A 288358-nucleotide genomic window follows, 5' to 3' on the forward strand; every position below is an offset into this window, starting at 1 on the left:
CCAGGTCTCCCTGACATTTTGGTCACCTCCTTAAATTTGTTTCGTAATACTTAGGCCCTTTTTAGAGCTAATGTAATCCCTGATGGCCTATCTGATCTTTAGGTCCTGGCCATCTCTGATTTGACCCATGAGCCTGGACAACATTTAATGGCTCATAACTTTAAGAATAATAGTTAAAGAATTCAACTTATCTATTGAGATGATCATATGGTATTTTTATTCTTCAATTTGTTAATATGCTGTGTCACATTGATTGATTTGCATATATTGAAGAATCCTTGCATCCCTGGGATAAATCCCACTTGACCATGGTGTATGATCCTTTTCATGTGTTGTTGGATTCAATTTACTAGTATTTTGTTGAGGATTTTTGCATCTATGTTCATCAGTGATATTGGCCTGTAATTTTCTTTTTTGTGTGTGATATCTTTGTCTGGTTTTGGTATCAGGGTGATGGTGGCCTCATAGAATGAGTTTGGAAGTGTTCCTCCCTCTGCAATTTTTTGGAAGAGTTTGAGAAGGATAGGAGTTAGCTCTTCTCTAAACGTTTGATAGAATTTGCCTGTGAAGGCATCTGGTCCTGCACTTTTGTTTGTTGGAAGACTTTTAATCACAGTTTCAATTTCATTACTTGTGATTGGTCTGTTCATAATTTCAATTTCTTCCTGGTTTAGTCTTGGAAGGTTGTACTTTTCCAAGAATTTGTCCATTTTTTCCAGGTTGTCCCTTTTATTGGCATATAGTTGCTTGTAGTAGTCTCTTATGATCCTTCGTATTTCTGCAGTGTCAGTTGTAACTTCTCCTTTTTCATTTCTAATTTTATTGATCTGAATCCTCTCCCTATTTTTCTTGATGAGTCTGGCTAAAGGTTTATCAATTTTGTTTATCTTCTCAAAGAACCAGCTTTTAGTTTCCTTGATCTTTGCTATAGTTTTTTCAACACCCATTTATGATAAAAACTCTCCAGAAAGTGAGCATAGAGGGAACCTGTGTTCATCATAGTAAAGGCCATATATGACAAACCCACAGCCAACATCACTCTCAATGGTGAAAAACTGAAAGCATTTCCTCTAAGATCAGGAACAAGACAAAGGTGTCCACTCTTGCCACTATTATTCAACATAATTTTGGAAGTCCTAACCATGGCAGTCAGAGAAGAAAAAGCAATAAAAGGAATACAAATTGGAAAAGAAGTAAAACTGTCACTGTTTGCAGATGACATGATACTATACAAAGAAAATCCTAAAGATGCCACCAGAAAACTACGAGAGCTAATCAATGAATTTAGTAAGGTTGCAGGATACAAACTTAATACACAGAAATCTCTCACATTCCTATACACTAACAATGAAAGATCAGAAAGAGAAATTAAGAAAACAATCCCATTTATCACTGCAACAACAAAAAAAACATACCTAAGGATAAACCTACCTAAGGAGGCAAAAGACCTGTATGCAGAAAACTATAAGACACTCTTGAAAGAAATCAAAGATGACACAAACAGATGGAGAGATATACCATATTCTTGGATTAAAAGAATCAATATTGTGAAAATAACTATACTACCCAAAGCAATCTACAGATTCAGTTCAATCTCTACCAAATTACCAATGGCATTTTTCACAGAATTAGAGCAAAATTTTTACAATTTGTAGGGAAACACAAAAGACCCTGGATAGCCAAAGCAATCTTGAGAAAGAAAAATGGAGCTGGAGAAATCAGGCTCCCTGACTTCAGACTATATTACAAAGCTACAGTAATGAAGACAGTATGGTACTGGCACAAAAACAGAAATAAAGATCAATGGAACAGGATAGAAAGCCCAGAGATAAACTCATGCACCCATGGTCACCTAATCTATGACAAAGGAAGCCAGAATATACAATGGAGAAAAGACAGCCTCTTCAATAAGTGGTGCTGAGAAAACTGGACAACTACATGTAAAAGAATGAAATTAGAACACTCCCTAACACCATACACAAAAAAACCCTCAAAATGGATTAAAGACCTAAATGTAAGGCCAGACACTATAAAAGTCTTAGAGGAAAACCTAGGTAGAACACTCTTTGACATAAATTTCAACAAGATCTTTTTGACCCACCTCCTAGAGTAATGAAAATAAAAATAAAAATAAACAAATGGGACCTAATTCAACTTAAAATCTTTTGCACAGCAAAGGAAACCATAAACCATACGAAAAGACAACCCTCAGAATGGGAGAAAATATTTGCAAATGAAGCAACTGACAGGGGATTAATTTCCAAAATATACAAAGAGCTCATGCAGCTCAGTATCAAAAGAAAAAAACCCAACCCAATCCAAAAATTGGCAGAAGACCTAAATAGACATTTCTCCAAAGAAGACATACAGATGGCCAACAAACCCATGAAAAGATGTTCAACATCACTAATTATTAGAAAAATGCAAATCAAAACTACAATGAGGTATCACCTCACACCAGTCAGAATGGCCATCATCAAAAAATCTACAAACAGTAAATGCTGGAGAGGGTGTGGAGAAAAGGGAACCCTCTTGCACCGTTGGTGGGAATGTAAATTGATACAGCCACTATGGAGAACAGTATGGAGGTTCCTTAAAAAACTAAAAAGAGAATTACCATATGACACAGCAATCCCACTCCTGGGCATATACCCAGAGAAAACCATAATTCAAAAAGACACATGCACCCCAATGTTCATTGCAGCACTATTTACAATAGCCAGGTCATAGAAGCAACCTAAATGCCCATCAACAGAGGAATGGATAAAGAAGTTGTGGTACATATATACAATGGAATATTACTCAGCCATAAAAAGGAATGAAATTGGGTCATTTGCAGAGATGTGAATGGACCTAGAGACTGTCACACAGATTGAAGTAAGTCAGAAAGAGGAAAACAAATATCGTATATTAGCACATATATGTGGAATATAAAAAATGGTATAAATGATTTGCAAAGCAGAAATAGAGACCCAGATGTAGAGAAAAAACATATGGATACCATGGGGGAAGGGGGGAGTGATGAATTGGGAGATTGGGATTGACATATATACACTATTGATACTATGTATAAAATAGATATCTAATGAGAACCTACTGTATAGCACAGAGAACTCTACTCAATGCTCTGTGGTGACCTAAGTGGGAAGGAAATCCAAAAAAGAGGGGATATATGTATATGTATAGCTGATTCACTTTTCTGTACAGCAGAAACTAACACAACATAGTAAAGCAACTATACTCCAATAGAAATTAATAAAAACAAAACAAAACAAAACAAAAAAGAATTCAACTTATTTGTTTTTTTTCTTTTTTTTTAAATGAATTTTTATTGTGAAGGGGATAACTCTCATTTGGATATAAAAATTCTGATGGGTTTTTCACATAATCCCTCCTATTACTTTACTAGTACTGTGAAACACTGTTTTATATCAGCTTTATTAAACCCTAATCTTGACCAGCTACAAGAGTAGTGATACCAGACATCATGTCCCCACATTTTGCTTGTGTCTTCATTCATATTTATGCTGTGAATGATCTTGCACTACAGATGAAGTTGGGCATAGAAGTTAAACTTGAAGAATCTATAGAGCTTGAGAAACTGAAGAAACAGATAATGGGTTAAAGTTTAGAAACAGTGGAATGCCCTAAATATTGTTTGCCTCTATTCTTAACCTTTCAATCCCACTCTGAACCCCAGTTCATTTGCCTGGGTTCTTGATACTTGTCTATCTCTTGGCAGTCCTCTACTCTTAAGGTACTGAAATCCGTCTCTAGGTCCTTTCTCTGGAGTTCTACTTCCAGATATAATGCTCTGGAGCACAATTATAACCTTTCACAATTAGTGAAATTGCTGTGAGAGTCATGCAGCCTTCCCCACATCCTAGCCTAACCCCCTTGTATAGAAAAGCTAATGTGGATGGGTTTCTAGTGTTGAGGCAGGTACTGTTGGCAAGCTTCCTTTAGGGCAAGACTGAAGCCCGTGTTGTTTCTTCTTGCCCCTGACTTGCCCATTCCAGATTTCTTCTCCCTCTTTCCTGAGCAGCCACTGAGGTACCAGCAAGCCATCTGGCCAAAACAGTGAGGGTTAAGGTATAAATTGAAGCTGGATCTCTTCTAATCTAGTATGACAGTTTGTACTGATCAGGTTAATGAGGATAATTTCTCTTTGGCTTGTACAGAGACATGAAAATGTAATCTGATCTGCTATTAATTACTCTGTCCAATCATTAACATAATGTTTCACTGAATAGAGAAAGACTATTCACACTGCAGAAGCAGTGTATCAACCAAAGCACCGTAATAAAAAAAAAATGTTGCCTTTTGTGTTCAGTGGGGAAGCTGTACTACCACCGTGAGCAGGACATGCACTTTGACATACTTCTCACCAGTAGGGATGAGCTGTCCTGAGCCATACACCCTCCTCCAGCTACCTCAGGGGAATTATACACATTTGTGTGATGATTGGCAGGGAATAGGGAGGTACACTGTGGTTCTTGGGAACAGAGTGAAACTAATTGGGCCACAAAAAGATTAAATAACTGTATCTTGAGTGAGAGCAACATAATGCTTTATCAAATAAATGAAATAACTTTAAATGGCTCTTTTGTATTCTTTTATTAACAAGTATTTATTGAACAATTATTTCTTGTTAAGCTCTGTGGGTACTAGGGATGTAGTGTTCAAACAAAACAGACACAGATCCTGCCTTTGTGAAGTTTACAATCCAGGTAGAGGATATATATCTGTATCTATATTATATATCATGCAGAATATTCAAATGCAGTTGTGAGAAATCTATAATGAAAAAGTGAAAAAGCTAGGGTGCTCTAAGAGCATATGATAAAGAGACTGGGTGGAACCCAAAGAATGAGCCAGGTGAAAAGTGGAGTAAGGAAGGGGAGAAAGAACAGCATGTGGGAAAGTTATGAGGAGGCAAACAGGTTTGAAGAACTTAAAGACATCCAGGAAGGAAAGGAGTTCAGAGAGCAAACAAGCAACAAAAGATGAGACTGGAGATTGAGACAAGTGGTATATCGGTTTTTGGCCATGAACAGGCTCTAGGTGGGCTACAGGTGTCCTTGGATGCTGACAGGTAATGTTGATTACTTCCATGGGGCATTTGGACTTTATTAAGGGCAATGGGAAGTAGTTGAAGGTTTCTAAGCTCAGTTGACCTATAACTAGTAAATTAAAAAAAAAAAATTCCCAATGGCCAATGCACTAAACAAAACCCTCAACCTATATCAAAAACCTGGGTTCAAGAAGAAAAGAAAAACATGTATGGATAGAGCAGATGAAGCATTTCCAGTCTGTGCATCTGCACAGAAGGCTAGGCAGAACCCCTGAGAGGCTGAAAAGTAATTACACTTCTGCACTGGATTCATGTCTTAACCACAAGGAGTGTGTTCTGCAGGCTCTATTTCCTAATTGAGGGTAATTACAAGAAGTTAAAGCTAGATTAGAGACAATTAGACCCTATACAAGAGGGAACTCTGTGGGTGATCAGGAAGGGAGTAGGAAGAACCAGCTGGGAAAGTGTTTCCCAAACTGCTTGGCATTCTTTGACTCATATTGTAGGAGGAGGTTTTTTGGGGGGAGGGAGTCTATCTGTGCTCCTGGTGGTGCCCACCTAGAGGGTAGGCAGGTGAAATGAGGTAAAACACACACACACACACACACACACACACACACACACACACACACACACACACACACATCACTGGCAGTCAGTCAAGATTACCTTTTCCTCAAGCCAAAGCTGCTTCATAGGCCAGAAGCCAATAAATGGAAACAAAGAGGAAAGGAAGGTGAGACTCCCATTACAGTTCGATTGGAGACGTCTTGTTTGAGCAACTACTTTTTGTCCCACTCTGGATCTAGATACTGCGGAAGAGACATGGTGAGCATATGATCTTCCCTTTAAGGAGTTTCCAACTCTACTTGAGAAGTTTGGTGTGGCTAGAGCACAAAGGGGGAGAAGGAGATAGGGGAGGGGTGAGGTCAAGAGGTGGCCACAAGTCAGGCTGAGGATCTCTGATTCCATCCCAGAGGCACTGGAGAACCACGGAGAGTGATAAACAGGGAAATAATAGGGTCAGTTTTGGGTTTTAGGAAGATACATCTGCCACTGTGGGGAGGGTGGATGAGGGGACATGGCAAGGAGCAAGGTTGTGGCGCTCAGTGAGAGCTGCCTGTGGAGGGGGATGGGGGTGTCTATGACCACGAGGAGGAAACTTAGGAGGAGAGGCCAGTGTAGGCAGAAAAAAAGTGACTTATTTTACTCTCTTCATCCACCAAACCTCCATTTCTTTGGTAAGTCATTGATTCATTCAATCAACAAATAATTATTTTGCATCTGTGCAGAGCACCATGCTAGGGGACATTAAGAGTAATAAGGATGATGTTATTCCAGTCTTCAAGGGTCTTGATTAACTACCTTTTCAAGTGAGTAGAACAGTCAATAGCTTCTCTAGGATTTTAGAGATTGTTCTGATCAGTGGAGAGGCAGATGATCTAAGAAACAACAGAGGGTGAGGTGAATGTGCATGAACCCTGAGGAGAGGCACAGTGAAGGACACCTAAGTTTGTATGGGAAGGGTATGGTGACTACACGTGTATGTAGGTGTGTGTGTGTGTGTGTACACATGGGCACATTGGGCACGTGCACATAATGAAACCAAAAACCTTAACACCAACAGGTATTTCTATAACACACATACAGAAAGAGAGAGACAGAGACAGACAAAGACAGAGAGATAGACTTTTGTGTCAAACAAATTTGGGTCTTTTGAATTTTCCCCTAAAAGGTCTGGTAGAATAGCCTGAGGGAGTCACTTGTCTGGCAAACTTAATTTTACCATGCAAGGATTAACCTGGTATTCCCAAGGGCTTTAGGCTATAGGACCTCAGGGATGGTCCCTGCTCTGTTGGCTATTTCTCTGGAAGGAGGGAGCATTAGTGGTCTGAGTCCCCAAGTACAAAGCCTAGTGCTTGGCGTCCTTCACAGAAGCCCAGGCTGCTCTGAGAAAAAAGACTCCCTGTGGATGGTGAGGGCCATTAGGTCCTTTTAGCATATACCCACTGACTCATAAGCCTCCTCACTGCCTTTTTAACATCCTTGTTTCTCAAGCTATACACGATGGGGTTGACCATGGGAGTGACCACAGTATAGAACAGGGAGAAGATCTTGTTCAGGGCAACAGCCTGGGTTGCTGTGGGAATGGCATACACTGTTCGCAGTGTTCCATAGTACAGAGCGACCACTATGAGGTGGGAAGAGCAGGTGGAGAAGGCCCATTGCTTTCCTGCAGCTGATGGAATCCTGAGGACAGCAGCAACAATTTGGCTATAGGAGGCTACAGTGAGTAGGAAGGGCACCACAGTGACAAAGGAGGCCAGTAGGAAAGTGGTTTCCTCCACTGCCTCAGTATCAGAACAGACCAGCTCCAGCACAGGGGCCAGGTCACAGAAGAAATGGTCAAACTTATAGGTTGGACAGAAGGGCAGCTGGAAAGTCATGGTAACAGTGACCACAGGGGTTAGGAACTCACCCAGCCAAGACCCACCTGCAAGCGGGATACATGTGTGGACGTTCATGAGGGATGGGTACTGGAGGGGGCTGCAGATAGCAAAGTAGCGGTCATAAGACATGGCTGCCAGAAGAAAGCGCTCAACTACTGCTATGGAACCGAAGAAGTAAAACTGGACCACACAACCTACAAAAGAAATCACCTGGGGACCTGAGAGATGGGTCTGCAGCATCTTAGGGGCAATGGAGGTAGTGTACCAGATCTCAAAGAAGGAGACATTGGACAGAAAGAAGTACATGGGGGTTTGGATGCTGCAATCAAGGGAAATGACTGTAAGGATAAGAATGTTCCCCAGCAAGGTCACTACATAGATTCCCAGAAATATCCCCAAAAGAAAAAACTGTAACCCATGGAGACTCCCAAATCCCAGGAAGAGAAATTCATTGAGAATGGTCAGATTACCCATATCTGTGACATTCACCATTAGACCTGAGGAAAGGAGAGAAATATAGCCAGTTGGAAAAAGAGCCATGCTACTGGAGGGGGGCAACAGTACCAGATATGCCATATATTATAAAACTCAAAGACCCTGTCTTTTCTCCTCTGGAATAAATTTTCTGTTTTGTTCTACTAGGTGTATTTACCTAATAGTTATAGTGAAATCAGAAGCTATGCCTTGGAGAGTTAACAGAGAGGGTGTCTCCTTTGCTGTTTTCCACTCTCTTTCTTGACATAACCTGTGATGAATCTACCTTTGGGAGTCTCACAGTGGGAGGCAAACACCTCTTAATGGGGACATGGCGTGGAAGCTTCTCTGAACTTCTGAAACTCAGCTTTTAAGACTCAATGGAAATGTGAGTCCAAAATTATAAAATAGCATTAGAATTCACACCACCCTATTTCTCCCCGAACCCCTAAGTCAGGGTGGGTTTCACCAGGAACGTAATTGGAGGGAGGAGGGGAATTCAGAACTATTGATCTTAAAGTGCCTGTAACAAATATAAGAGTTTCTGCCAGGCTCTGGGGACATGGAGCTGATTGCTTCCATGGCATCAAATTCCTATGGAAATTGGGGGGGAAATGTATGTAAAGTTATTCACTTGAAATGTTAGAGAAAAATTATGTTCCATCCTTCATAAATGAAAATGACATTCCTGACTCACAAGCAGCAGGATGTGCATTTAGAGTTATTTTTTTTCCAGCAGCAGGGATGGGTTAGCAGTGAGTCATGGATGCAGTTCCCCCCATCCCCAGAAGCACACCCCCCACACCCCCAGCTCAAAGACCCAGATTTGTGAAATGGTTGTCTGGTCTTAGCGCCTGAGCTGTGTGATAGGATTAACAATCAATCTGTGCTGTGGCCTAAATTAGGGGTAAGTGTGAGGCCACAGTTAGCGGCTTGGTTCAGTTGGTGTTCTAGGCTGAAGGCTCAATCTGTGGCCAGGAAATAAAAGCCATCTTTGCTGCTTTGCTTGGGGTAATGACAATGTGTCCCTAAAAGATTACAGTTAAGTCATATTTTTGTAAATGAAGTCCTATTTTAAATCCACTTGGGGAACTGGCTATTCAAAGGACTCTTGTTAAGAATGCTTCTGTGACATGAAAGAATTTCTCCATAATTTATCCTTTGTACCAATATGGATTGTTAATACATTGGGCTTGTGTAAAGGAAGGTCCACCTATAATGGAGGTATCCAGGACATTTAGGGAGCCTAAGGTGGTACTGAATGTAATTACAGTGTGTAAGGAAAATCAGTTAGTAACTAGAGTTGTCCCTGGGGGTGATAGCTGCTTCCTAATTGTGAGATTAAGCTGCAGCGTCCTATTACTTACCATTTTACCTTGTCTTCAGAGACTGGCAGCCAGCATTCAGAACTGAAATTAACATCATTAGATTTTTATCATTCAATCCCAAGTCTCATTAATTAACAATGAATAAACTTGATTCTTCCTTTTTGGTTTACAGGTGTGCTCCTTGGTGCCTCCAAATTCAAAGGCACACCAGCTTCCCTAAATCCTTGCCCATCCTCTCTTTTCTTGCAGTGAAGACAGAGTAATGATATCGCAAAAGAGAGGTTTCAGCTCAGAATTCTATTCATTCTTTCATTCAGTCATCTATTCACTCACCATGTATTTTTGGACACCTACTATGTGTCATATATTGGGCTAGGTAGGCATTGGAGATAAAATTATGAACAGGAAAGTCATGGTCTCAATGTTTCCAGAGCTTACATCCTACTAGTGGAAGTGGTCTAAAAAATAACTGTAAAACTAGTATTGTGATCAATTCTTTGTGAGTATTAATATAAAATACAGGGTCTTAATATAAAAAACAGTATGGGGAGAGGTGACCTTGTTTTGGCAAAATGGTCAGGGAAGATCTCTCTGAACAAGAAGTCATATTTAAGCTGAGATCTGATGAATATGGAGGAGCCAGCTATGAGAACAGTCAGAGGGGAGGTATTACAGGTAGAGAGGCAACATGTGCAAAGGCCCTGAGTGAGATAAGCACTTGAATACTGGAAGAATAAAACATACAAGCAAACAGCAAAAAACAACTGTGGCTGGAGGGCAACAGGTAAGGCAGGTGAGGGAAAGAGTGATAGGAGGTGAATTTGTAGAATGCATATCTGATTTACAATTTGAAAAGATCCCTCAAGCTTCTATGTGGAGAATGGACGGTAAAGGGCTAAAAGGGAAGGTGAGAAAACTGGTGAGGAAGCTAATATATTAATACAGGTAAGAAATGGTAGGATCAAGTTGGGATGGATAAGGTGGATTAATTTTAAGGCTTTTTACATAGTAGAATTGATATATATTTTTTTACTTTTCTGTATGCATATTATACTTTAATAAAAAGCTTAATGAAATGACATAGATTGCAGATGAATTGCATTAGAAGAGGGCATGAAGAACAGGAAGGAATTAAGGATGAATCCCAGGCTTTTGGCTTAAGCAACTGCATAGATGATCACCTCTTTTCCTGAGATGGGAGGACCAAGTAGTTGATTTAGTTTGAGGGGAATTTTCTTTTGTTTTCCTTCCTTCCATCCTTCCTTCCTTCCTCCCTTTCTTCCTTCCCTCCTTCCTTCGTTTTTGTTAGATCTAGTGGGTTATGATCCATTGCTAGGATGACAGTTTCAATCCTCATATGGGTCAGTAATCTGGTAACAGACCGAGCCCCAGCCCTGAGAGACAGGGCTCTCACTGTGGCCACAAAACAAGCTTAAGTAAAAGTCTGACAAACTCTTGTCCTTGGTCTCAAAAGGGACCAGGGAAGAGAGTGAAAGTGTCAGTATAACCTTTACTCACTCCGTAGAAATTGCTCAAAGCACAGGGTTAGCAACTGCAAATCGGGAGCATCTTGTGCATACGAAGCACAGGAAAGCACAATTCCATGGAGGGCTGTTAGACTCTCTTCAGTGTTGGTCTCCAAGAAACCTTCATTAATGGCAACCCAACTACCCAGAGCTTTCAATTATCTGAGATTAAAAAAAAAATTCTTTTGTCTCATTTTGCCTTTGCGTGAAAGAGCCAGGTAATGAAACAAGCTTAGTCAAGAAAACAATTTTCAGATGTCCCAGGGTTGGAATACATTCAGTTCTACTCTTTCTCTCTTCATTTCATTTGTAGCTCTGGCCAATCAGAATTAACGCTCAGAATAATGGCTGGAGGCTCTGAAAGATCCTCAATCAGTAAAGAGTGATTCAAGTATATCATTATACTTGATTTACTAAGTTGCGACAGTGGACTCAGATATCTTAGTGGAATATTGTTTTTAGCAAATACAGTGGAAAACAGCTTTGTTCTTACCCTTCAGTTACCCAGAAAATCTAATTAAACAAATACCCTTTCCCCCTTTCCCTTGATGTTCCCTTAATCAGGACTTGTCTTGGCATTAATTCTTCTATGTCCTTATAATTACCAAAAGGTATTCATTAACATGAAAAATTGGTGCCCAGTGTAAAATAAAATCCCCCAAATTTACCTCCCCCCACCATCTCCAAGATGCTAATAGTTGCAAAAGTACAATAATAAAATTGAAAGTGTAGCAACATAACTAGGGAGTGAGAGACTAGGGAATGAGCTCAAACTCATTACCTCTTCTAGAGTCAATCCAGGAAAACCTCTTGGAAAAGGGGGTGGTGAGGAGGAATCCAAAGAATGGCTGAAGATTAACTGCTGGAAGGGAGAAATATACAGCTTGATAAAGAGAGCAATGATCTGGCTATACCTATCATGTACCATCTGATCCAGCAATCCCACTGCTGAGTATATATCTAAAAGAAATGAAACCAATATCTCAAAGAGATATCTGCATCCCCATGTTAATTGCAGCAATGTTCATTACAGCCAAGATATAGAAACAACCTAAATGTCCATTGATGGATAAACAAATAAATAAAATGCGGTATATACATACAATGGAATATTATTCAGCCTTAAAAAGAAGGAAATTCCTGTCATTTGCAACAACATAGATGAACCTAGAGGGCATTATGCTAAGTGAAATAAGTCAGACAGAGAAAGATAGATGCTGTATGATCTCACTTACATGTGGAATCTAAAAAAGATGAGCTGATAGACCAGAGACTAGAGCCGTGGTTACCAGGGGCTGGGTGTGTGGGGTGGGGAAAATGGGAAGATGTTGGTTAAAGGGTACAAACTTTCAGTTATAAGATGAATAATGTACAGCATGGTGACTATAGTTAATAATACTGCATTGTATACTTGAATTCTCTAAGAGCGTAGATTTTAGGTGCTCTCACCACAAAAAAAAGAAGGTAACTACATGAGGTGATGGATGTGTTAACTAACTTGATTGTGGTAATCATTTCATAATGTATACAAATATTAAATCATCATGTCATACATTCTAAAACAGTTAGAAACCCAGTGCTCTCCCTTGCTTCAGACCCCCAACTCTATCCATTTTTTAAAAAGTAAGCAACAAACACATGACATGCAAATGTGCCCTTAGCTCTTTATTCTCCCCAAAGTTATATTATACTGGTATCAGGGGCAGTTGTTTAATGATATCAGGGATAATTGGTAGGTACAGAAGATCATCTTGGTAGCCCAGTCCTCACTCTTTAGGTCATCCTTTTGTCTAAATACATATAAACCTGTTCCTGAAAGTGGTATCTGAGAGATACTAGGCTGGTGAGCAGGAAAACTACCCAGAGACAGTCTTTGAAAAAGCAGAGCAGAGAAGAAATCCTTAACTAGTACTATACTAGCTCTTCTACCAATAGATGAAGTTGGGGGGATTTTTGGTCAACTCTCTCTATAAGTAGTGCCTTTCTTGAATAATTCAAGTTTGTGCCATGCAGCAGGAAAATTTTATTATAAGTTTATTTTCCTTTGAGCACAACTTGTGGAACATTATAGACAGATCACTTTTTAAAGGAATTGTACATAAATGCAAGAAACCCCTTGGTGTCCAGGGGAATGATTTTGTTATTTGTGTTTTTGCACCTTGAGACCTAGACATAGGCATTATTGAAACCAGGAGACAGGCATTGCTGAGATGTCTGAAACAAACATTACTGAGACCCAGAAACAGACTGGGAGATAGGCATTATTGAGACCTGGTGACAGATATTTCTAATTCAACTATATTCTTTGGTGCCAAATACTTTCCCCCTGTTCTGTTCCATTTGTCAACATGACAGACAATGAAATGGGCCAGGAAATATCTTGGGCCAAATGATATGTGATGTGTCATTGTGTGACATACCTAGCCTAAATGTGAAGAATGGCAACAATTATCCTAGTAAGTTGTGCAAAGAATAACAGGCTCATACTTTTGGTCCCAAACTGCCAAGATATTTCATATAAAAATTTGAGGGAGTCTAAATAATCTGTATAAACACCTAAGTTTCCCTTTACCTCAACATAGACTCTCATTATGGTTGTTACTTTATAGCAAAAATCCGAAATTGGTGGAATTCAGAAAACATTTTGTCAATAAACCATTCTAGAAAAAAGAAATTGGTCTCCACAATGCCAAATACCCAGTTTGAATGAGGAGTTTACTTTTTAACCTGTTATATTTTTTTAATTGACTTCTCATGTTCATCTTGTCTTCTGAGTCAAGAAATAGCATTTGCTAGACTTTCCATGCCTGCTCCATTTCCTTATATCCAGGAGAACTGAAACATCTAGATCCATCATTCTAATACTTATCTGCTCATATGCTCATGGTGTTACACATTTGAATAGTGGTAACATTTCTTTCCTTGCATCTTTCACTCATAGTCCTGGTGTTTGACTCTAACAACGGAGAAAACCTCAGTACCCCTCCTACTCATTGCTTTCTAATCCCCATTTTGTAGCATTCAAGAGCACTGTCACCACTCATATTTTCTTTTTCTTTTTGAAGCTTTCTGCTCCTAGACTCCTCTTCTTCACTGATCATGACAGATTTACAGTGGTTAGGAAGCTGCAATAGTCACAGTGACGAGGTATCTTTGGTCTGTACCAAAGGCTTTATCATGTCACAGGGAAGTAGTATATTGTAGTAGTTAAGAGCATGGTCTTTTGTGTCAGATAGACCTGAGTCTGTGTTCTGGCTCCACCACATACTCTCTGTGTGACTCTGGGCAAGTAACTTAACCTCTTGGTGCTTCAATTTTCTCAGCTGCAAAATAGAGAATAGTTATAATAATAAAACTACCTTATAGTGTTTTCATTAGAGTTGAATGAGAAAATCTATATGACGTATTGGTGAGGTGCTCAATCGCATTTTCATTTGACAATGTGTACCTGTGTGTACGATTACTCTTCAGATGTTTTATGTGTTGTCTCCCTCACAAAGTTGTAAGTGCCTCAAAAGTAGGTGCGATCTTGTAGTTTTTCTACTGTTCTCCTCTGATCTCCTTCACATATCTAACGTAAGAAATGAGTCCCCAGTAGGATCTTAATAAATATTTATTGGTATAACATTTTTCCCATCCCAGACAAAATCTGCAAGCTTTAATATGGTCAACTCTTGACAGAAGTCCAGAGAGATTTTTCTTACCTCTCACTGTCCTTTTCCTCTACAGAGGGGCTCACCCATGACCCCACGATCTGGTTGCTTCACTCACCTTGACAGAGAATCAGAATCCTCCATCAAGAGCATTCTCAGTCTAGCTGCTTCTCTAACAACCCAACTTAATATCCTGCCTTAACTTCCTTCCATTAGGGAGTCAGGTCCTGCCTGTTTGCTCAATACGTTGTTCTCATGAAAATCAATTTCCCTTAAGCCTGTTTCCCAAGGGTAATGTTTTCTCCTTCCACTGGAAAAGTTAAAATTGTAGAGTATACCAAGAGTATCCAGAATATCTTGTGCCAACAAATTTCTTACCAAATCCTGAACTTTGAAGTTTGTGGGTTCAAAGGAGCCAATTACTACTCTGAAGCCAGACTTCCCTGTTGTGATGAACAGGGCCAACCCTCAGCAACACTGGGATATTGGGAAAGGTTGATCTGAAGCTACATTTCCTCTTTCTTTCTCTAGCACATTCCATCCCAGTTTCATATTGTCTCTGAACCCTTTTCCTTTCTCTCCACCTCTAGTTGAGTACTTCTAAGAGTTCCTTTCAAAATATTTTCTCTTTAATTTGTAGTAAAATGCACATCTATTTTTTAAATTAATTTTTATTGGAGTATAGTTGCTTTACAATGTTGTGTTAGTTTCTGCTGTACAGCAAAGTGAATCAGCCATACCTATACCTATATCCCCTCTTTTATGGATTTCCTTCCCATTTAGGTCACCACAGAACACTGAGTAGAGTTCCCTGTGCTATACAGTAGGTTCTCATTAGTTATCTATTTTATACATAGTAGTGTCAATCCCATTCTCCCAATTCATCCCACCCCCCTTCCCCCCGGTATCCATACGTCAGTTCTCTACTTCTGTGTCTCTATTTCTGCTTTGCAAATAAGTTCATCTCTATCGTTTTTCCAGATTCCACATATAAGCGATATTATACAGTATTTGTTTTCCTCTTTCTGGCTTACATGGGAGCAACCTAAATGTCCATCAACAGAAGAATGGATAAAGAAGATGAGGTACATATATACAATGGAATAATACTCAGCCATAAAAAGTAACGAAATTGTGCAATTTGCAGACACGTGGATAGACCTAGAGACCGTCACACAGAGTGAAGCACATCTATTTTTGAGGCGCTTATTTAATATAAAACTGAATATAGATCTGTGATGGAAATCTTTGCACATAGTAGGCACAAATTATTTGCTGAGTTAATAAAATAAAGATCCCAAAATACAACTATTTCCTCTTGAGTATTTTCGGTAATGAATCAACAGCTAACAAAAAGTGGTTTCAAACTTCCACCCCTTCGTTTGGTTCAATACTACTAGGAGACCCCCTTCAAAATATCAGTCCTTCTTTTCAGGCTTTGATTTGTGGTTAAATTTCTTGAATTCATTATGAATTTGGAATGGAGGAGGAGGAGGAGGAGGAGGAGGAGGAGAAGGAATCCTCTGAATAATGATGTACAGAGCCTCACTACTGCACTAGCTACGAAGGAAAAATTTATTGAGAAAATTAATATTGTAAACAAGGTTGCAGGGGTCGTGCTAACCACCTCAGGAGAATCAAGCACACGTAGTATAAATCAATATTGCTGATTACAAATAATTTGTGTCTATTCATTAAAGCAAATACCTCAGACATTTGACAACATTTAAAGCTGTTAATTCAAGTTATTGAATATATTCAAGAGGAAAATAGTTGCATTTTAGATTTCCATTCTATTATTCAGTCAGAAAACATTTACTGAATGCCTGCTACACGCATAGTCCCACTATGGGTATATCTTGAATTATATAGTAAGTGTGCTCCTTTAAAAAGTATATATCTTTTAACTTTTCGAAAACTACTCCAATTTCAAATTCATTCAGGGGGCTTTCTAAGAAAAGAAGTCCTGTGGCAAATTTTGGAAGAGTGGGTAATATTTTGTAATATGACTACTTGTCTGATTGCTATATCTCTGTTTTATAAGTATAGAATTTTAAGTAGTAGATTTTCTTAAATAGAGTTATTCCTGTAATTTAAAGTGGCCTTTATTCCCAATTATTATCATCTGTTAACATGCGACCCTAGACTTCTCTGGGTTTCAGATAGCAGCAGGGAAACATCTACCACTACATCCCTAAAAACCCTTTGGTAAGACAAATTCAAGAAGTCATCCTCTTCTCCTCCCCCTCCCCATCCCCCTCCCCCTCCTCCTCCTTCTTCTTCTCCTCCTCCTCCTCCTCCTCCTCCTCCTCCTTCTTCCTCTTCCTCTTCTCCTCCATCTTTTTTTCTAGAACAGTGTTACCTCTTTCTCTAAAGAAGCCCATTAGGAGCAAAAGATGGCCTCATTTTTTCTAGAATGCAACCTCGGGAAATTCACTAGATGCATTTTTAAGGCCTTTGTTTCTTAAGGTAAAAATGAGGGGATTCATTTTGGGGGGTGATCACATTATAGAGAAGATAGATTTGTCAGGTTCTCAAAGATGAAGTCTACGCAGAGGACTCACTTGCAGAGTAGACAAGGAAGTTGGAGAAAGCATTCTGACTTCCATTGGTAGTGGAGGATCACAGAAAGGTGGTGGCAGTGAGGAAATGTGATACCAGAGCCTATAGAAAAGGACCCATATCCACTGTGCAAGTGCCAAAAAAAAGGGATTTACTGTGGAGTACAGGTATTGATTTATGCAGGGGTAGCAGTGTAGTAAAGTGGAGAGAGTATGTGCTTTGAAGACAGAAATAACCCATCAAATCCCAACTTGGCCTTTTGCTAGTTGGGTGACCTTGGACAAATTGTTTAAGTTCAGTGCACTTCAGCTACCTCATCTGTAAAATGGGGATGACAACCTCATTAAGTTGTTGTGTGTTTTAAATGCAAATGCCTTTTATGAAAAACATCTCCTAAAATAAGTGTTCAACAAATATTAGTTCCTTCTGTCCTCTCCCCTTTTGTTTCTTTGGTGAAAGAAAAAGAGAGAGAGCAAAAAAAAAGATGAACAGCTTCATTTACTGCAAAGAAAAGCAGCCGGAATGCCAGAGTGATGCTGATGCTGTGATTGGGAGTCAGGAGCTGGGAGAATCAATATTTCTCACCAAGTGGCATGTAAAATTTAAAGTTCATAAAAGCTTTATTTACAAGACTGTACATCTCTTGGGGGCAAAGGCCTGACCATATCTTATTTCTCTCTGTAATTACATGGCTTCGTGAATGGTTGAAAATTCAGAGGACACCAATCAAGCTTACAGGTGGTTCAACATGGACACAATTTTGTACTTAAAAGGACTTACATCGAAGATGCCAGGAAAAGAAAGTTTGAAAATTGGATGACTAGTTCTCAAAGTTTAGTTATAGACTAAAAGCAAAGTTTCCGCTAGTCAATCTTCAAGAGCTGAAGAATGTTATTGATATAGAGTGGTGATTGGTATCTGGGCAGGCTAGTAAGTGCCATTACATAAAGGAGTCTAATTTCCTGCTCTGTATTTTTATCACAGGTTCCAGATGGAGAATTAGATCATAAGTTTAATGAACCCCTCTTGTAAGAATTTGTAGTAGATAAGAGGATGGTTTTCATCAAAGCTTAAGTGGTAAGGACAAAGGGACAAGATCTGAGGCTGTCATAGGAACCTCTTTCCCCTCAAGGGCCATCAGCAGGATTAAATAATGGCCATGGTGCACACTAGCAAGACTAAAGACAGGAGAAGAACAAGATGGGAAAGAAAATAACTGGGAGTAGGAGATAGGAGAAGAAAGGAGGAAAAGAAAGACGGTGCTAATGCCACCACTAACAACTTTAATCACTCCATAGTCATGGTTTACCGGTCTCTGAGCCCTCTCCACTTAATCATGTGATTTCCAGTCACAGGCAGGTAAGAGATATTTATTAAGTCCCTGTTCTGTGCCACCTACTGTGGTAGGTGCAGTGGGCGATACAGACATGATTAGAACACAGTTAGGGTAGAAAAGAGCTTTCAGTCTGGCACAGAAGGCTGACGACTTTTTTCCAAGGTGGGATGAAAAATGCCAAGAGAGAGATTCAAGCAAAGTGCTCGAGTTAGAGGAAGCGGAGAAGACTTCCTAAAAGATGTAGCATTTGAGGTGTTCCTTAAAGGGTGCAAAGGACTTCAGTATGTGAGATTAGGGAGGGCATACAATGCAGAAGAAATGGATTGAGCCAAGAGACCGAGGAGGAGGGTCTCATATGGATAAAATGATAGCAAACTCTTGCCCCCACTTTTTGCTGTTTCCTATGCACCAGGCACTGTGCTAAGCAGTCTAGATGCATTACCTCATTTAATCCTTATAATAAACTTATGAGGCAGGATTCCACTATTATCCCTATTCTATAGATGAGGAAACTGAGACCAGAGAGGCTATATAAATTGTCCAATGTTACACAAATATGAAGTGGCAGAGCCACATTTCGAACCTGAGCCTATCTGAGTCCAGAGCCCATGCATGCAACTAACCAATAGACTATTTGCAAATCAGGTCATGGAAAGGCATGACAGCATAGTGTGGCTTGAGCGCAGAGCATATGGAAAGGAGGAATGACAGCTGCAGCCAAACTGTGGAGCATCTTATTGGCAGCGTAAGATGTGGGGTCTGGATCCTGTAAACAATGGGAAACCATGGGAAATTTTAAAGTAGTGGAGTGACAGTGAAAGTGGTGCTTTAAGAAGATTAATCTGTCAGCAGTGCAGAGGATGGATGGGAAAGGAGAGAAACTGGAGGCAGTTAAGAGGCTATTGCAATACAATAGTCCGGGTGTAAGGTAGTGTATTAAGCACTTGAACTAAGAAAGCCGAAGAGGGCAATGGACAGAGGAGAGACATTGTGAAGGGAAAAGAAAAAGCAGTTCATGACTAACTGGATGTGGGTGTTGAGGAAGAGGGAGGGGTAGAAAATAAATAAGGGACCCTGAGGTTTAGAGGCTTTCTAACTAGAAGAATGGTGATGCCAGTCACAGAGTTGTTGGACAGCTACCCTGGAGAGAAGTTTGGACCTGAGACTGAAACAGGGAGAAATTTCTAAAAAGTGATCTTTGTAACTACGGAAATGAATGAGATGAACTTGGTGAGAGACAATAGCCAAAGGTAAAAGCTTAGGAGAATGCCGCCATTGAATTGATGTGGCAAGGAGGGACAGTTCTAATGGAGGTAGATGAGGGATGTCACTGGGGAGGGGAGAGAAACAGGGAATTGTGAGAAAGGGATCTTGAGAAGGTTAAGTGATTGACATTGTCAATATGGTAGAGGAGTCAGAGAAAAAGAAAGATAGGAAAATACTATTAATTTGAGTGATTAGAAGATCTTTAGTGATTGACAAGCAACAGTTCCATAATAGAGCCAGATTTCAAGGGGATGAAGAAGAGAGAGAGTAGGGGTCACACACTGGACACAGTGGGTGTAGAAAATGCCCAGCAGAGTTTTTGTGGTGAAATTAAAGGAGCAAAATAGATACTTAAGTGGTGCTAGGACTATTGAAAGGGCTTCTTAGGGTACGCATGATTCTAGCATATTTGTTAGCTGAAGGAAAATGTTTATTAACTAACAATTGCTAGTGCAGATGTAAAGATTTGGTGTCAAGGGTTAATAGTGACTAGAACAAGATCCTGATGAATGTAAGAAAGGGTAGGTCCAAGAGCTAGGTAGAATGTTTGCTTTGGCAAATATGGGGGTGATATCTACTTCTTTGAAAAATGGAAAAAAAAAAGAGAAAAGAGGCCAACTAAAGTTACAGAAGTCTATGGAGATGGAGAGATGGCATTAAACTAGAAGCACTCTGAATTTTCAAGGAAATTTGTGCACCATGCACTGACTGGTCTTGGTGATACCAATAGATTATCTAGAGAAGGGAAGGAGAGTAGGCATGGGACTTGGAGCTTCAGGAGTGTGTCCCAAGCAATTGGCACAGTGCCTGACACACAGAGTGCTCAATAATATTTTTTGAATAAATAAGTGGACAAGATTTAGAACAACCACTACGAAACACGAGCTATGATGTCACAGAAAACGGATAAAAATATTGCAGAATGACACCCACCAGAAAGGCTAAGATGAGAAAGATAAATGATACCAGAGTTAGTGAGGCCATGCAGCAGCTGGATTGTTTACACAGTGCTTGAGGGAGTGTAAATTGGTACAACCACTTTGAAAAACGTTGTCAAGCATTATCTACTAAAGCTAAACATATGCATGCTCCATGAGCAATTCCACTTCTAGGTATATAGCCAAGATAACAATACTAAATACTAATATGCATTAGTTCACCAAAACACATGAACAAGAATGCTCATAGCAAGACACAGAAAATTAATACACTAATATATATTAGATGAGATGCCTGAGGTTGCTTAGGTCGTAAGTAGTAGAACTGGGATATGAACGCAGGGCTTTCTTAATATAAAGCCTAGGCACTTGCCTCTAAACCACATTGCTACTGGATATCATTTATTATGTGCAGCACTTTACATGTATTGTCCTCACAATCTTGCAATATGTGTAATATTACCTACATTTTACAGATTAATAAATCGAGGGTCAGAATTTACTTGCACAAATTCACACAACTAGCAAATGATTGACATATTTTTCTCACCCAAGAGCTAAAGTGTGAACTCAGGTTTCCCTGGTTCCAAAATTCATGATCTTTCTCTTCCATCAAGGGGTGGAGGATTTTCTCAAGTTTTGAGAAGTTTTAAGAAGGAAGTACACATACACACACAAATACCAAAAAAAAAAAGGAAGTACAGTGGACTGTAGGAAGGGTTCAGTGAAAGAATCCTTGCTAGCCTGGTCTGCATTGCCCAAAAGGCAAAGATTAAAGCCACAGCCAAGAAATGTCCTTCCCCATCTTTCTATCTGCGACCTACTCACTTTATTGTAAGAGCCTGCGAGCTAACGATGGCTCTAGGTGTACTGGTGAAGTGGACAACTATTGTTTTAGCAGTAACCACTCACCTCTTTTTTTTAATCCTCTCACCTATTGTAGACAACACTCTAACTCATATTTAACACACATACACACACATACACATGTACACACACACACATACACATGTACACACACACGCATGCACGCACAGATCTCTAAAACTATTTCCTTAACAATCTAACTTTTCATTGCAGAGGACTTGTTAAATACTCAAAAGAAGTGTTCACATCGAAGGTGACTTAGTGGCTTTACCCATTCAGTTCAGGGATACAGATTAAGAACTATCCCCACTCACCTGGCTCCAGTTCTAATTCCCTTCTTATAGGGGGTGTTCAGAGGTTTGTGAAAAGTGTCTCTGACTCTTCTTCACCATGTTAAGAGTATTAGAACACCCCTAATATAACCTCAATCCCCTCTAATATCTTTTCCCCAAAGAGGTCCCTTCCCGACCTCAAGTCATTGCTTTAAGTGGAAGCAATTCTGGGGGGAGAGATTCTAACCAAGGTAGACTGAGCCACAGAGGGCAAGACAAGTTTTGAGGACACCAAGTTGAATGCAGAGGCTCTGACCTTTGCCAGGTTTTCCCTTACTCTCAAACCAGAACCTTGCAGCACAAGCCCTATTGCTCTGTCTGTCCTTTTCTCACCCTCCCTCTCCCGAGTCAGGTGTCTCAGACTCAGAAGATGTGAATTAGTTGCCATGGTTACCTATGAGTGTGCCTGATAGCCTCTTCTCTCAGCCAGTTCTAGGCCCTGGACATCTGTTCTCAGTTCACCTCTTCTAATGTTCCCAAATCTAAGCCCAGGACCATATGCCAAGTTACACAGTATCTGTGTGTAGGTGGTGCAGAGGCCCGCACCTGCATCCAAGGCAAAAGAAACAAGAAAGAGGAAATGGAGTAACAGGAAAGCAGAGTGCTTAAAAGGAGTTCTCTGGGACAAGGAGGCCAGGGCCACTAACTTAATTAAGCGTTTACTATCTGCCAGCCACAGTGATGTCCTGTCCCTTATTTCATTTAATTCCTTCAAACAACGTTATGAAGTAAGTATAATTATTCTGATACGCTGTAGGGATGAGAGAAATGGAAACTCAGAGAGGCAAAGTGACTTGCCTAACATTGCAGAACTGTGATTTCAACTTAGTCTTTACCTGAGTTTTTAAAACACACCTCATTGGATTACACTGATTTATGGAAGGAAAGTGAGAGCTGCAGAGAAATCTTTTCTCAGTCCCCATGCCTATGAATCCCTCACAGCCTTTCCCCACAAATTGGCCCCCTCCTTCAAATGTAGCCCCTCCTCAGACATCACCTTCTCCTTCATAGACTCCTTTCTCCCTCTTCGATAACCTCTTTCCACCATTCTGAGGCTCTCCACAATTTCTCTTTGGCTAAGTCCTCACTTTTCCCATATTCTCAGGTAGATCCCTGACTTTTCCATCCTATGGGGTATCTCTCATGGGATGGGAAGGAGAGTGGGATGGGATAATTTTCCTGACATAAGCAGAACAGAGTACTCCTGTATTACTTTCCTATTGCTATAATAAATTACCACAAAATTTAGTGGCTTAAAACAATACAGATTTATTCTCTTACAGTTCTGGAAGACAGAAGTCTGAAATCAGTTTCACTGAGCTAAAATCAAGGTGTCAGTAGAGCTGTGCTCCTTCCAGAGGCTCTAGAGGAGAATGTTTCCTTGCTTTCCCCAACTTCAAGATGCATTCCTTGTATTCCTTGGCTCATGGCCACTCCTTCCATCTTCAAAGACAGCAGTGTTATCATCTTCAAATCTCTCTTTGTTTCTGTCATAGTGTCTTCTCCTCTGTAGCCAAATTTCCCTCTGCCTCCCTCTTATAAGGACCCTTGTGATTACATTTATGGTCCATCCAAATTATCCAAGGTAACCTCATCTCAAGATTGTTAACTTAATCATATCTGAAAAAATCTCTTTTGTTATATAACATAACATTAGGAGTTTCCAGGGATTAGGACTTGGATATTTTTGGAGGCCATTACTCAACTGACCACAGCATACAAGACACTCAACTGTAGCCTTATAGCAGCAACTAGTTGTTCTTCATCTCTGGAGTAGATGAACCAGGACCTCAAGAGTTACAGTAGAAGGCATAAGCATGGATGAAGTTAGAAGAGTTATGTAAACTTGAATTTTGTTGAAATGAAGTCAAGTATGGAGCAGGTGATTCTGCTTTCTGAGGAGATGTCTCTTTACTTGCATACTACCCTTACAGAGAGAGGTATAAAGGAAGATAGGACTTAGAGGTGAAGACTTCTCCCCTTCTCTTTTCCAAAATGGTTGCCTTACTGTTCTTCTGTCTTTCCTGGGTGGTTTCTCTGGCAGAGGAAAGTTGAGGAAAGGCTGAGACTTTGGCTCCAGAGACAAACGGAGGTGGCTAGAACCCCTCTCTGGGTGAACTCGTCTCTCCCTCTTCATCTCCATATTAAATCTCCTCTTCCCTATCCTTGTTGCCAATCAGGCACCTCCTGTTTTTTGGGAAGTGAAGCTACAATAAAGTGAAGCTCAGGGTAATAAATAGAGAATGGAGAAAAGGAGACACTTTCCTTAGGAGAATCCCCCATGTCAGCCCACTTCAGGACAGAGAAAAGCCTTCTCCATCAAGCAGTCTGAGGGACGTGAGGAATTGGGGATGGCTGCCAAGCAGAGTGACCAAGAGTTACAGGGTCATTCCTTGATAACAATTATCTTCTTTTCCTTGGCACGGAATACTGCTACCTATCTAGGAATTAGGGACCCCCATAAACATCTTACCACAAGGTTCTCTGCCTGATGCTTATCACAAGGAATAGCTTTAATCACATCTGGTAGGTCTGAGCTAAAGCCCAGTGAAGAGAGAGGAGAATAGGAATTTTGGGAGCTCAGATTCTTAAAATCATGGAAATACTGGTTGGGATGGAAGCATGGGGGTGTGCCTGGCCCCAGACTAAATTGTCATGGTCTTGGAGTGTCAGCAACAGCATCATAAACTCAGTGAGGTTTTGATTTATGAGCACCAGATGCACAGTTGTGCACTGATGTTTTTTGTAGAGTTAGCAGCTGGCTTCCCATATTTTGTTCTTGTTCCAAGACATATCTATTATATTGCTCAATGCTTCTCCTTATATAAAACCTCATGACAAATTCTTCTCCAAAGTTGGGGCCAGGAAAAAGTTTGTTTCTCCTAGTGAACTTGTCTGCTTTCTTCTGCCAGACAATGAAATCAATGAAACCCATCATACAGAAGTACCCCCACTTCCACACTCTAGCCAGAGGGTTCACAAAAATTCTCCATCTGAATGAGTTTTGAGTCTACTGAGAGGAGGAGTGTCAGAGGTAAGGGAGAAGCCACAGGCAGCTCACAGAGCTCACTCAAGACTGAGGATGCAGGGCAAGCTGCAACTTCTGAAGAGAATGACTGACCAGCTGTATACCAAAGACCTAATAGGGAATCCAGAGAATTTCCAGGCAACAATGATGACACCATCAAATTCTAAGATGAACCATGTTAGGACCTTCTGCTATACTTTCTTCCTAAACTTTTTAATTGACTATGAGACAAATGGGTCACATCTTGCAGAAATCCATGGATGGTACTATTATAATCCAGTATTAACATTATGTTTTGATTTTCACCTTGGTTGCCAGGAAACTTGGTTCTAAATTATGCTTGATTGTTTTTGTATACTAAAAATAAGGGGGGGGGGTCACTATATTTTGTTTTTTCCCATCTCCTTCCCTTTGCACTTATTTTATTCTTTGTTAACAGATTTTAGTCTAATTGTAGCAAGAATTTACCAATTGTAAGCCACTTCAATTATTTTTGAAAGTAAAAAGGGAATAAATAAGCATACAGATATATGATATTTTATTTGTGGGCTTGTCAAATTCTTCATATGCCCTTGCTTGGATTTAATGTGGTAGGGCTATTGACCTTGACTCAAGCTATGCTCACCTTTGTTCTACAGATTTGTTGCCATTGACCATGAGGGGGCCTGGGCCAGTGGGTGTCCTGCTAGTAGCCTGTAGAGTCATTGCTGCAAAGGAAAGAAAGTATCTCATTTTGTTAGATGCTTTTATTACCCATGGCATCACAATAACACTTTCCTCAAGTTTCTTGCCTTGGGAACACCTAATGGCAAGACACTTTTGATACTTCAGTAACTAAAGCTCTTTTAATGGGGTCCATGATGGACCTGCCTTGTTTTGTTCTATAGTGAAAAATGTTATAAAGAAGTTGCAGTATATATTTTGTTTGTAACGATGCCTTAAGCTATTAAGGCCATTTGTTATTTTCTGAAAGCAAGAGAGATAATGCTCACTAATAAAATTCACCGCACTGCGGGTAGCTCTAAGTTTCTTCCCTACGAAGTGTTCCATTGCTCTTGTGGGTTTGCTTCTCTTCTCTATCTTTCTTGTGTCCTTGTAAGATGGGGAGGGGGCACAGCTCTTTTAGTGCTGGGGCATTGGACTCTTTCTGAATCACAAGTCACGAGTAAGAGCCAGCTTAATGCAAGCTGCACCCCCTTTTTATAGTTCCCTCTCCTGGTGCTGGCTTCCTTGTTTGCTTCTCCCTGTCTCCAGAGTCCAGCCTCCTTGGGCCACTGATTCTGGTGTTTCCCTGAAGACCCTGTCCTTTACTCTATTCCTACTCCCCATCCAATATTCAGACATTGAAGTTTCCCTTAACCCAATCTCTCCCCGAATTGAAAATGCAAATGCGTCTGCTTTATTGTCTGTATGTATTAAGCTTCTACAAGAGACTTTGTGCTAAGCACAATGCTCTGTATGGGGCAGGACAGGAAGGTGGGGGTGGGGAAGCAGAATGGCCTTTGAACTGTCATGGGTCATCAGCTGGAGTGCTTTACGCTATTCAGGCCTGTGATAGGGGTGAGAAGAGCAGAGGGGGTAGGTGGGGGACAGAAGGAGGGAGAAATACTGTGGGTTCCATCATGAAGCCAGAGGGAATTGAGCTGGAGAATTGAAAGCCATCTCAGGGGGAGGAAGCTGCGATTTCAATCTCACCCCAAGTCTCTGGGTAAAAAACTGTTCACAATTCTACTGTCATAAGGGCATCAGCTCCCAGTAATAAGAGAACAGCGCAGAAGAGGATGGCAAGAGAGAAAGGTTGTGGGTTTCTCATCTTCCTTTCCGATCAAATCCAAGAATCCAGAAAATGTAGTTTTCTTCAGACACAGTGCTGTGTGATGTTACACACAGGGACCTGAGGCCAGTTCCACATGAATGGGACTCTCTGACAACTGTGTGTACTAATAGTTCACCTGTAATCCTAATTGAAGGTGTTTACTTCTCTAGCTTCTATTTTAAAAAGCCACTGGAGGTTTGACAATATAAAAGTTTCAACTTTGAAATTTGATGGATTAAACCTAATGTAGAGGGGCTGAAATTTTATAGTCGCTATCTGACTGGATTCAAGTGTGTGAAACAGAGAGGGTTTCACAGGGGCAGGCAGTGAGGGTGTGAAACAGAGAGGGTTTCACAGGGGCAGGCAAGGGTGGTGGCAGTGTGCAACACATGGATCAACAACTGGCTTCTTTTAACAAAACATAAAAGCTATTTCCAGCTGAAATTCTCAGAAACACTATAGGAAATTAGTATAACTGATTAATGTGATCTCATCTAATAGAAATGAGAGTTGAAGTTTTATCCCTCTAGAACAGGTGATTAGAGGCAAATGAGGGGCAGGTTCCCATGGCAACCATGTGGCTATCTGAGACCCGAAGGAGGCCTCTGAAGGGGAAGCTTTGAGAAGGAATATGCATTTTTAAAGGGAAGAGATAGTAGACCTTTGTCTTTTAGGAACATGCTGAAGTGCTTAGGGAATTAAGGTGATGTGGAAGTACCTCTAGAGTTGTTCCGTGCGTGCTGGGGAAAGATCTTGAATACTGTTCCAGTTTCTTGATGTGTGAGGATCATTCCTCCATTTGCTTACTCCTCGCACTCCAACCCCCTTGGGGGGGGGCCATAACTGAAAGGAAGCAGGGTATCTATGGACATTACTGCAAACCTGCTTGGGGTCATGGTGGGTGTGGGTGTCAGGTGAATCCACCATGCCCAGACCCTCCCTTTCTCCACATAGATCTGCCCTCTCCTCCTTGAACTCATAACCAACAATTCTAGCCCAGCATGGGATTGGGAGAATCTTTGGGGTGGCAGTCCTTGTGTTGAGGGAGGTGTGGCAGGATATCACACCTGCTTTTGTGAAGGGGTATGGCTGACAGCTTCCTGTTGATTCCCTTTTAGTAGATTAAAGTCCTGTTTCGTAGAAGCTACCATGGATAAGGGTACAAATCAGAGTCAAGTGGCACTGCTCTTCTTATTCTAAGGACTTTAAACTACAGCTTCTGCCATATCAACCTCTTTCTGCTGCCTTCCTCTTCCCTCCTCTCATAAATAAAGTGTACAAGATCTTCTATTTGCATCCTGCTCTTCTGGCTCCAAATCTGGTTCTTTTTCTACTCCTAGGAGAGCATGGGGGATCGAGGACCATGTGTTCCCAGGAGAAGATGTTATTGTAGTCTCCTGAAGGCAGCTGGAGTGTGTGTGTAGGGTAGATCTTTAAAGATTTATTCTGTTCGACTGTTACAACTCCAGGAGCTTTGCAACAGTTCTTGACCTTGAGGTCTCTAATCTGTTTTCACTCACGGTGATGGAAAGTAATTCTTTCTCAGTCTCCCACAGGAGAATATCCTGTTCCCACCATAGGCCTTGGATGACCTGAGTCAGGAGTTCTCTCCACTCTGCTTTCTTGATTTCCATTCAGTCATTCATTCTTTCACGTGCACATTCATTCCTTCACTCATTCATTCATTTGTTCAACTCTGTTGTGTATATCTCAGGTACCAGACACTAAGTAAGGAGTTGAGGATCCATTGATGATGAAGCCATAGTCTCTGCTTTTCTGTAGCTTATGGTTTTCTGGAGTATTCAGAGACCAGTAGATAATGGCAATGTGATAGGGGAAGAATACTGATACCACTATGGATTGATTTACAGCATGGAAACTTTGACCTGAGTGGGGGGATGAGGCCAGTTGTGAAGGTTTATCTTTGTAGGAATCAACATTTCCTGGCTCCCAGGTATCCACCTCCCCCTTCTTTCCCCAGGTTCTTATGTGTAGCAAATACTCAAAGTCACTACTTTATTTTCTAAATAGAATTTTTTTTTGGTTGGGGGAGATAGTTCATCATATGAACCATCAATCAGTGTCTTTAAAGAAAAATATAATGCCTAAATGCTCTTTCCCATTGAAATTCTGGGAACTATAGTAGGAAATTAGCCCACAACTGACTAATGCGATCCCCTCTAACAGAAATAGTCCCGTACTAATATATCTGATCAATCTAGAAAGCTTAGATTGCCTGGATACATAAAGAAGTAAGTGGGATGCATTTTTTTATTAACCTGCTTTGTAAATAAATGTCCCTGCATTAGAACATAATCTTTAAGTGCTGTCCTCCATACAACACTCTTCCTGTGTCTTTCTCCCTAGGGGTAGATGCCCATGCGCACAGCAATTACCTTTTCTTCTCTCTAATCTACCTCATTGAAAGCTTGCTTTCTCTTGTTGTTTCTCTTGGAACAGACCTGATATAGAAATTCACACTGTGGGGTAAATGGATGAAAACAACTTAATGCTGTACCTTTCATAAGGTATTTGCATTTTACTGAAGACCAATCACTCAGTTTGGAGACATAAGTCCTTCTTTTAAATTTTTATGCCCACAATCAATTTATTTTTTAGAAACTCATGCACAAGTCCCCAAATTCCAGATCTTTCAGACTTAGAATTCTCATGGGAAAATTTCAGGCACCAGTAAATTTGACCCAGGGGAAATATTTGGGGGTAGAAGTGGATCTTTCTTTCTCCTATCAAGTCCTAACCCTGTATTGCTGCTTGGGGTGACATCTGTAATTTCTCCTCACTTCTGGAAGTACTTTTGGCTCAGCCCATCTCTATTTCTTTGCAGTCAGCCATCGAATACTTCTAGTGCATGCAGAGTGGAGCTGAGAACTGAAGGGTAGACTTCCATCATCTCTGAGGTAAGAATGGGGAAGATATTATTACAGTGCTATTGGACAGTTGACCTGATTCTGGTTGGTTGTTTGGTTGAGAATCAGCCTTTCCTCACACATGAGTTCTGTGGATAGGTAAGCCCATATCTCAGCTCACATGTGCATGTGACCACACATGCTCTTGAACATATTTGAAGACAAAAGTGTTGTGGGGGGATTGCTGAAAGACAGGTAATGACAATAAATGCTTTAGACAATGTGCTAAGGGAGTTATATATCCTCAGAACCTCCATATGAGGTAGGTATTATTATTGCCATTTTAAAGACGAAGCTGAAATTCAGATGTGTTAAATAAATTTCTTCAGATCACACAGTAAGTGTAAGAGGTAGCATTTGAACTTCAGTCTTGATCCAGAGCCTGTACTTTTAAAACCACTATATAATACTGCTTTTCCATGGGAGTGAGTAGATGGGTAAGTTTGAGTATTCCAAACTGGAAGGAGATACAAGTTTGAACAATGTCCTGGGGGTAATAATGGACAAGATGTGCCCCATGGGCACAAAGTATCCCAGTCCAGTGTGACTTAGAGGCAAGAATTCTTGCAGGGTAGTAGGGAAAAGAATTCCTGCAACAGTTGTCTAGGGCTATGTTGTGGAGGGTCCAGAATGTTGATCCAAAGAATGTATCCTTTATCCTTTATCTAGTACTTCAATTATTGAAGACCAAGTTTCAGGAGCTAAAGAAGTTTTCAGAAAGTATAAATGAAAATATTTTCAGAATTGTACAGAGGACTTTAGAGATAAACACTAAAGCCAGAACAGAAACATATTTAATAAAAGTAATCATTCAACACCACGAAGCATTAGACAAAGTCTATTGTGAATTGTTTTCCCTTTGCACATCACAGAGAAAACATCCAGTGTTGTGATTACCAAGGTAATTTGTCTTCAGATTAATAGGTGATAAGAAAAAATAATGATGTTTTGTTGTGTTCCATTCTACAGGGGCCCAAAGGTTCTGTTTGGCCTATGTAGCATTTACAAAGAAGGTACTAGTCTAATAATCCTAAAATGACAATCCTGGTAACTTCACAAAATGACTTCTATTGTTGGATGGAACAAGCAAGATTCTACGTAATAATGGAGATGACTACCTGTGTGATGCTCCCTGGCCTGGAAGACCAGGGGCCTGGATTCCAATTCCAGTTCTACCACTAACTAATTGTGTGACCTGAAGACAGTCACCCAGTTTCTCTCAAGCTCAGTTTTCTCACTTATAAAATATAGGAGTTGCAGTAAAGTTCCTGACTGCCTCCTTTGCCACTTTTTTGTATGTGTATTTATTTTTTAAATGTTTTTTTAAATTTCACTAGTAATATGCGGATCTTTTCTCATTGTAAAAATGTTAAACAATACCAAAGTCTCCCTTCAACCTTCTACTTCATATCTCTTCCAAGATAGAAATTATATTTGTAGTGTAATCTTCCAGATGATTATTATGTATCTATAGACATATAGATATATGTACATAGTTTTGTGGACGTTATTTTTAAAATAAATACTATCAAACTGTGTTGTTCTGCAACTGGATTTTTTTTTTTATTCAACAGCATGTCTTGGGGATATTTTCATGTCAGTACATATAAACCTACCTCATTTTTTATAACTGATACATAGTATGCAGATACCATCATTTGTTTAGCTATTTTCCCACTAATGAATATATAGGTTGTTTACAAATGATCACAGTTACAATTCTGCAATGGACAATCTTAGACATCTCCTTGTACAGATGTGCAAGTGTTTCCTTAGGGTATATTCTCTGACATGGAATTGCTGGGTCTGAATATTTCAGTTTTATTAAATACTGTCAAATTGCTCTGTAAACTAAGTTACACACATGCTAGCAGTTTCATTGCAACTTTATCAACACTATTTCATTCGCCAGTCTTATGGGTGAAAATGGCATATCCGGTTACTTGTAAGTTTGAACAGTTTTTCTATGCTTATTGTGGATTTGAATTTCCTTTTTTTTTTTTTTTTTGGTAAGTTGCTCATTCATATTCCTTTCCCATTTATTCTAATGGATTGGTTACACTTTTGGTGGTATTGATATGGAGGATAACTTTATATTCATGTAAATGTGTATGTTTATAACTTTAAAATCATAACTAGATTGTAATTACGTAATTGTAGATTATGCAGATCTCATTTCTTAACTTTGCTTATGGTGAATATCATTATTCAGAAGTTAAAAATTCTTGACCCTGTCAAATTTATCCATTTTTTTTTCTTTATTATTTCTGGATTTTAAGTCTTGCTTAAAAAGTCTTTTTAAATTATTTCTACTATATTTTCTTCTAATATATTAATAGCGTTGCCTTTTTATATAGCTTTTTAATTCATCTGGAATTTATTTGTGTTTATATTGTGAGGTAGAAATTTCTGTCTTTGTCTCTATCTCTAATGTCATTTTCTTTTTGTGCATCTGTGTCTACATATATTTTTTCCCAATCACCAAGTGTCCTAACAACATTTATCGAAGAGTTCCTCCTCTCCCCAGTGATTTGCTTCCTTATTAATCATATACTGAATTTCCATTTATTTACATGGATCTGGTTTAGAACCCTGTGTTATACTTCACTGATTTCTTTGATTATTCCTGTATCAATACTACTCTATCTGAATAACTAGTTTTCATTAACATATTTTGATATCTGATATAATAAATCCTCTTTTTTTTGGTTTTCTTTTCCAAAATTGTCTTGGTTATTTTTGTGTAGTTTCCTTTCTGGGTGAGTTTTAGAATCAGCTTCAAATTCTATAAACATTCCTACATGGAATTTTATTGTAATTGCATTTAATTTATAGAACAATCTGAATAGAAATGACATTTCTATAATAGTGATTCATCCCACCCAGGAAAATTATAATTCTCTTCATTTATTCAGTTCTTCTTTTAAGACCTTTAGTATAGTGTTAGAATTTTCTATATATAGGTTTTAGATATGTCTTATTAGATTTATTCAGGTTTGAATATTTTAATAGACTTCTTCCTAAGTACTCTGTTTTTTTCCTATTGCAAATGAGATTTGTTTTCCTATTACATTTTCTAATTGGTTGATTCGTTGACTTTATTCACTTAACAAATATTACTTGAGTGCCTACAATGTGCTAAAAGGCACTAGGGATTAAAAAGGAACAAAACACTTTTTTTTTAGTTTTACTAAGCTTTCATTGATTTATTTGGCTTTTTTAAGGTAAACAGTTATATTTTTTTTCTCTTCCTTCCTCATATTTGTATTTCTTACTTACTTTTCTTGCTTTGTTGCATTGACTTGGACTTCCAGTACAATGTTGAATAAAAGCAATGATAGTTTGCATTCTTTTTTGTTCCTTATTTTTACGAGATTTCTTCAATTTCATCATTAAATGTGATTTTTGTTGTATGTTTATGGTAGATACTTTTCACAAATTAAGGATACTTCATTCTCTTCCAACTTTACCTAGAATTTTTGTTAGGAAAATGTTTGTTAAATAGGTCTATGTAAAATGCTAAGGTATATTGCCAAAAATTCAGCTGAACCTAAAGTTTCACGGGATCATTCCAATGAATGAATTTCTAATAATTCAGTTATTATATTGACAATGATAGAGACTATTTTAAAGAAGATTTTTTTCCTTTGTTTTTTAAGCAATGACTCTACTTATTCATTAGTATATGCACTTAGGTATTAATTTAATCAAAGATCTAAAAAAATTTTAAAGAGTGTAAACATGGTTCAATCATATATAAGAGCTCTGAGGAACCACAGAAGAAATACCAATAAAATTTTAGTGGAGAGATAAAATAAATTATAAAGTAGACTTTAAACTCTAAGACAATAAAAGCAGAACCTTGGAGAAAGAGAAATGAAAACAGTGAAAATCCTTGAGACTAATTAACCCGAAGGACCACATTCAAATAGTCAATGAGGTGTAATCAACATGTATAAGCATGGAGAAAAGTATGGCAGTTCCTTAAAAAACTAAAAATAGAACTACCATATGACCCAGCAATCCCACTACTGGGCATATACCCTGAGAAAACCATAATTCAAAAAGAGTCATGTACCTCAATGTTCATTGCAGCTCTATTTACAATAGCCAGGACATGGAAGCAACCTAAGTGTCCATCGACAGATGAATGGGTAAAGAAGATGTGGCACATATATACAATAGAATATTACTCAGCCATAAAAAGAAACGAAATTGAGTTATTTGTAGTGAGGTGGGCGGACCTAGAGTCTGTCATACAGAGTGAAGTAAGTCAGAAAGAGAAAAACAAATACCATATGCTAACACATATATATGGAATCTAAAAAAAAACAAAACGGTTCTGAAGAACCTAGGGGCAGGGCAGGAATAAAGACGCAGATGTAGAGAATGGACTTGAGGACACAGAGAGGGGGAAGGGTAAGCTGGGACAAAGTGAGAAAGTGGCATGGACCTATATACACTACCAAATGTAAAACCGATAGCTAGTGGGAAGCAGCCGCATAGCACAGGGAGATCAGCTCAGTGCTTTGTGACCACCTAGAGGGGTGGGATAGGGAGGGTGGGAGGGAGGGAGACGCAAGAGGGAAGAGATATGGGGATATATGTATATGTATAGCTGATTCACTTTGCTATAAAGCAGAAAATAACACACCATTGTAAAACAATTATACTCCAATAAAGATGTTTTTAAAATTAATTAATTAATTAATTTAAAAAACATGGATAAGCATAACTTGGAAATATGTATTACAACTGTAAGCTCAATGCAGTGAATAGAAACAATGTTTTATTAACACTAAAAGAAGATCTGCTGGAATGGTGTGTGTCATGTTAGGAATGGCTGGATTCATGAAATAATTTGGGGCATCTATGGAGGTGATCATATAATTTTTATGTTTCAATCTGTCATTTGCATTAATAAATAACCTAATATTAAGCCGTATTTGTTTCATAGGAAAAGCCTTATTTATCATGACTCATGCTGTATTTTTCTTTTAGTACACTGCTGGATTTGAAGTGTTAATACTCTAGCATTCTGCATCTATGCTCATAAGCAAGGTTGGCCCCACAGTTTTCTTTTTTCTGCTATATTTGTCCAATTTTTGGCATCAAAGTTATGCTAGACTTACAAAATGAATGAAAAATATTCCCTTTTTTCTCTATGTTCCAGAATATTTTATAGTGCATGAGAGTGATTTGTTCCTTAAGGATTTGATATAACTTGTCTATTTAAAACTTCGGGGCCCTATGCCTTTTTTTAAGGGTAGATCTAAGATTCTCTTTCAGATTATTGGTCCATTCAGGTTTTCTATATCTTCTTTTTTTTTTTTTATAAATTTATTTATTTTTGGCTGCATTGGGTCTTCGTTGCTGCACGCGGGCTTTCTCTAGTTGCGGGGAGTGGGGGCTACTCTTCGTTGTGGTGTGCAGGCTTCTCATTGCAGTGGCTTCTCGTTGCGGAGCACAGGCTCTAGGCACGCGGGCTTCAGTAGTTGTGGCCTGTAGGCTCAGTAGTTGTGGCTCGCGGGGTCTAGAGCACAGGCTCAGTAGTTGTGGCGCACGGGCTTAGTTGCTCCGTGGCATGTGGGATCTTCCTGGACCATGGCTCGAACCCGTGTCCCCTGCATTGGCAGGCGGATTCTTAACCACTGTGCCACCAGGGAAGTCCCTCTATATCTTCTTGAGTCAATTTTAGCAATACATCTTTTCCTGGAAAATAATTCATTAAGTATTGATTTTCAAGATTTTAGTGTCATAAAATTACATTTAATAAAACATTAAATATCCTCCATATATGTACTTATTTTGGCTATTGTTTCAAACATTGCTTATTTATACCTTCTATCTGTTTTCCTTCCTCAGATTTTTCCAAAAGTTTATCTATTTTAGTAGCCTTCTCAAATAAACTGTTTTAGGTTTTATGGATCAATATTACCTACTATTGTTTGTTTCGGTCTTATCAAAATTTCTTTGAATTATGTTTTATATTTATATTTACTTTTACTTTCCCTGGTTAAACTTGCTGTTTTTTAACTAACATCTTGAATTTTCTAATCAATTTATTTAGACTTTGATATTTCCTTTGAGAGCCATTTTGGCCATGATCCATAGGCTTTGCTATATGGTGTTTCATTCTTGTTCATTTCTAAATAGTTTGCAATTTTAATTTTGATATTTTTCTTTAACCTGGAGTCATAGAGAAGGATTTTTAAACTTATGTAGAAATTCTTTAAAAATTCTTTTCATTAACCATTATTACTAATTTCCAATTGTATTGATATGCTCAGAGTATGTAGCCTTAATGTTCTCTGTTTTTCCTAATTTGTTGAGTTTTTTGTAACTTTATATATAGTCAAATTGTGTGCAAGACCTATATGTGTTTAAGGAATGTCAATTCTCTACTTGTTGGATATGTTCATGTACATATCTATTGTATCAAACTCATTAATTGTGTTCTCCAAATTCTCATTTTTATTCATGTTTCCACTTGATTTGTTGCTGGGTTTCTGAGAGAGAGGTATGTAAAAGTTTCCCATTAATATTGTAGATTGCCAATTTCTTCTTGTTTTCCTATCCATATTTATTTCATTTGTTTCACAGTTATGTTTTTGTGAATAAACTAAAAATTAGTATATCCTCCTGGTGGATTATACCAATATGAAACTTTCCTCTTGTCCTTTTTAATTTTTTGTCTATGCTTTAGTTTTCTTGATATTACTATTGTTACACCTACTTTATTTTTGTTAGCATTTTCTGCATGTGTGTCAATTTATTTTCAAGTCTCATGTGTCATTTTATTTAAAATGTATCTCTTTTAAACAGGTTATGGTTAGATTTTATTTATTTGTCCAACCTGAGATTATCTGTCTTTCAATGAGAAGATTTAACTCATTCAGATTTAATGTGATTATTGATATCTGAGATTATCTTTTCCATCTTGTTTTACCTTTTCTAATTATAATAATTTCTTGTCTTTTCTTTTCCAGCAGCTTATTGGAAATAGCATTCTATTCTATTCTGTGGGGTTTTTTTTGTTGTTGTTCTCTAGTAGTTTTTTGGAAGTTTTATATTTTATTTCATATTCTAGTTGTTACCCTTAATTTCTTTAAAAATATTTAAGCATTTATTTTCCTTACATTTCTAGAATTTATAATTATGTACTCATCCTGAAAAAGACAACCATAGTAATAATTTACCTTCCTTTTCTCTTTTCTCCTAAATCCCATAATTGTCTATATAGAGATCATCTGGGATTCAGTTCCATATTGTTAATATTTTTTTCAATCAATAATTATTTACGTTTTATTATAATTTTTACTGGCTTCTTTTATCACCATTGTTTCTTTTACTGCACATCATCCCCTTGGGTTCATGTTTCATTTTGCTAGAGTACATTCTCCAATAATTCATTCAAAGGTAAACTGCAGTTAGTAAAATATCTGAGTCTGTGCATACTCAGTGAAAAATGCCTTCATTTTGCACAGCCCCCAACTCTCCAACTTAAATGTTGGTTTTTCTGAGTATAATATCTTTCCTTCTAAATTAGTTTTATCATCAGTTTGAAGCTAATCCATTACTATTTTCTAACATTGAGTATTGCTGATGAGCGATCTCATGCTAGCTTGATTCTCATTCCTGTGCAGGTGGCCTATTTATTGCTTTGGAGACTTTCACACATTTTGTTTTCTTTGTCCTTGGAGTTCTGAAATTTCACCATGATGTGTCTTAGGTATGGACACTTTTTTTTCCCACTTTTTATATAGTGTTTATTTAGATTTACCACCATATTCACAGCTTTCTTTGCCCTTAATTCCTTCTTACATCTATATCTTTAGCTAGAATCATTTTCCTTTCTTGCATTCATTCTTCAGCACTTTCCATTCATACTTTAATGCAGTTTTTTTAGTGGAATTTTTTCATTTTTGGTTTATCCAAAAAGTGTTTACATTTAAAAAAATAAATCTGCTATGAACATTTGTGTACAAATCTTTTAGTGGACATATGTTTTCATTTCTTTTAGGTAGATTCTTAGGAGAAGGATTGCTGGGTTGTATGATAAACACATGTTTGAATTTTTAAGAAACTGACACACTTTTCGAAAGTGGCTGTACCATTTTACATTTCCACCAGTTTTGTATGAGGTTTATTAAGCTAGCTTTCCCAGCAATTGGTGTGTGCTATTTATTTGAAGATTTTTGTCTTTCCTCAACTCTGAGAAATTTTATACTGTTATTGTTTGCTAGATCATTTTTTTCTTCAATTTTCTTTGTTATTCTTTAACTCCTATTTACTCTGTTTCTTTTTTTTGAGGGGGGGCATTAGTCCTGATTCTTGAGTTTGGTGACTCTGTTTTGGGGTGCCTTTTCCCCCCAAATGTTTGTGGATTTTTGCTTCGTGCTCACCTTGGGTTTTGAGAAACCCTGTTTGCCTCTAGATGACGTTTCTTTTTCTCACAGCCTGCACACTTGTCAAGAGATTGAGAAGGGACAGGGCATACTGCTGAAAGGAATGTGTAAGTCATTCGCATTTGGGGCATGGAGGCCTCCTGTTTCTCCTGGGTTTCTCCAACCACTTGGGTCCCAGCCTTGCTTCTCCAACCCAAGCATCCATAATAATTGTTCTAGCCTGGGACAAACACCTATTCTACCCACTACCTGACACAATTGGGCAGAGGAGAATTAAGGGATCGAACCACTAAGCTGCTCAAAATGGGATATTATAACAAATAATGGTTTTCCCATGGCTTCCATATACTACCTGTATCTCTTACCTCTGGGCTTGGAGATCATCTGAAGTGATACCCACCTTATTCAGCCACCCTCTATTACATACGTTTTAGGCAGTATGTTTCTCCATTAATCTTATTCTCTCCGCCTTAAGCCTGAAAAAGATTCCTCAAAATTTCTTATGCAAATTATACTTCTTATTTTAAATTTCTGTTGTAGAGATATTAATTTCAAATATATATTTCCTACTACTTATGGGGATTTGGAGAGGAAACCAGACATGTGAGCCCAGTCCTTCTTCAGTCAATTTCTACAGGAATAGGCTAGTTACAGGAGTACTTTCCTTTTTCCCAACTATAATCCCACCTCCAATACAGAAACAACTTTCTAAGAAGTGCCTCATGCAAATTTTTAAACTGTGAGCAAAGTTGAATAATCCATAAGATAATGGTTTGTGAGGGATGTTCTGGGCCCAAAGGGAGTGATTCTAATAGACTACAAAAAATGACCTACAATCACTTTTAAAATTTGCTGAATCTAGATACAGTGCAGAATGTACCAAATTCTTAGATACTTTGCAAGCTGATTGTCGTCATAGAACATTGATTTAAGGGGCCTGTATTTAGAGCTTCTATTTAAAAAGAATAAAGTAAAACGTCGTTTTAAAATTCAAACTTGTAAACATCCAAGTCTTAAAAATTCTGTTCTTTACACAGATCAGAGATTTTCAATTCAAGATCAGGTATGAATCCGATGTGTTAAGTGTGTTAAGGCAAGAGCTTTTAATGGAGTCACGTCATATTGGAAATGGTATTTGGTCAGGCGGTTTGATGGAGGTGGGGAAAAAGTGTTTTGCAGTGTCAGAGTGGCTTCATTAAAGACAAAAGGAGAAGTGATTTGCAGCTGAAAATTTCAGATTCACTACAAAATAGACATATACGCTTGATGGGTTCTCATCTAATAAAACTGAGAGTGGGTGCTTGGTTTCCTAAAGGCAAAACAACTTAATAAAATTAATCTATAGTGCTCTGAATGCTTAGGTACTGCAAGGCTTCAATGATGCATTTTTCATTAAGTGACTGGGGTAAATATAATTGTCTATGCTAGAAAGTCTGAGTTCTTATTCTAATTTATTTAAATTAGAATAAAAGAACTTATTTAATGACTCATCGGTGTTGAGGAGATGGAAGAGGGGGCATCATTTTATTGTGGTTCCCATGACTGGATGAAGACGGGTGGTTTGAGTTACATTTGAGCTTGAGGTAACAGGACTCTTCCAGGACTCATTTATTCTTCCCAGATACCTTAGCCCCAATTTTAAGGGCTAGGCAAACCCCCCACTCCATCCATCTAAGTTTTCCAATGTATGTAGAACTCTACTTTTGTGTAAGGGCCAGACTGAGCCAGGAAAAATGGAGCTAGTCTAGAGCCTGGTCTTTGTATTACTGTCATGGTGTGCAGAGTAATCCTAGCAACAGAAAGAACAGACCAGGGGCAGGACCAGCCTAGCCAGTCCAGTGTTACGTGTGTGTGTGGGTGGGTGGGGGTTAAGGAGCAAGCACCTTGGGTTGGATTGGGTTGATGTGCAGAGGACCCAGGGACAGAGGCTTCTTTTCCCAAAATCTATGCCTCATCTACCTGTCCCTTATACCAGAGATTCCAATGTTAGTCATTCAGTCTTTTTAAGAAGTCTCCTTTTAACCTGCAAATATTCCTGAGAGGTATAAATTATTCATATCTCACCAGTCCTCTCAAACTCTGGAATCGGACAGACCCATATCCAAATTGCACTTGTCTTAGATATAGTCTTAACTTATCTTAGTCTTAGTTTGCACATCTGTCAAATGGGGATGATCATCTCTACCTCAAAGGTTAATATATTAAATGAGAAAAGCAAATGTGGAAGTACCTAGGAAAATGCCTGACATGCAAGAGATGTCCTCATTTCATTCATATCAGTCAGCTTATGAGGGAGGTGCCGAGATAGAATGTCTTCAAAGTATCTAGAGGAGTGGGGCTCAGCCAGGGAAAGCAAGATACAGAGAGGCCAACACAGACTCAGAGTTATGTCCAGAGAAGGGATTTCTGGACCTGGGGCCTGGAGATAACAAGCAGCAGCAGCAGCAGCGCAAGTCTGCTGTTAAGCAGCATCAGAGTTCAGAGGACGGCTTCCGGGCTCAGCGTTGTTCTCAGCCAGTGCAGGATGAGTCTGCTTATTAGTTGTATGATATTGGGCACGTTATTAATCTCATTGAGCCTCAGTTTCCTCCTCTATAAAATTGAGAGTATAATAGTGCACTCCTAAGAATTACTGTTAGGCTTAAATGAGATATGATGCATACAGTGGTTGGCACAAAGTAAGTGCTCAGTAAATATAATTTGTCATTAATATCATCAGCATCTCCAGTATTGTGATTATTACTTTTTAATATCTATGTGCATATGTTTATTTTACAGGATATTTTAAAATATTTATATTTTTCTCCATAAATGATATTTAAATTCAATTTAATTACTGGAGTATTCTGGTTAATCACTGTGAATATTACCTAATATTATTTCTTCTTATTATTATTATACTCCAGGGTTAATAAATTACTTGAAAGTTCCGGAGCACTCAGTCCTGGGACTAGATTTCAGGTGAATTTGGGGAAAACTGAGGATTCTTTCTGGTGTTATCTTACCTCTTATTTTAGAGTCTTTTTAGGTCTGGTGGTACTCTCACCCCAAAGGTCCAGTGCCCTGTTTGCCTTTTCATTCTTTGCTCTTTCATATACTGTGTTTCAGAGTTTCTTGTAAGGATGACTCCAACACTAATTCATGCTAAGATATGAATGGGTATTAACTCAAATGCTGCACCTTCCATTGAATTTATACTTTTAATAAGGGCTTAATTTCAGAGTTGATTAGTTATTTCATTCCTTTCAAACTCCAGGGATGGATTAGCTGTAAACAAGTAGCCCATATACAGACATTTATGGTCAATTTTTCATACAAACTAGGAAATGAAAAACAGCTTGTGATGGAAGAAGCTTAGACCAACGTGACCAAGGCTTGTGAGGAATGACCTGGGCCCAAAGAGAGAGATTCTAATAAATCAGGAAAATGACTTTCTTAACCCCCATTGCTCATTGACGTCAACCCCAAAAGCACAGGCCCAGGTGCTGAGCAGGCTTGCAAGTCACACCAATTTAAGATCCTTAAAGTTTGGGTTACTTTTCAGCCTGGTAAAATGGGGAAGAGGGAGTTTGACAATACGTATTTTAAAACCCCAAATTAGAAGAATAAAAAGGTTCACCTTGACCTTTTATTTTTGCCATTTCCTTCCCTGCAGTATTTTTAATCAGGTGGATGCTAAGTTTGGGGTCAACAGAGGATGAGAAGGGACTTTGGGTACCTGAATCAATTATTACAGTCTTTAAAAGAAATTATAATATCCATATGCTCTTTCAAGATAAAATTCTCAGAAACACTCCAAAGAAATTAGCCCTTAAGTGACTGATGTAATCTTCTCTAATCTAAATAGTCCCTTACAAATATGTCCAAAGAGTCTAGAGAGTTTAGATTGCTGAGGTTCAGGTGAGTGGGATGATGTATTTTGTGGTTAAGCAGCTTGGTACATTAAAGTGCCATTGTTAGCACATAAGTTTTAACTGCTCTCCTCCATGCACCCCTCTTGCTCCCCCATCCCTTGGTGATCTCTCTCTTGCTCTCTGATGGCCTTTACTTCTTCTTCTTCTTTTTTTTTTTAACATCTTTATTGGAGTATAATTGCTTTACACTGGTGTGTTAGTTTCTGCTTTATAACAAAGTGAATCAGCTATACATATACATATATCCCCATATCTCTTCCCGCTTGCATCTCTCTCCCTCCCACCCCTCTAAGTGGTCACTAAGCACCGAGCTGATCTTCCTGTGCTGTGTGGCTGCTTCCCACTAGCTATCGGTTTTACGTTTGGTAGTGTATATATGTCCACGCCACTCTCTCACTTTGTCACAGCTTACCCTTCCCCCTCCCCGTGTGCTCAAGTCCATTCTCTAGTAGGTCTATGTCTTTATTCCTGTGCTGCCCCTAGGTTCTTCATGATCTTTTTTTTTTTTTTTAGATTCCATATATATGTGTTAGCATACGGTATTTGTTTTTCTCTTTCTGACTCACTTCACTCTGTATGACAGACTCTAGGTCCATCCACCTCACTACAAATAACTCAATTTCGTTTCTTTTTATGGCTGAGTAATATTCCATTGTATATATGTGCCACATCTTCTTTATCCATTCAGCTGTCGATGGACACTTAGGTTGCTTCCATGTCCTGGCTATTGTAAATAGAGCTGCAATGAACATTGTGGTACATGACTCTTTTTGAATTATGGTTTTCTCAGGGTATATGCCCAGTAGTGGGATTGCTGGGTCATATGGTAGTTCTATTTTTAGTTTTTTAAGGAACCTCCATACTGTTGTCCATAGTGGCCGTATCAATTTACATTCCCACCAACAGTGCAAGAGGGTTCCCTTTTCCCCACACCTTCTCCAGCATTTATTGTTTGTAGACTTTTTGATGATGGTGATGGCCTTTACTTTTTTCTGGACTTCCTCTCAAAACTTTTCATAGACTTTTTTTTTTTTTTGCATTGAATCAGGCAAGAAAAAAAATCACACTGTGTTGTGAACGAATAAAGAAACACAGCTCAACAAGATATTTGCATTGTAATAAAAGACATAAACTCCTAAAGATAAAATTTCAAGCACTAGTAATTATGAAGTAAGGGGCTTCTTGGACAGATGGAGCTTTATTATGTTTCCTTTTACTATGCGTCTGCAATATTTAATTAGGCTCTAGTCACGTCTACCTGGCCTTTTTAATCATCTAGCTTGGATAAGAGGTTATAGGTACCAGACAGTAGCTGATGAGAAGGGCTCCCACTGGGTTCGAGGTAGAGTTAGCAAAATGTGGCACATATAGGCTACTAATTGTCTTCAAGCAGGCTTTGTTCACCAACACAGGAAATTGAAATAGTATCCAGTATTCATTCAACGTGTATTCAGCAAATGCTATCATGTGCCAGGCACAGTGTTAGATGTTGGGTTACAACAATTAATAAGGTAGAGTTCTTTTCTTGGAAGAGCTCAGATTCTAGTGGGAGAGGCAAGTGAGCATTAACAAATACATAGTGATTGGGCGAACTGGCTAGCCATTTGAATAAAATATCTGGATCCCTACCTGACCCCTTACCCCAAAATAAATTCCAGATCGCTCAACAAGTTAAATATTTAAAAAAGGAAAAACTATAAGGTACTAGACAAAAACATGGGTGATGGTTTTTATAATCTAGCGATGAAGGAGACCTTTCTAACTAAGCATATTACAAAAGCCAGATAATATTAAGGAAAAGATTGACACATTTAACTTCATAATATCATTTTTATGGCAATAAATAAGCAAGCCAAAAGGCAAATGACCAACAAAGAAAAATACGTTACACATATAACAGAGGATTTTAAAAATCCTTCTTAAAATAAAAAAATAATTTAAAAAATATATATGAAAAGCTTTTACATTGCACGAAGGGCAAAGATCTCATAGAAAAAATGGATAAAAATTTTTAACAGAAAAATAAATATAAATATTCAATGAATATAAAAATTCTACTCAAACCTGCTGATGCTTATTTAAAGACAAATCAAAACAATGAGATATAATTTCCCTACCACACTTAAAACATGATAAAGTTTTATAAAACCTAATGTTTTTGAGAATGTAGGCATTCATAAACTCTCATTCACAATCAGTTGGCCTATAACTTATGGGTACACTTTTGGAGGGCAATTTGATGTATTTATCAAGATTGTAAAAGGCCGTATTCTTTAACCCAGTAATTCTACTTCTAAGAATTTATCCTAAAGGTATATGAATATAAACATGCAAATATACATTTGTAAGAAGATGTTCATTGGAGCATTGCTTCTTATAGCAAACCAAACCAAACTAAAGCAAGAGCAAGGGCAACAAATGGAAATAACAACAGAAAAAAGAGATAGTCTCTTCAATAGGTAAAGAAATCATGATATATCCATCCTTTGAATATCATGTAACAGATTAGAATAAATATATATTCTGATATGGGAAGCTCTCTAAGATATATAGAGTGAGAAAAGCCAGGAAGAGAACGGTATGATCCTGTCTGTGTGAAAACAAAGCATATACAGATATTCTTATATACGCAGCAAATATGTTTTGAAAAGCACATAAGAAACTGTTAACAGAGATTACCTCTGGAGTTTAAGACTGTGGTGGGAAGGATATGAAAATATTCTACTTTTTATTTTATAATCTTCTGTACTGTTTATGTATTTTAACCATGTGCATTTATTACTACTATTATTCTTATTAGATAAGTACTATTTTATATGTAACTGAAATACAATAATACATGCCAACAATAATTATAACATATATACTGTACGTATAATTATAAAGATAGATGAAAAGCCAGATAAAATCGCAAGCTGCTCTAATAGCACAAACGCTGTGACCTAAGCCAGATCATAGAGCTGTGTGCATAGTGGTGGTGGGTGAGTGGAGGATGAGGGTTACTGGGGGGAGGTGGCATCTGGACTGAATTTTGATTGACAGTGAAGAACTAGGTGAAAGAGAGAGAGTAGGGGTTATTTTAGGTAGATGGAACATTAACATATTAGGAGTTGTTGGTTCAAGCTGGAGTGTGGTGGGAAGTGTTAGGATGGAGAGTGCCAGCAGTTGAAGCTGGAGATGGAGTTTGAGACTAGATATTATGAAGGACTTTGCCTATCCAGCTAACTACATTACTAAAGTCTCAGAGACTAGTTTTCATGGAAATGATGAACTAAAAGGTTCACACTGTGGTGTAAATGAATCAAAACAGGTATTTGCATTTTAATAAGGGACAGAATGTTCCAAAGGTCTAATTTCAAGCATTAGCAATTAGGGAGGAGGAATCTCCCTCATGTCCCTCAATTCACACAATTATGAGAAGATGACACACCTGGTTATCTGGGTATCAGATTGTTCTACTGAGTGAGGAGTCGGCCACCCTCCTGGAGGTGGGGGAAGATTCTATTTTTCAGAAGCCCCCTTGTCTGGGACTGGTAAAAAGAGGTTAGGGGAGAGAGGGTGGCTTCCACGGTAACGAGTCAGTTGTATTCAGAACCCTGCAGACATTTGTTGCTGAGAGGAAGTGGAAAGCAAACAGGTGTCCGAACCAGCTAGGTCAGCTGGTTTCCCGCCATTGACACTACATGGCACAGGGGAAAGTGCATAGGTTTTGGAGTCAGGCAGACCAAGATTTTCATACCGGCTTTGCCACTTGCTAGCCCTGTGACTGTGGGCAAGTTACGTAATCTTTCTGAGGTGCAAGTCCCATGAAGTAGTGTGTAAAATAATACACACAAAGCACTGAGCACTGATGTGTAGGGAGTACTTGATAATTGTTAAGCTTTTATAGTAATGATTATTCTCTCTTCTTCATGAGCCCACTAAGGATTACCATGATCTTTGTCATATTAAGTATAATTATCGTTATCAGTTCTTACCCATGAATCTTCCCAGCAGCTTTGTCTTGTTCTCCCAAAAGTCCACCAAATATTACTATTATTGTTATTTTTGCTATTATCATTCCTTCTTCCCTATGAACTTACCGTGGGCTATGATTCTTCCTGCTATCATTATTATTATGGCTGTCACTGATGCTATTTGCTCTTCTCCACGAGTCTCCCCAGGATTACACTCCTTCCCCTGTCTCCAGCTCACGACTTCTCCAGGCCCCACCACTGGAGGGAGCAGCAGATCTGACACACTGACTCTGTGCTCCTTTCCAGAGCTACCTAGCCTGCTTTTAGCAGGTGTAGACGAGGGGCCAAGAAGGCAAAAGTGAAAGGATTTTCTCTGTCTCCCACCCTGCCCCTCCCTCCCTGCTTGCCAGGGTCTCAGGGTCTCCTACAGTTTTATTCTGTATCCTCTGCTCCTTTCCTCCTTGATGGAGTGATTGAAATAAGTAAGCTCTACCGGTGGGTGGAAATAAGTCAGCTTGTTTTCCCAGAAAGCAAAAGAGGACCTAGGAGTAAAGAGAAGGTGAAAGAACTCCTCAGATGTAGATGGAATCTATCAGCACAGCCCCAGAAATTCACAGATCCAGGAGGTATGAGCACAGGCTAATGAGAGCAACTTCTTTTTACTGAGCTCTTCTTACACTGTGACAAACACATTACGCCTTTACTACGCTCGTATGAAGTGGGTACTCTTATTATTCTCTTCCTGCAGATGAGGGAACTGAGGCCAGGAGAAATTAAGGGACTTGAGGTCACAGAGCTAGTAAGGGGCATCACTGGTATGTGATCCCAGGCTCGTCTGACTCCTGGGCCAGGCCTTCATCTCTACCCTAGACTGCAGTTTAAAGAAAAAGAAAAAAAAACCCAAAAACTTGAAGTTGAGCAAACCTGGGGCAGAGACAGCTCAAGGTTATTTCTATTCATATTTCAGTGATTACCTTAGGTTGTGATTTTTATAATTTTCTCTTGTATTTTCCTTTTAAATTGTTGTGACTTTGTAGCCTTCATCTTTTGTTTGCAATTAGTATCTTTCAAACCTTACTAGTTGTTTTCTCTATAGTTTCCAAGAGAAAAGTCCATAGGAAAAAATAATTAAAGCTACTATTTATTGACCATTTACCTACTGCATGCTAGGCACTTGACATACATCATAGCTGGTCGTCATAACCACCCTCAGAATTGGGTACTATTATTATTCACTTCCATTTGACATAAGGAGAGACTGAAGCTCATAGAGCTTTAGTGGGTGTGCAAGGGCATGTGTCTGTTAAGTGGTGAAATGGGGTATTCAAACCCTGGGCTCACTCGCTCCAAAGCTCGTGTTCTTCAGTACACCATAAAATGATAAAATGTGTTCCATGCCACCTCAGAAGGGTTTGTGGCTTGTTTTTGGCCAGACAAGGAGAAATAAAAGTATCGTCGTGTGTTAACCTTGGGAGGAAGATTGGGGGCAGTCTAACAGCAAGCACAGAATAATGCCTAGGGCCCATGGAAGAAAGAAGGTGAGTGGCCAGCTGTCGGCAGACTAAGTATCCCCAGGAGTTTATATTAACAAATTCCTCAGCCTGGAGTTGTCTCCTTCAAAAGGGTGACCCTTGACCCACTGATACGGCACTGAACAGCATCTGGAACCATGATGTGCAACAAGGAAGGATTTTTTTCTCTTTTAGACTACCAGGCTGATAGAAGGTTTAGAATGAAACCTTGGAAGAAGTGTGTGGGGTTTGAAGGTGATGAGGAGTAGGGACAAGCTCAATTCTGAAGGAAGGGAAGGGAAATGAAGTCTCTTCTCTGTCTTTTGGAGGTTCTTCAGGAGGACATGAGTCACTGGAAAATCGTCTGACAGGGCCCTTGCTAAAAAGCACTCAGGAATCACAAGTTTTCCCTACCAGGTCTCCCTTTTTAAGATTCTCTAATGTATGCCTAGTGGGTAAAGAGAAGGGATTTGCTAAATATTGACTCTTCTAATGTTGTAAAATGGTCAGTAGTGTAATAATGGTGATCCTATTAGCAAACCTCAAAGTGGCCTTTTTCTACATTGTCCCAAAGGATTGTCAGGTCTGGCGCCAGCAGGAATTGCTGCCGAGGGAGGATTCTTGCCTAGAACTTTTTTGAGACCTGCCACCACCATCCAGTCTGCTCTTTGTTCCCCTTTGAGCCTGGCCTCATTTTGCTGTTCTCCCTCTGGTATGCCCCTAGCTGGAGTGCCAGCTAAGCCGTTGCCCTTCACACACCCCACCGCAGACCGGTATGCCTTCTCCTCAACTAAGAAATGCCCAGCGACGTAAAATTCCAATGCTTGCTCTCTGCTACGTTTTTGTTCTTTCATACTGTTGATCCTTAACCTTTGTTGGAGGATCTTCATGGAAGAGTTTACCTTTGAATGATTTGTCTTTGAGTCTTATGTTGACTATTCTGTGTGTCAGATTCTTTTAGTTGCTTGGGCTAGCCCGCCTCCACTGTCATTGACCCACTATCAATAAAGACAGGGTTTGCTTAAGAATAAGGCATATTCTGTTTTATGTGTGCACTCACTCTGATCAAAAGAGAGAGGTTTACTATAAGTGGAGTTCTCTATGGAGGTCCGAGCCAAACCGCAACCTGGCTCTTTCTGTAGTACTTTCTAAATTGCTATACAAGCGGTAGTATTGTATAAAATAACCCACTGGGGGGAAGTGAGTTTTTATTGCTACAAAACTATTTCTAACCTAACTTTCCTCCCACACATGCCACCCTTCTGGCCCCTCAATTATGGTAGTAGGCGGCAGTACAAAAGCAAAAGTAACCCTAAAATCACCCCCATTGAAATATAGTCTCTTAAGGCTTACAACACTTCCGATACACTTGGTTAACAATATTTTACTTAAAAAATGTTTTTATGCATGGGCCTATAATAGGCAGATGGGAACCTACACTGCAACAGTTGCATGAGGCAGGGGATAAATTCTGAGTCCTCCTGAAAACCATTAGCCAAAAGAGTAAAGATAATTAGTTTTAGAAGAAGGTTCTCAACCTTGGCTGTGCACTGGGATAACCTGAGGAGTTTTAGGAACACCCATTCCTGGGTCCCAACCCCAGAGATTTTGATTTATTTAATGTGGAGAGCAGTCTGATGATAGGGATTTTAAAAAAATTCTCTTCAGATGATACTAGTGTGTAGCCAAGATCTAGAATGATTATTCTAGATCCTTGCTATACAAAGTATAGTCTGTGTGCACACAACATGGACCTGGAGTTTGCCCCAGATCTACTGAGTCAGAATCTGCATCTTAACAGGATCTGTTGGTAATTCATATGCACATTAAAGTTTGAGAAGCACTACTCCACAAGGAGTGTGAGCTCTTGTAAAGCATCGCCTGGAAGGAACACTTTTGCATCATCAACCGATCTGTCCATTGGCATTCTGGGTTTTCTAAAATATGGCATATAAACCTTATAACCTCAACTGCAGATGATGTGTCTACAACGGTCTAATAAAGATGAATTCTCCCACTTCAGAAAAAAATGAGGAAAAGTGTAGACAGCTTTGGATCTAGCATTGTGTCTTCCTGGTCTGTCTTATAAACTTGGATACCTTTGCTGGTAGTCTTCCAAGACTTGTGGGTAAGGAGTGAGATGCCAAAAGACTAAATAAAACAATGATATTTTTTTCCCCACAAAGCGAGGAGATACTACACATGCTAGCCTGGTGAGTTTGACTTCGATCCCCCGCAAGCTTCTAGAATGGATTATTAGGAAGATGATTTCTGAGCTCTTGGAAAGGGACTCACTAATCACTAGGAATGAGCATGGGTTCATTAAGAGCAAGGCATGCCAGACTAAACTCATTTCCTTTTGGATGGGCTTACAAGAGGAGGCTGCAAAAATCATTTACCTGGGTTTCGGCAAGGATCTTGACAAACCCTTCTGTGATGTACTTTCAGGCAGGATGAAGAAATGGGGTAAGCTGATAGTATGGATGGTTGAATGCTTAACTTGTTAAATGACCACATACAAAATGTATACATTTAATCAATTATTGTAAACCCAGGAAGACAAGTGCTTTCCAACACTTGGATAAAGGTGAGACATTGACTAAATTTGGGATTAAGATGAAGCTTGTAAGGATATCTGTGTACATTGTACAACAGAAAATAAAAATCTTCATTGTTGTCACCGTCAGGCCTTATATTGACACAATACTTTTCTATATTATAGAGCACTTTCAAGTATATTATTTCATTTGATCCTCAGCACAAACCTGCAAAATTAGGAGAGTGATTATTTCCATTTTACAGATATGAAAACTGAGGTTGAACGATTCAGTAATTTTCCAAGGGGACAAATAGTTGTGAAGCTGAACATAAAAAATAAACTCTTACTGTAATGTAGTTGTGACAAATATGAAGCTGTATATTTCAGCTCTAAAATTAACTACATAAATTCAGAGTGAAGGCAAGGCTTAGAAGTACTTCTATAAACGGCATAGGGGTTTCTGTTAGCTTAAACTTAGTATGAGCCCATAGTGTTTTGTGAGTGCTAAATATGCTATTGAGATCTGAAGGGTATATTAATGGAAATATGCAGTCCACCACATTGGAAGTTGATAGTTTCTTTCTATCTAAGGTTGGCCAGAGCATTTCTAAGGTGTTGTTTTATTCAAGTTTCTGTATTTGAAGAAAATGGGGATGTTTCACTTGTAAAAGCAAAGACTTAAGGAAGGATTTTACATTACACATTTTCTGTGGGTCAATGTGTATGAAAATTGGAAGAAGGCAGTCCTCAGAAAATTAAAAGAATTTCCTCAGCATTACAGCTACCTGATAATTGAAGGGACAACCATTCGTTATAGGTGCTAAGTCTCCTCTGGGCCCCCAAACCCCCTGCACCCCTCCTCTAGAAGGGTTCAAGTAGAGGTTTGGTCAGCCTCTTGTTTGGTATGTTGTAGAAAGTGTGTGCATTGTATCATTTTGAATGGCCCTTCAAATTCTATGATTTTTGAAGTCTAGGATTCATTCTTTCACTGTGTCCAGATGTATATGATCAAGTCCAACTTTGGGGCATCAATTGATGAATTCCCAAAATTGACTGCTGGGGTTAAGATGGAACAACTGCTTGAGTAATGATCCTGCAAAACAAGGGAGCTTTGGCTAGTTTTGAAGTTTCTTATGATGTGCCACCCTTTATGGGATTTGTCCCAAGCTCAAAATTAATTCTAACCCCTGTACATTCTGCCAGCCTATGATGTCATATAGGCCATCCTTGGGTCTTTAGCATGTGGTACCAAAGACGGCCTTCTGAAATAAGAAGGGATTTCCTCACAAAAGTCATCCTTTATAGGTTAATAACTCATGTGAATGGCTTGAATTTCTCTGCACATCCTTACCACACCCAGTTTAAAACATGACTCTAGCCAGGATCCTGTAGAGTTAACTTAACATATGATGGTCTGGCCTAGGGCCTATTGTTGGCGATGGGGAGTGGGTTGAGGGAACATCTTTCTTCTCCAGGCCTCTTTTGACCTGTCACCACCAACCATGTGGTTTCCTTTTCAGGTATTTCCCCAACATGGTGACTATTTCATCACATTGCCTGCCTCCTTAGGGAGGGAAGTTGAAAATGTTGGTCTATAGCAGAACAGAGTAGCATGGAGCTCTGGGAGTGAAGGGGAGAGTTCAAGACTAAGTCTGGGGACCTGAACAAGTCTTCATTCTTAATAAGCCTAGAGGCCAGATTCCACTGGTAAGGAAAGGAAATGGAAAAGAAGGGGGAAGCTGAAGTAGGTTTCAACAGGAGGGCCACAGGTTTAGCACCGGGCAGTGGACAGCGAGTTAGTCTTAGGCACCTCCTTCCCTTGAGAGTGCAAGTTCAGGATCTCAGAATAGCCTGAGACAGCATAGCTTAGTGGTTATAAACACAAACTCTGGAGCCAGACTGCCTGGGTCCAAATCCTGTCTCTGACACTTGCTGGCTGTGTCACCTAGGCAGTTTGCTTAATTTCTGTGGCTCTGTTTCTTTCTTTGTAAGAAATGCAAATAATGATAGTACCTACCTCATATATGTACTGTAAAGATTAAGATGCTTAATAAATGTAAAGCTTTTTAACACAGCCTAACAAATACTAAGTGAATATGAGTGTCTGTTCAACAAAATAAAGAAAAAAGTAGGGTGCGAAGGTAGACAATTTAGTAAATATTTATTGTATACCTACTATGTTCCAGATACTGTGCTAACCAAAGTTTAGTATGGGAAAATCTGGCTTTGGAGTCAGGCAAAATTGGATTCTAATTACAGCTCTGACCTTGGCTATGAGCTGGATGGCCTTGGGCATGTTCCCTAACTTCTCTGAGCCTCCGTTTCCTCATGTGTAAAGTGAGGATGATAATAGCACGGGGCCACTCAGGATTGTTGTTAGGAGTAAATGAGTTAGTACCTATATGTGTGGTATATATGAGTGGGCTCACTAAGTGGTTATACATGACTTCTGTAAGCTGGGGCCTATATGATGAAACCTAACGGGGATAAATGTCAAATCTTAAATCTGAGTTCAAAACCCAATTGCAAAATAACACATCACTTGTACAAGTGAAGGACAAGAAAGGATTGAATTGGCAAGATCTTGTGTGAGAAAGAGCTGTGGGTTTTGGTTGACCACAGTTTCCTATGAGCCAACAGTGTGATCTGGCTGCCCAAGGACTAATGTAATTTTAGATGGCATTAAAAGAAATGGTGAGTTGAAATCTCAGAAAATGATCATTTCACTGTCCTCTGTACTCTGTGCTGGTCAGATCACTTTAGACATGTAGGACTTCATTTTGCTTACATTTCTGGATGGACAATGACAAACTCACTGACAAACTGCCCAGAAGTGGTGACCTGGATTGGGAGGCAATGGAAAACCCTTTCTTGAGGATGAGATTAAAATAACCCAAGGAAGGAAGCACTAAGGCAATATTTGAAACAGTTTTTTCTTCTAATGAGAATGTTTATAGAACACACCCCACATGCAATCTGTCAGCAAATCCTGTTGGCCCTTTCCTCAGATTATATCAATAATCCAACCATTTCTCATCACCTGTCTGCTACTGTGCTGACCTAACCTACCATCTCTTGCCTCGCTATTGTAGTAGCCTCCTTGTAGATATCTCTGCTTCCGCCCTGGCCCCTCAGTCTATTCTCTACACAGAAGACAGGCTGGTCCTATTTAAATGTAAGTCTAATCATGTCACTCCAGTGGCTTCCTAGTTCATTCAGAGTGTAAGTCAAAGTCCTTACGAAGATCTGCAAAGGTCTTGCTTGCCCTGGCTCCCATTACCTCTCTGACCGTATCTCCTACTTTCCCCCTTGCTTACACTGCTCCAGCCACTGTAGGCTAGTCACAGTTTCTCGAACCAGCCAGGCATTCTCTTGTCTCAGGGCTCTTGTACTTCCTGTTCTCTCTGACCAGAACCCACTTTGCCTAGATGTCTGCATGGCTTACTCCTTCATATCCTTTAATCGTAAGTCAAATATTACATTCTCAGTGAGGTATTCTTAGTCACCCTTTTTAAATTGCAACAATCGCCCCCAAAACACACACTTCTGTATCTCCTTTCTCTGCTTTATTTTTCATCACATCTTTCATCATTGTTTAATAGTCTATATAATTATTCTATATAATTAACGGGTATATAAACTATATAAAAAAGCTGCTCTGGTTGAATCTGGCAGGAGTCGGGTAGGCATGAACTCTGCCCTCTCCAAAACCTGGATAATTGAGAGTTAACTACATAGAGATACATTTGCAAACGAGTGTTGGCCAAACCCTGGAAGCAACACTGAGTGAGATATTCTGGACTCAAGGAAGACAACTCATATCTTCCAAATGTTGTAAGACTATTATGTGTAAGAAGTAGATTTCATCTAGGTTGCAACTTGGGTCAGAACTAGAGCCAGTGAGTATGAAGGGAATATACACAGGCAGATATGAGATCAATCAAGCAATCTGAAATTCTCAGGTTGTCTCATGGAGTGGTGAGCTCCCCATTGCTGGAGGTGTACAGAAAGAGGCTGTGTACTACCTGTCAGCTTTGCTATAAAGGAGATTCTGTACTGGGTTGGGGACTGGACCACACCACCTTGACAATCTTTGTAGCTCTAAGATGCTGAGGACAAAGATGTGGCCCATGGATAGAGGGTAATTTACATTTGTTTTTTAGAACTGAGGAGAGGATTTTTGGCCTTTGTTTCTGGAGTCCCAGAGACAAATTCTCCTCTCAAAGGTCCATTCCACCCTAATTGAAATTCCATTTCCCAGAAATTACTTGATGCTGCGCTGATTAGAGGCCAGCCAGGGGTAAAGGGACTGATTCCCATGGCAACCAGGTTAAAAAAACATACCATGTGGAGCATTGTCAGCAACAAGCTACGTTTGCATTATAAATAGATATTTAATTCATTGAAATAGCTCTGACAGTGAGTAGGAAAGTTAAATCCCAAAGCCACTCTTTAAGTATTTCACAGTTAATTGACAACTAATTTTTTCTCTTCTAAATCATGTAGAACTTGGTTCTCTAAGTGTAAGAATGGTATATGTGAATGCTTTTAGAAAACCAACTAACAGTCCAGTGTCACAATATTTCTCACTGTCTCTCATTGAAAGATTTATCAGAATTTTCTCTTATTGCATGGGTATCTCTGTTTGACTCTTTTTGATACTGGAGACCCCAGGTTCAATGTCTGGATTTCACAAGTCTTTTTCTATCATTTTTGCTTCATCTTCATCCTGCTTTTCTAACGCAGAGGTTTCTTTAAATTTCAGTCCTTGGCCCTCTGCTCTTTTCTTCCCATCTCTCTTTCCCTGAATAGCTAAAGCAGTCAAGTGATCACTCGCTAACTTGCACAGCCCTACCACTAGGCTTGACAATACACGTTGGAATAGCCAGTGATTGGAAAACAAAATCAGACGTGATCAAAGGACTTCTATCCTAAAACCAACGACCAAAAACAGGCCTCCCTCCAGTGTTCAAAATGTACAGCTCGATTGAGGGTTGGGGATGGAGAGTTTGAAGGCAGCTAGTGGTGTTTGGCAGAAAGCAACAATTAGGTTTTCCTAAATTCAAATGTAAAAGCATTTTTGAAATGAATTTTTAGAAACACTATAAGAAATTAGTATATGCGACTAATAGAATCTCATCAAATGGAAATCAGAGTGAGACTTTGTACTTCTACATTCCAAAGAGCTTAATACAAATTAGTCTATAGTACTCAAGAGTGTTTCATTCTGTAAGGATTAAGGGAAATGTGATGCATTTTTTTTTTCATTAAGTTGCTGGGTAAATAAGCTTCCTGATATAAGAATATGGGAGTTGTTTTCTAAATTTTATCGTAACCAAGGATAAATAACTCACTGTGTGCAGCACCTTGTACATTGCTCTATTGAACAGTGATAGCTTAGAATTAAACAGTGTTGGGAGGTAAGGAACTTTAGGGTCAGCTGTGAAAGGGTTGTGACCTCCTCTAGGACCCACAGGTCAATTCTTCTGAGGTCTTGAACAGGTTTAAGGAATTAGGTAAGCCCCCTTCCCCAATACAACCCTCCTAATGTGTACTGGATTCTCACCATGCGGCAAGTTGCACGTCGATCCAAGGAAAGAGATCAGGGGCTCAGAATGCGAGCCAGCCTCCGTTTGGAATCCTGGGAAGGAACGCTGGGACAGGACACTGGGAGGTCCCCTGCTCTAAACCAATCACCTCACCTGCTTACTCACTCTTTGAGATCCCACCACCAGAGAAAACAGGGCTTTCTTTAGGGAGGGGCAAAATATTCAGCTTTTATCAACCTTTCACACTTAAGAGTGAATTAATGTACACCTGTGGTTGTTACGTAAGGGCCACAAAGCACACTTTGCCAATTTCAAAGTTCTGTAGTGGACTAATCCTAACGTTGGAAAGCAGGTGTACTACAGACCTAGAAGTAACACAGTAGAAAGTACGTAACTTCAGTGTTTGCCCCCCTCAGGCTCAACTTGGAGAGAATATTGCCATTCATTCATTCTTCCTTTCATTCAAAAATGAAATGGAAGGATGATGGGACATTCTGTTCAGTTACCATGTCCCAAACCAAAATGGACATTTTGGAGCCTTCCCTCCTCCCCGACCCCATCCTTGAGCTCCTTTCTCTGTACTAGCAGCTCTGTGCTCTTATTCTGCCGTGGAGATCAGCTCCAATACACCATTTTTGCTAAGTGTTAAGTGGACAACAAACCAATGGAAAACCACTGCCGTAGTTTTTGCAGTTAAATAGTGAATACTCTCTTTATTCAGAAGAATACATTTTTAATAGAATTTCATGCACCAGTAAATCAGTACAGGAGTTACGAGGGCAGGGAATCTCTCTTCAGGAAACATCTCACCCTGGTAGGGCTCTCAACTCCTAAAACCCCCTTGACCTATCTCAGGTGATTAGTGGCCAAGGAACAGTAGATGGGGTGGACTCCCAGGGAAACCAGTCAGATTTGCAGGTCTCTGAGGATAAAAAAGAGGAGAGGAAAGCTCTTGCCAAGGAGGAGATTATTATATTGGGACCGGCAGTTCCACTGAGGTTCCCTGAGAGATTGATGAGGGAGAGTTGGTATTGGTGCCCAGGTCTCCTTCTTGGTTACACTCTTCCAAGGCTATGGTCTGGTCTCTTCCATCTGTCTCTGAGCCTCTGTGTCGAGAAAAAGACATAACTAAGGGAGGATCCAGAGCCATCAACCTGAAAACAGGTTGCATTGTGGGACTCAGATGCTAGAGGAGCATATGGACCATTGTTTTTTAACAGAAGCCCCTGGGTTCACAGAAGGAGGCTGACATAAGGCAATTACCTGGTTCGGAGTCGAGGCCACTTCTTCCACTCTATGGCTAGCACCACCCCCAAAGCTACAACCACCACCACGATCAGGGTACTTCGGACAATGTTCCCCACAGTGCACTCCTGAGCGGCAGGCCCTGTGGTGATAAAAGAGCAGAAACCAAGGCCATAGAGATCAGTGCGTGTATGTTCCCCTGGATCGCTTGTGGCCCCCTCATCTGGCCTCCTCCGGGGTTCACTCGGGAACCATGTGTTGAGACTGCAGATGGGGTGGTCAGAGGCAGTGCTTATGCTGAGGCAGAAGCAGCCCCCCTTTTGGGGGGTGGAAGAGGCCTTGAAAGTATCCTTCTCACTATCTTTGAGTGAATCTGAGGTTCCACCTCCTTACCATCCCTAGGAGAAAGAAAAATGACCACACTTGAGGTCTCTGACTCCAAACCCCTCCCCCTCCATGTTTGGCCTGTCTCCATGGAGACTATCTCTGGGATCCCAGGTATGTCATGCCAGAACCATGGAGGGATTATCATCTTACCTGCTGCCCCCACCAGCTCCAGGGGATCACTAGGCTCTGACCAGATATCAGGGTAGGCCTGCAGACGGTAGCTGCAGCTATAGTTTCCAATGCCCTTTCCTTCTACGTTGTTGATGACAAAGTCTCCATCCTCTGAAAACTGCTGAGGTGCTTCTTCTCCATCATGTTCCAGGACAAACTCCACACCTGGCAGGGGTCCTCTGCACTGAAGGGTGATATCCTTTCCTAGCTTGAACACAGTGCTGGGCCAGGCTGACAGGGAGGGTTTAGGGGGCTTATCTGCAACCAACCAGGACACAGAGTTAGAAATGGCCTTGAACCCAGCCCTTTACCCCCTTAGGGCTAACTACTAAGAAACTACAAAATCTAGACTCTTACTGAAATCTCCAAGACCTTACCAGTCACCCAGATCTCCAGGGAGTCACTGTGATTAGAAGCTGCAAAGGGAGCAGAATCCAAATAATAAACACAGCTATACATCCCAGAATCTTCACTGCTCACTGCTGGCATCCAGAAGTCAGCCCTGTACCCTCTTGGCCTCTGTTGCCTTAAGGGCTCTTGAGTACCCTTCTTCAACAGGACAAATGTTGAGTCTGGCAGTTCCCCTTGACATTGAAGAGTCATGTTTTCTCCAGGGGCCACCATGGGACCAGGCTGGGCTAATAGGCTGGGTTTGGGGAGCAAACCTAGAAGAAATTAACTCCTGGTCATAGAGAGGTGGCCACTTTCCAGGGCATCACTGGAGTCTCAATAAAGAGGAGAGACTACTGCTTGCCTCTCCTTGAGCTCTTGGAAAACCGTTTATCGTTTCCCATGAACCATCTGACAGCTTACTCACTCTTTTCTATACTCCCCTGCCCACTCCAGAGCATCTTCCCCTTACCTGTGACTATGAGTTCCAGGGTGTTGCTAGGCTGTATCTTGATAGGGCTGGTCCAGTCAGGATGGTAGCAGCAGCTGTAACGACCTATGTTAGCACCAGATATATTGGTGATGGGGAATGCCCCATCATTACTGATGGATCCCCAGAGCTGCACTGAAGTGGCTTCTATTTCTTTGTGCAGAATGTACCCTACTCCATGGACTGGCCCTTGGCACCAGAGAGTAACATTCTGCCCCATGGGAACCACAGAACTGGGCTCAGCAAACAACCATGGCTTGGGGAATGTGTCTAGGAAGAGACCAAAGATGGAAAGCGGTTAGTATGCAAACTTATCACTCGCTGAATTAACCCTTTATTTTTCTCCTTCCAGACGCAACCGTTCCCCTCCATGGCCTAGCCTAGCCTTCCAAGAGGGATCACCCTCTCTAACCCCTATTCCAGTTGTCTCTGCCCCAGTCCCATGTCTTGTCTGTCCTTACCAGTCACCCAGATCATAAGAGGCTTGCTGAGATATGATCCCCTGTTTGACATAGTGGTCTCATAGTAGATACAGCTGTAGTTCCCAGAGTCGTCTGCTCCAACAGTGTGGAGGAGGAAGTCAGCCACGTTCCCTGAGGCACTCTGAAACTGTAAGGGAACCTGGGTTCCCTCCTGCAAGAGGGCAAACCTCATGCCCTGGAAAGCCCCTTGGCAGCGCAGGGTCACATTCTTCCCAGGAAGCACCACAGGACCCGGCTGTGCCAGGAGAGTGGGTTTGGGGTAGAATTCTGAAATTAAAGAGATCACAACATGAGAGAATCCTACCCCCGACATTCTGAACATTGTTTTTTTAGTGTTGTTAGAAGAAACAATATATGCTTATTGTAGAAAATTAGAAAATACAGAAAAAAACCTATGAAGAAAATACAGTTCTACCGCTCAAAGATAACCGTTCTTTATACATTTTTATGTATTTATTTCCCAGTTATTTTTTTGTACATGGCCATGTCATTGTAGCTATAACTATTTGCATGATTGGGCCTACTATATGCACAATTGTGTAGTTTAATATTTTTCACTTTATATTGTAAATATTTTCCTATGACGTTAAACAGCCTTTGAAAACTATCATTTGTAATGGCTGCATAATATGCAGTTGGCATTTCAAGGTCTTCGCCCTTTCTCTGAGGGCCATCCAGCCCACCAACCTCTGACGGCCCAGCTAAAGAAAAAGTGGACATTGGGCCTAAAGCTCAAGGCCAAGCCACAGAAAGATTTCAGAAATAGGGCAACATGTGAAACACCCCCATCTGCCTCATTTCTTTCCCCAGAAGTGAATTATTTTCCTCCCTCTTCTCCTCTTTCTCATCTTCCTGTATTAGCCATCATATAAGCAGCTGCCTTACATGGACGTTTACCATGTGCCAGGCACTGTCTTAAGCACATTCTTGGTGACTTTTAGCAGGAGCGCTTCTTCCTCTCCCACTGACAGCCCTCCCGCCCACTGTCCCAGAGTCAGCACCACCTCCTCCTGCATTTCCCCACTCCTGACCTGTCACCACGAGCTCCACAGGGTCACTGGGCTCAGACCAGATAGCAAAGTCATAATAGCGGCAGCTGTAATTCCCTCCATCACCAATGCCCACCGAAATGATCAGAAAGTGGGCTGCACTGGCTCCCGGACTCGCCCAAGACCTGTCACTGGACGCTATTTCACTTCCATCTTTGTAAAGAATAAAGCTCATTTGCTGGTGGGGGGTGGAGCAATTGAAAGTCACTCGGGCACCAGGAGTGACCACAGGACTGGCCCATGTCTTGAATAAGGGCTTGGGGTACATTTCTAGAAGGCAAAAAACCAAACACAATACAAAACCAAATTAAGAGAAAAGAAAGATAGCTAATATAGCAAATATTGGTTCCAGAAAGCTGCTTTGTTTCCTATAGCATTTCATTCAGAAGAAGGTGCATTTAAACGTCAAGGCAAAACCACTTTGCAGATGAACTTTTCACAGGGACCCCTCACCCCACCCCTCACCTCCTCCAGCCGAATCCTCGCTGTCAGCAGAACAAGCAATGGAAGCTATAGCTAAAAGAGTGAATTGTCACCGGGGCTCTGCTGATTCCCTGAGCCTCAGTTTGCCCATTTGGACAAGAAGGGGAAATGGTACCTGATCCACCTCCTTTGAATATTTGCTCTATAGCTAAATGAGATAATTGATATGAAAATAATTAGAAAAATTAAATCACCCTCTACAAACCCCAGCTATTAATAACGATTATGGCTATTAATATCGTGCAGCCAGAGGCCCTGGCACTCCCAGCGCCACGCCTGCCTGACTCTAAGATTGGACACAGGCTCCTAGGACCAGCAGCAAAGTTTGCTGTGAGGAGAGGAGTGTCTGACCCAGAGCTTGGCTTCCCCACTCCTCCCTCACACACCCCTTTCAGCTCTACCTTTTATGACAAGCTCCAGGGGCTCACTGGGCTCAGACCACTTGAAGGGGTGCTTTTCAGTGTGAGTGCGGCAGCTATAATTGCCTTCATCTTTATCCTCCATTCTTTGGATTGTAAAGAAGGCTTCTCTCCCAAGGGCACCAAGTTGCTGGACAGGTTCCTGCACCCCCTCCTTATACAGAGCAAACCCCATGCCTGCCAGCCATCCTTTGCACCGGATTTGAAGTTCCTGGCCCCGAACTGGGGGGGAAGCAGAAATGACAGGTTTGGGGAGGATGTCTGGAAAACAAAACAGGGAGGACAAGGAGTCCGAAGTTTGGAGGTGCCCAGATGGGACACTCGGAGTCACTTTGTCAGCAAAACAGAAATCCATCCTGGACTGGCCTTTGCCTCTTCCTGTCAGTCTTCTCATAACTCTGTTCCCCACCCCTCCCCCCATTTCAGGGCCCCTCCTCTCCTACGGGCAACAGAAGCCCCTCGGGCTCTGGGTCTCTGAGCATTCACCATCCCTAGGAACAGTGCTGGAGTCCCAGGGGCACTGGGGATCCCTCCGTGAGGACCCTCTGCCTTTTCTTACCTGCCCCCACCAGCTCAAGTGCCTCACTGGGCTCTGACACAGCCATCTCCTCCCACGAATGGCAGTGGTAACTCCCGGTGTGGCTCTGGGTCAGGGCTCCAAGGGGGAAGGCAGCCCGGACCTGCTCTGAGGCTGGGCGAGTTGCAATCCACCCGGTCCCGTCCTTCAGCAATACAAATTCCTTAGTTGAGCCAGAAGGGCTTCTGCACCAGAGGGTTAAGTTCTTCCACGGGGCCAGAGGGAAGTTGGTCTCTGCCCACAGCTCAGGCTTTGGGGTTGGCATGATTATTTCTAGAAACAGCAGAGTTAGTGAGGCCATCCTCCCTCGCCCTCACCCTCCCCTTTTCCTTGCCCTTGAACACCCTCCCCAGATCACATTGCCCACCTCCCCTTTCAACCTCAATCCAAACTCTTTCCTTCTCTCCGCAGGTGCTGGGGAAAGGGGAAGCTTGATGTCTCAGCTGAGGCTCAGAAAAATGCAGAAGCTTGGGGGAAATTTTGCAGGCAGAAAAGCAGAGTTGGAGGCTGAGTTTTGCCAGCAGCTTTAGCAAGTGCCCCTTCCTGGCTGCCCTTCCCTCGCAACCAGTCACTCCCTGGCCACTGACACTGACACTCTGTAGTTATTTCGGATCTCCAGGGAGGAATGTCCTAGTCTGGAGCAGGAAAAACTCACCAGTCTCTTCTGTCAATACCCCATTGCACAGTCCTGCAAAAGAAATTGCTGCCAGGGCTTTGTCCCCTCCCCCACGGGACTTCACCCCGGCCTTCTGCCCAGGCCCCTTCCCCACCCCCTTGTACTCACCACAGCAGAGAAGAGCTGTGAGTATGAAGAGCATGGTGACCCCTTGAGCTGTTCCCAGCAACCAGGCTTCTCTAGCAAGACCAGAAAAGAGATGAGAGGAGTTGCTGGGATTAAGGGGAGGGCGGAGAGAAGGGGGCGGCAATTTATGTCATTGGCTTACTCACCACCCAATAGGGATTGGATATGGCCAGGATAATGGGATATAATCTTTTCTGACATGGATGACTTTTCTTTTTGAGGGCCTCACCACCTACAAACCTCTTGCTCTTTCATGACCCACGTGCCCCCCGCCCCCTCCCCCATCCCCAGACGATATCAAATGTCAGGTCCCCAAGGCCCCTGATTAGGCTGTTGCTGGAATTGAGATGTCAGATGTGAAAATGCCTTTGTAACTCCAGCTCTCAGAACCCCCGGAGCTCAGTGCGATCGGCAGCTCTGGGTGGTGGGTGTGGGGGTGGAGGGAGAAATCTTGGGTGTTTCTCAGTCATCAAGTTTAAGTTTGGAAGCAGTTTTTATTATGGCAGTATTGGTCCTCCGACCGACCTGCCTCACCTGCCTTTGTTATGGAAGGGTTGCCTAGGCAGCAACAGTGAATTACCAGAGGATTGTCAGTGCTGAGCTAAGCTTGTCAGAGAGTGGGATCTCTCTACCCCCACCCAGATTATGACTAGAAATGTGCAGCATTTTTAGGTTATGGGTCCTGTAGAATTAGATTATATTAAGCCAAAATTCATTTGACAATTTTTACTTAGAGAACACTGACCCTCCTTCCTGGTCAGGAAAACATGCTTTTCAAGCTGCATTCTCTGAAATCTGGTTTCTGAATTCATTCTTTGATGCAGTGGTCCTGGGCTGAGGTGGGGCACTTGAAGCTACATTTTTTCTAACCCCTGGCTTGAAGGTTACCCCAGTGTATGTGGAACTCAGGATAGGTTCTGTGGAGAACTAGGACTTGACCCCCATTGAAACTTTTTGAAAGCTCAAAGGGTAGTGGTTTTGCAGAAAGTTTAGGTGGCTCCCTTCTCATTACCCAAGCACTCTGTCCCTCAGATCCCGGTGGGAAACACAGACACACACAGTCGTAGTCATCACCCATTGTATATTGAATACTCCCAGGCGCACGAAGCCCTGTGATCATGGTGGGGGAGGGGTACAGCCAGGATCACAAGGTGGGGGAAAGTAAGCAAGGCATTTGGGAAGAGAGGCCCCACCAAGCTAGGAGCTGTCATTTCTCTTCTCATTTTCAGGCAGAATAGCCTGAGCACAAGGCCATAAGGATCAGGGAGAGAAGGAGATGACCCAGGGGACACAAAAGGATAAAAGTAAATGGCAGGAGAACCTGTTTGGCTTGACATTTTATGGGTCAGAGGAAGCAGTCTGATTCCCTGGCCCAATCCATTCCCTCATCAGATGCCCACCCAGGCTAAGGCTACATTCTCAGGACGCTCTGCACAGTGGTTGGGGGCCAGAGTGGCAGAGAGACTGGCTTCCATAGCAGCTAGGATGGACTACAAGGCTTGCTAGCCCTTGAGAGCTAAGGGTAAGGGTGAAAAGTTGGGATGGGAGTTGGATAACATCCTGGGAGACAGGACAGCATGGCTTCTTACAAAAAAAGTTCAGTTGAAGTTAATGTGGAAGACATCGATCATCTCTGAGAGGCAGGGTGGCTTGGGAGGGAGATTTGGGCACCCTCCTGGGGGAATCAGTGAATGAGGTTCTGATTACTTCTCCAGCCTCTGAGAAATATGCATTTCTCCACCCTCTGGCTTGGGTGCTGACCCCTCTGTGAGGTGAAAGAGAAACTGCTGGAATGAGAAAGTCTTATATCTTAAGCCCAGAAGGTAGAGGATACAAAGGGTGCCCCCCTGTGGCTTGTCTCAACGGGAGTGTGACCCATTCCTGAATCTCTGGGGAGCCTGAACTCAGCTAGATTGAGGAATAGGGGGTTGGGACAAGACAGTTACCTGATTCTGAGTCTCCGACACTTCCACCTTATCCACAGCACTACCAACAGCAAGGCAACAAGCTGCATGATTAGGGACAACCTGATAGCCTCATTCAGAACGTAATTCCAGGTGAGAAAGCCTGTGGCCAGAGAAGACCAAAAGCAGGGACCTTGATGGGGACAGGGACAGTTGAATACATTCATGGGGGGAGGGGGATCTGGTTACTGCAGGTGAAGGGAAGTTGAGACAGAAGTGGCCTTATTTTCATGAAGAATAGGACCCTTGAAAGTATCCTGCTCACTGCCTTTGAGTGACTGTGAGACCACTCTAGAGGAAGGATGCCCAAACCCAAGGGCCCTGACTTGCAAGCCCCTAACTACCCTTTCCACATCCTTCTGGGCGTTGCTCTGGGATCCCAGGGGTATCATGGCCAAAGCTGCGGAGGGGGCATCCCTATGAAGAGTGTTCCTCTCACCTGCTGGCCCCATCAGTTTCAGAGGCTCACTGCGATGTGACCAGATGTTAAGATGTGCCTCTATGCGATAGCTGCAACTGTAGGTCCCCGTGCCTTTCCCTTCAACATTACTGATGATGAAGTCTCCATCCACTGAGAATTTTGGGGATGTTGCTCTTTCTTCCCATTCCAGACAAAATTCAAGTACTGGTTGAGGTACTCGGCACTGAAGGGTGATGACCTTTCCTAGCTTGAACACGGTGCTGGGCCAGGCTGACAGGGAAGGTTTGGGGGGCTTATCTGCAACCAATCCAGAGACCAGAGTTAGAACAAGTGACTTTGAACTCAGTGCCTCCTCCCTCAACAAATGTTTCTCAGGTTCTTATTTGGTCTTCTCTTTTTTTTCACTTCCACTAGATCACTGGCTTCAAAATTTGATTGTGCATCAGAACTCCTTGGCCCATTCCTTGATTCTCTAAAGACTCCTAGGTTCCTACCTTCAATCAGAAAGACCCATACCTGTAAGTTTCCCCTGGTCTTAAGGAAAATAACTTTTCTAGGGGTCACAATGGGGCTTGTCCATGCTGAGAGACAGGGCTTGAGTATCAACCCTGGGAGAGAAGGTACCTAAAGTTTTAGGAGAAAATTCTACACCACCCTCCTAGTGTGTTTTTCTTTGGCTCATAAATCCAAAAGGGTACAGGGCCACTAGCTCCTTCTTATAACACTGTAATGATGATAAAAACAAACAATAGTTGTTAGCACTTGCCTACAACCTCAAGCTCCACGGTGTTGTGTGATGACATCCTGATGGAGGTCTTCCAGGAGAGGAGATAGTGGCAGCTATAGATGCCAGCATCACTATAGGTCACATTGTTGAGGAAGAATGACTCATCATCACCGATGCTGGTGGTATCCAAGAGCCGAAGTGTTTTGTCTTCTCCTTTCTTATAGAGTGCAAGCTCCACTCCATCCACTGGCCCTCGACACCACAGGCTCACATTCTGACCCATTTGGACCACAGGGCTGGGCTGAGCAAGTAGCCAGGTCTTGGGGAAAGTGTCTAGGACAAGACCCAAAATATAAAAGGCTAACTATCTGACTTACCCCTCCCACTACTTAGGGTTCTTTTTCTCTTCCTCCAGTACACCCTTGGCAAATCCCATCCTAAGCCCACTTATACAAATTCTGCTCCTTCCCCCACCATTAGCCCTGGCTGCATGATTAGGTTCTCCGGCAGGCCCTGAGCAAGTTGTACACCCTTAGCCCCTACAATAGGTCCCATTGAATCCCCCTCTCTTACCGGTTACCCAGATTTGCAGGATATCGCTAAGGAGTGAACCCCTGTATGACCCATCATAGTAAAAACAGAGGTAATGTCCAGCATCGTGGATTTTCAAAGCCCGGAAGAAGAAATATGCCTCATTTTTTAATGGCCTCTTGCGGTAAAAGGACTTCTCCAAGTCTTCAAGCCTTATTAAAGCAAAGGTCATTCCATAGATTGGCCCTTGGCACCTGAGATTCAGGCTTTCTCCCGGTGCCATGATGGGCCCAGGATAGGCTGTCAGAGTTGGTTTGGGATAGAGTCCTAGAAAGGGAAGAGACCCTGAGTTAGATGTAGGATGATTCTTCCTTATTATATTCTGGTTTAATTTTCCTAGTTTCCTTAGATAGAAAGTGATAGCTGAAGTTTACCCTCTGCTCCCTCTTCCTTCCTTGAATCTCTGCCTCTTCTAGGAGGTAATCAAGGGTAAGTTCACTTATGCCCCTTCCCTCTCACCAGACTCTATCAGCTCCACTGAGCTCTAACTATGTGTAGGGTGTGTCTCAGTGGAATATCTACATTTGTAATTCCCTGTATCTTTAGGTCCCTGAAATGCCAAATGTAGTTCTTCAAACCACCCAAGAAACCAAACTTCTGAAAATGACTTTTATTCCATCTTCATAAAGCATGAATGCTACTGCAGTATTAAGGATGGCTTTTGAACACATTAAGTTCACAGAGGACACTTCCCACAGGGGATTGAAAGAAGCCAATAAGGAGGGATTGGCCAGTAAGTCTGCAACCCAAAGAAACCTCTGTTAATGGGGTCACATCCTCATTTCCATGTATTGTTCCTCCAAAGAGATTAAACTACAGAATAGAGGGCAAACCTCACTCCCAAACCACTCCTTCTTACCCATCCCAATCCCAGGTAGGCCCACCCACCCATTATTGGAAGGATCAGCTCTATCATATGCTCATTAAGCATTTAGGATGTGTCAGGCATCGTGTAGGTCTAGGAATATACAAGTAAAGACGATAGACACAGTCCCTGCTAGCCAAAAGCTCATGGCCTAGTGGGGGACACCAGCAAACAGGTAACTGCAGAAGTGTGTGTTAGTGGCATCTACACTGGAAAGACATTCGTACAACAAACATCCATAACACGCAGTTCAAACAGACAGGCTTTTGTTCTTTGATCCTCAATAAAAAGCTATACTAATAAAATTAATATCTACCATTTATTGAGAACTTATATGCCAGGCACTGTACATATATTATATTTAGGCAAATCCTCACAACAACCCTGTGAGGTAGGCATTATTATTATACCAATTTTGCAAATGAGAAAACTGAGTCACAGAGAGGCATCATACAGTAGATTGGATAGATACTGTTATTCCATTTTAGAGTGGGGGAAACCGAAGCACAGAGGTGAAGTAACTTGCTCAATATCACACAGGGAGGCAGTGTCAGAGGTGGAACCAGAAACTAGGATTACTGCTTCTAAGTCCAGGTACTTTCTGTGGCACCACAGCTTTCCCCAAGCCTATTTAACTTGATGAGGGAACGAAAGCAAGTGTGGCCAATTCTGTCTAGAAGCATCCAGGCCATGGGGTGGGGGAGTTGGGGGTGGGGTGTGCGTCTAGTGTTTGGGCATTGTGGGGAGGCTTCTACTGTGTTTAAAGCTTGGTACTGCCTTCCTGGATCTGTATATACAAGACTAAATTAATTTATAAAGTCATTTCTAAAATATGAACTATCACTTTCTTTGTCATTTTTTGGTTTATTTTTATCACCAGCACGAGCAACTCATTCTATTTTCCACACTTAAAAATAAAAATCAGAAATAGAATAAAAATACTTTAAATGAACAAAATCAGTTTACAAGACTGCAGTGGCAGTGCCTGGCACATATTAAGTGCTCAATAAATATTAGCCTAATGAATGCATGCATGCATGATTTTCGACAAATAGAGAACAACAAAGCTGTGATGAGCTGAAGCTGCTGGACATTTGGCTGGGCTCACTCACTAGCCAAGTGATTGGCTCCCAAACATTTGCCTCATAGCATGTGTGATTCTAATTTGCATCTCAGTAAAATGTCAAATGACTCTAGCTCACGGGCCTTGCAGAGAACTGGGCAAGGAAAGTAATGTCAGAAACCCTGGCTCATCCAACCATGATCCCGGGGACAACGATCATCAGGCCCCAGCAGCCATAGCCACACCCACCTGCCACAGTCAGCTTCAGGGGGTTGCTGGGCTCTGACCACAGGGTAGGGAGCATCTGGATATGAGTGCGGCAGATGTAAACCCCTTCACTCTCAGGTGTCATGTTGGCAATGGAGAATATGGCCACTGTCCCCATTGGGACTTGGTAATCCACGGGTTCTGCATATCCTTCTTTGAACAGCATGAATACCAGATCCTGCAGCCAGCCATGGCAGAGTATGTTAACATTACATCCAGGAAGAGGGGAGGTCTCAGCCTGGATCCAGAAGGTGGGCTTGGGCAGCTGGCCTGGAAGGAGAGAACGAACTGGTATTCAGGTAGAGCAAGGGTAGCGCTGCTCAGGAAGCAGCAGAGAGCTCTACTTAAATGAGTCTTCCCTGTATGACCCGTATTTGTCACCCCTTCTTTCCCCATCTAGGGTATCCCCTATGTTGAGAGCTCGCCCTCGAGATCTGTTCCAGAGTCTGTGTCCTCACTCTGCATCTATAGAGACTAGGCACTTATTTACTAACTGTGGAATGCATGCACTATACATGCATGCATTTGAGGCAAACGAATGAATTAAACCCTGCTCTGGGAAGGCAAGTTTGAGTCCCAGGAGCTGGAGTTTATTCTTGATTATCTATCTCTGTCTTCTTACCTGGTGCCTCCAACTCTAAAACTTTACTGGGCTCTGACCAGCCTGTCTCCTTCCAGTAGCAGCACCTGTAAAGACCTGTATTGGACTGAGTAAGGGCACCAATGGGGAATGAAACTTGGAAGGTCTTGTGGGAAGGGCGGATCCAGGTCATCGGTGTCTTATCTTTCAGCAACAGGAACTTGCTTGAAATCCGAGAGGGGCTTTTGCACCAAAGTGTGATGTTCTCCCAAGGGGCCTGGGGGTAGTTGGTCTCTATCCACAGCTCTGGTTGAGATTGTATCATTGCTGTCATTCCCAAAGATAACAAAGATGTCAGCAGTCCAACCCTCTCCCTCCCATAACATGCCCCTCCAATGTCCCTTAAAATTAGCCCCAACCCAGATTCCTCCTTTTGTCTTTCCCTTGGGGACAGGAGTGCATGCTTTTATGGGGGGGTGGGATAGGGACCCCAAGATATTTGTTTAAGGAATTTAAGTGAGTTGGGGAATGAAGTGCAAGTCTTGCTTCCTTTCCATCTGAGACAAAGTTCTTTACTATTTTGTGGGAAACCAAGTCATGAGGTAAGAGGTCCTGATTGCCAGCCAGCTCAATCTGGAAATTGCCTTTGGGATCTCAAGGCAGTTATGTCCAGGGCCATGGAAGCAGGTCAATGTCTTGTGGCCTTCAGGAAGGAAGGTACTTGAGGTAGCAGGATTCACTTACCTATTGGTATCATACCCAGACCCAACCCTGAAAAGAGAGATTATGGTAAAGGAGAGCCCCTCATTGTTCCCACCCACCCTCAAACCTCAATATTCTCCATTCCCTCCCCATAGGGGTAACTATGACAGGTTCACTTGCCCTGCCACCACTTCCTTGTACTCACGAATGCAGAAGAGTAAGAGAGTGAATGTCCGCAGCATGGTGGCCCCTTCCCCTGGCCTGTCCAGGGTCATGGAGCCTCTGGAGTCTTGAAGGGCTTTGCCCCTCACCAGGTGGTGAGATCTAAAAGCAGAAGTGTTTTTACTCAGGTGACTGATCCTGCTTCGGAAAGTTTAGCTTGGATCAGTAAATTGCACCTGACATCCCTCCCTTCCTTCCACTCCCTCACTGGCATGCAGGGTTACTGGCTACTTCTTCTCTTTGTCCCTTTTCCTCACTTCCCCCTTCTCCCACCCAAGGTCTTTGCTGGTATCTACCATGTCAGATTTATTGAAATGTCTGTTTGTCCATGGGATCTCAGGGGCCCAGAGGCCTAATCCAGGCCAGCAGAAGCCCCATGGTATGAAGGAGATGGGAGGCGTAGAGAGTCACCTTTTCAGATCCTTTACTCATACATATATATTTTTGTCTGAGTCCTTCAACAACCTAGCAAAGGAAGTGTTTCTACCATCACCATTTTGCTGGCTAGGAAACTGAGGCTTAGACAGCATATATAATTTGCCCAAAGTCAAAAGATATTAAATATCAGAGCCAAAATTCAAATCCATGTTTAACTCTAATGCTTATGCTCTAAAACCAGTATTTAAACTTTCAGAGGCAGCCCTTGCCCCCTTTCTCACCCTACCTCACCCGTACCATCTCATCCCATCCAGGCCTCCCCTTATGCAGAATGTCAGAATGCTTCAAATCTAATATTACTTTCATTCTTATTTCTTACCCCCCAAAATCTCAAAGCCTCCATCTTGAGTAGGTGTTGGGGAATCAAATTACTTGAGCTAATTGATATAAGATGCAAATGATTTATTGGCTGCCCATAATTTATAAACATTCTTGTTCATTGCCCCTAAGGAAAAAAAAAAGAATTGTTTGAATTTCAGGGAATATGGCAAAGATATTTGAGTTCAGCGAGGCCTTCTCATTTTCTTGAAAATCACTCTTGACCACAGGCCCTACATGTCCATAAGTAGACCCCTTACACTTTTCTGCCTCTCCTACCCCACCCCCTGGACCCAGAGTATCCTTTTGCCAAAGAAAGGCATATGCCCATCACACAAACTCAGGCTAACTCTCTTCTACCAACTCTCTACTCAGAGCCTGAGGTTCTGGCCTACCCCAGCTGTTTAATTCTATTTCAACACAGTGGGATAAAGGCAGCTCCCAGAACAGAAAGCGGTGATTTTGCTTCCCCAAACTGATCCTGATATTGACGTCCCTAATTTGCTCCAGTGATAACACTAGGAGGGATGAAGGAGCAGGAAAAAAGAGGAAGATTCAAACATCTGGGCTGTAGGAAACAGGCGGACCGTCAGAGATCCAGGGAAGCACAGTTTCCCTTTGCCTTTCTTACTTTGCATTGAAGGATGCTCAAATTACCCTCTCTGAACTTATCTATAAAGTTGGGGAATAATATATACCTAGCCTCGTTGTTGTGTTGAATCTGAGATAATACATGTACAGTGCCAGGCACGTAGTGAACATTTCATTAAAACTTGGCTATTTTTCTTCCCCAAGGGGGTATTAATCTGGTATAGGACCCTAAAGATGCTCTTTCCATCTCACCTCCTACAGACTCTTGCCCCCACTCCTCTCAGGGTCAGGCCCAGGCCCAGGCCCAGGCTTGGGTGCCACCCTGTTGCTTTGTTCCCCTGAGGCTTTGGGCCAGAATTTATTGGGGGAACTCAGGTTTTACTGCCAAGGGAAAGGTTCAACCTGGGATTCTGCCCGGGAATGCCATCTGAGATTCCAGCCTTGCCACTTGGACCCCTAAACCAGGGTTTTGCTTCCTGGGAGCTTGAGGGGAATAAGGGAAGCTGGGTTTCTCAGTATGGCTGACCCCTCCGCAACCTACTAAGGAAACTCTACCATTTATATCCAGCCAAAATGATGAATCTTCTGTCCAGGGAACATTGGAAGGAGCTGCAGGCTTCAGGTTAATTGGCCACGCCCATTTTTGGCCTTTCACACCCCCCCACACACCCCCAACTTCGGCAGTGTAGCCTTTTCACCCTTCCCTTCTACTCCACCCCAAGCACTTTACACACCCTTAGGCAGCGCCGCAGTGCTTTTGAGGGTGACAAACCTGAAATGTCTAATGGCTCGCCCCCTGCATAGCTTTGAGGGTTCCAGGAATCAAAGGGGTTGGGCTCAGCGGGGTGCCGGGTGCATGCTCCGCTAAAGGTTTGGAGGGAAGACTGAGAAGGAAAAGGAAAGATATCTACAGTGCCCAGAGATTCTCAGCGAGGCACGGCTGGGATCGGGGAGGGAAGGAAAAAGGGAGGGATGAAGGGGGTGGGGGGAAAGACTTGGGAGCATTTCGATTTACGGCAATTAATTACATCAGGGAGATTATTTCGGGGTTTTGTTTAGGATCTGATGGGCAGTATTTAATCTTCAGCCACTGGACTATGCGCTCATTTGCAGGTACTTACGGTAGTTGAAGGCCCGCTCCGCTGTTGGAGATTCTCCAGTGAGCTCCTCCAGATGCAGCAAACTGCCCGGCAAGAGAAGAGCAGTCTAAGGACAGCCTCTCAGACTCAGGGCCCCGCCTCCCTCTCTCCCCCGCCTGCTCTGCCGCTCCAGCCTCCCTTCCTCCCTTTGCCAGGCTCTGGGAGCCCACCTACACTAACTCCCTGACACCTGCAGTCCTCTGACCACCGGGATTTCCACGCCCCTCCCAGTTCCCGCCCCTCTCACGATTCCCTGCAGAGGTTTGCTGGAGCCGAATTCAGGCCCCTGCCCCCTCGCCTGTCGCTCAGAGTTTCATTGGGTCATTGTATTCTGGAGGGGAGAGGGCCAGCTCTCAAGCCTGCCAAAGCTGTAGATCCCTCCTCTTCAGCTCCCCAATGCCTTTAAAGGGATCTCAGATCTTCCTCTGCCCATTTAATACCCCATTTAAGCATAAACACCACCCCACTAGGGCTTATATGCCTACTATGTGCCTGTGAGCCCTGGGCATCTATTATTTCAAATCTTCATAGCAACACTGCAACATGTGTTACTTCCCTCAATTTTACAGATGAGGAAACTGAAGCTCAGAGAGGGTTAAGTAACTTGGACAGCCTTCAAAGTCCAGCTTGGACTAAAAGCCCAGGCTTTAGAGACATACAAATTTGGATTTCAGTCTGGTTCCACTATTCAATAGCTGAGTGACCTCAAGAAAGTGAGTTACACTCTCTGAGTCTCAGTTTCCCCATCTGTAAAATAAAACAACAGAAGCTATTGCACAGGGCTTCGATGGGATACTGTAAGTAAAACTTACAGCGTAGTAGGCTTGGTACATGATAGGTGCTCAGTAAATGGTAGCTGCTGCTGTTGCTACCACTACCACCACTACTACTATTATTAATCTGTACAGCTTTCCACAAATGCCCTAGAGAAACATGATTTCAATGATGTAGATAAACTTTCATAAATTCAGTTAACCATGAATGACTTTTTCAAATGATTATGTATGGATAAGATACTAACCAAAGCTCCTGACATATACTATATGATGGGATTAAAGTATAGCATCCAGTGGCCCCCCAGATCAATTGATTGTTGTAAGAAATAGCCACATTTTTCTTTATGTACAATTTTTACATTCATAGAAGATTAAAAATTATCTAAAGAAAAAATACTGTGATTTGAGAACAAACTACATAAAAATAAAGTAAAACTGCGCTTTTAATAGGAAAATTGAATATCATATCTTCATGCATCAGGGATATCAGCTGTGGCTTCCTGGCATCCTCTGTTCCTACACACCATTATAAAGTACAGATTATCACATAAGAATAGAATAACCATATGAATATAAATAGGTATCTTAGGGGGAAGTTATTTAACCTCTCCAGGCCTTAGTTTTCCTATTTGTAAAATGGGGATAATAATTGTACTTAATATCACACAGAGTTTTAGGTAGGATTGAATGAAAATCCCCCTGTAAACTACTACATAGTGCCTGGGACACAGCAACCAACCATCCACTAATTCAATACACATTTGTTGAGTATTTTCTTTGTGCCAGACATTGTTACAGATGCTGACAATCCAGGGAGAATGGCAGTTTCTACTCTTAAGGAGTTTGTAGACTGAGGATAAACAGTGATAGAGAACAAGTAGGAGAAAGCCAAAGAAGGGGGTGCCATGGGGATCAGAGGATTGCAATAGGAAAGACCAGCAAGTAAGGCATGGAGAACTGTAAACAGTTTACTGTTACTGTGTGCTGAAACCAGGGCAATGGAAGTAAAGAAGGAGGAGAGAGCAAGGGTTCCCGAAATATTTAAGAGGTAAAATTGGCCAAACACAAATGGTTGTTTGGAACACTAAAGTGATAATTATTATATGCCAGGGTGGAAATATCCATGCCTATTTTCAAAACATTTGTATAGAAATCACTATGATGGCATCAGGCACTAAGTGCTTTATAAATATTAACTCATTTTATCCCAATCACAACACTAGGGGATAGTATCAGTCCCATTTTACAGATGAAGGAGCTGAAACTCAGAGCCATTAAAAAATTGCCTAAGGCCAACACAGCCAGCAAGTGGAAGAGCTAAGATTCACATCCAGGCGATCTGTATATACAGTTCCATGGTCCCATGTTGTTTTTTTTTTAATTACTTAAACCACTTTATTGATTATAATATACCTATAAAAAAGGGTCTTATTTAGAAAATAATTCAAAAATTTTTTATGCAAAGTAACTGAAAAATTCTCAGTTCCTTCATTCTTTTTTTTTATTGAGGTATAATTGATACACAACATTAGTTTCAGGTATACAACATAATGATTCAATATTTGTATATATTGCAAAATGAAGTCCCATGTTCTTAACCACTACAATGCTCCCTCTGCATTGGCAGTTTGTAATGATAAAAGTTAAAAAAACCTTTTAATTTAAAATAAAGTTACCATATGATCCTCCAATCCTACTCCTGGGCATATATCCGGAGAAAACTATAATTCGAAAAGATGCGTGCACCCCAGTGTTCATTGCAGCACTATTTACAGTAACCAAGACATGGAAGCAACCTAAACATCCATCAACAGATGAATGGATAAAGAAGATATGGTATATATAGACAATGGAATATTACTCAGCCATAAAAAATAAGAAATTATGCCATTTGCAGCAACATGGATGGACCTAGAGATTATCATACTAAGTGAAATAAGTCAGACAGAGAAAGAGAAATATCATGTGATATCACTTACATATGGAATCTTAAAAAAAAGATACAAATGTACTTATCTGCAGAACAGAAATAGACCCACAGTGGTAGAAAACAAACTTATGGTTACCAAAGGGGAAAGGGGTCGGGCAGGGGTAAATTAGGAGGCTGGGATTGCCATCTACACACTACTATGTATAAAACAGATAACCAACAAGGACCTACTGTATAGCACAGGGAACTCTACTCAATATTTTGTAATAACCTATAAGGGAAAAGAATCTGATATATATATATATATGTATATTATATATATATATATATATATATATATACATAAAACACTGAATCACTGTGCTGTACACCTGAAACTAACACAACATTGTAAACCAACCATACTTCAATAAAAAATTTTTAATTTAAAAAACAGATGTGAATGTACTTAGTAAAACAGAGAATCACCAATCAAATGCATTGTTAATAATGTAGAAAAGAAGGCAATGATAGCATCCTCCTACTCTCTCAAGTCCTTAGGCCGAAGCTTGTGCTCTCAGACCAGCAGCCAGAATCTAGAGCCCAGATTCCCCATTAATGCCATGGAAGCCTGAAAAAGGTCCTGGGACTGCCTGGGTGAGAATACCACTCACTCTTTTTTTTGCTCTGGGTCACTGTAGAATCTTGAAAGGACTTATTATTCAGACTTCATAGAAGCCCCTTATTCAAACTATGGCTGGCAATTGAGATATTAGAAGCTCCATCTCTAGGCTACCTCTGTGGGTCTTGGACCTTGTAGCCTGCCTGCAGAAGGAGAAATATTCTCTGGCCAAGCTCCGTAGAGGAAATTTTGGGGCCCAGTATTTATAAAGCTGGTGATAGAGGCCAACAGAGACTGGGGCTATGACTTAGCTGAGGTGGAGTTCTTGACATTGGCTCTGCTGGCCTTCTCCCCACCACATACACACACTTCAAGACAAAGGTTGGCGGTGGAAGCAGGGCAAGCCTTTCTCCTCTCCATAACCTCATTTGGAGTCCTTCTTCTTGGTGAGGTCTCTCTCCAGACACTGCAATTGTTGCAAAGTACTGGATGATCCTTTTGGTGTTCACAGTCTTTCCTGCCCTGGATTCTCCGCTCTTCGGAGCAATCGAAACAGAGAGACAAAGAGAAACAAGCCCCGTGAGTGTAAACGGGCCCCCTAAGATGTCACCTGAGCCACGGCAGACACACACCTCCCAACAAATGTGAGACCACTCGGAGAGGCAGGGGCCCCGGGGGAGACCGGCACCACTGAGCAGGCTGGATGGGGAGCTCCAGCTTCCTGAGGCCTCACAGGTCTTCCTGCCCATCTCCTCTCAGCCCCCCACCCCCACATCTTTGTATCACAGACTTCGTTCTCGGTACTTTCTCATTAACAAAACAGAGCAAGTGGCATCTTCCCCTTCTGCACTGGGGACAAAGGGCCACAGATATGAAAACACACTATACCTTGGATACTTACGTGATCAGAATAGACTGGTTTTCGTGATCTGCCAAAGGGAAAAATAAAATAGAGTTGATGGCAATACAAAAAGAGCTTCCTCAACCTAAATGTCCATCGAAAGAGGAATAAATAAAGGGGTGTGTGTGTGTGTGTATTTATATAAATACACACACACACACACACGCACACACACACACAATGGAATTCTACTCAGCCATAAAAAAGAATGAAATAGTGTCATTTGCAGCAATATGGATGGACCTAGAGATTATCATACTAAGTGAAGTAAGTCAGAGAGAGAAAGACAAATGCCATATGATATCACTTATGTGTGGTTATGTGATACAAATGAACTTATTTACAAAACAGAAACAGATTCACATAGGTAGAAAGCAAACCTATGGTTACAAAAGGGGAAAAGGGGGGGGTGGGGGAGGGATAAATTAGGAGTTTGGGATTAGCAGATACAAACTACTGTTTATAAAATAAATAACAAGGCCCTAGTGTATAGCACGGGGAACTATATTCAATATCCTATAATAAACCATAGTGGAAAAGAATCTGTAAAAGAATATATATATATATATATATATATATATATATATATATATATATATATATATATAAAACTGAATCACTTTACTGTACACCAGAAACTAACACAACATTGTAAATCAACTATACTTCAATAAAAATATTTTTTAATAAAAATAAAAAAAAAGAAGGCTGGGTTTCTCTCCTGGTTTATTACTCTAGAGTTGGCTGATATTAAACAACTCCTCTTTCAGGAATGTTTTGAGAATGATCAGTCTTATTCTTAATGGCTGGCCCTCCTCTGATTCTCCGTGCCCTTAAACTGGTGAGATGTACAGGAGGTGGGGTGGTATGGGAGCTCTCACTGTTACTGTCCTGGGAGGTGGTGATACCAGAAATATTCCTGAGCCATACCCCTTTGCACTTTGACACCTTGAGCCCTGGGGACTGGAAAAGGGTTCCGCCTGCAAAAGCTTCAAAATCACCTGTTATGAATTATGAGACAACTGTTAAACACAAGGTTTTATTGAGTACATACTATGCACATTGAAGTAGGGAGTGTGGGTGAGTGTAGAGGCGGGGCTAATGTGATTTGTAAGGTCTAAAGACTCTCAGCCTAGAGAGAAGAAAAGAGCAACTGTCTTACAAAAGCTGTATTTGGGACCAGAGGAGTGCTAGAAAAGCTTCCAGAAGGTGGAGCTTAAAGGAAGTGAGACACCAAGGACCATGCACATGCACAGGTTCGTCTGGGGAGCCTTTCTCTGTAATTAAGTCCAGTCTAGGATGATGAGATTTTTTTAAGCTAAATTTGTGTTATAGTAGTCCAACCAGGAGATGCACAGGGCAAAGGTGGTCTCCTCCCAGTGATGTGTTGGAGGCAGCTATGGCTGGCTCAGGAGAGCTGAATGTATGCATCTTATGTTAACCCAGCATTTAGTAACATCATGTTGGTAGCTTAAAATTGGCCAGGACCAGAGAATTTACACCACTGAACAAGCAAATGCTACAAATCAGTTTTTTTTTTTTTCCTCAGAAAGCCGTTAAACATTCACTAACAAACCACTTTCTTTCTTTTATTTTTTAACATCTTTATTGGAGTATAATTGCTTTACAATGGTGTGTTAGTTTCTGCTTTATAACAAAGTGAATCAGCTATACATATACACGTATCCCCATAGCTCCTCCCTCTTGCTTCTCCCTCCCACCCTCTCCTATCCCACTGCCAACAAAGACATGAATGGATGCTCAACATCACTAATCATTAGAGAAACGCAAATCAAAACTACAATGAGGTATCACCTCACACCAGTCAGAATGGCCATCATCAAAAAATCTACAAACAATAAATGCTGGAGAGGGTGTGGAGAAAATGGGACCCTCTTGCACTGTTGGTGGGAATGTAAATTGATACAGCCACTATGGAGAACAGTATGGAGGTTCCTTAAAAAACTAAAAATAGAACTACCATACGACCCAGCAATCCCACTACTGGGCATATACCCTGAGAAAACCATAATTCAAAAAGAGTCATGTACCACAATGTTCTTTGCAGCTCTATTTACAATAGCCAGGACATGGAAGCAACCTAAGTGTCCGTTGACAGATGAATGGATAAAGAAGATGTGGCACATATATACAATGGAATATTACTCAGCCATGAAAAGAAACGAAATTGAGTTGTTTGTAGTGAGGTGGATGGACCTAGAATCTGTCATACAGAGTGAAGTAAGTCAGAACGAGAATAATAAATACCGTATGCTAACACAAACCACTTTCTTCCAGTTTTATGCTTTAGGACAGTGATTCTCAGTGGTAAACAGGAACTACCAAGAATCCTGATAATTTTCGTACAATCTCAAGAGAATGATGAGCATTATAGCGCATTCCTCCTCCCCCGACTTCACTGCTGTGGTAAGCCACCTAAGGGCTCTGTTAGATCTCTAGAGTATTTGGTGCACACGAGAGGTGCTAATATGTTTTAGCACTCCTCCCAACTCCCCAGTAAGTCTCAGCCATGATCCTATTTCATGGTGGAGTGGGTATGTGGAGTAGACAAGGAAGGAACTAAGGTGGCGCTAGACAAGTAGTGCTCTGGGACAGTGAGGAGGCCCAACCAGACAGATTAGGTTCCAACAGTAAGACCTGGGGTGGGGGTGTTGAGGTTTGGAGGTGGGAAGTACCTTCTTTTAGAGATGGAAAGGGAAGCTGGGGCCCATCCACAGAGTTTGGGTTTCAACTTATCCAGGATTTCAATTATTAAAGGCACAGTTTGGGGCATTAAGTCACTTCCAGAAGCTATAACTGAGGGTATTTTCAGGACTGTGAAGGAAGATTCCAAGAATAAATCAAATGCAAGTGATGAACCAGAACTGAAGCTTATTTAATCAAAACATTCATTGTGAGCCATAAGCCATGGAGACCTGCATGATCAGGCTTCTGGATGCCTGTCATAAAGCAAACCAAAAGTGTGATTGCCTAGGTGAATTTAACTTAAGGTTAATGGGTGGATAGAGAAAATGATGTTTTGTGGTGTTCCAATCTAGCAGGGCCACAAGGTTCTGTTTGGCCTACATACCATTTACCAGGAAAGTAAACTATTGCCCCACTGTCCCCAAATAATAATTCTCCTAGCATCATAAGATGCCTTTTATTTACATAAGAAACAACAAGAAGAAAAGATATGTGTGTGCTTGTATGTTGTGTGCATCTGAGTACATGGGGGTAAGAGTTCAGGGATAGACTTATAAAATGAAGGAAGCCTCTGAGGGTGGGTTGCAAAGTGTTTCATTGTCCCCTTTTCCTATGTTGGATGAAGTTGATGGCCCCAGAAGGAAAGAGGTGGGCTCAGCCCCACTGCCTTTGGTGGGCAGGCAGAGTGGCTTTGACGAGCAGTTTAGGTCTGACTCAGGTAGGATGCTTTAAAGTGCCAGTGCCAGGAAAGCTTTTTTTTCTGCTTCAGAGTCTGACTTGCCTCCAGTGTGTCTAAATTGTAGAAATTTTCAGGGGGCTGGGGTTTGAGGAAGAGAAGGGAGGTAATGTCATTCGGGAGCTTTTAATCAGTTGTCCAAAGGAAAGTAAAGAAGTCAACAATTGGGTTCTTTTAGCTCCATTTATTGTATGATTAACCAATTATATAATTAAAGTTAAATGGAGACATCTAAACTGCAGGAGCAATACAAATTAGCAATTTAAAAACACATCACTGCAACATCACCCACTGTTTACAATCTGTTTCTAAAAATATCAGTTTATAGGCAATCATTTCAATGTACATGCATCTCTTCCAGTTCTACTTGTTTTGTGCTCTAAGATATGGTCAAATTTTCTAAAAGATCCAAGTACCCTTGACAGAGGGTGGGGGAAAACTTTCCTTCTCTGAACAAGTCTGTTAATTTCCTATAGTTTATTGCTTTCACATTCACAATAAAATTATTTTTTATTATTTTATCTATCATATTCCAATGTCTCCCTATCCCACCCACTACTAATTATTATCTTGCTGTATTCATATCCTCTTTTCCATTTATCCCTCCCTCATCCCTTCCCATTTTTTTAAAACTTTTTCTTCTCCCCTTCTCATGTAGAATAGATAGATGATAGATATATAGATAGGTATAGATATAGATATAGATGTAGATATACACACACTTAATGGTAAATCGGTCAACATTACATTTGTACTTCATTTTCACTAATTACCCTGGCAAAAATGAAATTAATCATAAAACTAAGATCTACATTCTATTAAGAAACAGTTTTGTAAATCAATTTAGTCACTTATCTTAAGGAGCACGCTCTCCCTGGGCTGCAGCTGTTTGCAGAAAAGCCAGTAGTTTTGGAGTTTTGCTGACAAATCCCTTGAAGTCATCTTGATTGTCAAAGATTCTTCTCTCATCTTCAAATAGGCAAGATAGCTTGGCAGGATGGTTCACTTGAGGCTTCAGACCCAGGAACTTCAGGTGGTAGTAGATCTTGCTCCAACTTTGTCTCTCTTGCACTGTAAGCAAGGCATAGTCAGGGGTCAGCCCTATCTTTACTTTGTTGAAAATCAGTCCTCCTTTTTTTCTGAGCAGCTTGCAAGATTATTTCTTTTTCTTTCAAATTCAGGAACTGTACAATTATGTGCCTTGGGCTTTTACTTTAAGAGGTATATTTAAGTGGGGACCTGTAAATTCTCTCTGTAAGTTGAGATCTTTGTTTAGCTCTGGAAAATGTTTTTCAGTAATTTCCTTAATAATAGTTTCAAGGTTATTCTCATTTTCTATACCTTCAGGGATGCCAGATACACAAATATTATACCTCCTTGATGTGTTTTCAAGATCCATCACCTTTTCTTGTACTGTGAAGAACTGTTTGCTTAAAATTTTTATCTTTTGAGACTGAAGCTCAATTTGGTCCTCATTTGTACTGATTCTCTCTTCCATGATATTTATTCGATAATTTTCCTCTCTCAGGGTTTCTTTCAGTCCTGTGACCTCATTCATCAGTGTCCCGTAGTCTTTGATGAGCTTTTCCTGTGTGCTCTTTAAAACATCCACATAGTCCTGTATCACCTTCAGGGTGGGAAACATCAGCTCCCTCATGTTGGCCCTTTCTCTGGGTTCTGCCTGCTGCTTCTCCAGGCCAGCTATACCTCTTGAACTCTCTGAGGTCCCTGGCTCCTCTGAAGCATCACAGTACTTCTTGCTTGCTCCTGAGCTTGCCTTCATCATTTTCCTCATTCTCTTTTAAGCTTGGGTAGCTTTTGGTCTCTTTTTTTCCTGCTCTTGTAGCTGAAGTTTCCGTTGGCTGCTCTCTCTGTCCTCTCCCCCAGAAGCTCAAGAGCTGGGGTCTTTTAATCGAAATTCAACACCTATTTTAAGCTGAAATCCTCAGAAACACTATAGGAAATTAAGGTACAATTAACCGATGTGCTCTCCTCTAATAGCATTTGGAGTAAGAGCTTCATAGCCCTACAGGTAAGATAAAGAAATACATACATGCATACAAAAAAATAAGCACACACATATAAATACATAAGTACACTAAATACCTGGATACATAAACATACAAACACAAAAAACGTAATATAAATAAAGGCACAAATACATAAACATAGAAATAAGTATGTCATTAAAATGAGCTTCATGTGTTCAGAATATTTAGCTTCTTCCTGGCTGAGGGTACACAAAATATGTTTCTGATTAAACAACTAGGTGCATTAGAATTATAAACTAGAGAGTGAGAGAAGTTCATCTAAACGTTTCAGCGTTTGTGGAAAGAGATTTTGACTTTGTGTCAGGGGGCTTGAATTTCAGTCCTGGCAGAGCCACTTATTAGCTATGTAATTGTGTGACATTTGGCAAGCTACTGAAAGTTATTTGGGTCTCCATCTCCTCATCAGTCAAATGAGTATTCAATAACTGTGAGTTAACTCTGAATGTAGAACTCTTTGTTATCCTCAGCCTAATCATGTTTTAAAAAAATATCTCTTTACAGTGGTATCTGGGATTTAGCTTGGTGATGATGGTGGGGGTAGAGACAGGGCAGTGATGGAGAAGGGGAAACTTGAATAGGACTCAAATGGATACCCTCTCAGGTCCCATAGCATCATCTTTATTTTTGAACAATTAAAAATAAGTATTCAGCTTGATTATACCCAAAGTATTGTAGAAAGTGATGAGAGACATGAGAAAATAGATAAACTCTGCCTTCAAGATTATGATCTAATGGGAGATATATCCACATTCACAGCTAAGAATAATATAATGCAAAGCATGGTAAGTTTTGAAAGACAGAACATCAAACAAAACATTATGGGAGTGTAGAGGAGAAAACAGTTAATTCTGATTGGCAGCACTTAGGAAGTTCTCAATCCAAGTTCTCCAGACTGAAACATCCCCATAATTAGGTATGGTGAGAGCACCTATGAGGCTTCCTACTCCAAAACATTTGCCTCACACACCTGATGTGTCCCTCACATTCCACCATATGATTTACTTTTTTGGGAATACAGGGCAAAGAAGTGCAAAGTATGGCAGCACGAGGTGTGTCTGGAAATGAGGCTAGGGACACGGACAGGAGCCAGATCATTAAGGGCCATGTGTGTCTCATATCACTTTTTAGTAAAATTTCTTCCTTGTGCCAAATTGAAAGGCCAGGTCATGATCTAGGTCCAAGGGGAGAGCTTCTAACCAAGTAGAAAATTACCTTCTCTACTCCTAATGCTCCCTGATGTTAGTTCTGCTATCCTGGGCACAGAACCTCAGGGATAAGGCTCAGAGGCCACTTTTTGAGATGACAGTCCACCTGTCCCTCTAATTCAGGCTCCTAGTAGTTCAGGTTTCTGTTTCAAAAGAAAACAAAAACTAGAGACAGGGTAGTTTACAATTAGAGTTATGCATATTAAATACCCATATATGAAAATGTTGGCATTTTTCAGAGGTCTGGTAATTTAAAATTCAGTGTCTATCTCAGACTCCAATGTGTACAAGTAGATAACTTTGAATGGGTTTGGGGGAGGACAGTTTAGAGGGAGATATGTTGTGTAGGAGAAAAAAAAATCAAAATTAAGTGCAGTAAGTTCAAATGAAAAGGTGATTTCATCTGATTTTCATCTCCAGTCTCAGAAATACTGAAAATTGCTATAGGAAATTAGTAAAACACTTGATGGGATTCACCTAATAAAAATCAGAACAGCTGTTTGGTATTTCTACATTCAAAACAACTTAAAAAATAGTCTTTAGAGCTCACAGTGTTTAGGTACTGTGAGATCTATTCCTTTGTGCATTTAATCAAAAATATTTATTGCACACCTACTTTGCTTTCTAGTTCTGAGGATACATGAGTGAACAAAACAGAAAAAGGCTCCACATATTAATCAATGACTATATTTTACTAAGTATCTGGGTAAATACACTTTCTAATGCTTTAATATAACAAGCTACTTTCATAACTTTACAGTTACTAAAGATACAGAACTGACTTTTGCTACAAACTATGGCAACTGAATTTTTGGATGGCAGTAGTGTCTAGGATTGCTTGGGGTTTGGATAACTCCGAAGAGATTTTTGTATGGCCCTATCTAATCTCCTTTCCCTGTACCCCTTTATTCAGAATCAAGTGAACAAAAGGAAGAGGAAGGGTAGGAGTGTAGGAGAAAGATTATGGAAAGTCTTCTACGTGTTTAAAAAGGAGTAGAGGAAAAGGTTTGACCAGCTGGAATTAAAAATATTTTTGATTAACTATGTGACCCTTACCTACAGAAGACATTTTCTTAGTATTTTTAACAAGATCTCCAGAAACATAGGATGGCATAATCCATTGGGGAAATCGCAGTGCCAGGGAAATCTACAGTACAATTGTTGTAGGGCACTATGATGTTAAAAATATGTATTAACTAATGGAAATAGTGCTGGACACTAATTAAAGTATCCAAATGACTTGTCATTATTAATAACTCTGTACTTCAACAAGGAGCACTTGCTGTGGAAGTTCTGTGACTATCCTGGGCACAGCATGACAATATTTTAAAAATATGTACACCATGAAAGAATCCCACTTGAAATAGCTGTAAGATGGAGCCAAAAAGTTACCAAGTGGAACTTAGCACAAACTCAAAATGAAGTGGAAATCTCTTCTTGTGACCTCAAGAAGTAGTTTAAATTTTATACTTTTTGAAAATATATGAGATAGACCTAATAACATGCACCTTCTTGAATTTCAAATGGTTAACCCCATTGCTTATTTATTTAACCAGCCTTTTTCGAATGCCCACTATAAACAAGGAACACTCAAATATTTAGTGGAATAAGAAGAGTGAAAGATGGAAGGAAGGACAAAAGAATGCAAAACACTTTGCATATACTCTGGCAGCTAAAAATTAATAAAACACATTCACTGCCCTTCTAGTAACTAAAAGTCTAGAAACAGAGAAAAATGTGTAAACAAATAAAAATAATAGTATAATGTGCTAAAATTTGATAAGGAAAGTGCAGAAAAATAAACGGTCATGGAAATTTTAGTAAAAGGCAATATTTTTAATATTCTTCCCAGCTGAGGGGATCAGTGAAAGCCTTGTGGATAAGGTCACATTTGAACTGAACTCTGAAGTACGGTTGGATTAATCTGGTAGCTGTAAATACTGGACGGTTAGTTCTTCAAGAGTAGAGAGGATGACTTACTCATCTGTGTACCTCTTGTGCATAACACAGAAATAATGCTAATAATAGCTATTGTTTATCATGTGCTACTTTAGTGGGGCACCATGTTAAGCATTTTCTATACATTGTCACATTTACCTTGACAACACTCCTGTGGCAGCAATAGGGACAGTAGCAGCAACAACAGCAACATTTGTTTAATGCTGACTGTGAGCCAGGTACTGCTTTAAGAGCAGTACAGTAGTCACCTTTTATCCATGGGGGATACCTTCCAAGACCCCCAGTGATGCCTAAAACCATGGAGAGTACCAAATCCTATATATATACAATACTGTGTTTTTTCCTATAATACGTACCTGTGATAAAATTTAATTTATAAATTAGACATAGTAAGAAATTAATGATAACTAATAATAAAATAGAATAATTACAACAGTATACTGTAATAAAATGTGTGAATGTGCTCTTTCTCTCTCTCAAAAATACCTTATTGTACTTTAGTTGCCCTTCTTCTTGTGATAACGTGAGATGATAAAATGCCTATGTGATGAGATGGAGTGAGATGATTGATGGAGGCATTATGTTGTAGCCTTAGGCTACTACTGACCTTCTGACGGTATCTCAGAAGGAGGATCATCTGCTTGGGGAGATCATGGATCGTCCAGCCATGGCAATGGCAATGATTGGCTGTCAGGAGCAGATGATGGTTGGTGATCCCAGGCGGGATGGGGCTGGACAGCATGAGATTCATCACACTACTTCAGAATGGCATGTAATTTAAAACTTATGAATTGTTTATTTCTGGAGTTATCCATTTAATATTTTCGCACCACAGTTGACCTTGGGTAACTGAAACCAGGGAAAGCAAAACCATGGATAAGAGGGGCTATTATATACCACTATTAGTATCCCTTTGTAACACATGAGAAAACTGAGGTGCAGAGAGGTTAAGCAACTTGCCTAAGATCACACAAGTTAGTCAGAGGGAGTGCTACAATTTGAAACTAGTTCATCTGATTCTAAAGCCCATGTTATCATAGTTCAGCACCTGTTACCTAGAAAGCAGTTAGAAATTTTGAATAAATAAGTGAATGAAAACTGAAAGAGGAAAGAAGAGAGATATTGTGAAGATAAGAACCAATGGGAGGACCTTCAAGATGGCGGAGGAGTAAGACGTGATCACCTTCCTCCCCACAAATACATCAAAAATACATCTACATGTGGAACAACTCCTACAGAACACCTACTGAACGCTGGTAGAAGACCTCAGACTTCCCAAAAGGCAAGAAAATCCCCACTTACTTAGGTAGGGCAAAAGAAAAAACAAAGACAAAAGAATAGGGATGGGACCTGCACTTCTAGGAGGGAGCTGTGAAGGAGGAAAAGCTTCCAAACACTAGGAAGCCCCTTCACTGGTGGAGACAGGGGGTGGGCCGGGGGGAAGCTTTGGAGCCACAGAGGAGAGCACAGCAACAGCGGTGCAGAGGGCAAAGCGGAGAGATTCCCACTCAGAGGATCAGTGCCGACCAGCACTCACCAGCCTGAGATGCTTCTATGCTCACCTGCGGGGGCGGGTGGGGGCTGGGAGCTGAAGCTCAGGCTTCAGAGGTCAGATCCCAGGGAGAGGACTGGGGTTGGCTGCGTGAACACAGCCTGAAGGGGGCTAGTGCACCACAGCTAGCTGGGAAGGAGTCCGGGAAAAAGTCTGGACCTGCCTAAGAGGCAAGAGACCATTGTTTTGGGGTGCGTGAAGAGAGGGGATTCCTTCCCCGTGTGCCCACAGAAGGCAGAGCACTGACTAAGCGAGCTCCACAGATGGGCGGGAGCCACTGGTATCAGCTCAGACCCAGAGACGGGCATGAGACGCTAATGCTGCTGCTGCTGCCACCAAGAATCCTGTGAGCAAGCACAGGTAACTATCCACACACACATCCCTGGGAGCCTGTGCAGCCTGCCACTGCCAGGGTCCCGTGATCCATGGACAACTTCCCTGGGAGAACACACACCACACCTCAGGCTCTTGCAACATCATGCCAGCCTCTGCTGCTGCAGGCTCGACTTGCATTCCAATTATGACTACCCTCCCTCCCCCCAGCCTAAGTGAGCAAGAACACCCTAATCAGCTGCTGCTTTAACCCTGTCCTGTCTGGGTGGGTAACAGACGCCTGAGGGCGACCTACATGCAGAGGTGGGGCTAAAACCAAAGCTGAACCCCAGGAGCTGTGCGAACAAAGAAGAGAAAGGGAAATTTCTCCGTGCAGCCTCAGGAGCAGCGGATTAAATCCCCATAATCAACTTGATGTACCCTGCATCTGTGGAACACCTGAATAGACAACGAATTGTCCCAAAATTGAGGCGGTGGACTTTGGGAGCAACTGCAGACTTGGGGTTTGCTGTCTGTGACTGATTTGTTTCTGACTTTTATGTTTATCTTAGTTTAGTTTGTAACGCTTGTTATCACTGGTGGATTTGTTTATTAGTTTGGTTGCTATCTTCTTCTTTTTACTTTATTTTATTATTTTTATTTTATTATTTTAATAATTTAAAAAATTTTTACGTTACTTTTTAATTTTTATTTTTAATTAAAAATTATTTTTTCTTTATTTTTTTCTCCCTTTTATTCTGAGCCATGTGGCTGACAGTGTCTTGGTGCTCTGACCTCGTGTCACATCTGAGCCTCTGAGGTGGGAAGGCTGAGTTCAGGACATTGGAGCACCAGAGACCTCCCAGCCCTATGTAATATCAATTGGCAAAAGCTCTCCAGAGATCTCTGTCTCAACGCTAAGGCCCAGCCCCACCCAATGGCCAGCAAGCTCGAGTACTGGAAGCCCCATGACAAACAACTAGCAAAACAGGAACACAACCCCACCCATTAGCAGAGAAGCTGCCTAAAATCATACTAAGCTCACAGACACAGAAAAACACACCACTGGACATGGCCCTGGCCACGAGAAAGGTAAGATCCATTCCCAACCATGAAAACACAGGCACCAGTCCCCTCCAACAGGAAGCCTACACAACCCACTGAACCAACCTCACCCACTGGGGGCAGACACCAAAAACAATGGGAACTACGAACCTGCAGCCTACAAAAAGGAGACCCCAAACACAGTAAATTAAACAAAATGAGAAGACAGAGAAATATGCAGCAGATGAAGGAGCAAGGTAAAAACCCACCAGACCAAACAAATCAAGAGGAAAAAGGCAGTCTACCTGAAAAACAATTCAGAGTAATGAAAACAAAGATGATCCAAAATCTTGGAAATAGAATGGAGAAAATAAAAGAAACATTAACAAGGACCAAAAGAACTAAAGAGTAAACAAACAATGATGAACAACACAATAAATGAAATTAAAAATTCTCCGGAAGGAATCAATAGCAGAATAACTGAGGCAGAAAAACAGATAAGTGACCTGGAAGATAATATAGTGGAAATAACTATCACAGAGCAGAATAAAGAAAAAAAATGAAAAGAATTGAGGACAGCCTCAGAGACCTCTGGGACAACATTAAAAGCACCAACATTTGACTTATAGGGGGTCCCAGAAGAAGAAGAGAAAAAGAAAGGGACTGAGAAATTATTTGAAGAGATTATAGTTGAAAACTTCCCTAATATGGGAAAGGAAATAGTTAATCAAGTCCAGGAAGCACAGAGAGTCCCATACAGGATAAATCCAAGGAGAAACACGCCAAGACACATATTAATCAAACTGTCAAAAATTAAATACAAAGAAAAAATATTAAAAGCAGCAAGGGAAAAACAACAAATAACATACAAGGGGATCCCCATAAGGATAACAGATGATCTTGCAGCTGAAACTCTGCAAGCCAGAAGAGAGTGGCAGGACATATTTAAAGAGAAGAAAGGGAAAAATCTACAACCAAGATTACTCTACCTAGCAAGGATCTCATTCAGATTCGACGGAGAAATTAAAACCTTTACAGAAAAGCAAAAGCTAAGAGAATTCAGCACCACCAAACCAGCTTTACAGCAAATGCTAAAGGAACTTCTCTAGGCAAGAAACACAAGAGAAGGAAAAGACCTACAATAACAAACCCAAAACAATTAAGAAAATGGTAATAGGAAAATACATATCGATATTTACCTTAAATGTAAATGGATTAAATGCTCCATCTAAAAGATATAGATGGGCTGAATGGATACAAAAACAAGACCTGTATATATGCTGTCTACAAGAGACCCACTTCACACCAAGGGACACATACAGACTGAAAGTGAGGGGATGGAAAAAGATATTCAATGCAAATGGAAATCAAAAGAAAGCTGGAGTAGCAATTCTCATATCAGAAAAAATAGACTTTAAAATAAAGACTATTACAAGAGACAAAGAAGGACACTACATAATGATCAAGGGATGAATCCAAGAAGAAGATATAACAATTTAAATATTTATGCACCCAACATAGGAGCACCTCAATACATAAGGCAAAGGCTAACAGCCATAAAAGGGGAAATCGATAGTGACACAATCATAGTAGGGGACTTTAACATCCCAATTTCACCAATGGACAGATCATCCAAAATGAAAATAAATAAGGAAACACAATCTTTAAATGACACATCAGACCAGATGGACTTAATTGATATTTATAGGACATTCCACCCAAAAACAACAGAATTCACTTCTTTCTCAAGTGCTCATGGAACATTCTCCAGGATAGATTATATCTTGGGTCACAAATCAAGCCTTGATAAATTTAAGAAAATTGAAATCATATCAAGTATCTTTTCTGACGACTATGCTATGAGAGTAGATATCAATTACAGAAAAAAAAACTGTAGAACATACAAACACATGGAAGCTAACACACCAATGTAAAGCATTTATACTCCAAAAAAGATGTTAAAAAAACCCAAAACACAATGACCCAAAACCTATGGGATGCAGAAAAAGCAGTTCTAAGATGGAAGTTTAGAGCAATACGATCTTACCTCAAGAAACAAGAAAAATCTCAAATAAACAACCTAACCTTACACCTAAAGTAATTAGAGAAACAAGAAAAAAAAAAAACCCAAAGTTGGCAGAAAGAACAAAATCATAAAGATCAGATCAGAAATAAATGAAAAAGAAATGAAGGAAACAATAGCTAAGATCAATAAAATCAAAAGCTGGTTCTTTGAGAAGATAAACAAAATTGATAAACCATTAGCCAGACTCAGCAAGAAAAAAGGGAGAAGACTCAAATGAACAGAATTAGAAACGAAAAAGGAGAAGTAACAACTGACACTGCAGAAATACAAAGGATCATAAGAGATTACTACAAGCAACTATATGCCAATAAAATGGACAACCTGGAAGAAATGGACAAATTCTAGGAAAAGCACAACCTTATGAGACTGAACCAGGAAGAAATAGAAAATGTAAACAGACCAATCACAAGCACTGAAATTGAAACTGTGATTAAAAATCTTCCAACCAACAAAAGCCCAGGACCAGTTGGCTTCACAGGCGAATTCTATCAAACATTTAGAGAAGAGCTAACACCTATCCTTCTTAAACTCTTCCAAACTATAGCAGAGGGAGGAACACTCCCAAACTCATTCTACGAGGCCATCATCACCCTGATACCAAAACCAGACAAAGATGTCACAAAGAAAGAAAACTACACGCCATATCACTGATGAACATAGATGCAAAAATCTTCAACAAAATACTAGGAAACAGAATCCAACAGCACATTAAAAGGATCATACACCATGATCAAGTGGGGTTTATCCCAGGAATGCAAGGATTCTTCAATATATGCAAATCAATCAATGTGATACACCATATTAACAAATTGAAGGAGAAAAACTATATGATCATCTCAATAGATGGAGAAAAATCTTTCGACAAAATTCAACACCGATTTAAGATAAAAACCCTCCAGAAAGTAGGCATAGAGGGAAGCTACCTCAACATAATAAAGGCCATATATGACAAACCCAGAGCCAACATCGTTCTCAATGGTGAAAAACTGAAATCATTTCCTCTAAGATCAGGAACAAGACAAGGTTGACCATTCTCACCACTATTATTCAACATAGTTTTGGAAGTTTTAGCCACAGCAATCAAGAAGTAAAAGAAATAAAAGGAATCCAAATCGGAAAAGAAGAAGTAACACTGTCAATGTTTGCAGATGACATGATACTATATAGAGAGAATCTTAAAAATGCTACCAGAAAACTACTAGAGCTAATCAATGAAGTTAGTGAAGCAGCAGGATATAAAATTAATGCTCAGAAATCTCTTGCATTCCTATACACTAATGATGAAAAATCTGAAAGAGAAATTAAGGAAACACTCCCATTTACCACTGCAACAAAAAGAATAAAATACCTAGTAATAAACCTACCAAAGGAGACAAAAGACCTGTATGCAGAAAACTATAAGGCACTGATGAAAGAAATTAAAGATGATACAAAAAGATGGAGCGATATACCATGTTCTTGGATTGCAGGAATCAACATTGTGGAAATGACTGTACTACCCAAAGCAGTCTACAGATTCAGTGCAATCCCTATCAAACTACCAATAGCATTTTTCACAGAACTAGAACAAAAAATTTCACAAATTGTATGGAAACACAAAAGACTCCAAATAGCCAAAGCAATCCTGAGAAAGAAAAACGGAGCTACAGGAATCAGGCTCCTGACTTCAGACTATACTACAAAGCTACAGTAATCAAGACAGTATGGTACTGGCACAGAAACAGAAATATAGATGAATGGAACAGGATAGAAAACCCAGAGATAAACCAAGCACATATGGTCACCTTATATTTGATAAAAGAGGCAAGAACATACAATGGAGAAAAGACAGCGTCTTCAATAAGTGGTGCTAGGAAAACTGGCCGGCTACATTTAAAAGAATGAAATTAGAACACTCCCTAACACCATACACAAAAATAAACTCAAAATGGAGTAGAGACCTAAATGTAAGACCGGACACTATAAAACTCTTAGCGGAAAACATAGGCAGAACACTCTATGACATAAATCACAGCAAGATCCTTTTTTACCCACCTCCTAGAGAAATGGAAATAAAAACAAAAATAAACAAATGGGACCTAATGAAACTTAAAAGCTTTTGCACAGCAAAGGAAACCATAAAGAAGGCGAAAAGACAACCCTCAGAATGGGAGAAAATATTTGCAAACGAAGCACCTGACAAATGACCAACCTCCAAAATATACAAGCAGCTCCTGCAGCTCAATATCAAAAAAAAAAAACAAACCACCCAATCCAAAAATGGGCAGAAGACCTAAATAGACATTTCTCCAAAGAAGACATGCACATTGCCAACAAACACATGACAGGATGCTCAACATCACTAATCATTAGAGAAATGCAAATCAAAACTACAATGAGGTATCACCTCACAGCAGTCGGAATGGCCATCATTAAAAAATCTAAAAACAATAAATGCTGGAGAGTGTGTGGAGAAAAGAGAACCCGATTGCACTGTTGGTGGGAATGTAAATTGACACAGCCACTATGGACAACAGTATGGAGGTTCCTTAAAAAACTAAAAGTAGAACTACCATATGACCCAGCAATCCCAGTACTGGGCATATACCCTGAGAAAATCATAAATCAAAAAGAGCCATGTACCAAAATGTTCATTGCAGCACTAATTACAATAGCCAGGACATGGAAACAACCTAAGTGTCCACTGACAGATGAATGGATAAAGAAGTTGTGGCACATATATACAATGGAATATTACTCAGCCATAAAAAGAAACGAAATTGAGTTATTTGTAGGGAGGTCGATGGACCTAGCGTCTGTCATACAGAGTAAAGTATGTCAGAAAGAGAAAAACAAATACTGTATGCTAACACATATATATGGAATCTAAAAAAAAAAGAAAAAATGTTTCTGAAGAACCTAGTGGCAGGATAGGAATAAAGATGCAGACATAGAGGATGGACTTGAGGACACGGGGAGGGGGAAGGGTGTGCTGGGATGAAGTGTGAGAGTGGCATTGATATATATACACTACCAAATGTAAAATGGATGGCTAGTGGGAAGCTGCTGCATAGCACAGGGAGATCAGTTCAGTGCTTTGTGACCACCCAGAAGGGTGGGATAGGGAGGGTGGGAAGGAGAGGCAAGAGGGAGGGGATATGGGGATATAGGTATACATATAGCTGATTCACTTTGTTATATAGCGTAAACTAACACAACATTGTAAAGCAATTATACTCCAATAAAGATGTTAAAAAAAAAGAAAAAGAACCAATGACTCTGCAAACTGGGAGAGAAAGTGTGAGAGACATAAATTTGCCTTGGAATTTTCAGCCTAAACTGAGAAATGTCAATAATTTTTCACTGCAAAAGATGAGCTATTGTGTGCTGGATTTGAAAAAATTATTTTTATAAAGCATTTGAGAAATGTTATGTTTTTTTACATATATTACGAGTGATAGCCCATAAAAGTTACATAGAAGACACCTCAAAGAATAGACAAAATATTCATGCTGGTCATTTCTTTATGTGGTGGAGAATTATTGGTGATGTTCTTTTTCCTTCATCCCTGTATTTTCTGCTGTGACAACAAATAATTCGTGATTACAGCTGGAACTTTTAAAAAGTTGAGTAACATTTTAGGGTAGATTTAAAAAATAATCAGAATTCCCTGTTGTTAAGAAACACACACATACATATATGAGTGATGTGGATATTATATTTTCAACCTACTCTTAAATTGTTCAGGAAAAATTGGAGGGAGGGAGGGAGGGAGGGGGCCAGAGAGAGAGAGAGGAAACAAATATACTAAAATGTCAAAATTTAGAGAATCTGAGAAAACTTCGGAATTGGAATTTTTTATACTAATCTTGCAACATTTCTCTAAATCTAAATTTATGTTAAAATTAGGAAAAAAAGCACTAGTCCAAATAGGTAAAGCAAAAAAGCCAGAGGAAATATATATTTATATATGTATATATACATGTATATATGAACTATAAACAATGCACATCTACTATATATTAGATATATATAGTGTGCATCATTTATAGTTCATATAGTTAGTTTACAATTCATAAATATGCAATATTACAATTTTAAATATGATAAAGAAAAATAATCATCAGAAGCATCAAATTTCCACTTTTCCTACAACACTTATTTCTGTCAATTTTCCTTGTTTTGGCACTGCCAACCTATTCTTCCTAAAGTTGCCAACTGTACCAGAAGAAACCCATTCATAGTTTGCACAATTGGCCATGTTACCTACAGTATCATTTCAAGGGCTATCTTCTGCTCAACTTCTTCAAAATCATCTTGAGATAGTCAAGTCTTAATGCTTATTTTGACCATTTTTCTGAATGAATTAGCTGTTTAGTTGCATTTATTTGGATATTTGGTTAAATGGAAAATTGGTAGGGAGCTTTTGGATAGTGAGGTGGAGTGAAATGTTGGACTAATGGGGGCAGTTAATCCAAATGGTGAGCCTTTTATGCAAATACAGTTCACCATGGAAACCAAAGAAAACAACAACAACAAAAAGAATAAGATAGTTATTTAAGGTTTGTGAAATTGCTTTTACTGCTGCTCTCCAATTTCCCTTAGGACAGATCTGATGACTGTTATTATTTTTATTATAATTTTGTATCTACGTATTGCACTATTGTTCCTTTCCTCCAAAGTGCTCATAGGTCCATTTTGTTCATTTACATTCACAACAGTGCTGCTAAACAGAGCCTTGGTATATGGGGTCAAGTCTTATTTTCTTAGCTAGCTTAGTATACAGCACCTAATTGCAGAAAAAACAATCTGTTCAGAGGCAATGGTGTCTTTGGACTGAATGTTGATATGCCATATATAATATAGGTATTTTAACTGATAATGGACATAACTTATGATACTTTTGAAAGATGTTCTTGAATAGTATTGTTAGCAGATATACAGGACTAGACATAAACTAAGCAGAACTGGAAATGTACAAATTAGGCATCCCAGATTGAGAAAGTTTTCACTGAATTTGTGTTCCCTCAGAGTTTAGGGAGAAAAATAAAAGGTAACAACACCTGAATTTCCTTTAAAATAAGAAGACCATTCTGTGATTTTATAAATACATCACCTTATAACTTAATGTCATCTGCTGGAAATCATTCAAATGGAAAACATCAACAGAGAGGCTTTTCTAAGGCTCATGTTTATCACAAGGTAATAAGGTTAGATTGAGTTCTTTTAATGTAATTTAAATTTTGGCTGTAAATAATTTGTATCTCTTCCAAGGTTAAAAACACAGAAAGTACACATAAACACGAAGTAAGATCTAAAAATTTCCTGAAATACATTAACAATCTCATTTATATAACAAGTACCTTGTTTGTGACCGTCTCAACATTAAGCTAGATAAGTAGATGCAAAAATGAAGGGAGTTTGATTTGTGACGCTGTCCATTGCCCAGCAACGAGGGACTGTGGTTATTTTTGCAGTATTGCACCATTTTAGGAGGCTGGGGACAGACTAGGCATATGCCACTTTTTTCCCACCTTAGGCTGAAACAGACAGCAAAATGAAAAATTCAAATCTGTTATTTGTCAACAGGTTAAATTTGAGAACATTTACATTTTAAAGATGAATTTTGAAAATCTAAATGCCCTTGAATGTCTAATTATCTGTGCCTTCATTCTGAAAATTAATTTCCAGAATGAAAACAAAACAAAATAGGACATCTACTTGACTGCAGAATTGATGAGAGTTATTTTCAAAATAACTCTGAAATAAGCTTAATAATACATGCGTCAAAAATAATTTTTAAATGTTCACAAACATGAATGTGAAATCCTGCATTTGGGTCCAAAAACAACGAGATGTACAAGCAAAGGATGAGATGTGGCTAAGTAGCAACACACATGAAAAAGATTTAGGGGTTTTCAGGGAATGTAAGCTCAATATTATTCAGTTGTGTGTTGTGGCTGCACCGAAAACTAAATCCATCTTCATCTGCATTAATAGAAAGATAGAGTCAGAAACAAGGGAGTGATAGCATAGCCCAGCTCTGTGCTTGGCAGACCTGTACTTGAAATGTTCAATGAAAATAGCAGGATTGGGGGGAACATTTGGGTAGCAGCCACAAACTAAAATGCATCTAAAAGGGAGAGAGGAAGATGCTGAAGAGTCTGGAAACCATGCAGGAAAGGGACTGCTGAGAGGCCTTGGCTACCTTAGCCTAGAAATGAGAATTCTTGAGGAGGAACAGAAGGTAGAAACTGCTTTTGAATCTTCCTTCTACGTTGTGTCCTCCTCCCACTCCTTTCCCCTCTCTTTTGTCCCTTCTCTCTTCCTCCCACTTTCTTTCACCTATCCTTCCTCCCTAAAGCTATTTCCCAAGGTGGTGATGTTCTGATTTGGTTCAATGACACGTGTATTATTTACCTGCATACCCTAGAGACCACACTTCCCTGCAGCCCCTTTTCACTTCCCCCTTACTCTCGTGCTTCCCCACTCATAGCTAACAGGACTGGACCACAGTAAACCCCCCTTCCACATTTCATTTTTAGAAAGGGCTTCATGACCCTGGGAAAGGAAAAAGAATATGAGTTAACTAGCACAGACTCTTAAGCCAAAGTCTTGTGAAAAAAGGCCTAGGTACAAAAGGAGCAATTCTAATAAAACTATAAAATGAACTTCTTTATTCTCCCTAATGCTCATTGGAATTACACATGAGAATCTGAGCACAGATCCTCATGTGTGGGCTGAAAGTGCACCTGTAACACTAATCTAGGATGCTTAAATATCAGGTTCTTATTTAACAAGAAGAAGAAAAGGGGGAGTTTGTTAATACAAAAGTTTGAACATAGAACATCACCGCCTGAATGATTAAACCTATTTTAGAGGGCTGAAATACTAATGACTCCAATTTGTCAAAACATAGGAGTTTTAATGGGGGCCAGGAAGGGTTGGCGTTGGTATGCGGCATAGGAATCAACACGTGCGTACTTTAAAGCAAAACATAAAAGCTCTATCCAGCTGAAATTCTCAGAATCACTACAGGAAATTAGGTGTAATTGACTGATGTGATCTCATGTAACAGGAATTGGACTGAGTGCTTAGTATCCTCACAGTTAAAACAAGTAAATAAAATGAGTTGGCAGCGCACAAAATGCTTATGGTATGTAACAGCTCATGTAAATTGGCTACATCCTTGATTTAAACATTTTGTAAATATAAATTACTATGCTAGAATATGACAGGGAAGGAAAGAGGAAATGGAAGGGACACAAAAAGAAGATAATAAGGAAAGGGAAAGATAGATGGAAAAGATAAGGAGAGGAGGAAAAGGAGAAAAGAGAAAAGAGGTAGAGAAAGAGGGAAAATAAATTTAAATAGGAAAATGCAGAAAACAGGAGGGAGAGAGAGAAGATGCAAATATTTGAGTGGCTACAATATATCTGTATGCACAAAAATCTTCAGAAGAGAAGTGAGAAATCACTGCTTTTTTTCAACTTGTAGTCACCAATAACAATATCCTTATAATAGTACTGATGAATTAGACTGGGTGGAGGGGGAGAGAAGTGTAAGCCCTGATGGGTTCTTGGTCCAACAATCTCTTCCAGGACCCATTCAGCTCTTGCCAGGAACCTTTAGTCTGAGTTGAGGGGCTCAGCAAGCATATCACCACTGCTAGTTGAATGTTCACAGCAACTTTATTCATAGTAGTGCCAAACTATAAACATTCCAAATGCACATCAACTGGTGAATGGATAAATAAATTGTGCTACACCTGAACTACAGAATACTACTCAGCAAGAAAGGGGAACAGACTACTGATAGATGTAACAAACATAGATGAATCTTAAAGATATTATGCTAAGTGAAAGAAGCCAGACCTAAAAGGCTGTATATTTTATGACTTCATTTATATGGCATACTAGAAAAGGCAAACTACAGTAATGGAGAACAGATCAGTGGTTGCCAGGATCAGGGTTGGAAGTATAGGATGTCTTCAAAGGCGACTGAGGGAACTTTTGGGGGTGAAAGAAATGTTATTTATCTTGACTGTAGTGGTGGTTACATGTCTACGTGCATTTGTCACAACTCATAGAACTGTATGCTTGCAATTGGTGAATTCTAAATTATACCTCAGAAATGGCTGATACAATTCATCTAAGATTAACTTACTACTAAGTGGTGTTGCTCTTGCTTTTTCCCCCTAATCTTCATGAGGAGCAGTATGTAGAAAGCAGATATTTGGGGGCCTAAAGCAGAGATTTAAAGGTGTTTGTTCACAGAATTTCTTAGTGCCTTGTTCATTAAGTTGAAATTCTTCACTCTGGCATTCAAGGTCTTTCATAATCTGCTCCTACTCTGCCTCTCCAACTTTGATTACACACACACACACACACACACACACACACACACACACACATACTCTTTTTTTTTAATCTGTGTCATTTTATTTTATTAACATTTTTATTGGAGTATAATTGCTTTACAATGGTGTGTTAGTTTCTGCTTTATAACAAAGTGAATCAGTTATACATATACATATATCCCCATATCTCTTCCCTCTTGCATCTGCCTCCCTCCCACCCTCCCTGTCCCACACTTCTAGCTCGGTGCTTTGTCACACACATACTCTTGACTGCTATCAGGCAGTTCTTCTCACTTCATGCAACATGCCCTCCCTGCTTACTCTCCTAGCACACATGTACCATGCTTATTTCAATCTATTTGCCTTTGCTATTGCATGTTCTCCCTCTATGCCTGGTATGTCTTACCCTCATTTGTTCAACTGTTTATTGATTGCCTACTATGTGTTAAGTTTTAATAATTAGATACACATTAATAAGACTGCTAAAGTTTCTGTCTTCACAGAGCTGGCCATTACACTGCAGTATGGAAAGGGTCATATGGTAGTGGAAAATACAGGGTATTAGTGCAACAGAGGAAAGGAACAAAACCCAGATTTAGGAAGGGAGTGGTCAGGAATAGTTTCTCAAAAGAAATAACATCTAAGAGGAGACATGAAAAATACTTTGGTTTTCTCCAGGCACAAGGGAAAGAGTGCTCCATGTGGAAAGAGCTAGAATGCTAAAAGGCCTGAAGGCAAGCAAGAACATGGGAAGGAAGCTGAAGATTTTAAATGATTTAAGTATGCCAAGAACATAGAGGATAAAAGAGGCAAGATATGATGCTGGAGAAAGAGACTGGGTCCAGATTGTGAAGGGCTTTTAGTACCATATCAAGGAGTATGAAATCCTTTAGAGACAAAGGTACCAATGAAACTATTTGAGTAGAAGAGTAACACCCTCATGCTGGAGTTGAGAAAGGTCATGAAATGAGAATGAATAGGATAAGGAGAGACAGGGAGATCACTTAGAAGAAGTTGCAGTTTTCCAAGCAGACTTGACTATGGTGGTGGCAGATATAACAGAGAAAAAATGTTTAAGAGATAAAGGTAAAATTGGTATTATCTACCAATAGATTTGATGATTTGGATAGAAGGATAGGGTGGCATCAAAGATGACTATCAAATCTCTGCTTGGAAAACCTGATGCAAAGTGATTCCATTCACTGAGATAGGGACATAAGAAAGGTATTCAAGGGGTGATAGATACAAGTTCAGTCTAGGACATGTTAGCTCATGTTTTGTACCCTTGACCACTCTCACCTATATCAACCTCCCCTATGAGAAATCCTAGAGCCTGGTTCATTTACCTGGGCTTCTGTGCCCTACAGACTTCCTAAAGACAATGGAAATCCTTAGGAGCAGGGGCTCTGTCTGAAACTTCTATTACTTCACAGAACCTATCTAGTGCTAAGCATAGAATTAATTCTCAAAAATACTTGTTAATCAACTGAGTACTCTCATGGGGCAATAAAATGTGATATATAAGTGGACTTGCATCACACCCACTAGTGAAGATGGTTAGTGATAAAGAATAGCTCCAGTACAAATAACAAATATAGCAGGAAAGGACTGCATTCATGGTTTAATTTTGTCTCAGTGTACCCAATGAGTAAATACAATTTCATGTGAAATCCATCAAAATTGCTTAATACTTAAATGAGAGCTCTTGATTATTTTATAGAGAAGAAAATTTTTTGGTGCTCTTAAGAATCACACTCCTGGGGAAGCGGAGAATGGAGGAGGGCTGGCTGCACCTCAAAGAAATCTATGTGGTCAACGTTTGTGTACATCTTTATGAAGATGTCCTTGCAGCACCTGTGATCATTTAGCAGGCACTATCATGAGTGTTTAAAACACTGTTGAAAATAGCAGTATTTGAAGAAACTGGATGTCACTTAAGATATGATCTGTGGATAAACATCACATGCTGCTGGCTTTCTTACAAAATGAATGGCAGCCGTTCTCCAGACCTGGTGCCAAGAAGCATGAGAGGAGCTGCAATCTACCTTCCATGGTGAGGCTGGCTGCAGATGCACAGCACAGCTGCGGGCGAGCAGGCTGCTGCCGTAGGTGCACGCACAGTTGATTTCCTCCCAATTTGGATGGAGTAGGATTTTCGGGGATAGCTTCAAGACGGTGGAGGAGTAAGACATGGAGATTACCTTCCTCCCCACAAATACATCAAAAATACATCTACATGTGGAACAGCTTCTACAGAACACCTACTGAATGTGGGCAGACACCTCAGACTTCCCAAAAGGCAAGAAACTCCCCACGTACCTGGGTAGGGCAAAAGAAAAAAGGAAAAACAGAGACAAAATAATAGGTAAAATAGATAGCTAGTAGGAAGCAGCCACATAGCACAGGGAGATCAGCTCGGTGCTTTGTGACCACCTAGAGTGGTGGGATAGTGAGTGTGGGAGGATGACTCAAGAGGGAGGAGATATGGAGATATATGTATATGTATACCTGATTCACTTTGCTATAAAGCAGAAATTAACACACAATTGTAAAGCAATTATACGCCAATAAAGAGGTTAAAAGAAAAAAAAGAGAATAGGAACAGGCCCTGCACCTCTGGGAGGGAGCTGTGAAGGAGGAAAAGCTTCCACACACTAGGAAGCCCCTTCACTGGTGGAGATAGGGGGTGGGCAGGGGGGAAGCTTCGGAGCCACGGAAAAGAATGCAGCAACAGGGGTGCAGAGGGCAAAGCAGAGAGATTTCCGCACAGAGGATCGGTGCCGACCAGCTCTCACCAGCCTGAGAGGCTTGTCTGCTCACCCGCTGGGCAGGACGGGTGGGGCTGGGAGCTGAGGATTGGGCTTCGGAGGTCAGATCTCAGGGAGAGGACTGGGGTTGGCTGCGTGAACACAGCCTGAAGGGGGCTAATGCACCACAGCTAGCTGGGAGGGAGTCCAGGAAAAAGTCTGGACCTGCCTAAGAGGCAAGAGACCATTGTTTTGGGGTGTGGGAGGAGAGGGGATACAGAGCACCACCTAAATAAGCTCCAGAGACAGGCGCGAGCTGCAGCTAACAGCGCGGACACCAGAGATGGGCATGAGACACTAAGGCTGCTGCTGCAGCCACCAAGAAGCCTGTGTGCAAGCACAGGTCACTATCCACACCTCCCCTCCCGGGAGGCTGTGCAGCCCGCCACTGCCAGGGTCCCGTGATCCAGGGACAACTTCCCCAGGAGAACACACATCGTGCCTCAGGCTGTTGCAACATCACGCCAGCCTCTGCCACCGCAGGCTCGCCCCGCATTCCGTATCCCTCCCTCCCCCTGGCCTGAGTGAGCCAGAGCCCCATAATCAGCTGCTACTTTAACCCCGTCCTGTCTGGGTGGGAAACAGACACCCTCAGGCGACATATAAGCAAAGGCAGGGCCAAATCAAAGCTGAACCCCAGAAGCTGTGCGAACAAGGAAGAGAAAGTGAAATCTCTCCATGCAGCCTCAGGAGCAGCAGATTAAATCTCCGCAATCAACTTGATGTACGCTGCGTCTGTGGAATACCTGAATAGACAATGAATCATCCCAAAATTGAGGTGGTGGATTTTGGGATCAACTGTAGATTTCGGGTTTGCTTTCTGCATCTAACTTGTTTCTGATTTTATGTTTATCGTGGTTTAGTATTTACAGCTTATTATCATTGGTAGATTTGTTTATTGATTTGGTTGCACTCCTACTTTTTTATATATATATATTTTTTTCCTTTTTCTCCTTTTGTGAATGTGTATGTGTATGCTTCTTTGTGTGATTTTGTCTGTAGAGGTTTGCTGTTAATATTTGTCCTAGGGTTCTGTCTGTCTTTTTTTTTTAAAATAGTTTTTAGTGCTTGTTTTCATTGGTGGATTTGTTTTTGGTTTGGTTGCTCTCTCTTTCTTTCTATTTTTTATTACTTTTTAATATTTTATATTTAATAATATATTTTTTATTTTAATACTTTATTTTATTTTTCTTTCTTTCTTTCTTTTCTCCCTTTTCTTCTGAGCCAGGTGGCTGACAGAGTCTTGGTGCTCCAGCTGGGTGACAGGCCTGAGTCTCTGAGGTGGGAGAGCCAAGTTCAGAACATTGGTCCACCAACGACCTCCTGGCCCCACGTAATATAAAATGGCGAAAGCTCTCCCAGATATCTCCATCTCAACGCTAACAACACCCAGCTCCACTCAACGACCAGCAAGCTACAGTGCTGGACACCCCATGCCAAACACCTAGCAAGACAGGAACACAATTCCACCCATTAGCAGGGAGGCTGCCTAAAATTATAATAAGTTCACAGACACCCAAAAACACACCACCAGATGTGCTCCTGCCCACCAGAAAGACAAGATACAGCCTCATCCACCAGAACACAGGAAACTAGGCCCCTCCACCCGAAAGCCTACACAACCTACCGAACCAACCTTATCCACTGGGGCAGACACAAAAAACAATGGTAACTACGAACCTGCAGCTTGCAGAAAGGAGACCACAAACGCAGTAAGTTAAGCAAAATGAGAAGACAGAGAAATACACAGCAGATGAAGGAGCAAGGTAAAAACCCACCAGACCAAACAAATGAAGAGGAAGTAGGCAGTCTACCTGAAAAAGAATTCAGAGTAATGATAGTAAAGATGTTCCAAAATCTTGGAAATAGAATGGAGAAAATACAAGGAATGTTTAACAAGGACTTGGATGAACTAAACAGCAAACAATGATGAATAACACAATAAATGAAATTGCAAATTCTCCAGAAGAAATCAATAGCAGAATAACTGAGGAAGAAGAACGCATAGGTGACCTGGAAGATAAAAAAGTGGAAATAACTACCACAAAGCAGAATAAAGAAAAAGAATGAAAAGAATTGATGAGAGTCTCAGAGACTTCTGGGACAACATTAAACGCACAGACATTGGAAATATAGGGGTCCCAGAAGAAGAAGAGCAAAAGAAAGGGGCTGAGAAAATATTTGAAGAGATTATAGTTGAAAACTTCCCTAATATGGGAAAGGAAATAGTCAATCAAGTACAGGAAGCCAAGAGCATCCCACCCAGGATAAATCCAAGGAGAAACACACCAAGACACATATTAATCAAACTGTCAAAAATTAAATACAAAGAAAAAATATTAAAACCAGCAAGGGAAAAGAAACAAATAACATACAAGGGAATCCCCATAAGGTTAACAGCTGATCTTTCAGCAGAAACTCTGCAAGCCAAAAGGGAGTGGCAGAACATATTTAAAGTGATGAAAGGGAAAAAGCTACAATCAAGATTACTCTACACAGCAAGGATCTCATTCAGATTCGACTGAGACAGTTAAAAATTTACAGACAAGCAAAAGCTAAGAGAATTCAAACCACCAAACCAGCTTTACAACAAATCCTAAAGGAACTTCTCTAGGCAGTAAACACAAGAGAAGGAAAAGACCTACAAAAACAAACAAAAAACAATTAAGAAAATGGTAATAGGAACACATTATTGATAACTACCTTAAATGTAAATGGATTAAATGCTCCAACCAAAAGACATAGACTGGCTGAATGGATACAAAAACAAGACCCATATATATGCTGTCTACAAGAGACCCACTTCAGACCTAGGGACACATACAGACTGAAACTGAAGGGATGGAAAAAGATATGCCATGCAAGTGGAAATCAAAAGAAAGCTGGAGTAGCAATTCTCATATCAGAAAAAATAGACTTTAAAACAAAGACTGTTACTAGAGACAAAGAAGGACACTACATAATGATCAAGGGATGAATCCAAGAAGAAGATATAACAATAATAAATATTTATGCACCCAACATAGGAGCACCTCAATACATAAGGCAAATGCTAACGGCCATAAAAGGAGAAATCGATAGTGACACAATCATAGTAGGGGACTTTAACACCCCAATTCCACCAATGTACAGATCATCCAAAATGAAAATAAATAAGGAAACACAAGCTTTAAAAGATACATTAAATAAGATGGACTTAATTGATATTTATAGGACATTCCATCCAAAAAAGACAGAATACACTTTCTTCTCAAGTACTTGGGTCACAAATCAAACCTTGGTAAATTTAAGAAACTTGAAATTGTATCAAGTATCTTTTCCGACCACATGCTATGAGACTAGATACCAATTACAGAAAAAATCTGTAAAAAATACAAACACATAGAGGCTAAACAATACACGACTTAATAACCAAGAGATCACTGAAGAAATCAAAGAGGAAATAAAAAAATACCTTGAAACAAATGACAATTAAAAAACGATGACCCAAAACCTATGGGTTGCAGCAAAACCAGTTCTAAGAAGAAAGTTTATACCAATAAAATCCTACCTCAAGAAACAAGAAACATCTCAAATAAACAACCTAATCTTACACCTAAAGCAATTAGAGAAAGAAGAACAAAAAAACCCCAAAGTTGGCAGAAGGAAAGAAATCATAAATATCACATCAGAAATGAATAAAAAAGAAATGAAGGAAACAATAGCTAAGATCAATAAAACCAAAAGCTGGTTCTTTGAGACAATAAACAAAATTGATAAACCACTAGCCAGACTCATCAGGAAAAAAAGGGAGAAGACTCAAATGAACAGAGTTAGAAATGAAAAAGGAGAAGTAACAACTGACACTACAGAAATACAAATGATCATGAGAGATTACTACAAGCAACTATATGCCAATAAAACGGACAACCTGGAAGAAATGGACAAATTCTTAGCAAAGCACAACCTCCCGAGACTGATCCAGGAAGAAATAGAAAATATAAACAGACCAATCATAAGCACTGAAATTGAAACTGAGATTAAAACTCTTCCAACAAACAAAAGCCCAGGACCAGATGTATTCACAGGCGAATTCTACCAAACATTTAGAGAAGAGTTAACACCTATCCTTCTCAAACTCTTCCAAAATATAGCAGAGGGAGGAACACTCCCAAACTCATTCTATGAGGCCTCCATCACCCTGATACGAAAACCAAAAATGTCACAAAGAGAGAAAACTACAGGCCAATATCACTGATGAACATAGATGCAAAAATCCTCAACAAAATACTAGCAAAAGAATCTAGCAGCACATTAAAAGGATCATACACCATGATCAAGTGGGGTTTATTCCAGGAATGCAAGGATTCTTCAATATATGCAAATCAATCAATGGGATACACCATATTAACAAATTGAAGGAGAAAAACTATATGATCATCTCAGTAGATGCAGAAAAAGTTTTGGACAAAATTCAACAGCCATTTATGTTAAAAACCCACCAGAAAACAGGCATAGAGGGAACTTACCTCAACATAATGCAGGCCATATATGACAAAACCACAGCCAACATCGTTTTCAAAGGTGAAAAACTGAAACCATTTCCACTAAGATCAGGAACAAGATGAGATTGCCCACTCTCACCACTATTATTCAACATAGTTTTGGAAGTTTTAGCCACAGCAATCAGAGAAGAAAAAGAAATAAAAGGAATACACACTGGAAAAGAAGAAGTAAAACTGTCACTGTTTGCAGATGACATGATACTATACGTAGACAATCCCAAAGATGCTACCAGAAAACTACTAGAGCTAATAAATGAATTTGGTAAAGTAACAGGATATAAAATTAATGCACAGGAATCTCTTGCATTCCTATACACTAATGATGAAAATTCTGAAAGAGAAATTAAGGAAACACTCCCATTTACCATTGCAACAAAAAGAATAAAATACCTAGGAATAAACCTACCTAAAGAGACAAAGGTGCTTTATGCAGAAAACTATAAGACACTGATGAAAGAAATTAAAGGTGATAAAAACAGATGGAAAGATATACCATGTTCTTGGAATGGAAGAATCAACATTGTGAAAATGACTATACTACCCAAAGCAATCTACAAATTCAATGCAATCCCTATCAAAATACCAATAGCATTTTTCACAGAACTAGAACAAAAAAGTTCACAATTTGTATGGAAACACAAAAGACCCCGAATAACCAAAGCAATCTTGAGAAAGAAAAATGGAGCTGGAGGAATCAGGCTCCCTTACTTCAGACTATAGTACAAAGCTACAGTAATCAAGACAGTATGATACTGGCACAGAAACAGAAATACAGATCAATGGAACAAGATAGAAAGCCCAGAGATAAACCCACACACATATGGTCACCTTATCTTTGGTAAAGGAGACAAGAATATACAATGGAGAATAGAGAGCCTCTTCAATAAGTGGTGCTGGGAAAACTGGACAGCTACATGTAAAAGAATGAAATGAGAGCACTCCCTAACACCACACACAAAAATAAACTCAAAATTGATTAAAGACCTAAGGTAAGTGCAGACACTATAAAACTCTTAGAGGAAAACATAGGCAGAACACTCTATGACATAAATCACAGCAAGATCCTTTTTGAGCCACCTCCTAGAGAAATAGAAATAAAAATAAAAATAAACAAATGGGACCGTATGAAACTTAAAAGCTTTTGTACAGCAAAGGAAACCATAAACAAGACGAAAAGCCAACCCTCAGAATGGAAGAAAATATTTGCCAATGAAGCAACAGACACAGGATTAATCTCCAAAATTTACAAGCAGCACCTGAAGCTCAATATCAAAAAAAGAAACAAACCAATCCAAAAATGGGCAGAAGCTCTAAATAGACATTTCTCCAAAGAAGACATACAGATTGCCAACAAACACATGAAAGGATGCTCAACATCACTAATTATTAGAGAAATGCAAATCAAAACTACAATGAGGTATCACCTCACAGCAGTCAGAATGGCCATCATCAAAAAAATCTAGAAACAATAAATGCTGGAAAGGGTGTGGAGAAAAGGGAACCCTCTTGCACTGTTGGTGGGAATGTGAATTGATACAGCCACTATGGAAAAGAGTATGGAGGTTCCTTAAAAAACTAAAAAGAGCATTACCATATGACCCCACAATCCCAGAACTCGTATGTACCCTGAGAAAACCATAATTCAAAAAGACACATGTAACTCAATGTTCATTGCAGCACTATTTACAATAGCCGGGTCATGGAAGCAACCTAAATGTCCATCAACAGACGAATGGATAAAGAAGATGTGGTACATATATACAATGGAATATTATTCAGCCATAAAAGGGAATGGAATTGGGTCATTTGTAGAGACGTGGATGGACCTAGAGACTGTCATACAGAGTAAGTCAGAAAGAAAAATAAATATCGTATATTAATGCATATATGTGGAATCTAGAAAAATGGTACAGGTGAACTGGTGTGCAAGGCAGAAATAGAGACACAGATGTAGAAGACAAACGTATGGACACCAAGGGGGGAAAGTGGGTGTGGCAGGGCGATGGTGGTGGGATGAATTGGGAGATTAGGATTGACATATATACACTAATATGTATAAAATTGATAACTAATTAGAACCTGCTGTATAAAAAATAAATAAAATTCAAAAAAATAAAAACTAAAAATACAACTACCATACACCCCAGCAATGCCACTACTGGGCATATACCCTGAGAAAACCATAATTCAAAAAGAGTCATGTACCAAAATGTTCATTACAGCTCTATTTACAACAGCCAGGACATGGAAGCAACCTAAGTGTCCATCGATAGATGAATGGATAAAGAAGATGTGGCACATATATACAATGGAATATTACTCAGCCATAAAAAGAAATGAAATTGAGTTATTTGTAGTGAGGTGGATGGACCTAGAGACTGTCAAACAGAGTGAAGTAAGTCAGTAAGAGAAAAACAAATACCATATGCTAACACATATATATGGAATATATATATTTAAAAAAAAAAGGGTCTTCCTTGGTGGCACAGTGGTTGAGAGTCCACCTGCCAATGCAGGGGACATGGGTTCGAGCCCTGGTCTGGGAAGATCCCACATGCCGCGGAGCAACTGGGCCCGTGAGCCACAACTACTGAGCCTGCGCGTCTGGAGCCTGTGCTCCACAACGGGAGAGGCCACGACAGTGAGAGGCCCACGCACTGCGATGAGGGGTGGCCCCCGCTTGCCGCAACTGGAGAGGGCCCTCGCGCAGAGACGAAGACCCAACACCGCCAAAAATAAATAAATAAATTTAAAAAAAAAAGAAAAGATGATTACTATCTTAAAAAAAAAGGTTCTGTAGAACCTAGGGGCAGGACAGGAATAAAGACACAGACGTAGAGAATGGACTTGAGGACACGGGGAGAGGAAAGGGTAAGCTGGGATGAAGTGAGAGAGTGGCATGGACATATATACACTACCAAACGTAAAATAGATAGCTAGTGGGAAGCAGCCGCATAGCACATGGAGATCAGCTCGGTGATTTGTGACCACCTAGAGGGGTGGGATAGGGAGGGTGGGAGGGAGACGCAGGAGGGAGGAGATATGGGGATATATGTATATGTATAGCTGATTCACTTTGTTATAAAAAAGAAACCAACACAACATTGTAAAGCAATTATACTCCAACAAAGATGTTAAAAAAAAAAAGAATCATACTTTTTGGTGACCTAAATGAGAAGGAAATCCAAAAAAGAGGGGATATAGGTATATGTATAGTTGATTCATTTTGCTGTACAGTAGAAACTAATACAACGCTGTAAAGCAACTATACTCCAATAAAAATTAATTTTAAAAAAAGTATCACACTCTTTAAGAATCTTCAAGTTGGAAGGGCCATGAAAGGTTTTCTGGTCCAATCCCCAGTTGATTCTAGAATTCCTTCTACAATATCCCTGCTGATAGTCATATAGTTGGTACTTACATACTATTAATGACAGGGAGCTCACTATGTCCCAACTCTACCTATTCCATCTTCAGAGAGCTGAGTGTTGAGAGTTGAGTGTTCTTCCTTATAATCAACCTAATTATATCTCCAAAAAGTACAATGTTTAATTTATGTATTGTTCACTTACATGTTAAAAAGTGGAGATTATAGCCCTTTTAGTTTTGTATTCTCTAGGCCACTCTGACCACTTTCATCAACCACTCTTTATATGATATAGTTTTTCATTCTTCACCCATCATATTTGCTCATCTGAGTGTGTGCTGGTTTATTTATGTCTTCATGAATTCTGGCACCCAGAACCAAGTAAAATATTCCAGGTGTCATCTTGTAAGGACAGAGAACAGTAAGATTATCATCTCCTTCATTCTGGAAATTCTACTCCTGTAAATATATATCTAAACTGACAGCAGCTTTTTAATCTGTGGTTAATATGGATATACACTGAGGGTTGATTTCCAGCTCTACCTTTCTTACATGCACTGCTTCTAAGCTATGATCTGTGGGAACCAAGTGAAAACTTCAATGTGCAAGTCAAGTTCCCTCTATTCGCATTTGTTGTATCATATTTTAAAGTTAAGATTAGTATATTACATCTCTCGTCGCTGTAGATCATTTGCCTATTTCTGATGGGTACATGAGAATTATACATAACAGAGCTCTTTGTGCCATATTCATCTTGAAGCCTGTTATGGACTGAATGTTTGTCTCCCACCAAAATTCAAATATTCATGCCCCAACTTCCAATGTGACTGTGTTTGGAGATAAGGTCTTTACGGAGTTAACTAAGGTTAAATGAGGTCATGAGGGTGGGGCCCTGATACAATAGGATTATTGTTTTTATAAGAAGAGACATCAGAGGGCACACTCTTTCTCTTTCCCATGTTAGGACACAGAGAGAAGGCAGCCCTCTGCAAGGCAGAAAGAGAACTCTTATCAGAAACTGACCATGATGGAACCTTTATCTTGGACTTCCAGCCTCCAGAACTATGAGAAAATAAATTTCTGCTGCTTAAGCCACCCAGTACGTGGTAATTTGTTATGGCAGCCCAAGCAGACTAATAGAGAACCCCAGCCTAGCATAGTGCTTGGAATATTATCAGAGTTTAGCAGAAGTCTACTACTCGACTAAAAGATAGACATTTTCTAAAAAAGGCAAAAATGTTGAAAATATTTTTATAGTTTTCACTTTGACTATTCTGCAGTAATATGGGGGTTTCTTACTGGTCATATTGGAAGCCAGTTGCAATCCTAAATCACACTCAAAAGACCTCACTGACTACTTTTCTCACAAACCTCTTCCACACCCTGGTTTCTCAATGTGAAAATGTTTGGGTTTATAATTGGGAAGACAGTAGTACTGACCAGAAAAACAACATGATGATAAATTAATTTGGTTGATATACTGATGAAGTCCCACAGACAAATCACAGTGTAGCACAGTAAAGGATTGTGGCTGTCAGTTTAAAGGGGCAGGTAGAAATCCCATGCGGGATGAGATCATCAGATTGATAGAAAGCAAGTGGTTTCATATGAGTTTTATGCAATATTATAACACCAAAGGAAAACCAGATATGACCTAGAAAGTTCTTATCTTCACATAGACAACAACTATAAACTCCGGACAAAATACAAGAAACAATGACCTAAAACTTCTGTAGAGTGAACAAAAGCAAGCAGATTCTAGGAGTTAATTCTTAGAGAAAGGAGACAGCATAGGATGAGTTACCCATTTTCATGACTTTTAGCCTAGAGCCAGATGCAGTCAGTGCCATGTGGGAAGACCAGAATTCCAAAAGAGTTCTTCTGGCTTGAAGAATCATAGCACAAAGTTTGAGGCAAACACTGACACTGCAAAATGAGAGGAAAATTCCGTAAAGGAGAAAACCACAAAGGATAAGCCTCAAAATCTATATGTAATCTCTATTAGAATCTCTGACTGAACTCTTCCCTATGTCTGTGTGGAGAAGACCTCAAGAAGGACAGTTAAGGATAAGATAATTTAACTGAGATTTGATCTGTCATTAAGAAGACAGAGTTTGAAGTTTTAATCCAAATATGGGTTTTTTTTTATTTTATTTTATTTATTTTTTTATACAGCAGGTTCTTATTAGTTATCCATTTTATACATATTAGTGTATATATGTCAATCCCAATCTCCCAATTCATCACACCACCCCCGCCCCGCCAAATATGTTAATACCTTCTTAAACAAAATATCAATCCTCTTTAGAGGAACATGAAATAATCCAGAATTCCATAACACGTGTCCAGAATACAATCTAAAATTACTTGACACAAAGTACCAGAAAAATGTGACACAGTAACAAGAGAAATAATAATAAAGGGGACCAAGTCCAAGATGATTCAGATGTTGAATTATCAGAAAAGGATCTTTTAAAGCAACTATATCCATGCTCAATGATAAAAAGGAACATATGCTTATAAAAATGAAAATACCACATCAGTGAAATATAAATTATAAAAAAGAACCAAATGGAAATGCCAGAACTTAACACAATATTTGAAATATAAAAATTCACTGAAAGATGATAACATAGAAAGACTTGTTGATAGATCAATAGACAGTATCCAATCTGAAGAAGAGAGAAAAATTCAGGAAAAATGATCAGAGTCTTAATTAAATGGAGTACCAGATGGAAAAGTGCAGAAAGTATATCTGAGGAAATAATAATACCCCAAAATATCCACAGTTTGATGAAAGGCATAAATTTATAGACTCAAAAAGTTCAATGAATCCAAAGACGAATAAATACAAACAAAATCACTCTTAGGCATATCACAGTTAAACTGCTGAAAACCAAAGATTTTGAGAAATATCTAGAAAGACACCAGAGAAAAATGACACATTACATAAAGATGAACAATAACTCAAAGGACCATGGACTTCTTTTTTTTTTTTCGTTCTTTATTTTTTAACATCTTTATTGGAGTATAATTGCTTTACAATGGTGTGTTAGTTTCTGCTTTATAACAAAGTGAATCAGCTATACATATACATATATCCCCATATCTCTTCCCTCTTGCATCTCCCTCCCTCTCACCCTCCCTATCCCACCCCTCCAGGTGGTCAAAAAGCACCGAGCTGATCTCCTTGTGCTATGCGGCTGCTTCCCTCTAGCTATCGGTTTTTTTTTAAAATTTTTTAATTAAAAAGTAATTTATTGGGGTGAAATTCACATAACATAAAATTAACCATTTTAAAGTGAACAATTCAGTGACATTTAGTGCTTTCACAGTGTTGTACAACCATCACCTCTATCTTGTTCCAAAACATTTCCATCTCTCCAAAGTGAAACCCCTTACCCATCAAGCCATTTATCCCCATTCCCCTCCCCCAACCCCTGGCAATCATCAATCTGCATTCTGTTTCTATGGGTTTTTCTATTCTAGAGATTTCATATAATTGAAATCATAAAATATGTGAACTTTTGAGTCTGGCTTCTTTCATTTAACGTAACCTTTTACAGGTCTATCCATTTTTTTTTTAAACATCTTTATTGGAGTATAATTGCTTTACAATGGTGTGTTAGTTTCTGCTTTATAACAAAGTGAATCAGTTATACATATACATATGTTCCCATATCTCTTCCCTCTTGCATCTCCCTCCCTCTCACCCTCCCTATCCCACCTCTCTAGGCGGTCACAAAGCACCGAGCTGATCTCCCTGTGCTATGCGGTTGCTTCCCACTAGCTATCTATTTTACATTTGGTAGTGTATATATGTCTATGCCACTCTCTCACCCTGTCACATCTTACCCCTCCCCCTCCCCATATCCTCAAGTCCATTCTCTAGTAGGTCTGTGTCTTTATTCCTGTCTTGCCACTAGGTTCTTCATGACCTTTTTTTTTTCCCTTAGATTCCATATATATGTGTTAGCATACTGTATTTGTTTTTCTCTTTCTGACTTACTTCACTCTGTATGACAGACTCTAATTCCATCCACCTCACTACAAATACCTCCATTTCATTTCTTTTTATGGCTGAATAATATTCCATTGTATATATGTGACACATCTTCTTTATCCATTCATCTGATGATGGACACTTAGGTTGCTTCCATGTCCTGGCTATTGTAAATAGAGCTGCAATGAACATTTTGGTACATGACTCTTTTTGAATTATGGTTTTCTCAGGGTATATGCCCAGTAGTGGGATTGCTGGGTCGTATGGTAGTTCTATTTTTAGTTTTTTAAGGAACCTCCATACTGTTCTCCATAGTGGCTGTATCAATTTACATTCCCACCAACAGTGCAAGAGGGTTCCCTTTTCTCCACACCCTCTCCAGCATTTATTGTTTCTAGATTTTTTGATGATGGCCATTCTGATGGGTGTGAGATGATATCTCATTGTAGTTTTGATTTGCATTTCTCTAATGATTAATGATGTTGAACATTCTTTCATGTGTCTGTTGGCGATCTGTATATCTTCTTTGGAGAAATGTCTATTTAGGTCTTCTGCCCATTTTTGGATTGGGTTGTTTGTTTTTTTGTTATTGAGTTGCATGAGCTGCTTGTAGATCTTGGAGATTAATCCTTTGTCAGTTGCTTCATTTGCAAATATTTTCTCCCATTCTGAGGGTTGTTTTTTGGTCTTGTTTATGGACTGAACCAGGAAGAAATAGAAAATATGAACAGACCAATCACAAGCACTGAAATTGAAACTGTGATTAAAAATCTTCCAACAAACAAAAGCCCAGGACCAGATGGCTTCACAGGCGAATTCTATCAAACATTTAGAGAAGAGCTAACACCTATCCTTCTCAAACTCTTCCAAAATATTGCAGAGGGAGGAACACTCCCAAACTCATTCTACGAGGCCACCACCACCCTGATACCAAAACCAGGCAAAGATGTCACAAAGAAAGAAAACTACAGGCCAATATCACTGATGAACATAGATGCAAAAATCCTCAACAAAATACTAGCAAACAGAATCTAACAGCACATTAAAAGGATCATACACCATGATCAAGTGGGGTTTATTCCAGGAATGCAAGGATTCTTCAATATATGCAAATCAATCAACGTGATACATCATATTAACAAATTGAAGGAGAAAAACCATATGATCATCTCAATAGATGCAGAGAAAGCTTTCGACAAAATTCAACACCCATTTATGATAAAAGCCCTGCACAAAGTAGGCATAGCTATCGGTTTTACATTTGGTAGTGTACTACTAGTGGACCATGGACTTCTAATCAAAAGCTATGGAGACCAGAAGATAGTGGGAGGACATCTTAAAGAACTAAAGTACAAAAGCAAATAATCATCCAAGAATCCTACATCAAGTAAAAATATTCCTCAAGAATGAAGGCAAAAATAAAAATGTTTCTATACATAAGGAAACTAAGGAAATTTAGTCGTCAGCAGACCTTTCCTACAAGAACTGCTAAAGGAATTTCTACAGACGAAATGGAAATAATACTGGTTGGAAACTAAGACACTCTGGAAGAAATAAAGATTATTAAAAGGGTAGAGATCTTAGTAAATATAAAATAAATTTTCTCTTAATTAAAAAAAATACAGGGAACTCCTGGTTTCAGTCTTAACATATAAAAAACTTAGAAGTTGTCATTCTCATCCTTACAATAAGAAAATGCTGGACAAAAAAATTAATGACTTTTCTTAGACTCAGAGACTTGTGGTGGTAGGACAACCAAACACTTCAAAATCTGGAGTAACAAGTGTCAATCAGATCTGCTTACCTTGAGGAGACCTGCTGAAAGCCAGCAGCAGTAGGACTACTTAATTCACTAGTAATTATGAAAAATCGTTGGAGGCTGAGTGTGGACTTGTGTGGGTGTGAAAAATTCCTGGGGGCAAAATATAGGGGTCTCTCCACACTTTTGTGGAGTTTTCCTCCAGGAATCCCATAATATTCTCAGAGTGAGGATGAGGAAAAAACCTCTAGTGGCTCTGACAGGGGAAGAAGAAATAAGAGAAAAATATGGAAAAATTATGGAACAATATCAAAAGGAGTAATATACATGCGACTGAAATACCAGAAAGAGAGAACAGCGTAGAAGAAATATTGGAAGCATTAACGGCTAAGAACTTTAAAAAATTTACGGTTACCTAAACCACAGATCTGGGAAACTCTGAGAATACTAAGCAAGATAAACACCAAACACACACACACACACACACACACACACACACACACACACACACCTGGTTATATCATATTCAGACTGCAGAAACCAAATACAAAGAGGAATCTTGAATGAAGCCAGAAGGGGAAAACAAAATCTAACAGGTTATAAACAAAGACTATGAAATGTGTATGCAAACAAATTAGATAACTGAGATGAAAGGGAAAAATTCCTATAAACAAATTACCAAAGCTGACTTAAAAAGAAATAGAAAAATCTGAGCAGACATATAACAAGTAAAGAGATTGAATTAGTATTGAAAATCTCCAAAGAAAGTAAAACCCAGAAAAAGATGGCTTTACTGGTGAATTCTACCAAACATTTAAAAAACATTAACATTAATCTTTCACAACTCTTCCAAAAACTAAAATGCTTCCCAACTCATTCTGTGAGGCCAATATTAACCTGATACTAAAGTCAAGCAAATAGTTCATAAAGAAACAAAACTACAGAAGAATATCCCTAATAAATCTAGATGCAAAAAATCCACAACAAAATTGTAGCAAACTGATTCCAGCAGCACATAAAAAGGATTATATACCATGACCAAGGAGAAATTACCACAGAAATGAAGGTTGGTTTAATATGCAAAAATCAATGTAATAAACCATAGCTTAAAGAACAAAAGCTACATGACCATTTCAACAGACACAGTAAAAGCATTTGACAAAATCAATCAACATTTCATGATAAAAGCACTCAGCAGTCTAGGAATAGAAAGGTTAGAGACTTACCTCACATCAAACACAAAAATTAACTCAAAGGGACCCTAGACCTAAATTTAAAACCTAAACCTGCAACATTTATAGAAAAAATGTAAGAGAAAATCTTTATAGTCTTGGGTCAGGCCAAGATTTCTTAGATACAACACCAAAGACATGATCCGTAATTGAGAAAATAATTTATAAATTGGATTTCATGAAACTTGACATTTGAGCTTCAAAATACATTAGGAAAATGAAAAGCCAAGCCTGGACTGGAGGAAAATATTTGCAAATCATACATCTACTATAGCATTTTTATCCAGAATATATGAATAAAAATTAAAACTCAATAGTAAGAAGATAAACAACCCAATTAAAGATATGGATAATGATTTAGATAGACATTTTCCTAAAGAAAATAAACAAATGGCTAATAAGCACATGAGAAGATGGTAAATATCATTAGTCATTATGGAAATACAAAATGAAACCATGATAAAATACCAACACACCCTCTAGAATGTATACTATGCAGAAGAAAGACTACACCAAGTGTTGGTATGGATATGGAGAAATTGGAATCTTTATACACTGCTGATGGGAATACAAAATGGCACACGCACACTTTGGAAAACAGTGTGGCAGTTTCTTTTACATTCAGCTTAAACTTATAGTGTGATTGAACATTTCCACTCATAAAAATCTACCCAAGAGAAATAAAAACATATGCTCAAAGACATATACAGCATAGCAACATTGTTCATAATAGCTCAAAACTTACAATATTACAAGTATCTGTTGACTGGTGAATAGGTAGAAAATAATGTAGTTTATCCACACAGTGGAATGCCTTTTGGCAATTTAAACAATGAACTACTGATATGTGCTATAACATGGATGAACTTCAACAACATTATGCTAAATGAAACAAGCAATACACAAAAGCTATATACGTATGATTCCATTCAGGTGAAATACTTAGTGGAAAAGTAAATTTTTAGAGACAGAAAACTGATCCGTGGTTGTCTAAGGTTAGGAATAAATATAATCCTAGGATTATATAGGAGAGCTAGGATTAACTGTAAGTGGACACAAGGGAACTTTTTAAGGGGATGAAAATATTCTAAAACTGAATTGTCATGATGGAAGCACAGCTCTATAAATCTAATGAAATAATTGAATTGTTACAATACACTGGGTGAATTTTATGGTGTGTAAATTAAATCTCAATAAAACTGTGAAAATAAAGATAACAAGAGGATGTTATGAGTAACTTTATGCCAGTAAATTTGGCAGATTCCTTCAAGGCAGAACTTATCAAAACTGACTGAAGTTTAAACTGATAGAAGAAAATTTGAATATCCTTAAATCTATTTCTAAAATTGAAATATCAAAAATCTTTCTACAGAGAAACTCCAGGGCCAAATGGTTTCATTGTGACTCCTATCAAAACATTAAGGAATGATATTTATACAAACACTTTCGCATAATTGAGGAAGAAGGCACACATCCAAACTCATTTTATGTGGTTTTAACTCTAATATCAAAACCTGCAAAGGCATTATAAATAAATGAGAAGTACAAATAAATATCCCCCATGAATATACATACGAAACTCTTTAACAAAATATTAGCAGTCAAATCCAGCAATATATAAAGAGGATAATATAGCATGACAAGTACGGTTTACCCCAAGAATGCAAGGTTCGCTTAACATTCCAAAATCAATCATTTATTCAGTATATTGAGATAACAAAGGAGAAAAGAAATTATAATTTTAATGGATGTAGACATGTGACAAAATTAAACACAAATTTATTATAAATAGGAGTAGAAAGGAATTCCTCAATTAGATAAAGTGTATCTATAAAGAATCTATAGCTAACGTCTTATTCATTGCTAAAGTATTGAATGATACAGATTGCCAACAGACACATGAAAGAATGCTCACCATCATTAATCATTAGAGAAATGCAAATCAAAACTACAATGAGGTATCATCTCACACCGGTCAGAATGGCCATCATCAAAAAATCTAGAAACAATAAATGCTGGAGAGGGTGTGGAGAAAAGGGAACCCTCTTGCACTGTTGGTGGGAATGTAAATTGATACAGCCACTATGGAGAACAGTATGGAGGTTCCTTAAAAAACTAAAAATAGAACTACCATACGATCCAGCAATCCCACTACTGGGCATATACCCTGAGAAAACCATAATTCAGAAAGAGTCATGTACCAAAATATTCATTGCAGCTCTGTTTACAATAGCCAGGACATGGAAGCAACCTAGGTGTCCATCATCGGATGAATGGATAAAGAAGATGTGGCACATATATACAATGGAATATTACTCAGCCATAAAAAGAAATGATATGGAGGTATTTGTAATGAGGTGGATGGAGTTAGAGTCTGTCATACAGAGTGAAGTAAGTCAGAAAGAGAAAAACAAATACAGTATGCTAACACATATATATGGAATCTAAGGGAAAAAAAAAAGGTCATGAAGAACCTAGTGGCAAGACAGGAATAAAGACACAGACCTACTAGAGAATGGACTTGAGGATATGGGGAGGGGGAGGGGTGAGATGTGACAGGGTGAGAGAGTGGCATGGACATATATACACTACCAAATGTAAAATAGATAGCTAGTGGGAAGCAGCCGCATAGCACAGGGAGATCAGCTCGGTGCTTTGTGACCACCTAGAGGGGTGGGATAGGGAGGGTGGGAGGGAGGGAGATGCAAGAGGGAAGAGATATGGGAACATATGTATATGTATAACTGATTCACTTTGTTATAAAGCAGAAACTAACACACCATTGTAAAGCAATTATACTTCAATAAAGATGTTTTAAAAAAAAAAGTATTGAATGCTTGGCCATGATATTAAATTGGGAACAAGATAAAGATGCCTACTTTTACAACTACTATTCAACACTGTTTTGGAAGTCCTAGTCATTGCAATAAGGCAAGGTAAAATAAAAGGCATAATGTTTGGAAAAGAAGATGCAAAACTGTCTCTATTTGAAGATGTCATGATTACTTACACAGAAAATCCTAAGGAATCTACACAATATCTAGTAGAACTAACAGGTGAATTCAGCAATGTCGCAGGACACAAGGTTACTACACAAAAATAATTGTATTTATAAATTAAACTTTTTATCTTAAAATAATAACAGTCTAAGAAATAATACGGCAAAATCCAATTTACCCTTTACCTACTTTCCCTAATGGTAACATCTTGAAAAACTACAGAACAGTATAAAAACCAAGATATTGACATTGATACAAAGCAGTTCCATCTCCATAAGGATCCTTTCTGTTGCTCTTTTATAGCCATACTCACTTCGGTATCCCTTTACCCATCCTTGACTTCTGGCAACTACAGCTCTGTCCCCCATTTCTACAATTCTGTCAATTCAAAAATGTTATATAAATAGAATTACACAGTATACAACCTTTTGTGTTTGGCTTATTTCATTCAGCATAATTCCCTGGATATTTGTCTAAGTTGTTGCATGTTTCTATAATTTTCTCTTTTATTGGTGAGTAGTATTCCATGGTAAGGAGGTACCACAGTTTATCTGTTCATCCATGAACATCTTGATTGCTTCCAATTTTGGCCTATTATAAATAAAGCTACTATAAATACTCATGTTTAGGTTTTTCTATGAACTTAACTTCTTCTTTCTTCGGGATAAATGTCCAAAAATGCAATTGCTGGCTTGTGTGGGAGTTGCACGTTTAGTTTTCTAAGAAACTGCTTATTTGCCAGAGTTGCTAGGCACTTTTACATTACTTTTGCCAGTGAATGAGTGATCAAGTTTCTCTGCATTCTCAACAGCAGTTGGTGTTATCACTATTTTGTATTTTGGCCATTCTGATAGGTATGTTGTGGTATCTCATGGTTTGCTGGTCACTAATGGTTAACGATATTCAACATCTTTATATATGCTTATCTGCCATCTTTATATCCTCTTTGGTGAAATATCTGTTCATGTTTTTGCACATTTTATAATTAGATTGAGTTTTTTAAAATTTATTTTTATTTATTTTTGGCTGCTTTGGGTCTTTGTTGCCACATGCGGGCTTTCTCTAGTTGTGGTGAGCCGGGGCTACTCCTCGTTGCAGTGCATGGGCTTCTCATTGTGGTGGCTTCTCTTGTTGTGGAGCACAGGCTCTAGTCTCATGGGCTTCAGTAGTTGTGGCACGTGGGCTCAGCAGTCGTGGCTCGTGGACTCTAGAGTGCAGGCTCAGTAGTTGTGGTGCACAGGCTTAGCTGCTCCGTGGCATGTAGGATCTTCCTGGACCAGGGCTCAAACCCGTGTTCCCTGCATTGGCAGGCGGATTCTTAACCACTGCACCACCAGGGAAGTCCCTAGATTGAGTTTTTAATCATTGTGTTTTGGGAGTTCTTTTTAAATTCTAGACACTAGTTCTTTAGTATGTGGTTTGCAAATGGTTGCTCCCAGTCTGTGCCTTGTTTTTCATCCTCTTAAGAGTAAATTTTGCAGAGCAAATTTTAAAAGTTTGATAGAGTCCAACTTATTAATTTTTCCTTTTATGTATCATGTTTTTGGTGTCAAGTCTAAGAACAATTTGCTTAGTCCTAGATCCTGAAGATTTTCTCCTATGGTTTTTTTCCTGAAAGTTTTTTAGTTTTATATTTAATATTTATATCCATGGATGGAAACAAAAGGAAAAATATACAAATGGAACTATATCAAACTAAAAAGCTTCTGCACAGTGAAAGAAAACATCAACAAAATAAAAAGGCAACCTAGTTAATGGGAGAAGATATTTGCAAATCGTTTATCAAGTAAGGGGTTAATATCCAAAATATATAAAGAACCCACACAACTCAACATCAAAAAACAAACAAACAAACAAACAAATCCAAACAACCTGATTAGAAAAGAGGCAGAGGATCTGAACAGACATTTTCCCAAAGAAGACATACAGATGGCCAACAGCACATTAAAAGGCGCTCAATATCACTAATCATCAGCGAAATGTAAATCAAAACCACAATGACATATCACCTCACACCTGTCAGAATGGCTATTATCAAAAGAAGAAGAAATAACAAGTGTTGGTGAAGATGTGGAGAAAAGGGAGCCCTCGTACACTGTGGGTGGGAATGTAAACTGGTGCAGCCTCTATGGAAAACAGTATGGAGACTCCTCAAAAAATTAAAAATAGAACTACCATATGAGCCAACAATTCCACTTCTGGGTATTTAGCTGAAGAAAACAAAAACACTAATTAGAAAAGATATAAGCACCCCTGTGTTCACAGCAGCACTATTTACAATAGCCAAGATATGGAAATGACCTAAGTGTTCATCAATGGGTGAATAGTTTTCTTTGTTGTGCAAAAGCTTTTTAGTGTGATGTGGTCCCATTTGTTTATTTTTGCTTTTGTTTCCCTTGCCTAAGGAGACGTATCCCCCCCAAAATTACTAAGACCGATATCCAAAAATTACAAAAACTCTTAGGAAAAATCAAAGAAATACTAAGTAACTGGGGTAAATACATAATATTCATGGTTTAGGAGACTTCGTTAAGAAGCCGTTTCTCTCCAAATTGATCTACAGGTTCAATATACCCACAATCAAGGCATCAGCAGATTTTGGTATAAAAATTGACTAATTATAAAGTTAATGTGAAAATTCAAAAGACCTAGAAAAACCAAAGCGATGTTGAAAAAGAACACAGTTGAAAGACATACATCACTTGATTTAAGGACGATATTAAAATACAGTAATCAAGACAGTGTGATACTCATCTTAGGAATGACAAATAAATCTTTCAAATAGAACAGAGCATCTAGAAACAGACCTAAACTTATATGGTCATGTGATTGTTGACAAAAGTGTCCAAGCAATCCGATGGGGAAAGGGAGTACTTTTGTTTTGCTTTGATTTGCCTTTTAACAAATGGTGCTAGAATAACTAGATATCCATGTGGGAAAAAAATGAAAAATTAATCTCAAACCTTTTGTGACAACATATACAAAAATTTCATGTGTAAAAACAATGAATCTCAAACTTTTTGTCATAACATACACAAAAGTTAATTCTAGATGGATCATAAGCCGAATTGTAAAAGTAAAACCATAAAGGTTTTAGAAGAAAATATGGGAAAATATTTTTGTTACAAAGTATGTAGGCAAGAGTTTCTTCTACAGGTTGCAGAAAGCAATAACAATATAAAAGTGGTAAGATAGATTCTATCAAAATTTTAAACTGCTGCTCATCAAAAGAAACTGTTAAGAGTGGAAAAGTCATGTACTGGGAGAAAATATTATATATATTGTATATAAGCATATATATGTGCTTATATAGTATTTGTTCTATACATGTATAAAACAAATACTACTTACCCAGGATATATAAAAAATTCTACAACTCAATAATGAGAGGAAAAGAAACAAATAAAAATGGACAAAAGTTGTACATTCTATCTGAAAATAGTTGTACAGTTTCTTATAAAGTTAAACATAAAGTCACCATATGACCCATAACCTCTCTTCAATATTTATCCAAGTAAATTGAAAACTTATGTTCACACAAAAACATGTACATAAAGTTTTAAAGTGCCCTATTCATTATTTCCCTAAATTTGAAACAATCTAGATGTCTTTCAAAAAGTGAATGGATAAACTGGGGTACCATGGAATATCATTCAGCTGTCAAAAGGAACAACATAGGTGAATCTTAAATGCATTTTGCTAGGTGAAAGCAGCACGACTACAAGGGCTACATAGTGTGTGAACCCATTTATATGATATTCTGGAAAAGATAAAATTATAGGGACAGGAAAAAGATCTGTTGTCTCTAGGAGCTGGGAGAGGGTCAGGAGTTGACTACAAAAAGGCCACGCAAGGGAATTTTCAGGGTGATAGAAATATTCTGTGTGGTACTATAGTTCTGGGTGCATGATTATGCATTTGTTAAAACCCATATAACTGCACCCCATGGAGAGTGTCTTATTGTACGTAGATTTTAAAAAATCAACTAGGATGTCTGGGGAAACCAGGATAGAATGAAGACTATGGCAAATTAATCTAATGCTATTACAAGTATGGTATAACTTAATTGAAGGAGGAGGAGAGAAAAGGAGCTGCCTTAATTATTTTATAAAACTGGTTTGTCTAGATACTGTTTTAAAGATAACGAAAAAAGGACCTGTACATAAACACTGTACTCTTGTTGGTACATATATTTCTTACAAGGGTATGATTCTGCAATTCTGAAACTACATTTCGACTATACTAAGGGCAGAAAAAAATAAGCAAGTGGATTATAGATAGTGACAGCCAGATTTCTCTATCAAAGAAAGAAGTTACAAATAAGCGCTGAGGGTGTATTAGTTTTCTATCACTGCTACAACAAATTACCACAAACTTAGTGGTTTATAATAATTCAATTTTTTTATATTACTCTTCCATAAGCTGGAATTCTGACATGGGTCTCAATGGAATAAAATGAAGGAGTCTGGTGACTGTGGGGTTTGGTCTATTTCCTAGCCTTTTCCTGCTTCTGGAGGCCACTCATGTTCCTTGGCTCATGGTGCCTTTCCTCAATCTTCAAATCCAGAAATGTTGCATCTCTCGTGTCTTTCTTGCATAGTCACATCTACCTCTGACTCCCGCTTTGGCCTCCCTCTTCCACCTTTAAGGACTCTTAATTCTATTGGGCCCACCCAGATAACCCAGAAAAATATCCGTATTTTAAGGTCAGTTGATTAAAAACCTTTATTCCATATGCAAACTTAATTCTGTGTAAGGTAACATATTCACAGGCTTCAAGGATTAGAATGTGGACATTTTTGGAGGGGGGTGGCATTAGTCTGCCCACCACAGGAGGAATAATAAAATAAACCCTGTAATGCTGAATTAGAGTAAGAGATATTGGTGTAAATCCATGTTTATTCATGTTTATTTTCATAGATACACAGATATATAATAAAATATAGATATGTGTGTATATGCACAGATTTCCTAGCTCTGTCCACTAGAAGCAATAATATCCCAGTAGCAACAAGCACTTTTAGGCACAGATTTTTTTTCTAAATACTATTCTCCAATAAAAGCAACCAGGGCTCCTTGAAGAAATCGGTGATTCTAGGGCTGGGGCAAGGAAAATACAAGATGAACCTGGAGTATCTTGTAGTGCCAAAAAACACTTTTAAAACCCCCGGAAGGATAGGGCCATGTCAAAAGGATATAGGGCCCAACCTGAAAGAGTTCTCAATGACTGAAATTGGAGCAACAAACTAAATAATGGTATTATTGTATTTTAACTCAGAGAATAAGTGAGCCCATACTGATATAAATATATAATTGAATAATGGGGACGAAAGGGCAACTCTTTCTTACAGAAGAATTCCAATTAATAAACCTAGAAGGAATGCAGGAAATAGAAAATCACCTTGGAGTAGCACAATAACTTCTAGGTAAAATGCACTGATGAGTGCCAAAATCAGTAAACAAAACTTTAAGGAGAAATGGGGTATTTACATCTCCCTCAAATATTATAACTTCCTGTGGTTAAGAAACATTCATAAGTTCTTTGGTACTCCTCCCCCTAGGAGATAGAGTTTAATTCTCCTCCACTTAAATATGGGAGAGACTTAGTGACTTGCTTATATTAGAAATACTATGAATTGAAACTGAGTATGTATGTATGTAGTGAGTATTTATGTTACTGTGAAGAGTACCTTCACAGTCAAAAACCTAGAAGACACCACCTTGACCAAGTGGTCAAGGTTAACATCACCAGTGGTAAATCTTGTGGATATATCATGTACCCTCTGATATTATGTGCTGAGAAGGGCACTTTGCCTCTGTGGTATTCTTCCCATTAACATATAACCCCAGTCTAATCTTGAGAAAACATCAGACAAAGCCAAATTGAGGGACATTGTACAAAATAATTGACCAATACTCTTTAAAAGTGCCAAGGTTATGAAAAACAAGGAAAGATGAGAAACTGTCACAGATTGGAGGAGACTAAGGAGCTATGACAAGTAAATACAGTGTGGCATCCTGCATTTGATCCTAGGACGGAAATATATTTTCAACTTTGTTCTGAAAATTATGAAGATTTTTATAATAAAATTTTTGGTAAAAAACAGAGTTATTAAATTAACAATTTCAGTTGAACAGTATCCATGGAACATCAAAGAAATAATAATGCTCAGTACAATCACTTTAATAAAACAGAGTACATTTTAGACATATTAATATTAAAACAGATTAAAATTAAAATTTGGCATCTAAAAATGGTCAAGATGGAATTAAGAAAACACATAAGCCATGAAATGTTTACTACCTGGATGTCAAAGGCTTGGTGTCAGACTGACTGGAGGTGAAGGGGTTTGAAAGTGGCAGAAACTTAAATGATAGCCAAAGACATTATGGCCCCTGGATAATGTTTAATTGTTAGCAACCTACTGCTACGTGTAGGCTAGTTGGCCTGTCTAAAGAAAAATATTACTTCATGGGACAAAAAAATATGTGCAGAATCAATGAGACAGTGCTAAGTTGATCACAGATATTCAAGAGGATGAAGTAGGACTAGAGTTGCACATAAGGGAGCAAAGGCTGTAGTTGGTTGTTATCACTATCACCTTCTCAACATTGTGTCTCAGAGTCCCAAGAAGGTCACCAGAAACATTGCAAAGACAAGGAACTCCAACCCATGGAGATTCCCACATGCTAGGAAAGCAAGTTCCATGACCCTTGCCAAAGTTTCCTTTTCCTTACTAAGCATGCTCTTGAGTACTGGTTTTTAACTAAAGGATTCTGTCCATTAGAATATGTTTGGGAAATTGTAGGGACATTTTGGTTATTACAATGTTTGGGAGGTCTGACATTTAGTGGATAGAGGCCAGTGATGCTCGTTGTTCTGAAAGGGATGGAATAATCCCATGTAATGAAGAGTTATCCTGTATCCTACACAGTTTTCAAATATTCCAGTGAGCCTAAATAGTATAGGTGAGAAAAACTGTTTATAATTATCTGAATCTTGTCTTATCTCAACAATAGTTTTTATCCTGCTATTTTCCTATATCTCTGTTTTTTATGTTTTCTTATATATAATGACTACCAATTTTCTTACTTTTCTTTAATATAAACTTACTCATTTTAAGTTGATGCAATCATGTATTTCATTATGCTGTCTGATATAGTCATGCCCTTGCATTTTTCTATTGAAATAAATATCTTTTTATTGTAAATTGCTCTCTGTGGATTTCTCATTTATATTTCAGTTAGGTCACTATATTGATTTTTTTTTAAATTATGTACGTAGGTAGGTTATATTATCTATGAACTTCATTTCACGATAGTGAAGGGGGAGTCACAAAATATTTATCATTAAAGGGAGTATTAGGTCTCACAGGAATGAGAACTACTGATCTAGTGCTAAAAATAAAAGATGAATATGGATAATAAGTAAGACTTGAGGTTCTTGAAATCCTGGCTTATTATTATCAAAGTAGGAGGAACAAATCATCGGTGAGCAGAAAGTTTCTGTTTGAGAAGAATCATTACTGGTGTGTATCAGGCCTTTTTCATCAGCTTGTCATTTTATCCTCACAACAACCCTATAAGATAGGTACTACTATTATGCCCATTTTTCAGATGAGGTAATTGTACCTCAGAAAGATGAAGGCAGTTGCCTACGTTTTCTTAGTCACCGAGTGGCAGGACCTACAGTGGAACTCAAGTCTGTCTGATACCAAAGATACATGCTTTCTATTATCCTACTCAGGTTCCACAAGATCAAGCTGGGTAAGAAAGTGCTAGACATCCCCATCTCTCTACAGAAGAAACAGCCTGTGAGGGTTCATCAGTGGGGATCTTTCAGCATTTTTTGAGTGCTGCAAGTTGTGCTAAGAATTAGGAAAAATAACACAGAAACCCCTTTCTTTCAATGAATTTCTAACTTAATTGGATACATAAGATGTACAGTAAGTACAAGTTTGAAGTAGAGGAAGGGGAGAAAATGGTGGTAGCTGCGGAAAAGCAAGGACTGTTGTGTGTGTGTGTGTGTGTGTGTCTGTGTGTGTGTCCCATTGTGTTCCATGTGCTTCTGAAGGAAATTTCAACAAAGATTTACTGAATGCCTACTATGTGCATGGCAAAAAGCAAGGAAAGGGATTTAAGACATAATGAAATCCTGGGGTCAGGAACCAGTCTTTGAGGAGGTGGGAGGGGAAGGGGCCAGAGCACAGATGAAAGGACACACCCATTTGACAGAAGCCAGACACCCACAAGAGAAGGGGGTTGCAACCTGAAAGAAATTTGGGAGGCAGAATAGGGGGGCATCAACCAGCCTTACTGTGCAAGGCCAGGATGAGGCCATCCTTACCACTGAGCAAGAGTGAGAGGAGGGGGTAAGTTGAGAGGCCAAGAAGACCAGAAAAGGTTTGAGACATGATGTGGGCATGAATAAGCCCGAAGAATCAACAATAAATGAATAAAAGATTGTGGAGCTGCCTGCAAGGTTCTGGTAAAGTTAAGCTGCAGGGATTTATGCATTTGTTGATTACCCATTTTGTGCGCTACCCATAGTAAATATTCAACCCCATGCAGCTGCCTCTGCAACCTCCCCACTCCTGGCCCCCCAGCCAATGTTCTGTCTCATTTTTTTCCTAAGTTGTGAGCAATCTGAGCGACAAATTATGAAGACAGAACATACACATATAGGGTTTGCTGTTATAATCAAAATTTACAACAAAACTAATCTGACATATTTAATGATATGCATAATTGTTACTGTGCTGGGTGGCAATTAGGCATAAATTGTAAACAGCTCACATAAATGCCTGTAATTAGAATTACTTCCACACAGTTAAACCAAATTCTTAGTTTCTTTTCTGAGTTTGTCAGCTCCTGTATATCCATCATCTGCATCCACGTCAGCAGTGCAGATACCGAGTTGGCAGTAATCATCACCTTCATGCACTTGTTATCGTTCGAGGATAAAATCTGGGATCTTCTGGTCCAACAGTTATCTTTGACTGCCACATGTAGGGCCCTTTCATCTGAAGTGCCCAGCAAGAGCCAGCCCTCTCTCATGTGGTCCTCTGTCAATCTCAGAGGGTATTCTTTGCCCCCTCTCGAGGGATTTCAGGTAGGGAGGGAGGAGAAAACCCTGGCTAGTGATGGCAACATAGGGGAAGAAATGGATTCTGAATCTCATTATCTGGAACTCCAGGGGCGAGTGGATCACAAGGAAAGGGAAAATGGTTGAATTCAGGACACACACACAACCTCCTCTCTGCCCCTGATCCTATGAAATGACTAACGTGGTCATCTTCACAGCTGTCCTTAAGGGGATAGATTCATACTAAAAAGAAAACCCTGCTCCAGCCTAACTCTCGAAACATCCCTCCTTCCATTCAATGAAGCTAAGGCCTGAAATGCCTTTAAATTCCAGGCACGTGCTGCTTTTCTTTTGCCATTAAAAAGAAATGGTTTAAAAAATCCAGAGGAAGCCAGCATATTGATGGGAATACTTGCCCATAGACTAAGATTTAGAGTCATATAGACCAGGATGCTACAACTTGCTAGCAGTGAAATTTTGGCATTTAACCTCTCTGAACCTCAAATTCCTCATCTGTAAAGTGATGATCATAATAGTATCTATCTCATATGGTTGTTGTGAGGATTTCATGGGATCATGTATGTAAAATATTAGTACACTGACAAGAGCATAGTAAAACTTCATTAACTATTAGTTGCATTTATTATTAAATGGTTATTTTTGCTTTCCCCATTACTGTGACTGCCCCTCCATGTGTTTACTTCTGTAGGAAGCAGGACTGCAGGAAATGAATGTATGAAATGCTAGTGGTGAAATCTGGATGTTGAAGCCACAGATGACCTTAAATCAAACAGAACAGCACAGATGGCTCAGACCCTCATCTATATTCCAATTTTGTTAAAGGGAGGTTGGTGCCGACCTGGTACACAGTGAAACCTGGCATTTAGAGGAGACCAAAGCAGAACCAGATTAAAATGATCCTTAGAAACATTCATTTAATCACCAAAAATGTATTAACTGAACCCCCAGTGCAAGACACTGGGGAGACAAAAGTAATATATAGGAGGGGAGAGAGAACATGTGCAACAAGTATAACAAGGGCACTAACAGAGAAGTATCCTCAACACAATGGTAGCACCCAGGATAGACAAAGTACTCGTCTTTGCTTAGGAGGCTCAGGGAAGCTTTAGAGAAAAAGGTCTTCAAGTGAGTGTAACAATGTACTAAATGGTATAATACATGCTTTAAAAATTCACTGTTGGTCAAGAAGCATTTTCCCATACAGCTGAAATTTCTGAACCTACTTTTTGCTTCCTAAAGTAGCATGGATTCCATAGCCACGATTCTAGTCACCATTGCTTCATAACAAACTACTCCAAGAATTAGTGGAATAAAACAACATTGAATTATGTTAATGAATTCCATGGGTCAGAAATTTGGACAGGTCACAGCAGGGATGGCTTGTCTGTGCCTCAAAATGTCTGGGCCCTCAGCCTGAAAAACTTTATGACTGGAGGGGGTCAGAGAGCTAGAAAGTGGGATCATCTATAGGTATCTTCTCTCACATATCTGACAACTGATGCTGGTTGTCACTGTCACCCTTTGTTAATGCTCCAGTCATGCTCTATTGATCAAAGCTGTCATGACTTTTGCATATTCAATGGAATGTCAAAGAATTGAAGATATTAAATATACCCTATAGGCCTTGTATAGCTATCACTTCTGTCTCCCCAGGGACTATCAACCAGAATACCTCTCCATGGCCTCTCCATGTGACCTGGTCTTCTTCTCAGCATGGTGACCCCAGGATAGTCAGACTTCTTACATGTTATCTCAGTGTGCCAAAAGCCAGTTTACAGTGAACAAGGCAAAAGTGGAATCACATTTTATGACCTAGCCTTGGAAGTCACTCCCTATATTCTGGGTGCTACTATTGTGCCCAGGTGCCTTTGTTGTACTCTATTGGTCCAAGCTGTCAGCAAGCCCTTTGAGATTAGGGAGAGAACATCACTCCTATCTTTTGATGGCAGGATTATCAAAGAATTTGTGGACATGTTTCAAAGCCTCCTTAGCTACTCATCTATCAAAACCACAACCATTGAATACCTACCCATTGACTAACCAAGGGATGAGGATTCCAAAAGCATTTGTTCATTTATTCATCAGATATGCATTGAGTGCTTACTATGGGGCAGGCAGAGGTTCTGGGAGACGGGCATGAAAAACATAAATATACAAATGATTACATAATGACAACTTTGCTAGGTGCTAAGAATGATGAAATATTGAAATGAAGCCTAACCAGGTGGAGGTGACGGTGTTGTCAGGGAAGTTAATTTAGATGGGGTGGCCAGGCAATGTCTATCTGATGTCAATTTAAGGAGAGTACAGAGGATAAGAAAGAGCCAACTAAGTCAAGTTTTGGGGAGGAGCATTCAAAGTAAAGGAAATAGCATACACAAACATTCTGAGGCAGAAAAGTTTTTACAGATTCAAGAAACTGAAAGAGGATACCATATGTGGCCAGAGAACAGAGAGAATCATGGTATGTGATTAAGCTGGGATTCAACTCTTTGCAGTTAAATAGGTCCATTTTCCATTAGCTTATTCCTGTTATGCACCCGCTTTGTGTCCCTTCATATTAGGTGTTGTTGTCAGAAGGACAACATGGCAATTAAGTAATTAAGGACAACATGGCGATTAAGTAATATAAAAGGAAATATGGTTCTTGCAAAAATAATAAGGTAGATCCAGTCTGGTCTTATTGTTTGGACTGCCATTAAAAGCCAGATGTTGGACAGCAGGATTCAAAGTTTCCAGAAGCTGTTTGATCAACTAATATATGAAATACGTTGGTGCCCAGCTTGTATTTTGCTTGCAATGATGATGGTAAGTTGAGGCCCTGGCAAAACTGAGAAGCCTCAGAAGCTTGGTCTCTAGCTTCTGCTTTCAGCTGTCAGACTACTGTATAATTATTTGGATACCTCCTTTGTCAATATTTTTTTACTATATCAAAGCAGGAAAGGTCCCAATGACATCCAATAATAATGATCATCATCATAATGATAACTACTAAAATAATAATTAACACATATTTAATATTTATGTGCCAAGGGTTTTATATATTTTATCTCTTTTAATCCTCGTAACAGTCTAGTGAGGTAAGTTAGATACTAGTAGTTTCATTTTACACATGAGAGATTTAAAGATCAGGGAGTCTAATTTACTACTCTAAGGTCAAAGAGCCAGGACTCAGAAGCTAGCCTGTCTGAGTGGTGAGCCCATTCTTTTAAGCATGATTGAATACTGTAATTCTTCCAGAGAGTGAAAAATACAAACAGGCACCTGGGAATTTTGCACATGCAGTGCCCCTAAAGCTGAATATTTACCTGAATTTTTTACTTTTATCCAGACGCTTGGCTTCTTATAGGCTAAATTGAACTGTGGCCTGTGAAAAAGTATCTACCCTTTCTTAAGGCAATGCCTTCACACTCTAATTCAGGTTTTTCTCAAAGGATTTCTTATTTGCATTCTGGTTTAAGAATCAAGTCCTTAAACTTACACAAACCACCATTTTGAGCTTCAGTTATCCTTGGAGAGCATGGCTTATAATCAGCCTCCTTAAGTACTTTGAATTAAGTGATATGCAGAGAACAGCTTGCCTTTAATAGATCTCCTTACCTGAGATCAATAGGGCCCTGTCTCAGGTATTAAAAAGAAGAAACCCAATTAGCTCTAATTGCTGCTCTCCATGGATGTATTGCCTTCTCATTGGCAGATGGTCGCTGGTGTTGTAGAGGAGGCAATGACAAATTTTCCAGGTGGAAATATCCCTCCCTCTTCTTCTCACCATATTTCTTTTTACCCCCAATGCATCCTACAATTCACATATCTATGGTACCTGTGACTCCAGGTTTAAGAATACAGGTATTAGAAATTGATGATCTTCTCAACAGAGGACAGTTCCATTCCCAGAAATTCAGGCCACTCGATCTTCCCTTGGCTTGGTTTAGTTGAACAAACATTTACTGGGTGTGAGCTGTATGTCTGAGACTGCGTACGTATTCTACTGGTTAGACTAGAGAGTTTTCTTGGTAAATTCAGATGAACCTTACTCTTTTTGTGCCCAGAAATGTGCTATATGCACAGTAGATGTTTATATTATTTCTTTTGAACAATTGTGTTAAAGATATTAATTAATTAATAATTTAGGCTGCCTTTCCAAGGACTCAAGGTAATGCTTGCCTCTGACCCTAAGAAGAAATGCTCAAGATTTCCCAGTCCTCACCACAAATTCTACTGTTAAATTTGCGCCAAGGCAAATCTCAGACTTTTAGAACTGGAAAAATAGCGGCATTATATAATAGAAGAACAACTGACTAGATGTGAGAGGTCTGACCCATTCCCTAACTAATTGTGTGACTTTAGTTATTTAATAATTGTATTTATTTCAAAATGTTTATTTGAATGCCTATTCTTTGTCAGGCCCCATTCTAGGTGCCAGGAAGAGCTGGAGGTGAAAGTGTGGTAGAGACAGAAATGAATAAGACACATTCTTTGTCTTAAGGAATTCATTATTAAGTGGCGAGATAGACATATATGCAAAGAATTGCTGTATAACCTGATCAATGCTAAAATAGAAATATATGCAAAGTGCTTTAGTAGCATAGGAAGAAAGAAGGCCTAACTTTAGACGGTGGTGAAAAATCAGGGAATGCTTCACGGAATTTGTGACACTTGACATTTGATATTTGAGTTGGGCTTTGAAGTATGAAAACAAGTTAACCCAGGAGAGGTGAGGCAGAGGTTAAAGTGGAAAAAGCGTATGCAAAGTCATGGAGTCATAAATTGTGTGAGATCTTTATTCTGATCTTCACTGGAGATCCTTGTGTCAGAGGTTGATTAAACACAGGAGGGACAAATTTCCATTATAAGGAAGATCACTCTGGTGATAGTGTAAGGAAGAGCCTAGGAAACCATTCTCAGTTCATGCCCAGCCCCTTGCCAGCCTTTAAGGTTGCACTTCCATGGAGTACTAAGGAGAACATCAGATACACAGCTCGTACTTTTCCCCCTTGGGTTTTCCATTCTATAAGTGGGAATGCATCAAGTTGTTAGAAATTGTTATGCTCTCTGGATGTTGAGTTCCCCTATCTTGGATGATAATAACAATTGTTAAATTAAACATCTATGCTGTGCACATTTTTTTTGGTATTTAGGGTGCTGTGGGGGAGATACAGAAGTAGTAATGACAAGGTCCCTGCCCTTAGAGAGATTATAACTTACCTGTGAGGGAAGTGAAGCCTCCTAAGTGTCTAGAAGTACTTCATACTGACATATGAAAGTGGGCTGCTTAACAATTTTACCTTTTGTATAATTTACAATGATTTGTTAAGTTTGATGAATTTTCAGTAGGTAATTTATTTACATGATTCCCACCTCAAAAGGTACACTTCCCCTGCATTTAGTTTTTCTACCAAGAAGCAATTGATATCACCAAATTCATATGCATCTTTCTAGAACAGTCTATGCATCTACAACTAAGTATAAATATGCTTTCTTTTACCTTCTATTACACAAATGATACCATACTACAGACACTGCTTTTTGCACCTTGCTTTTTGTCCTTACAATATATCACGGAGCTCTTTCCATAACAGCACATGTAGAGCTGACCCATTCTTTCATGTTGTTTTTGCTTGTTTATGGGTGTATTGTATTCCATTGTTTGGATGTGGTTTAATTTATTGAATCAGTAAGGTTGATTTTAATCTTTTGCTTTAATAAATGATCCTGGAAGGAAAACTAAAACCAATTTTAATCCTATGACATTTTTATCTCATGCATTTTTATCAAGACTTAAGGTGGAGAAAGGAAACAGGCTGGGCTTTAGATTGCATTAGATTACGTTTCTGCTGCTTCTCACCTCACATCTAATTCATACTCCCCCAAGAAAAGTCATCTGCAGTAATGTCTTCCATGTTTCAAGACAACTGTTCTGAACACCTCAGGATTCTGGGCTACCCTCAGTTAGTGGAAAGATCATGGATTTGGTGCTAAGCAAACCTTGGGCTCAAATTCATATCCTGGTTTCATTACTGTCTGGCTGAGCGGGTGAATTAATCTCTAGGACTCAGTTGTGATATCTGTAAAGTAGGGATAATAACAGTAGCTACCTTACTGTGTTGCTATGAGGATTTAGCACAATAATCCATGCAAAGAAAAGCATAATGCCTAGTATCCACAAAATGTTTAACAAAAGAAAGTTTGATACACTTCCTGTTCATTAATGTGGAGAAACTTGATGGGACAAAGGAAAACACATCATTTTCACACTAGCTATTCTTGACCCTTTAGAAAGACTTCCACTTTGTTGGAGTTTTCACAAAACACCAAGAGCTACTAGAAAAATCAAACTTTCTTTTCACAAGGTGTACATTCCTCATTACACCAATTTTCTCAGGGCTACTTTTACATGCCTGTTCCTTAGAGTGTAAATAATAGGGTTGAGGGCAGGGGTAAGTACTGTATGCAGAAGGGAAAGCAACGTCAATAAGTATTCATTCTGAGGTCCTGATGGGAAGCCATAGACAATGCCCAGAGTCCCATAATACAGACTGACCACTGTAAGATGGGAGGAACAGGTAGAGAAGGCTCTCTGCTTTCCTGTGACAGAAGGAATCCTCAGAATGGTGGAGATGATGTCAGTATAAGAAGCCAGAGTTAGCAGAAAGGGACCAAGTGCAAATAAAGAGGTGCAAATAAAAGAGGTCATCTCAGCTACTTGAGTATCAGTGCAGGCCAGTTTCATGATGGGCTTCAGATCACAGAAGAAGTGGTCAATCTCACTGGCAGCACAGAATGTTAACTGAAAAATGTGGACCATGAAAAGGATGGGTGTCAGAAATCCAGCCATCCAAGAGGCGCCAGCTAGCTGTAAGCAACCCCAGTGGTCCATGATGCTGGAATAATGCAGTGGGTTACAGATGGCTATGAAAAGATCATAAGACATTACAACCAGTAAGAAGCATTCTGTAGCTACCAGAGCAGCATAAATAAATAAATAAATAAATAAATAAATAAATAAAACTGGCAAGCGCAGTCTGAGAAGGAAATAGGCACATGAGGTGACAGCAATGTCCTTAGCATCATGGGCTCAATGGTAGTGATGTAGCCAATCTCTAGGAAGAAAAAGTGGTCAAGAAAGAAATACATGGGAGAATGAAGGGAGCAATCAGCCAAAACCACAGTTAGGATTACAATGTTGCCCATGAGAGTCACCATATAGATGACCAAAAATACCCCAAAAAGAAGATACTGAAGGCCGTGAAGATCCCCAAAACCCAAAAGGATAAGTTCTGAAATCTGAGTCATATTTTCTTCAGCGCTAGCCATGACTTGGACCTAAAAAAATAAAAAAGAAAAACGAAAAGAAAAGAAATATAAAGAATGACCATTGATCAAATTCTATTTTTAGAAAAAAATGAAACTGCTTAGAGGCATCATACATATCAAGCATAACTGGCTTCTTTCTGGATGTTCAAGATTTTTAATTAATAAATTTGATCACAGTCCCCCAGAGGCCATTTGGAAAGTTCATCTTTGACTTCAATTATCCCTTCATATATAGAATGTATAGGCCCTTGAAACTATGATTATGACACATGAAGATGCACATTTTTCCTGCTATTTATTTTTGAAAAAATAGTGAGAAAATATTCTATCTTTGGAGATCTTACTCTGGTTGTTTCTATTGCTGCTAGAGGTGTTATCATCAGCAATGAATATTCTGAATGACTTACCTGTAAATTGTATAAAGTCTATGATCAAATTTGTTTCCTGTTTCAGAAATTCCATACCAATTAAATAATATGAATTGAATTTCAAATGTTGAAGGATGTTTAATTCTTAAAAGGCATAATGACATGAGGGTGAACTAGTGATGGTAGGGATATGGTATGGTATACTAGAGACATACCTGAATTCAAATTCCAGCTCTGCCACTGAATGATGTGTGCCTTTGAGTAAGTCACATCACTTATCTGACAGTTTCCTCATCTTTAGAACAGCATATTAATTCTATGTAACATGATTTGCACAATCACTGGTCCATATTAGGCATTTAATACATTCATTCATCCATTCGACAACACTTATTGAGTGCCTACTCTATGCCAAACTCTGAAAGGTGCTTAGAATAAAATGGTGAAAAAGTCAAGAATTTTTTAACAAGTCAGGGGTACTCTCTACATCTCATGGAGTTAACATTTTAGTAGGAAAGAAAGACTAAAAACAAGTAAAGAGACCCATAAAATAATTTTGAGTTGTCCACTATGAATGTAAAAAATAAGGACCCAAAATAGGAATATGCCATATGTATGTGTGTTTAGGAGAGGGTTACTTTGGTTGGTGTGGTCAAGAAAATGCTAAAACATTGAGACCTAAAAAAATGGGAAGGAGATAGTCATGCAAGATTTGGGAGTGAGGGGTGGGAGAAAGTATTCTAGGCAGAGGGAACAGGCCTTAAGCAAGGAATGATTTAGAGTGTTAGAAAAACTGAAATTGAAAAATACATATATATGGTTTAGGGGGAGTTGGAGAGAGAGAGAGAGAGACACAGAGAGAGAAACAGAGTCAGAGACACAGAGAGAGAGAGAGAGAGGGAAACAGAGACAGAGACACAGAGACACAGAGAGAAAGAGATGAAGAAGAGACGAGTAGAAAAATAGGAAAGGGCCAGGTCATATATGTCCTTGTAGGCCATGCTATGCCATGTAGACGTTAAATACGGTAGGAATTCATTGGAGGAGTTTAAGCAGCATTGTGATCAAATTTACACCTTATAATCACTTTTTACACTGTGTAATTAATGAATTAGAGTGAGAACTTCATGGGTAGATTAAGACAGTTAAGAGATTATTTCAGTGGACCAAGTGAGAGATGATAGTAAACCTGAATAAAGTGGTTGCAAAAAAGTTGGAGGGAAGACAGGGTCAAGATACATTTTGGAGGTAGAAATGCCAGGGCTTTCTAATAAATTAGATGTGAGGAGTGATAAAAAGTGAACTGTCAAAGATTACTCCTGGGTTTCTGGTTTGAGCAACTGTTCCCATTTACTTTGATGGTGATAATGTGGAGGGAAGTTTAGGGGAAAGTTCAGTGTGGAGGTGTTAAGTTTAAGATGTTTGTTTATGAGAATTCTGAGTGGAGAGGAGAAGCGGACAGCTGGATTTGAGAGTATGTAGCCCACATGAGAAGGCTGGAGTAGAATATAAATTTAGGAATCATCAGCATATAGATAATATTCAAAGCCACATAATGGACAAGGTGACCTGCAGAGAGATTATGGATACACAAGAATGTACTATGCTGAGCTTTAAGACCCTCTTTCTTGGGCTTCCCTGGTGGCGCAGTGGTTGAGAATCTGCCTGCCAATGCAGGGGACACGGGTTCGAGCCCTGGTCTGGGAAGATCCCACATGCCGCGGAGCAACTGGGCCCGTGAGCCATAACTACTGAGCCTGCGCGTCTGGAGCCTGTGCTCCGCAACAAGAGAGGCCGCGACAGTGAGAGGCCCGCGCACCGCGATGAAGAGTGGCCCCCGCTCGCCGCAACTGGAGAAAGCCCTCACACAGAAACGAAGATCCAACACAGCCAAAAATAAAAAAAAAAAAAAAAAAAAAAAACCCTCTTTCTCTTAGGCCTGACAGAAGGAAAAGTAAGAAAAAGAGATTGAAAAGGAGTCAGTGAGGTAGGATGTAAAGTGGGAGGAAATACAATAAGAGAAGCCATGTTTGAAGAAAGTTATTGATTGTGTTAAAAGCTGTTATAAGGTTGAGATGAAGACACAGAATAGTCTCTTATGTTTCGTTACATGGATAATAGATTCAGTAAAGTGGTGTAGACTGAAGAGGAACAGAAAAATTGAGTGTAACTATAGAGAGATGAGCATTGACTTTCCCTTTTGCATGCTGATCAGAATGATCCAGCATAGAGGGGTTGTTGATGATATATTAGTAAATGAGGAGCTAATTTTAAGAGTGAAATCTTTTATAAAGTGAGAAAGGATGGGATACAGAGCACAAGTGGAGGGGTTCACCTTTGGTAAGGGCATGGACACTTCATCTTTTTAACAAGAGGAAGGCTAGAGAAAATAGATGCAGTTGTAGTTAAGTTGATACATCTAATCTTAGGAAGATGGTGCAGTTTGCTTCTAATGGTTTCCATTTTCTCAAGGAAGTAGGAGAAGATGTTATCATGCAAAAGTGAGGGTAAAGGAAGACATATGGGAGGTTTGAGGGCAGGGGAAATATAATAAAATAGTCATATCTGCAAATGAGAATGCTATCCTTCTAGAAGAAACACTAAAATTTCCAGGCAGTATTGAGTGGCAATTTGATTTTTGAGAGCATAAGTTTAAGGTGTAACCACACGGCTTTCTTGCATGATCTTCACTAGCAATGTTTAGCTGCTAGAGTGGAGTAGGCAAATAGTTGGTTTCAATCAGGTTTGGAGTTTGACAAATGAAAACAATGGAAGAAAAGAGGGGCAAGAGAGTTAGGGAATATTTGTAAAAAAAAGTTGTAATGAAGGACTATATGATAAGTGTTGTCTCTCCCATTTCCTTCTGCTGCTTATTAAAGACAGAAAGGACATTAAAACTGTCATTTGACCAACCCTTTAATTTTTTGACTAAAAAAGAAAATTCAGGCAGGTAAATTGTCTTTCTTAGGATCTAGATCTAGTTAGTAACAGAGCAGGAAATGACACCCAGGTCTTATTTTCCGGTTCTTGCTCCTTCCATTATAGCATGCTCTTATACTTTTTGCTTTCTTTTTGTCTCTCTTCAGTGTCCAGCCCTTAATGTGTAATATATAAGTACCTGAAGAAAGACTTACCTTCAGTTTAGTAACTTATGTGTCGGGAGCTTAATGATTTTCAAAGAACTTTCAGATCCATCATTATTTTTAATCTTCCCAAAAATCTTGTGAGGTATGTGGGAGTAGGTCTTTGATTCGTCTCATCTGATTTTTCAGATACGAAAACTGAGTATGATGATTACTATACTACAAATTGTATTTGCATTTCAATTATGGCTCTTTTTTTTTTGGAGGTAAAAAGTTAATCTTATGTATGTTGATATAAGTGTGAATTTACAAGATGCTAATCATATCATGAGCCAAGAGTTTTTGTTTAGTAACTGGATGATAGGAGTCATATGGAGATTGCCATCATCTGAGCTGAACAACAAATACCAGAAACTGAGGTAGCTTTCCATGATGGACATGTAACAAAAAACCTGCTTTAGGAAAAAGGGGTTTGGAAGGTAGGATGAAGTAAACTATTTCAGATCTCTGGTGGGTGTCCAGCAAAAGTAGTACCTTCTTAGAAGAGAGAGAAGGTATTTCAGGCAGAGGGAATAATGTGGAAAAATGTCCAGTTACCTGAGAACCATGTTGGCCATTGATTTCAGAAAGATTGTTTGAGCAAAATGAGTAGGGGGCTGAGGACAGAAAAGGGGGGGAGCACATACATTTTTGGAGAAAGAAATACCAAAAAAATTTTTTTAATGGGTTAAAGTGGGAGAAACAAAGAGAGTGATATCATAGAGTCCAAGGAAGGAAAGGAGCCATCAGAATTGTTAGTAAAGAAGGAGCCATGAATATTGGAGTGCTGTGACAAGAATCCTGACAGTACTGAGACAGGGAGGTAAAAAGTAAAAACAACAAATGTAGACTATTATTTCAAGACTGTTGGTGAAGTAAAGGAGAGGGAGAGAGAGCCAAAATAAAGTAGAGGTAGAAGAGAGAGAGAGGATTGAGAGAAGATATTCTTGTTCATTCTTGATTTTGCTTTTTAGTAAAGGATAAACTTGATCAAGATTCTAGGTGAAGAGTCTAAGTCCAGAGAGAAGTAAATATGAAAGACATGCGAAGGGATGACTGATGGAGTAAGGAGGGTTAGAGGGGATGGGATGGGGAAATATACAAGTGGAGGCATTATCTTTAGACAAGAAAGAACGATCATCTTTTAGAAGAGGAGAAGGGGGTAAAGATGGGTGTGGATAGTGATTATCAAGATAATTACCTCATCTTTTTCCTTCCACTTGAGTTTGGAAACTTAAGCCATCCTTAGATGGCTACGATGAGCCCATGGTAGAGATGTTCATTTTGCTTCCTCAGAGCCTGTCTTCTTGTTCCATCTGCATATGTGGAGCCCAAAATACTTAGCAGAAACCAAAGTGGATTGCTAAGACACGTAGCTGGTTTGCTGTACCACTACTATATCGTTTGACCAGGAATAGATCCAGCAACATCATGACAGACACGATATTATATGTCCTTTAAAAAGATCCGACAGGGCCTTAAGAATCATAGCTTTCCAACCTTTCCTTTTATATCTGCACAATTATACTTTTCTCCCTAACTTCCCTGGAACCCACCAAGCTTCCAAAAAGAAGAACTAAGAGTACTTCACCCTAAAGGCTCTTTTAGTTTTCAGGTGGTTGTAACCAAAGCGTTTTTAGCTCCTGCAGTGACCTCCTTTGGGTTTAGAAAGAGCACAATACTTGCCTATTTATCCATGTTTTAAACACTCCTACAACCTTCTGCAAGCAGGGATTGGTAGATACAGTTCAAATAAGAAAACCAATTATCTTTAAGTTTGGCTCCCAGGGGAGCTTTGCTTTTTAATTGAGAGATCAATGTTGGATTCTCATGACATCCTGAACTTCCATTCAGTGACTGCTGACTAATAGTGTGAAATTGGAAATTGGAGTATCTGACATGTCACATGGGTCAGAGCCACGATCCATTTAGGCCAGCCTCCAGAGGCTGCTGAAAGCACCAAGCAATAGCTTGGAGAGGGTACAATGTGAAAAAGTACTGAAATGAGTGACAGAAAATCTAGGTTCTAGACTTGGATCTCCTGCTGCATGTGCAATCTGGTGTGTCATTTATCTTTACTAAATCCCAGGTTTTCCTACTTTGAATGCAAGCGATAATCCCTGCCCTGCTGACCTCACAGAGTTGCTGTGGGACTCAAATGATGTACGGGAAACCCTTTATCAACTAGAAATCTATATGATCCATAGTAATATCATATTTGAGGAGTGTGTTAATGATGTCGCTGATCATAGAAGTTGAGGATAGTTTTGTCTTTAAGTTCAAAGATATCTGGACCCTAAAACTGGAAGTAAAACTCTTACTTTTTTTACATCATTAAATACAGCCTGAAAACATCTAAATCCCTTCCCCCAAAGCCTTCAGTCAACTTTAAATGAATTTTACATTCTAATTAAAAGCACAACTGTTAGAGTTTGGTTTTTATAATCGAATTAAAAGTCCTCTTACACAAGCTGCCAGAGGTAGTTTTTAAAACCAGTTACCTTGCCATTTTTCCATCCTTGGTAGACAGATTGCATCTGGCCTCCTGAGTAAGTTTTGTCAATGCAGGTTCATCTGCTTTCCAGGCTATATAGAAAAGAGTTGTTTGGGGTAGTAAAACCTCTTCGTATAGCAGTTAGTGAGGCCTCTTCCATTTCTTTGATGACTTTGTGAAGCATCATACAAAACAGAGCACTTGTAGAGATATGACCATTTCTTCTGTTATCCCAGGCCATCATCATTGTCACCATCTGGTTACAGAGTTCACAAACAATGCCTGGCCCCTCCTTTGTGTCAGTCAGTACTCTAAATGCTGGGAATATAAAGGTGAAGAAAGGCTGGGAAGCTGAATCCATGACTTAGGAACTCAACGACTAGTGGAAATGACAGACATGTAAACAAAGCAGTGGAACTGCAACATGATAAATGCAACAAAAGGACTCTGTATAACATGTAGATGTAGCACAGAGAAAGGAGTTGTGGGATGGGGGAAATAGTAACAGTGAAGGTCCATTGAAGGACCTGCCATTTGTTTGGGGATTTTTTGGTTTATTTTCTTCCAAAGCACTTTTTCATCTATCATTTCATTAATCTTTATAATGCATTGGGTTTTGAAGGATGAATAGAAGTCTTCTGAGCCAATAAGTGGGTGGAGTTTCAGTCAGAGGGAATAGCATGCGCCAGTAAAGAGTGACAGTAGAGAAGCCTGGAGAAGGAGGCAGACACAGAAGATGGCGGGCCCTGTACACCATCCTAAAGAGTGTGGACTTTATCCTGAGGTCAATGAGAAGGGTTTTTAAATAGGGAAGTGATGTACTCATGTTTGTGTTTTAGAAAAGCTATATACTTTGGGTGGATATGCAAATAAACTAGAGGCAAAGGAGGAGACTCAAGACAGGAAGTCCAATGAAGAGGCTGTTACTTCAATTCAGGAAAGAATGATGGTTATTGGAAAAGGAGAGGAGGCAATGGCTTCAGGCAATAGTAACATCACTGTCTTTATCACTAAGACCATCTTGTCCCTTCATCGTTATTCAACTTTATCAAAAGTAATTTGTGGAAGAAAATAATTTTTCTAAGTATTTGCAAACATATGAATGGATCATAATCCTGAAGTTCACGTGTGACTTAGTTATTTGGTGTCAACTCACATTTCCCATAGAAACAACAGCAGTCCTAAATCTCTGGCCATCCCAGAGAAATCGATTTAAAGTACAAAGTACTTGAAAAGCTTTATGTTTGCAGTGAAATATAGTTGTTCTCTAATAGCATTTGTCACATGAATAAACGAAAGAATGAAGGAATAAATGTATTAATATAATTTACTAACACAGGCGAAAGTCTGTATTAGGTATTATCAGAGGTACAAAGACGTCTCAGATGTAGCTCTTGGCCTTGAGGGAAATGAAAAAAATGCTTCAGCTGGACAGCTCACCAAAGTGACACCTCCTCTCTAATTGCCAGCATGCTCGTCACTAAGGCTCAGCAGGAAGTTTTATTAAAAGAAAATTCAATAAATGTTACATAATCGTCAATACACAAAGAGTACTAACCTAAGAATCACACAAGGTGTTGGGTCTTTGATTTTAAGCTCATGAATTTTTCAAAAATGAAGTTTAATGAACAATACATAATTTGCACATGGTGAATAATTAAAACAGTATAACTAATCCTCCCTCCAATTCCAGACAACAGTCCCTCTCTCCAGAGGCAACTACTATAAATTGTGGGTGCTTCAAGGAATTTTATGTGTTTATACCAGCATTTATATACATTTACATTTTTTCATACTTACACAAAAGTGATTGCACAATCCATAATAATTTCACAGAGCTTTTTAATTTAATATATTTTGGAGATCTTTCTGTATCTGCATGCACAGATCAATCTCATTCATTTTAACATTTACATTCTGCCCTGGCATATGAATAAGCCATTATTTATTTATTTTTGTTACAGAGCTTGTTTTCTAAGAAATAAAAACATTATAGATACGATGAAAATTCTTTTTGTCCCCAATCCCATTTCTCGTGAGCCCCAGAGGCATCCACTATGCTAAAGTTGCTGTGTGCCCTCCATGTTCAAGTTTTTATCCTACTATATATGAATGTATCTATAAATAATACGTGATAATATTTTGTATATTTTAAATTTCACACAAATGGCATAACATTTTGCAACTTGCTTCCCCCCAACCCCCTCCACTTCACATTTGTTTCTTCAGACCTACCCTTGTTGATAGTTGTAGTTTTCATTCACTCATTGTTGATTTATCTTGCTCCTAGTTATACTGAACACTGTGGGTTTGTTGGCTTTTCCTTGTAGGCTATAAATAAAAGTCCTGCAGTTGGAATTATTTTTCTCAAATCCTTGCTTTGACTTTGCACTGGATAGATTAATAAAAGGATGGAAGATTCTTATAAATTGAAAACCTGGAAACTTTTTGGTATAGAAAAGGATGGACATTTATGTTAATAAATTTTAGCCAGTACAAACAATATTGCAATAAATATTCTTGAATATGTTTTTTGTATTTCTTTAAGGTACCTAGGAGTTGAATTGCAGGCTCGGAGTATATTCATATTTTCATATTTACTAGGTATGACCAAATTGCTCTCTAAAGTGGATGTGCAAATACATATTCCCTCAAGTAGCATAAACAGTTATGTTTCCTCACATTCTTGCCTGCATTTGGTATTAGCAGATATTTTTATTTGTGGTAATCTGATGTAATAGTATCTCTGTGCTAATTTAATTTGCATTTCCCTGCTTATTAGTGAGGATAAAAGAATGTTTTCATCTTTTTACTGGCCATTCAGGTTTTCTCTTTTGTGCATCGTCCAATAATATTTTGTCCATTGTTAATTTGGATTGTTGTTTAATAAATGTAGTCCTTTATGGAATCCATATCTGTCTGTTATATATTTGTTGCAAATATCTTCTCCAAGTCTGTCACTTGCCTATTAACTTTGTTTATTGCAATGTCTTATAGCATAGAAAGATGGAAGGTTTTATTTTTTTGATGTGGTTAAATTTATCAATCATTTACAATTTGTACTTTTCGTGCCTTATTCAAAAAATCCTTTCCTACCCCAATATCATTAATATATTATTCTAAAATTCTTTTAAATTTTAAAAGTTTTTTTAAAAACATTGTTATTGAGTCCATCTTGAATTTATTTCTATATATGATGAAATATAGGAAATTAATTTTATTTGTTCCAATATGATTAAGCAATTGTTTCTACACCACTTACTGAATAGCCCCTCATTTCATCTCATGATCTACAATGTCAGTTCTGTCACATACCAAGGTCCCTTATACAGCTGACCCTTGAACAACATGGGTTTGAATTGCACAGGTCTACTTATATGTGGATTTTTTCCAACAGTAAATACTACAGTACTACATTATCCGTGGTTGAATCCACAGACGTGGAACCAGGGATACGAAGGAACTGTGTGTATATGAAGGGTCGACTGTAAATTATACATGGATTTTCGACTGCAAGGAGGGTTGATGTCCCTAACCCATGCATTGTTCAAAGGTCAACTGTATTCTCAGCTTTGTGTCTGGGTCTCCCTTTTCTCCAACTGATCTGTTTTCCTCTCTCTACGCAAATACTACGCTGTTTTAATTACTATAGTTTTCTAAGTCTTGATATCTGTAGGATAAGTACTTCCTATCTATTCTTCTTCATAATTGTCCTGGATATTCTTGGTTTCTTAATTTTTCATATGAATTTTAGAATCAACTTGTTAAGTTTCATGAAAAATCCTGTTGGAACGTTGTTTGGAATTGCCTTGAACTGATAGGTTAATTTTTGGAATTGTGGACATCTTTAAGTTAATGAATTGCTGTATATGTAAAAATGGTATAAATCTCCTCTGATTAAAGTCTTCTTTTAAGTCCTTCAGTAGTGCTTACAATATTTTCCATAAAAATAATGGGCATCTTTTGTTACAGTTTTACTTAGGTTAATAGTGTTGCTTGTTATTATGAATGGTAGCTTTATTTTAACTAGTTTTATCTTTTTATTTTATTTTTTTAATTTAATTAATTAATTTATTTATTTTTAACATCTTTATTGGAGTATAATTGCTTTACAATGGTGTGTTAGTTTCTGCTTTATAACAAAGTGAATCAGTTACACATATATGTATGTTCCCATATCTCTTCCCTCTTGCGTCTCCCTCCCTCCCACCCTCACTATCCCACCCCTCTAGGTGGTCACAAACACCGAGCTGATCTCCCTGTGCTATGCGGCTGCTTCCCACTAGCTATCTATTTTACGTTTGGTAGTGTACATACGTCCATGCCACTCTCTCACTTTGTCACAGCTTACGCTTCTCCCTCCCCATATTCTCAAGTCCATTCTCTAGTAGGTCTGTGTCTTTATTCCCATCTTGCCCCTAGGTCCTTTATGACCTTTTTTTTTTTCTTCTTAGATTCCATATATATGTGTTAGCATACGGTATTTGTTTTTCTCTTTCTGACTTACTTCACTCTGTATGACAGACTCTAGGTCCATCCACCTCACTACAAATAACTCAATTTCGTTTCTTTTTATGGCTGAGTAATATTCCATTGTATATATGTGCCACATCTTCTTTATCCATTCATCTGTTGATGGATGCTTAGGTTGCTTCCACGTCCTGGCTATTGTAAATAGAGCTGCAATGAACATTTTGGTACATGATTCTTTTTGAATTATGGTTTTCTCAGGGTATATGCCCAGTAGTGGGAGAGATTACTACAAGCAACTCTATGCCAATAAAATGGACAACCTGGAAGAAATGGACAAATTCTTAGAAATGCACAAACTTCCAAGACTGAACCAGGAAGAAATAGAAAATATAAACACACCAATCACAAGCACTGAAATTGAGACTGTGATTAAAAACCTTCCAAGAAACAAAAGCCCAGGACCAGATGGCTTCACAGGCGAATTCTATCAAACATTTAGAGAAGAGCTAACACCCATCCTTCTCAAACTCTTCCAAAATATAGCAGAGGGAGGAACACTCCCAAACTCATTCTACGAGGCCACCATCACCCTGATACCAAAACCAGACAAAGATGTCACAAAGAAAGAAAGCTACAGGCCAATATCACTGATGAACATAGATGCAAAAATCCTCGACAAAATACTAGCAAACAGAATCCAACAGCACATTAAAAGGATCATACACCATGATCAAGTGGGGTTTATCCCAGGAATGCAAGGATTCTTCAATATACACAAATCAATCAATGTGATACACCATATTAACAAATTGAAGGAGAAAAACCATATGATCATCTCAATCGATGCAGAGAAAGCTTTCGACAAAATTCAACAACCATTTATGATAAAAACCCTCCAGAAAGTAGGCATAGAGGGAACTTTCCTCAACATAATAAAGGCCGTATATGACAAACCCACAGACAACATTGTCCTCAATGGTGAAAAACTGAAACAATTTCCACTAAGATCAGGAACAAGACAAGGTGGCCCACTCTCACCACTATTATTCAACATAGTTTTGGAAGTTTTAGCCACAGCAATCAGAGAAGAAAAAGAAATAAAAGGAAACCAAATCGGAAAAGAATTAAAGCTGTCACTGTTTGCAGATGACATGATACTATACATAGAGAATCCTAAAGAGGCTACCAGAAAACTACTAGAGCTAATCAATGAATTTGGTAAAGTAACAGGATACAAAATTAATGCACAGAAATCTCTGGCATTCCTATGCACTAATGATGAAAAATCTGAAAGTGAAATTAAGAAAACACTCCCATTTACCATTGCAACAAAAAAAATAAAATATCTAGGAATAAAGCTACCAAAGGAGACAAAAGACCTGTATGCAGAAAATTATAAGACACTGATGAGAGAAATTACAGATGATACAAACAGAGGGAGAGATATACCATGTTCTTGGATTGGAAGAATCAACATTGTGAAAATGACTCTACTACCCAAAGCAATCTACAGATTCAATGCAATCCCTATCAAACTACCACCGGCAGTTTTCACAGAACTAGAACAAAAAATTTCACAATTTGTATGGAAACACAAAAGACCCCGAATAGCCAAAGCAATCTTGAGAATGAAAAATGGAGCTGGAGAAATCAGGCTCCCTGACTTCAGACTGTACTACAAAGCTACAGTAATCAAGACAGTATGGTACTGGCACAAAAACAGAAACATAGATCAATGGAACAGGATAGAAAGCCCAGAGATAAACCCACGCACATATGGTCACCTTATCTTTGATAAAGGAGGCAAGCATATACAGTGGAGAAAAGACACCCTCTTCAATAAGTGGTGCTGGGAAAACTGGACAGGTACATGTAATAGTATGAAATTAGAACACTCCCTAACACCATACACAAAAATAAACTCAAAATGGATTAAAGACCTAAATGTAAGGCCAGACACTATCAAACTCTTAGAGGAAAACATAGGCAGAACACTCTATGACATAAATCACAGCAAGATCCTTTTTGATCCACCTCCTAGAGAAATGGAAATAAAAACAAAAATAAACAAATGGAACCTAATGAAACTTAAAAGCTTTTGCACAGCAAAGGAAACCATAAACAAGATGAGAAGACAACCCTCAGAATGGGAGAAAATATTTGCAAATGGAGCAAGTGACAAAGGATTAATCTCCAAAATTTACAAGCAGCTCATGAGCTCAATATCAAAAAAACAAACAACCCAATCCAAAAATGGGCAGAAGACCTGAATAGACATTTCTCCATAGAAGATATACAGATTGCCAACAAACACATGAAAGAATGCTCAACATCTTTAATCATTAGAGAAATGCAAATTGAAACTACAAGGAGATATCATCTCACACCAGTCAGAATGGCCATCATCAAAAATCTACAAACAATAAATGCTGGAGAGGGTGTGGAGAAAAGGGAACCCTCTTGCACTGTTGGTAGGAATGTAACTTGATACAGCCACTATGGAGAACAGTATGGAGGTTCCTTAAAAATCTAAAAATAGAACTACCACACGACTTAACTAGTTTTATTGAGGTATAATTTACAAACAATCAAATTCACCAATTATGTGATGAGTTTTGGCAAATGTATACAGTTGTGCAATGGTCACTACAATCAAGATGTGGAACATTTTCATCACTCCAAAAAGTTTCCTCATGCCCCTTGAAATAAATCTCTTCCACTCACACTGGGTCCCTGGCAACTGCTGATATATTTCTTTTCACAATAGTTTGTCTTTTTCTAGAATTTTATATAAGTGGAATTATTATATATGGTATATAGGCCTTTGTGCCTGACTTCTTTTACCCAGCATAATGTTTTTCAGATTCACCCATGTTTTTGTTTATATCAGTAGTTTCCTTTTTATTGCTGAGTAGTATTCTATTGTATGGATGTACCACAGTATATCCATTCACCAGCTCATGGTTGTGTCCATCTTTTGGCTGTAATGAATAAAGCTATTATAAACATTCACATGACAAGTCTTTGTGTGGACCTGTTCTCATTTCTGTTGGATAAATTCCTAGGGTGGGGTTGCTGGGTCATATAATACGTGTATGTTTAACTTCATAAAAATTGCCAATCTGTTTTATAAAATGGCTATACCATTTTTGCATTTCCACCAACAATATATGCAAAGTTCTGAGAGTTGTCCCACATCCTTAACAACACTTGATGTTATCAGTTTTCTTCATTTTATCCAGTGAATGGTAACTATTAAAAAATTCTATTTTCTAATTGTTTTTGCTACTGTATAAGATTATTATTGAGTTTCTAAAAATATCTTCTTTGCAACAATATTTATGAAAACCCTTAATACTTAAAATAATTTGTCTGAAAATTCTCTTTGGTTTTCTATGTAACCAATCAGGTAGTCTATGAATAATGATACTTTCTTCCATTCCAGTGCTTAAATCTATTTCTATTCTTTGTCTTATTGAATTGACAGTGATCTCTCCAATGCAATGTTAAATAGTAATTTGGAATGCAGTTATCCTTATCTTGTTCATGGCTCTGATGAAAATGTTTCTAAAGCTTCTACATTAATCATAATGTTTATTGTAGGTTTTTGGTAGCTATCATTGTCAGATTAAACTTTTCCCTCTATTTTGATTTGTTTCAAGGGTTTTTTTTTCCATAGAGAGTGGTTGGATTTCATTTAATTTTTTAAATCTATTGAGATGAATGCATATTATTTTCTCTTTAATCAGCTTAAGTAATGACTTGTAGTAATGGATTTTCTAAGGTTAGACTATCATTTAATGCCTGAAAACAAGCCCATTTGATTGTATAGTATTATTTTTATACATTTGTTGAGTTCAATTAATGAATATTTTAATTAGGACTTTTGAGATTTTTATCAAATTATATGAGATTGGCATATAATTTTTGGTCTTTTAAACAAGCTTGTCTGGTTTTGGTTTCAAGGTTTTACTAACCTCATAAAATGGATTGGGTAGATTTTCCTGTTTTTTCTGTTCTCTGGAATATTTTATATAATGTAGAGATTTCCTGTTCTGTGATAGTTTGATGTACCTTACCTGTGAAAGAATGTGGGATTGGTGCCTTTGTTGGCAGAGAGGTTGGCTACTGATTGAACTTCTTCAGTGTCTAATGGCCTACTCATGTTTTCAACTTATTCTTGAATAAAATTTTGTTAATTTGGATTTTTCTACAGAATTTCTCATCTCATCAACGTTTTTATATTTATTGGCATAAAATATTTCATAACATACTCATTACTGTAAAAATCTAAAATGTTTAGTAATATCCCTATTATCATTGCTCATATTCATTATTCAGGTCTTGATTCTTTTTTACTTTTTCAATCTTATCAGAATACTGTGTATTTTATTAAGCTTTTAACAAATTAGGTTTTGGGTTTATTAAGCATTTTTATTTTTGTTTCCTATTTCATTAATTTCTGTTTTGATATTTCTTTCCTTTCTTTTTCTTTCTTCTGATTCGCTTCACAATTCTTTTCTAACTTTTTGAGTTGAATGCTTAACATATTAACATTCAGCTATTTTGTTTCATATTGCATACATCACATTTTCTTATATCACATCAGTTACACTCTACAATTTGATATATGTCATTCAATAATAATTGTGTGTAATTTTAATTAAAATTCTTCTTTATTCCATTTAGAAGGATTTTTGTTTAAATGTATGGGGGTTTGGGGGGTATTTTTTATTAACTTCTATTTTATTGCATTTTTATGAGAATGTTATTAATATTATATTGCTTATTTAGAATTTGAGACTTGCTTTGATACTTGACTTGTGTTCCAGTTTTGTAAATCTTTCAAATGTGACTGAAAATAATGTGTATCCTATATTTTGGGGGCCCAGGACTTGATATGTATGTGTGTTTGTGTATTAACTCAAACTTCATAATTGTGCTGTTTAATATCATATATTCTTCCGTATCTGCTTTATCAGTTTCTGAGAAGGGTGTTTTAAAATTTCCCTTCTAGTAATAAGGATCTGTCAATTTTTCTCTTGTTCTGTCAAATTGTTTCATCTTTCAGAGCCCCAGTTTCTCTGTCTGTAAAATGCAATGAGAAATTGTGTGTAAAACAATAAGTTCTGGGATTGTAGGCACTCAATCATCCAGAGGTGCTCTTGCTTGGTTGTTAGTACTATTTTACATAATACTGATATTAGTAAATCCAAGCCCTGCCCTCGCAATAAGTTCTCAAGAGGGCTTAGTTTTGGAGGGTGAGGCACACTGTTCAGAATGAAGCCCAAACAAGGAATACTAAATCACGTTGATCAAGTCGTATTATCTAGGCAAGGCCAGTGACAATTAGGAGTCACCTCATTCACAAGGAAAAGCAGTTGCTTCTAGAATGTGCATCCCTTGGGAACTTTCTTCAAGTCACCAAAGGGACAATGGTCTCAGGGTGGAGTGAGCAATTATAGAGCAATGTAGGGACCAGACCTCAGTATCCTTCCTTCAGCTAAGCAGGGCTCCCCGGCATTGGAACCTCATGAAGTTCTTGAAGGAACATATGGCTACTGGTAAAGTCTTTAAAGATTCTAGACACTCCCAAGGATCCCTTTCTTAAAATATGTTTCTAAAGAAGTTTTGGCAGTTTTCCTATGAGAATTGCTGTTTTCTGCGTTATCTGAGCAAGAGGCTGAAGTGATTTTTGGGAAATCTCTCCTCCTCCTACCTGGGTCTAGTTTCAGGAGAAAGCCCTAAGAGCAGACCAGAGGGTGTGGTGACCCTCCACTCCCACCTGTACACTTTCTAAATGAATGGGATGGCAGGACATTTAAGGATATTTTCTTTCCTTCTTTACTCCCTTCTTCCTTCCCTCCCTCCCTCCCTTCCTTCTTTCTTTCCTCCCGTTCTTCCTTATCTTTATTTCTTTCTTCCCTCTGTGTCTCAGATGTGTTAAGCAAGGGCTCAATCCAAAGAAAATGTGTTGCTACTGACTCAGTCTCCAGTGTTCATCTCTCAATGCCTTGATGCCACATGTATATAGCACAAACCTAGGATTTTAAAAAAGTGAAATGATCACTCTAATAAAGGTTGGAAAAGTAGTTTAACATGAAGGCTCTAAAATCAGACAGACCTGAGTTCAAAATTCTGACTCTATCCCATACTGTCTGTGTATGTGTAACTGAGCAAGCCACAAATCCTCTGATACTCCTGATAAAGTCAGGATAAAATCACGTTGTTGAACCCATGGAATATACAACACCAAGATGAACCCTGATATAAACTATGAACTTTGGGTGATTATGATGTGTCAATGTAGGTTCATCAATTGAAACAAATGTACCACTCCGGTGGGGAATGTTAATAATGGGGGAGGCTATGCATATGTAGGGGCAGAGGATATATGAGGACTTTCTGTACTTTTCCTTGAATTTTGCTGTGTACCTAAAACTGCTCTAAAAAATAAAGTCTTAATTTAAAAAAAATTTAAATCAGTTTGTTGTGAGGATTAAATGAGATAATCTATGGATTTATCATAGTGTCTGGCATTTGCTAGGCTCACAATAAATGCTAGCTCCCTATTCCCTTCTTAAACTCATATCTATTTAACTCTGCCCTGCTTTGAGCTCCACATAAACCCTCTTCAGCTACAGGCACATATTTGTTCACCCAATGAGCGCTTGCTTTGCACAGCTCACTATTACTGGGAAAGTCAAATACAGATGTCATCCATTTTCCCAAAGAACTGTAATCTGGATGGAATACAACACACACACATCAAATCAATAGAAAGCAATGTATTTGCAAATGCTGAGTTATAATGCTGGGGTGGGGGGCGCGGGCAGAGGCATAAGAAAAGGTCAAACGGGAAGTAAATACTGGAGGGGAGGTAGACTATTGAAAAAGGAAAGGAGGGGGTGAATTAGTAATACCCCTCTGGCTTTTCAGAGGGTTCAGAAGTAGACACAAATGCCTATGGCAAAGCCCAGTGAAAAGTTCTTATTCTTCCCATGAACAACATTTCATTAATGCCAACTTGGCTCCAGGCACTGAGGTGGTTACATAGGTATGAGACACCTTGTTCTTCCCCTACAAGGCATACAATCTAGTAGAGGAAGCAAGATATGGGTATAAGAAAAATGGAATAGAATAAGGTAGTATAGGAGTATAGGATGATTGCATGCTGTAATCATTGGTTCTAAAGTTCCAAGGAAGGGGTGAACACTTTTGGTCAGCTCAGGAGGAAGGTCTTGATTAAAAATATGGGGAGTATCTTTCACTGCTGAAAAGTGAGGGTGTTTTGAATGAAGAAAATAGTAAGTGCAAAGGGGAGGATATGAAGTATGGGGAAGGGAAGAGGGGTTGTGAAAGATAAAGTTTGAGAGGTAAGATTCTGATTGTGGGGGATCTGTAAGTTAAAGGATTTGGACTTTATTCCGAGGACAATGAAAAGCCATTGAAGAGTTTAAAGTAGAACAGTGGATGTAGTCAGACTTCTGCTTAGAGTAATCATAAGGCAGCAGTGTGGAGGATAAATTGGTCAGGGCAAGCCTGGAGGAAGTGAGACCAGTTAGGAGGCTACTGCAATAGTCCAGGCAAATGATAAAATAGAGAAAAGTCTGCTCTAGGACAGAGGCATTCCCAATAAGGAAGGTGTCAGAAAACAAGATCCTCCTCTAGGTCTGGCTGCCTTTAGACTTGAAGCGACTACACTAGGTCACACTTGTTTAGACCTTGCCCAAACCTAACTGGACGACAAGTTTTGAGTCAGGAAGTAATTCCCTGATAGCTTCTTGTAATCATGGCCTCACATTTGTTGGTCGTCTGGCTAATCTGAGTAGTGTGGACTGTAGACAGAGAACAGAGTAAAGCTAGAGTAAAGTTTTATGGAGGTCTTGGCCTCCATAAAATATGATTCTTACCACAACTGTAAGTATTCACCCACTCAAAGCCATCTTGGGTCAATTTAGGGAAATCAGAGCTCTATTTAGAACTTCCTCACGTATGGTAGTAAGGAATTGTTTAGATGTTAGCAAGACCTACAAAGAAGGTATATCCGCCCTACCCAAACATCACCCCATTTTGTCAATAACCTTTGCTTCTAAATTTGCCTTCTACCCTGTTCCAGCCAAACCAGCCTTTTATGCATCTAGATTCTATTATCTCAGCCTTTGATTCCAAGATCTCCTCATTCCCTTCACTACTCATCCATTCTTACCACTCCTCACTCTTCATAGATTTTATTCAAACCACCCACCTCTTCCTAGAGGCTCTCTTATGAACCCAATCCATTCTGCTTCCTTTGCCTTGAGTCCCAGCCTCACAGCTTATATCCCTTGGTGCTTATTGATAGGCACCCCAGTAATACAGGAGGTGATATAACAGAATGGAAAGGACATAAGCTCTTTGGACTAAGAGACCCGGATTCAACTCCTGTATTAACCATTAATTAGCTGTGTTACCTTGAGTGAGTTACTTAATGCTTTTTAGCTATAGTATTCTCATCTGTAAAATGGGAGCAACAATAGTACCTATATCACAGAGTTCTTAGGAGGATTATGAGGTAACTGATTTGGCATTTATCACATAGAAAGGACTCAATAAATGTCAATTTAAATGAAAAGTCATAGTTCAGTTGCCTTTTGGGTGGGATCTTCTGTCTTCCATAAATTAATTGAAAGATGCCAAAAGTTAGTGACCATAGATTTCTTCCTTGTTATCCCTCTCCACCCCTGCATCTGGTATAGGGCTCTGTATACAACGTGTTCATTAATTTAATGACCAGATCAGGCATAATACAAAGCCACAGATAAAGAATTGGCTATGGGAAAGGGAGTGGGTCTTAGGGGACAGAAACTAATATAAATTTGAGAGACCAGATTTACCAGAAAGGGAAAAAATTCGGAAACCTTGGACCCTGAAGGTTAATAGAGAGGGCGGCATCTTGCCTTATGCAGAGACAGTGTAATGTAGTAGAAAGGGAGTTTCAGAGTCAGGCAGTCCTGAATTGAAATCTAGTTTCCACTGCATTCAAGCTATATGACCTTGGACAAATCTCCAAATCACTCAGGGCCTCAGTTTCCTCATCTGTAAAATTAAAATAATAATATTTGACTTCCAGAGTTGTGGAGAGGATTCAAGGTCTAACCTATTTAAAATTCCTAGAATAATGCTTGAGACATGGTTGGTGGCCAAAAATACATCACCTACCTCTTCTTCCCTTCTCTGTCCTTCCTTTATTGCATTGAACATCATGGAAATCTGGGTATGGGGAGGGGGAAGAATTGTGAGGTCTTCTTGAGAACATTCCCAACTGTTTCCTTCACATCTTTGTTCCTCAGACTATAGATCATGGGGTTGAGCATGGGGATGACCACTGTGTAAAATACAGAGACCAGCCTTTCCCTGCCTAGTAAGTACTCAGAGGTTGGGCACAAGTAAATGAATACCGTGGTTCCATAGTACAAACTGACATCAGTCAGGTGGGATGCACAAGTGGAGAATGTCTTGTGTTTGCCCTGGGCTGAGGGGATTCTTATAATAACCATGAAGACACATGTGTAGGAGACCAGGACTACTGTCAGGGACACAGACACATTAAAACCACCACAAACAAACAGGAGAAGCTGAAGGACCTGTGTGTCAGAACAGGAGAGTTTTAAAAGGGGAGAAATATCACAGAAGTAATGAGTGATGACATGGGACTTACAGAAGGTCAGATGAAAGGTTGTGCTAGTGAGGAGCACTGTGTTCATTAGGCCCACTGCATAGCTGGCAGCCACTAGCTGCAAATAGAACCTTGGGGACATGAGGATATGGTAGAGCAGAGGACTGCAGATGGCCACATAGTGGTCATAGGCCATGGAGGCCAAGAGGAAGAACCCAGTGACAGCAAAGATCACAAAGCAGCTTGTCTGGACCACACAACCAGAGAAGGAGATGGTTTGGCAACCAGAGAAAAACCTCATCAACATTTTGGGGACAGTGATGGAAGAATAACAGAAATCAATAAAGGACAGGTTGCTGAAGAAGAAATACATGGGAGTGTGGAGTCGGGAGCTCACCACAATGAGAACAAGGAGGCCCAGGTTTCCAACTACTGTGACTGCATAGATGAGGAAGAAGAGGGCAAGGAGGATGGGCTGAAGCTGAAGCTCATTGGTGAAGCCCACAAGGAAGAATTCGCTCAAGTCACTGGCATTGCCTGCTCCCATTGGGCCACTGCAGGTCTGTGGGAGGGATATGCATGACAATAGGGAGACGTGTACAGCTCAAGTCCTTAAACAGAGACCTGTAGGATCTGGTCCTGGCTACCTAGGACATGACACACACAGTTGTGTGTGTCAACTGTGACAAATACTTCGTCCTGGCTCACTTATTTCTTGCTACCCTCCAGCCTATTGTATACAACGTTTAAAGGTATGAGGATGGAATTTGAAGTCAGAAGAATGGTTCTTAATCTCAAATTTTGCCATTTATTTTCTCTGTGACCTTGGGGGAGTGTCTTAACCTCTCTGAGTCTTCTTTGTAAACAGGGATAAAATACCAATCTTGTAAGACTGGTTGTAAGGACTAAAGGTGATGGTAGGTGTATGTAAAATATCTAGCAAGGCATGGGAAGAAAGCAGGTACTCAGTGAATCCTAATTTTCTTCCTCCTTCTACATACTTCTTCTTCCCAGCACCGAACCTGTCCTCAGCTAAAGTTTAGCCTGAATATAAAGTCAAGGACACAAATCTTAGACATGGGAGGGACTCTACAAACTTACTAGTTCTTTCATTATCAGTTGTGTGTTTGAGGGACAGCAGGGGATGAGTGGAGGGGGAATATAATATAAAACAATAAAATATAGAGGTAAGAGGGCAAGGTCCAGGGTCAATTATAGGGGGTTTAGAATCCAATACTATGCTATGGCTTACTAGCTGTGTGACCTTAGACAAGCTAGTTAACCTATCTGAGCTTCAGTTTCCTCATCTTTAATATGAGAGTACCAAAATTTTCCTACTTCATTAATTTACTGTGAAGATGAAATAATTCATGTAAAGCACTTAGCACAGTGTCTGGTGCACCCTAGGCATGTGGTAGCTTTTATAATGATTGGGAATCTCCTAGTTTGTCTGTTCAAACCACACATAGGCCCCTTTTAGATTCTGCCATTTGCCTCCTTAAGAATCCTTCCCTAACTTAGCTCCTGTTACTACTCATTGTGTTGTGATTCTCCAGTGTGTTGAGGCAGAAAAAAGGGTGAGAACTACTACTCTAATCTAATACTGTTTCCAAGATCTAATACTGTTTTCAAGAGGGAGAAATCCAGAAATCAGGACATCAAAAAGGGAAGTAATTTGCCCAAAGTTGTCCCGGGATTTGATGGAAGTGCCAGAACTCGAACCCAGGTGTCCTGTCTACAGTATTCCTTCCACTTGGAGTAGGTAACAGCCTCTGACCCCTCCTCTTTCAGAAACATGGAATCCATATCCCTATCAGAACACAGGGAGCAGCTTAGAAATCACAACGTTGAATTCTGCTTGGGGCCATTTCTATCCTTTCTCTTAGTCAGGAAGATTGACAATGCCTAACCGTACTTTATTTTAATATTGTTTTTCCTGTTAAGAGCTGAGACAGTGAAGGACAAATTATAGCATTGCACAGAGAATTTACATCATTGGATTTAGAGTCAGAATATCTGGGTTTGAATTCTGATTCCATACTATTTTTTGCTCTATAGAAGTTGGTAAGTCCTTTCTGGGTCATAGTATCTTCACCTGTAAAATGGGCATAATAACACTTGCTCTTCTGTACTCACAAGATTACTGCAAAGATCCAAGGAGAGTCTCCAGGAAAATGCTTTATAAAGATAAATATAGTCAGGGCAAATATTCAGAAAGCATGCACTGGGATAGCCATGTCAACTTTTAAAAAGTTCTATGACGATTGCTAAATTGCTGCTCTTGAGCCTCCTCCTCCCTGGGTGCTTCCCTGACACCTGCCAGCACACCTTGGCTTTCACAACACTGGCCTCCATGTTCTTGTGGGCTACAAGGGAGACCCTGGAAGAGAAAAATAGATTATCCTCCAGCAACCTGTAAGTTAATGCTTGTTGCCCTTCTGCCCCTCCAATGTTGTGGCTGCCTGCTTTTGGCTGGTGTTCCATTTAAGTCACCTTTATGGCCATCTTTGGGAACTGAAATTTCCACAGTACATAGTACTGGTTGTTAAAATTTTAAATATTATCCTGAATATATTAATAAATACCATTAATAAAGTACCTAGTAAGTGCCACACATTATGCTGGGTGATTGACATAAATCATTTTACTTAATCTTCTTAACCACCTTAGCAAGTAACTACTATTATTAGCATTTCCATCTTACAAACCAGGCAACTGAGGCTTGGAGAATTTCAGTGCCTTGTTCAAGATTTCATAGCTGTTAAGTGACAGAATCTACATTCAAATATGGTTCTGCAATATTCTAATGCTATTGTTGTATCCATGTTGTCTTTTCTAAATATAGAGTCATACAATTAGAGATTGTTAGTTTTTTCCCAAGGGATTTACAAATCCATCCTTTCTCTGTTTTCATGCTAATCTTGGAAATAATCAAGATGGTTTCTCTTAATTTTATCGACGATGAATTGAAGCCACAAAAAGTTATGTACTTTGTTCTTGGACATGCATGCATTCATTCACTCAACTAATATTCATTGGATGCTTGGTGTGTTCCAGGCAATGTGATAGGCACTACGGGTATTCTCATGGACTTTACAATCTAAAGGAAGAGATGGCCAACCAACTAACAAACAAACAAATACATAAATAATATTTGAATAATAAAATTATAAAGAAAACCAAACAAGCTAACGGAATAGAGAGAACTCAGAGTTTGGAAAGGCAACATTAGGTAGAGTGGAAGGTAAAACCTGCTTGAGGAGTTGATATTAGGAGCTAGAATCTGAATGGAGAGAAGCTAGCCATACAAAGTCCAGAGTACACCCAGATGCTTAGTGACATTGTCAGGAATAGAACCGAGGTCTCCTAAATTCCACCCAGAGCTGCCATCTCCAGGTGGAAGAAAGTTGACTAGGAATGACTGAATAGTGGGACATTCAAAGTTTAATCTGCAAGCACCCCTGTCCTTTATCACCCACCTTTATTCTTTGAATGTCTCTAGAAGTCACAAATATTCACCAGTCACTTTTCTGTTTCTGTACTCATTGAAAATGCTTCAGCTCAGCATCAGTGGTTGGGCTTTCTCCAGATGTTCCCTTGGCAAGCGCAGATAAGTTTGTGTGCCCACAACAGTAAAGCCTCTGGAACTAAGCTCCAAGTTATACTTCCCTCCCCACTTCCCCCTCCAGGCTTGGCCTTTTCTGTGTAATTGGCAGAATCATTAATATAGCAAAGTTTCTGTCTTTGTGACTGGTCTCCTGAGATGCTGAGGAAAGTAAGCTCAAGGACTGAGCAGCTGTGACGTCCAAGATGGCTGAAGCAGTAAGCAGAGCCATCCCCAATGGGGTGTTTTCACTGACTCATACTGAGAGTTGGGGGACCTGCAGTCACCACTGAGATGTTTTGGGAAGAGTTGGAAGAATCAACTTGACTATGAGATATACTGTGTTATAAACTTTTTATCTAAAATACATTCTTAGTCATATTAAAAAGTCTTACCCACAATTAAAATACCAGTTGCTTCCCCAAACATATGGATTCTAGGAATTAAGGATAAATGACCAATACAGAAGATGGTAGTAAGAATATATTTCTCATTTTATGATCTGTCATATTACCTTGTTTACTCAACCTTTTACTTTGATTATAAACTATAAATTACTTTAAACATTAAAGAATTATTTAATTAGTTTTTATGTGGTCAGTAAAGTCTCTGAGTGCCACTCAGTGTTCTAATAAAATACACTTGTACCTGAGATATATGTGGCAGCCAGCTGCCTTGTACCATACTGTTTCATTTTTTATCAGACTGGATTTGGTTCTATGCATTTGTTTTATTTTTTCCATTCAATAAATGTTTATTAAATATCTTTCATATGCTTTTCATTGTGCTAGGACCTGGGAATACAAAATCAATAGTAAATTAATAATATCCCCTGCATACACTCCATTCCCACTCCCCAATACATGCACACGTGTGGATGTGCTCACACGCATACACACATAGTCTCTCATTTGGAAGGCAAAAGCAGCTTCAATCTCCTTTGGTGCTGGCTCATTAACAGCTTTTATAGAAAATACCAAGTTGTTATGCATTTTAAGGGCTAAAACTATTGATTTTAAAGCAAGAAAATTGTTTAAAAAGTAGACTTTATAGACATGTCTCTTGTGGGCAGATTCATTTAATTCTGTTGCTTGGCTGTGCAGATTTTGTAGCCATTTAAAGGAGAAAGTATTTTTTTCTTCAAGTTAAATTGTGGTACATTAGGTGATATTTGAACCAGTTTATGAGCTTCTGTTATGGCATGATGGGCTGACTCACATATTGAAGAACGCTGCCCCCAAATTTAATTATCTTGGGGCATTACACCGCACAGGGTAAAATGAGCCATTTTGTTCATCACGACTGCAGCCTTTGCTGAAATGGAGGTTATGGGATAACAACTTAAAGGCTAACTCATTAATGCTCAGGGACGAATGAAGTAATGTGCCAGCAGACCAAATTGGAGCCTGAATGTTTTCATGTAGAGACCTGTATCTCTTTCCCATGTTGTGATATATTAATGGGGATGTCTTTATCTATTGTCACTGCCTGTAGACATTTGAATACCGTAGATGCAATACCTTCTGGGCACTCAGCCTTGCACACTAACTACTTCTCAAACTCCAAATATCTCTCAATGGCTAGAAGCAAAATTCTGATGGTGCCATAAAATGCCTAATTTATAAGGATTTCTAACAATGGCATCAGTGTAGTCCCTGCTTTTTTTCTCATAGGTGTTTATTAGTGAGCATTGCACCATCCCTAACTATTTGATAGGGTCAATGGAGTAAATTAGTTCTCCAAATTGTGAAGGCTGTGGATTTATGCCTCGCTGAAAGCATTTCCTTCCTTGCAATGCCAAAGTGAGTGACCTTTCTGACATTTCTCCATCTGTGCCATGCATTTCTGGAGGACATGAGGAATAGTCTTGATGATACCCAAATGTGTTTCCCCTCTTTGTATTTTTTAAATATTTTACACAATTTTTAAATGTTACTTTCCATTTACAGTTATTGCAAAGTATTGGCTATATTCCCCATGTTGTACAATACATCCTTGAGCCTGTCTTACACCCAATAGTTTGTGCCTCCCACTCCCCCACCCCTATGTTGCCCCTCTCCCCCCGCCCCCACTGGTAACCACTAGTTTGTTCTATATCTGTGAGTCTGATTCTTTTTTGTTATATTCACTAGCTTGTTGTAATTTTTAGATTCCACATATAAGTGATATCATACAGTATTTGTCTTTCCCTGTCTGACTTATTTCACTTAGCATAATGCCCTCCACCTCCATCCATGTTGCTGCAAATGGCAAAATTTCATTCTTTTTATGGCTGAGTAGTATTCCACTGCATATATATACGATGTCTTCTTTATCCATTCATCTGCTGATGGACGCTTAGATTTCTTCCATATCTTGGCAATTGTAAATAATGCTGCTATGAACATTGGGGTTCATGTACCTTTTTGAATTAGTGTGTGTTTTTGTTTTTTTCGGATATATACCCAAGAGAGTGATTTCTGGGTCATATGGTAATTCTATTTTTAGCTTTTTGAAAAACATCCATACTGTTTTCCACGGTGGCTACACCGATTTACATTCCCACCAACAGCATATGAAGGTTCCCTTTTCTCTACATCCTTGCCAACATTTATTATTTTTGGTCTTTTTGACAATAACCATTCTGACAGGTGTGAGGTGATATCTCTTTGTGGTCTTGATTTGCATTTCCCTGATGATTAGGGATGTTGAGTATCTTTTCATGTTCTTGTTGGCCATCTGCATTTCCTCTGTGGAAAATTGTCTATTCAGTTCTTCTGCCCATTTGTTAATCAGGTTGTTTGTTTTTTTGATGTTGAGTTGTATGAGCGGTTCATATATGTTGGATATTAATCCCTTATTAGTCATATCATTTGGAAGTATTTTATCCCATTCAGCAGGTTGTCTTTTTACTTTCTCAGTGGTTTCCTTTGCTGTGCAGAAACTTTTAAGTTTAATTAGGTTTCATTTGTTTATTTTTGCTTTTATTTCCTTTACTTCAGGAGACGGATCCAAAAAAGATATTGCTGTGATTTATGTTAAAAAGTGTTCTGCTTATGTTTTCCTCTAGGAGTTTTATAGTATCTGGTCTTACATTTAGGTCTTTAATCCATTTTGAGTTTATTTTTGTGTATGGTGTTAGAGAATGTTCTAATTTCATTCCTTTAAATGTAGCTGTCCAGTTTTCCCAGCACCACTTATTGAAGAGGCTGTCTTTTCTCCATTGTATATTCTTGCCTCCTTTGTCATAGATTAATTGACCATAAGTGTGTGGGTTTATTTATGGGTTCTCTATCCTGTTCCATTGATCTATGTATCTATTTTTGTGCCAGTACCATACTGTTTTGATTATCATAGCTTTGTAGTATAGTCTGAAGTCGGGGAGCATGATTCCTCCAGCTCTGTTCTTCTTTCTCAAGATTGTTTTGGCTATGTAGGGTCTTTTGTGTTCCCATACAAATTTTAAAATTATTTGTTCTAGTTTTTGGCCATGCAGTGTGGCATGCAGGATCTTAGTTCCCTGACCAGGGATTCAACTCATGCCTCCTGCATTGGGAGTGTGGAGTCTTAACCACTGGACCACCAGGGAAGTCTTATTTGTGTCTTCCTTAATTTCTTTCATCAGTGTCTTATAGTTTTTGGAGTGCAGGTCTTTTGCCTCCTTAGGTAGGTTTATTCCTAGGTATTTTATGCCTTTTGATGTGATGGTAAATGGGATTGTTTCTTAATTTCTCTTCCTGATACATCATTGTTAGTGTATAGAAATGTAACAGATTTCTGTATATTAATTTTATATCATGCAACTTTACTGAATTCATTGGTGCACTCTAGTAGTTCTCTAGTGGCATCCTTAGAATTTTCTATGTGTAGTATCATGTCATCTGCAAACAGTTAATTGTATTTCTAAATTCAAGCAATGAACAATTAGAAGTAAAAATTATGAAAATATATGTATATCATTTTAAATGGGTCCAAAAAAGAAATTGCTAAGTATTAATATAACAAACTTGTATAGGATTTGTATGCTGAAAACTATAAAATTCTGATGAAAGATTTCAAGGAAGATATAAATGGTGAGACATACCATGAGCATGGATTGGAGGATTCAATGTAATAAAGATGCCAGGTCTCCCCAAAGTAATCTATAAATTTAATGCAATAGCAGTGAAAATCCCAGCAGAATTTTGTGGTTATTGTTACTATAGACAATAGGAATTTCTATATTCTAAATTTTATATAAAAGGAAAAAGAAAATAAAATAGCTAAAACAATTTTGAGAAAAAGAACAAAGTTGAAGGACTCACACTAACAGGTTTTAAGACTTTGAATAAATCTACAGTAATGAATGCAGTATGCATTGGCAAAGGAATAGACCCTTGGATCAATGGACCAGAATAGATAGTTGGGAAATAGACCCATGCAAATGTGGCCATTTGGTCTTTGACAAAGGTATAAAAGCAATTCATTGGAGGAATTGTAGTCTTTTCATCAAATGGAACAAACGGCCATTCATATGGAAAAAAATAAAAATAAAAATGAACTCTGACCTCAACTTCACACCTGATACAAAAATTAACTCCAAATGGTGCATAGATATAAATGTAAAATGTAAAGCTTTAAAGCTTATGGAAAACATAGGAGAAAACTTATATAATCTGAGTTTAAGCAAAAGTTCTTAGAAAGGAAATGAAAACCATGATATATAAAAGAAAAAAATAAATAAGTTCTTTGTTAAATTAAGAACTTTTTCTCTGTCAAAGGTGCTGCCATGAAGTTGAAAAGACAAAGACTGGGAGAAAATATTTGCAATTCATATATCCGACAAAGGACTTGTATCCAGGATATATAAATAACTCTGAAAACTCAATAGTAAAAAAACAATCCAATTAAAAAATGGGCAAAAGGCATAAGCAGACATTTCACTGAAGAGAATATACAGATAGAAAATAAGCACAGGAGAAGATATTTAACATAATTTGTCATTAGGCAGATGCAAATTAAAAACAAGATAACACTATACACCTATTAGAATGTCTTTTGGAATACTAGTCTGGTGAGAATGTGGAGCAACTGGAATTCTTATACATTGTTCTTGGGAATGCAAAATGGTACAGCCACTCTAGAAAACTTATTGGAAGTTTCTTATCATGTTAAAAATGCACCTACCATATGACCAAGCAATTGTACTCTTGGTAATTTTTCTTAGAGAAACAAAAACTTATACTCAGATAAAAATTTATATACAATTGTTTATAACAGCTTTGTTCATAATAGTGAAAAATTGGAAACAATCTAAACATCCTTCAATGGATGAGTGGTAAAACAAACTGTGGTACAGCCATACAATGGAATACTAACTACTCAGCAAAACAAACAAAAAACATTTCTGCCCTGGAAGCTCTCCCTGGAAGCTCTTACAGTTTCAGACAAATGCATTTGGATGTAAATGGTTTACAGCCAAAAGAATAAAGGCACTTGACTACATTACTAACTAAAGGGAGGTCAAGATGATTATGATTACCATGTTGTGGATTAGACCTTCTAGTGGTGGAATGAAAGGACTTGGGAAATAGAGAAACATAAGCCAGAGATAAAGTCATTGGCTATTTATGGAGTGCCTTCTGAGCTCATGCAGTGCACTATCCTAGCAATGGGGACTGGTGAACTTAAAATTTATTGTACAACAAGGAAATATGTAAGTGATTGCAGGAGGAAATTACGTACCAGTCATGCAGGGGTTATAGATTAAATGCATTCATAACAAGTTGAATGTAAAGTGAATAGCCTACCATATAGAAAATCATATTTTCTCACTGACTTCCATTATGACTGGAGAGATGTAATATTTTTATTTTGCTTCAGCTAAAATAAACATCACATTTCAGGTTCCAAATGGTTGATTCAAAAAGCATGCAGCCTTTGTTGCTATATGTGAGGTTTAAGTCTTTCACAATCTCTGAAGTCCAAATGGTCAATCAAGCCACTTAAAATTTCAAGATCTTTTAAAGCACCCTATGAATGATATACCACCAAGCAAATCCCCATTTACTGGACATACTCCCTGATATCAGGTTAGAAATATGTAGTGCAAGGAGCAGAAGCTTGGGAAACAAACATAAAAAGGTTACAATCCCAGCACTACCACACCATCTGTGTTGACCTTGGGATATAACCTATCTGAACCTCAATTTCCTATATAAGGGACTTTGTTTCCATGGGATCATAATATGGGAACCAGCTATGCTATTGAAACAGATAGTACAAGTTTGTACCTATATGAGTCATGTAGAAATTTCTGAGACTCATCAGAGACAAGAAAACAAGCCCTTATTTGCACATTAACACTTTAATAATAAAGATTTAAACACACTTCTTACCTTCAAGCAAATATTTCATTAATGGTAGTGTATTAAAAGCAATGCCTTTGATATGAAATGTGTTACTTCATTGGACTTCATAAAATATATAGTCTACATTAAGGGACTATTGTAAAATGTTGTTTACTTTTAATGAACTAGACTAATGATACCTCAAAACTTTTAATGAAAGTTTCATCTGAACAGGTGGAAAAGAATGATGGATGGAATTCTGAAAAAAATTCTATCAAAACTTTTTTCTCCAGATCTTTTGTTTTGGCATGGAGATCACCTCACTGTAGAACCAGAAAACACCCTCTCTCTTCCCAGGAAGTAACCATGTCAGGATCGTGGGGTGGAGGTAGGTGATTCCATAGCACAGGCTGAGAAGAATTGTATTGCAGTTAGTGAAATCAGGGAGTTCAAAGCTGGAAATCATGTTTTGGAAATCAGCTTGAACTTGGGAGGAATGGCACCGAAGTGAGCAGAAGTGAGAACTGAAGAAGGAGGGGTGGAATATAAGAGCTGGGAGGACTCCTGAGTTGATGGTCAGTTGAATCTCTTGGACTAGTGACAAGGGAGAATAAAGGGCCACAGATAGTGACAAAGTCATCACAGGTCACTCATGTTAAGAGAAAGAACGCTGTGATACACAAGATGCTTAAGATTCTCATTGTGCTTTAGGACCTCAGAAAGAGAAGTGTAGCCCAGGCTTGGAAAACACCTTTGCTAGAAATTTGAGAATGGAGAAATTGAATGGCTAAAATCTAGGCAAAACTGAAAGATAAATTGAGACTAACCCCCATGAGAGTGACCATGTCCAGGTTCCCCATCATGATGACAGTATACAAGACGATGAACAGTCCAAAGAGAGGGGTTAAACCAAAGGTAATGTTGAGGAAGATCAGTCATCCCTTGGAGAAGGAATTTTGCCACTACACTGGGATTTCTCTCCCATGGTTTCCAAAAGGCATCTAGGACAGAACTCCCAAGACACAGACTCAGCAATCTGGACAGGAATTTAATCTGAGAGACCTTCTGGCGCAGTACCTTGCCTTCAGGTTGGTGAGGGTCTCAACTTGTGATTGTCAATGCTAACTCTAATGTCTCTGTTCGACCTCAATGATCTTTTATGGCATAAAAAATGCTCTTTGCTCCACATTTATGGATTTTAAATTCCCTCTCGTAAGGGCTGGTTACCAAATTATGGGAAAGGACAGTGAAATTGAGTGAAGCTAGAAAAGGAAGGCTGCAGAACCCAGGAGGCTGTAAAGAGAACAGGTATACTACATCTTCCACTCTTGCCTTTTTTCCTTGCTGTAACTTGCATATTCGCATAGATAGCAAGAAAGAGGTCAGATCTAGGGCCCAATCTTGGTGTAGTTTTCACTTAATAATTGAAACCCAAAGGATAAGGACCCTGAGAATCAGTTTTGTTTCTGTTTCCCAATCGAGAAGCAAAGTTCTCACTGTGTCACTCCCTTCTCAATATACTCATATTTCTTCCCAGTCTTACTGGATTAATTTCCCATTTCACAGCTTGACATTTAAGGTTCTCTTTCTACAACACTTTTCCAATTATTTCCAGCCTTGGTTTTACTGTCCACGTTTACAAAACTTACAGTGGGGATTTCAACCAGTAACAATTGTATTCTCTCTCTGGCTGAAGTGTAAAAATGAAGTCATGAAGGATGAGACAGCACCATCTTTTTTTTTTTTTTTAACATCTTCATTGGAGTATAATTGCTTTACAATGGTGTGTTAGTTTCTGCTTTATAACAAAGTGAATCAGTTATACATATACATATATCCCTATATTTCCTCCCTCTTGTGTCTCCCTCCCACCCTCCCTATCCCACCCCTCTAGGTGGTCAAAAAGCACCGAGCTGATCTCCCTGTGCTATGTGGCTGCTTCCCACTAGCTATCAATTTTACATTTGGTAGTATATATAAGTTCATGCCACTCTCTCACTTCGTCCCAGCTTACCCTTCCCCTCCCCGTGTCCTCAAGTCCATTCTCTACATCTGTGTCTTTATTCCTGTCCTGCCCCTAGGTTCTCCAGAACCTTTTTTTTTTTTTTTTAGATTCCATATTTATGTGTTAGCGTACGGTATTTATTTTTCTCTTTCTGACCTATTTCACGCTGTATGACAGTCTCTAGGTCCATCCACCTCACTACAAATAACTCAATTTCGTTTCTTATTATGGCTGAGTAATATTCCATTATATATATGTGCCACATCATCTTTATCCATTCATCTGTCGATGGACACTTAGTTTGCTTCCATGTCCTGCCTACTGTAAATAGAGCTGCAATGAACACCGTGATACATGACTATTTTTGAATTATGGTTTCCTCAGGGTATCTGCCCAGTAGTGGGATTGCTAGGTCATATGGTAGGACTATTTTTAGTTTTTTAAGGAACCTCCATACTTTTCTCCATAGTGGCAGCACCAATTTACATTCCCACCAACAGTGAAAGAGGGTTCCCTTTTCTCCACATCCTCTCCAGCCTTTCTTGTTTGTAGATTTTTTGATGATGGCCATTCTTACAGGTGTGAGGTGATACCTCATTGTAGTTTTGATTTGCATTTCTCTAATGATTAGTGATGTTGACCATCCTTTCATGTGTTTGTTGGCAATCTATGTATCTTCCTTGGAGAAATGTCCACCTAGGTCTTCTGCCCACTCTTGGATTGTGTTGCCTGCTTTTTTGATATTGAGCTGCATGAGCTGCTAGTAAATGTTGGAGATTAATCCATTGTCAGTTGCTTCATTGGCAAATATTTTCTCCCATTCTGAGGGCTGTCTTTTAGTCTTGTTTATGTTTTCCTTTGCTGTGCAAAAGCTTTTAAGTTTCATTAGGTCCCATTTGTTTATTTTTGTTTTTATTTCCATTTCTCTAGAAGGTGGGTCAAAAAGGATCTTGCTGTGATTTATGTCATAGAGTGTTCTGCCTATGTTTCCCTCTAAGATTTTTATAGTGTCTGGCCTTACATTTAGGTCTTTAATCCATTTTGAGTTTATTTTTGTGTATGGTGTTAGGGAGTGTTCTAATTTCATTCTTTTACATGTAGCTGTCCATTTTTCCCAGCACCACTTATTGAAGAGGCTGTCTTTTCTCCATTGTATATTCTTGCTTCCTTTATCAAAAATAAGGTTTATCTCTGGGCTTTCTATCCTGTTCCATTGGTCTATATTTCTGTTTTTGTGCCAGTACCATACTGTCTTGATAACTGTAGCCTTGTAGTATAGTCTGAAGTCCAGGAGCCTGATTCCTCCAGCTCCGTTTTTCTTTCTCAAGATTGCTTTGGCTATTCGGGGTCTTTTGTGTTTCCATACAAATTGTGAAATTTTTTGTTCTAGTTCTGTGAAAAATGCCAGTGGTAGTTTGATAGGGATTGCATTGAATCTGCAGATTGCTTTGGGTAGTATAGTCATTTTCACAGTGCTGATTCTTCCAATCCAAGAACATGGTATATCTCTCCATCTGTTTGTATCTTCTTTAATTTCTTTCATCAATTTCTTATACTTTTCTGCATACAGGTCTTTTGTCTCCTTAGGTAGGTTTATTCCTAGGTATTTTATTCTTTTTGTTGCAATGGTAAATGGGAGTGTTTCCTTAATTTCTCTTTCAGATTTTTCATCATTAGTGTATAGGAATGCAAGAGATTTCAGTGCATTAATTTTGTATCCTGCTACTTTCCAAATTCATCGATTAGTTCTAATAGTTTTCTGGTAGCATCTTTAGGATTCTCTACGTATAGTATCATGTCATCTGCAAACAGTGACAGCTTTCCTTCTTCTTTTCCAATTTGGATTACTTTATTTCTTTTTCTTCTCTAATTGCTGTGGCTAAACCTTCCAAAACTATGTTGAATAATAGTGACACCACCATCTTGACACTGTTATGCAGTCCCTGGGATGTGTTGGGGAGCAGAGCCTGAGGGGAAAATAAAAGACCAGGATGCTGACTGATAATGCAATCTCTTTGTGATCAGACTGAGACACTGGGCCGATAATGATGTCACAATGAGTATGCATGGGTGTATATGGGTTTGCTTAACCCAACTGTTTGGGATATTCCAACTTCTCACTCTCTTTGAGTCCATTCCAGCCTTGTGCCCTTATGCTGACCAATATGCTTATGTGCATTTCTCTTCCTCTCAGTAATCCAAGCTTCTTCTCTGTTAAGTTCCAGCTCAGAATGCTCTCTTTCAGAGGAAGCTTCTCTGATTGTTTCTTTCTCTGTATACCTATTTTCCTTCCTTACTCTCTCTGGAATCTTTTAACAATCACACATATGTTGCTACTATGAATAACTGAATTAAGGCCCTCAACTAGATCCCAAGTCCCCCAAGGCAATCTGCCATAGCCTTTTTAGTCCTCTCTCCATCCAATTCCAGTCTCAAAATTTTATTCGTTCTTGGCATGCACAACTCCACTCCCTCTAGGAGGTTCTAATTCTCTCACCATTCTTTTTCAATCTTTTGCTGGATACTCTTCTTCTACCCAAACTTTAATGTTGGGATTCTTTCATTCACTCATTTGTATCAATTTAATTTACAGTTACACTATGACAGTCTGTGCATATTGTTCATGAATCTCTTCCCTTCCTTTCCCTTCCCTCCTCTCTCCTTTCCCTTCCCTCTCCCCTCCTCCTCTTTCTCCTTGCCCTCCTCTCTTCTTAAAACATCAACCAACTTGAAAGTGCTGATGACCCCTATTCCATAACTTTAACCCAAATGTTTCTCTTCAGTTTCAGTTCTGTTTCTAGCTGCTTACTGGATGTTCTCTCCTAGATATCAGAGAATGTATCCCAAACCAAATATCTTCTACCTCTTTCAACTTGGCCTTCTCCTTGTATCTCTCATTTCCATTAATTGTCTAATGTTTTACCAATTCATCATCATCATTGTCTTTCTTATGTTTACCTCCTATGTCTAATCAGTCACAAAACCTTACTAATTCAACTTCTCAGAAATCTCTCACATCTGTTTATCCCCATCCCTGCATGTGTCTACTGTTGTTGCCTTAGTTCTGGTCTTCATACACTTTTATATGGGTTATTGTAATATTAACTTTAGTTATCTTTCTTCCTAGCTCCCCCCAGTCCATCTTCCACCTGCTTCTAAAGTTATCTTGCTAAATGAATTTGACCATGTAATTCCTCTGCTTTGGAAGTGTTTATAATTCTCCACTGTATACAGTAGAAAGTCCACCCAATTTGGCATAGCAGTTTCAGGCCAACACAATCTGGCCCCAAATCAGTTTTCCAGATGTACTTCCCATCATTCCCTCCATGTGCTCTACACTTCAGCTCCACTTAAGCTACAGTTTTCCAGCACATGAATATATAACGTAATGTAAAATCCGCTATTTTAATCCTGATTGCATTGTTTTAAGGTATTTATAAGTATCCTAAAGGCAAGGACTATGTATTATTCACCTTTGTAGTCTCAGTGCTGGGCATAAGTAGATCTCAATAAATATTACATAAACTCATGAGTGAATGATAACCTGGATTTGTATTCCATTTCTTTTTTTTATTAGTTATCCATTTTATACATATTAGTGTATATATGTCAATCCCAATCTCCCAATTCATCACACCACCACCACCAACCCCGCTGCTTTCTGTGACTTTTGAGCCTTAATTTCCTCGTCTGTAAACTGGACATAGTAATAATTGCCATCCAGCCCTATAGATTTTGAAGGGAGTTTTCTTTTATGTGTCCCTTTTATGTCTTTTAACCTCTAAATTCTCAAGACCCTACCCTGGCTTTGGCAGACAGTGGCAGAAGCAACAAGGGGAGTGCTCTGGGGCCAAACCCTGAGCAGCAGCTGCAGTGGGTCTGCCTCACAGCTGCTGCCTAGGCTCTTGGGAACTTTACATTGTTAACCCTTTGGGTCTAGATCTTGAGAATGCTACAGATTATATAACCTTTAACTTTTTGCTTCTTGGTTTCCGGATAACCAACACAGATTATTCACCTACCCAATCTGCTTCATCTTTTCTGGGCAACCCTTCTCAAGCAGACCATGATTAGATAGATACAACACACTCACCAATGTCTCAGATGAAATGACTTCTTAAGCTTTCCCCATCTTGGTGGATCTCTTGTAGACATGTTTCCCTTTTTCAGTTAACACAGTGCTCCAGGTATGGCTTGACCTGTATAAACAACTGTTAGACTCAAACCTCTGTTCTTTTAGACATTCATATTCTATTATTGATAGCTCGACTTGCATGATTTTATTTAGCAACTGTGTCACACCCTTGCCTCACATCAGCCTGGGAGCAAGTGTAAAACCCCAGGGCATCTCTACACCAATTGCTGTCATGACAAATCATCCTGTATATGTGTACTTGATGTTCTGAATCTTTAAGGAGAACTGTGAAATTATTAATTAATTTCTATTCACCATTCCATTATCTTGATAATTGTTACTATATTGATTCTATTATCCATCTTTTTCAGCTCTCATTCCTGTATTCCTCTCTTCTTATAGCCAGTTTTGAGTCATCTGCCTGTTTGATCATTTGTCTGTGTCCTCATCCACATAATCTGTATATTTTTTTCTCCAATTCTTTACTGTGGGAAAATATACATAACTTAAAATTTACCATTTTAAGTTTAAATGGTTAAACCATTTCAATTAACTATTTATTTATTTATTTATTACATATATATACTTATCAACTGAATGTGGCCCCCCAAAATTTATATGTTGAACTCCTAACCCCCAAAGTGATGGTATTAAGAGGTAGGGCTTTTGGGAGGTAATTAGGTCATGAGCGTGGAGTTGTTATGGATGGGATTAGTACCCTTATAAGAAGAGACAGGAAACCTTGCTCTCTTTCTGTCTGCTCTTTACCATGTGAGTACACAATGGGAAGGTGGGCATCTACAAACAAGAAACAGGGCTCTTACCAGAACCTGAACGTACTGGCACCCTAATTTTAAACTTCTCAGCTTCCAGAATTGTGAGTAATAAATTTCTGTTGTTTAAGCCACCCAGTGTGTGTGTGTGTGTGTGTGTGTGTGTGTGTGTGTGTGTGTATTTGCGTGTATGTATAAATATTGAGTACTTACTACAGTTATATATGCCCAATACTGAAAAATTATGAAACATGATTCCAGTTTTTATGAAGCTAATAATTTCCTTGAGGTAGGTGACAGTTTATCTTTTTAACATATCACTAGGTTTATCTGTCACATATTTCTAGGTTTTATTTCACCCATACTATAGCAATAGCTCTCTGCTCCTCGATGGTCTGCTCACTTATGGCCTTGGCCTTCCTGGATCCCCAGTGCATCCTCCAAATTATCATTAAAATGGTCTCCTAGAGCTCTAAGCTCATTTTCTCAACCCTGGATGCACCTTAAAAACACCAAAGGACAATAAAAATGTCAAAATCTGCATTTCAAAATAGATCAGTTAAGCAAGAGTTTCATGGGTAGGGCCTGAACATCCATATTTTTGAAGATCCTCACACGATTCTGATGCACAATGAGGGTTGACAACCACTGCTATAGACTGATTATGCAGCTCTTCTATTTGAAACTCTACCCTCTTGTGGTCACCTCTACTCAAGCCCCTTTGCATGGCTACAGTGACTTCCATGATCTGGCCTGGGATTCATCTCTTAACACTCTTCATGTCTCTCTTCATAATTCAGAAATTTATTCTCTAAATTAGCAGTGCTGCTTCATAACTTTATGCCTTTTCATGCACTGTATCCTCTGCTTGAAATATCTTTCCCTTCCTTATCTGTCAAAATATAATTCATCCTTCAAAACTTAAATGACACCTCCTCCAGGAAGTTTTTCCTGAACGCGCTGTCTCTGTAGCTGGTAAAAATTTTTATTGTTACTTATTATAAAAAATGAATTGTAAACATTTGTTTACACATGTGTCCCCTATTCAACTGTAAAGTCATTGAGGGCTGGGAATGTGCGTTATTTACTTCTGTAGCCCCAAAACTTAGACACTAGATCTAGCACATAGTAGGTGCCCAATACATATCTGTGGACTGAGTTGATGAATTAATTAATTAATTTTTAAAAATGTTTCAACATCTCTAAGACCGAAAAATAAAGAAGAAAGAATGACGTAGATTCAAAAGAAGGGGTTTGCCCGTTGGAAACACTCAGCGAGAGGATCTCTGTCTTTGGGAAAAGGGATTTTGTCTGGAGAAAACTAGGCTGTACTAGGAAGGGTAACTAATTCCATGTAGACAGGCAGCCAAGAACAGGCAGTGGCCAAAGTGTTGATGGATGACAGCTGGAAATATGGCTTGTGAACCAACTAAAAATGACACATCAATCTGAACTGCAAAATAAATCATTGAGACTCCAAAGGCTTTTATTCACTTTAAAATCTCACCCTCCATGAACATTTAATAAGAACACTTCAGATTGTTGTAGCACTTTACCACTTTACACATTCACATACATAATCTCATTTAAACTTCCCAACAACCCTATAAGGACAGCATTATCAACCCTGTTTTAGGATGGAAAAACTGAGGCTCTAATAAATTCAGTAAATAGTCCAAGGTCACACAGATGATGAGTAGTAGATTCAGAACACAAATAGGCCTTGAGATAATAAAGGGAGATAAAATAAGAAAACCAAAAAAATATATGTAGGGAAAGTAAAGAAAGAAATCCACAATATATACTTTAAATTTCATTCTGGGGTCTATTAACCTCAAGTTTATTAATCTTTTCTCAGTGATGGTAAAGGAATTGGTCAGAGAAAGAGATGTTCCTAGGCTAAGATCAATTGACTATCTATGATGTACTAGGTATGGTGCAAGTCACTTTACATTTAATACCAATGATATCCTTATATGGTAGATATTATTAGCCACAGTTTAAAATTGGAGATGTTGAGACACAGAAAAATTAAATAATTTGCCTAAAGTTCTGTAAAAATGTTGAACCCTGTTCTAATTGACTAAAACCAGTGTAACTTAAATAACATTATATAGTTAATTCCTATATGTTGGTTACACTTAAGAAAAATGTTTTATGAAAGAACTATTTGGAATATCTATTATCTTTTTAAGAAAGTAAGACACAAAGTCAGAGGAAGAAAAGAACGGTGTTCTGAGCAGGGTTGAAATAATCATGAAAGTCAACCTGGAGGAAAAGTGGGACTTGAATCTTTTTTTTTTTTTTTTAACATCTTTATTGGAGTATAATTTCTTTACACTGGTGTGTTAGTTTCTGCTGTATAACAAAGTAACTCAGCTATACGCATACATATATCCCCATATCCTCTCCCTCTTGCGTCTCCCTTCCACCCTCCCTATCCTACCGCTCTAGGTGGTCACAAAGCACCAAGTTGATCTCCCTGTGCTATGCAGCTGCTTCCCACTAGCTATCTATTTTACATTTGGTAGTGTATATATGTCCATGCCACTCCCTCACTTTGTCCCAGCTTACCTTCCCCCTCCCCGTGTCTGCAAGTCCATTCTCTATGTCTGCGTCTATATTCCTGTCCTGCCCCTAGGCTCTTCAGAACTATTTTTTTTTTTAGATTCCATATATATGTCTTAGCATACGGTATTTGTTATTCTCTTTCTGACTTACTTCACTCTGTATGACAGACTCTAGGTCCACCCACCTCACTAGAAATAACTCAATTTCATTTCTTTTTATGGCTGAGTAATATTCCTTTAAAAAATATTTTTTAACATGTTTATTAGAGTATAATTGTTTTACAATGGTGTGTTAGTTTCTGCTGTATAAAAAAGTGAATCAGCTATACATATACATATATCCCCATATCTCCTCCCTCTTGCGTCTCCCTCCCATCCTCCCTATCCCACCCCTCTAGGTGGTCACAAAGCACCGAACTGATCTCCCTGTGCTAAGCAGCTGCTTCCCACTAGCTATCTATTTTACCTTTGGTAGTGTATATCTGTCCATGCCACTCTCTCAGTTCGTCCCAGCTTACCCTTCCCATTCCCCATGTCCTCAAGTCCATTCTGTACATCTGCGTCTTTATTCCTGTCCTGTCCCTAGATTCTTCAGAAGCTTTTTTTTTTTTTTAGATTCCATATATATGTGTTAGCATACAGTATTTGTTTTTCTCTTTCTGACGTACTTCACTCTGTATGACAGACTCTACGTCCACCTACCTCACTACAAATAACTCAATTTCATTTCTTTTTACGGCTGAGTAATATTCCATTGTATATATGTGCCACATCTTCTTTATTCATTCATCTATCAATGGACACTTAGGTTGCGCCCATGTCCACCCTGATACCAAAACCAGACAAAGATGTCACAAAGAAAGAAAACTACAGGCCAATATCACTGATGAACACAGATGCAAAAATCCTCAAGAAAATTCTAGCAAACAGAATCCAACAGCACATTAAAAGGATCATACACCATGATCAAGTGGGGTTTATCCCAGGAATGCAAGAATTCTTCAATATATGCAAATCAATCAATGTGATAAACCATATTAACAAATTGAAGAGGACTTGAATTTTGAGGGATGGGTAAAGTTTGCAGTGCCAGCTAGGCAAGAAGGGCATTCCAGGAAGGGATAACGACATGGTTGAAGGTACTGAAGAGAGCGGCATCTGCTGGAGAGTCAGTAAAGAACCCAAGAGCATTGGGTGTAATAGTTTGCTACCATCCAAGAAATGCAGTATGTCCTAACCTTCATGGTTTGAGAAATACATTCTGCCCCCTAAAATTTTGGGGTTTGGGAGAAGTTACTTTCCTGGATACTAACAACAACTGAGGGCCTTTCTGGTACAAGGAAATTGAATTGTTGATTGCTGGACTGTGTTATGAAAGGGAGCAAGCCACCGATTATCATCAGCTCCCTGCAGGGCCCTACTGGCACAACAGTGATAACTGGCAAATAGACCCTGAGATAAGAACAAGAGAAGAAATGAGAGATGAGATAAGTAAGCTTTTAAAAAAAGACCCAAAATAGGTATCTTTCATAGATTAGGTATTTTTTATTGAAAAAGTAATACAGGCACTTCATACAAAAAGTTTCAAAGAGTACAAAAGGGTGTAACAATGAAAGCCAGTCTACTTCTGCACATACAAACATATGTATGTATATATATCTTTTTTTAATCAAAAAAGGAAAGACATGGTATACTCCATGGTGATCCTTACTTTTTCTTTAATCTCAATAAGCTTTGAAAATCATTATATTTTAAACTGAATGAATATTGTTTCAATATATGAATGTACACTATCTGATCCTGTAATAATGGGCATTTAGCTTCATCCCAATTTTTCACTGGTACAAATAATGCTGCAATGAATTCGTATATGTATACCTTTGCATACTTGTACAAGTATTTTCATAAAACAAATTTCTAAAATGAGAATTTTGGAGTCAGGGATAAATGCATTTTTCATATTCATAGATATTGCAAAATTATGTGCACCAAAGAGGTTGCACCAATTTAGAATCTCACCTACAAGGTATGAAATGCTCATGTCTCTATCCTTACCAACACTAGGCATTATTTAGCTTTTGATATTTTCCAATCTGATGGAGGGAAATGATGTTTCATTATCGTTTTAACTTATGTTGCTTTAATTATTAGTAAGGTTACACATATTTTTCTGTGCTTATTGGCCATGTGTAGTTGTTTTTCAGTGAACTGTGTATTTATGGCCTTTATTCATTTTTCTATTTATGTGTTTTCTCTTTTACCTATTGATTTGTAAAAGATCTTTACATATTAAATAACAGTCCACTGTGGATCAGATGTATTGAAGATGTTTCTTCAGAATTGTTTTTCGACTTTGTTTATTGTATTTTCATGCAAAAAAATACATTTAAAATGTTGTATGTAGTTAGATTTATCAAACTTTTTGTTTTCTGGGTTTCCCATCTTCCTTACAAAGGCCTTTCCACTTCAAGATTGCATATAATTTTTCCATGTCTTTTCCTGATACCTTTACACAATTGCCCCTTCCATTTGACTCCTTGATACTTCTGGAACTTATTTTTGGGTAAGAAGTTGAGAAATCTCTATTCTACGGCATTAATTTATCGAGAGTAGTGTTGCCGGATTTAGCAAATAAAAATACAGGATGTCCTGTTAAATTTGATTTCAGATGAACAATGAATTTTTTAGTATAATCATATCCTAATTATTGCACAGGACATATTTATCTGATTATTTGTTGTTTATCAGAAATTAAAAATTACTGTGCGTCTTCTGTTTATAGGCAATCCTAACCAAGAAGAAAGTGAAGAGTAGCTTAAAAGTATAAAATAAAGTTGTATAGATTGATGATTAACACTTTCTGGTCAGTGGGAAGCCCTTAATACAGGCACTTAGACATTGGCTCGAGCAGAGCAATTACAATTCTGGGGTGTGAATTAAACGAGCTTGTTTTGTCTTCTGGGTTTTTGCTTGAAAAATGAAACCTCTTAAATAAAATGCAAGGGGCTCAATGGATTTGAAGGGTTTTTTGGCTTTCCGACTCTTCTTTAAAAGAAAAATCAGTTTAATAGAAATTGAAAAGTAAGATTCTGTTATATTTGTGTCATACTATGACAATTTTGATATATAGGCTTTCTTGTAAGATTAGTGTTTCAAGTTCAAATTATTGGTAAAGTTGCCAAATTGATTTTATCATTTGGAGTTGGTAGGGAAATGTCATTCTTATTAACCACTTTAGATAATGTTTAAGTGGAATTCTCTGTGATTGATTAAGTCTTTTATTTTTTAAGTGACCAAGTGAATTGTATCTGAAATTTGGAATGTCTGTAATTCATGAACATTTGCTTACCTAGTTCTTTACTAAAAATTAACTTTACTTTTGGAACAAGCTCCTTTACTTGCTCCTGTGGTATGTTAAGAAAAGCATTGGGTCTGGAGTTAGAAGACCGATTAAAGACCCAGATCTACATTTTGTTATCTCTGTGCTGTAAAAGTTAAATGGCTTAACATCTTTGATCCACCAGTTTCCTCATCTATAAAGTGGGCATAGTAATCCCTATATCATAGCAATTCAGAATGAAATGAGATGCACAGGCATGGCACTTTATAGGTATTCAATAAATGTCCATTTATTTGTCGATACCTAGATATTAAAAATTATATATATTTGGAAAATCATTTCCATTGATGTTTCTCTAGAAAGTGGAATTTTGTTTAGTATGTGATTTCTCTTTAAAGACTGATGAGTTTTCTATTCTCACAAATATGGGGAAAACCGATAAATATAAAGATCTAACTTTAGAATGCTCAGTATGAAACAAACAAAACCCACAAAATATACAACAACATGTACCAATGGGGTTCCTTCTGTAAATTTACTGAATTGCAATAATATTGTTTGCCTTTGTTTTATAAAAAATAAGATCTTAATAAGATCCTCTTACCTAACTAAGGGGAAAAAACCACCAGCAAGACTTGGGGTGGGGGTGGAGTGAGCCCAGTGACTTTTCTACTGTGCACCCTTTGAAATAAGCCTATGCTTGGCCACATCAAGTCACAGATGGAGGGCATTTGGTTTCTGCTACTTTTTTTCTCATTGGAAATTTGTCAAGGATTTGTTGTATGCTGTGGAATGGTTAGATGTGGGGAAAGAGCCCAAGCACTGTGGCTGGCCCAGGATTTTTGGATGAGTGTTGATGATCTGTAGGAGTAGGAAGGCTGCTGGTGAGAACGTGTGATATCCAAGAGACACCCAGGGAAAGGTAATGAAGAACAAGGCTTCCCAGAGACAGGATTTTGAATGATAATCCCATAGATTATCCGTTGTCACTTTCTCCAACATAGGTTGTACTCCCAATTATAGTCAGCAGCCCTGGGTAGGAGTTACAAGACCTGGGTTCTAGTCATTAATTCTCTATGTGTTCTGCAGCAAGTAATTTCAACTTGCTGGGCCTTAGATTCTTCATCTGTAGAACTGAGGTGGTATGTGTGTGGGGTGTGGGTGGGGATAGCTTAACTATCCCCAGGTCTGGTGTAAGAAGAAAATGAGAGAACAGATTTGAGTGTTCTTTGAAAAGGCAAGAAGCGTTATGTAAATACAACTGCAGATATTATTTGTCATCATTTACAGTGATAGCAATGATAATTTGATAATCAAAAGCAACCAGACATTCTTCTTGATTTAGATAAAGTGTGAAGATAGCCTTGGGTAGAATCAAAACCTGGGATTTCTTGGGAAACTTCAGGAGCAGCAAACTGTTCCTTCATCACCTCTTCTTCACCCCTTTTCTCCAGTCAGCTCATGGCCCAGTCCAGGTCAAGGAGTCTCTCTTTTTTAGTACCTCTGATAAGGATATAGTTATCCTCATATCAATAGCTAGATGTATACTAAAGCTCTACTGAGAGGGGACATTATAGAAGTTTAAAACCATTAACTTTTCAATTTAATTTGAAAATAAAACTCTACTTCACAATGAAGAGTCATCTGACTTAGGACCAATGAAAGGAAAGTCACGTCATCAATCAAATGAAGAGCTTGGACCAACATATTATTTCCAAAGTTTTCTTCCAGCTTTGATATTTAAACTAAGAGTCCTTGTGACAAAATCTCAGCTACCTTTCCAATCTAATCTCCCCCTGCTCCCAGTCTCTCATTGTAAGCTAAGTAATTTCCTTTGCCTTCCCTTCCCAACCTTGCCCCAGTTGCCCTCCCTCAGCATTTTGATGCACTTTCTTCCAAAAGTAATTTTCATCCCTTTCCTTTTCACCTAGCTAAGCCTATCAAGCCTGAGTTATCAATGATAATAAAAGGGACTATTGACCTGGCAATGTATTAGGTGCTTTATCTATGTAATTTCTAATCCTTACATAAACATTTTGAGGTGCACTTTAGTCTTCTCCATTTACAGGAAAGGAAACTGAAGCTCAGAAAGTTCAAGAAACTTGCTCGAGATCACACAACTAGTGGCAAAGTTAGGGTTTGAGTTTAAATCTGTCAGGATCCATAGTTGTCTCTTCAAGTTCAAGACCCACCTCCCCCAGGCCCAAAGACCTTCACCTTCCTCAGACACCCTTCAGGTCTTCAGATCAAGCCACACATTTAATACTACCTTGCAGTAGACTTATTTTAGTTCATATCTTCTCTTTCCAATTCCTTTTTGAGTTCCCCAAGAGAAAGGACCATAGCTGATTCAGATCTCTATACCCAGTGGCCAGTTCTGTGATTTGCACACAGAAGGAGCTTAATAAATATTTGTTGATGAGTGGACCTCAGATTAATTTTCTGTTTAAAACTTGTTTAAGTATTGTTGAATATGTTTTTATCAGTGAAAGGAAACTGTAGCTAAGGTAATTTGTGAGCTGAAGCCATTGTTACCTCTGTTGCTAAGGGAAGTCAGTTACCCTGGGATACTAATTAACTGCAGCTATTGTGGAAATTAAGCCAGCAGCCCACAGCAGGTTCAGAGAGCTGATGGGAGGAGGGAAGCTAGAAGGTGTCAAGTAAGAAAGTATCTTTTCTGATTTCAGGAAAAGAGACTAAGGGAGGGTGTAGCTTGTACACTTTCAGCACCATCACACCTCTGTGAAGCTTTTCTCTTCCTTAGTGGGCAGAGTTTGTTCCCTATAATTAGCTCAAACAGCGGAGGCAAGGTGAATAGACAGCCTATGGCTGAGATCAACAGTTTGGTTTTTGCTAACCATTGAGGGATAAGCATCTGGGGATAGGGGGCTTTGATGTAAAAGCAACTCCAAGTCTGAATAAAAGTACCTGTTGGAAGAGACTTTTGACTGTAAGTTATGATTCCAGTTGAGCTGATGAAGGGAAAGCAAGAGATCAATAAGAAAAGGTAACAGACTCTACCTAGGGCATCTATTGCATTTAAGAGAATTATCTACTCTGATGTCTAAATTGGAGTTCAACAGTTTTAATAAAGAGATTTATAATTCTAGAAAACGTCTGAACAACATACCCAGAGCTCAAATTTTTGGACTTGGCCTCAAGTTGCTCTAACAGACTAGTTCCATCTAGTGATAGTGTACCTAAATTGCAGTTTGTTTTTCTGAGAAAACGAAAACGTGGCCTTTACAAGCGGCCACTGCAGCACTGAAGTCATGAAATTATTCAACAGCTGAGCACTGGCTTCAGGAGAGGCCCAGGGCTAGGGATGGTGACGCATGTCTGGGGAAGGGAGAGTGAGTGCTTTGCATATTGGCTAAGTGAGACAATAATAAAACTTTGGATTAACAGCAGGAGGTGAGAGCAACAGGCCTCCAAGGAGCATATAAAATAATATTTAGAGACCGAAGCAGGTGGGATTAACTCCTTCCCTACTGACTCATGCTGTTAAAAGATCTGTATAAGAGCTCTGCTGAGTGAGAGAGCCACAAGAAGGTGAGAGGAAAAAAAATTCCAGGGTGGATTCTGACCAGAAGGACAAGAAAACACAATGAAACCCAGCAGCAACATGGTACCCCTCCTTTCAATGAAGTAAATTTGATAAGGTAATTGTCCAAGTTCACCAGAGTGACAGAGTTTTTCTTAACTCCACACTCACACAGCCAAATGCATGCTGAGTTAAACACCTTCCACTCTGAGCATCCAAAGCGTGGTGGACGAAGGTACAGGTCTGACAGTCCCCAACCAGGGCTATTCTGTACTAGGAATCAGTGGAGCAACCACACCCTTTAATGCCAGAGATGTGGAAATAGCCGGGGTGGATCAGGCCTTCTGTATTTCAAATAAAGGTGAGTTTCAGACCTCATCCTGTGGGCAGAGTTCACCAAGCTCACCGGTCTGCAAGTGTAGGCTTTGGGCTGCTGCACTCATATCTGGGGACCTAGACCCTGAAAACATTCTCCAGACTTCACAAACATTTTCCTCTCCCATGGGTAGATACAGCTCCACCGGAGGCACAGATGTTTACCCACGCAGTATCCCCCACCTCCACATCATTCTCTTTAGGGCTACAGCTTCCTGCTCATGCTTAGATTTCACCTCCAACCCATCTCTGGAACAGCCAGTGAGCACCTGTGGCCCTCCTGCTGTGTCCCAAGTATTTGGTCATTCTATAAAACCCAAGCTTCTAGTGAATACACTGATTTCAAAGTGCATCTTCCAGGTTCCTCCTATGTTACAGAGGGTAGAGTGTGGAGGAGTAAGGTTCTGGAGTCTTAACAAAATCTGTCCATTTTGTTCTGATTCGGCAGATTAGCAGACAGGCAAGACCCTGGACAGGATTTTGCCCCAGCACTTCCAGTTCCACCTCCTCTAAAAAATTTTCCCAGTTTTATCAGCTTTCTTTGATCTTCTACTCTTTTTGAATTCCTGTAATATAAAATCAAGGATTGTAGGCTTTTAAAAGATTTCAGACACCAGTCAGTAAATGGTTACCTGGAGCAGACATCCCTTTCATAGGACCCAACACATCTCATCTGACATCGGCCTGACTACCCCTTCCCACTTTTCATAAAACACAGAATCTACCATCTTACCAGGCAGTTATTCCAACCTCCATCACTTCCATTAATAGCCCTAGTAGCCAAAAAGATCTCCTCCATCCCACTGATCTCAAATTTCCCATTGTTATAGCCTGAACCCACCGGGGGGAATTGGTAACATTTAAACAAGAACTGTTTTAAACTTTTTCAAAGATTTCTGTTTAAAAAGTATCTTGCTTTGAAAGTGATGCTATCTCCTACAAAAAACAGTTGGTAGGGGCTTCCCTGGTGGCGCAGTGGTTGAGAATCTGCCTACCAGTGCAGGGGACACGGGTTTGAGCCCTGGTCTGGGAGGATCCCACATGCCGCGGAGCAACTAGGCCCGTGAGCCACAACTACTGAGCCTGCGCATCTGGAGCCTGTGCTCCGCAACAAGAGAGGCCGCGATAGTGCGAGGCCCACGCACCGCGATGAAGAGTGGCCCCCGCTTGCCACAACTGGAGAAAGCCCTCGCACAGAAACGAAGACCCAACACAGCCAAAAATAAATAAATAAATAAATAAAAATTAAAAAAAAAAACCAGTTGGTAGAAATTCTTTTGCTAAAGAAGTTTGTAGTCGTTCCCCTGGGTGTGTGTCTTCTATTAAGGCAATGATCTCAGAATCCTTGCTACAAAAGCCTGAACAAAATGCTAAATCCCTTCAAACATCCCTGGACAGGCAGATATATTGGTGGTCAGCTGCAGAGTGTAGCTTGGAAACTGAAGTCAATCTGCTTTAGCCTCTGTGCTTTAGCAGCATTTTCTTAAATTGCTCTTCTCTGTTGCTGGTTGTTATAAGGCACCTTCTGTTGAAAGGGAAACTTGTGCATGTAAACCCCAAGAAACACCTAACACAGATCCCTGGAATCATAAATTCACATCAAAGGGGGGAACAGAAAGGAGAAAAATTTGTAGATGGAAAGAATTCCCCCTTTTACCTTGCAAAAGTCATCAGGTAGGACCTTGACTTAAGCTGGTACAAAATAATGATTCATTTATCAGGATTGAAGTGAAAACTCCTGAGAGCCAGAAGGGATTCCTTGGGGAGAGAAAAGGGATGGTGACTGCCATGTTGCATAACTCCAGGGGGCACCACTTAACAAGTGGAAGGATGTGGAGAAGGCTCCAAAGAATGGTCCCCTGGTAGCAAATGAAACAGGTGGCTTAGAGGAGGTCTAGGAAACAGGTCGAAACCAGAGTAGGATAGCAAGTGGCTCTGGATAATAAAATCAGTTAGCATTGAGAGTGTAGGTATCTGTATGGAGCTCTAGCTCTGCAGGAGTCTAGGCAAATGAATCCAGCAGAGGACAGAAAAAGCCAGCCCAGTTCCAGGTACAGATACATTGCTAGGGAAGGTAGAGGTATTAATTAATAGAGGGTCAACATGGGAACTTGGGGCACCAGGCTATAAGTCTGACTTATAACAGGAGAGACAGGAGAGTAAAGCAAGACTGGAATGGAAGAACTGAAATTGCTGCTAGGATTTCTGCTAGAAGTAGCAACAGTTCAGAAAAGAGTGAAGGAGAGTTTGCAGTTGGGGAATTTAGTTGCCTGAACTGGAGGAGCTGTAAAAGGTCCAGGAGTTGGGAGCTTACTAGTCTAACCCTAAATGTATTCCTCGAAATCCTGTTGTGCTTCACACAAATTTGAAAACCTGGACTTTTATATTTTATTTTCTACAACAATAAAAATTACCAAAACTTACTCCCAGGACATATAGATAGAAAATATAACCAAACAAATTACCATATAAGAAACTGAGAAAATTGTCAAAGAGCAATTCTTCCCCAAAAGCACCAGGTCCAAAATTGTTTCATGGGTAAATTCTACCAGATTTTTTTTAAATACATTTTTTTAAATTTTAGGGCACTTAAATTTACCAAAAATTTGCAGATAGGACAGAGAGTTCCGAAATACCCCATACCATTCTTCCCTTATTTTTAGTATCTTATATTAGTATTGTATATTTGTTAAAGAAACAATATTGATACATTATTAATTAAAGTCCATATTTTATTCAAATTTACTAGTTTTCACCTAATGTCCTTTTTCTGTCCCATGATATCCCAGCCAGGATACCACATTACATATAGTCACCATGTCTCCTTAAGCTCCTCTTGGCTGTGATGGTTTCTCAGACTTTCCTTGTTTTTGATGGTCTTGGCTGTTTGGAGGAGTACATGTCAAGTATATTGTAGAATATCCCTGAATTGGGATTTCTCTGAAGTTTTTCTCATGATTAGACTGGGTTTATAGACTTTTGGGAAGAAGACCATAGAGGTAAAGTGCCATTCAAGTCATGTCATATTAAGTGAGCATGTTATCATCATGACTTATCACTGTAGATGTTAACCTTGATTACCTGGCTGAGGTAGTATTTGTCTGGTTTCTCTACTGCAAAGTTAGTCCTCTCACTCCCACCTTTTCATACTATACTCTTTGGAAGGAAGTCACTATGTGTAGCCCATGCTTAAGGAGTGAGGAATATCCTGAGGGTGAAGTATCTATTGAAATTATTTGGAATTCTTCTGCACAGACGATCTATCATCTCTCCCTCATATAATGATTTAGTCAATCATTTATTTACATGATATTTATTTCATGGATATCTACTTCAAATTTTGGGTTATAATCCAATACTATTTTATTTTGCTATTAAATTATTCCAGCTTTGGCCATTGGGAGCTCTTTTAGTTAGCTTCTTTGTCCATTTGACATACTTCCATCATTTTAGGGATTTTTTTTCATGCTTTCCTACTTTCTGGCACTAGAAGCTTTAAGTTCATTTTGAAAATTCCTGCCCCAGTCCTAGAATCTGCAGTTTCTCCAAGGAACCCTGATTCCTTTTACTGTAGAACAGTATTAAAAACCAACGTCTGGGTGGTAGGTGTGCTTGTTGCTACAGGAGTGTCATTGCTTCTAGGCCCTCTCACCTGAAAGAGAAAGCAAATATATGTATGTATACTGACCTGTGTATGACTTGTGTATGTGAACTGTCTTTTTTTCTCTCCTTTCATTTCAGTTTAGGAAGTTTCTACTGACCTGTCTTCAAGCTAACTGATTCTTTCCTCAGTTTTAGTCTATGAATGAGATTATCAAAGTAATTCTTTATCTCTGCTACAGTGTTTTTTCATTTCTAGCATTTCCTTTTGATTCTTTTTTAGAATTTCTATCTTTCTGATTATATTACCTATCTATTTTTGCATGTTGTCTATTTTTTCCATTTAAGTCCTTAGCATATTAATTCATAGTTATTTTAAATTCCCTGTCTGGTAATTCCAACATCTGTACCGTATCTGAGTCTGGCTCTGATGCTTGATTTGTCTCTTTGGACTGTGTATTTCCTTGACTTTCAGCATGTCATACAATTTTTTGTTGAAAGCCAGACATGTTGTAGCAGGTAATAAGAACTGAGGTATATTAGTAAAATTATTTATGTTAATCTGCCTAGGAGTTGGGCTGAATTTTATGGTTGCTGTAGGTATAGGTGCCAGAGGCCTCACATTCCTCCAGTGTCCTTGTTTTTGTCTCCTCCGTTGATTTGAGGTTTCCATAAGTACTCTTCCTCAGGGAGAGTCTGTGATTTGCAGCTCTTTCAGATGTAATCTACTGTTATTATACTGGCAACTTTTTGGTATGGTGGTAAGGTATAGGGAAAGGGGTTGTATAGTGTTGTATAATCTTACTATTAAATTTCAGTCTTCTAGTGGGTCTGTTCTCTAGGCTGTGATCTTCACAAGTGTTTCTTCAGTGGTATAGCTTCACTCTGTTTGGTGAGACAGGAAAGTTAGAAGGGACTGGAGTGATGGAAATGCCCTTCTCCCAGCTGGTATAAGGCTCTGGTAAAGTATTATGCCTTGTACAGTAGGCATTTGTTATGGAGAATGCTCACAGCATATTTCATAAAGATTACTTTTCCTCTCCCCCAGTCACAACCACAAGGGGATCTTTCTCAGTTCTTCACCTTAAAAACCTATTGGGGTTCCTGTAAGTAAAATCCATAAAAGTGTGGCCTCCCAGAAGTTTCTTACTTTCGAACTAGAACATACTGGTCCAACTTAGCCTCAATCAATTTGTCAAAATTACCATTTAAGTATTCCTACCAATTTATGGCTCTAGCAGTTTCTACTCCAGGTAAGTAGATCTGGCCTTTGACTCTGAATTCACCTGTTTCTCCAGATTTTGGGGTGGCAGTTTGCCTAGAAACTGCAGTTTTCTGATGAGTCTCAAAAGAGTCAGTGGTTTTCAGTTTATTCAGCTATTTCTTGTTGTTAGGACAGAAGTGATGACTTCCAAGCTCTTTACATATTGGAGCTAAAACTGGAAGTCTCCAATTCTATCAGATTTTAAAGAAACAAAGTACTTTAATGCTGTTTAACGTGTTATAGAACAAGAGAGAGAAGAAAAGTTTCCAAACAGATACAAAAAACCTGATAAAAGAAAACTATAATCAATTTCCAATTCTTAACACCAATGGAAAAAAAAAACAAATTAAATGTCAACAGTTAGAAGCCATCAGTCCATTAAAAGAAAAATACACCAAGACAGTGAGTTTAAACCAGAAATGCAAGGAAGATTCAATATTAGGAAACCTATTAATAAAATTAAACATGCAAATTTGTCAAAGAAAAATCTTATAATCATTTCCAAATACATGTCTTTTTATAAAATTCAATGGCCATGCCTGACTAATAAAAGCAAACTATTAATAAAACAGGACAAAATGAACAGAAAAAGAATAATAAAGAAATAAAGTGAGAACAAGAAAATAATTAGCATATTGCTAAATGGTATAGTGATACTAGAAGTGTTACTATTTGTCAGAAATAAGGCAGAGACGTCCACTATTATCTCTATTACTTAACATTATTTGAGAACTTTCTAGAGCAAATAGCTAAGAGTGAGAAGAAAGAGACATCAACATTGAAAAGGAGGAGTTAATTTTTTTTTATTTTCCACAGATGATATGACTGTATACCTTAAATCAACAACACAAATACATGTAAATTATTAAAAACAGTAAGAACATTCTTCTTCCTTTTCTTTTCCCTTCTCTTGGAGATGGTGGTGTGGCTGAGATTTAGAAGGTGACAAGGCTGAGGAGCCAGTGGGCTGAGGAAATCACCAGCCAGGAAATTGATTATATATAAGAATATTGAACATATCAGTAAACATATTGAGAATAATGAGAGCTAGGTGTCTCACTGTCGGAGAAGGGATTTACAAATATGGAAAGGGGAAGGCTAGAAAGAGCCCTGGGATGTTGGATTTGAATTGGAGATATTGATGTGTATTAATCACAGGCATTCACAGAAAAATAAATATAGATGTATGTGGGGTGTGAGTGTGTTGTGTACACACACATACACATATATACAAAAATATTTCCTAGCTCTGTCTACTAGAGGGCACTGAATGCACAGATCTTGGTTTATAATTATCACCCTTATTTAAAAGGAACCAAGGCTCCTTGGAAAATGACCGATTATGGGACCAGAGCAGGAAAAGTACAAGATGATCCTGGAACATCTTATTGTATTTGACACATAAGGAGGCAATCAAAGAATGAAGAGGATGTGTCAAAAGGACATTGGAGCAAGCCTGAAAGGACTCCCACTAGCCAAATATAGGATAATTTGAGTATCAAAATAAATAATGATAGTGAACGACTACAACCAAATAAATATAGGAATCCATAAGTCCATATAAATACAAAAGATTAATGAGTTTTTTAAAAGGAGGAGAAATAAAAGTTCTTCTTTAGAGTAGAATGTAAGCTAATGAATGTAAAAGGAATAATGTAAAGAGAAATTCATCATTTGAGAATCACCATAGTAGCAGTTAAGTTAGGCAGGAACCATCAAGGCAAGTTAGTGGGTGTTTGATTGAAGAACGGGGTAGTGGAATAGCCTCAGAGTATCTCCTCAAAAAAGGCAAAAATTATAAGGGGAAAAATGATGACTCTAAGATGGAGAACCTGGAAGACACCATCTTATGCAAGTAAAGAAGACTACCATCATCATTGGTGGAACAGAATTGCCATCACTGCCCCTTGATGCACTGTTTAAAGCATATTATCATTTCTGTGTTCTTTCTGCCAGAGTTGCATGGCTTGAGTTTCAACAGGAGTAATTACCAAATAGACCCAGGTTGAGAGACGTCATACAAAATGGAAGACGTGTACTTATTAAACGCTCAAGGTCATGAAAACAAGAAAAGATTGAGAAAATGTTCTAGACTGTGGAGACTATAAATAAGTGAAGACTAAAAGTAACATGTGATCCTGGATTGGATCTTGGACCAGAAATAAAAAGGCATAGTTGTACACTTGGCAAAATTTGAATAGGATCTGTAATTTGGATGGTAGTGCTGTATCAATGCTGATTTGTTGATTTTGATGGTCTTATTTGCGACTATGAGAGATAACATCCTTGCTTTTGAGAAGTACACACTGGAGTATTTTGGGATGATTGGGCATATATCTGAACTTTGTTATCAAACCAATTGGTTTGTAAAAAAGAGTAATGAAAAAAAAGAGTAATGATTGTGTGTGTTCATGTGTGTGGGTGTGTGTGTCTACAGAGAAAGGGAGAAATGGAACCAATATGCTAAAATGTTAGCCATTGAGTAATATGGGTGAAGGAGATACAGGAGTTCTTTGTTCTTTCAACTTATTAGTAAGGTTGAAATATTTCACAAAAATACTGAATCACCATGCTGTACTCCTGAAACTAACAATATTATAAATCAACTATACTTCAATTTAAAAAAAAAGAAATGAAAAAATAAATCCACCATGCAACTTTGTAATTTAGACCTGAGAAGGTCATTAAAATAAATATGCTATAAGATAGAAAAAAAATAAGAGCTATAAATATTGCTAAATCACCTTTTCTAAAGCAGAGAAAGTATTATCAAGCATTCTGTATTAAGATTTATAATATCGTTCAAAATTAATCCAAACTTACAGTTTATTTACTTAAGAGTAAACATATTTTACTCTTTAAAAAATAGGAGAGATCAATAAGACCAATAACACAAAAATAAAATTAAAAAATGCAAGTGTTCATATGTAAACACATTTTTAAATTTTTTAATTTTTTTAAGCACATTTTTAAAATGTCATGAAAGAAAACATAACACAATTGCAACTATAAGAGCAAACAAAAAAAAAAGAAAAACAAATGTCGTATATTAACGCATATATGTGGAATCTGAAAAAATTGGTAGAGACAATCCTATTTACAAAGCAGAAATAGAGACACAGATGTGGAGAACAAACGTATGGATACCAAGGGGGAAAGTGGTGGAGTGGGATGAATTGGGAGATTGGGATTGACATATATACACTACTGATGCTATGTGTAAAATAGATAATTAATGAGAACCTACTGTATAGCACAGGGAACTCTACTCAATGCTCTGTGGTGACCTAAATGAGAAGGAAATCCAAAAAAGAGGGAATATATGTATATGTATAGCCGATTCACTTTGCTGTACAGTATAAACTAACACAATATTGTAAAGCAGCTATACTCCAATAAAAAATAAAAAATAAATGCTATTGAATAGAGCATAGCAATTTAAAAATGTAAAAATATACTATATTTTGAAAAATTATATCCTTTGCAGCTATTTAAACATATGATGAAAAATTTTAGATGTCGAGGATAGGGCAAGATGGCGGAAGAGTAAGACGCGGAGATCACCTTCCGTCCCACAGATACATTAGAAATACATCTACATGTGGAACTGCTCCTACAAAACACCCACTGAACGCTGGCAGAAGACGTCAGACCTCCCAAAAGGCAAGAAACTCCCCACGTACTTGGGTAGGACAAAAGAAAAAAGAAATAACAGAGACAAAAGAATAGGGATAGGACCTGCACCAGTGGGAGGGAGCTGTGAAGGAGGAAAGGTGTCCACACACTAGAAGCCACTTCGCGGGCAGAGACTGCGGGTGGCAGAGGGGGGAAGCTTCGGAGCCACGGAGGAGAGCGCAGCAACAGGGGTGCGGAGGGCAAAGTGGAGAGACTCCCGCACAGAGGCTCGGCGCCGAGCAGCACTCACCAGCCCAAGAGGCTTGTCTGCTCAGCCACTGGGGCGGGCGGGGGCTGGGAGCTGAGGCTCGGGCTTCTGAGGTCGGATCCCAGGGAGAGGACTGGGGTTGGCGGCGTGAACACAGCCTGAAGGGGCTAGTGCGCCACAGCTAGCCGGGCGGGAGTCCGGGAAAAAGTCTGCAGCTGCCAAAGAGGCAAGAGACTTTTTCTTGCCTCTTTGTTTCGCGGCGCGCAAGGAGAGGGGATTCAGAGCGCCGCCTAAACGAGCTCCAGAGACGGGCGCGAGCCGCGGCGATCAGCGAGGACCCCAGAGACGGGCATGAGATGCTAAGGCTGCTGCTGCCGCCACCAAGAAGCCTGTGTGCGAGCACAGGTCACTCTCCACACCGCCCCTCCCTGGAGTCTGTGCAGCCCGCCACGGCCAGGCTCCCGTGATCCAGGGACAACTTCCCCGGGAGAACGCACGGCACACCTCGGGCTGCTGCAACGTCACGCCGGCCTCTGCCGCCGCAGGCTCGCCCCGAATCCGTATCCTTCCCTTCCCCCTGCCCGAGTGAGCCAGAGCCCCCAAAGCAGCTGCTCCTTTAACCCTGTTCTGTCTGGGTGGGGAACAGACGCCCTCAGGCGACCTACACGCAGAGGTGGGTCCAAATCCAAAGCTGAACCCCGGGAGCTGTGTGAACAAAGAAGAGAAAGGGAAATCTCTCCCAGCAGCCTCAGAAGCAATGGATTAAAACTCCACAAACAACTTGATGTGCCTGCCTCTGTAGAATACCTGAATAGACAACGAATCATCCCAAATTCAGGAAGTGGACTTTGGGAGCAGGATATATTAATTTTTCCCCTTTTCCTTTTTTTGTGAGTGTATATGTGTATGCTTCTGGGTGAGATTTTGTCTGTATAGCTTTGCTTTATAATAGCTTTATTTTATTTCATTTTATTTTATCCTCTTTCTTTCTTTCTTTCTTTCTTTCTTTCTTTCTTTCTTTCTTTCCTTCTTTCTTTCTTTTTTCTTTCTATTTTTGCTCCCTTTTACTCTGAGCCGTGTGGATAAAAGGCTCTTGGTGCTCCAGCCAGACATCAGGGCTGTGCTTCTGAGGTGGGAGAGCCAACTTCAGGACACTGGTCCACAAGAGACCTCCCAGCTCCACGTAATACCAAATGGCAAAAATCTTTCAGAGATCTCCATCTCAACATCAAGACCCAGCTTCACTCAACGACCAGCAAGCTAAAGTGCTGGACACCCTATGACAAACAACTAGCAAGACAGGAACACAGCCCCATCCATTAGCAGAGAGGCTGCCTAAAATCATAATAAGGCCACAGACACCCCAAAACACACCACCAGACATGGACGTGCCCACCAGAAAGACAAGATCCAGGCTTCCCTGGTGGCGCAGTGGTTGAGAATCTGCCTGCCAATGCAGGGGACACAGGTTCGACCCCAGGTCTGGGAAGATCCCACATGCCGCAGAGCAACTAGGCCTGTGAGCCACAACTACTGAGCCTGCGCGTCTGGAGCCTGTGCTCCGCAACAAGAGAGGCCGCGATAGTGAGAGGCCCGCGCACCGTGATGAAGAGTGGCCCCCACTTGCCACAACTAGAGAAAGCCCTTGCAAAAAAAAAAAAAAAAAAGACAAGATCCAGCCTCATCCACCAGAACACAGGCACTAGTCCCCTCCACCAGGAAGCCTACACAACCCACTGAACCAACCTTAGCCACTGGAGACAGATACCAAAAACAACGGGAACTACGAACCTGCAGCCTGTGAAAAGGAGACCCCAAACACAGTAAGATAAGCAAAATGAGACGACAGAAAAACACACAGCAGATGAAGGAGCAGGGTCAAAACACACCAGACCTAACAAATGAAGAGGAAATAGGTAGTCTACCTGAAAAAGAATTCAGAATAATGATAGTAAGGATGATCCAAAATCTTGGAAATAGAATAGACAAAATGCAAGAAACATTTAACAAGGACGTAGAAGAACTAAAGAGGAACCAAGAAACGATGAAAAACACAATAAATGAAATTAAAAATACGCTAGATGGGATTAATAGCAGAATAACTGAGGCAGAAGAACGGATAAGTGACCTGGAAGATAAAATGGTGGAAATAACTACTGCAGAGCAGAATAAAGAAAAAAGAATGAAAAGAACTGAAGACAGTCTCAGAGACCTCTGGGACAACATTAAATGCACCAACATTCGAATTATAGGGGTCCCAGAAGAAGAAGAGAAAAAGAAAGGGACTGAGAAAATATTTGAAGAGATTATAGTTGAAAACTTCCCTAATATGGGAAAGGAAATAGTTAATCAAGTCCTGGAAGCACAGAGAGTCCCATACAGGATAAATCCAAGGAGAAACACGCCAAGAAACATATTATTCAAACTGTCAAAAATTAAATATAAAGAAAACATATTAAAAGCAGCAAGGGAAAAACAACAAATAACACACAAGGGAATCCCCATAAGGTTAACAGCTGATCTTTTAGCAGAAACTCTGCAAGCCACAAGGGAGTGGCAGGATATACTTAAAGTGATGAAGGAGAAAAACCTACAACCAAGATTAATCTACCCAGCAAGGATCTCATTCAGATTTGATGGAGAAATTAAAACCTTTACAGACAAGCAAAAGCTGAGAGAGTTCAGCACCACCAAACCAGCTCTACAACAAATGCTAAAGGAACTTCTCTAGGAAAGAAACACAAGAGAAGGAAAACACCTACAATAACAAACCCAAAACATTTAAGAAAATGGGAATAGGAACATACATATCGATAATTACCTTAAATGTAAATGGATTAAATGCACCCACCAAAAGACACAGACTGGCTGAATGGATACAAAAACAAGACCCATATATATGCTGTCTACAAGAGACCCACTTCAGACCTAGAGACACATACAGACTGAAAGTGAGGGGATGGAAAAAGATATTCCATGCAAATGGAAATCAAAAGAAAGCTGGAGTAGCAATTCTCATATCAGACAAAATAGACTTTAAAATAAAGACTATTACAAGAGACAAAGAAGGACACTATATAATGATCAAGGGATCGATCCAAGAGGAAGGTATAACAATTGTAAATATTTATGCACCCAACATAGGAGCACCTCAATACATAAGGCAAATACTAACAGCCATAAAAGGGGAAATCAACAGCAACACAATCATAGTAGGGGACTGTAAAACCTCACTTTCACCAATGGAAAGATCATCCAAAATGAAAATAAATAAGGAAACACAAGCTTTAAATGATACATTAAACAAGATGGACTTAATTGATATTTATAGGACATTCCACCCAAAAACAACAGAATACACATTTTTCTCAAGTGCTCATGGAACATTCTCCAGGATAGATCATATCTTGGGTCACAAATCAAGCCTTGGTAGATTTAAGAAAATTGAAATCGTATCAAGTATCTTTTCCGACCACAACGCTATGAGACTAGATATCAATTACAGGAAAAGATCTGTAAAAAATACAAACACATGGAGGCTACACAATACACTACTTAATAACGAAGTGATCACTGAAGAAATCAAAGGGGAAATCAAAAAATACCTAGAAACAAATGACAATGGAGACACGACGACCCAAAACCTATGGGATGCAGCAAAAGCAGTGCTAAGAGGGAAGTTTATAGCAATACAAGCCTACCTCAAGAAACAGGAAACATCTCGAATAAACAACCTAACCTTGCACCTGAAGCAATTAGAGAAAGAAGAACAAAAAAACCCCAAAGCTAGCAGAAGGAAAGAAATCATAAAGATCAGATCAGAAATAAATGAAAAAGAAATGAAGGAAACAATAGCAAAAATCAATGAAACTAAAAGCTGGTTCTTTGAGAAGATAAACAAAATTGATAAACCATTAGCCAGACTCATCAAGAGAAAAAGGGAGAAGACTCAAATCAATAGAATTAGAAATGAAAAAGGAGAAGTAACCACTGACACTGCAGAAATACAAACGATCATGAGAGATTACTACAAGCAACTCTATGCCAATAAAATGGACAACCTGGAAGAAATGGACAGATTCTTAGAAAAGCACAACCTGCCGAGACTGAACCAGGAAGAAATAGAAAATATGAACAGACCAATCACAAGCACTGAAATTGAAACTGTGATTAAAAATCTTCCAACACACAAAAGCCCAGGACCAGATGGCTTCACAGGCGAATTCTATCAAACATTTAGAGAAGAGCTAACACCTATCCTTCTCAAACTCTTCCAAAATATTGCAGAGGGAGGAACACTCCCCAACTCATTCTACAAGGCCACCATCACCCTGATACCAAAACCAGACAAAGATGTCACAAAGAAAGAAAACTACAGGCCAATATCACTGATGAACATAGATGCAAAAATCCTCAACAAAATACTAGCAAACAGAATCCAACAGCACATTAAAAGGATCATACACCATGATCAACTGGGGTTTATCCCAGGAATGCAAGGATTCTTCAATATACGCAAATCAATCAACGTGATACACCATATTAACAAATTGAAGGAGAAAAACCATATGATCATCTCAATAGATGCAGAGAAAGCTTTCGACAAAATTCAACACCCAATTATGATAAAAGTCCTGCAGAAAGTAGGCATAGAGGGAACTTTCCTCAACATAATAAAGGCCATATATGACAAACCCACAGCCAATATTGTCCTCAATGGTGAAAAACTGAAACCATTTCCACTAAGATCAGGAACAAGACAAGGTTGCCCACTCTCACCACTATTATTCAACATAGTTTTGGAAGTGTTAGCCACAGCAATCAGAGAAGAAAAAGAAATAAACGGAATCCAAATCGGAAAAGAAGAATTAAAGCTGTCACTGTTTGCAGATGACATGATACTATACATAGAGAATCCTAAAGATGCTACCAGAAAACTACTAGAGCTAATCAATGAATTTGGTAAAGTAGCAGGATACAAAATTAATGCACAGAAATCTCTTGCATTTCTATACACTAATGACGAAAAATCTGAAAGTGAAATTAAGAAAACACTCCCGTTTACCACTGCAACAAAAAGAATAAAATATCTAGGAATAAACCTACCTAAGGAGACAAAAGACCTGTATGCAGAAAATTATAAGACACTGATGAAAGAAATTACAGATGATACAAATAGATGGAGAGATATACCATGTTCTTCGATTGGAAGAATCAACATTGTGAAAATGACTCTACTACCCAAAGCAATCTACAGATTCAATGCAATCCCTATCAAACTACCACTGGCAGTTTTCACAGAACTAGAACAAAAAATTTCACAATTTGTATGGAAACACAAAAGACCCCGAATAGCCAAAGCAATCTTGAGAAAGAAAAATGGAGCTGGAGGAATCAGGCTCCCTGACTTCAGACTATATTACAAAGCTACAGTAATCAAGACAGTTTGGTACTGGCACAAAAACAGAAATATAGATCAATGGAACAGGATAGAAAGCCCAGAGATAAACCCACACACATATGGTTACCTTATCTTTGATAAAGGAGCCAAGCATATACAGTGGAGAAAAGACAGCCTCTTCAATAAGTGGTGCTGGGAAAATGGGACAGATACATGTAAAAGTATGAAATTAGAACACTCCCTGACACCACACACAAAAATAAACTCAAAATGGATTAAAGACCTAAGTGTAAGGCCAGACACTATCAAACTCTTAGAGGAAAACATAGGCAGAACACTCTATGACATAAATCACAGCAAGATTCTTTTTGACCCAGCTCCTAGAGAAATGGAAATAAAAACACAAATAAACAAATGGGACCTAATGAAACTTAAAAGCTTTTGCACAGCAAAGGAAACCATAAACATGACCAAAAGACAACCCTCAGAATGGGAGAAAATATTTGCAAATGAAGCAACTGACAAAGGATTAATCTCCAAGATTTACAAGCAGCTCATGCAGCTCAATAACAAAAAAACAAACAACCCAATCCAAAAATGGGCAGAAGACCTAAATAGACATTTCTCCAAAGAAGATATACAGATTGCCAACAGACACATGAAAGAATGCTCAACATCATTAATCATTGGAGAAATGCAAATCAAAACTACAATGAGATATCATCTCACACCGGTCGGATTGGCCATCATCAAAAAATCTAGAAACAATAAATGCTGGAGAGGGTGTGGAGGAAAGGGAACACTCTTGCACTGTTGGTGGGAATGTAAATTGATACAGCCACTATGGAGAACAGTATGGAGGTTCCTTAAAAAACTAAAAATAGAACTACCATACGACCCAGCAATCCCACTACTGGGCATATACCCTGAGAAAACCATAGTTCAAAAATAGTCATGTACGAAAATGTTCATTGCAGCTCTATTTACAATAGCCAGGACATGGAAGCAACCTAGGTGTCCATCATCGGATGAATGGATAAAGAAGATGTGGCACATATATACAATGGAATATTACTCAGCCATAAAAAGAAATGAAATGGAGGTATTTGTAAAGAGGTGGATGGAGTTAGAGTCTGTCATACAGAGTGAAGTAAGTCAGAAAGAGAAAAACAAATACAGTATGCTAACACATATATGTGGAATCTAAGGAAAAAAAAAAGATCATGAAGAACCTAGTGGCAAGATGGGAATAAAGACACAGACCTACTAGAGAATGGACTTGAGGATATGGGGAAGGGGAAGGGTGAGATGTGACAGGGTGAGAGAGTGTCATGGACATATATACACTACCAAATGTACAATAGATAGCTAGTGGGAAGCAGCCGCATAGCACAGGGAGATCAGCTCTGTGCTTTGTGACCACCTAGAGGGGTGGGATGGGGAGGGTGGGAGGGAGGGAGATGAAAGAGGGAAGAGATATGGGAACATATGTATATGTATAACTGATTCACTTTATTATAAAGCAGAAACTAACACACCATTGTAAAGCAATTATACTTCAATAAAGATGTTTAAAAATAAATAAATAAATAAATAAAATGATAAGGAATTCCTCATCAGAACTGATGGAGGACAGAAGAAAATGGCAAAATATTTTTCAAATGCTGAAAGAAAAGAACTGTCAGCTCAGAATCATACATCCAGTGAAAATATCCTTCAGGAAAGAAGGAGAAATCAAGATATTCTCAAATGAAGGAACACTAAGAATTTTTCACTAGTAGATCTACCCTAAGAATGGCTAAAGAGAAGTTCTCTAAACAGAATGGAAATCATAAATGAAGGAATCTTGGAATATTAGGAAAGAAAGAAGAACAATGGAAAGAGAAAATATATGAGCAAATATAATGTTAACATTGCCTAATATGGTTCTCAAAGTATGTAGAGAAAATATTTAAGACAATTATATAGTAAGAGGAGGAGGGTAAAGAGATGGAAAAGGAAGTAAGTTTTCTAGTCTTCATTTAAATAGGTAAAATGTTGATACCAGTAGACTTGCATAAGTTATACATATATATAATACAATACTTACTGCAAATAGTAAGAAAAGCTATACAATGAGACACTCTCAAAAACACTATATATGGACCTAACAGACATATGCAGAACTTTCCATCCAACAGCAACACAATACACATTCTTCTCAAGCATCCATGAAGCATTACCCAGGATAAATCACATGTTAGGTCACAAAACAAGCCTTAACAAATTTAAGAAGACTGGAATCATAGCAAGTATCTTTTCTGACCATAATGGAATGAAACTAGAAATCAATAGCAGAAGAAAAAATGGAAAATTTATAAACTTGTGGAAACTAAACAACACATTCTTGAATAACCAATAGGTCATAAAAGAAATCAAAAGGGAAATTAGAAAATATGTTGAGACAAATAAAAACAAGACACAAGATAGCATACCAAAACTTATATGATGCAGCAAAAACAAAACAAAGAGGGAAGTTTAATGCAATAAATGTATATATTAAAAAAGAAAGCTCCCAAATAAACCACTTACCTTTACAGCTCAAGGAACTGAAAAAAGAAGAACAAACTAAGCCCAAAGTTAACAGAAGGTTGGAAATAATAAAGATTAGAGCAAAAATAAACAAACTAGAGAATAGAAAAACAATAGAAAAATCAACAAAATTAAGAATTGATTTTTTAAAAGCTCAAAGAAATTGACAAACCGTTAGCTACACTAAGAAAAAAAAATAGAGATGACTCAAATAATAAAACCAGAAATGAAAGAACCATTACAACTAATGCCACAGAAATAAAACGTATTATAAGAGACTATTACAAACAATTATGTGAAAACTGGATAATCTAGAAGAAAAGAATAAATTCTGAGAAACATACAACCTACCAAAACCAAATCATGAAGAAACAAAATCTGAAGAGACCTATGACTAGTAAGGAGGTTGTATCAATAATAAAAAACTTCCTTAACAAGAAAAGCCAAGGACATACAGCTTCACTGGTCAATTCTACCAAATATTTAAAGGATTAATGTCAATCCTTCTCAAACTCTTCCAAAACATTGAGGTGAAGGGAACACTTCCAAACTGATTTTATAAGTGTATCATAAGTATACACTTATACCAAAACCTGGAAAAAAGCTAGAAGAAGAGAAAATTACAGGCCAATAATCCTAAAGAATATAGATGCAAATATCAGGAAAATACTAGCTAATCTAACTCAACAGCACATTAAAAGGATCATACACTATGACCTACTGGGATTTATCCCTGGGAAGCAAGGATGGCTCAACATATGAAAATCAATCAACAACATACACCATATCAACAAAACAAGAGATAAAAATCACATGATCACCTCAGGAGATGCAGAAAAATATTTGACCAAATTCAAAACTCATGAGAAAAACACTCAACAAACTAGGAATAGAAGAAATTACCTCGACTTAATAAAGGTCATATATAAAAAACCCTTAGCTAACATCAGTCTTAATGGTGAAAAACTGAAAGCTTTTCCTCTAAGATTGGAACAAGGCAAGAATTCCCACTCTCACTACTTCTATTCAACATAGTTTTGGAAGTCCTAGTCACAGCAATCAGAAAATAAAAAGAGATAAAAGGCATCCATACTGGAAAGGAAGAATTAAAGCTGTCACTATTTGCAGATGACATCATACTATGTATAGAAAATCCTAAAGACTCCACTAAAAAACTACTAGAACTACTAAATGAATTCAGTAAAGTTGCAGGGTACAAAATAAATATACAGAAATCTGTTGTGTTCCTATATACTAATAATGAACTATCAGAAAGAGAAATTTTTAAAAACAATCTCATTTAGAATTGCATCAAATAAAATACCTAGGAATAAATTTAACCAAGGAGGTTAAAGATCTGTATATTGAAAACTACAAGATATTAACAACAAAAAAAATTGAAGCGAACAGAAATAAATGGAAAGATATACTGTGCTCATGGATCGGAAAAATTAATATTGTTAAAATGACCATATTATCCAAAGCAATCTACAGATTCAATGCACCCTCTATCAAAATTCCAATAGTATTTTTTCACAGAAATAGAACAAACAATCCCAAAATTTGTATGGAACAACAAACTACCCTGAATAGCCAAGGCAATCTTGAGAAAGAACAAACTTGTGAAAGATCAAAACACTCCCTGATTTCAAACCATATTATAAAGTTATCATAATTAAAACAGTATGGTATTGGCATAAAAGTAGACACATAAATCAACGAAACATAATGGAAAGCCCAGAAATAAACCCACACATATATGGTCAATTAATTTACAACAAAGAAGCCAAGAGTATACAGTGGAGAAAGGACATTCTCTTTAATAAATGGTGTTGGAAAATTCGACAGCCACACGCAAAGGAATGAAACTGGACCACTATTTTACATCATACAAAAAAAAAATTTCACTAAAAATGGATGAAATACTTGAATGTAAAACCTGAAAACATTAAATTTCAAGAATAAAACATAGATGGTAAGCTTCTTGACATAGGTCTTGGTGATGATTTTTTTAACCTAATACCAAAAGCAAAAATGACAAAAGCAAAAATAACAAGTTCGACTACATCATTTTAAAAGCTTCTGCACAAGGAAGGAAACCAGCAAAAAAATGAAAAGACAGCCTACTGAATAGGATTAAAACACATATATTTGATAAAGTACTAATATCCCAAATATATAAAGAACTCATACAACATAATAGCAAAAAAAATCTGATTTTAAAAAATAGGCAGAAGATCTGAATAAACATTTTTCCAAAGATGACATACAGATGGCCAACAGGAACATGACCAGATGCTCAACATCATTAATCATCAGGGAAATGCAAATCAAAACCACAATGATATATCACCTCACACCTCTCAGAACGGCTATTATCAAAAAGAGAATATATAACAAGTGCTGGTGAGAATGTGGAGAAAAGGGAGCACTAATATACTGTTGGTGGGAATGTAAATTGGTACAACGACTATGAAAAACAGTATGGAGGGTCTTCAAAAAATTAGAATAGAACTACCATGTAATTTAGCAATTCCACCTCTGGGTATTTATCCAAAGAAAATGAAAACACTAATTCTAAAAGAAATATGCACCCCCATGTTCATTGCAGCACTGTTTACAATAGCTAAGATATGGCAACAAACTAAGTGTTCACTGAGGGATGAATGGATAAGGAAATTATATATATATATATATGTATATACATATATATATATATATATATATATACATATATATATAATGGAATATTATTCAGCCATAAAGAAAAGAATGATATGCTACCATTTACCACAACGTGCATGGATCTCAAGGACATTATGATAAATGAAATAAGCCAGAGAGAGAAAGACAAAAACTGTACGATGTCTCTTATATGTGGAATCCAAAATTAAAAAGAAAAAGGTCATAGATACAGAGAATGGATTTGCAGTTATAAGAGGTGAGGGGTGAGAGGTGAGAAAAATGGGTGAACTGATTTTTTTTAGTTTAAATAAACTGAATATTTTTAATGATTTACAATATAAAATAAAGAATCTGAATCATAGAACAAGACACTATTTTATTTATTTATTTTTAAGTTTTTAATTTTTTAAAAAAACTTTTTTTTATTGGAGTATAATTGCTTTAAAATGGGGTGTCAGTTTCTGCTTTATAACAAAGTGAATCAGCTATACATATACATATATCCCCATATCTCTTCCCGCTTGCATCTCTCTCCCTCCCACCCTCCCTATCCCACCCCTCTAGGTGGTCACAAAGCACCAAGCTGATCTCCCTGTGCTATGCGGCTGCTTCCCACTAGCTATCTATTTTACGTTTGGTAGTGTATATATGTCCATGCCACTCTCTCACTTTGTCACAGCTTACCCTTCCCCCTCCCCATATCCTCAAGTCCATTCTCTAGTAGGTCTGTGTCTTTATTCCCGTCTTACCACTAGGTTCTTCATGACCTTTTTTTTTTTCCCCCTTAGATTCCATATATATGTGTTAGCATACTGGATTTGTTTTTCTCTTTCTGACTTACTTCACTCTGTATGACAGACTCTAACTCCATCCACCTCACTACAAATAACTCCATTTCGTTTCTTTTTATGGCTGAGTAATATTCCATTGTATATATGTGCCACATCTTCTTTATCCATTCATCCGATGATGGACACTTAGGTTGCTTCCATGTCCTGGCTATTGTAAATAGTTTTCTTGTTTTTTCAACTGTGTAAATGAAGATCTACTGCCTGACGTTCTCCTTAGGTGTAAGTTTTACTACTAATGGCAAATTTTTCTTGAATACTTTTTATGTACATTATCTTATTGAGTTCCCTCAATAATCTAGACAGGAAGAAACTGTGATTACCTTTAGGTTTTACATGAGAAAACTGAGGTTATGTTGCTTTTGGCTTGATCAGAGGTTCAAGTTAAAGATGAGTGAATATTGTTGGATAAACACAAGAACTCCTAGCTCTCAAGAAAATGCCTACTGGAGGTGGGTGGAGGGGAGGGTGGGTGGAGGGTTTTCAATGCTGGCAATTATCAAGTAGAAAGGGAGACAGCCATCTATCCAGATGGTTTAGACTAATGATTCCCAACATGTTCCATGTTATGACACACTAATTTTGTCTAATTTTACTAATTCCCCAAAGCAATAGTGGGTTCTTAAAAGTAATTAAAGTAGAATTAAATATTATGTTAATTAAACATGCCTTTAAATGAATTTAAATGATGTAAATTGGTTTTACCCCTTGGGATAACTGCAAATTGCCTATACTGATTTTGTGACAACTCTGAGTAGGAACCAAAACTAGAGGACCAAACCAGAATATCTCTCAGATCCCTGAATTTGTGTCTTAGGAGGTTTATCTCAGATGCCTTTTGGGAACTATGGAAGGAAGTTTCAGTGTTATGGCAAAGTTCATTCTCCTAGAGCTGACTGATCCTCCTCAGATTTACTTTTATTTTAACTCTTCCCTTGGGCTACTCATCCTCCTCTATGCTATCACTACAGTACCAAAACTGGCTGGTCATCTTCATTGGGGTAAGTCCCCTTTTATCTCTCTGTCCTGCTTAGATTTCTTTACTCACTGTGCCCATGGCCAGCATCCTGTCCAACTTGTTTTCCAAGCACCAAGGGCCATCAACTCCAGTGTTCTTATCAGCTCTTATGTTTTACCCTCTATTCTGCAACTTCCACTACTGACCACTTCTTTTGTGATACTCCTCCTTTGATTAAACTGCTATGCTTTTCTCCTTATCCTCTGTGACTTTGAAGCCTTTAATTTCCTCTGCACTGCATTCACAAACACTCGTCTTCCTTACCATCCTCAGAAGGCTCTCAGCTCCAGGGCAAGTACAAGTCCTTCTTGTACTGGCCTCCCATCTGACTGCTCTCAGCGTAGGTTATAGAACCAGGGCATTCACCTGCTTTTCCCCTGACATCCTTGGGATGGACACTCAGTGGCTGGCACAGGCTGGTTTCAGTGTTCTACACTGAAATAATATGCATGTTCAACTCCATAATCTAAGGGAAAATGTCGAGTAAAATCTTTTAGAATATCAGCTTTTTCTCTTTTCCACCTGTTCAAATGAAAGTATCATTTAAAGCCTTTGTGTTCACATGAGATTTTATCATAGAAGATAATTCTTCTTCCTAGTAACTTCTAGCCAAGGCTCATATGAATTTAACAAAATGTAGTCACATTCAAATTGTGTATTTTGTCTCTTTCTTTGAGCACATTGATAGAAGCTAGATGTTCTTCTTATCAGTCTTTTCAAAGTTCTTTGTTAACAATTAGTCGTGAGAGTTCATCCATACAGTGGGTATTATGCAGCCATTAAACTCAAGAGGAAGAATGCTTATCGACATGCATATTTATCTAACATATTTTTAAGTGAAAAGGACATGGCACAAAATAGTATTACATTATTATTCCACTAGAAATACATTTATAGACACACACATACACATGCACGTATGCATGTATTAAAAAGCATAACACTAAAAGGACATATAACAAAGTACTGATGGTTTTCTCCAGGTGCTGATTTATATTCCTCTTATTTCTCCATATTTTCCAATTTCTCAATAATGAGCATGCTACTCTTTTATAATCAGGAAAAAAGTAATTTTAGATAATTCAATTAGTTATCAAGGTCAATCAGCATGTGTGGAAAAGGTGGCAGTTCTTACTGAAGAGAAATTAACACCTTTATTGTTGTTTCGAATTGAGGTTACATTTTTTTAGGTAGGAACACATCTCTAAATTTAAAATGTAAGTTAGTGGGAACTTATTGAGCTCTAAATAGTCATTTCACATATCCCTTTTCAAGAAAAACATAAAGTAAAACCAACTTATATTTGACTTTTTCTTTAAGTACTTAAAGATACTTAAGTATCTCTCACCTCTCTCCCCATTCTCTTCTTTATGCTTCTATACTGCCTAGAATAAGTTTGTATACACCATGAATACTTAGAAAATATTTGTTGATGGACTAGCTTATTTCTGGTTTCCATTAATCCCAGCCGAGCCATGTTCTCAGAATTCTACAAAATGGGTTCTGCCTCTTCAGAAGCCTGATATCTGTTCCTACTGCCCCTGTTTAGTGCTCTGGGTCCCAGAACTCCACTTGTGCAGTGTGAGACAGACCTCAGCTGGTTCCAAGCTCCAGGATTTCTCCCCTTGCAGGGATTGTGGGTTTGCTTCAGCCAGTGCCCCTGACCCATGGAGGCTTGACCAGGAGGCCACTCAATATCCGGGAGGCCAGACAGGGACATTCCTCCCTGAATGGGACACCCCTGACCACATCCTCCAGGAAACCCAAGTGGCTGACAGAAGAAGTGTCAGCTCCGGGCCAAAGGAGTCCCTGAGATGTCCTTGGCTTGGACAATAGCTAGGAACCACACAGCCAGCCGGACTCCGCAGCTCAGCCTTTGGGGGCTGTAGGATCCTGTCACTGGGATCCCCAGCACCACCCTTCCCCCAATATCGGAGCATTTGCTCAGGCCCCCGATTCAGCCTGAGGACTGGCTCTGGCTGAGTTCAGTGTGGCTGAGAACTGTCTCAGCAGGGTCCTTCAGTCAGAGAGACCAAGACCAAATGCTTCTCTGAGCACCGCCACCTGGAGCGGTGCTGGGGAGGGAGGCCCAGCCCGGAATAGCTGGAGAAGCCCACCCCCCAAGTGTAGCTGACTGCCGCCCACCCTGTGTACATGCGGGGCCGGGATGGAGGGCTTGGAGACGTGCTGAGAGCTCCCTGGAAAACAAGGCTTAGCTTCTCCTGCAACTTTGAGCGGCAGATGCAGAGAGGGGTCAGTGATTATTCTGTTATAACATCTGAGGGGACAGAGTTGCTGCCTTAACTTATAGAGACCTCCCTCCACCAACCATCCCTCATCCCCTCACTGGGAGGGGCCTTGCTCCCTCTGGAAGGGCTGGCCTAGGCCCCACCGGTTTCACACCTAGTTCTGACTCCATGACTGTCCATGTCCCTAAGGGCTGGAGCTGCAGCAGCAAGACTGAGATAGGAATGCCAGAGATTGCCTTGGATAGCCTTTTCCATTAGCCCTATAATTAAGAACCACTATTTATAAGACAGTGAGGAGATCCTCTTCTTGAAAGCTTGCTGGAGAAGCAGCAGAACTAGATGTGAGGTCCCTGAGGTTGAGTTTGGTGGTTTTGAGATCCAGTATGGTACAGCCTAACACTAACTCAAATGGGTCCTGAGTCTGTAAAAGAAGAAACTCTAAACTGTACCACTGACAGCTGGCTGGGCTCACTCAGTTTGTATAAATCTAGTGGACTTCCCCTTAAGCCTGAGAAGTCACTGGAGACTAAGTCTGGTTATATGCGGTGTAAGCTGGGTAAATACCATTTGGAACACAGGCCTACAGCAGATCCAGAGTAAACAAAACCTGATGCCTGTATTGAATACCTGAAAATTGTAGAACCCTACAATAAGGATAAGGATATTCTTATTATCCTTATTTTACAGATAAGAAAACTGAGATAGAAAAGTTAAGTAACTTGTCTAAGGTCAAAGAATTAGAAAGTGAGGGAGGTTGGTGTCAAAGTCTGGCAGTCTGAATCAGAGCTTGTGCTCTTAACCACTACATTATACTGCCAGACAAAGATAAAAGAAATCCTTCTCTCTAAGCAGAACTGGCTTCATGGACATGTGATCAGTGCAGTGGTACAGCACCCTGAGCTTAGAAGAGCCTTGTACTTGGGGTTTAATGCCACTGTCTTAATTTTAATAATTTGAATTTGTGCTTTGTAAGTGAAAACCAAAATGTGATAGAATAATTGAGTAGGCACTTGAAGCTTGGAGTCTCAGCTAGCACACAGTCCCATCTTTCACTGCTTCTTCACCTCCCTGGGACAGATTATTGACTGCCCACTTCCCTGTCCATTAATACTCAGGGCCCCACCCAGCCTCTTCTTCTCTGTCTCACACAGTGACCGCTGCAACCCTCCACTCTCAGGGATCTGGGCATGGGCCCAGGGAGGATTGGGGTCAGGTACACATGCCCTGCAACATCTCAGGGTTGGACATGATGACAGCCAGCCATCCTGGTCCCAGGGTGGTAATGCCATTGCACATTTGGCAGATCACCCAGCAGGGCTCATTGCCCACCCTGATCCAAGTACCTAGTGCATCCTGGTGTAGAGGTTGCAATACCCTTGATGGTCACCTGTCCACCATGGGTTGGGGCAGCTGACCCATGGGAAGAGGATATGCCTGGTTCTACCTTCTCACTCCTGACCAGGGTACAATGCATCTGTCCAGCAGGTAGGAGGACCCAGCAGCCAGTGAGCCCCTCACATGTGCATCAGATCACAGAGTGGGGTCACAGGGCACTTGTGAAGCTGTACACTTGCCCCACAAGTATCCCTGTGCCTGAGAGGGTATGACATTAAATAGAAAATTTTAAGCACCATGAGAGGTTGAGAGAGACACTCCAGTAGAAAGGAAAAAATCTTTTTATCTGAATACCTTTAACAGCACTTTTTCTTGCTTTTTGAACAGGGACTTCACATTAACATTTTGCACTGGGGCTACAAATTATATAGCCAGTTCTGACTGTAAAGACTGTCTATTACTAAAGTATTTTGTTATCCCCTGAGATCTACCATTCCCTGTGTAGAAATGATGAAGCTGATGAGGTTTTAACTGTCTCTAGTCTTGCTGGGGCTGTTTAGAGGATAGGTGACACTTCTACTTGCCAAGGAAGAAGCCCATTTCGTCCCAAACTCCCAGCTGTGTTAAGTATCTCACATCATGAGAGGGGCTTAGGAGGCTGTGGTAGTAGACAATATTCTGTGGTATGAATCAGGAGACCTGAATTCCAAATCTGCCTCTCCCTCTGACTAGCTGAGAATGCTGCTCTCCCTTGGGGACACTGTGTGTCTTCATATGTGAAAAGAGCAGTTTCAATTAACCTAGCGTTTTCAGACTGTCATTGAGTTTCTAGAGCAGTGCCTCAGAGAGGGAGAGGTGAGTGCTAGGCAATGGGGCTATAGGCACCCCACACTTTTCCAGCCAAATCTGTTCCACTTTTGTTTTATATTTTTTTGTTCTGCATTGGAATTCACTTAAAGAAATAATTCCAATGCTTAAAAAATTAAAACCCATAATTCTCAATGATCTCTATGGGCCCTTATACCTCTGAGTTCTGATTGTGAGAGTCTTTAACCTTGAATCCTACAAAAAGGATGATCTTTATTCCAGGAAGAAATCTATCATATGCATGGGCTGGTTACCATAGAAGAAGAGAAATCCAGGGAGGACAAGGGGTTAAAGGGCAAACGCCTGGGTGGTATAGAACTAAAAGATAAGGGCAATGAAGAAGAGGTTCAGGTTCCCTACTGTGGGTTGAGTGTTAACAGGAAACATCCATAAAACCAGGAGATTCAGCTAGATGATCATGTCTCAAGAGGTAAGATTTTCTACCTCTCCTCCATTACATGATAGAATGTAACAATGTCTGGTGGACAAAATGAACTGAATAAGGAAAAGGGTTAGTTGGGAGTGAACTTCAACTCTGCTAATGTTTTTTGAACCTTTACCGGGTACCAAATTTTAGGCTAGACTTAGGGTGGAAGATTAAAAAAATTAACCAAATATGGCTCCATCTTTCCAAAAGTGTTTCAACATAGGTGAGCAAAACAGAAATTCTGAAAAATGCACAGAGTATTTTATAAGGTCAAGCATCATAATGGTAAAATAGAGGTGCAAAGTACAATGGGAAAACAGTGTATGAATACTCACTTCCATCTGAAATGTCAAGAAAAGTTATCTGGAAATGAAGATTGGATTTAAGTTTGGACTTTAAAAATGAATAGGACTTGGACGAGCAGGACCTGAAGATCTTCACATGCCAAATTTAGAAGTTTGGAATATGTGTTATAGGCAAAGAGAAACATGGAAAAGTTGTAAGCAGTGTGGAGGTTAGGAGAAGGCTGATCTGGTTGGATTTACATTTAAACCACTGGGCTTGTTACGTGAAAAGTAAATTTAATAGGATCCAGGGTGGATTCATAGAGAGGCGATAAAAGACTATTTTGCTAATCCAGGCAAGAAAGGAGTGTGCCATGATCCAGCACAGTGCCAGTGGCAGTGAAAAAGAAACTAATTCAAGAGGCATTTGGGAGGGAGAATTGACAGGATTTGGTAATTGATTAAATATACGGAGCTACAGGGGAGGGAAGTAACAAGGACTCACTCAGGTTTTCGGCTTAAGAAACTGGGTGATGCCATTCACTCAGGGTACAAAGAAAGAGGAGAGCAGGTTTAGAAGAGTTCAGTTTCTGAACATTAAGTTTGAAGTGCCTAAGGAACTTTCAAGTGGAGGTTCTACTTGGTAACTAGATATAATGATCTGGAGCTCTAAGGGGATTGGTTTTCACACAGCTACCAAATAAACCACATTCCCTCACAACTGGGTTTTAGGAGTCCTTGGCAGATGGCTACTAAGGCTAGACAGTTTCTGGGAATAGAGGCAGAGGCAAAACCACTCTTGAGGCCCAAAAATTGCATCTAACCTAGATGTAGCTAAATACTACTTTCTGTTTTTCCTTGCAGCTTGAGCCACTCAATTACTTTCCCCCAACTAGTTGTTTGATATTGGTCACTTTCTCTTCTCTTGGCCTTGACTTCCTCATCTATAAAAGTAAGATATTAAGGTTTTATATTCTTCAGATATAGGATTGTTTGTTTTTACAGATAGCCTGTTGTTCAACATATTTAGATAAGATAGCAATATCCATGCATTTGGTGCATCTTTATAAATTCTGAGGACTAGCCATGGACTAATAAATTAACTGGGGTTCTACTTACACTTGTGTTTCCTATTGGAAGTATATTCAGAAATACTGATGGACTTGGCTCAGATCCATTCAAACTTTGCATAAAAAAAAACCCCATCGCTGTAATTCAGGCCTGGAATTTTCATTAATAAATGATCCATTGTTCCTTGCAAAGGATCTTCAAATCCTAGTCTAGCTAGTGAAACCAATCTCTTGTTTGGCTGAGTACTGCTCTCTTTAAGATTTATCCCTGTAAATTTCAATAATTGCACATGTGAATTCATATATAGACTTACATTTTACAGCTTCACTGTGGCAGATATCGTAGAGCATTTGGAAAACACACATCTAGGAATATTCTGAGTCCTTATGAAAGATATGGATTTAAATTAACTCAGCCTAAGGGATATCAAGGAAATCCTCTATATAAGTACATGAGTGGTAAAGCAGAGGAATCAATGTTCTCTTCTATAACTTATAGTCAAATTACATTGTTTTCTAGCCTTGTTATCTTGGAATTAACTCATGACTAGTGTTATACTCGTTCACGACTCAGATTGACATATTCATACCCACGTACATTATTTCCTTCTCTTAAAGTATTTCTTATCAGTTGTTTCAGAAAATACACATCATTTTGTCCATATAATTTCTTCCTATCATATTGCTGTTTATCTAAGCATCTACACCTAAACACTTAGCCAGAGCAATTCAATTATTCTTAAAAGGCTTTATTCGCAGGTAGGGAAAACACTGTGAATAGAACTGTGAGCAAGTCTTCATAGAACATATTACATTTTGGAGACACAGAATGGGAGATTAGGGACTTTTCTTCAATATTTTCTGTAGAGCAACTTTCACTTCCTGGTTTCTCAAACTGTAGATGAGAGGATTTAACACTGGGATCACCATTGCGTAAAACACTGAGACCATCTGATTTCCTGCCTGGGATCCACGTTAAGAGGGCTGCAAGTAGGTGTACATAGTTGTTCCATAGTATAGGCCAACAGCAGTCAAGTGGGAAGCACAGGTAGAGAAAGCTTTTTGCCTGCCAGAAGCTGAGGGAATTCTCAGGATAGTCATGAGGACAGACAGGTAGGAGACAAGGATTACCATAATGGAGGTGATCAGGGTGAATCCTCCGCAGCCAACAGTCAAGATCTGGGTGACCCAGGGGTCTGAGCAAGCCAGTGCTGACAGTAGAAGGATGTCACAGAAGTGAGGGAGGACATGTGGTTGACAGAACGATAGTTGTGTGATGGAAGTTGTCACAGAAACCATGTTAACTAATCCACCAAGGTAGCATCCTGCTACCAATTCGAGACGACGTACTCTAGACATGGTGATGTGGTAGAGCAGTGGGTGACAAATGGCAGTATAGAGGTCATAGGCCATGGAAGCCAAACTGTTGCATTCAGCGGAGGCAAAGATTATGAACAAGCCCATTTGAGTCACACATCCAAGGAAAGAAACAGCCTGCAACTTAGAAAACAAATTTGCTAAAGTCCCTGGGATCGTGACAGAGGAGAAACAGACATCAAGAAAGGACAGATTAGAGAGGAAAAAATACATGGGGGTGTGGAGGCAGGGACTGACTCCGATCAGGACTACCAGGCCTAGATTCCCCAACACAGTGACAATATAAACAATAAGGAAGACTCCAAATAGCAGGACCCCAAGCTGAGGGTTATCTGTCATGCTCAGAAGGATGAGGTCAATCACTGTAGATGAATTCTCCATCAACACAGGCTGGGTATTATCCTTGATGAGGTAAGAGTGCTTTTGACATGCTTTAAGTGAGGAAATAATAGAAAACTGGATGATATGGGTAAAACAGTCCCACTCAAAACACATGAATCCACAGCACTCTCCAACCCTTCCTTGCATCTACAATCTCACTTTAAACACCTTCCCAAATAGTATCACTATTTCCCAAGCATAACATTGGGAAAGTAACGATAGGAGAAAAAAGGGGAAGGAAAAAGAGGTAAAGAAAATTCAGAAAGCAAAAGGAACACAGAAGTAAGAGAGTAAAGGCCTAGGATGCAAAAGACACTTAATATTTGTTGAAGGAATAAATGAAGTAGAAAGAAAAACAGATGTCATCAAGAGATGTTCTTTACTAATACATATATCACAACATTGTAAATCAATTATACCCCAATAAAAATGTTTTAAAAAATAAAAGAAACTATTTAATTAAAAAAAAGAGAGAGAGAGAGATGTACGTTACTGATACAGCACTACAAACTCTTAGAAAATTTGGGGGTATGGAATTCCATCTCACCCTCCCTGACTTTTCCAAATCAATCTCAAGGAATTATTGCAGATGAAGTAACAATATAGTAAATATGTCAACTGATTTCATCTTGACAGACAGCCCCCTCCTCCCTTCAGTATTAGTGACATTGTTTCTGAAAAAGTAGAAGTCACAAATACTCACTATTTTGCTTGGTAAGTAAAGGGTTTTCCAGGACCTTGATCACCTCTTCACTGGTAGATTGTTGCAGAATCAGAATGCCCCGAAATGGCCATCAGAAACTGAACTCAGGGTTATCAGGTATCATTTGGATCCTGTGAAAGAGCAACCGAAAGATTCATGAAGTTGTTGTCTGATCATCACCTGACTGATTCCTTTAACCATGCTTGGGGCAAAGGTTATGCAGCTGTACAAAACTAACTGCAAATTCCACAAGGACTTGTTGGTCAGATCCGTCTGAGCAAAGGGCCAGGTCACAAAATAGTTGGAGTCAGGTGGCACTGAGGCTAAGTGCATGGACTCTGTCCCACTCTCTTGTGGTCACAGGATATTTCTAATGCTGACTTGCTCCCTCACACAAATGCCTGGGTCTTACCCTGGATGAAGCACCAAACAAGAGAAGGGATAAATCCATACAGATCCATCTCCATTTATACAATTTAAACTAAATCAGAGCCCTTGTGTTTCACTGGATGGCCATCAGCGAGGGGTGTTTAGAAGGGATTCCTGTATTTGGTGAGAGTGTGGACAAGGAAACCTCAGAGGGCTCTCCCAACTTTGATTAAAAAAAAAAAAAAAGCCTATCTGTTTCAATTCACCAGAAAACATAGGTTCTTTATTTGCTGTAGTAGTTAAGGTGTCTGGTTCTGGAGCTATATGGACCTATTTGAATCCTGGTTTTGGAGATCACTCGTTCTGTGACTTAGGACTTAACCTACCTAAGTGCACTAATCTGTAAAAGAAGGGCACTAATAAGACCTATGTTATGGGGCAATAGCGAAGGTTAAACTAAATATGTTAAGTAAAACACTTGGTACATATTAATTGCTCACTGACTTCTACTCTCTTTATTCCTTTATGACCACTCCTATTTATGTATTTACTATTTTTTTTTCCTTCTCCATTTCGCTATTGGAAGCAGAGGTATTGTTTTTTGTATACTATTATCGTTTTAGACCAACAGCAGTGAACCTTAGAGAGACTGGCTGAAGTATAATCTCCATGTTCCACCCCCTAACCATCCCTCAGACACACACACACACACACACCCCACACAGCAGTTTTGGCCAGAGCAGATGAAAGAAGCATCTTTTACTTGTGGTAGCAATTCACTCCTTTGTGCTCTACCCAGACTGCCCAGGCGAGTATTCAACCTATACCTCCAAAATGGGAAGATTGGAGGAGAAAATCCTGGGCTGAGTGGAGACAATGGATAAAACACTGTTTTGAGAGACAAAAGCCATGAGTTCTAGTCCTGGCGCTAATTTGTATTGTCTTTCAGTGGAAAAGCCACTTTACCCCCTTTGAGCCCCATATTTTCTCATCTTGAAAATGGAAAAAACAATATCCACCATGGCTCTCTTTTAGGGTTGGCATGAGGATCAAATAAGATAATGAATGTGAAAACACTCCGTAAACTCTGAAGGGTGATACAATACACATGGAAAGGATCCCTATTATTCTTCCATCATGGGAGGTGGGAGAGGGAGGAGGAATGCGTCAATATGATCATTTTCTGCTGCCTGCTTCAGCTCCTGCTTACAGAGCTGCACTCTTTGCCCTCCCACTCACCCTCTACACACACATCATCTGTTCTGCCTCTCCACTGTGAAAGTTTCAACCTGTGAAGGCTTAAACAAACAGCTCTCAGTTGTACATGTATCTTGAATCACAAAAAAGACAGGTTTTCAACATTAGTTTCACGTCCTTGTATCATTTTTTAAATTTCCCATTTTAGGCTAACACTATTCCTTGATGTCTGTATCCATTGTAGGCATTCAATAAATATTAGTTGAATGAATAAATGACTCTCTATTAGTCTTTAGAACATAGTGAAATCTTTTCCCCTTAAAATAAGATTGAATTGCTTTTTCTTCCCCAAAGAAATAAACATACAAAATTAAGACTGTATTAAGGAAATGATTTGATACACCCCATCTGCACATGCCACTGCATTAAGTAGTGTCAATATAACAGCCAGAATGGGTATGTTATTAACTTGGCTAATGTGTCTTGGATATGTACTTATAGGAAATAATCAGGCTCTTATTTGTTGAAGAAGTAACCTTTCATGTTTAAAAAATGTATTCATGTAAATTTACAGTACCAGCTCTTTAAGAAAAATTTTTTGGTTACCCATCTTTTCTTCAGTTATGTAGCTCACTGGGAATCTTCCAAAAACAGCATAACATTTAGAATTTAAATAAAAGTTCACTTATTTACTTATTCAATAAAATTTCTTTTTTAAAACATCTTTATTGGAGTATAATTGCTTTACAATGGTGTGTTAGTTTCTGCTTTATAACAAAGTGAATCAGTTATACATATACATATGTCCCCATATCTCTTCCCTCTTGTGTCTCCCTGCCTCCCACCCTCCCTATCCCACCCCTCTAGGTGGTCACAAAGCACCGAGCTGATCTCCCTGTGCTATGCGGCTGCTTCCCAATAGCTATCTATTTTACATTTGGTAGTGTATATATGTCCATGTCACTCTCTCAGTGCAGTCTTCCAAAAGATCATATATTCCAACCCACATATTTCCAGATGAAGAAACAGAAGTCCAGAGAGGTTAACAGACTTGTCTAAGGTCTCACAATGAATTAGTGGCAGAGCTGGTGTTGGAACCCAGATCTCCTTGACCTAATTCAGTGACCTTTTCACATCACTATCTGGCTTTCCCCTTAATTTGTTTTCTGAAATTTTTCTGGATAGGACTTTCGCCTTTGGTACATTCATTCTTTCAATAACAGATGAAATAACAGCGTCATCCTCTGTCGCTATATTTGAGCTATACGATCTTGAGAAAATATCTTGCTCTTTCTGGGTCCTAGTTTCTTCATCAATAAAATGAAGCAGCTAGACTAGGTGGTCTCTGAGGCTCTTTCCAGCTTTGAACTCTAATTTCCCATGGCTCTGTGAGTTAAACTGTACACACATCATTGGTCATTCTCAATATCTGACTGAGGGATGCTGAAAGAGAAAATTTCTGTAATTCCATGAATCTAGGCTATACAAACCACTCCATCCTACTCTGCTCTCTCAGCCCTCACAGTGACAGAAATGTCATATTGGTGTTTGGTCTTAGTGCAAGGCACTGAGATAAGAGCATGGGAGGGATGTTTCCAAACTTCCTAGCCACCTTAAGGTAGAAAAAAAGCTCAGTCAAAGATCGGGTTAAAGTGTCCAGGTTATGTCACATTCTAACCCTATAATCTCAGACAATTTTTTCAACCTCTCTGCCATCAATTCCCTTATCTAAAATGGAAATAATTTTACCTAAATTAAATGACTGTTTTGAAGATTAAATAAGAAAAAATATACAAAGTGCTTAACAGATACTTAGGTGCTTAATAAATGTTGCTTTGGCTTCTCCTTAAAAGTCCATTTTTTGTTTTATGATTCCATATATATGAAAGGTCCAGAACAGGAAAATCTACACAGGCAGAAAGTAGATTAGTGGCTGCCAAGGTCTTGAGGAGTGGTGCAGGAATGGTAGGTGTGGGGGTTTGTTTGTTTGTTTGTTTGTTTGTTTGTTTTGATTAAAAGCTATCTGATCCTTAAAAATTTATGGACTTATACTTTTAATAGGTCTTAAACTTTTGACACTTATGTTGCCGAGGACCTTATTGTTCCTTTATTTCAATGTCCACCATTATTTGATATTCCCATATGTTTACAAGTTTCTCAGCCTTTCTCTCTTTTTTTGGTGATGAAATGTTCTAAATTATGGTGAAGGTTGCACAATTCTGAATATACTAAAAACTCTTGAATGTACACACATTCACATGTGTGTATTTTATGGTATGTGAATTACATCTCAATAAATCTGTTACCAAAAAAAGTAATCCTGATGAGTACTAGAAAAAGTCCATTATAGATTGATCATCCTTGGCTGCATCTAAATCCTTCTACTGACCTACAGCAGAGAGCCCTGGTAAGCACTGGATGAGATCATTAATTTAAAAGTACTTTGAAAAATTTAATAATGATAAAAGAAATGTATTCAAAACAAATGATAAAATCATAATTGGAGAAATAAAGAAATGGAAAGAGACACCTTGCTCCCAAACAGCAAGGCTAAAATATAAGAAAGATGAGACTCTTTAAGTTAATGTATAGATTTAATGCAATATCAATTTAAAATTCTCCAGGATATTTTATAGACTACGACAAATTTACAGTGAAATTCACCTGGAAGAATAAGAAGACAAAAATGCCAAAAAATATTATTTTTAGTAACGATGGAGATAGCCTCTCAAGTTTTAAACTTTATTAAAAATCCATACATATAAAAAGGACCATCTGGCATTGGGTTAAAAACAAAGATTGATCAATGAAGTAGCATATTTTAGAGAAAGAGAACCAAATACATAAAAACGTCTCCAGTTGGCTAGAAAGAACATGCATACACATACATATATATACACATACAGTAAAGGAAGCACTAACAAATAAATATTATTGGGAAAAGTGTGTATCCATAAAAAGAGAAATAAATTTGGATATGTACCTCACATCATATATTTCAGTAAACTCCAGATCAAAAAGTTAAACACAAAAATCTAAACTGTGAAACTAGAAAAAAAAATGAATAGCATTGTTTATCTAGCTAGTGTAGCCATTGAAAAAATGAAGGTAATATCAAAGCCAAGATGATGTGTTCAAATATGACTAAAAAACTTGTGCACACTGTACTATAACAAAATGAAGATCAAAAAGGAAACAACCGAAAGAGAAAATTATGCAATTGAGCAGAACTTTTAAAACACACCAGTCAGAACATATAAATAAATAATGAAACATATGAGATCAATGTATGAAGCTCACTAGATGAATGGTCAAAAAATGGACAACATTCACAGTAGGAAACATACTGAGTATGTAATCACATGACAAAACATGTGACCTCAGCATAATACAAATTAAAACACAGTTTCCCAAAAACCTTGGTAGGTATATATATATAATAAAGAGCACTATCAGGAAACAGGTCACCCTGTAAATTGCTGATGGCAATGTTTATTATCTGTCTTGCCATATAAATTGCTGGTGATATTTCTGAAACACAGCTCTTTGCCCAAGTAATTTTATTTGCAGGAATACATCCCCAAGGATACAATCCAAAATAAATAAAAGTAATTTATGCAAAAATGTTCATTATATTGCTATTTAAATATTCATCTACTGTATATGTATATCTGTAAATCACCATGTTATATGTTTAGGGGATTCAATTACGTGTAAGACCCAATCCCTCTCCTCAAGGATCCTATAATGTAGCAGGGAAGGCAACTATATGTAAGATAAAGACAAAGAACTACAGCAGCAAAGAAGAACCAATTTCATTCCATGGGGGTGGAGTGGGGTGGGGTTGTGGAGAAAAAAGGTATCATGGAGGAGGTAATATTAAACATGGACCTTGAAAGATGAGTGGGGCTTGGTGCAAGATGGGAATGGTTAAAAGACATTTCATGAAAGATTCCAAATGATTAATAGCTGAGGGATGGCTAAACACACCATTGGATATTAACAGGCTGGATGCCTATGTAATCACTAGAAACAACCAAAAGAAATATATTTGTGAAATAAACTCAAGCCACATAAAACCATGATTGTAACTGAAAAATGTCAGACAGGCACTCAGAGTGCTGGATATCCACAATGTTTGATTCAGTAAAGTTGCTCAAGTTTCATAATTTTAAAAAGTCAACACCACTAGATACATATGAGTGCTAAGACAAACCAACAAGCATTTGATCTGATCCTTCTCTGAGATTAAACTCTCAGGGTCAGGAAGGCTGTGAACATTGAGTTCCTGCAGTGTCTTCAGGAAATTAAGAGTGGTAGTTGCTTGTGGTTACTGCAAGGGGCTGGATTCTGTGCTTCAATTTTACATTTCCTATGAACACGAGTCATATGCTTGACGTGCTGCTCCCTCCTCTATTCACCCTCTTGCCCCCTCATATCCTAGCCCACTAAATCCTCTTCTATTTCAACAAGCAATTGCAATGCCTTGTCTCCAAAATCCATGAGTAATGGGATAGGAGTTAGGAGGACTCAAAACATCTGTCTTGTTTTACTAAGTCTACTAACAGGGAGAAAGAAAAGCACCCAGGATTGAGAACCTTAGTTTATGTAAGCTTGGAATTCATCAGCTCTGATTCCTCCCCACTACATTCTTACCCCAATTTATTGAGTGTTCCCTTTGCAGACATAAAATAGAAATGTGAATAGCAATTTGGATCTACTCAAAGACAATCTTGTTTCTATGTCTGAAGTTTTTCAAGTTCTCTGCCTCAGGCAAACATATAAAAATAGATCAATTTTTACTGTATGACCAAAATCAGTGGCTCTTGGTGAAAAAGCCCACCCCACTGTTCACTCTCTTCCACTCCAAATGTAGGGATTTCAACAAAATGTACAATGCCACTAAACTCACCTACAATGTCTTGTCATTTTTATCAAGGACACCTTCAGCATTTCACCCATCTCCCTCAACTGTTTCTTCTGGAAGGACTGAGGCTTTCAGCTTCCTGGACCTCTATCCATATAAATAGCCACTTATGATCCAACTGTGTAGTATTCAAAACAAGCAGTATACATCATATAATACAGAATCATTCTCCTCTGAGAAAATCTGAGGCTAACTGAAAGTCTGCTGTGTAAAACAACTCTCTTTCCTTAATTATATCTTATGTTTTAGCAAATGTTAAAAAAAAACCTCATGCCACTAATTTTTTTCATCCAAATCCCACTCAAATCTATTCCTACACTTTCATTGTCCTAACACCTCTGTGAGATTAGGCCAGTGTTGGTACACACTTACACATCTGGGCTGACGACGATCAGGTCCTATCAACAGGCCTCAAACTAGAAAGAGCAATGGGAGAGACCTTCAAGATGGCAGAAGAATAAGACGTGGAGATCACCTTCCTCCCCACAAATACATCAGAAATACATCTACATGTGGAACAACTCCCACAGAAAACCTACTGAACGCTGGCAGAAGACCTCAGGCTTCCCGAAAGGCAAGAAGTTCCCCCACATACTTGGGTAAGGCAAAAGGAAAAAGAAAAAACAGAGACAAAAGACTAGGGATGGGACCCGCACCTCTGGGAGGGAGCTGTGAAGGAGGAAAGGTTTCCACACACTAGGAAGCCCCTTCACTGGTGGAGGGGGGTGGTGGCGGGGGTGGGAAGCTTCGGAGCCACGAAGGTGAGCAGAGCAGCAGGGGTGCAGAGGGCAAAGCAGAGAGATTTTCGCACAGAGGGTCAGTGCCGACCAGCACTCACCAGCCTGAGAGGCTTGTCTGCTCACCTGCCGGGACAGGTGGGGGCTGGGAGCTGAGGCTCGGGCTTCGGTCGGATCCCAGGGAGAGGACTGGGGTTGGCTGCGGGAACACAGCCTGAAGGGGGGCTAGTGCGCCACGGCTAGCCGGGAGGGAGTCCGAGAAAAAGTCTGGACCTGCCTAAGAGGCAAGAGACAATTGTTTTGGGGTGCATGAGGAGAGGGGATTCCTGCCCCGTGTGCCCACAGAAGGCAGAGCACTGCCTAAGCGAGCTCCACAGATGGGCGCGAGCCACTGCTATCAGCTCAGACCCCAGAGACGGGCATGAGACGCTAAGGCTGCTGCTGCCGCCACAGGTCACTCTCCACACCGCCCCTCCCGGGAGCCTGTGCAGCCCGCCACTGCCAGGGTCCCATGATCCAGGCACAACTTCTCTGGGAGAACACACGGCGTGCCTCAGGCTGTTGCAACGTCATGCTGGCATCTGCCGCCGCAGGATCTCCCCGCATTCTGTACCCCGATCTCTCCGCGGCCTGAGTGAGCCAGAGCCCCCTAATCAGGTGCTCCTTTAACCCCATCTTCTCTGGGCGGGAACAGACGCCCTCAGGCGACCTACACGCAGAGGCAGGTCCAAATCCAAAGCTGAACCCCAGGAGCTGTGCGAACAAAGAAGAGAAAGGGAAATCTCTCCCAGCAGCCTCAGGAGCAGCAGATTAAATCTCCACAGTCAACTTGATGTACCCTGAATCTGTGGAATACCTGAATAGAAAACAAATCATTCCAAAATTGAGACGGTGGACTTTGGGAGCAACTGTAGACTTGGGTTTGCTTTCTGCATCTAATTTGTTTCTGGTTCTATGTTTATCTAAATTTAGTATTTACAGTCTATTATCATTGGTAGATTTGTTTATTGATTTGGATGCTCTCTTCCTTTTTTTTGTATATGTACATATATATATTTTGTCTGTATAGTTTTGCTTTAAACATTTGCCCCAGGGTTCTGTCTGTCCATTTTTTTTATTACGTTTTAATTTTTTTATTTTAAATAATATCTTTTTTATTTTTAAAAACTTTATTTTATTCTATTTCTTTCTTTGTTTCTTTCTTTTTTTCTCCCTTTTCTTCTAAGCAGTGTGGCTGACAGGGTCTTGGTGCTCCGGCCACTTGTCAGGTCTGTGCTTCTGAGGTGGGAGAGCCAAGATCAGGACATTGCACCACCACAGACATCCCTGCTCCAAGTAATATCAAATGGTGAAAGCTCTCACAGAGATCTCCATCTCAACGCTAAGACCCAGCTCCACGCAACGACCAGCAAGCTACAGTGCTGGACACCCTATGCCAAACAACTAGAAAGACAAGAACATAACCCCACCCATTAGCAGAGAGGCTGCCTAAAATCATAATAAGGTCACAGACACCTCAAAACACACCATTGGATGCGGTCCTGCCCACCAGAAAGACAAGATCCAGCCTCATCCACCAGAACACAGGCACTAGTCCCCTCCACCAGGAAGCCTACACAACCCACTGAACCAACCTTAGCCATGGGGGGCAGACACCAAAAACAACAGGAACTACAGAACTGCAGCCTGTGAAAAGAAGACCCCAAACACAGTAAGTTAAGCAAAGTGAGAAGATAGAGAAACAAACAGCACATCAAGGAGAAAGGTACAAAACCACCAGACCAAACAAAGGAAGAGGAAATAAGCAGTCTACCTGAAAAAGAACACAGAGTAATGATAACAAAGATGATCCAAAATCTTGGAAATAGAATGGAGAAAATACAAGGAACGTTTAACAAGGACTTGGAAGAACTAAAGAGCAAACAATGATGGACAACAAAATAAATGAAATTAAAAATTCTCCGGAAGGAATCAATAGCAGAATAACTGAGGCAGAAGAATGGATAAGTGACCTGGAAGATAAAATAGTAGAAATAACTACTGCAGAGTAGGATACAGAAAAAAGAATGAAAAGAATTGAGGACAATTTTAGAGACCTCTGGGACAACATTAAATGCACCAACATTCGAATTATAGGGGTCCCAGAAGAAGAAGAGAAAAAGAAAGAGACTGAGAAAATATTTGAAGAGATTATAGTTGAAAACTCCCTTAATATGGGAAAGGAAATTGTCAATAAAGTCCAGGAAGCGCAGTGAGTTCCATACAGGTTAAATCCAAGGAGAAACATGCCAAGACACATATTAATCAAACTATCAAAAAATGAATACAAAGAAAAAATATTAAAAACAGCACAGGAAAAACAACAAATAACATACAAGGGACTCCCCATAAGGTTAACAGCTGATCTTTCAGCAGAAAATCTGCGAGCCAGAAGGGAGTGTCAAGACATATTTAAACTGATGAAAGGGAAAGACCTACAAACAAAATTACTCTACCTAGCAAGGATCTCATTCAGATTTGACAGAGAAATTGAAACCTTTACAGACAAGCAAAATCTAAGAGAATTCAGCACCACCAATACAGCTTTACAACAAATGCTAAAGGAACTTCTCTGGGCAGGAAACACAAGAGAAGGAAAAGACCTACAATAATAAACCCAAAACAATTAAGAAAATGGTAATAGGAACATACATATCGATAATTACCTTAAATGTAAGTGGATTAAATGATCCCACCAAAAGACATAGACTGGCGGAATGGATACAAAAAAAAGACCCATATATATGCTGTCTACAAGAGACCCACTTCACACCTAGGGACACATACAGACTGAAAGTGAGGGGAAGGAAAAATATATTCTATGCAAATGGAAAACAAAAGAAAGCTGGAGTAGCAATTCTTACATCAGACAAAATAGACTTTAAAAAAAAGACTATTACAAGAGACAAAGATGGACACTATATAATGATCAAGGGATGAATCCAAGAAGAAGATATACCAATTGGAAATATTTATGCACCCAAAATAGGAGCAACTCAGTACATAAGGCAAATGCTAACAGCCATAAAAGGGGAAATCGACAGGAACACAATCATACTAGGGGACTGTAAAACCTCACTTTCACCAATGGAAAGATCATCCAAAATGAAAATAAATAAGGAAACACAAGATTTAAATGATACATTAAACACGATGGACTTAATTGATACTTACAGGACATTCCATCTTAAAACAGCAGAATACACTTTCTTCTCAAGTGCTCATGGAACATTCTCCAGGATAGATCATATCTTGGGCCACAAATCAAGCCTTGGTAAATTTAAGAAAATTGAAATCATATCAACTATCTTTTTGGACCACAATATTATGAGACTAGATATCAATTACAGGAAAAAACCTGTAAAAGATACAAACACATAGAGGCTAAAGAATACACTACTTAATAACCAAGACATCACTGAAGAAATCAAAGAGGAAATCAGAAAATACCAAGAAACAAATGACAATGAAAACACGACGACCCAAAACCTATGGGATGCAGCAAAAGCAGTTCTAAGAGGGAAGTTTACAGCAATAAAATCCTACCTCAAGAAACGAGAAACGTCTCAAATAAACAACCTAACCTTACACCTAAAGCAATTAGAGAAAGAAGAAGAAAAAAAAACTCTGAAGTTAGCCAAAGGAAAGAAATCATAAAGATCAGACCAGAAATAAATGAAAAAGAAATGAAGGAAACGATAGCAAAGATCAATAAAACTAAAAGCTGGTTCCTTGAGAAGATAAACAAAATTGATAAACCATTAGCCAGACTCATCAAGAAAAAAAGGGAGAAGATTCAAATCAATAGAATTAGAAATGGAAAAGGAGAAGTAACAACTGACACTGCAGAAATACAAAGGATCATGAGAGATTACTACCAGCAGCTATATGCCAATAAAATGGATAACCTGGAAGAAATGGACAAATTCTTAGAAAAGCACAACCTTACAAGACGGAACCAGGAAGAAATAGAAAATATAAATAGACCAATCACAGTCACTGAAATTGAAACTGTGATTAAAACTCTTCCAACAAAAAAACCCAGGACCAGATGGCTTCACAGGTGAATTCTATCAAACATTTAGAAAAGAGCTAACACTTATCCTTCTCAAACTCTTCCAAAATATAGCAGAGGGAGGAACACTCCCAAACTCATTCTGTGAGACCACCATCACCCTGATACCAACACCAGACAAAGATGTTACAACAAAAGAAAACTACAGGCCAATATCACTGATGAACATACATGCAAAAATCCTCAACAAAGTACTAGCAAACAGAATCCAACAGCACATTAAAAGGATCATACACCATGATCAAGTGGGATTTATCCCAGGGATGCGAGGATTCTTCAATATATGCAAATCAATCAATGTGATAAACCATATAACAAATTGAAGGAGAAAAACCATATGATCATCTCAATAGATGCTGAAAGAACTTTTGACAAAATTCAGCACCCATTTATGATAAAACCCTCCAAAAAGTAGGCATAGAGGGAACTTACCTCAACATAATAAAGGCAATGAATGACAAACCCACTGACAACATTGTTCTCAATGGTGAAAAACTGAAACCATTTCCTCTAAGATCAGGAACAAGACAAGGTTGTACACTCTCACCACTATTATTCAACATAGTTTTGGAAGTTTTACCCACAGAAATCAGAGAAGAGAAAGAAATAAAAGGAATCCAAATCGGAAAAGAAGAATTAAAACTGTCACTTTTTGCAGATGACATGATACTATATATCGAGAATCCTAAAGATGCTACCAGAAAAATACTAGAGCTGATCAATTAATTTGGTAAAGTAGCAGGATATAAAATTAATGCACAGAAATTTCTTGTATTCCTATAAACTAATGATGAAAAATCTGAAAGAGAAATTAAGGAAATATTCCCATTTACCTTTGCAACAAAAAGAATAAAATACCTAGGAATAAACCTACCTAAGGAGACATAAGACCTGTATGCTGAAAACTATAAGACACTGATGAAAGAAATTAAAGATGATACAAACAGATGGAGAGATATACCATGTTCTTGGATTGGAAGAATCAACACTGTGAAAATGATTATACTACCCAAAGCAATCTACAGATTCAATGCAATCCCTATGAAACTGCCAATGGCATTTTTCACAGGACTAGAACAAAAAATTTCACAATTTATATGGAAACACAAAAGACCCCGAATAGCCAAAGCAATCTTGAGAACGAAAAACGGAGCTGGAGTAATCAGGGAGCCTGACTTTAGCCTATACTACAAGGCTACAGTAATCAAGACAGTATGGTACTGGCACAAAAGCAGAAATATAGATCAATGGAACAGGATAGAAAGCCCAGAGGTAAACCCACACACATATGTTCACCTTATTTTTGATAAAGGAGGCAAGAATATACAAGGGAGAACATACAGCTTCTTCAATAAGTGGTGCTTTGAAAACTAGACAGCTACATGTAAAAGTATGAAATTAGAACACTCGCTAACATCATACACAAAAATAAACTCAAATTGATTAAAGACCTAAATGTAAGGCCAGACACTATAAAACTCTTAGAGGAAAACATAGGCAGAACACTCTATGACATAAATCACAGCAAGATCCTTTTTGACCCACCTCCTAGAGAAATGGAAATAAAATCAAAAATAAACAAATGGGACCTAATGAAACTTAAAACCTTTTGCACAGCAAAGGAAGACATAAGCAAGACGAAAAGACAACCCTCAGAATGGGAGAAAATATTTGCAAATGAAGCAACTGACAAAGGATTAATCTCCAAAATTTACAAGCAGCTCATGCAGCTCAATATCAAAAAAACAAACAACCCAATCCAAAAATGGGCAGAAGACCTAAATAGACATTTCTCCAAAGAAGATATACAGGTTGCCAACAAACACATGAAAGGATGCTCAACATCACTAATCGTTAGAGAAATGCAAATCAAAACTAAAATGAGGTATCACCTCACCCCAGTCAGAATGGCCATCATCCAAAAATCTACAAACAATAAATGCTGGAGCAGGTGTGGAGAAAAGGGGACCCTCTTGCACTGTTGGTGGGAATGTAAATTGATACAGCCACTATGGAGAACAGTATGGAGGTTCCTTAAAAAAGTAGAAATAGGACTACCATACGACCCAGCAATCCCACGACTGGGCATATACCCTGAGAAAACCATAATTCAAAAAGAGTCATGTACCACAATGTTCATTGCAGCGCTATTTACAAGAGCCAGGACGTGGAAGCAACCTAAGTGTCCATTGACAGATGATGGATAAAGAAGATGTGGCCCATATATACAATGGAATATTACTCAGCCATATAAAGAAATGAAATTGAGTTATTTGTAGTGAGGTGGATGGACCTAGAGACTGTCATACTGCGTGAAGTAGGTCAGTAAGAGAAAAATAAATACTGTATGCTAACACATATATATGGAATCTAAAAAAAAAAAGAAAAAAGCAAATGGTTATGAAGAGCCTAGGGGCAGGACAGGAATAAAGGCACAGACATAGAGAATGGACTTGAGGACACTGGAATGGGGAAGGGTAAGCTGGGACGAAGTGAGAGAGTGGCATGGACTTATATATACTACCAAATGTAAAATAGATAACTAGTGGGAAGCAGCCACATAGCACAGGGCGCTCAGCTCGGTGCTTTGTGACCACCTAGAGGGGTGGGATATGGAGGGTGTGAGGGAGACGCAAGAGGGAGGAGATATGGGGATATATGTATATGTATAGCTGATTCACTTTGTTATACAGCAAAAACTAACACACCATTGTAAAGCAATTATACTCCATTAAAGATGTTAAAAAAAAAAAGAGTACCTCTGAGTCAAAAAAAAAGAAAAAAAGAAATTAAAAATAGAACTACCATATGACCCAGTAATCCCACTACTGGGCATATACCCTGAGAAAACCATAATTCAAAAGGAGTCATGTACCACAATGTTCATTCCAGCACTATTTACAATAGCCAGGACATGGAAGCAACCTAAGTGTCCATCAACAGATGAATAGAGAAAGAAGATGTGGTACATATATACAATGGAATATTACTCAGCCAGAAAAAGAAATGAAATTGAGTTATTTATAGTGTGGTGGATGGACCTAGAGTCTGACATACAAAGTGAAGTAAGTCAGAATGAGAAAAACAAATACCATATCCTAACACATATATATGGAATCTAAAAAAAAAAAAACAGAAATCAGTTCTCAAGAACCTAGGGTCAGGACAGGAATAAAGACGCAGATGTAGAGAATGGACTTGAGGACGGGGGAGGGGGAAGGGTAAGCTGGGACGAAGTGAGAGAGTGGCATGGACATATACACACTACCAAATGTAAATTAGATAGCTAGTGGGAAGCAGCCGCATAGCACAGGGAGCTCAGCTCGGTGCTTTGTGACCACCTAGAGGGGTGGGATATGGAGGGTGTGAGGGAGATGCAAGAGGGAGGAGATATGGGGATATATGTATATGTATAGCTTATTCACTTTGTTATAAAGCAAAAACTAACACACCATTGTGAAGCAATTATATTCCAATAAAGATGTTAAAAAAAAAAGAAAAAGAAAAAAAAATACTCATTGGAAAAAAAAAAGAAGATTCAATGAGTTTAAATTCATTGACATGTGTCAGGGCAGTCCACTATGCCCAAAATATAGTATTGGACGAGACGCAAGAGGGAAGGGATATGGGGATATATGTATATGTATTCACTTTGAGTCACCTTGTTATAAAGCAGAAACTAACACACCATTGTAGAGCAATTATACTCTAATAAAGATGTTAAATAAATAAATAAATAAATAAATAATAAAGTTGAAAATATATTGGCTTTGAAGTACAACAAAACTGAGTCTGAATCTTGTATTTACTACTAACTAGCAGTTTTACTTTGGCAAAGTTGTCCTCTCTGAACCTCACCTTTCTTGTCTGTAAACAGGTGATAGTAATACTAACCTCATATGCTATCGTGATGATTAAATATGAAACATAGGTAAAGCACATGGCACATGACAGTTTCTCAATAAATGGTGGTCATTATTAGCTGCTATGTAGGTTAATACATTGTAGCTTTCTCTTCAGAACATATTTGTACATTAATTATTTATAAATACTCTCTCTTTCTAGCTCTCAAAATAAACATAGATCTTCTCTACTTTCCCAAAGAATAGCTTGGCAATAGTGCAATTACTTTATTAGCAACCTGATTTTACACATAAGGAAACCAAAGTTATATGACTAGTGTAACGTCATACAGTGAGTTAGTGACAGAGCTGAATCTAGAACCCAGGTCATCTCATCCCCAGGTCAGCAGATTTTATGCACTCAACTGATACCCTTTAGACTAGGCTGTACTGCTATTAACAGTTTGTGGTGTCAGGCAATAATAACAATTATTTTCATTCACTTTTTTTTTAACATCTTTATTGGAGTATAATTGCTTTACAATGGTGTGTTAGTTTCTGCTGTATAACAAAGTGAATCAGCTATACGTATACATATATTCCCATATCCCCTCCCTCTTGTGTCTCCCTTCCACCCACCCTAACCCACCCCTCTAGGTGGTCACAAAGCACCGAGCTGATCTCCCTGTGCTATGCGGCTGCTACCCACTAGCTATCTATTTCACACTTGGTAATGTATATATGTCCATGCCACTCTCTCACTTACCCTTCCCCCTCCCCATGTCCTGTATTGCTTATCTAAGTCTATGTAAGAAGAGCAAAATAGAATACTGGAAATCTGAGTAATTCAGACTAAAGCTTTTTTTCTACGTTTGGGGCAAAAGAGCCAAATGAAAAATACTTGGGCAGTTGCAGAAGAAGCAGGGCAAATTAATGTCAATGCTTACTTCCCCATATATACTCTTGTCCTCCTCCAGTTAGTCTGACCATCTGAGTGAAGGGTGCCACTCTCCATCTAGCCAGAAACCTAGGAGTCACACTTAACACCTTAATATCAATACCTCCTTTCTCCACTCCTCCCTTATCCAAAGGTAACCAAGTCCTTCTAACTCTATCTTCTAAATTCTGTTCAATACTTTCTAACCCCTCTACTAGGTGAAAATTTTTTCTCACCTGGAAACTGCAAAAATCTGCTAATTGATCTTTATTTGGCTTTTCTTAGGCCTCTAAAATAAATTTATTATGCACATCCAGTTGGTCTTTTAAGACAAAAATTGGAATATGTATGGAAAAAGTGAAAATTTATGTACTATTATTATGTATCTTGTCCTGTATACCTCTTTTCCTTGAGTCACTAATTATCATTTTGACTTGACTAATTTGCTATATAATTATTTTCACTTTTCCCACAAACACTATCAGATGTTAAGACTACAAATATCATTTCTTCCAAATAATAAAATGTCAGATTAATTTATTCAACAAATATTTACTGAGGGTCTATTATGCCCTAGGCACTAGAAATGCATAGTGAACAAGACAGACAATATCCCTATTTTTATGAAACATGCATACTTGTAGATGAAGAAATATAATAAACAAATACATAAGTATATAATATAATGAAAGTGCTACAATAAACTTGTTAAATGCCATGATGAAAAAGGGTTTCCAGTTAAATGCAGTGGATTAGACATTCATATTTATCTATAAATGACATAAAAGAACTATTTTAGAGCCGTAAACCCATGAGAACAAAACAGGAAAGAGTACGAAAACAGCAGCATTTTAGGAAATGGAAAGCTCAAGAGCAAATATTAACTGATTAGCAGACCCAAGGAACCTGAATCCTAAACCAGCAGTGAGAAAATGAACAATACAATTTGTACCAACAAACTCCCAAAAGGCTCAGAAACTAGCAGCATCAAGTCAGCATCCGGTACTTCTATAAGTGAGGGTAAAAGTGGAGCCAAAAACATGGGAATTAGTAGATAAGTGATTTGTGAAGCAATTAGGCCTCCAAATCCCCTTCTTTATTCTTTGCAGCTGGGTAATTCCCCTACGTACTTCCCTCTCACAAAAGACTAGAGACTTATTCTCTGATAATTAAAATAGGAGTTCTGTCTTAGAACTGAGTGTAAGATTAGGCGAAAGTCTAGCTATATGCTGCATGTTGAGACCACCAGCCCTCTTCCACTTGGTTCTCAGAAACCTACAGCCAAGGCTTGTATCCCCCAAGTGGAAGATTAGAAGATTATTTTCTGAGAGAATTTGACCAGACTTACAGAAAATTATCTGAACATAATTAGGGGTTCACCAAAGGAAAGAATCCAGCCAAATCATCCTATAGTAGGGCCCACCATAACAAAAAGTTTTAATCGTGCTTTTCATGCCCCATTCAAATATAACCAAACAGTCAAGGATCCCAAGACATATGATTTGTTTTTAATTCTTTCATGAAAGGAAGAGATCAAAACAAATGAGGAAAAAAAGCAACTTAGAGGAAACATTTCAGGAAGATGAGAACCTTAAAAATCTTTAAGATCATCAGAAATATAAAAGAAGATATTGTAGTCATTAAACAAGAATAGCATATTATTTTTTAAATGGGCATTAAATAAAAGAGTTCTTGGATATTTTAAATGACAGCAGAAATAAAGCTTCAGTAGAAGTAGTGGAAAATGAAGTTGAAAGATTCTCACAAAAACTAGACCAAAGAAACAGAGACAGAAAATAAGAAAAAAAAAATTTTTTTATTTAGAAGATCAAACCAGGAGGTTTGGGATAGGTTTGATAGGAATGAAAGGTTTTTCTGAAAGAGAGCAGTGAAAATGGAGGAGAGGAAATTATCAAAGAAATCATTTAAGTAAAATTCCCAGAACTGAAGAAATAGTTTCCAGATTAAAAGGGCCAATTGAGTACCCAGCAATACTGATGCAAGTAGATTCACACTAAGGCATGCCATACTGAAATATAAGAATACTGGAAACCAAGAGAAGATTATATTTGAATGGCAGAAGTTGAGTAGGAAGGCAAAGATGAATAAGGGCCACAGAGATGACCATAGTCATGGCATTGCATATAACCACTATATCCAATCCATCATACTCTGCCTGATCTACTCTAAAAGGTCATCCAGTATCCAAAGACTTCTATTTACCTCCACTGTACCCTCTTAGCCCAATCCAATTGGCTTTCTCTTAGATTACTACAATAGCCTATAACTGGGCTCTCTGTCTTTACTCTGGCCCCCTATAGTCCATCGTCCAGATAGCAGCCAGAATCATCTTTGGAAAGTGTAAATCAGACCCCTTTTCTTTCTTTCTTAATCCTATCAATGGCTTTCCACTGCTTCCAGAATTAAGTCCAAACACTTCACCATAGCATTCTGGACTCCACCATTAGATGCCCTTGAATATCTTTTGACATCATCATCTATCTGTCTCTCTCATTACTTCCAGACACATTGATTTAATTTACATTCTATGTACATGCCCACTACATTTCCAGCTTAGGTCTTTTGCACTAGTCTCTATCTGCAATCTCCAGCTCTTTCTCATCACTCATTACTTAGGTCTCAGCTCACTTGTCACTTCCTCAGAGAAAATTTCCCTGATCAACTTACCTAAAGCAGTCACTGACCCAGCAATTCTCTACACCATTTTATTCCAGCATTTATTCTAGCTATTATCAGCTAAAATTATGTTTTTAAATTCATCTCTCTGTATATATTTATTATCTGTATTCTCCCACAAGAATATAAGTGCCATATGGGCAAAAGTGAATTTGCCTATCACTTTGCATGTTCATAGGTGCTCAGTAAATATTGCCTGAATTAACTTTCTAATGGATTAACCACCAAGAGTTCACAGACCTTAACACAGTAACAGAATAGAGATGCAGATTTACATGGTGACATAGTGGCCACATATTAGATAATCCGAAAGGCATCCCATGGCTGAGGAAAAAATGATAAACAGGCTCATCAATGTCACACCTGAAGAGAAACCAATAGCTTCAAACTCTGCTATAATGTCCTCTAGCTTCTTTGTTCCCATGACTAAGGAGTAGCAAACATGCAGAAAAGACACACAAGTGAGTAAGAAATACACAAATGGTGTAAAATGGAGTATGTATGTGCAAGGTAGGGGTGATTATTTTGATACAAAAGAGGGTAATCAAGCCCAGTTCCTCACTATAGCAATAGAAAAAATAATTTTTATTGCCCCTCAAAAAGAGACCCCTGAAGAGCCAGGCTCTAACGGGTTCTCAAGAACATAAACTCAAATTGGTGGTATTAGATTTCCTTTCTTTACAGATCACATGGCAAGCCCAGTTTAGGAGAGGGTACTTGTCTTAGTCTGCTAAGGCTGCCATAACAAAATACCACTGAGTGGCTTAAACAACAGAAATTTATTTTCTCACAGTTCTGGAGGCTAGAAGTTGCAGATCAGGGTGCCAGCATGGTCAATTAATGGTGAGAGCTCTGTTCCCAGCTTGCAAACAACCACCTTCTTGCTGTGTCCTCACATGGCAGAAAGAGAGAGAGAGAGACAGAGAGAGAGAGAGTGCACTCTGATGTCTCTTTTTATCAGACATCTAATACTAATCCCATCATGAGGTGCCCACACTCATAACCTCATCTAAACCTAATTACCTCCAAAAGGTCCCATCTCCAAATGCCATCACACTGGGGGTTAGGGCTTCAACATATGGATTTGGGCGGGGGGACACAATTCAGTCCATAGCAGTAATGAAACTGATAGAGAAAAGAGGCAAAGTGTAAGGCAGGCCTGCCGGATGATACAGTTGAATGAAAGAGTCTACAATTACATTCCTCTCAAGATTTATCTATTGGTGGAGCTCACTAAAGCACTCCTACATTTCCAATTATCCAACTCCCAGCACTCCCCTCTCCAACCTACTACCCTTCCAAACCATCATGTGGTAAATACAAAGATTGTTATATTCTAAAGTTATCTGATGGGATCAAGTTACATAGCCAGGAAAGGAATTCCTTCGTGTTTAATAGATCATAAATCCAATATGCATATTAGGAAAATAATACTTTCAAAGTCACACTGAAAATAAGATTTCAAGCTGGATTTGAGACCAGAGCTCTTGTCTCCCAGCAAAAGGCTTTTCCCTCTGAAGATGCAGCTATTGTCCCAAGAGACCCATGCCTCAGGTTGGTTCTGAAAGAATACCATAGAGATTTAAGGGCTGCTAAAACCTTGGGTCACTGTGACCCTTACTCTGTACTTCGTTGTTGAATTCTGTCTTTCACTTCATCTAAGTAACTGAAAATCAGGAAGATCCTCCTTCTCTACCAACCTTGAATCTCATTAGGGAAGAAGTACACTGTGTACTTGTTCCCTTGGCACTTCAGGTGGCAAATTTCATCCTTTCCCAGGCCAATTAGAAGCTTGCAAGTACCTTGTTCCCTTGCCAGCTGTCTTCAAGGACAGTGTGCTCCCTAAGACCCACATGACAACAAATATTACTTAATAGACCAATAATTCCATACCGCAGTTGAAAATATCAAGATTACTACTGAGATTGAAGCATTGACTAGAAAAGAGTCCCAATGATCTCCTGATTATGAAGCAATTATGGGTATAGGAACTGTCACCTGCCCTAAACTTACGTTCTCCAGGACATCTTTTATGATAAAACCCACCTAACTCTGACTACTCAATTCCTCTACTTTGCATTCTATTGTTTGCTTTTGTTCAGTTGTTGCTTTAAAAGACTACTTTGGGATGCAGAGCTGTCATCGTACAAGTATGTGTTCTCCCTAACCAACCTGTGTGTTCTGTATAGCTGCTTCTGAGTATGGTCTTCATTACCTGTGCTTTATCTCTTCTAAATTTCTCTTTCCTGCATTTCTTTTCACTGACAAAATAATCTAATGTTATGGGGAAGCATAAAAGCTAAGGGTTGGCAAAATATGGCTCATGCACCAAAAAAGCAAGCTGAATAGCAAAATGTGACACCATCTGCTATGATTCTCTGTGATAATAGGAACTAAATGGTTTAACTCTGATGCCCAAATATCTCCCTACTGATCTCCCTTCAATAGTCCCGCTAGGTCCCAATGTCTCCTTATGTAGCTGCCAACAAGACCTTCATAAATTGATAATTGGATGGAACAGGGATGATGTAGGTAATCTAACACTTGCTCTCTCAGCTTTCTCACTCCTCTCAGTATTTTTTGTTTTTATTTTTGTTTTTTTGCTGTAAAGGATGTTTGTGGAGGGGAAAGAGAAACAGGTAAGAAGGGGAGTCAATCCTAGATCCTTGGGCTCCCTCTCCCAACTGGATGAGAGAGGAGAGGTGAGACCTATGGGATGCTTCTCTCACTTCATTTCCTCTTCTCTAATCCTGAAGAAGAGCTTTAATACTGCCTCTTTCTCCCATTAGTGAAACAATGAATTAATGGATAATCTGTTTGTCCACCCTGAAGAGGTTGCCATTAAAGGTAGAAACAGAGATTGGCTCCAATTTAGTTGACAAGCTGATAACAATTCCTAGTGTTTTTCAAAAACTTTTATTAATCAGATTACTTAAAGCTATGTTTAATCTTTTTCTCTCCCTTCTGCTGCTTACCTTTACTACCACCTCCAGATGACCCCTCTTCCCTAACACCTCTTCTATAATAAGCCCCCTACCCCCACACATAGCATAGGTGAACCAATCAGGCAGAATGTAATTTTATTGTCACAAACTCTTTCTAAGCTAGAAATAGAAAAACTTCATGAATTATACATCAAAACACATACACCAAACCCACTGTGTTAGGTGAAAAGAAATTGTACTATTTCTACTACCCACCTTCTAGTCATATATGATCACATTTCCACCACAACCTGCATAAATGTACCCAATTAGAAATCATAAAATTGTCAAGTGTCAGAGCGGGAAGGGAGTGTAGAGATAATTTAGTCTAACCCTCTCATTTTACAGAGGATAAAACTAATACCCAGAGAAAGGGCTTTCCAAAGGTCACTCAGGTAGTTGAGAATATAAGTTCAACTAAAACCATGGCCATGTTTATGATTCTCTGTGTCAAAACAAACATATATTCAACTAAGAATTTAAGGGTATTTGGATCCATCCTCCAAACGAGGAAGTATCAATCTTTTCAAAGCAAAAACGACCCCATTCATCATATCTGAACATCCCTGCTCTTTTCTGTACTGCTTTGCTGCTATTGTCAATTCCCAGGACTCTTTCCTTCCCTGGCCTCTGAACAGCCCCCACGAATGAGCAATTCTTAAACGCATTTGCTATGACGTTTGCAAAGGCAGCCACTCAGAGAAAAGGTCAGTGTCACTGTTCTCTGTTTCCAAATATGTCCCTTTAAAGAATCAGACATTACAATACTGAATACCAATTGCCTAAAGACTTAGAAATCTCCTCTAGGAAAGTTCAAGGCTCCTGAAAAAATGGAAAATCCAGTGAAGTTTGTGAAGTAATTTACCAAATTGGAAAAGGAACACAAAAGGGGAATGAAGAGACACCATTTTTCTACTGGCCTGGGGAATTGCGCTGATGGGTTCACAAGAGAGTGACATGACTCCTCATTCCTCTGTCTTTATACTCAGCCATTTCTCTAGTGAGTTGGAAAGTCAGGCAAGCCCCACACATGCTCCCTGGTCACTAGAAATAGGGAGTCGGGTTTCTAGGGAGCCTCCCAACATAGAAGTAGAGCCACAAAGGAAAGAAGTAATTATTTATAGCTATTTTGCTTTGTACTTCTGATGTTAGTTCTTACCTGGTACCTGTCAGTCAGCTCTGATCTCTGAATTTCCCATGACAGAAAATGATGCTTACTATTTCTCTTAGATGTTGCCAAGCATCCTTAATCATATGGTATACACAAAAACCTTCACAACCATACCCAACCTATTACTTTCTAGTCTCACCTTCTACCACTTTCTCCTGTGCTATGGTTAGTCTCACTTTCTACCACTATCTCCTGTGCTACAGCCCACACTAGACAACTCTAAGTTACTGCACGCATCTTGTATTTTGAGGACTCACACTTTTTTCCCCTCTATATCTTTACAAATTGTGTTTCAAATTGCTAGAATGCCTCCATCCCATCCTCCATTTCATTATGTAAGACATATTTTTAAGCTATTTTCTCTTTAAAGTCTTCCATGATCCCTACCCCTACCCCAAATTAATTGTTCTATAAATAATTTCTATTCTTCTATTAATTCAATCATTCACAAATTGTTGAGTATGAACAATTTGTCAGGCACTTTGCTAAGCACTGGGAATATAACAGTAGGTAGACATATTCCCTATCCTTATACAATTTATAGGATAATAGGAAAAATAATTATTTGCAGTACTTTTCATAGGAGATGTATACATGGCTATGGGATGTCACTGCAAGGATGTGACATAGTCTTGAGAGGTCAGAAAAGGTATACCTTCGAAGGAGCATTTAAATTGAGAACTGAAATAAAAACATGAGTTAGCCAAATATAAAGGCTGTTCCCTTCCAGAAAGAGAATATAAACATATGAAAAAAACAATAAGGCAAGAAGGAATTTGGTATTTTCAAGAAATTGAAAGAAGGGGAAAGTGGCACAACGTGAGAATTCAGAAGAAAGCCAGGCATTGTAGGCTACATTATTAATTCTGGACCATAAACTAAGAGGATTAGGAAGTCACTGAAAATTATCAACCTTGGGACTGTTTGGAGGGAACAAAAGTAGATGTAGAGACATGGTGATGGCTTAGAATAGGGTGATGGAGAGAAGCAGATACATTTGAGAGATAAATTTAAGATGGGGAATCTACAGGACTTAAATAATGGGATCTTAAGAAATAAAGTGGAAGGTATCAAAAATGACAAAAATTGATAATGCTATATTTTATTGAGGTAAGGAATAATAGAGGAGGGCCAAAATTGATTTCAGCAGTGTTGTGGGTAGACAATGAATATGGTTTTGAAAATACTGAATTTGAGGTGCTTATGAGATATAGAATTGTTTATAACAAACAGTCAGGTGTGTGGTTCTGGGGCTCAGAAGAGAGAGCTAATTAAAGATAAGAAACAGAATCATCAGCATAAAGATGGTAACTGAAGTCATGAAAGTGGATAATTTTATTCTAGGGATAGAGTAGAGTGAGCAAATAAAAACTTCGTGATATCACAACAAACATTTAAAGGTTATATTGAAGAGCCATGAAAGGAGATGGAGAAAGAGTGGTCAAAGAGATAGAAGGAAAACCAGGGGATTGCAGGTTCTCAACATCCAACAAAAGAGGGTACATCAAGAAAGAGGACCTACTGTATAGCACAGGGAACTATACTCAATATTTTGTACTAACCTACAAGGGAAAAGAATCTGAAAAATGATATATATGTGTATATATATATATATGCCTGAATCACTGTGCTGTACACCTGAAACTAACACAACATTGTAAATCAACTATACTTCAATTAAAAAAAAATATATATATATATATAAAGAAAGAGGACCATCATCTGAGGTGAGTGTTGTTGAGTTGCCAATAAGTGTGGATTTAGCAACATGGGTGTCATTGTGACCTTATCGAGAGCTATTTCAGTAGAGTTGTGTGAGGCAGAAGACAGATTGGAGTGGGTTGAGGTGAAGAAATGGAGACAGAAATGTAGACAATTCAAGAAATTTGTGTTTAATGGTAGGAGTGAGATTGTTTAGTAACTGAGGAGGCTAAGGGATCCTGGGGGCCTTGCCTGTCTCTTTGTTTGAACATAAGAAAGACTATAACATGTTTTAAAGCCAAAAGATAAATCCAGTAGAGAAGGGCTGATTGAAGATATAAGAAATAAGTTAACTGATAGCATAAGTCTTCTGGGAAAGCAAAAGGAGAAGGAATCCAGAATATAGGTGAAGGGATTGGCCCTTAATAAAAAGAAGGATAGCCTTCCATAGTAACATTAAGAAAGAAGAGGGTAGTGAAATGTCCATAATCTCTCGGCTTGGAGGTAGAGTTAAACAGGAAGTGAGGTCCTTTGCTGGGATTCAGGGTAGGGAGAAAGATAGGAGTGAAGTTTCAGAAGATAATTTTTAGTCAAGTTCTCAGAATGCTTTTTTTTCTAGAGCTCCCCCATGATTAATAAGGGATATTTTAATGCAGTGATTAAGAAAATGGGATCAAGAGTGAGAGTTTCTGGTAAGAACCTTGGCTCTACCATCAAGTAGTTGTATGACCTTGGGCAAATCATTTAACTTTTTTATTTTCAGTTTCCTCATCTGTGAAAAGGGGATGATATTTTTACCCACCTCATACTTTTATTGTGAAAATAAATCAACTGAGTTAATATACATGAAGGGCTGAGAATAGTGCCTGATAAATAATAAGCACTCTGCAGTGTTGCTTTCATTATTAAAGCTCACCAAATATCACCTGAGTCAGTATGTTATCAGATTACATGGAGATACAAAAGATAATTATTAGGTAGAAAGGAAGGTGAAGTTCTTCAAAAGTTGATATTTTAGTTTTCTAACTAGAGTAAAAATACAACAGGGACATAAGGCTTACTTTCTATTCATATATATATATATATATATATATATATATATATATATATATATATATATATATATAAATCCCAAGAAATCAGTGAGTATCAATATATCCCAGTAGAGAGGACTTCATCTGTAGAGGATGGAATTGAGAGTGGTTTCTAATGAGTAGCCTAGAGAATTGTGTCCTGAGCCCTAGGGTGATCTTTTTCTAAATACAGCAGCAGGGACAACACCACCAGTAGAGGTTTTCAGTTTTATTTCAGCCCTCTCCTCTGTCTTTTTCTGTATTTAGAAAGAGAAAAGGTTCACATCTGTGGCTGGGAAAATCACCATTTTTTGAGTGGAGGAAGTGGAACTGTTTTTTTCTGGAAAAGCTTTGGAAATAGCCACAAAACATTTAGGTAAGTTCCAAAGGAGGGGGATCCCCAACCCAAATACACAAATGTTTGTTCCCCAAGTTCACTACAAGAGTATTGTGCCTTGATTCAAGTCACAAATTAGTGACTTGAATATACAAGGGTTGAAAACCTGAAGATACTTATGTGTTTGGTTGTAAAAGATGGTGCCACCTAGGAGATAGTAGATGAGAACATGCAGTTAAATGGAATTGACTGATACGGTGTTTGAAGGTGAAATCAGAAACGTGGACTGTCAAATTTTGCTAATACAGTCTGCATTAGTGAAAAGCCTATATTACATGTACATAATAATATGCCACTTTATTATTTTCAGTACATTCTGTACATATGAAATGGCTAAATGTTGCCTAGCAGAGGTCCCACCAGAACTGATCCTGCCTGATTTATAATCAGCACATCTATTTGTTAGTATGCAAATAAGAACTGCTATAGTACTTGGGGGAAATTGTGTTGTTAAGTAAGTGCAACATTTCTCCTGCAATTTTGCTCCAACTGTTAATTAGTTCTGCTAACCTCTTTTTGCAGATTGTATGAAGTTAAACAGCAAACCAGCAGAAGTGTGTGAATTTATACAATGGCAATGCAGTTGTGTTAGACTGGGCAGGTTGTATGAAGACATACAGATTTTTTTTTAAGAATTAATTTTTTTATAGGTTTTATTTATTTATTTATTTATTTATTTATTTATTTATTTATTTATTTATGGCTGCGTTGGGTCTTCGTTGCTGCGCGCGGGCTTTCTCTAGTTGTGGCTAGCGGGGACTACTTTTCGTTGTGGTTCGCGGGCTTCTCATTGTGATGGCTTCTCCTGCCATGGAGCACCGGCTCTGGGAGCATGGGCTTCAGTAGTTGTAGCACGCGGGCTCAGTAGTTGTGGTGCACGGGCTTAGTTGCCCCTCGGCATGTGGGATCTTCCCGGACCAGGGCACGAACCCGTGTCCCCTGCATTGGCAGGTGTATTCTTAACCACTGCGCCACCAGGGAAGCCCAAGACATACAGATTTTTGAGTAAGTAGCAAGTGTGTAAAATGGATCTCACAGCAGCATAGATAAGGTACAAACTGGAATAAGCAAAGACAAAGCTTCCCATTTGTTAGCCCATTTGCTCTCATTTGGACTTATACAGATATGGCAAAAACTCTTTGGCATCAAGATTCAAAGTCAAGCTCCACCACCTGCTAGCTTTGTGACTTTGGCTGAGCAAGCTCTTATGTGCCTAGAACATAGGTGATGCTCTTCACAAACATGAAGCTGTAAGCAATATAGTAGCAATAGAGCATAGTTGTTAAGTAAGAGTGTTCTGAAGTCAGACTAACTGAGCTCAGAATCCTCACTCCACTACACTATAGCTATGCATCACTCTTATCAAATTATTTAACTTCTTTAATTCTTGATTTATTCATCTGTAAATGGAACATATTCTTAGTAGACCTACTCAGCTCACAGAGTTGTGGTGAATATTTAATAAAATAATCAATGTAAAGCACTTAGCACTTGCATGCAACTGCAACATAGTAAGTCCTCAATAAACACTCGCTGTTAAAAGTGTTATCCCAAAACTTTCTTCATTGTGGCTTATGCCCAATCAGCTCCACTATAAATAGTCTTGTTAAGGACACTTACCTTTGCATTGCTTAATTCAGTGGACACCCCTGCATGACTTCAGCAGCATTTATGGCAAATAACTAATTTTTCCTTGTTGAGAAGTAAAAACTGGGAAGTTTTCAGAAAGATCTGAGGAAGAGCTAATTACTTAAAGGATAACATTTTGGATCAGGTGCTGGAAGTAGAGTGTGGCATCTCTCTCTCTGGAACACTAAAACATGATCAGCTAAACCATCGCATGCATATTGAATATTTAACTGCCTAAAGACAGAGGCTCAGCTAGATGTTCTCTGAAGGTTTCTTTTTGCCTTTAAAGTCTGTGATTTTTCCAAAGTAGTGAATGATATCAGCTACTATTTGTTCAGCAATAGCTAAAATACAGATATGGGCATTTTACATATGTCCTTGCAATCCTCACAAAAATCCTATAAAGTGGGTACTCGCCACATTTTAAAATTGATGAAATAAGCTTAGAAAAGCACACGTAACAGTCATGAAGATACTGAATGGTAAATTCAAAATATTTCTTTTTTAATTTATTTACTCATTCTTGTATAAATACAACCAATATTTATGAACACCTACTATGTGCCGGGCACTGTCTTTAACACTGGTGTATAGCATTGAACATAGTAGATAAAATCAACGCCCTTGTGGAGCTTGTATTTTGGTAAGCAGAAAATAAGACACAAGACTATCTGGTTCCAAGGCTTGATTCACTTCTATAATATGGTACAATGTCCTCTGACTGGATTTTGTGTCATGTTACCATTTTACGGTGAAGTCGAATTTTTCCTGTTTTAGACACAGCAAAATCATGCACCAAGGAAACCAAACTATCTCCAAATTTTTCCTCCTGGGACTCACAGTGGTGTCTGAACAGCAGCAGCACATCTTTACGCTGTTTCTGTGCATGTATCTGGTTACCATAGTGGGAAACTTACTTATCATCCTGGCTATTATCAATGATGCTCACCTCCACAGCCCCATGTACTTCTTCCTTGCCAATCTGTCCTTCACTGACATCTGCTTCACAACCACTACAATCCCCAAAATGTTGGCAGACATCCAAAGCCAGAGCCTAATCATCTCTTTTGCAGGGCGCCTTACACAAATGTACTTTTTTATGTTGCTGGTGGACCTGGACAATTTCCTCTTGGCAGCCATGGCATATGACCTGAACATTGCCATCTGTCACCCATTACACTATGCTGCATTACTGAGTCCCAAGGGTTGTGTCCTGCTGGTAGTGACTCCATGGGTTGTCTCTAATCTTGTTTCAGTACTGCATCTCAGTCTGCTGGGCCTCTTGAATTTCTGTGATCAGAGAGAAATCCCACACTTCTTCTGTGACCTGGAAACCATTTTAAGGCTTGCTTGTTTAGACACCCAGATCAATGATTTGACAATCCTAGTCATTGGGGGATCAGTTATCTTCATCCCATTCACCTTCATTTTTGTCTCCTATTCCCTTATTGGTTGCACTGTACTTAGGATACCTTCAGCTAAGGGGAAGTGGAAAACATTCTCCACTTGTGGCTCCCATTTCTTAGCTGTGGCCCTCTTCTATGGATCCATTGTTGGGGTCTACTTTCCTCCATCTTCTGCCTACTCAGCAGAAAGGGATAAGGTGGCTGCCATCATGTATACGGTTGTAACTCTCATGATGAACCCCTTCATCTATCGTCTAAGGAACAAGGACATGAAAGGAGCACTGAGGAGACTACTCATCAGGAAAATCTATTTCTGGAGATGGTGATCCCTGCCGTAAGAAACACCTGTATCAACTTCTTAGACTTAGATGAGCACACAGAGGACCCAAAGCCTCAGGCTACTGTGCCACCATGGTAGTTTCTTTCCCATCCATTTCCTGCCCCCAATACAGGTCCAAGACTCTAGATTGGACTCATCTCTCCATAAAAAATAATACCAAAATAAAACAAAACAAAAATGCTCCTTTACTCCACAGTCCTTCACAATTTACAAACAGAGTTTTACCTGAATAAGCTTATGGCTTTGTAGTCAGTACTTACTAATTGGTCTCTAATTTGTGGTTGGTGCCTCCTTTCCCCCTCTACAAAACCCTACATGCTAGATCATTGATAGGAAGGAAGGGAGGAAAAGAGGAAGGAAGGAAGAAAACATTGATGACAATAGTTCAAAATATCTTACAGATAATACCATTTTGAAATTCACAACTTCCAAACAATGACTTGATTCACACTAATATTTTGGGGTGAATACTGTATCATTCTCATGTACTAGGCAAGAAAAAAGATGCACTAATAGAAGATAAACAAACTAAGGCAAAAACAATCCTGTCATTTGTCCTTCTCTGAGCCCTACAGAGGCTCCCCAGCAAAGCTTACGTTCTTCAGCATCTAAGATCCTCTACCACCTGCACTCACCTACATTTCCAGAAGTAAGAATCATCATTCCCTACCTGCTCACCATCTTTTGAACACCCTACATCCCAGGTACACTGGACACTTTGTCATTCTTTGGGCAGTGTATGGATTTGCATGACTCTTGTCTTTGTACATGTTACATCCTCTCCTTGGAATATCTGTTCCATTCTCTCTTCCTACAGACATTTGACACTTTTTAAAGGCTCCATCTCAGGTCTTACATTCTCTGTGAATTATTTCATAATTCCTCCACCTTTCTAGGTAAAATTATTCCCTTCTCTCCTCTAGGATCCTGTAGCACTTTATTTTGCTATTGTATCACTTATCACAATTAATTATAATTATAAGGATATTTGTCAGTGTTATCCAAGATGATCTGAACTCTTTACAGTGTACAGGAACTATGTTTTATTAGTCTCTGTAGCTCTAGCCTAGTATAATGCCTGAAACAGGGTAGGTATTCAGTAAACCAAATTGAATAAAACAATTGTCATCTCTCAAAACAGAAAATTTATTTTTAGTATCCTCTGCTGACTTGTTGAGTAATACTAGATGACTCAATTAATCTCTCTGAGCTTAGTGTCCCATTGATACAATTCATGAAACAGTATACTAACTTTTGCCTCCTAGCTACCCCCATTGATGATATAGAACATGTTAGAGGTTAAAACTTTCTGAGACAGAAGGCTGTTAAAGTGCCACACTGGGTAGGTGCCAGGAGTCCAAAATAAATCAAGAGAAACATAAAGAAAATCAGGTATTCAACATACACAAGAATATGAGGATTTGAGGTGTGGTTATGAAACTTAAGACATGATACCTGGGCTCTTTTATTCTGTACTGTGTAATATCTTAACCTTTGATCATGGAGGAAACTTCAAGCTTTTCATGCATCTGATACTGCTAAAACATATCCCAGTTATATTGTCTGGTTGAATGAACCTAGCTCTTTGTTCCGCCTTCAGGGTTGGGTTTGTGGCTTTGTTGTGACACCACAATAGTCCAGTCAGTGCACTCAATGTGTAGTTTGCCGACCTATGTTAATCACAAAACTATTTGTTACTGGTCAGCAGAGGGATTGAGGTGAGATAAGTTTAGAAACTGAGACAAACATTTAGAAATATAGAGCAATTTCACATTGCTATGAAGTTTTTATTTTATTTTACAAAAGTATCAGTTTACAAAAATTTGGAAATTAAAAAGTCTAGAAGCACTAGATTCTTCTCTGTCTTCTCCTCCTCCTTCTACTTCTTTTTCTTCTTTTCCTTCTTATCCTCCCCTTCCTCCTTTCCCTCCCCAATTTCTCCTTCTCCTTTATCATGTTCAACATAAAATCTTAAGCAGGACTCTGTATGATGAATACCTTTTAAACCAATACCATCAGGGACTGATATTGGATATATAATTTAAAGCATCAATTAAAGCATTTCTAAAGTATACAAACAGCTCATACAGCTTAATAAAAAAGAAACAAACAACTCAATCAAAAAATGGGCAGAAGACCTAAATAGACATTTCTCCAGAGAAGACATACAGATGGCCAACAGGCACATGAAAAGATGCTCAACATCACTAATTATTAGAGAAATGCAAATCAAACCTACAACGAGGTACCACCTCACACCAATCAGAATGGCCATCATTAAAAAGTCTACAAATAATAAATGCTGGAGAGAGTGTGGAGAAAAGGGAACCCTCCTACATTGTTGGTGGGAATGTAAACTGGTGCAGCCACTATGGAGAACAGTATGGAGGTTCCTTAAAAAAGTAAAAATAGAACTACCATATGTTCCTACAATTCTACTCCTGGGCATATATGTGGAAAAAATGAAAACTCTAATTTGAAAAGATACGTGCACCCCAATGTTCATAACAGCACTATTTACAATAGCTAATACATGGATGCAACCTAAATGTCCATCAACAGATGAATGGATAAAGAGGATGTGGTATATATATATCAATGGAATACTACTCAGCCATAAAAAAGGTTGAAATAATGCCATTTGCAGCAATATGAATGTACCTAGAGATTATCATACTAAGTGAAGTGAGTCAGACAGAGAAAGACAAATATCATGTGATATCACTTATATGTGGAATCTAAACTATGACACAAATGAACTTATCTACAAAACAGAAACAGACTCGCAGACTTAGAGAACAGACTAGTGGTTAGCAAAGAGGAAAGGGGGGTAACTCAATTGGGAATATGAGATTAAGAGAGACACACATCTATATTTAAAATAGACAAACAACAAGAACCTACTGTATAGCACAGGGAACTATATTCAATATCTTGCAATAACTTATAATGGAAAAGAATCTGAAAAAGAATATATATATGTGAAACAATCACTTTGCTGTACACCTGAAACATTGAAACTATACTTCAATTAAATAAATAATTGAAATTTTTTAAAATTAAAAATACATCAATTAAAGCAAAGAGTCATTAAGAACACACAGCCCCTTAACACTTCATTTTTCAGAATACTCTATTTTGACTTATTCCATGCAAAGATATATTCCTTAACTAATCTTTTGATGTAGGGAACAAGACCCTTTCTTTGATTATGGATTGACTGATTGTGTTCTGAATAATCACTTTTGAATGAACCTCACATTTTAAAAAAAATCATATATTGTTTTATTGTTGATAATAAAACTGGACCTACTCATGTTATAAAATTTAGCAAATACAGTAAACTATATAAAAGATAAAATAAAAAAATCACCACAATCCCACTTTCCACAGATAGCCATTGTGATATTTTGGTGTATTTTTTTCTATGAAAACATATGAGATATATAAAGAATATATATAAGGATATACATGTAATATAGAAGTTAAACTAGAAATGTAACAGGTGAGGTCTTAGATGTACTTTTGGCATAGATGTATTCCTTTTGATATCAGTGTTGCTAAGCCCTATGCCTTCAAGTCTTTGCACCCCTGTTTAGCTTTGCAACATGCCCTCACCCCACACCCAGCACTTCCAGCTTCCCTATCCTGCTCTACTTTTGTTTTCTTCAACACTTGCCACCTTTAATCTATTAAAAACTTTTCTTATTTATTATGTTTATTGTTTTTTGTGTGTCTTTTCCTCACCCCTTCAATGTAAGCTCCAAGAAGGCAGGATCTTGTCAGTTTTGTTCAATGATGTATCCCAAATGCCTAAAGCAATGCCAAATGCAAAGTAGGTGCTAAATAACTCATTGTGAAAGAATGACTTAAGATTATATGAGTCTTGGGAGGGAGTAGTCAAGATTGCGGAATAGGAGGACGTGAAATTCACCTCACCTCACAAGTATATCAAGAATACATCTACAAATGGAATGATTTTCACACAACACCTGCTGAACACTAGTGGAAGACCTAGGACACCTAAAAGGACAAGAAAAATCCCCACGTAACGGCATAGGATGAAAGGAAGAAAAAAAGAAAAGAGGAAACAGGAAGGGACCAGCACCCCTGGCAGGGAGCTGAAGGTGAAAAGAGGTTCCTGCACTCAGAAAAGCCCCGCTCACAGTGGGGAAATCAGCTGGGACAGAAAGAGACCTTTGGGGAATCGGAGGGGAATGCAGTAACCAGTCTGTGGAAGGCAGGACAAAGTAAGAACTGTGCTCATGGTCTGTGCCGCAGCCCTGCACACCCCAGCATGAGTCATGTGTCCCCTGGTAGAGTGGGGGCCTGGGAGCTGGAAAGTGGGGTATGGAGAGTGGACCCAGGGAAGGGACAGCTATTGGCTGTGAAGAGACAGCCTGAAGGGATGGAGTAAGAAGCCCCACAACTGGGAAAGTTGCAGAAGAAGCCTGGGCCACCATAGAAGCAAGATGCCACTGTTGAGTGGCACGCAAGGGGCGGGGTCAGCATTGCAACCCTTTCCCCCCTCACTGGCCCCTGCCTCCGTGGGCACTGGGGGGGCACCCATCTGAACAGGCTCGCCTGCTCCTCAAGCCAAGGCCTCCTCCATCTGTGCAGGCTTCAAGATCCTGAGCGCTGACACTGCCAAAGCCTCCATTGGCTGCACAGCCCCGGTGGGCCCACGCATGCCGCTCATGCCAAAGCCTCCTTGGGAAAAAGCCCTGGGTGCCCCAGCCTGAGACGGGAATCTGCCAATGGTGGCAGGGGCTGAGCGCTAAAGTGTGGGGTTAGGAGAGTGGATCAGGGAGAGGACCGCTATTGGCTGCTTGGAGAAAACCTGAGGGGATGGGAGTGAGGGGCTCCGGGGACAGGAGTGAGGAGCTCCATGGCCGGGAATGCTCCTAGAGGAAGCGTGGTCTGCCTTGGAAACGAGGCACCATTGTTGAGTGGTGTGCAAGAGGCGGAGCCTACATCCCGGACTCTCTCCCCACATGCCAGCCCCTGCCTCTGTGGGCACTGGGAGGGACTCCCACCAGAGCAAGTACACCGTAGGCTGTTGCAACTTCCTTCCAGTCTCTGCCGCCACAGGCACTTTGCACATGCCCTAGTTGTGGCCGCCTTATCCTTCCCCAGCCTGAGCAAGTAAGTGTGCCCCAATCAGTTACTGCTTTTGGCCCCTCTTGCCTGGGCAGGGAACAGATGCCTGAGGGTGGCCCACATGCAGAGGTGGGGCCAAAAGCAAACCTGAGCTCCAGGGGCTGTGCGACTAAGGAAGAGGAACAGAAATCTCTTCCTTGCACCTGCACAAACTGTGGATTAAATCCCTGCAATCGGCTTGGTAAACCCTGCATCTGTAATCTATCTGAAAAAGAATTCAAAGTAATGACAGTAAAGATGAATGAAGATCTCAGAAACAGAAGGGAGGCACGGATTGAGAAGATACAAGAAATGTTTAACAAGGACATAGAAGAACTACAGAACAAACAAACAGTGATGAACAACACAATAACTGAAATGAGGGACTTCTCTGGCTGTCTAGTGGTTAGGACTTCGCCTTCCAATGCAGGGGATGTGGGTTCAATCCCTGGTCAGAGAGCTAAGATCTCACATGCCTTGCGGCCTTAAAAACAAAACATAAAACAAAAGCAATATTGTAAAAAATTCAATGAAAACTGTAAAAATGAGGGGAGGACCTTCAAGATGGAAGAGGAGTAAGACGTGGAGATCACCTTCCTCCCCACACATACATCAGAAATACATCCACATGTGGAACAACTCCTACAGAACACCTACTGAACACTGGCAGGAGACCTCAGACCTCCCAAAAGGCAAGAAACTCCCCACATACCTGAGTAGGGCAAAAGAAAAAAGAAAAAACAGAGACAAAAGAATAGAGATGGGACCTGCACTTCTGGGAGGGAGCAGTGAAGGAGGAAAAGTTTTCACACACTAGGAAGCCCCTTCACTGGTGGAGATGGGGTGGAGGCAGGGAAGCTTTGGAGCCATGGAGGGGAGCACAGCAATAGGGGTACAGAGGGCAAAGCGGAGAGATTCCGGCACAGAGGATCAGTGCCGACCAGCATAACCAGCTGGAGAGGCTTGTCTGCTCACCCACTGGCCGGGATGGGTGGGGGCTGGGAGCTGAGGCTTGGGCTTTGGAGATTAGACCCCAGGGAGAGGACTGGGGTTGGCTGCGTGAACACAGCCTGAAGGGGGCTAGTGTGCCACAGCTAGCCGAGAGAGAGTCCGGGAAAAACTCTGGGCCTGCCTAAGAGACAAGAGACAATTGTTTTGGGTTGCCCGAGGAGAGGGGATTCAGAGCACCACCTAAATGAGCTCCAGAGACAGGCGCAAGCCACTGCTATCAGCATGGACACCAGAGACGGGCATGAAACAATAAAGCTGCTGCTGAAGCCAACAAGAAGCCTGTGTGGAAGCACAGGTCACTATCCACACCTCCCCACCTGGGAGCCTGTGCAGCCCGACACTGCCAGAGTCCCGTGATCCAGGGACAACTTCCCTGGGAGAACACACGGCATGCCTCAGGCTGTTGCAACATCACGCTGGCCTCTGCCGCTGCAGGCTCGACCCGCATTCCGTACCCTTACCTCCCCCTGGCCTGAGTGAGCCAGAGCCCCCTAATCAGCTGCTGCTTTAACCCTGTCCTATCTGGGCAGGGAACAGATGCCCTCAGGCAACCCACATGCAGAGCTGGGGCCAAATCCAAAGCTGAACCCAAGGAGTTGTGCGAACAAAGAAGAGAAACGGATGTCGCTCCCTGCAGCCTCAGGAGCAGTGATTAAATCTCCACAATCAACTTGATGTACCCTGCATCTGTGGAATACCTGAATAGACAATGAATTACCCCAAAATTGAGGCAGTGAACTTTGGGAGCAATGATATATATATTTTTTTACTTTTCCTCGTTTTGTGAGAATGTATGTGCATGCTTCTTTGTGTGATTTTGTCAGTATAGCTTTGCTTTTACCATTTATCCTAAGGTTCTGTCTGTCCGGTTTTTTTTTGTTGTTGTTTTTTGTTTTTTTAGTATAGTTGTTAGCACTTGTTATCATTAGTAGATTTGTTTTCTCGTTTGGCTGCTCTCTTCTTTCTTAATAATTCTTTTTTATTTTAATAACTTTATTTTATTTTATTTTTCTTTCTTTCTTTTTTTCTCCCTTTTCTTCTGAGCCATGTGGCTGACAGGATATTGGTGCTTTGGCCAGGTGTCAGGCCTGTGCCTCTGAGGTGGGAGAGACGAGTTCAGGACATTGGTCCACCAGAGACGTCCCAACTCCATGTAATATCAAACGGCAAGAGCTCTCCCAGAGATCTCCATCTCAACGCTAAGACCCAGCTCCACTCAACAACCAGCAAGCTACAGTGGTGGACACCCTATGCCAAACAACTAGCAAGAGAGAGACACAACCACACCCATTAGCAGAGAGGCTGCATAAAATCATAAAAAGGTCACAGATACCCCCAAAACACACCATCAGATGCGGTCAGGTCAAGAAAAACACAAGATCCAGCCTCATCCTCCAGAAGACAGGCACTAGTCCCCTCCAACAGAAAGCCTACACAACACACTGAACCAACCTTACCGACTGGGGGCACACACCAAATACAACGGGAACTACGAAACTGTAGCCTGTGAAAAGGAGACCCCAAACACAGTAAGTTAAGCAAAATGAGAAGACAGAGAAACACACAGCAGATGAAGGAGCAAGGTAAAAAGCCACCAGACCAAACAAATGAACAGGAAATAGACAGTCTACATGAAAAAGAATTCAGAGTAATGATAGTAAAGATGAACCAAAATCTTGGAAATAGAATGGAGAAAATACAAGAAACGTTCAAAAAGGACCTAGAAGAACTAAACAGCAAATAAACAATGATGAACAACACAATAAATGAAATTAAAAATTCTCTAGAAGGAATCAATAGCAGAATAACTGAGGCAGAAGAACAGATAAGTGACCTGGAAGATAAAATAGTAGAAATAACTACTGCAGAGCAGAATAAACAAAAAAGAATGAAAAGAATTGAGGACAGTCTCATAGACCTCTGGGACAACATTAAACGCACCAACATTCAAATTATAGGGGTCCCAGAAGAAGAAGAGAAAAAAAAAGGGACTGAAAAAATATTTCAAGAGATTATAGTTGAACACTTCCCTAATATGGGAAAGGAAACAGTCAATCAAGTACAGGAAGTGCAGAGAGTCCCATATAGGATAAATCAAAGGAGAAACACGCCAAGACATATATTAATCAAACTAACAGAAATTAAATACAAATAAAAAATATTAAAAGCAGCGAGGGAAAAACAACAAATAACATACAAGGGAATCCTCATAAAGTTAACAGCTGATCTTTCAGCAGAAGCTCTACAAGCCAGAAGGGAGTGGCAGGACATACTTAAAGTGATGAAATGGAAAAATGTACAACCAACATTACTCTACCCAGCAAGGATCTCATTCAGATTCGAAGGAGAAATTAAAACCTTTACAGACAAGCAAAAGCTAAGAGAATTCAGCACCACCAAACCGGCTTTACAACAAATGCTAAAGGAACTTCTCTAGGCAAGAAACACAAGAGAAGGAAAAGACCTACAATAACAAACCCAAAATAATTAAGAAAATGATAATAGGAACATATATCTCGATAACTACCTTAAATGTAAATGGATTAAATGCTCCCAGCAAAAGACATAGACTGGTGGAATGGATACAAAAACAAGACCCGTATATATGCTGTATACAAGAAACCCACATCAGACCTAGGGACACATACAGACTGAAAGTGAGGGGAAGGAAAAAGATATTCCATGTAAATGGAAATCAAAAGAAAGCTGGAGGAGCAATTCTCATATCAGACAAAATAGACTTTAAAACAAAGACTACAATAAGAGACAAAGAAGGACACTACATAATGATCAAGGGATCAAACTAAGAAGAAGATATAACAATTGTAAATATTTATGCACCCAACATAGGAACACCTCAATACATAAGGCAAATGCTAACAGCCATAAAAGGGGAAATCAACAGTAACAATCATAGCAGGGGAGTTTAACACCCCACTTTCAACAGTGGACAGATCAACCAGGATGAAAATAAAAAAGGAAACACAAGCTTTAAATGATACCTTAAACAAGATGGACTTAACTGATATTTATAGGACATTCCATCCAAAAACAACAGGATACACTTTCTTTTCAAGTGCTCATGGAACATTCTCCAGGATAGATCATATCTTGGGTAACAAATCAAGCCATGGTAAATTTAAGAAAATTGAAATCGTATCAAGTATCTTTTCCAAACACAACGCTATGAGACTAGAAATCAATTACAGGAAAAAACTGTAAAAAATACAAACACATAGAGGCTAAACAATACACTACTAAATAACCAAGAGACCACTGAAGAAATCAAAGAGGAAATAAAAAAATAAGTAGAAACAAATGACAATGAAAACACGATGACCCAAAACGTATGAGATGCAGCAAAATCAGTTCTAAGAGGGAAGTTTAGAGCAATACAATCCTACCTCAAGAAACAAGAAATATCTCAAATAAACAACCTACCATTACACCTAAAGCCATTAGAGAAAGAAGAACAAAAAACCTCCCTCAAAGTTAGCGGAAGGAAAATAATCATAAAAATCAGATCGGAAATAAATGAAAAAGAAACGAAGGAAACAATAGCAAAGATCAATAAACTAAAAGCTGGTTCTTTGAAAGGATAAACAAAATTGATAAACCATTAGCTAGACTGATCAGGAAAAAGTGAAAAGACTCAAATCAACAGAATTAGAAATGAAAAAGGAGAAGCAACAACTGACACTGCAGAAATACAAAGGATCATGAGAGATTACTACAAGCAACTGTATGCCAATAAAATGGACAACCTGGAAGAAATGGACAAATTCTTAGAAAAGCACAACCTTCTGAGACGGAACCAGGAAGAAATAGACAATATAAACAAACCAATCACAAACACTGAAATTGAAACTGTGATTAAAAATCTTCCAGAAGGCAAAACCCGAGGACCAGATGGCTTCACAGGCGAATTCTATCAAATATTTAGACAAGAGCTAATATCAATCCTTCTCAAAATCTTCCAAAATATAGCAGAGGGAGGAACACTCCCAAACTCATTCTACAAAGCCAATATCACCCTGATGCCAATCTGGACAAAGATGTCACAAAGAAAGAAAACTACAAGCCAATATCACTGAGGAACATATATGCAAAAATCCTAAACAAAATACTAGCCAACAGAATCCAACAGCGTATTAAAAGAATCATACACCATTATAAAGTGAGGTTTATCCCCAGAATCCAAGGAGTCTTCAAGATATGCAAATCAATCAATGTGATAAACCATATTACCAAAGGAAGGATAAAAATCATACGATCATCTAAATAGAAGCAGAAAAAGCTTTTGACAAATTCAACACCTATGTATGATAAAAACTCTACAGAAAGTAGGCATAGAGAGAACTTACCTCAACAAAATAAAGGCCATATATGACAAACCCACAGCCAACATTGTTCTCAATGGGGAAAAACTGAAACCATTTTCACTAAGATCAGGAACCAGACAAGGTTGCCCACTCTTGCCACTATTACTCAACATAGTTTTGGAAGTTTTAGCCACGCAAATCAGAGAAGAAAAAGAAATAAAAGGAATCCAAATTTGAAAAGAAGAAGTAAAACAGTCACTGTTTGCAGATGACATGATACTATACATAGAGAATACTAAAGATGCTACCAGAAAACTACAAGGGCTAATCAATGAATTTGGTAAAGTAGCAGGATACAAAATTAATACACAGAAATCTCTTGCATTCCTATACACTAATGATGAGAAATCTGTACAAGAAATTAAGGAAACACTCCCATTTACCATTGCAACAAAAAGAATAAAAAACCTAGGAATAAACCTACCTAAGGAGACAAAAGACCTGTATGCAGAACACTATAAGACACTGATGAAAGAAATGAAAGATGATATAAACAGATGGAGAGATACACTATGTTCTTGGACTGGAAGAATCAACATTGTAAAAATGACTATACTACCCAAAGCAATCTACAGATTCGTTGCGATCCCTATCAAAATAAAAATGGCATGTTTCACAGAACTAGAGCAAAAAATTTCACAATTTGTATGGAAACATAAAAGACTCAGAATAGCCATAGCAATCTTGAGGAAGAAAAACGGAGCTGGAGGAATCAGGTTCCCTGACTTCAGACTATACTACAAAGCTAGAGTAATCAAGAGACTATGATACTGGCACAAAAACAGAAATATAGATCAGTGGAACAGGATAGAAAGCCCAGAGATAAATCCATGCACATATAGTCACCTTATCTTTGAGAAAGGGGGCAAGAAAATACAATGGAGGAAAGACAACCTCTTCAGTAAGTGGTGCTGGAAAAACTGGACAATTACATGTAAAAGACTGAAATTTGAACACTCCCTAACACCATACACAAAAATAAACTCAAAATGTATTAAAGACCTAAATGTAAGGCCAGACACTATCAAACTCTTAGAGGAAAACATAGACAGAACACTCTATGACATAAATCACAGCAAGATCTTTTTTGACCCACCTCCTAGAGAAATGGAAATAAAACAAAAGTAAGTGGGCCCTAATGAAACTTAAAAGCTTCTGAACAGCAAAAGAAACCATAAACCAGACGAAAAGACAACCCTCAGAATGGGAGAAAATATTTGTAAACGAAGCAACTGACAAAGGATTAATCTCCAAAATATACAAGCAGCTCATGCAGCTCAATATCAAAAAAACAAACAACTGGATCCAAAAATGGGCAGAAGGTCTAAACAGACATTTCTTCAAAGAAGATATACACATTGCCAACAGACACATGAAAGGATGCTCAACATCACTAATCATTAGAGAACTGCAAATCAAAAGTCCAATGAGGTATCACCTCACACCATGATGATGGTCAGAATGGCCATCATCAATAAATCTACAAACCATAAATGCTGGAGAGGCTGTGGAGAAAAGGGAACCCTCTTGCACTGTTAGTGGAAATGTAAATTGATACAGCCACTATGGAGAACACTGTGGAGGTTCCTTAAAAAACTAAAAATAGAACTACCGTATGACCCAGCAATCCCACTATTGGGCATATACCCTGAGAAAACCATAATTCAAAAAGAGTCATGTACCACAATGTTCATTGCAGCGCTATTTACAATAGCCAGGACATGGAAGCAACCTAAGTGTACAACAACAGATGAATAGATAAAGAAGATGCGGCACATATATACAATGGAATATTACTCATCCATAAAAAGAAATGAAATTGAGTTATTTGTAGAGAGGTGTATGGACTTAGAGTCTGTCGTACAGAGTGAAGTAAGTCAGAATGAGAAATACAAATACCGTATGCTAACACATATGTATGCAATCTAAAAAAAAATGGTTCTGAAGAATCTAGGGGCAGGACAGGAATAAAGACACGGATGTAGAGAATGGACTTGAGGACACGGGGAGGGGGAAGGGTAAGCTGGGACGAAATGAGAGAGTGGCATGGACATGTTTACACTACCAAATGTAAAATACATAGCTAGTGGGAAGCAGCCGCATAGCACAGGGAGATCAGCTCGGTGCTTTGTGACCACCTAGAGGGGTGGGATAGGGAGGGTGGGAGGGAGACACAAGAGGGAGGAGATATGGTGATATATGTATATGTATAGCTGATTCACTTTGTTATAAAAAAGAAACTAACACACCACTGGAAAGCAATTATACTCCAATAAATATGTTAAAAAAAAAGAATAGAATACCTAGGAATAAACCTACTTAACGAGGCAAAAGCCCTGTACTCAGAAAACTATAAGATACTGATGAAAGAAATCAAAGACGACACAAAGAAATGTAGAGATATATCATGTTCTTGGATTGGTAGAATCAATACTGAGAAAATGACTATACTCATCAAAGCAATCTATAGAGTCAATGCAATCCCTATCAAATTGCCAATAGCATTTTTCACAGAACTAGAACAAGAATTTTACAATTTGTATGGAAATTCCAAAGACCCCCACTAGCCAGATAGTCTTGAGAAAGGAAAACAGAGCCAGAGGAATCAGGCTACCTGACTTCAGACTATACTAGAAGTTGCAGTAATCAAGACATTATTGTACTGGCACAGACACAGAAATATAGATAGATGGAATAGGATAGAAAGCCCGGAGATAAACCCATGCACCTATCATCACCTAATCTATGACAAAGAGGCAAAAATATAAAATGGAGAAAAAACAGTCTCTTCAATAAGTGGTGCTGGGAAAACTGGACAGCTACATGTAAAAGCATGAAATTAGAATACTCCTGAACACCATACAGAAAAATAAACTCAAAATTGATTAATGACCTAAGTGTAAGGCTGGATACTGTAAAACTCTTAGAGGAAAACATAAGCAGGACACTGTCTGTCATAAATCGCAGCAAGATCTTTTTGATCCACCTCCTAGAGTAATGAAAATAAAAACAAAAATAAATTGGACCTAATTAAACTTAAAAGATTTTTGCACAGCAAAGCAAACCATAAACAAGAAGAAGAGACAACACTCAGAATGGGAGAAATTATTTGCAAACAAAGCAACTGTCAAACGATTAATCTCCAACATATACAAACAGCCCGTGCAGCTCAACAACAACAACAAAACAAACAACCCAATCAAAAAATGGGTGGAAGACCTAAATAGACATTTCTCCAAAGAAGACATACAGGTGGCCAACTAACACATGGAAAGATGCTCAGCATCACTAATAATTAGAGAAATGCAAATCAAAACTACAATGAGGTGTCACCTCACACTGGGCAGAATGCCCATCATCAAAAAATCTACAAACAGTAAATGCTGGAGAGGGTGTGGAGAAAAGGGAAGCCTCTGGCACTTTTGGTGAGAATGTAAATTGGTACAGATGGAGAACAGTACGGATGCTCCTTTAAAAACTAAAAATAGAACTACCATATTATCCAGCAATCTGATTCCTGGGCATATATCCTGGAAAACCATAATTCGAAAAGAAACATGCACCCCAATGTTCATTGCAGCACTATTTACAATAACCAGGACATGGAAGCAACCTAAATGTCCATCAACAGAGGAATGGATAAAGAAGATGTGGTACATATATACAATGGAATATTACTCGGCCATAAGAAGGAAGGAAATTGCGTCATTTGTAGATATGTAGACGGACCTAGAGACTGTCATACAGAGTGAAGTAAGTCAGAAAGAGAAAAGCAAGTATTGTATATTAACACATATATGTGGAATCTAGAAATATGGTACAGATGATCTTATTTGCAAAGCAGAAGTAGAGACACGGACGTAGAGAACAAAGATATGGATACCAAGGGGGAAAAGGGGCGGTGCGATGAACTGCAAGATCGGGATTGACTTGTATACACTATTGATACTATGTATAAAATAGATAACTAATGAGAGTCTACTGTGTAGCGCAGGGAACTCTACTCAGTTCTCTGTGGTGACCTAAATGTGAAGGAAAACCAAAAAAGAGGGCATATATGTATACGTATAGCTGATTCAATTTGCTATACGGTAGAAACTAATACATTTTAAAGCAACTATACTCCAATAAAAATTAATTTAAAAAAAGATTATATGAGTCTTCCACTTTTCATTACTAAAAATTATAAGCATATGCAATAAGCAAAAATGTATAATATTCTATGCTATGGTTATTTCATGATTTATTTAACCATTCCCCTATTATAAATCATTTAGGCTGATTATAATTTTCCATCAGAATAAATAATGTAATATTATTTTTTTGAGTTAACATTGATTTATAACATTATATCAGTGTCAAGTATACATTATATTTCATATTTCTGTATATGCTACAATGTGCTCACCACCAAAATTTAGTATTCATCCATAACCATACAGCTAATCTCCTTTACCCATTTTTCCTTCCCCTCCCCACTCGTCCTCCTCCGCTAACTACTACTCTGTTTTCTGCGTCTACAAGTTTGTTTTTTTTGGTTTGATATGTTCATTTGTTGGTTTGTTAGTTTATTAGTTTTCTATAATCCACATATGAGTGAAATTATACAGTATTTGTCTTTCTTAATCTGACTTATTTCACTTAGTATAATACCAGCAAGGACCATCCATGTTGTTGTAAATGGCAGGAGTTGATCTTTTTGTAGGTTGAGTAGTATTCCATTGTGTATGTATACCACATCTTCTTTATCCATTCATCCACTGATGAGCACTTAGGTTGTTTCCTTATCTTGGATATTTTAAATAATGCCACAATGAACATAAGGATGCATATATTTTTCAGATTAGTGTTTTCATATTCTTTAGATAAATACCCAGAAGTGGGATAGCTCAGTCAAGTGGTAGTTCTATTCTTAATTTTTTTGGAGGAATCTCCATACTCTCTTCCATAGTGGCTGCACCAATTTACATTCCTACCAACAGTGTATGAGGGTTCCCTTTTCTCCACATCCTCACCATCTTTTTTTTTTGCCACTATTTTATTTATTTATTTATTATACAGCAGTTTCTTATTAGTTATCTATTTTATACCGTCACCATCTTTTTGATAATAGCCATTCTGACAGGTGTGAGGTGATATTTCATTGTGGTTTTGATTTGCATTTCCCTAATAATTAGTGATGTTGAACATCTTTTCATGTGGCTGTTGGCCATCCGTATGTCTTCTTTTGGAAAATGTCTATTCAGCTCCTCTGCTCACTTTTTAACCAGGTTGTTTGTTTTTTATTGTTGTTGAGTTTTATGAGTTCTTTATATTTTTTGGATATTAATCCCTTATTGGATATATCATTTGAAAATATATTCTCCCACTCAGTAGGTTATCTTTTTGCTTTATTGATGGTTTCCTTTGCTGTACAGAAGTCTTTTAGTTTGATGTAACCCCATTTGCTTATTTTTGCTTTTTGAACCTTACCCTTCATGCATCATCTTTGACTTCCAGTTTCAGTTTCTTTAAAGTGAAGCGGAACTCAAGGACATTTGGAAAGCAAGCTAAGTGCATTATCCTCCTTGGGTAGCTTTCAGTTTTGTCCACAATCTTTTACATCTAATTCAACAACAATATTTACTGACCTGCCTTTATTTAGTCTTTTCAATGCATGTAACTTAGTTTTCGTAGAAACAAACTTCTTTTGTCTTCATATTGTGTTGGTTAATATAATTGTATTAAATTTAACTAAAATTATACTTACAAAAACAAGTGTAACTAACACAAAGAGATTCTGGAAAAACACAACTGACTTAGTAAGATAACACAGAATTGGTGGGACAGGACCATAACTGTGTGGACATACAGAGAGTAGCTGAGTAGCTACTAGTATTATCAGTACATGGCCATTGGCCAGAATGTTTTGCACAGAGAAAGGAGGGTGCCTTTAAGGTAGAGAGTCATATCTTAAGGCCAGAAGAGACCAAATCAAATGGTGTTTAGCCTAAGATGCTTTTATACTCTGAGCCAGCAAAGAATGAAATGCCTACTGGAAGTTATGGTGAAGGAGATATATAAATATATATATATATATATATATATATATATTTTTTTTTTTTTTTTTGCGAGTATATCAGTGGACACAGTATCAAACAGACCTGGCTTTGCCTCTCAGCTCTTCCAATTCTTAACTGTATGATCTTGGGTAACTCACTTCACTTATTTAGTACTCAAGTTTCTTCATGTGAAAAATGAGGTTAATAATACCTATCTCAGTGATTTGTTTCAGGGATTACATAAAATATCGGATATAAAGTACCTGGCACATGATACATGCTTAGAAAATGTGAATATCCTCTCTTCCTTTCCTCCTTACAATTTTAGACCCTGAGGGCAAAAAAGAACATTAATTCTGTTCCAAGTCATCTGGAAATTTGATGTTAGTTTCTGCTGTATAACAAAGTGAATCAGCTATACATATACATATATCCCTATATCTCCTCCCTCTTGTGTCTCCCTCCCACCCTCCCTATCCCACCCCTCTAGGTGGTCACAAAGCACCGAGTTGATCTCCCTGTGCTTTGCGGCTGCTTCCCACTAGCTATCTATTTTACATTTGGTAGTGTATATATGTCCATGCCACTCACTCACTTCGTCCCAGCTTACCCTTCCCCCTCCCCGGGTCCTCAAGTCCATTCTCTACATCTGCGTCTTTATTCCTGTCCTACCCCTAGGTTCTTCAGAACCATTTTTTTTTAACATCTTTATTGGAGTATAATTCCTTTACAGTGGTGTGTTAGTTTCTGCTGTATAACAAAGTGAATCAGCTACATATACATATATCCCCCTATCTCCTCCCTCTTGTGTCTCCCTCCCACCCACCCTATGCCACCCCTCCAGGTGGTCTCAAAGCACCGAGCTGATCTCCCTGTGCTATAGCTATTTTACATTTGGTAGTGTATATATGTCGATGCTACTCTCTCACTTCATCCAAGCTTCCCCTTCTCCCTCCCCATGTCCTCAAGTCCATTCTAAAATAAGGAAAGAAGATAACTTGAAAATAAAAACTGATGTAGAAGAAAGAGTGGTAATGAAGAATCAGAGGAAACATTTAGCTCAAAGTAATTTAATTTTGTATCAAACATGAAGAAAAATAAGAAGTTTCTTAAGCATTTTCTGTGTAGTTCTTACCCAGACTGGCCTTGAACCTTATAGAGGAGATTTTCAAGAAATCTATCACTTCCATTTTTCTTAGGCAATAGATAATGCAGTTTGACAAAAGAATTATCACCATGTAGAAAATTGATATGGCCTGGTCTTGATCCAGAGAATAGTTGGAAGAATGTCACATATATATAAATGTAATGGACCCATAGAAGAGAGTGACATCAGTCAACTGTGAAGATAATGCGGAAAAGGCTTTGGATTTGACTTCAGCTAAGAAGAGTCTCAAGAGAGTGGCAACGATGAACATGTAGAAGACAAGAATCATCTGGATGAAGCCCCCAGTGAAAAAGAACAAGTAATTCATTATGTGGGTGTTTGAGAATGAGAGTATCAAGAGTGGAGAAATGTCACAAAAGAAGCTGCTGATGATTTGGGCTCATAAACGTCAAATAAAATGGTTGGACTTCCTAAAAGCACAGTACTGATAACTCCATCACTTGTTGGATGTAACAAACCTGGGACATGATTACAGGATAGAGCAGGGGATATCTGATTGTGAGGTAAAGTACCTAGGCCAGGGAGGATGGAAGATAGCATTTAATACAAAGAGCGAAATGTCAGCATTCGAATCACAGAGCAGGAAAAGAAAATGGTCCTCTTTCTGCCAAAATTTTCACCAGCACCTTGGAGACTGTGGCAGGGGAAAAACAGAAATCGGTGAAGGATAAACTTTAGAGGAAGAAATACATGGTAATTTGGAAATTGGACAAATGTTGATAAGGATGAGTGAGCCAAGGTTTCACAACAAAGGGCACTTATATACTGAGACAAGCACCCCAAAGGGGAACACTTGAAATGTGATCACATAGATGTAAAACAAATTTTGTCAGCAAGCTGTCATTCTTTTGGGCATCCCTCGTCACAACTGCTACATCTTATTAGCTCAACAGCAGGATATTTCATTAGTAAGAATATCAATAGTTAGAATTTCTGTACACACACACAAACACACACAGCAATCTGTGGAGATATGTAGAATATAGACTGCTGCTTAATAGAATAGTGCAGGCTGTCTTACTTTGGGCTGATATAACAAAATACCATATACTGGGTGGCTTAAAAAACAAACATTTATTTCTCACAGTTCTGGATGCCGGGAAGTCCATGATCAAGATGATGGCAGATTCAGTGTCTGGTGAGAGCTCTCTTCCTGGTTTGCAGATGGCTTTCTTCTTGCAATATCCTCACATGAGAGAAAGAGAAGGAGAAGGAGAAGGAGAGGGAGAAGGAGGTGGAGAGAGAGAGAGACAGATAGACAGAAACACAGACAGAGATAGAGATCTCCTATCTCTTCCTCTTGTTATAAGGGTATAAATCTCATCATGAGGGCCCCACCCTTGTGACCTTTCTAAACCTAATTGCCTCCCAAATTCCCCACCTCCTGTTACAATCACATTGGGGACTAGAGCTTCAAAATATGAACGAATTTTCGGGGTACAGACATTCAGTCCATAGCACAGATCTTTTTTTTTTTGTAACAAGGCTTCCTCTCACCAGACCTATCTGGAAGCCAGAGGGCAAGGCTACTCCACATTCTGTCCCAGCCTCTGGGACAGACAGCAGAGCAGAGAAAGAAAGAGTGAATTCAAGGGGCACAGAGACATCCATAGAACAACACAGCTAAGTGAAAGGAGCAAGTTCCAAAGCAGTATCTATCAATATTATCTGACACCCATTTTTACATGAATATTATATAGTACTATACCTGGGGTGTAATATCACATTATGGTTGATTTCTAAATAGTTTTTGCTTTTATCTATTTGTTAAACTTAATAGAATGAATGTCATTTAAAAAAAGAAAAGAATTCCAAATATTACATATAGGTTATGGCCTTAAGACGATGACGTAAAAGGCCTGGATGGAGAAAAAGTTAAAATATTTACAGGGGTTGCTTTTGGGTTATGAATGTGTACGTTTATAGATTTAAAAAGTGGTTATTTCTGGGAGGCACGTGTTGTAGTTTTGTTTTTGTGTTTGCATCTTAATTTTTCTTTCTTTCAAAATATTATAAAGTGAACATATGTTTTGCTATGATAAATCCAGAAGATATTCAATAAGTAGGTTGGAAGAGAGGAGAATAGACAGGTCTATGATGGAGAGAAGAGAGAGAATAAATAATAAGAATCTCCCTAAATGGTCACACTGTCCTTCATGGGGGTTGGCATTCTCAGCCCAACCATATAGATCTGCAGATTTTATTCAAATGTGTAAAATCATATTATGATTCTACAAGCTCCTTTTGCTCTAAAATTCTTTTTAAAGAAGAAACACAATTCTTATCTAACAGACCTCATAACCTGCAGTAATAGTCATGAGACTGAAACTGAGCAGGACCCTGTGGGGCCCTCCCAGGTACAAATCCTTTCTATGTTCCCTGTTTCTTGTTCATAGCACAGATCTTTATTTCTGGGAACCTGAAGCAGAGACCCTCCTTTAGATCTCACATGGAAAACAGTGATTAAGTTGGTATGTGATGTCAACCAGATCAATCCATTGTCCCAATATGTTAGCTGCATAGCCTCTTACATCTCCTATGTAGAGCACAACCTAATGCTTTGCATGCAGTAGATGCTTTGAGAAATTTTCATACTCTTTGGTTATGTAATCCAACTTTTGGGACAGTAACCCAAAAATAATCCAAAAGAGGGAAACAATATTTAGTACAAAGTAATGGATTCTGAAGGTCACTGCATTTTTAAACTCACTTGTATTTTTTGTATTCCAATATGCAGTTATGATTGCTTGGTTTCTGAAGTTCATTAGCTCATTCCATGTACATTTACTGAGGACCTTGCCTAGGCCACACAACATCTTAATTCTGGTAGCACAGACATGAACTGTACAATTGTTGCCCTGAAGGAGCTCACAAGTTAGAAGTGGAGATAGCCATGATACAGGGTAAGAAGTGCATATAGGGAACAATATAAGCACTGAGTCCAGATATGTAGTGACTACATCTGCTGCCTTTGTGTAGGACTTTGGGATGTAGTGGCTTAAGACTCCTCAAAAGCTCAAACTGGAATTCAGATTGCTTTGGAATGGTACCATTCTGAGGCAAAAGATCTGCTAATTCAATATGACCACGGAATTGAAATTCTGTATGTCCTCTAAGACCTTGTCACACAGTGCCTTCACACACAGTACCCTACTTACTTCTACTAAGATTTTACAGTTTCCAAAGGTACGTGTTTGCTTAAGATTAGGCAGTTCTGGCACCCCCAGAGAAAGTGCCTCTCAAGCACTGGACATTCACAAATGCATTTTTTTTAATGCTAGAAACAGTGTACACACAAAACCATGGAGATGAACCAATAGTCCAGAGCATGGAAATAACCTACATTCTTGTGAATGGATGGAGCACAATGCTAAGTGGAAAAAAAAAGATACATTCACTTTGTTTTTCACAGAGGTCAAAGAGTCTTTGCTAACACTATCACAGAGGTCAATTAATTTAATCATGCCTCTAAAAATGATGTTTTATGTTGTTATTTTAAATGGAGAAGATAAAAATTCTTGATTCGAAATCTCATAGGCCAATCAAAGAAAGCACACCTTAGATTCTAGTATCTCAAGAGAAGTTCTCAATCACAGCTGCTCCTCAGAATCCCATGGGCTGATACCAGGAAGGAACCCATACTGGATCTACTTAATCAGAATCTCTGCATGTGGGTCCTCATCACATGTTTTTGTGTCTGGAGGGTGATTAACTTTACTGAGGTATAATTTTCATCCATAAATGCAATGTAAGTGTAATTTCATCCATAAATACAAAGTAAGTGTACAGTTCAATGAGCAGGGACAAATGTATATACTTGTGTAACTATCACCCCACAATCAAGATATAAAACATTTACATCACTTCAGAAAGTTCCCTCCTACCCCATCCCAGTCAATCTATTACATCGTTGGCACCAGGCAATCACTGATCTGTTTTCTTTCACTGTGTATTAGTTTGTCTGTCCTGGAATTTCACACAAGCAAATTCACACAGTAACTAGAACATATCATTTTTAAAAGTCTCCACAAGTGATTTTGATGGACAGTCAATGTTGGGAACCACTGATATAGAGGCTTCCATAAAAGAAGGAGTCATGATGACCAGCATGAGCTGGACATAAGCCAAAGAGTTTAGATTCTAAAAGCATATGTTTATTTAAATTATGATTTCAAAAATCACCCTTATAAAATTCCTATGGTTCAAAACTAAAGGCCATGAAAAATTATTGGATGAAAATTGAAATTTATATTTAACTACATGAAAACCTATTATATATCAATTACTATATAGCTAAGTGACACATCTATTTCTCAGATTCGTTGTCAAATGCCCAACATCCCCCTCTAACGTAAAAAAAAATCTTCCTCAATAGGAAGTCATCTAGGTACCAAAGTACATTATTTAGCAGTATAAGACTACAGTGTGGAAGGGGAATGAGGTCTGGAGTTGAGGATACATTTTAATAGACTCAGTCATGAGCACCATAATAGGGCTTGCTGGCATGAGCTGAGTCAGTAAATATGTACACAAGACCAGTTACTGGTTGTCATGGAACAATGGTCTGGACTCTGCCACTGTCTCCACGGGTATCTGCATCTTTGCTCTCAAGATTCCCCATTTACAAATGAGATTAAATGAGATGCTTTCAAAGGTTACTTCTGACCTCAACATTCTGTGATCTCTTTTAGTAAATTTCTTGATGGAAATATTGCCTAACACAAATGCTCAATGTTAGTTTGTACTGTAAGAGGAAGCTAAACAAAACTCTCACTGGAAGAGTTTGTGAGGTCAAGTTATTCCAGTTCCTAGTGTGACCACAGCGCCTGTGACAGGAATAAGACTTCAATGTGGGTTCTCGATTCTTGGAGGTAAATGTGTTCTTTGAAGGTTATGTTGTATATTATTTTTAATATTCCTTTGGGAGCCATGTAGAAATTCTAAGAAGATGCCAAACTTTATTTGAAGAAATTATGTCATCAGGCAGTTACCTTGGATTTACATCTTTTTCCTTTTTGCCACACAAGAAAGATCTACAGAAATGAATTAGTTCAAAGTTTTGAATGTGTATAGGCAAGAGCATTTTCCCCTCTTCTCTCTTTATGAACCACTCACATAATAGGCATTTGAAATCTAAATCCAGGTTAACTTAACAGATCTTTCTAGAGTATCCATAAACTCACCAGGTCATGAAATTCACATACAAGAGAAAGTCTATGTAACCCACAAAACTGTACTTCTATTTAGATAGCCATCTCAGATGTGTGTTCAGAGCAAAATAAGGAGCCGATCTAGATAATGTGCTGTCTTAAGGAAAAAAAAAAACCCTGTATATGCTTAAGTCACAATGTAAAAACTACATATAAATGATGGTGGTATTAACACATTACCTATATCCATTCTGGTAAGAATCACTCACAAATCTATTAAAACCAAAAAAGAATGTTTGATGGAATGTATTCCAAAATAATGCTTTGTGGAAGGTCAAGAAAATATGGTTCCATTGAAAACTGCTGGAAATATGGAAGCATATACATAAATGTAAGTTTATTAAAGTGTTAAATATCTGAAATGCAGGACTTTCAGAAATACTGTGAATAAGACTTCCCAAGTAAAGGGACATTCAAAAAATCATAGACATTTCATTATGAACATGGACACCTCCTCACAGGTAGAGAATGTGAAGTGCAGAGAAGGTTAAGGGTAGTTTCCACTCATAAAAGAAAGAAGAATGGGGCAGACATTTCAGCTTAAAGGGCACCCCAACTTTATGCTGACACGCTGGAAAAAAATGCGTACCCACAAAGAGAAAATAAAGACGCTAAGGGAGATGGAGTTAGAAGAAGGGACCAAAGTAAGAGGATGCAAGTGCTCAGTACTGGTCCCAGCGGACATTATGACTCTGGGCATGTGGTGCGAGTACCCATTTATCTCTGCCATCTCTCCCTGCCCACTCATGCTCAGACCCTCTCTAGAGAAACCCCTGCTCTTGAGAGAAAACCCTAGATCATGCTCTCTACAGTAGAAAGACTAATCCCAGCTCCCAGGGAATTGCTGAGGGTGAGCAGGAGAGAGGTGAGGAGACAGATGGAAGAGAGGGCGGTGAAGGATGTAACTGTTAACAAAGGTGACACCAGTGCATTCAGCTAAAGGAGTCTGGTACAAGTGGGAGAAGTTGGGGCAGGAGGTCTTCCCTCTCTTCCTGCATCTGTGTGGGGCTGTGCTGGTGACTGCCACACTTTCAAAAATGTCCTGTTGCAAACAAGTGCCAGTGTTCTTGCTACACTAACAAGCTAAGTGACGCAGTGGACAAAGCAAGGATGCTGTTCCTGGCTCAATCTCTCTTCGACAATGATAATTTGCCACGTCAACTTACCTTGCCAGGCATGAAGCATCAGAGGATTAGCTATTAAAAGAAAGACATTTTCTTGCTCATTACAGCCTACAATGCAAAATGTCCAGAGATGTAAAGAGTTCTGTTTTCACCATTGAAGTAGAAATTATTTCCGGCAGCTTTGGGAGAAAATGCAATTATTTTCCTTCCTGTCAGAGTTTCCACACTCACCTAGAGATGAGCGTACCCTATTAAAATGGCCTCATCTTTCTTTGAATGATGCCAATGAATGATCTTCCCTGACCTGGGGGGGGGGCTGGTCCCTGAGCCCTCACCCCTTGGGATGTGGGGTCACCAAAGGCAGAGGTAATTAGACAGCACTGAGTCATTGCCACTCACATCCCCTAGCCGCAGGAAGAGGAAACTTTTCACGGAGGAAAATGAACTCTTCAGGCAGAGTCCACTCATTTTTCCAATGACCAGAACCCACTCAGGCCAGACTGCCACAGGCTGTGTCAGTGCTCTACTCCTGGAGAAGTCTAGTGGGCCCCCCTAGGAAACGTTACACTTTGGGTCTGCTTAGCCACAGCTCTTTCCCCTCTTAGCCACCACAGAGAAAGAGGGACACCTGTAGCTCCACCTACACGAATCAAAGCTCATTGGCGGTGGTCACATCTCTCTGCCAGCTTGGTTGTTGAGTGAAATTGGCCCAGGTGGCAATTTGCCTCCCTGAGCAACTGATTCACTCGGCTTTGATCTGACCACTGGGCTGGCCATAATCTCAGCCCCTGCTTCAGGCCCTCTTCCTCTTGGTTCCAAAGAAGAACCCAGTGAGATAGTGTGGCTATCTCAGTGCAATCTCATCCTCATAAATTCAGGATCAACATTCTAAAGGTGACACGTTTGCACCATCTGGCACCATGAACATTCGTATCACCGCCCAAGACAGATATCCAGAATAGATAAGTCAAGAGTCCTTCTCTCTCTACACACATACCTTCTTACCATGCTTTTTACTTCAGTATGTTTTCCATAGTTCAGTGAAAATTCAGTGTTATGATATAAGCGTAGCAGTGAAGTGTTCTGATTTATATATTTTTTTAAAAGATTGCTCTTGTTGAAAGTGGAAAATAGATTCAAAGAGAAGGCAAGAGAAAAGTTAGAGCTGCACAGAGGTTCCGGGCAATATATGATAGTGTGAGAAGGGTACCTGGAGAGACAGGTTTCTATACAAGACAAATTTTGTAGATGGAATACACAGTATTTGCTAATGAATTTTAAATAAGGGGTATAGGGAAAAGAGGATACAAAGATGACTCGCGATTTTCTGACTTGAATAACCAATTTTACGAAGATTCCATTTTTGGAGATAGGGAAGACTATACTTGTGAACAGGTTTTGGGGTAAAAAACTTGTATTTCCATCAAACAACTAACTTTCTGACCATTCTCCTCCACTCATAAATCAAATCTAACAAGTCAACTTCATCTTGTTAAGGCCAGCCAAGCACGACCAGTGCTCCCAAAGGATAGTCCTATGTTCTCATTTTTGTGTGGTTCCATCATAGATTGTGAAGGGAATAAGTCATCATACTGGTAATTCTTATACAATGACAAATATCTTCATGCAAAATTCAATCCAGGGCTTCCCTGGTGGCGCAGTGGTTGAGAATCTGCCTGCCAATGCAGGGGACACGGGTTCGAGCCCTGGTCTGGGAAGATCCCACATGCCGCGGAGCGACTGGGCCCGTGAGCCACAACTACTGAGCCTGCGCGTCTGGAACCTGTGCTCCGCAACGGGAGAGGCCATGATAGTGAGAGGCCCGCGCATCGCGATGAAGAGAGGCCCCCACTTGCCGCAGCTAGAGAAAGCCCTAACACAGAAACGAAGACCCAACACAGCCATAAATAAATAAATAAATAAATAAAATTTATTTAAAAAAAAAAAAATTCAATCCACCATCCAGAAATTTCCAATTAATAAAACAGTAGAATATTATTTGGCCTTTAAAAAGGAGATCCTGCCATTTGCGACAACATGGATGACCCTGAAGAATGTTATGCTAAGTGAAATAAGCCAGATACAGAAAGAAAGATGCTGCATAACCTTACTTATATGTGGAACCTAAAAAACTCAAATACATAGAAGCAGGGAAAGAAATGGTAGTTACCAGTGGCAGGGAGGTGGGAGAAATGTGGAGATGTTGGTCAAAGGTTATAAAGTTGTAGTTATATAGGATGAATAAGTCTAGAGATCTAATGTACAGTATGATGACCATAGTTAATAATACTGTAGTGAGTACTGGAAATTTGCTAAGAGAGTAGATTCCAGGTGCTCTCACCATACACACAAAAAAATGGTAATTGTGAGAAGGGAATGTTAATTAGCTTAACTGTAGTATTCATTTCACTATGTACAAATCAAAATATCAACTTAAATATATACAATTTTTACTTTTAAAAAATGGATGTTTGAGCAATATTTTTAGATGTTTGAGATTTTTCCCTTTTGATCCAGATATTTCATGCTGTAGACCATATCTTGAGCATGCCAAGGAAAGTTAAGCATTGTGTGGTCATTCTAAAAACCACTTAGGGTAAAAAGTGAAGGATCACAGTTATTTGACCACCTCCTTCACCAAAGATGCAAGTGCCACAACCTCAGGCATCTGGGCATATTGTTACACTTTTCCATGTCAAGGGAGGATTTGTCAAGGCTGTCATTCTTTAACACATGTAATAAAAATGTCATGATCTGCTTCCTTCTTAAGCAAGAGACAAAGCTTAGGTTGCCATGACAACAAACAATTTAATAAAAAATAGAAAAATTCAATTAATCAGTAAATCAGTCAATCCTTTCATTTCCAGAAGGATCAAACAACTTACTGGGCATAGTGTGACATTCTTTTAATGTCTTGAAGAGACAACCAGAATTTTTACAGCAAATTTTAGTATGATATACGAATAATTGAAGCAAAAAATTGCCTTTCAAGTTTCCTGTTTAACCGGATATTTCAAATAAAAATGTTAATGTTGCTGAAATGAGTTGATAAATATTCTCAAATCCCCATATCACTTGACACTTCTTGGCAATTTAAGTTGCCTTCATATTTCAAGCTCATAATAGTAATGGAAATCAGACCTGCAATAACAGAGATTAACTTTCATCACATGAGAGCCCAGTTTCTTATCACTGATTAACAAGTATAACATACAAACAATGACTGTAGGATGTATATGTGAATTGTAACTCCTATCATGTAGTTATGTTGCACTGAGCCAGTCATAGTCCCTTTTTCTCACTTTTTTTGGCAACAATATGCATTTGTTAAATGATTTTTAAGGATTTAGAGTAAGTTTGTAGTTGACATGATGAATCTTTCTGTGGCCACGATGAGGATCTGTTTGTCTATTTATCTTTCTCTATCTAAATCTGTCCAGTGAGCTATTAGTCTATGATTAGAAAAAAAAACAATTTGAGGCAGATCATAAAGCTAAACATAATACAAGATACATATAAAACTATTAGTAAAGTTAATGTGCAAAGTTTATGTAACAATCTGTGTACTATGCTAAGAAATGACCCACAAATTGGGCTCAGTCCCACACAGTAGCAAAAGCAAAGGAGGAAATACAGTGACAAGAGCCATAGTGTTCACAAGAGTATTATGAAAGAAAATTTTCATGAGAGACAGTTTTTTTGGGGTAGCAAATCCAGAAAGAAATGTATAACGTGGGTCTTTATAAAATTGGAAAATATAGAGAACAATGTCCTCAAAAGCATTCTGTCAGTAAAATACAATAAGTAGCTAGTTTCATAGGACTCTTGATGATATACCTCAATGCAGGCTGATAGCATTTTGTTAAAGGGCAATTTCATTAAATAATTCTGCAAAAAGACAAAATAATGTGGTCTAAATATACATCTCTCTGATGATATAGCTTGATTTCCAAAGTATAAATCTGGAGAAGTGAATGTAATATATTTCCTTTAAGCTATTATATGTATCCTTTTCCCCCCCTGGCAACTCAGGTTTACATAAGATACAAAAATTAAGACTATACTTTCTGAAGACCAATTGGGGTAAAGATTTTCCAGTTTGCCAATTAAGGACAGACTAATAAGTTTTAATAGTTGCTTAAACAGCTTTGAGATAGATATCACATCATGAAAATTACACAGTGTAATACTAATTTCTGAATGTATGGCCACATATTGAATATTTTCTCAAAAAATGAGCAAATGAGCTAAAAAGGTCCCAAAGTTCTGTGACATGATGCAACGTCTTTTTAAAAATTTCTAACCTTTTCAATTCAGTGGTGTTAAATGTAAAATATATTCACAAGGTTATGCAACTATCACCATTATCTAATTTTAGAACATTTTCGTTACCCCAAAAAGCCGTCAATCCCCATTTTCCCACCTCTCCAGCCACTAATTATCTGTCTATAGATTTGACTATTCTAGCCATTTCATATAAATTGAATCATAGTATATGTGGAGTTTTGTGACTGGCTTCTTTCACATAGCATAATGTTTTCAAGGTTTATCCATGTTGTAGCATATATCAATGCTTTATTACTTTCAATGCCTGAATAATATTCCATTGTATGAATATACCAAACTTTGTTGAGTCATTCATCAGTTGACAAACCTTTGGATTTTCCCAGTTCTGGGCTATCATGATTAATACGGCTATGAACATTCATGTACAAGTTTTTGAGTATATACCTAGAAATGAAATTGCAGGGTCATATGTTAACTCTATGTTAAACTTTGGCCAACTGTAAAACTGCTCTTAAAAGTGATTAGGATTGACATAAATACACTACCATGTGTAAAACAGATAGCTAGTGGGAACCTGCAATAAAGAACAGGAAGGTCGGCTCGGTGCTCTGTGATAACCTAGATGCGTGGGAAGGGGGTTGGCGGGAGGGAGGTCCAAGAGGGAGGGACTATATGTATACATATAGCTGATTCACTTCATTGTACAGCAGAAACTAACACAACATTGTAAAGCAATTATACTCCAATTTTAAAAAAGTGAATGCAACATTTTACATTCTCACTAGATATGTATAAGATTCCAATTTCTCCACCCTTGCCAACACAGTATTGTCCATATTTTTATTATAACCATTATAGTCAGTGTGAAGTCTTATCGTGATTTGGATTTGCACCTCCCTAATGACCAATGACGTTGAGCATCTTTTCATGTCCTTACTAGCCATCTGTATATCTTCTTCAGAAAATAACGAGTCCAACCCTTGGCTTATTTTTAATTGGATTATTTGTGTTTTTATTATTGAGTTGTAAAATTTCTTTATATATTCTGGATACAAGTCCCTTATCAGATATGTTATTTGCTAGTATTTTCTTCAACTCTGTTCATTGTCTTTTTCACTTTATTGATGGCATTCTTTGAGAACAAATATTTTCAACTTTGACAAAGTAGAATTTATACATTTTTTTGTTGTTATTGTGCTTTTGGTGTCATAGCTAACAAACCGTTGCATATTACAAGGTCATTAAGATCAACATCTAGGCTTCTATCTAAATTTTTTATAGTTTAGCTATTACAGTAAGGCCTTTTAATCAATTTGTAACTTTTGAGTTAATTTTTTTAGATGACAACAGTCCAACTTCATTCTTTTGCGTGTGGATATCCAGTTTCCCCAGCAATGTTTGTTGAAAAACTACTCTTTCCCCCATTGAATTCCCTTGGCATACTTGTCAAAAAATAAATTGACCATAAATGTGTGGGTTTATTTCTGGATTCTCAATTCCATGCCATTTATCTATATGTTTGTATTTATGCTAGTACTACACTGTCTTACCATGACTCAAGCTGTGCAATAAGTTTTGGAATCCAGAAGTGTGAATCCTCCAACTTCATTATTCTTTTTCAATTGTTTTGGTTGTTGTGGGTCCCTTGTACTTCCATATGAATTTTAGGATCAGCTTCTCAATTTCTGCAAAAAAGCAGGGGGGATTTTGATAAGGATTGCATTGAATCTATAGATCAGTTTGTGGAGTATTTCCATATTAATATTAGTCATCCAACCCATGAACCATTTATCAGGGTTTTAGAAATTACTTTCAGTGATATTTTGCAGTTTTCAGTAGTAAGTCTTGCACATATTTTAAAAGTTCTTCCTAAGTATTTTATTCTTTTTTTATATTATTGGAAATGGAATTATTTTCTCATTTTGTTTTCAGATTTTCATTACTAGTGTATAGAAATACAATTGATTTTGTACACCGATCTTGATACCTGTAATCTTGCCAAACATATTTACTAGATCTAATAGTTTTTGTGTGCATTCCTTAGTATTTGAAATATAGAAAATCATATCATCTGTGAATAGAGGTAGTTTTACTTCTTTTCCAACTGGGATTTTATTTTATTTTACTGTCTTCCATAAATGCCCTGGCTAGAAGCTTCAATACAGTGTTGAATAGAAGCACAGAGGAAATATGTGGGCTTTTTAAAATGCCCTTTCCTGGGTTAAGAAATTTCCCTTCTATTAATATTTTGTTGAGTGTTTTATCATAAAAGGGTGTTGGATTTTGTCAAATATATTCTCTGTGTCTACCAAATGATCTTGTGAGTTTTGTCCTGTTCCTCTTAATGTGGTTTACTATTTTGATCTATTTTCCTATGTTGAATCACTCTTCCATTCACGGGATAAACTTCATTTAGTTATGCTGTATAATCCTTTTTATACATTGCCAAATTTGATTTGTTAGCATTATGCTGAAATTTTTTCTATCTACATTCATAAGGGATATCAGTAGGTAGTTTTCTTTGTCTACATTGATAGCAGGGTAATACTGGCCTCAGAATGAGTTAGGTAGTGTTCGCTCTTCTTCTATATTTTACAGAATTTGTCAAAATTTGATGTTAATTCTTCTTTAGATGATTGGTAGAATTCACCTGTGAAGCTTTTGGTCTTGAGATTTCTTTGTGGGGAGTTTATTGATAACTAATTCAGTTTCTTTACTTGTTATAGGTCTGATCAGATTTTCTCTTTCTTCTTGAGTCAGCTTCAGCAGTTTGTGCTTTTCTATGAATTTGACCATTTTGTCCAGGTTACCTAATTTATTGGCATACAATTGTTAGTAATATTCCCTTACAATCATTTTCATTTCTGTAAGGTTGATAGTAGTACCACCCCTTTCATTCATGATTTTAGAAATTTGACTTCTCTCTCTTTTTTGAGGGGTTGTACACAAAAGATTTGTCAACATTGTTGAAATTTTTGGTTTCATTCGTTTTTCTCTCCTGTTTTTCTATTCTATATTTCATTTATTTCTGTCTAATACTTATTTTCTTTCCTCTGCTTGTTGTGGGTTTATTTTGCTCTTCTTTTTCCACTTTCTTAAGGTAGAAAGTTAGGTTATTGATTCGAGATCTTTTTTTCCCCAGCTCTATTGCTCTATTGAGATATAATTTATATATGTATATATATAGAATTGTATAAGTTCGAGGTATATGATGTGATTACATGATGTTAATATATATTTTAAATGTTTATGACAATAAGGTTAGTTAACATATCCTTCACCTCACATAATTACCATTTTGTTGTGTTATGGTGAGAACATTAAAGTCACTCTCACAGCAATTTTCAAGTATAAAACTCAATATCTTTAACTATAGTCACCATGCTGTACAATAAAACCCTAGAACTTACTCATCTTATAACTGAAAGTTTGTGCTCTTTGACCAACATATCCCCATTTCTGACACCTCTCAGCCCCTAGCAAACACCATTCTACTCTCTGCTTCTATGAGTCTGATGTTTTTAGATTCCATATACAAGTGACATCATACAGTATTTGTCTTTCTTCTTCTGACCTATTTCACTTAGCATAATGCCCTCAAAGTCCATCCATGTTTTTGCAAAATGCAAGATCGTTTTCTTTTTATGGCTGAATAATGTATGTGTGTGTGTGTGTGTGTGTTTATATATCTCACATTTTCTTTATCCATTTATTCATCAATGGATACAAGTTGTTTCCATATTGTGCTACTGTGAACAGTACTGCAATGATCATGGAGGTGCATACATTTTTTCGAATTTGAGTTTTCATTTTCTTTGGGTAAATACCATTGACCACAAATGTGAGGATTTATTTCTGTACTCTCTATTCTGTTCCATTGGTCTATATGTCTGTTTACTGCCTGCACCATACAGTTTTGGTTACAGTATCTTTGTAATATATATTTTGAAAACAGGAAGTGTAATACCGCTAGCTATGTTCTTCTGCTCAAGATTGCCTACTTGTGGTCTTTTATAGTTTCATACATATTTTAGGATTGATTTTTACAATTTCTGAAAAAATGCTATTGGTATTTTTTTAATTGAAGTATAGTTGATTTAAAACCATACTAGAGAGGAACCTCAAGATGGCAGAAGAGTAAGATGTGGAGATCACCTTCCTCCCCACAAATACATCAGAAATACATCTACAGCTGGAACAACTCCTGCAGAACACCTACTGAACGATGGCAGAAGACCTCAGACCTCCCAAAAAGCAAGAAACTCACCGCATACCTGGGTAGGACAAAAGAAAAAAGAAAAAACAGAGACAAAAGAATAGGGATGGGACCTGCACCAGTGGGAGGGAGCTGTGAAGGAGGAAAGGTTTCCACACACTAGGAAGGCCCTTCGCAGGCGGAGACTGCAGGTGGTGGAGGGGGGAAGCTTCGGAGCCACGGAGGAGAGCGTAGCAACAGGGGTGCAGAGAGCAAAGCGGAGAGATTCCCCCACAGAGGATCAGTGCCACCCAGCACTCACCAGCCCGAGCGGCTTGTCTGCTCACCCGCCTTGACGGGTGGGGGCTGGGAACTGAGGCTCAGGCTTCGGAGGTCAGATCCCAGGGAGAGGACTGGGGTTGGCTGTGTGAGCACAGCTTGAAGGGGGCTAGTGTGCCACAGCTAGCCGGCAGGGAGTCCGGGAAAATGTCTGGAGCTGCCGAAGAGGCAAGAGACTTTTTCTTGCCTCTTTGTTTCATGGTGAGTGAGGAGAGGGGATTAAGAGCGCTGCTTAAAGGAGCTCCACAGACGGGCGCGAGCCAGGGCTATCAGCGAGGACCCCAGAGATGGGCATGAGATGCTAAGGCTGCTGCTGCTGCCACCAAGACGCCTGTGTGCGGCCACAGGTCACCATCCACACCCCCCCTCCCAGAAGCCTGTGCAGCCCGCCACTGCCAGGGTCCCGTGATCCAGGGACAACTTCCCCGGAAGAACACATGGCACGCCTCAGGCTGGGACAACGTCTAGGCAGCCTCTGCCGCCGCAGGCTCACCCTGCACTCCATACCCCTCCCTCCCCCTGGCCTGAGTGAGCCAGAGCCCCCGAATCAGCTGCTCGTTTTACCCCGTCCTGTCTGAGCAAAGAACAGATGCCCTCAGGCGACCTACACTCAGAGGCGGGTCCAAATCCAAAGCTGAACCACAGGAGCTGTGTGAACAAAGAAGAGAAAGGGAAATCTCTCCCAGCAGCCTCAGGAGCAGCAGATTAAATCTCCAAAATCAACTTGATGTACCCTGCATCTGTGGAATACCTGAATAGACAATGAATCATCCCAAATTGAGGGGGTGGACTTTGGGAAAAATGACATATATATATTTTTTGCTTTTTCTCTTTTTGTGAGTGTGTATGTGTATGCTTCTGTGTGTGATTTTGTCTGTATAGCTTTGGTTTTACCATTTGTCCTATGGTTCTGTTGTCCGGGTTTTTTTGTTTTATTTTTAAGTATAATTTTTAGCACTTGTTATCATTGGTGGATTTGTTTTTTGGTTTGGTTGTTCTCTTCTTTCTTTCTTTTTTTTTATTACTAAAACAATTTTTAAAATACTTTTATTTTAATTATTTTATTTTACTATATTCTATTTTATATTCTTCCTTCTTTCTTTCTTTCTTTCTTTCATTTTTTCTCACTTTTAATCTGAGCCGTGTGGATGACAGGCTCTTGGTGCTCCAGTCAGACGTCAGGGCTGTGCTTCTGAGGTGGGAGAGCCAAGTTCAGGACACTGGTCCACAAGAACCTCCCAGCTCCATGAAATATCAAACAGCGAAAATCTCCCAGAGATCTCCATCTCAACGCCAAGACCTAGCTCCATTCAATGACCAGTAAGCTATAGTGCTGGACACCCTATGCCAAACAACTAGCAAGACAGGAACACAACACAACCATTAGCAGAGAGGCTCCTAAAATCATAATAAGGCCAGAGACAGCCCCAAAACACACCACCAGATGTGGACCTGCCCACCAGAAAGACAAGATCCAGCCTCATCCACCAGAACACAGGCACTAGTCCTCTCCAACAGGAGGCCTACACAACCCACTGAACCAACCTTAGCCACTGGGGACAGACAACAAAAACAATGGGAACTACGAACCTGCAGCCTGCGAAAAGGAGAGCCCAAACACAGTAAGTTAAGCAAAATGGGAAGACAGAGAAACACACAGCAGATGAAGGAGCAAGGCAAAAACCGACCAGATCCAACAAATGAAGAGGAAATAGGCAGTCTACCTGAAAAAGAATTCAGAATAATGATAGTAAAGATGATCCAAACTCTTGGAAATAGAATGGAGAAAATACAAGAAACGTTTAACAAGGACCTAGAAGAACTAAAGAGCAAACAGTGATGAACAACACAATAAATGAAATTAAAAATTCCCTAGAAGGGATCAATAGCAGAATAACTGAGGCGGAAGAAAGGATAAGTGACCTGGAAGATAAAATAGTGAAAATAACTACTGCAGAGCAGAATAAAGAAAAAAGAATGAAAAGAATTGAGGACAGTCTCAGAGACCTCTGGGACAACATTAAATGCACTAACATTCGAATTATAGGGGTCCCAGAAGAAGAAGAGAAAAAAAAATTAAAGACAAAGAAAAATTATTAAAAGCAGCAAGGTAAAAACAACAAATAACATACAAGGGAACTCCCATAAGGTTAACAGCTGATTTCTCAGCAGAAACTATACAAGCCAGAAGGGAGTGGCATGATATACTTAAAGTGATGAAAGGGAAGAACCTACAACCAAGATTACTCTACCCGGCAAGGATCTCACTCAGATTCGATGGAGAAACCAAAAGCTTTACAGACAAGCAAAAGCTAAGAGAATTCAGCACCACCAAACCAGCTCTACAACAAATGCTAAAGGAAATTCTCTAAGTGGGAAACACAAGAGAAGAAAAGGACCTACAAAAACAAACCCAAAAGATTTAAGAAAATGGTCAGAGGAACATACATATTGATAATTACCTTAAACATGAATGGATTAAATGCTCCAACCAAAAGACAAAGGCTTGCTGAATGGATACAAAAACAAGACCCATATATATGCTGTCTACAAGAGACTCACTTCAGACCTAGGGACACATACAGACTGAAAGTGAGGGGATGGAAAAAGATATTCCATGCAAATGGAAATCAAAAGAAAGCTGGAGTAGCTATACTCATATCAGATAAAATAGACTTTAAAATAAAGAATGTTACAAGATACAAGGAAGGACACTACATAATGATCAAAGGATCAATCCAAGAAGAAGAAAAAACAATTATAAATATATACGCACCTAACATAGGAGCACCTCAATACATAACGCAACTGCTAACAGCTATAAAAGAGGAAATCAACAGTAACACAGTAATAGTGGGGCACTTTAACACCTCACTTATACCAATGGACAGGTCATCCAAAATGAAAATAAATAAGGAAACAGAAGCTTTAAATGATACAAAAGACCAAATAGATTTAATTGATATTTATAGGACATTCCATCCAAAAACAGCAGATTACACTTTCTTCTCAAGTGCACACGGAACATTCTCCAGGATAGATCACATCTTGGGTCACAAATCAAGCCTCAGTAAATTTAAGAAAATTGAAATCATATGAAGCATCTTTTCTGACCACAGCGCTATGAGATTAGAAAAGAATTACAGGGAAAAAAACGTAAAAAACACAAACACATGGAGGCTAAACAATACGTTACTAAACAACCAAGAGATCACTGAAGAAATCAAAGAGGAAATCAAAATAATACCGAGAGACAAATGACAAAACACGACGATCCAAAACCTATGGGATGCAGCAAAAGCAGTTCTAAGAGGGAAGTTTATAGCTATAAAAGCCTACATCAAGAAACAAGAAAAATCTCAAGTAAACAATCTAACCTTACACCTAATGGAACTAGAGAAAGAAGAACAAACAAAACCCAAAGTTAGCAGAAGGAAAGAAATCATAAAGATCAGAGCAGAAATAAATGAATTAGAAACAAAGAAAACATAGCAAAGATCAATAAAACTAAAAGCCGGTTCTTTGAGAAGATAAACAAAATTGATAAACCATTAGCCAGACTCATAAAGAAAAAGAGGGAGAGGACACAAATCAATAAAATTAGAAATGAAAAAGGAGAAGTTAAAACAGACACTGCAGAAATACAAAGCATCCTAAGAGACTACTACAAGCAACTCTATGCCAATAAAATGGACAACCTGGAAGAAATGGACAAATTCTTAGAAAGGTATAATCTTCCAAGACTGAACCAGGAAGAAACAGGAAATATGAACAGACCAATCACAAGTAATGAAATTGAAACTGTGATTAAAAGTCTTCCAACAAACAAAAGTCCAGGACCAGATGGCTTCACAGGTGAATTCTATCAAACATTTAGAAAAGAGCTAACACCCATCCTTCTGAAACTCTTACAAAAAATTGCAGAGGAAGGAACACTCCCAAACTCATTCTATGAGACCACCATCTCCCTGATACCAAAACCAGACAAAGATACTACAAAAAAAGAAAATTACAGACCAATATCACTCATGAATATAGATGCAAAAATCCTCAACAAAATATTAGCAAACAGAATCCAACAACACATTAAAAGGATCATACACCATGACCAAGTGGGATTTATCCCAGGGATGCAAGGATTCTTCAATATACACAAATCAATCAATGTGATACACCTTATTAACAAATTAAAGAATAAAAACGATATGATCATCTCAATTGATGCAGAAAAAGCTTTTGACAAATTCAACACCAATTTATGATAAAAACTCTCCAGAAAGTGTGCATAGAGGGAACCTACCTCAACATAATAAAGACCATATACGACAAACGCACAGCAAACATCATTCTCAATGGTGAAAAACTGAAAGCATTTCCTTTAAGATCAGGAACAAGACAAGGATGTCCACTCTCGCCACTATGATTCAACATAGTTTTGGAAGTCCTAGCTACGGCAATCAGAGAAGAAAATGAAGTAAAAGGAATCCAAACTTGAAAAGAAGAAGTAAAACTGTCACTGTCTGCAGGTGACATGATACTATACATAGAGAATCCTAACGATGCCACCAGAAAACTACTAGAGCTAATCAATGAATTTGGTAAAGCTGCAGGATACAAAATTAATGCACAGAAATCTCTTGCATTCCTATACACTATTGATGAAAAACCTGAAAGAGAAATTATGGAAACACTCCCATTTACCACTGCAACAAAAAGAATAAAATATCTAGGAATAAACCTACCTAGGGAGACAAAAAACCTGTATGCAGAAAACTATAAGACACTGAGGAAAGAAATTAAAGATGATACCAACACATGGAGAGATATACCATGTTCTTGGATTGGAAGAATCAATATTGTGAAAATGCCTATACTACCCAAAGCAATCTACAGATTCAATGCACTCCCTATCAAATTACCAATGGCATTGTTACGGAACTAGAACAAATCATCTTAAAATTTGTATGGAGACACAAAAGACGCCGAATAGCCAAAGCAGTCTTGAGGGAAAAGAACGGAGCTGGAAGAATCAGACTCCCTGACTTCAGACTATACTACAAAGCTGCAGTAATCAAAACAATATGGTCCTGGCACAAAAACAGAAACATAGATCAATGGAACAAGATAGAAAGCCCAGAGATAAACTCACGCAGCTATGGTCAACTAATCTATGACAAAGGAGGCAAAGATATACAATGGAGCAAAGAGAGTCTCTTCAGTAAGTGGTGCTGGGAAAACTGGACAGCTACATGTAAAAGAATGAAATTAGAACACTCCCTAACACCATACACAAAAATAAACTCAAAATAGATTTGAGACCTAAATGTAAGACTGGACACTATGAAACTCTTAGAGGAAAACATAGGAAGAACACTCTTTGACATAAATCACAGCAAGATCGTTTTTGATCCACCTCCTAGAGTAATGGAAATAAAAACAAAAATAAACAAATGGGACCTAATGAAACTTCAAAGCTTTTGCACAACAAAGGAAACCGTAAACAAGATAAAAAGACAACCCTCAGAATGGGAGAAAATATTTGCAAATGAATCAACGGACAAAGGATTAATCTCCAAAATATATAAACAGCTCATGCAGCTCAATATTAAAGAAATAAACAACCCAATCCAAAAATGAGCAGAAGACCTAAATAGACATTTCTCCAAAGAAGACATACAGATGGCCAAGAAGCACGTGAAAAGCTGCTCAACATCACTAATTATTAGAGAAATGCAAATCAAAACTACAATGAGGTGTCACCTCAAACTGGTTAGAATGGGCATCATAAGAAAATCTACAAACAACAAATGCTGGAGAGGGTGCGGAGAAAAGGGAACCCTCTTGCACTGTTGGTGGGAATGTAAATTGATACAGCCACTATGGAGAACAGTATGGAGGTTCCTTAAAAAACTAAAAATAGAATTACCATACGACCCAGCAATCCCACTACTGGGCATATACCCAGAGAAAACCATAATTCTAAAAGACACATGAACCCCAATTTTCAATGCAGCACTATTTACAATAGCCAGGTCATGGAAGCAACCTAAATGCCCATTGACAGACGAATGGATAAAGAAGTTGTGATGCATATATATAATGGAATATTACTCAGCCATAAAATGGAACGAAATTGAGTCATTTTTTAGACGTGGATGGATCTAGAGACTGTCATACCGAGTGAAGTAAGTCAGAAAGAGAAAAACAAATATCGTATATTAACGCATATATGTGGAACCTAGAAAAATGGTACAGATGAACCGGTTTGCAGGGCAGAAGTTGAGACACAGATGTAGAGAACAAACGTATGGACACCAAGGGGGGAAAACTGCGGTGGGGTGGGGATGTTGGTGTGCTGAATTGGGCGATTGGGATTGACATGTATACACTGATGTGTATAAAATTGATGACTAATAAGAACCTGCAGTATAAACAAACAAACAAACAAAGAAGAAAAACAACTAATCCTAAACTTTCTTTGAGTTATTTGTATGGAAATATGTTAATATAAATGTTTCAGACATTAAAAAAAAAAAGATAAGGGGAAATAACTGACAATAAATTTTGAAGGTCACAACCCAGAGGCACAGGCTAAGTAATAGACTGAAACCTAATTATAGAATTATATAAATTATGCCTCCACCCACACCTTATCACATCAATATGGCTCCTGCATATTAAAAGGGGAATACAACTGAAAGAACTGCACATCTCAGACCTTATGTAAGAAGAAGTCTCTGTGAAAACCCCCAAACAACTGGAAGCACAAAAACAAGGACACCAGAGTAAATTTTAGCCTCTGACACATACAGCCCCAGCAAACAGTTAATGAAGCTTAACTTCTAGGGAGATAAACATAAAAGCTCACAACAAAGGCCTATTTACCTCAGTTCCTTTACCTAGTATGTCATGTTCAGCTTTCAACAAAAATTCACTAGGCATACTAAAAGACAAAAAATACAAGTTGAAGAAACAGAACAAGCATAAAAACCAGATTCAGATATGACAGAGATGTTGGAATTATCAGACAGGGAATTTAAGACAACTGTGGTTAATAAGCTTAGGACTCTAATGGGGAAAGTAGACAACATGCAAGATTAGGTGGTTTAATGTAAGAAGAGAGGTGGAAACTCTAAGAAAGAAAAAAAAGGAAATCCTAGAAATAAAAAATGCTATAACAGAAATAAAGAATATCTTTGATTGGTTCATCAATAGGATAGACATGCCTAAGGATAGAATCAGTAAGCTCAAAGAAATGATAATAGAAACTTTCAAAACTAAAATTCCAAGACAATAAAAGAATGAAAAAGACATAACTGATTACCCAGGAACTGTGGGACAATTATAAAAAGTGTAACACACACAAAATGAGGAATATCAGAAGAAGAAAGAAACAAAGGAATAGAAGAATTATCTGAAGGAATAATAACTATGAATTCCCCCCCATTAACGTTATATATCAAATCACACATTCAGGAACCTTAGAGAACATTAAACATGGCAAAAATACCAAAAAACTGCATCTATGCATATCACATTCAATCTGCAAACTATCAAATACAAAGAGAAAACCTTGAAACAGGCCACAGGGAGAGAGAGAAAACCAGGTTACCTGTAGAGGAACCAGGATAAAAATAACATTGTAGGGACTTCCCAGGTGGCACAATGGTTAAGAATCTGCCTGCCAATGCAGGGGACATGGGTTCGGTCCCTGGTCTAGGAAGGTCCCACATGCCATGGAGCAACTAAGCCCATGTGCCACAACTACTGAGCCTGCACTATAGAGCCCATGAGCCACAACTACTGAGCCAACGTGCCACAACTACTGAAGCTCGCATGCTTAGAGCCTGTGCTCCACAAGAGAAGCCCCATAATGAGAAGCCTGTGCACCACAACGAAGAGTGGCCCCCACTTGCCACAACTAGAGAAAGCCCGCACGCAGTAATGAAGACCCAATGCAGCCAAAAATAAATAAAATAAAATAAATTTATTTTAAAAATTTAAAAAATAACATTGGACTTCTTTTCAGAGACAATGCAAATCAGAAGAAAATGCAGGGAAATATTTAGTGTTGAAAAAAAAAAAAAGAAACACCAACCTAGAATCTGTGTCCAGCAAAATTATCCTTCAAAAGTCAAGGAAAATCAACAATTTCTCAAACAAAAATGAGGAAATTTGTTGTTAGTATAACTGCCTTACAAGAAATATTTTTTAAAAATTCCTCAGAAGGAAGGACAGTGAAGTACATCAGAACCTTGAATCTACGTAAAGAAAGGAAGAATTTTACAGGAGGAATAAATGAAGGTAAAATAATATTGTTTATTTTTCTTATTATTTGATCTAACAGATAAGAGTTGCTCAAAATAATTAGAATAATAATGTATTTAGTGTTTATGGCTTATAGAAAATGAAATGAATGACAGCACTGTTATAAGGGATGGAAGGACGGAATCAGCACTATTTTGTTATGTGGTGCTTGCACTCTCTGTGTAGTAGTATAGTGTTATATGAAAGAAGGCATGGATTAGTTGTAAAACGCATATTGCAAACTCGAAGGCAACCACTAATTTTTTTTAAAGAAGTATAATTGATGTGCTAAGAGATGACAGAAAGTAGGATCATATAAAAAGCTCAATTAAATCAGAGAAGGAAGAAAAAGAGTAGAAGAAAGAAAAGAACAAGGGCAATGAAAAAAAACACAGTAGCAACTATGACATATATTAATCTAACTATATCAATAATTACTTTAAGCAACAGTGGTCTAAATACACCGATTCAAAGACAGAAATTGTCAGAGTGGAATAAAAAAATATCCACCTGTATTTGTCTACAGAAATCCACTTTATGTTTTTTTCCAGATTTATTGAGATATTACTAACATATATGGAAGTTTAAAGTGAACAATGTGATGATTTCATGCACACATATATTGCAAAGTAATTATCACAATAAGGTTAGTTAACACTTCTATCCCCTCATATAATTACCATTTTTGTGTGTATGTGTGGTAACAATATTTAATATTTACTCTTAAAAACTTTCAAGTTTTACTACAGTATAGTTAATTATAGTCATTATGCTGTACATTATCCCTAGAATTTATTCATCCTATACCTGGGAGTTTGAATCCTTTGTCCAACAACTCCCCATTTCCCCCTCACTCCAGCCCCTGGCAACCACCATTCTCCTCTCCATTTCTATAAGTTCAGCTTAGGAACTCACCTTAAATATAAAAACAAATAGATTAAAAGTAGAGTGATAAGCAAAGAAATCTACAGACTTTAATGCAATACCTATCAAAATACCCATGACATTTTTCACAGAACTAGAACAAATAATTCTAAAACTTATATGGAACCATAAAAGAACCAGAATTGCCAAAGCAATCCTGAGGAAAAAGAACAAAACAGGAGGCATAACTGCCCCAAATTTCAGAAAACACTAAAAAGCTACAGTAATCAAAACAGTGTGGTATTGGTGCAAAAACAGACATACAGATCAATGGAACAGAATAGAGAGCCCAGAAATAAACCCACACACCTATGGACAATTAATCTTCAACAAAGGAGGCAAGAATATACAATGGGGAAATGACAGTCTCTTCAGGAAGTGGTGTTGGGAAAGTTGGAGAGCCACATGTAAATCAATGAAGCTAGAACACACCCTTACACCATACACAAAAATAAACTCAAAATGGCTTAAAGACAAATAAAACACAAGACGCCATAAAACTCCTAGAAGAGAACATAGGCAAAACATTCTCTGACATAAGTCGTACCAATGTTTTCTTAGGTCAGTCTCCCAAGGCAATAGAAATAAAAGCAAAAATAAACAAATGGGACTGAATCAAACTTATAAGCTTTTGCACAGCAAAGGAAACTATAAATAAAGCATAAAAAAACCTACAGACTGGGAGAAAATATTTGCAAATGATGTGACAAACAAGGGCTTAATTTGCAAAATATACAAACAGCACATACAATTCAATAACAGAAAAACAAACAGCCTGATTGAAAAATGGGCAGAAGACCTAAATAGACATTTCTCCAAAGAAGACATGCAGATGGCCAAAAGGTACATGAAAAGATGCTCATCATTGCTAATTATTAGAGAAATGCAAATCCAAACAACAATGAGGTACAACCTCACACAGGTCAGAATGGCCATCATTAAAAAGTCTACAAATAATAAATGCTAGAGAGGGTGTGGAGAAAAGGGAACCCTCCTACACTCTTGGTGAGAATGTAAATTGGTGCAGCCACTATGGAAAATAGTGTGGAAATTCCTCAAAAAACTAAAAATAGAGTTGCCATATGATCCAGCAATCCCACTCTTGGGCATATGCCCAGGCAAAACTCTAATTAGAAAAGATATACGCACTCCTATGTTCATAGCAGCACTATTTACAATAGCCAAGACAGGGAAACAACCTAAATGCCCATTGACAGATAAATGGATAAAGAAGATGTGGTATATATATACAATGGAATATTATTCAGCCATAAAAAATGAAATAATGCCATTTGCAGCAACATGGATGGACTTAGAGATTATTATACTAAGTGAAGTAAGTCAGAAAGAGAAAGACAAATACCATATGATATCACTTATATGTGGAATCTAAAACATGAAACAGCACCCAATGTTCATTGCAGCATTATTTACAATAGCCAGGACATGGAAGCAACCTAAATGTCCATCAACAGAGGAATGGATAAAGAAGATATGGGACATATATACAATGCAATATTACTCAGCCATAAAGAATGAATGAAATAATGCCATTTGCAGCAACATGGATGGACCTACAGATTGTCATACTGAGTGATGTACGTCAGACAGAGAAAGACAACTATCATGATATTGCTTATATGTGGAATCTTTTTTTAAAAAGGTAAAAATGAACTTATTTACAAAACAGAAATATAGTCACAGATGTAGAAAACAAACTTATGGTTACCAAGGGGAAATGGGGGGAGGGATAAATTGGGAGATTGGTATTGATATATACACACTACTATATATAAAATAGATAACTAATAAGGACCTAATATATAGCACAGGGAACTCTACTCAGTACTCTGTAATGACCTATGAGGGAAAAGAATCTAAAAAGAGCAGGTATATGTACATGTATAACTGATTCACTTTGCTATACACCTGAAACTAACACAACATTGTAAATCAACTATTCTCCAATAAAATTATTTAAAAAAATAAAATAAAATATGACACAAATGAACACATACATGAAATAAAAACAGACTCACAAATATAGAGAACAGACTTGTGAATGCCAAGGGGGAGGGGAGGTGGAGGAGGGAACAATTGGGATTTTGTGATTAGGAGATGCAAACTATCATACATAGGATAGATAAACAATGTCCTACTGTATAGCACAGGGTACAATATTCAATTTCCTGTAATAAACCGTAGTGGAAAAGAATATGAAAAAGAATATATATTTATAACTGAGTCTCTTTGCTGTACAGCAGAAATTAAACACCATATTGCAAATCAACTATATTTCAATTAAAAATATTTTTTAAGTAAAGTGATAGAAAAATATATATCATGCTAACCCTAATCAAAAGAAAGCTGGAGTCGCTATATTAAATACAGACAAAGCAAACTTCAGAGCAAGAAAATTATCAGGGATAAAGGTTATTACAGAGACCTTCAAGATGGCAGAAGAGTAAGACGTGAAGATCACCTTTCTCCCCACAAATACATCAGAAATACATCTACATGTGGAACAACTCCTACAGAACACCTACTGAATGCTGGCAGAAGACCTCAGACCTCCCAAAAGGCAAGAAACTCCCCACGTACCTGGGTAGGGCAAAAAAAAAAGAAGAAACAGAGACAAAAGAATAGGGATGGGACCTGCACCAGTGGGAGGGAGCTGTGAAGGAGGAAAAGTTTCCACACACTAGGAAGCCCCTTCGCGGGCGGAGACTGCGGGTGGCGGGGCGGAAGCTTCAGAGCCATGGAGGAGAGCACAGCAAGAGGGGTGCAAAAGGGCAAAGTGGAGAGATTCCCACACAGAGGATCGATGCCAACCAGCACTCACCACCCCAAGAGGCTTATCTGCTTACCCGCTGGCCGGGACTGGTCAGGGCTGGAAGCTGAGGCTCCGGCTTCAGAGGTCAGTTCCCAGGGAGAGGACTGGGGTTGGCTGCGTGAACACAGCCTGAAGGGGCTAGTGCACCACAGCTAGCCAGGAGGGAGTCCGGGGAAAAGCCTGGAACTGCCGAAGAGGCAAGAGACTTTCTCTTGCCTCTTTGTTTCACGGTGCGCGAGGAGAGGGGATTCAGAGCACTGCTTAAACGAGCTCCAGAGATGGGCGCGAGCCGTGGCTGTCAGCACGGACCCCAGAGGTAGTCATGAGATGCTAAGGCTGCTGCTGCCGCCACCAAGAAGCCTGTGTGCAAGCACAGGTCACTATACACACCTCCCCTCCCGGGAGACTGTGCAGCCCGCCACTGCCAGGGTCCCATGATCCTCAAGCTCTTGCAACGTCACACAGGCCTCTGCCACCACAGGCTCGCCCCGCACTCCGTACCGCACCCTCCCCCCGGCCTGAGTGAGCCAGAGCCCCTGAATCAGCTGCTCCTTTAACCCCATCCTGTCTGAGCGAGGAACAAATGTCCTCAGGCGACCTACACACAGAGGCGGGTCCAAATCCAAAGTTGAACCCCAGGAGCTGTGGGAACAAAGAAGAGAAAGGGAAATCTCTCCCAGCAGCCTCAGGAGCAGCAGATTAAATCTCCACAATCAACTTGATGGACACTGCATCTGTGCAATACTTGCATAGACAACAAATCATTCCAAATTGAGGAGGTGGATTTTGGGAGCAATGATATATATATTTTTTTCTTTTTCACTTTTTGTGAATGTGTATGTGTATGCTCTTGTGTGTAATCCTGTCTGTATAGCTTTGCTTTTACCATTTGTCCTAGGGTTCTGTCTGCCCGTTTTTTGTTTTTTTATTATTTTTTTAGTATAGTTTTTAGCGCTTCTTATCAGTGGTGGATTTGTTTTTTGTTTTGGTAGCTATCTTCTTTCTTTGTTTGTCTCTTTTTATTACTTTTTAATTTTTTTATTTTTAATAATTACTTTTTATTTTAATAACTTTATTTTATTATTATTTTTCTTTCTTTCTTTCCTTCTTCCTTCCTTTCTTTATCTTCCTCCCTCCCTCCCTCCCTCCCTCCTCTCTCTCTCTCTCTCTCTCTCTCATCCCTTTTATTCTGAGGTGTGTGGATGACAGGATACTGGTGCTCCGGTCGGGTGTCAGGACTATGTCTCTGAAGTGGGAGAGCCGAGTTCAGGACATTGGTCCACCAAAGACCTCCCAGCTCCATGTAATATCAAACGGCAAAAAATTCCCAGAGATCTCCATCTCAACGCCAGAACCAAGCTCCACTCAAAGACCAGCAAGCTACAGTGCTGGACACCCTATGCCAAACAACTAGCAAGACAGGAACACAAAACCACCCATTAGCAGAGATGCTGCCTAAAATCATAATAAGCTCACAGACACCCCAAACCACACCACCGCATGCGGATCTGCCCACCACAAAGACAAGATCCAGCCTCATCCACCAGAACACAGGCATAAGTGCCCTCCACCAGGAAGCCTACACTACCCACTGAACCAACCTTAGCCACTGGGGGCAGACACCAAAAACAACGGGAATTACGAACCCGCAGCCTGCGAAAAGGAGACCCCAACACAGTATGTTAAGCAAAATGAGAAGACAGAGAAACACACAGCAGATGAAAGAGCAAGATAAAAACCCACCAGACCAAACAAATGAAGAGGAAATAGGCAGTCTACATGAAAAAGAATTCAGAGTAATGATAGGAAAGATGATCCAAAATCTTGGAAATAGAATGGAGAAAATACAAGAAACGTTTAACAAGGACCTAGAAGAACTAAAGAGCAAACAAACAATGATGAACAACACAATAAATGAAATTAAAGATTCTCTAGAAGGAATCAATAGCAGAATAACTGAGGCAGAAGAACGGATAAGTG

At 38.9% G+C, this 288358-nt stretch overlaps 4 protein-coding genes and 1 long non-coding RNA gene across 5 annotated transcripts; 1 reads left to right on the forward strand and 4 right to left on the reverse strand.

Moving 5' to 3' along the window:
- Window positions 1–7059: 7059 nt before the first annotated feature.
- On the reverse strand, window positions 7060–7998 carry LOC133082418 (olfactory receptor 10A5-like). The gene has a single exon (XM_061179017.1). It carries the CDS (start codon window positions 7996–7998, stop codon window positions 7060–7062), a length of 939 nt encoding a protein of 312 aa, XP_061035000.1.
- A 48209-nt stretch (window positions 7999–56207) lies between these two features.
- On the reverse strand, window positions 56208–75655 carry IGSF1 (immunoglobulin superfamily member 1). Its single transcript, XM_061177682.1, has 21 exons — window positions 75568–75655; window positions 71820–71881; window positions 69335–69453; window positions 69172–69198; window positions 68470–68754; window positions 67830–68117; window positions 65635–65919; window positions 65101–65394; window positions 64353–64631; window positions 63896–64016; window positions 61932–62002; window positions 61803–61835; window positions 61130–61420; window positions 60553–60831; window positions 59651–59938; window positions 58599–58886; window positions 58120–58407; window positions 57635–57922; window positions 57237–57515; window positions 56718–56841; window positions 56208–56560 (listed from the first exon to the last, which is right to left on the reverse strand). The coding sequence occupies exons 3-21, from the start codon at window positions 69402–69404 to the stop codon at window positions 56425–56427; spliced, it is 4014 nt and encodes a 1337-aa protein (XP_061033665.1). The 5' UTR covers window positions 69405–69453; window positions 71820–71881; window positions 75568–75655; the 3' UTR covers window positions 56208–56424.
- A 390-nt stretch (window positions 75656–76045) lies between these two features.
- LOC133081542 (uncharacterized) lies at window positions 76046–211908 on the reverse strand. Its single transcript, XR_009698861.1, has 3 exons — window positions 211898–211908; window positions 171291–171396; window positions 76046–76073 (listed from the first exon to the last, which is right to left on the reverse strand). It is a non-coding gene; the product is annotated as an uncharacterized LOC133081542 (long non-coding RNA).
- Window positions 154865–155827, reverse strand: LOC133082645 (olfactory receptor 5T17-like). The gene has a single exon (XM_061179312.1). It carries the CDS (start codon window positions 155825–155827, stop codon window positions 154865–154867), a length of 963 nt encoding a protein of 320 aa, XP_061035295.1.
- Window positions 211909–240462: 28554 nt separating the features above from the next.
- On the forward strand, window positions 240463–249815 carry LOC133082703 (olfactory receptor 1361-like; the record flags this gene model as incomplete). The annotated part of the gene is made up of 2 exons (XM_061179424.1): window positions 240463–241370; window positions 249797–249815. Coding segments are annotated over exons 1-2 (927 nt in total), but the record flags the coding sequence as incomplete, so codon positions are not given.
- Window positions 249816–288358: the final 38543 nt, after the last annotated feature.

Source organism: Eubalaena glacialis, chromosome X (assembly GCF_028564815.1).
Source record: "Eubalaena glacialis isolate mEubGla1 chromosome X, mEubGla1.1.hap2.+ XY, whole genome shotgun sequence".
Taxonomy (NCBI): Eukaryota; Metazoa; Chordata; class Mammalia; order Artiodactyla; family Balaenidae; genus Eubalaena; species Eubalaena glacialis.

Excerpts from the sequence above, each read along its gene's own strand:
- IGSF1 (XM_061177682.1), bottom strand. The coding sequence starts at position 69,404 with ATGACCCTGGACAGGCCAGGGGAAGGGGCCACCATGCTGCGGACATTC. Across the intron at positions 61,421-61,802 it reads GGTATTGACAGAAGAGACTG|AAATAATCATGCCAACCCCA; the intron begins GTGAGTTTTTCC and ends TGCTGTTTCTAG. Across the intron at positions 58,408-58,598 it reads TCTTATGATCTGGGTGACTG|ACACATTCCCCAAGCCATGG; the intron begins GTAAGGACAGAC and ends GTCTCTTCCTAG.
- LOC133082418 (XM_061179017.1), bottom strand. The coding sequence starts at position 7,998 with ATGGGTAATCTGACCATTCTCAATGAATTTCTCTTCCTGGGATTTGGG.
- LOC133082645 (XM_061179312.1), bottom strand. The coding sequence starts at position 155,827 with ATGGGAGCAGGCAATGCCAGTGACTTGAGCGAATTCTTCCTTGTGGGC.